The sequence below is a fragment of the Hippocampus zosterae genome, chromosome 7 (genome assembly GCF_025434085.1).
Source record: "Hippocampus zosterae strain Florida chromosome 7, ASM2543408v3, whole genome shotgun sequence".
Lineage (NCBI taxonomy): Eukaryota > Metazoa > Chordata > Actinopteri > Syngnathiformes > Syngnathidae > Hippocampus > Hippocampus zosterae.
Window position 1 is genome coordinate 12,798,309 of NC_067457.1, and position 288,358 is coordinate 13,086,666.

The window sequence follows — 288,358 nt, forward strand, 5'->3', positions numbered from 1 at the left end:
ACATCGGGCCAATGTACATATGTGTGACATCAGTGATTTCTTCACAGAAATAAAATCACAGAAGCTGACCAAAGTTGTAATGACAGCAGTTTATTCCCTGTAGACTGACAGCAAAATGGGGCTGATTGTCATGTATGTGAGCAAATGTACCATCTTTCAATCGAAAGCATGCTAACATAAACATGAGCCATTTCCACAATGAATTTTAAAAAAGTCGAACAAAACATGTAAAATATTCATTTAGAGCAGCAGATTAACTCAACACGCACAAAATAATGACTTGAGCCTCGCTACACTTTCATTCATTCAATCACTGAGTTTGCAATATTTTGTCCACAGGCGGCCCAGTGGTTAGCGCGTCAAACTCACAGTGCAGAGGTCATGGATTCGATTCCGGCTCTGCCTCCCTGTGTGGAGCTCTTCATGTTCTCCCCGGGCCTGCGTGGGTTTTCTCCAGGTACTCCGCTTCCTCCCACATTCCCCAACCGAGGGACACTTTAGAGTCTAAAGCAGTGGTCCCCAAACTACGGCCCGCGGGCACATTTAACCCGGCCCTCTAACCCTCCTGTTGTCCTCGGGTCAAAATGACCCATCACTGTGTTAAAAACGCCCCCAAAAAACCCTAAATGATAATTTTTTAACTTGAAATTTTATTACTTTTCCTAGATTGTCCCCAACTGCAGAAAAATTGAAATGTTTTTATTCACATTTCCATGGAAGCTGTACAAAAAAAAAAGTACAAAGGTGGTCTTCGGGGCAAGATGACCCATGACGCAAATAGGGTTGAAATCAAGGTCACAAAGTTATTTACTCAACATTGAATGTTTCAGTGTTTTAGTTGTGTCTCAGATCAATTAGTAGAACACGTGAACAAGACGGTAGCAGACATAAACAAGACAAGATAGGTGGCGTTCTCGTAGATGGCAGAACTCTTTTTTGTGGATTTCAAGGGGCTATAAAGAGACAGGGGCGGCCCGGTAGTCTAGTGGTTAGCACGTCGGCTTCACAGTGCAGAGGTACTGGGTTCGATTCCAGCTCCGGCCTCCCTGTGTGGAGTTTGCATGTTCTCCCCGGGCCTGCGTGGGTTTTCTCCGGGTGCTCCGGTTTCCTCCCACATTCCAAAAATATGCATGGCAGGCTGATTGAACACTCTAAATTGTCCCTAGGTGTGAGCGTGAGCGTGGATGGTTGTTCGTCTATGTGTGCCCTGCGATTGGCTGGCAACCGATTCAGGGTGTCCCCCGCCTACTGCCCGGAGACGGCTGGGATGGTCTCCAGCACCCCCCGCGACCCTAGTGAGGATCGACCGGTACGGAAGATGAATGAATGAATATAAAGAGAGAGTTGTTTAGTTATTATTTATTTCCTGTTTTTTCTGTGAAGAACTCAGAGAGGGTTATTTAGTTATTATTTATTTCATTAATAGTGTTATTACCGGTATTTGTTTCCTGACTTTTTTTCCTGTAAAGAACCACGAAAGGGTTATTTGGTTATGTGTGGCTTTCTGGGAAACAATAAATTTTTTAAGCTCCCCTACGATCGTTGATGTTACAAACTGACACCGGCCCCCCATCATAGAAGGGAAAAGTTATGTGGCCCTCACAGGAAAAAGTTTGGGGACCTCTGGTCTAAAGTGTGAGTGTGGATGATTGTTCGTCTGTGTGTGCCCTGCGATTAGTTGGCAACCAGTTCAGGGTGTTACCCGCCAACGGCCCAAAGATGGCTGGAATAGGCTCCAGCATGCCTGTGAGATTAATGTGGCTAGTACTATGCATTTGGATTGTACAAATGTAGTTTAGCTACTTTCATCATTTTATTGTAGCTTAACCTGCCACATCTCTGATCCACTGGTTAAAGGACACTTTGATTCTCTCCTCTTTCATCTCAAACAGCTTCAAACAACAAAGCGTGTGATGGAAAAGTGGTTAGAATTGCATGACTGTCCGTGTTTTATGTTATTTGTTGTGTTTATTATTTTACTTTATGTTAACTGTTTTGTAAAGCGCTATATAAATCAGCATGTATTGTATTGTACTGTATTGTATTTGCCAAGGAGCTTGCCCAACATCGCCCTCCGAATTGATGTCTGAGCTGCACTGCCAATAGATCAGTGTCATGTGATATATGCATACACCAAGTCTGGCTGCACGCGCATCATGGGGGAATCCTTATGGGGCGGAGGTGGTATTTTGGTCATTTTCCCAGCCTGAAGGGCTGATAGACCATGCCCAAGCGTTGTTGAGCAAGAAAACAGAACAAAATCGTGGCATCCTTATGCTGTGCCGTGTGTTTTCAGAAATATAAAGAGCACTAAGAAAGAGATCTAGTCTTTTCTAGAATTCATGCTGGTAAACACCCCTTTCAGAAAAAAACGGCGAAAGTTATGGTTACAAGCTTTGACGTGAAAATTGGAGGGAGGAGGAAATTCTGAATGCTCGTCTTTGCAGTGCTCACTTCATATCTGGTAAGTACTTGGGAGTTAGATCTCCCATTTCAAATTATATTCTATGTTGTGAAAGCCCAGAATAATGTTCAGTGAGTGAAAGGAACAATTGAGTGAAAATAATGAAGTATATTCACTCAAGGATATGAGTGATATGAGCATGAGTGAAGTTTAGTGAGCCTTCATTTACAAGTTACTTGGAAGTCGTCTGAAAAATAATGTCCACTCATTTGATAATCACAAAACAAAACAAAAAGTCCACAGGTAAAAAACTTATATATATGTATGTGATATGATTTATTTTACAGATGATCAACCTGTACCCGTTAATTCTGCAGCTGCCGCCATCGCAACAGAGCAATGTCTGATCAACTTTTGATGAAATTTCTTCAGGTATGAGATCACTTGCTGACTCTTCATTCAAAGTTGTAACTGGCTTAAGAAGATTGTCTTCGGGGGCGGAATAGCATGACAGTGGAAAACAGGATGATCTAAATACAGGTACCGGTATATACGGTAGCTTGTATTTTCCACCTCTTGTATTGACATCATTGTCCGTGAATACTTGTTTCTCTTTCTCCACTCTGTTTTTTTGCGGAAAGATTCACCTGCTTGCTTCTGCCACGAATCTTCCTTTCATTGCCTCAAGTGCTAATGGCAACATGAAACATTTACCGAGCTTTTTTGATGCAAATAACATGCTTTAAGATATCACAGACACTTGGAGAAGGGTGTCCAGTCGATATGGATGACATGAAATTCTAGTGGACAAGGAACGTTGCCCTGAGGGATGACGCTGCGAAGAGGCGGACCGCTGATGTGAAACTAGTTTGAGTGTCGCAACTGGTAAATTTTCCCATATATGCAGTTGGAACGAGCAGATAATGGGGACACTGACAATGCATTTTATTTGTGCGTGGATTTTGCTTGTATCATGCTTTTGAAAGGACTTTAACAATTCTCATCAGCATCAGGACCAAGTTGGGGCTTTGGTATTTTGCTCAAGAACGCTTGGGCATGGTCACTCAGCCATTCAGGCTGGGAAAATGACCAAAATACCACCTCAGCTCCATAAGGATTCCAATTGTGCTCTTGTTAAGTTTCACTTCAGGTTTTTGTTATGGGACCAACTGATGTGTGTCAGGAAACTGGAGATTATTTTTTGGAAGCGATACCATACTGACTGTGGAGACTCAAGTTTGGCTTTGATGTTTTGCAACCCAAATTGTGTCACTACCTCAAAAAGATGAGATAAAATACATTTTTTGTGTCCATTTATTTTACATTGCGAAGCCTGTAGAGTTTGCAGCTTCACAACAGATCTCAGGAGGTTCTTTTTAAGGAAGTAACTAATGTGTGTCAGGATCTGATTGACGGTGGAAACCTGTAAGTGGGATTTTTTTTTTTTTGGAAGAGAATTACGTAGTTTTGTTTTAATTAAAATCAGAAACCACTGTACTTACAAAAAGGCCGGAGCTGGAATCTAACTCTGTACCTTTGTACTGTGAGGCCATTGTGCCGCCTGAGACAGCGTTTTAAACTTTGAAACGTATTTCCCTGCAAATTTCTTCCAGTAAATTCGATGGGCTCTTGGTCATATGATCACAACAGGGGTGACCATAACATTGAATGTAGGTAAGTCATAGTCAGTCCGTAACAAATCCTGAGGGATTCACGTGGACAGTACATGCGTTTATAATTCACTGTAGTTTTATGACTTGCACCATTTTATTCTAGCGTAGCCTGCGAATTTGCCAAGAAGCTTGCCCCACACTGGTGAGCAGCATCAGCTGTCGCTGGCCTCCTTATTGAAGTCTGAGCTGCACTGTCAACATAACTGAAGAATAAATGAGGAGGCGAAATCAAGATGTAGTATCTGATGAAATAAATTCAAGAGCACACACAGTATGAGGCCCACTACATAGCAAATTAAAAAAACGAGACAAGACAATATTATCCTCGAGCACGAAATCAGTCTGTTGACACGCTGAGTTGCAGCTCTGCCAGTCTTGGACTCCGGTGAGGCCACGCCCCCAATGTCATTCATGAGATGAGCCATCAACACCAGCTGCAACGTGATGTCTTTGTAACAATTGCACACATGTACGCAATTTACACTCACATAGTCAAACAGGTTCAGTGTGTGTTCAACAGCCCCCACCCTTTAGGTTGGACACACCTATGTAGTAGATTTCCCAATAAATGAGGAGGTGAAAGGGGAGATCGTTAGGGTGACGTGCCGAGAACTGAAACCGAACGCTTCTCCTCGTTCCCTACTGGTACCACAATTGAGTCTCCTCCTTGTGTTTTATTCCTGAGTGTCAAATTGGATAAACCTGACAATACAGTACAGGTAGGTGACAAAATATAACAAAGTTAGGACTACAGTATTTACTACAAAATGACACGAGTAAAAGACCTGGTGGTTTCTTTCCACTCACTCACTGTCTCGAACTTGACCTCTCCTCGATCACCACACAAGACAGCGTTGCTCAGCTGATGTCGTGCAATGGATTTTTGATGCCAGCCACGGGACGCTTCAAAGTCTTCGATGCCCATAGTTAGTGTTATGGAATTCGCTTTCTCTCTTATTAGCGGTCCAGTTTGTGGAAAGATTTTAGCACGATAACAGTCAAGCCATACCAGGAAACGTGTATTTACTCGACTGTCCGTCGAGCCGCACACAATTTACTCTGAGCATGGAAATAGCGAGAATCGGATTGAGCAAGAATCGCTTTGTCGTTTTTCAAAGTCTCGTAGATTTGAGACTTTCCAACTCCAAACGTCTCATGAATGTTTCGTACTCTGAAACCTGCTTCGTTTAATCAGATACATTTCACTTTCTCTTAGCGGCGCGGACAGCCGGACACACTTATTCCGTCGTATCGAGCAGGAGTTGCTTGAGTTGGCGCTACTGCGGGCTTCCGTGTCATCTCCACCTCCCTCGCTGTGCTCTGCAACTTCAAGTAACTGCGACACCTGCTGTTGAAATGCCTCTCATTACAAATCCAAATTAAATGAATGCAATCATTTACATCGAACCTTAATTGTGTACCAACCTTCGGCGGGCCGGACTAAAAAGACCAACGGGCCGTAGTTTGCCCACCCCTGGGTTAGGTGCTCCTGCGGCATGATCTGAAATTTTTTTTAGGGGCCTCAACATATATCAGTCCATGTGAAAAGGGAAGCGTACAGACCTAGAGCCTGGTGAGACGCACGAAGGTCCTACTCAGGAAGCACTCCACAGTACTGGAGTTTTCTCTGCACCTGCGTTACCCACATTTCACTCCCACAGATAATGAATGAACTGTTGACCAAAGACGAGTATCAATTGGCCAAAAATGTGTGACACAAAGGAGTGGGTGAAATTTGATGAAGACTTCAGCGGAGTCCTTGAATTTATGCTAACAGGAACAGTGGAGCAAAAGATTAATTCTCTCACCGAAATCACGTAAAATATAGGGAAATCATGATTTGGGGCAGTGAAGAGGAAGGTAACCACTAAAGCAACAAAACAACCAAATAGGTGAAACAGGGAGATCCAGAACCTGAGGAAGGAAATCAAGAACCAAAGCAGGCATCCCTGAGGACAGAGAAAGGCTAAAAGATCACACAAGTAGGCTCTGAGAGCGAATCACTCAGGTAAAAAGGGCCGAAAGGACAAGTAAACTGAGGAAGGAGAAAGAGAACCCAAAGATCCATACAAGGAATTTTGTGGGTTAAGCAAAATTTGGAATCTGAGCAGCCCCAAAGGACAATATGGGGACATTCGCAGGGCAATACACAGTGACCTTCACAACAGTCCACCCCTGGGCAATAATCCAGAAATTGGCAGAGTAGAATCATCCACGACCACACATGCCAAAAATGAACAAATTTGGAAGCAAGTACAGGGAGTGGTTAAAAAAAGCACCGGCTGCTTCAGCCCCAGGCCAAAGCGACTCACCCCATAAGGTCCATAAAAATGCCCAAAGCTTCTCAAGTGACTACGGAAACTGATTCACAGGATCTGGAAAAATGGCATTGGACCATCAAAGTGGCAGAGAGCGGAGGAATGCTTTGTCCCAAAAGGCAGTCGTTTTTTATGTAGCACATTCCATACAGAAGGGAAATGAATCCCTTGAAGCATTTACAAACACAGCAGTTAACAACATTTACAGGCAAAGCAGAGAAAACATGAGTTTAGAAAAATTAAAACAAAAACTGTAGGGTTCTAAAATAACAAAAAGAAAACCTGATTTTTAATTGTTTACAGTACTTTAATCAAAGGAATGGGGTTCGTTTTAAATATGGATTTAAAACCATTTACACTTGGAGATGCCCTAATTCTGTGAGCAGCATAACAGCATAATGCAGCTTCACCATGTTTGCTTTGAACTCTGGATTCCATGAGTTGACCCAACTTGGCAGATCCCGGAGCCATGCTACTGTACGTTTCTATTCAAACGGCATTTCTTTAATGTATTCAGGACCCAAACCAGTCAGTGATTTGTAGACCAGTCGCAGCATTTTAAAATCTACTCTATTGTTAATTGGGAACCAGTAAAAACGTTTTAAGATGGATTGGAGTAATCTGTTCTGATCTCTTTGTTGTGGTCAGAACCCAAGCTGCAACATTCTGAATGAGCTGCAGCTGTTTGATGTTCTTTTGCGAGAGTCAAGTAAAAAGACTTACAATAATTAAGTCTACTGGAGATAAAAGCATGGATTAGTTTCCTCCTGGTCTGCTAGAAACCCGTCAGTCTTGATATCTTTTGGTAAAAGGCTGTTTTAGGGATGCATTTGATATGACTGTTGAAAGTCATATCAAGACTCTAACAGCACCCCAAGTCTTTCATGCCTCACCTGTTTTCTGAAGCTGTGCCATGACTGGTTGTCTCTAAGCAACTGCGATATAATTTTTAGTTGACAGCAAGAGGCAAAATGGCTGCCCCCTAACGTAGACTAAAAAAGGTGGATTTTATTGCTCAACTTATATTAGAAAAATGCAGTATAAATCATAATTCCATATTTAGACTGGTAGGGGTGCATGGAACTTCGACCGCCGGTGAGCTTGTCACTGGACCCGCTGCAGTTTGCCTATCAGCCTGGCATCGGCGTGGAAGACGCTATTATCTACCTCCTCCACTCAGTGCCGTCACACCTGGAGAAGGCTGGGAGCACTGTGAGAATCATGTTCTTTGATTTCCGGCTGCCATACGTGAGGGTGCAGAGCTGTTAGTCGGAGAGGCTTCTCTGCAGCATTGGAGCGCCGCAGGGGACTGTTCTGGCTCCATTCCTGTTCATCCTCTACACCTCGGAATTCAGACACGCCACTCCAAACTGCCACCTTCAGAAGTTCTCTGATGACTCTGCGATTGTTGGCCTCATTACAGAGGGGGCCGATCTGGAGTACAAGGGACTGACGAAGGACTTTGTGGACTGGTGCCAGCAGAATCAGCTCCAAATCAACCCCAAGAAAACTAAGGAGTTGGTTGTGGATTTCTGCAGGAAACTGTCCTCACCAGCACCGATGAACATCCAGGGTATGGACATAGAGAGGGTGACCCTCCTACAAGTACCTAGGTGTTCTTCTAAACAACAAACTGGACTGGTTTGCTAACACGGACACCCTGATTAGGAAAGGACAGAGCAGACTCTTCCTACTCAGGAAACTGAGGTCTTTTGGGGTCCAGGGGTCGCTCCTTAAGACTTTCTATAACTCGGTGGTGGCCTCGGCCATCCATTATGGCATTGTCTGCTGGTCAGGCAGCATCTCGGCCCGGGACAGAAAGAGACTGGAGCGACTGGTCAGGAAAGCCAGTTCTGTCCTGGGCTGCTCCCTCGACACTCTGGAGGAGGTGGGCAACAGGAGGATGCTAAAAGCTATGATGGACAATCCCCCCCACCTCCTCCAGCTCGCCCTGACAGCACTAGGTAGCTCCTTCAGCCAGAGACTGCTACACCCGCGCTGCAAGAAGGAGAGATACTGCCGCTCGTTCGTACCGACTGCTGTCAGGCTGCTGAAAAGAAAAAAAAAATTAAATGACATGAAAAAAAATTGTAAATAGCACTGCAATCTTATCCATATTTGTATTTATATTGCACTTAATTGAATGGTGTTTGTTTGTTTTTTTTTCTTCTTTCTACCCACAATCTTGCTGCTGTAGACTGTAGATTTCCCCAGTGTGGAACAAATAAAGGATATCTTCTCTTAATATTGTAAAGAATATTTTTGGGCTGACTTCCCCTTTAAGAATCAAAATCAGATTTATTGGACAAGTATGTAAAACACAAGGAATTTACCTTCCTAGTTCCAAACCGCCCAGAGAAACAAACAAAAACAATGACCAACAGAGAGTGTTTATCTTCGATATGAAAGGAAGACAACAGGGGGAACAACAGACTCCAACCATTCCCCTTAAGGCAGGGGTGTCCAAAGTCTGTCCTAAAGGGTCAAAAAAGGTCCTGTCTATTTTCCAGCTGTCTCGCCCAGCGCTGCCTCTCACTCTTTGTAAAGTTGTGTTTGCCATCGATCATACATTGTTCCCATGCCATTCGCAACTTTACTTTGAACGCCCGGTTGATGCCGATGTCCAGCGGTTGGAATTCTTTAGTCAAGCCTCCGGGAATAACGGCAAGCTCAGAGTTGATTTGCTTGACTTGGTTTTTCACTGCTGCTGTGAGATGGGCACACAGGCCAAAAGCATAACCGATGGCTTGAAGTTTGAAATGAGCTTCGTAGGCGTGTCTCTTTGTAGAATTTATTATCGGGGGTTCTTAGAAACCAAAACCGAAGTTGTTTTGCAACAATGCACATTGCCACACTCTATACAGGTGTTGGTACCTGCTTGCGGCGTCCCTTTAGCGTCCACTTACACGCCCACCCTTCACTCATTGGCGGATTTCTATCCCGCATGCCTTTCCTCTCTCATGTCTGCCTTCTCTCTCTCCTCTCTCTCTCTCTCTCTCTCTCTCTCTCTCTCTCCATATATGTATATATACACGTCCACCCTTCCCTGATTGGCCGACTTCTTTCCCGCATGTCTGTCCACAGTTACTTCCGCCTTTTCTCTATATAAACAGCGTGTCGGCTGTCAGTCAGGTTTTGGAACTCAGCGCATACACAAGAAGACGCTCCGCATCATAAGGCGTCCTGTTTATTTTGGAGAAAATTTAAGACTTTTAATGGCGCCTTATAGTCGTGAAAATACTGCATTTCTGGATTGTAAGACGAATAAAGGTTTTCTGAATCCTCAATCAATTTTTCAAAGCCGGCCTGCATTTTGAGAAGAAGCTCCCAAAACCATATCCACTTTGCGATTGAGTTCGGTGAATGCATGACTTTGAGTATTGATCATCCGCCCCACTTAAGAAAAGTCCAGAATGACGGGAAGCTTATTCCCTTCCAATGAAGCTGCCCCATTGTATGAATTTTGCCATACATCGGAAAACTGCCAACTCCAAACAGCAGGATATGTTAGGGTTTGGATGTGACCCCAATAGCATGACAACAGGCAGGTATCGTGGAAGCCAACACTTGCTGTAGTTTATTTAAAAGTCTTCACAAAATCACTCAGGGAGAAGCATGAGGAGTCCACAAGGAAATGTCCGCACAAGGAACAAGAAGCTGCAGGAGACGGCAACAGAGTCCACTGGTGTGGTGACGGCACGAACTTGCACTGGGGAATGGTCTGTGAGTCAATTTTGTACCAGTCCAAACGAGCAGATAGGCAACACGTGGGTGATGATCTGATGAGTCTCAGGTGTGATGTGCAGAGCACCCTGGCTGAGGAGGCTGTCTGGCTGGCCCCTCCCTAACAGTACCCCCTCCCCTATGGGAGCCACCCAGCGAACTGCCAGGCCTGCCGGGATGGGCGCGATGAAACTCAGTGATCAGGGCATGGTCCATAATGAGCCGGGAAGAGACCCAGCTCCGATCCTCTATGCCGTAGCCCTCCCAGTCAACCAGATACTGGAAACCGCGCCCCCGGCCCCGGACATCTAGCAGGATCGCCACGGACCGTCCACTGGGGGTGCCCGTCCACAAACACGGAGGGAGGCGGGGCCGGGGTCTGAGGCAACAGGGGGTCGACAGACACAGGTTTAACCCAAGACACATGAAAAACAGGATGGATCTTGATAGAGTGGGGGAGCTTCAGACACACTGCTGCAGGACCGAGCACCTTCTGGATTATATAGGGTCCAACAAACCGGGGGTTGAGTTTCTTGTCACCCGACTGAAGAGGAAGATCCTTGGATTACAGCCACACCTTCTGCCCAGGTCGGTAAGCCGGTGCTGAACGACGACGACGGTTGGCACCACGACTGGCAGGTTCCGTCGCACGGAGCAGAGCGGATCGGGTGACCTCCCAGACGTGACGACAGCAATCTAGGTGGTTCTGCACTGATGGAACTGCCACTTCAGACTCCTGTGCAGAGAAGATGGGTGGCTGGTACCCCAGAGATACCTCGAAGGGGTGAGAAGCCGGTGGTGGAGCAGACCAGGGAGTTGATAGCATATTCAACCCAGGGAAGAAACCGGCTCCAGGAGGCAGACTTATTCGCGGCCACACAACCAAGGGCAGACGCCACGCTCTGGTTCATCCTCTCAGTCTGTCCGTTAGTCTGGGGATGATATCCTGAGGAGAGACTAACAGAAGCGCCAAACCCCTTGGAAAAAGGCCTGCCATACACGGGAGACGAATTGGGGTCCTCGATCCGAGACAACATCCTTGGGAAGACCATGCAGGCGGAACACATGGGCCATGAGGAGCTCCGCAGTCTCGGAGGCCGACGGTAGTTTAGGCAGGGCCACCAGGTGAACTCCCTTGCTGAAACAGTCCACCACCGTTAGGATCATAGTGTTACCTTCAGAAGGGGGAAGTCCAGACACAAAGTCCACTGCCACATGGGACCTGGGCCGACTGGGCCTAGGAAGTGGCTGCAGCAGGCCTGCAGGTGCCTGGTGGGAAGCCTTGCTGCGAGCGCAGACAGTGCCGGCCGTGACAAATCTCTTAACGTCTCTCCTCATGGTGGGCCACCAAAACCCCAGAGCCAGGAAGGTGTAGGTACGATGGACACCTGGGTGGCAAGCAAACCAGCTAGCATGGCCCCACTGGAGTACCCGAGAGCGAACAATGTTCGGAACATACAGACGGCGAGGAGGGGCGTCGCTTGGAGCAGGATGAGAGCGTAAAGCACGCTTGACAGCAGCCTCCAGGTGCATAGTTACCGTGCCTATCACCCTTGTCTCAGGGAGGATAGGGAGGGGTTCCTCTGTAGCAGGCTCCTGTGGGTGTTGTCAGGAAAGGGCGTCTGCCTTAGAGTTGCGAGAACCAGGACGAAAGGTAAGTGTAAAGTCGAACCGACTGAGGAAGTTGGCCCACCGCGCTTGTCGACCGTTGAAGCGCTTGGTAGCCTGGATAAATGTCAGGTTCTTATGGTCCGTCCAGATGGTAAATGGCTGCTCTGCTCCCTCCAGCCAGTGGCGCCACTCCCCCAAAGCAGCAAACACTGCCAGCAACTCACGGTCCCCAATGTCGTAGTTCACCTCAGCAGGAAGGAATCGGCGGGAGTAGAACGCACAGGGGTGAACCTTTTGGTCAGTCTCCGACCGTTGAGAGAGCACAGCCCCCACCCCGGTGTCGGAGGCATCCACTTCCACAATGAACTGTTTTTTGGGGTCAGGATGGAGAAGGACGAGGACACGACAAGGGTTTTATTTATAATTTTATCTGTGGTTTTATTGTTCTTGTTTTGGTTGTAAAGCAGTGGTCCCCAAACTACGGCCCGCGGGCCCCAAAACGCCCCAAAAATCCCCTAAATGATAATTTTTTTTAACTTGAAATCTTATGACTTTTCCTAGACTGGCCCCAACTACAGAACAATTGAAATGTTTTTATTCACATTTCCATGGAAGCTGTACAAAAAAAAGTATAAAGGTGGTCTTCGGGTCAAAATGACCCATGACGCAAATAGGGTTGAAATCAAGGTCACAAAGTTATTTACACACCATAGAATGTTTCAGTGTTTTAGTTGTGTCTCAGTTCAATTAGTAGAACACGTGAACAAGACAGTAGCAGACATAAACAAGACAAGATAGGCGGCGTTCTCGTAGATGGCAGAACTCTTTTTTTGTGGATTCCAAGGGGCTATAAAGGTGCTACAGATGACAGGACTCCGAATTCTCTCTGTGCTGACGCCATGAGTGTGCATTATGACATTGAAGAGGCTCTAGAGCGGATTTTTTCTGCTGTCCATTTATTTCCTGTTTTTTCTGTGAAGAACTCAGAGAGGGTTATTTAGTTATTATTTATTTCATTAATAGTGTTATTATTTGTTTCCTGACTTTTTTTCTGTAGAGAACCTGGAAAGGGTTATTTGGTTATGTGTGGCTTTCTGGAAAACACTAAATTTTTTAAGCTCCCCTACGATCGTCACACTTTTTCTGTTACAAACTGACACCGGCCCCCCCATCAGAGACTGCCCCGAGTGCTCCGACCACCACAGGCACAACTGTCACCTTTACCTTCCAGGCTCTTGGTATTTCTCCAGTTTCTCGTGTTCCTTCTTTCTGATGTTTCCATCACTTGGGAGCGCTACATCCACTACAACGGCTTTCCTCTGCCCTTTATCTATGATCACGATATCTGGTTGGTTCGCCATTACCATCTTGTCAGTCTGGATCTGGAAGTCCCACAGGATCTTTGCTCTGTCATTCTCCACCACCTTCGGAGGTGTTTCCCATTTTGACCTTGGGGTTTCCAGTCCATACTCCGAACAGATGTTTCGGTAGACTATGCCAGACACCTGGTTATGGCATTCCATGTAGGCTTTCCCTGCCAGCGTCTTACACCCTGCAGTTATGTGTTGGATTGTCTCAGGTGCCTCTTTGCACAACCTACACCTTGGGTCTTGTCTGGTGTGGTATATCTGGGACTCAATGGCTCTGGTGCTCAGGGCCTGCTACTGAGAAGCCAGGATGAGTGCCTCTGTGCTATCCTTCAGGCCAGCCCTCTCTATCCACTAATAGGACTTCTTGAGATCAGCCACTTCAGTTATGGTCCGGTGGTACATCCCGTGTAGGGGCTTGTCCTCCCATGATGGTCCCTCTTCCAGCGGCTCATCCTCTGTTCCCCATTGTCTGAGACATTCTCTGAGTACGTCATCCGTTGGAGCCTTCTCCTTGATGTATTCATGGAGCTTGGATGTTTCATCCTGGACAGTGGCTCTCACACTCACTAGTCCCCGCCTCCTTCCTTTCGGCTTGCGTACAGTCTCAGGGTGCTGGATTTGGGATGGAACCCTCCATGCATGGTTAGGAGCTTTCGGGTCTTAACGTCCGTGGTCTGAATCTCTTCCTTTGGCCACCTTATTATTCCTGCAGGGTATCTGATCACTGGCAGGGCATAGCTGTTTATTGCCCGGGTCTCATTCTTGCCACTGAGCTGGCTTCTTAGGACTTGCCTCACTCGCTGGAGGTATTTGGCCATAGCCGCTTTCCTTGTTGCCAGTTCGAGGTTGCCATTGGCTTGTGGTATACCAAGGTACTTGTAGCTGTCCTCAATGTCTGCTATTGTTCCTTCGGGGAGTGAGACCCCTTCAGTGCGGACTACCTTTCCAGTCTTAGTCACCATCCGACTACATTTCTCAAGCCCGAATGACATCCCGATGTCGCTGCTGTAGATCCTTGGTCGTGTGGATCAGGGAATCTATGTGCCTTTCGCTCTTAGCATACAGCTTTATGTCATCCATGTAGTGGAGGTGACTGATTGCAGCTCAATTTCTGAGGTGGTATCCATAGCCTGTCTTGGTGATTAATTGGCTTAGGGGGTTCAGTCCTAACATATCAACCCAGCTCAAAACCCACCTATTCAGACTTGCCTACCCGCCTTAAATCTTTCTTTCTTTATTTATTATTTTATCTGTGTTTTACTATTGGTCTTGGCTGTAAAGTGTCCTTGAGTGTTGTGAAAGGCGCTTACAAATGTGATGTATTATTATTATTATTATATGTTATACAGTGCTGTTCAAAATAATAGCAGTGCAATGTGACTAACCAGAATATCCCTGGTTTTCAGTATATTTCTTATTGTTACATGCCAGACAAGTTACCAGTAGGTGCAGTAGATTCTCAGATAACAAACAAGAAACAGCATTCATAATAGGCATGCTCCGAAGGCTGTGCAATTGGGCAAATAGTTCAAAGCGGTGTGTTCAAAAAAATAGCAGTGTGGCAACCAATCTCTGAGTTCATCAATTTTGGGGAAGAAAAAAAACAAAAACAGGTGTGAATCAGGTGGTGCCTTTTTAAGGATGATGAAGCCAGCAAAGGTTGAACATGCATTTGAGGAAAATGGGGACTCATTTTCACACTGCTCCGAAGAACGGCGTTCTTTGATTAAAAAGTTGATTGGAGAGGGAAGAACCTATAAAGAGGTACAAAAAATTGTTAGCTGTTCAGCTAAAATGATCTCCAATTCCTTAAAATGAGGGGAAAAACCAGAGACACGTGGAAGAAAACAGAAAACAACTATTAAACCCTGGAGCCCCCACAGGGTCAAATTTGGCCCCTATAAATTATGCTACTCAAATGCTACCCTTAAATCCCAAAGGGTCAAATTTGGACCTAATCGTAAATTAGGATTAAAGCATTAAATATTTGAAAAAACATACAGTATATTTTGGTGTTCAGTGAACATATAGCAGACATTGAATGTATAATTCATCATTTTTCAAAGAAGAAAAGGGGACTTGGGTTCTCCAGGGTTAAAATGGACCGGAGAATAACCAGAATGGCAAAGGCTCAGCCAATGATCAGCTCCAGGATGATCAAACACAGTCTGCAGTTACCTGTAAGTGCTGTGACAATTAGAAGACGTCTGGGTGAAGCAAATTGATTTTCAAGAATTCCACGCAAAGTCCCTCTGTTACAAAAAAGGCATGTGCTGAGGAGATTACAATTCGCCAAAGAACACGTGAACTGGCCTAAAGAAAAACCAAGGAACATTTTGTGGACCGATGAAAGTAAAATGGTCCTTTTTGGGTCCAGGAGCCACAGACCGTGTGTGAGACGACCCCCAAACTCTGAATTCAAACCTCAGTACACATTGAAGACAGTGCAGCATGGTGGTGCAAGTATCATGTTTCTCCTACTCTGGTGTTGGGCCCATTTATCGCATACCAGGGATCATGGATAAGTTTGTGTATGTCAAGATACTTGAAGAGGTTATGTTGCCTTCTGCTGAAGAGGACATGCCCTTGAAATGGGTGTTTCAACAAGACAATGACCACAAACACACCAGTGGACGAGCAAAGTCTTGGTTCAAAAACCAATAAAATTAATGTTATGGAGTGGCCAGCCCAATACCCAGATCTCAATCCAAACGAGAACTTGTGGGGTGATATAAAAAATGCTGTTTGTGAAGCAAAACCAAGAAATGTAAATGAATTGTGGAATGTTGTTAAGCAATCATGGAGTGATATTGCTATGCCGCGGATAAACCGCGTTTGGGGGATCAAAAAAAACGTAGACAAAAACAAGGTCTCCGTAGGAAAAAAGACAATTTAATGTCTCAATCGGAACCGAAATAAGGCGAGAACATAAAGGGCTGGTCCACAATAAGGACCAGGAGGCAAATCCAAACGAGTAACAAAAAGCGCTTGCACAAAAGAGCAAGGAAGAAAAATAAAGACTGCAAAATACGAACGAAAAACAATGTAACACCAGTACACGCACAAAAGCCAGATAATCAAAACAAAATAGTACTTACTCAAAAATGGGTACCGAGAACTATAACGCGAAATCACGACGAGGTCAAAAGCCAATAAGTCAAAGAACAGCGAAAACAGCAATGCAATAGACAATACTCCCACAACAGGTGAATGGCGGAGGAGTCCTTAAATGTTGAGTCTAATGATTACAGATTGGCAGCAGGTGTGCCAGAAAGTCCGCTCATGCCACCTGCTGGCCAGACCGCAAAACCGAAACGTGACAGAAATAACAACTGAAAGGTTGACTCTATGCCACACAGATGTGAAGCAGTTATAAAAAACTGTGGTCATGCAACTAAATATTAGGATTGCTGAAACATTTTTTTGGGAAATACAAAATAGTTTTGAGTTTGTACAGTCAACAGCAGACATGCTATTTTTTTGAACACACCCCTTTGAACTATTTGCCCAATTGCACAGCCTTTGGAGCGTGCCTATTATGAATGCTGGGTCTTGTTTGTTTTCTGAGAATCTACCGCGCCTACTGGTAACTTGTCTGGCATGTAACAAAAAAAATATACTGAAAACCAGGGATATTCTGGTTAGTCACATCGCACTGCTATTATTTTGAACAGCACTGTATACTGTATATAATTTGCCAACAAAGAAATAGCCGGCGTATTTTATTGAAGGGGTTTGACGGCAGGTACTTTCAGAGGTTGAGGAAAACTTGCCGGACTGAAGAGAGCAGTTAATTATTTGCTGCAATATGGTTTGAACAGATTTCACAATTGTTTTGAAAAAAAATCAGATGGTATTGAGTCACGTCAGTGACGTCAAGTCGGTGATGGTTTCAACTATTGAACCAAATCTGTTGACATTTTTTGATCCTCTGTAGCAAATTCTATCATGGTAATGACATTATTCATGGGTTATTTTTAGTGTTGTATCATTTTGTAATTTTGCTGGTTCACATTGATGTTTAACTTGATGAATTCTGCTTTTTCACAAAAGAAGCAGGCTAATTCATTACATTTACCTGTTGAGATGGGTTCTGGTGGTATTTTTGGGGGGGATTTGTAAGCTTGTCGACCACAGCAAATAGAGTGCATGTGTTGTTTCGGTTCTTAATAGTGATTTCAGAAAAGCATTGTTTAGCGTTTACAAACGCTTTGTTAAAATAAAAACAACATTGTCAGTACAGGTCAAATTAGGAGTTTAGTTTTTCTCTCCTCATGCTATTCTTTTCTGAACTTTGATTTTAAGTCAATATGTTGGTAGTGGACCTCAAAGGTGTTTTAGGTTGACAAGAAACGGTCTTGATTTCAATAGGAATACCAGCATCCAGGACATTTGAGCTTTTCCAGGTGAATTTATCCACAAGTTCATTAACAGACTGCGTGCATTCACAGTTAGAGCCACAGCCGTGATTTTCATAAACACAAATTGCTTGTGCTGTCGTTTACACATATATTTTTTAATAAACACACTGGTTGCCTGAGATCTGTCATGTAAAAAACACACAGAAATTATTTAGATGAAATGTCAACACCTTTAGAGGTAATGAGATCAACAAGGTGACCTTGAGAATGTGTTGAACTTTTTACATGTGGTGACAGACCAAAAGTACCATGATTATAGTATAGGACACAGCATTTCTTCAAATGCAAAAAGAGGTTGCCTCAGCAAACACGTCAGTTTCAAACTCTCTCTATACTCAGCGGTGAATGTAAAAATCTTTTTCTCAGTGCTGGCAAATCGGATGACTGTATACATGATTGGAAACGGATATCTCTAAAATCGGGGGATCCCAGACATCCAGCGGTCCTGATTCAGTTGATTCACGAAGCTTCGTTGAGGAAAGGCAATCTGACATTAGTCTGGATGGACCTGGCCAATGCCTTGGGATCATTTCCCCATGATCCAATAAGTACAGAGTTGAAGTACGACCACATTCCAGACCACATCACACAATAATCAGCACTTAGGATGCATCAACAACTCTACTCTATCATTCTTTAGATTAGTTTTGAAAACCCCCCAAATAAATCCCCCACTTGCCCACAGGAATAAAGAAGTTCAGAAGTGTGTTATCAAACCAGTAGACCATCACATTAATCAGTACCGCAGAAGTAGCACTGAGATTCAAAAAAAGCTTCCGACCCCTGATTTAGATGACGTTCATGTTTGCTCGTAGCTTTAATAATCATTGCATTTCATCCCTACTGTAATTTGTGTCTGATTATAAGACATTTGGGAATGATCAAACTGATATCCAACAATGTGATGGGCAATCAATAATAGCCCTGTGTTGTCTCAGAATTCCTCAGGACAACAAGTGACTCGGAAAAAAGGGACCACATTGGAATGTTCAAGTCCACCACAAAAGACAATGTCTTTAAGTTTTTAAGAACAATTCAAATCTGATGACAAACCTGTTATGCTGCACGGGTCCTCAGCAAAAGTGAAAAAAAGACAACAAAGAGATGTCGTTCAACTGATAGTTGCGTTATTAAAAAGGGGTCAGTGCCCTTCTTTGGCTTTACATGATTTTGAGTAGTACAACTGGTTTTAAATCCCAAATGTCACTGATCAGAATGGAGAGTTCATTCCGAGCTTTGTTTCAAACTGGAGCTTCTGTCTCTTCTGGTAGCGAACTCGCACCCTGAAATTGAAAAAAAGACAAAGCAAAAAACCTTAGACATTCAGTGGCAATGATGGCCAATTTTTAAGCAACTCTGATTGAATGAAATTAACATTGCATTGCTCGTGGTTAATCTAAGTGGTTTAATGGGCCGCTTTCTCGTCATGCCTTCATTTTTGTGTCACATTTTGTCTCATGGCCCCCGATATTCTAACACATTAGTGGACTCAGTAACTAAATCCTATTCCAACAAAATGAGTGACGTGTGATGTTACTTTGTTACTGCCTAAACATCATATATTACACTGGAAACAACAAACACAAAAAGTCACTTTAAAAACGGAAATGCAAAAATTCTTGTTCAAATCAGATATGCAGCACTCGGATGACAGTGTGTACTTCTTACCTTATCTCATGTAGCTTCACCACCTCATTGACTACCACCACCAGGAGAAGAGACAGCGAGACAAGCAGCCACCCAACCAGAGGTATGTCACGGAGACCAAAATTCAGGAGGCTGTCCTGGTCATGCCACAACTGGTAATCCACAGTGGCTTGGACAATCTGACTTAGCAGACTAAAGGAGGGTGGCAATCAGTTACATCATGAAACCCAAAATGCAGGGTTGTTGACCATCTCATTTTTTAAATGATAATGTGTGTAAAATATTCCAAAAATCTACCAAACAAGTTGTGAAACAACACTTTCTTCCTTTTTACATACAAGAGAATGGCATGTTTTCTTCAATTTGTTGTTCATTTTAAAGGTCGAGTGTGAAGTAATTTCTGAAAATCCCAAATGAAATATTTCAACGTCACTTGGAATCAAACAAAATACATTAAATAAACCTGAAAAAAGTATTTCTATTTCATAAATTCGACAACATAATCGTTTTTCCGAAGTGAAATCCTGCCGAGCGATAAAATGATCAAATGTGACGCCATTTCAGAGATAATAATAGCTGGGCTCAATATGGAACGTGTACAAAGCCAGTTAGAAATCGATTTAGAAAGCGATGTTTGACATTCATCTGAGCGGATCTAGGTGTTTGGAGAGTTGGACGAAGAGGAGGTTGTTGTCAAGATGTATGCGCCAGATGCTCGGGATGCAGAAAATGTTGTGCCCGAACATCCGGATGTGGAGTGAAGACATAACCCATCGGGATTGGAAGTATGGTAGGCTATTGAGGCTGCGATTATTTATTAGCCTAGCATTATTGTTTGCAATTTGATCCTGTGCCGTGCTGTACATTGTGCATGATAAGATCGCCTACTTGGTCCAAGAACAGTATTCTGTATTCCCGCCAGCACTGGGAGCACACGTCATAGTGGGTTGGTGTCCTACATTGTCATTGCTAAATTCTGTTGCGTTGTAGGCCACTCCACACATTATATCGGCAGCATTGTTAGTTGCAAACCATGCCAGAGGATTCCCTCTGTGCACTCATGTAGTTTGAATATTTGAATGTAGTTTGAACCCTTTGGACATCTAAAATGAAGATAGATTTACTTTTCCTTTTTATTCATGCAGCAGGCACCCATTGAACCACGTGACCCGTTCGAAGCTGCTGTATTTGTCAGAGCATCTACCATTTTGGATGTGTCCATCGTATTGGCTACCTAATTGCCTGTAATACTTGTAAAATTGAGTTAGAATGACAAAATACAATCAAAAGTAAAGGTTTGGTATGAATAATGAATTCTGACTTGATGACCCTGAGCATAATTAGTTTATTCAAATATAATAAAATTAAACATTTTTGGACTAAATTGGAGGTAGAATACTTTCAGTGTCCTTTTTAAAAACTATATTTTTATAAACTTCACAGAAGTATGCTTAAAACTCATTCAGTACCAGCCAATTCTAGACCAAGTCTGAAATGACGTTTAAAAACGTCTTTGGGAGTGAATGAGTTAAGTATACTTGACTTGTACTGAAAAGTGTACAGAGATCCTTGTATAGTTTCAAACTGAATGTGTTCCAATTCAGTACAATTTATTCAAGTATATTTAATGACTTAAACTTCATATACTGTATACTACTTTTTCGTCAGAGGATATACCTCAAAGGAGTAGATTATTGAGTCATCTTGGAAAATTGCTTCACTTTGTCACATCCAATATGGCTGCGTTGTCGATGTACTCAAGTTGCGTCAATGTAAATGTACAAGAAATGTTGTCTATGAAATACTTGTCAGCAGCTGTCGTACAGGGCGGCAATGAAGATTATGGGGAGGGGGTTTGAGTGGCAGTGCTGCACGAATAGAGTATGCTAGCATCTAATACATGTAGCAATATAAGTACTATGTGCCATGTATGAATAAATATTGCCACCCTCACACCCCCAATGCATTTCACGTGCGTCACTTATGTCTGCAGTCTATTAACGTAATAATCAATGTGTGAGAAGCGTTCCAATTGCAGGAATGTAAAGGAAGTAAAGAAATTGACGTGCGATTTTACAAAGTAGATCAACATTTCATAACTGAGTGTCATTTTCACGAATGATGCAAAGAAGACTATGACTTACACCACAGGTACAGTGAGACACCACCAGAAATTGCTAAAAGGACTCTTTCGCCACAGAGACTGGGAACGGTGGACATAGCTGAGCGAGATGACCACTGAAAGGAGAGGGAGAAAAAGACCAAACGATTGCTGATGCCACTTCCAAACACGACTTTAAAAAACAAAGTCTTGGCCGAATAAATGTTTTACCTGATAAAACATAAGTCATAACAATAAATCAGGTACGGCAATAATAATGAGCAATATCATGATCTCATGAGGAGATCCTTGTGAAAGGATAATTATAGTTTGTCGAGTTTTCATTTTGCACCTGTGTGTGTAACTTACAACAAATTTTGCACCAATTGCTATATATATATATATATATATATATATATATATATATATATATATATATATATGTAGTTTGATATATATATATATATATATCTATCTCTGTGCGGAGTATGGACTGGAAACCCCAAGGTCAAAAAGGGAAACACCTCCGAAGGTGGTGGAGAATGACAGAGCGAAGATCCTGTGGGACTTCCAGATCCAGACTGACAAGATGGTAATGGCGAACCAACCAGATATCGTGATCATAGATAAAGGGCAGAGGAAAGCCGTTATAGTGGATGTAGCAGTCCCAAGTGATGGAAACATCAGGAAGAAGGAACATGAGAAACTCGAGAAATACCAAGGGCTCAGAGAGGAGCTGGAGAGAGCCTGGAAGGTAAAGGTGACAGTCGTGCATGTGGTGGTCGGAGCACTCGGGGCAGTGACCCCCAAACTAGATGAGTGGTTGCAACAGATCCCGGGAACAACATCGGACATCTCAGTCCAGAAATGTGCAGTGCTGGGAACAGCAAGGATACTGCGCAGAACCCTCAAGCTTCCTGGCCTCTGGTAGAGGACCCGAGCTGAATGAGGGACGGACACCACCCGAAGGGTGAGATGAGGATTTTTTTTTTTATATATATAAAAAATAAATCCTCATCTCACCCACTTGTCCTTCATATCCTTGTCTTTCATATTTATTTATTGGCTCTGGAATTAATGTTGTTAATTTACCCCCTACATGGATAAACTTTATATATATCTATATATATTTAATATTCTCATTAATAAAATAAGATAATTTATTCTATTATTCTCTTATTTTATTACCCCGCATATTCTTAGCTTTTATGAAATATTCTGGCTAATTTATAAATTGGTTGTTTTTAGTGAAGCACAGTTTCAGCTATGCTGTGTGAGAGCAAAGATGAAGGGGAAGCTTAGAAGACTGACAAGGCTGATACCATAGACTGGTGAAAGAAAATACGTTGTGGGGAACTGCCGTCATAACAAAATGACGAATAATTAATTTGCTGAAATTCATTTGGCTTTGTTGGATTAATTCAAAGGATGATGAGTTCTAATAAGGTCAATTATTAAACCGGACAGATTAATTACTAGGCAAAAGAAACCCATCTGCTAGCGGGTATAAAAATCACAGACGATATAAAATAGTTTGACAGTTAATTGGTGAATGCAGCTCAATTTAACGTCTCTGTGTGTGCCCTGCGATTGGCTGGCAACCGGTTCAGGGTGTCCCCTGCCTACTGCCCGAAGACAGATTGGATAGGCTCCAGTACCCGTCACGACCCTTGTGAGGATAATGTCAATTGGAAAATGGATGGATGCAGTCAAGAGGTTTTGAACATGGCTGTATGCATGACTGGTTCGCAGCTCGACGTCGACCAATGACAGCACGAGTGGATTTATTTCATGAGCTGATTGGCTGTGCATCTTCACTGCCCCGCTCAGCACCTTCTCTTGTATCTCATCACATGGTTATTTCTCTGATCAGTGTCTCATCATGTGGTTGACTCTTTGATCATTGTTTGTCAGCTGTGGACTCTCTAATCAGTGTCTCGTCACACTGTTGTGAACAGGCTAGAGAGAGAGCATGTGTGAGAGCGAAAGCAAGTCAGCGCGAGCGAGCAAGTGAGAGAGAAAGAAAGGGGGTGATTGGGCTTATCTGAAAAAAGCAGCACTTTTCTCTTTGTCTCTTCCTCATCAATACAGATAAATTGTCTTATCATCTAAACATCGGCTGCACGGGGATAGCTGGCCAGCAGCTAGCTGTCAGAGCAGCGTAAAGTGAGAGTAACACATTGCATTGAGTGATGTTAAATGGTTAATCAAGCTTTGATGAGCAGTTAGGACGTGTGTTCACAATAGAGAGAAACAAGGGGAAAAAAGTAGGAACATGCATGACATTTGGAATTTGACTCCTTAGTATGACAAGTCATTGCCCAAAGTCATTGTAAGGAGGTTCTAACTTTGTTCATACATTCATACAAATATGAATGTATGAACGAATCACAGATTTGTACATCAAACATTAATACTTGATGACTTGGAACTGAAACAAAGTGTGATGTGATGTTAATGCTGTTGCCACACTGAAAGTGTGAGGACCAACCTTTATGTAAGACCAGAAACCCAGTCATGACTTTTTGTGTCAGCAGCAGGCCATTTGACAGATCACTGAACCAATGTGGAGCATGGTTTGAAGAACTAAAGGAATCCAAACAACCAATGAATTTAATATATTTGCAATTGATACGAACGCACTGGCTAGTACATTTTATTTTGGTGTCAATTGATGCAGATATGATACCCTTTATAGTTGCATTTATGACAATGATTACCATGTCATTCAAAAACTTGTAATTACACAGTCTGAATTGAATGTCTGCTCAGGGTAGATGGACTTAGCATATTATTTTTATCATCACAGTCAAATGATTTACAGTATTTTTACACTTTTAAAGGAGTACTCAATCCATTGGCAATGTAAATATTGTTGCAATACACCATGGAGAACAAGAACAGTGACAAATTAACTGTCGGTTAATAATTGAATTTTTGACAACTCTTACCTGGCTATGAGTATATGCAGGCATTTTCCAGTGCCGTTGTCAAACGTGGTTAAGTTTGCACTTCTCAGACAGACCTCTTGGAGTGTGAATCCAAAGGCCAACAAATAGGCACACAACGTCACGCCAAATTTCAAAACAAAGCATCCAAGGAAGTAGTTTTGAGTCTAACACAAGGAAACAATAGGAAATGTTGAAATGCAAGGAAAAACGACTTAAAAGTATTTTTTTCCACCAGTGAAAACAGCTCACAGGTCAAGTATCTTAAACATGTTTGAGGGATGCACTTCTGAGAAACAATCCAAAAAAAATTTTTACAGCAAAAAATGGATGCATGGCTTGAGGAGCCAACGATGAGAAAAAAGGAGCGTCAGCGCAGTGCACCGATGCAGATGTTGAACTGGGCATCGCGAAATTGAAGTGGATTACGCGGGACAGGAGATGTGAGCCAATCTCTCTTTCGTCAATGGATTCTTCCTTTCATAGCTTTGCTGCTGTGAATTGGGAATGTTAGACTAAGACTAATAAATGGTTTCTCATCTTATCTTAAACTTTGCTTTGCTGCTTCCTGTTGCATTATGGCACCACTTTCTTATACGCTTTGAGTCTTTCTTCTGATGGACCAGTCCAAGTAATTTTTTAATTACTCAACCAAATATTGGATCAGTATTGCTCAGCGAGCACCGTAGCTAACTGCTCAGCTGGTTACATTCCATTACAGCATTAATAAATTATTTTATATGTATTTTTATTCCTCAAAACATTACATACCACCACCTTCCTGAGCCTTATAATGGTGGAGGGTTTTTTTGCGTCCCAATGCTCCGAGGATCCAAATTGTCGAAGGCTTTTGACCGTGACAGGGTCAATCATGGTAAAAAGGTCCTAGGTGAAGGACCAGACAAAGCAGAGCCCTGGCTCAGTGACCCCAAATGGATGATTAAAAACATTGGTCCACGTTTTCCCATGTCCGAATACGAGTCATCGGGGACTCTTTCTGGAACCTGGGCTGGAGGTGGGGTGTGTGCTGGCAAGTGCCGAATGGCCCTGGAGCCCGCCCGAGCAGAGCCTGAAAAGGCAACGTGGGTCCCCCTTCCCATGAGCTCACCAAAAGTGGGAGGAGCCTAAGGGGTTGGGTGCCCTATGAGAGGGCCGGTGAAAAAAATGTGTTGACCTTGGCGATCTGATCCCGAGCAACATAAGTTAGCTCGAGGGACATGGAATAGTACCTCACTGGAAGCGAAGGAACTCCAGCTGATGTGTGAGGGAGAGAAATTCTGACTAGACAGTCTGGTTCATCTCCGGAACAGATTGGGGTTGGACTTTCTTCTCTAAGTTTAGACTCTCCAGCACCAATCAAAGGTTCCCTGTGCTCTTTACATTATATAACAACGACTGTATAGAAGTCCACCCTAATAATTACATCATCACATTTTCAGTGACACTGCCTTCCTGGGCTTGCTGCACAAAGATGACAGTTCAGCAGTTTACCATTCTGAGATCAGTACTTTTGTTCAGTAGTGTGACTATCTGACGCTTAATGTAAAGAACATTGAAGGTGATGGTGTTCAATTTTAAAGCTGTGGACGACTTGAGGGCGGTGTTCATCCACAATGAACCCATCATGCAGGTCCGTACTTAGAAGTACTTGGGAGTACATATTGATGATACACTCAGCTGCAAGGACTCATATTAAGTGCCTCTGCTCCAGACTGCAACATAGACTTTACTTTCTGCGCAAACAGTTTTTGGTTTGGGCAGAAAATCAATGCGTTCTATCAAACCACACTGGAGACTATTACTATTGCTAGTACTATAAACTACAAAATCACAACCTGGTACGGCCACCTATCTGTCCAGTTGAAGACACAGATTAATCGTCTGGTACAACATGCCATGAACAATCAACGTTCTCTCAAAACTACTGAAGAACAATCCATTATGAGACAGGCTCGAAAAGTACTGTCTGACTAAACTCACATTCTCAGCTTCTTCCTTCTGAAAGGAGATTTAGAGTTCCTCAGAGTGGGCTGAATCGTTATAAAGATTATTTTATTAATCCGTCTATTAAGATCATAAATGCAAATATGTAGGTAAGTGTGTAAATGGACTAAAACTATAGTTACCAGGGATTTTTTTTAAATGACCTTTGATTTATGTGCAATCAGTTTCTTGTGTGGTGTGTGTGGCCCCGGTGGTTATATTAAGCTGCTGATTGTAACCTGCAGAAGCAGTTGAGTGTCCATGGCAAATTTCCAATTGGGGACAATAAAGTACAGAGGTAGCTCTACTTATGAACGTTCGAATTCAAATTCAAAATTTTGTTACAAAATGTCTCAACAAGAAAATATTGCCTCTTGTTACGAAAGAAAGTTCAAAATACAAAAAATATAGTGTGGTCTGATACTCGCAGCTCCGTGTTTTCTGAACGCAACATACTTATAACTGCTTTGCCATTGGCTATGACCGAGGATCTGTTACATATTTTGATGCATTTTTATGCTGTATGAAACACTTATGTCAGATTTTTTTTGGGGGGGGGTTGCGGGGGGTTGGAACGAATTAGGACATTTACATGGAAAAATGCGTCTCCACTTACAAAATTTTCTCATTAAGAAATTTCTTCCAGAACCAATTAATTTCGGAAGTAGAGGTACCACTGTACATTAAATGAAAATGAAATCAAATAATCCTTAAACACAGAAAATCAATTTCATTTCCTGCAGTAGGAGTGACACCACATATTTTCTGTTTGACTTGCAACAGCATTTACTAGCCAGCTGCACACACCGGAATTGGTAATTTGTGTTGAACCAACTCGGTTTAAAGTGGTCAGCATGAGACAAAAATCCCTAAAATGTTACAATTGCTCATCCCCCACTTTGAGAGCCTACCTTCTTTGGAATGGCATCAAGATTCTTGCCTGTGGCAACGGTCATGACTGAACTATCTCGAGGCTTTCCCAGAAGTGACAAGCTGTCAAAAGAAGATCAACTGATAATTCTGTTTTTTTTTTTTTTTTTTTTAAATAGACATGTCAAAATAGTAATCTGAAGTCTTGTCAGGGGGTTCTACCTTAGCAGTGGGAAACTGAAGCATGAGAGCCAGAGGATGTCCGTGATGTTCATGGGAGGAGGGAGCTGAGCTAAACAGGCTAAAAACTGCAGAAAAAAACAACAGCTAATTTAAAGTGAACCCATATTTATTGTTTCGCAAAACAAAAGTATGTCAGGTCTCTCCGCTGACCTGTATGATTACCAGACTGAGCTGGCACTGCAGCAGAAAAAGGAAACACTTGCGAATGCCATATGTTGTATGCCGTGCCTGCAACAAATTCAAACCGAAGCCAAAACAGTCCAAATAAATGTAAAGCACTTGTCAAACCTTATTGTGTGTGCATGTGTGTGTGTGTGTGTGTGTGTGTGTGTGTGTGTGAGATGCACCTGTTCTATGAGCTTGGTCATGCTGACACTCTCTCCTTGGTGAAAGGCCACAGAGCAGCCAAGACTATTGAGTTGCCCCGACAGTCTCAGAGGAGACAGACCTTCAGAGCTCCTGTTGAATGCACTCCTGGTGAGACTGAAGGTTTCCCATGAACACTGGGATGGGTAAAGTGGATCCAGAGCAATACTATCAGAGGGAGAGCACACATTATACTGTTAACATGATAACAGTACTGTTTAACACATGTCAGAAAGTTGCATTGTTAAGATCAACCCTCCTATTATCCAAACTTCATATAGTCATGCCTGTTTTGACACAATATAAACACTCTCAATACTTATTTAATAGTTTTTAACTAATTTTTAGAGTTAAGATGTGCTGTTAAGTGGCATGCAAGGTATTTTCATGTCAGGGATGGGCAAGTTAAATGTGAGAGGGATCTAGAATTTTTCAGCAAGGATACCTGGGTGCCAAGGAGGACCATGGACCCAGTGATGACTTAAAAGCCATTTTAAATATAGACTAATACAGCTATGCTTACAAAATACATGCTGATAATACATTTTTCAATTCATGTATAAATGATCAACTGTCCGATCCCAACAGCAATGGGTCTGAGCAAAGGCAAAATAATAATATAAGCACATACCGTCCTTTTTTTTTTCCTGTGCAAAGGGCTCCCTTGCATAAAGTTACCATTCAAGGATGGCACAAAATTGCTGAACAAGAAACCAACATTACACTATTATGAGATACTTCGTTTGTTCTGCATATCATTCCAGATTCGCAAAAACAAAAAACAAAAAACAACAACAACAATTATTTGGCCCACTCACATTGCAATCAAGGCAATGTACGCGCAACTAAAAAACATATGCCATCTGGTGGTAATTGATTATATAATATACTGACTATATAAAAAAACACGGACAGTTCACCGCTGCATATGTGCAGTTTTCGGGAATTTTTTGTCCCAATTGCCCCATGTTTCTCATGGAAAAGGTATTTTGAATGTTTATCAGTGGACCACCAGTTGCCTATCCCTGTTTCGTGTATGCATGGACGTGAGGAAGTTGAAGGACAACTAAATCTTTCTCTCTCCCATGAACTTGGAAACACAATCATTTGTAGCATTTCGTGAAGCCAAACATCAACCCTTGTGTTCTCATACCTGAGGTCACTCTGCAGAAAAAGACGGCTGTTGCGGAAATTGGCAGCGCTTCCCAAACAGCATGTGACCTCCCGGTTCTCCTGCATGATCTTTATCATTTCGCACATAGCTGGAAAGAAATCAGAAACGTAATGGCAACCAGTCAATATTCATTGTTTTGTTGGAATTTATTTTGGGTGAACAATAACAGGACAAAATTTACACGACCCAATGTTTATGGAACAATAAATAATCATGTATTAGTATCTACAAAAAGTTTTATCTACTAATTGTTGGTTGGCTACATTATCGTAATCTACATGTGTTCACTATGATGATGAAACAACTTTTATCTTATAGTTCACCATCACGGTGAACAAGAATGTGAGCGTGTCACCAACGTTGTGCCTACAGGCGCCAGGCAGACCAAAAGCGCAGCACACAGGCCTGCTATTAAAAAAACAAAAACAAAACAATCAGCTACCATGTGCTGTGATTTTCTGGGAATGTTGCAGCATAAAAACTTTTTTACCGATAATTTTATTTTGGAAATGTGGATCAAACAGCTAGCCATATGCATTAATCAGTGTTCGAGTAACTTACAATTTCTAAAATAAGCAATGTGCAATATGTGCCCAGCCCAACACATGAACGAGGACATATTTTAGACCTAGTTCTTGCTTATGGTCTACCGGTGTCAAACTTGGAAGTCTTTGAAAATGGGAATTCATATCACATGGCAGTTTTATTTGATGTCGTTTTATCGCGTGCTGCTGTTAAATTTGAGTGCAAGTGCCGGATTTTTAACCCTCTCACTGCTAGTCGGTTCTCTGATGCCTTTAATAACGTTGCGTACCTTCATCTAACACAGAGGAACTCATCTCTATATTGGATTTGGTGGCTCCTTTAAAAACTGTGCTGTCAAAACCTAAACCCAACCCTTGGTTGAACGACAGAACTAGCGCAGCTAAGCAGGGGTGTCGTAAAGCTGAACTGATGTAGAAAAAAGAAAAGTTGCTGGTCTCTTATCAAATCTCGGAAGACAGCCGGCGTAACTACCAGATTACAGTTAGAGGTCAAAAGGGAATATTTATCAAACCTAATAAAATGTGCTATTTAAAACTATTTATTCGGTACTCTTTTTTACAAATACCACATTCGACCCCTCTGTCCATGTTCAATGTTCAGCAGTGTTAAATTATTTTGAAGTTGTCTCCTTGACTTTTTATAGGATGTGGTTCGCCAGACTAAGCCTCTGGCTCCCCTTGTGTCTCTCTTCCTCCACATTTCTTAAAGGAGGTACTCCAGAGTATTGGTACATCGATCGTGGCCATTATCTTCTGGTATAGTTTCCCAACAGTTTAAACATGCTGTGGTCCAATCCTTGATCAAGAAACCTGGCCTTGATCAAGATGTGCTGTCAAATTTAAGGCCCATTTCCAAACTGCCTTTCATTTTAAAATTTCTGGAAAAAATGGTGCACATGCAGTTAAAATCGTTCTTGGATTTACGTAACATCTTGGAAGTCTTCCAGTCAGGTTTCACGATGATGTATAGGACAGAGTCAGCCCTGTTTCATGTTATTAATGACACCCTCCTGCCAAATGACACAGAAGACGATGTGTGTCTGGTTTTATTGGATTTAAGTGCAGCATTTGATACTGTGGATCACAGTATCCTGTTGACTCGTTCGCAGCACTTGGTGGGCATTGGCGGTTGTGCCCTTGAGTAGTTTAGGTTTGATTTAACTGACAGAACCTTTTGTGTTAGCCTTGGCTGCTCTGAGTCACGTACTGCCCAACTGTTGTGTGGTGTTCTCCAGGGCTGAATTCTGGGGCCTCCGCTGTTCTCACAGTATCTGCCCGTAATAGGTTCCATCTTAAGCAGCGGTCTTAAACTCAGGTCCTGGAGGTCCGCTGTCCTGCATGTTTTTGAAGTCTCCCTGGTGCAACACACCTGAGACTTGGAAAACATGCAGGACAGTGGCCCTCCAGGACCTGAGTTTGAGACCCCTGATCTTAAGGAAACATGAAATTTCCTTCCACGGCTATGCGGATGACTGTCAGATCAAAGTCCCACTGAGCAAAAAAGACACTTTCTCCATTGAGGCCACTTTTATCCTGCCTTGAGGAAATCAAGACCTAGATGGCACTAAATCTCTAGAATTTCAATGAAAAGAAGACAGAAGTGATTGTGTTTGGTCAAAGTGGCCATGTACATGTACCAAGAGACTTGGGCCATAAGGCTCCTGATCGTAAGCCAACAGTCTCAAACCTGGGTCTTAAACTGGACAGTGATTTAAATTGGACCGGAAAATTAGTGCCGTTGTTAAATTCAGCTTCTTCCATCTTAGGCAGCGGGCTAAAGTAAAACCTCTCCTTTCTCATGAGCACTTTGAAACAGTAATTCATGCCATTGTCACATCCTGGCTGGATTACTGTAATGAACTTTACTTTGGAGTCAACCAATTCTACATAAAGCGTCTCCAGTTGGTCCAGAATGATGCTGCTCACCTCTTGACTGGTGATCACATAACTCCAACAATGGCATCCCTTCACTGGCTCCCTATAAATTTTAGAGTTCTTTTTAAGATCCTTTTATTTGTTTTCAAATATTTAAATGGCCTTGCTCCACCTTACCTCTCCGAACTCCTTCACCCCAACACACCTGCCTGGTGCCTCAGGTCTGCGGACCAGAGATTATATGAGGTACCAAGAACTAAGCGGAGGCTCATCGGGGATCGAGCCTTTTCCGTTGCTGGTCCCTCACTTTGGAATGACCTCCCACTGAACATATGGCAAGCCCGCTTGCTGCCCATCTTTAAAACTCGTCGTTGAGTTGAGATGAGAACTGAGGCCAGCCAGGTCTGGAGTTCTTTGGGTGTTGTTTTCAGTTCTTTTGCAACCTCCTGGATGAGTTGTCATCAGACTCTTGGAGTAATTTTAGCTGGTCGACCACTCATAGGAATGGTGCCCAGTGATCCCAGTTTTATCCATTTGTGGATTATAATCCTGACAGTGGTTTGCTTCAGCCACAGAGTCTTGAAAATGTCTTTGTAACCTTTTCCAGATGGATAGAGTTCAATAACCTTTTTTTCTAATTTCTTTTTGAAATGTTTTGGATCATGGCATGATGCGTTTTTTTGAGATCATGTCGCCTACTTCACAGATTCTATTTATGTGATTTCTTGACTCAACAAATGTGGTGCTAGTGTGCTGTCTGTGAAATTGAACTGAGCTTTCCCAAAATTGTCATTGGTCAGTTACTTTGGAACTTAACCGTGGGGCCAATTACCTCTTTACATAGGGAAAGGTATTAATTTGTGTGTGTGTGTGTGTGTGTGTGTGTGTGTGTTGGATTCACCTGGCGCTTTAAGAGGGCGGGGCTGCCACTGACAGGCGACCGTTCGCGCTAAGTATAAAAAGCAGAATCGCATTACAGTATGTTGCGTTAGTGAATACACTCGCTTCTTCGTCGGCATGGCCCAATGGTAAGCTACGCTTGTACTTTTATTTAACAGAAATCTAAAGTTAGCTTTAGATTGATCATGACCGGTTGCTTTGTTTGTCTGCTTTGCATTATGTCCGTTGTGCTTTGTTTGTAATCAGTCAGTTACCGCTCGCAATCGGCAATGTAAACGGCGTGGGCTAAAGTGTTGTTAAAACAGTGGTGTCTTTATTTAACTCATTATGCATAGTTTTCATGTTTGTCTAGCTGTAATTTGGTTTTGAGCGAAGTACATCACGTTGCAGCTGGGCTTAATCATGCCGGCGCTCTACTTCCGGTTTGGACCGTTGGGAGTTGTAGCTCTTTTGTTCGTGTCGACTTGATATGTTTGTGATATATGGTTTCTTACGTTTAAAATGATACATAGTGAGATCACGGTTGATTAAAATATTTATTAAATGTATTGTTAAAATAAAATAATTAATGTAAATTCTATACTTATTTACACTGTAATGCTGAAAGAAAGACATATTCTGCATTTATGTGTGCTTATCAAGATATATTCTGCATTTGTGTGCTTTAGATTATTACCTGCTTCTGATACTGCTACTGCAACTGCTTTCATTTCATCTACATCTACTTTTGCTGCAAAATGTCCAAATAAATGTATTAAGACAGTACAGAAAGAGTGATCCTTCCATGCTGGCCGACGATCCCTTTTCAGAGGGCCGTGAAAAACGGAATTAACTGAACTGAACTGTGTGTGTGTGTGTGTGTGTGTGTGTGTGGGGGGGGGGGGTTATAAATGAAATTGGTATTTAGAAACTGCATTTCCTTGGGTAGTCTCTGTGTGATATCAAAATTGGTTTAATGAACTGAAAGCTTTGTATGTGATAAATATGAATGGATTACAGAAATCATAAAGGGGACAAATATAAATTCACAGTACATAACGAAAAAAGAGAAACAGAAAAATGAGAACATAATGTACCTCGACTGAAGTACAGAAGTTCATGTTTGTTTTATTTTCCAGAGCTACCCAATCATTGGAAGATGACTCACTGTCAGGGGTGCAGTCAGTAAAGAGTGGCACCAATAGAGGCACGTTGTCTATGTTCTTCAAATGAGGTCGAACCTGGTGAATACCACGTGGAAGCTTTGCCTAAAGACAAGTCACGAATGAGAAACGGGACAGCAAAAATCCTTGTGTAATAACTATTAACAACTACCGTATTTTCCACAGTAAAAGGAGCGCCTAAAAGCCTTCCATTTTCTTATAAACTCACAGCGTGCGTTAAAATCCGATGCACCTTGTGTATGGTCATTACGGTCATAGGCCGACCCTAAAATGGCTTCTTGTTAGAGACATGCTTACAACGCAGAGTTCAAACTTAAGGCGATCGGGTTCGCAGTTGAAGACGGAAATAGAGCAGCGGCAAGAGAGTTCAACATTAACGAGTCAATGTTATAACTTGCTGTTGGTTAAGTGAACTGTGTCGCTATATAAATCAGGTTGTAGTGTAGTGTTCGGTTGGCATTTCCTTGAGCATATCTCTATCTAGTGGATGAATTGTACATTGCGTCTTAAAATGCAGTATGTCCAAAAGATGCAAAAAAAATTCCAAAATCGGCCATTCATTGAAGGTGTGCCTCATAATCCAGTTTGCCTTTTAGTGTGGAAGATAAGGTATTTCATAAAAATGGGTCAGATGGAATTCATTTCTCCATTTGATTGGATAAGCTGCAGAAACTAGTTATTCGTGACGGTTTGAAAATATATATTTTTGGTACTTGTTAATTGTGTTAATTAAAGATGATTGTTACCCGATTGCAATCTTCCAGAAAGCTGGGCACATCGCTGTCTGTGGGCTGGAAACTTGCCAGGTCCGGATGGACCTCCTCCTCTGCCAACAATGGACCTTCTGCTTCATCTGGAGAATCTGCTTTAATTTTTAATTTATGCATTATGTATTTTAAAGTGACACTCAGAAATACCCCTTCGACAAGATAAACACATTTTCCACATGAATAACAACTAAATTGGCACCTTGGTTCAAGTCTTCATGGAGGGAAACATGACAGGGGCTGGAGGGAGCCCCTTCACATGAACCATCACCATTCGAAGTCAGTGAGATATGACAGTTCCAACCAGTCTCCAATCCCATCTTCTCTGCAAAGACCTGCACACACCAAATTGCATGAAGAATCACACTGCGTGATTTTTTTTTTTTGTTATTAAACGTTTTATTACTTTTTTTTTTTAAACAGAAAAAAGGAAAACATGGTCACGTGTTTAAATACATAGAACATCTTCAGTTCCGGGCATCAAAATAGAACATACATCACATAAACATCCCAGTGAAACGGGTTACAACTCCTGCACTCCCACATATGCAATGTCCTGAACACTGTGCCATATGAGTACGAAAATACTGAAATAAAATAATAATAATAAACAAAAATAAACCAAATTGAGTGGAATGGGGCCAGTAGGGTAAGTTAACTATCTGTTCAAGCACTTCCTTAGGTTTCCGTAAACTTTATCCAGGTATCCCATAACGTCTCAAATTTCTCTCGCTCGCCTCGAACAATAAATGTCAGCTAATCCATTTCAAAAATTACCCCAACCACCTTAATCCACTCCTTTACTGTTGGGGGATCTTTTGTCAGCCATCTTCTTGCGATTGCTTTTTTGCTTGCTAACAACAAGATGTTGTAGGTGTATTTCTGGGCAAAGTTAATGGTGAAGTCAGGTTCCAGTCCCAAGTACAGGGCTTCAAAAGTCGGAGGGACCACTGTTCCCATAATCCTACCCATAGTCATCCTCATCTCTTCCCAGTCATTGGAGATGACCCTGATGGTTAAAAACAATTCCGGGAAAGAGGTAGCTGGTTTTCCCAGAAATATTAATATATCGTCCGCAAATAGGGCTAACTTGTGAGTATCCTGTCCAACGGATATCCCCTCGATCTCGTCTTTCTGCCTTATCCACTGACTTAGGGGCTCTATAAAATAGGGCAGCCCTGTCGGCATTCCCTTTCTAGACCAAAAAAGTCAGTCGATCCTCCATGTATCCTTACTTTTGCTATTGGCATATCGTATATATAGCCTACGTAGTTCTTATAAAATTGTCTTTAAATTTAAATCTCCGTCGTACTTTATATAGATATGACCAGTTGACACAGTCAAAGGGCTTTTCCGCATTCAAACCCAGCAAAACGGCTTCTAAATCATGTGCCTTTATGTGAGCAATTATGTATAAGGATCTTCTGACGTTATCCATAGTCTGTCTTTGCCTAATAAAGCCGGTCTGATCTAAGTGTACGATATCTGGAAGTACCAATTCCAGACGCCTTGCTAAAATTGATGTAAAAAGTTGGTTCAAGATACGAATTGGACAGAAATTTGTCTGTTTTGTCCTTCCCATCTTTTGGTATCAAAGCAATGTTTGCCTCTCTCCAAGAAGGGGGGATGGCTCCATTTGCCAGGACCCAATGGCATGTTCTCGGTAGTAGTGGAGATAAAATATCACTCTAAGTCTTGTACCACTCAGAGGGGAAGCCATCTGTGTCTGGGCATTTTTTCGGCTTTAGTCGGGAAATAGCCTTCTGTAATTCACTCAAAAACACTTCAGCCATGAGAACTTCATTTTGATCTCCTGAGACCAATGGGAGGTTGAGTGATTCCAAAATAGCATCAGGAGCCTTTGAGAATCGAGATCTTTATAATAGTGTATCTTTCAAAGCAACTTTGGATATCCTTGAAGTCATGTTTCATTTGTCTGGTACATTGGTCCTTAATTTTATGTACCACCCTCTCTGCTTGTTGTTTCCTTAATTTATATGCCAGGATTCTCGTTGCTTTACTGCCCAGGTCATAGTAATTCCGTTTTAAGAAAATAATTTTTTTCTGAATGTCTATATCATAGATATGTTTTATCTGATTTTTAAATGCCTTAATTTCTTGGACCACCTCCGACTGAGCATTTTATTTGTGTTGTCTCTCTAATTGCTGCAATGATTTTTTCTGTCTGGATTTCTTTTGCGAAGCCAATTTTGAAATAATTTTCCCTCTCAAAACTGCCTTGCCTGCATCCCACACCATAATTGGGGACATTGCTCCGTTATCATTTTCTGACAAAAATAGTGAGATTTCCTCTTTTATTTCCTCCCTCCTCTTTCCCTTAAGTGCATTTAAGTTAAGCCTCCATGCACAAGGACCTTTATTATATTTTACTTGCAAATCCAAATAAACTGGGCTATGATCCGATAGGTCCATTCTTCCAATTTTACATGTTTTTATTAGGCCGAGATCTTTACTGTACATGAAAAAGTAATAAATCCTTGAATAAGTATTATGTGGCGCTGAGTAAAAAGTGTAATCTCTCATAGTTGGGTTAAGCTCTCTCCATACACTTATCTTTCGCCATTTTGCCCAGAAATTTGCTTCTGGATTCTAGGATTTAGGATACCTTTCTATTCCCTTGTTCTGTACTCACAAATGATGAAATTACAATATAAATTCTGTAGGATACAACACCTGTTGACAACAAACATTCCAAGAGCTGTCAAGAAAGACCCTTAGACATGAAGTGAGCTTGAGTTCTTTTTACCTTGCTACGAAGTTCGTCCTCCATGGAAAAGTACACAAATCGAATGCATGCAGTTATCAGAGCATCAATGAGCCGGATAGTGTCCAGCCGGGCCTGGAACTGGGATGACACCATGCCCATGAAGATTTGTCCACTCAAGGCTTGCACGCCATCGTCACATTCCATTCCTTCACCTATCCCTTCTATTAAAAAAAGGGAAAATTGTATTACACAGGGTACATAATTATTCGGCATATACAGTGGTACCTCAACTTACGAATGTCTCTTCATATGAAATGTTCTAGTTACGAAATGTCTCAACAGGAGAATATTGCCTATTATTATGAAATAAATTTCATGATAAGAAAAGTAAGAATACAGTTGGCCTGCCGCTCACAGCTCCGAGTTTCCTGAATGAAACATACTTATAGCTGCTCTGCCATTACCGAGCATCATTCTGGCAACCCATTGGGTAAGAGGGACTTCTCCCGTATGTGTCTGTGTGTAGATAGAGAGATGCGTGTCCATGCAGGTGTTCCGATAGTTTTACGTAAATGTGAATCATCCAGGAAAAGTGTTCACCAGTCGCGCGATCGCTCACTATGCGATCCTTGGACCTTTGCCTTGGAGATTTGTCGAAGGATTGTTAAAAGCAAACATCGTTGGATCAGTTCCTTGCATAACGCCAGGCAAAAAAACACTTCCGAGAGAGAACATGGACTAAACAGGGCAAAAAACAGAAATGACCATAATTTAAATTCTTTATTCTCTGTTTTTTACATTACAATTCATTACAATTTATTGTGCAAAAATCTAATTGTAACATGTATTAGTTACATATTTTGATGCATATTTATGCTTTAGGAAACATTTATGTCTGAATTTGGGGGGAGCTCGCCACAAATTAGGGCATTTACATGGAAAAAGCATCTCGACTTACATTTTCGAGTTAAGAAATTTCTTCCAGAACCAATAAATTTTGTAAGTACAGGTACATCTGAAAATTCATTCAGTTGACTTGACCAATGTCAAAACAAGCAATCCACTAATTTGTTGTGTACAAGTAGTAATGCGATAAGATGATTAAACATTTTTGTGGTTTCACTGTCATAACAACTCTCTAAGGGAAGACGTAACTCCAAAGTGGCCAGTAACAAAAATGAGTTTGACACTCCTGGACAGGCCTTCATGATGGAGACCACAAAATTTGTAAATTTCCACGAAACCCATTCAGGCCTGGCAAAATTTTCATTATTTTACTAGTCTATTGTGTAAGTCTTGGAAAATGCCTCATTAGTACCCCCTAAAAATAATTAACAAAGCAGCCACGTTTGTACTTTTGAACTAGATCTACGAAATTTTGCTGGTGCATATAACAGTCCAAGACTTACAAAAAGGTTTCTTGGAACCCTATGCTAAACCTAGCAGGAAGTCCGCCATTGACTTAAACATCCATTATTGCCATGACTGCAACCAAACTGCTGTAACTTGACCCACACAACACCTTCTTCACCAAGAAAACAACACTTCTTTTGAAGGCCGAAACATGCACAAAAGTCATAACATTTTGAAAACACATAAGGCCCAGCAACATCATCAATAAATTATTGGGTTAATTTGTGATATTTAAAATATAGCTCAACAATACACCACACAAATTTTTAGCGAAGCAGCTCTGGTTGTACGTGTCACTGAGATCGACAAGATTTTGGAGTTGAATTTTGGACTTTACAAGTTTTTCACGGTGAAAATAGCTCAGATTGAACGTTTCACCAAGATCGACAAAAAGTTAGAGGCATATGTAACAGCCCAAGACCGAAAGAAAAAACCCTCCAAACAAAATTCAACAAGCCTTTTTAAATTTATTTTAAACTTTTCCTCATTCTAGACCTTTTATAGAAATCATATTTTATCAAGCTACTTTTTCATTTTATGTTCTTGATTTTCGAAAAAAAAATCCAGTTTATATGTGCCATTATCCCAACGTGCCAATACCACAACGTGGCCAGTGCTACAAGGGCCTTTCACAGCTGCTCGCAGCTCTAATTGTAGTCTTAGGTTTAGTTTAAAATTTATTGCGCTTCAGATTCAAATCAATGAATTTAAATGTAATTGTCCAATTCAGATTCATTTCTTTCAATATAATGATTTAATTAATAATTCAGTTATGTAATTCAAATCCGTTCTTTTTTTCCCCCAATGCAGTTATTCAAGTTCAGCGATTCAAATTCAAATGAATTTTTCAGATTCGGCTCCTGGTGACAAATATTTCAGGCCATATAGGTTTGTTTTACTACTGTACTTTTGTATTTTAAACTATTTGGATCTGATTACATACGGTTGAGTCAAGAGAAGGTTTATAGAGCTAAAACATATTTTCCGTCCACATACTTCACCACATAACCCGGATTCCTCATCCAAATAGAAAGGACAGATAGGTGGACCACATGCATTTTTTACAGCATGTTTATTGTTATAACAAATGGTCATTTTATTCGTGCACATTTGGTCTTAACTCCTACCTCTCAGTTGCTTTCTTATCTTTGTTCCCTTTCTTCTTCACCCCGGCACAAATATGGTGGAGAATCGTCATGAAGGTACGCATCGAGACACTATCCTTATTTCGAATACCCAAAGCAGTAACAACATATGTGGGAATTCATACAAACAGTCTATATTTTTTTTTCTCTGTCTCCTTTCTTCTTTGTACATACATTCTTGCTGCTGGAGGCTGTAAATTTCCCCAGTGTGGGACGAATAAAGGATATCTTATCTTATCTTAAAATGCCCGAAGTCCAAAGTTACCACTTTTCAGGATAGTCAAATTTACCACTTTATTTGTTGGTCAAATATGTGCTTTCAAAGTTGATCGAAGAGCTTGTAGTGTTTGCAGGTTGTTCGCTCCCCTTAATGTTACTTAATAAGTACTTATTGTGAACTGATCCTGCTACTTGTTAGTTTCGGTGCACTACTGCTGTTAATTGTTTTGTCTGACACTAATCTGAATTTCTTGTTCTTGAGTTAAAGGTGATCTTATAAATCCGCATAAAATTACATCTATTCCGGTGTTATTTCTTGCGAAATATATGTGTTGAGTGACCAACTGTAGCCTATATTTAGGGTTTGCAGTTTAACGGTTTTATCTGTAATGGTCATCTAATGCAATCAATACTTACTGTACTGTAATTAGATTTACAGAATTCATTTTAGAATTAAATGCGTGTATTGGTAATGTGGCCTACACCATTTGGATAGTTGACTGAAAATAAATAAATAAAAACATGTTCAGTAGTTGAAACCAACCAGAATTGCAGAAAATTTGACCCCGCATTTGAAGACATTTGTTGAAAGAAACCCAGCATTATAGTTGATTTGACCAAGCTTCTTGGGGACAACATGTAACATATACATGTACCGTGTCTTCCGGACTATAAGTTGCAGTTTTTTTTTCATAGTTTGGGGTGCGATTTATACTCTGGAGTGACTTATGTGTGAAATTATTAACACATGATTATGTCATTTCACATGTTATTTTCATATTAAACCACAAGAGGGCGCTCTCTGCACGTGTTGATAAATTGACGATGAGTCTGACGTAAGAGACGTAGAAGAGGAAGCATCTACGTCCCGAGTTGGGGGAGTTGTTTAAAAGTGACACAGGATGAAGATTTCATTGGATTTAGTGATTTGGAGTGAAACTGATAGCTTTGTAAACGTGTTAGCATGTTCTTTATGCTAGAGGTATCTGAATAACCCTTAATATGTTACGTCGTTACTGACATTGCCAGGCATGTAACATTAGTATACCGTACACTTATTCAGCCTGTTGTTCTCTATTTTATTTTTATTTTAAATTGCCTTTCAAGGTGACGTATGTTTTTGGTGTTGGATTTTATCAAATAAATTTCCCCCCCAAAATGCGACTTATATTCTAGTGCGACTTATGTGTTTTTTCCTTTTTAATTATAATTATGCATGTTTTGCCTAGTTGAAACAATCCAGCAATGTAACTGATTTACTCTTCATTTTAATCCCCTAAAAACCTCTTTTTACTCCTGTGTACCCGTGGGCGACAAGGTCCGCATTAGAACACGTGACCGACGCATTGTGCTGCGTAGCATGTCTCAGACATGTCTGAAAAAAAACATCCAGTATGTAAAATTGGTCATATAGTTAAGACCATGAGAGTGACCGACACTCCCACTTCATGAGTTACTGGTAACTCATAATGTACTTTGCACCCCTGCTAGAACTCATCAGTTCCAACGCAACTTGCCCAACTGGTATTGGGGTGCTCAAGATACATACCGTCTGAGCTCCAACTGTTCCTGCTGGAAGGATGCTTGTTAGGGGTGGATGAGGACAGCTCCAGGCCTGAAAATAGACAGGGACCAGATGCCAACTCCACACACTTGCCATTCAACTGGCTCGACAATGAACCTTGCATGGGTTTATATGCAAAGGCTGAGCAGTAACCAGACAGACAGGCACGCTGGTAGAAGTCCAGAATCTTTTTTCTAGAAAGCAGAAATGGGACAAGATCGGATGGATAAATCAGGATTTAATGCTCTAAATTCATCTACCTGTATTTTACGTGCCTCCAAGTAATATTGGTTGGCTTAAAAATATACAACCACAGCTATTTAGTTTTTAGGAAATTGTTCTCAAAAGAATAAGTACAGGGGTAGGGAAGTACGGGTCCTCGAGAGCCATATCCTGCATGTTTTAGATCACTACTGACTCCGGTCCACCTGATTCAAACGATCAGTTCTGTAGATGCCTGATCAATTGAATCAGGTGTGTTGGAGCCCCTCTTTTTAAAAAGGGGGACCGGAGGGTGTGTTCCAACTACAGAGGGATCACACTCCTATTCAGGGGTGCTGAAGAGGAGGGTCCGTCAGGAAGTCGAGCCTCAGATTGAGGAGGAGCAGTGTGGTTTTCGTCCCGGCCGTGGAACAGTGGACCAGCTCTACACCCTTAGCAGGAGTCCTCGAGGGTATGTGGGAATTCGCCTAACCAGTCTACATGTGTTTTGTGGACTTGGAGAAGGCGTTTGACCGTGTCCCTCGGGGAGTTCTGTGGGGGGTGCTTTGAGGGTATGGGGTACCGAACCCCCTGATACGGGCTGTTCGGTCACTATACCACCGATGTCAGAGTTTGGTTCGCATTGCCGGCAGTAAGTCGGAATCGTTTCCAGTGGCGGTAGGACTCCGCTAAGTCTGCCCTTTGTCACCTTTATGGAAAGAATTTCTAGGAGCAGCCGAAGCGATGAGGGGGTCCGTTTTGGGGGCCTCAGTATTGCATCCCTGCTTTTTGCAGATGATGTGGTGCTGTTGGCTCCTTCAAACAGGGCTCTCCAACTCTCACTGGAGCGTTTCGCAGCCGAGTGTGAAGCGGTCGGGATGAAGATCCACACCTCCAAATCTGAAACCATGGTCCTCAGTCTGAAAAGGGTGGAGTGCACCCTCCGGGTCGGGGGGGAGATCTTTCCCCAAGTGGAGGAGTTTAAGTATCTTGGGGTCTTGTTCACGAGTGAGGGCAGGAGGGAGCGAGAGATCAACAGGCGGATCGGTGAAGCGTCTGCTGTGATGCGGATATGGTATCAGTCTGTCGTGGTGAAGAAGGAGCTGAGCCAAAGGGCGAAGCTCTCAATTTACCGGTCGATCTACGTTCCAACCCTCATCTATGGTCACGAGCTATGGGTCGTGACCAAAAGAACAAGATCCCGGATAAAAGCGGCCGAAATGAGTTTTCTCCGCAGGGTGTCCGGGCTCTCCCTTAGAGATAAGGTGAGAAGCTCAGTCATCCGGGAGGGGCTCAGAGTCGAGCCGCTTCTCCTCCACATCGAGAGGAGCCAGATGAGGTGGCTTGGGCATCTGATCCGATGCCTCCTGAACGCCGCCCTGATGAGGTGTTCCGGGCATGTCCCACCGGGAGGAGACCCCGAGGAAGACCCAGGACACCCTGGAGAGACTATGTCACCCAGCTTGACTGGGAACGACTCGGGATCCTCCGGGGAGAGCTGGAAGAAGTAGCTAGGGAGAGGGAAGTCTGGGCTTCCCTGCTAAAGCTGTTGCCCCCGCGACCCGGCCCCGGATAAGCGGTAGATGATGGATGGATGGATGGATGGATGGATGGATGGATGGATGGATGGATGGATGGGTGTTGGAGTCATTAGTCTTCTAAAACTGGCAGGATATGGCTCTCGAGGTGCCATAGTTCCCCACCCTGGAATAAGCAGGATATTAAACTAAAATGAGTACCATGTATTGATCTTTCAAAATCACCTCACCTTAAAAAGACAAACACATAAGTCAAAAAAAGCAAAAAACAAACAAAAAAAACTACACAGCTTTCTCAGTGCGCTTTTTAATACTTATACAAAGAAAAAAATTCAACGTGTACCTGTCAGAACCTAAAAGAGGGTAAATATCAGCACCATCCCAAAAGTCAGTGCTGGCCTCCAAGATGAGATCAGCTGAGCCATGTGACAACATCTGGACACTCTCTGAAAACAAAGAGGATCGAACAACATCGGCATTTGCAAATATACATAGTCAGGCAAGTCTTCTTTTTACTGAAATCTGAACAATTTTGGTGCGCGATGATGAGCCCATTGGCGGTTGAGGAGAAAGTATTGCGACAATTAATAGCATATTTTGACCACAGGTATCACATGGCATGACAGTGCTACTGTTTTCTCCCCGCTACGCATGATCTCATGGGTGCACATACTATACAGCAGCGGACCCGAACCATTTTTCATGTCAGACATTTTCAGCCTTTAAGGCTGGACAAATAAAATAATATGATATGACCTGTGTGAAAACTGCGTCGACCTCACAGTGCAGAGGTTTTGGGTTCGATCCCAGCTCCGACCTTCCTGTGTGCAGTTTGCATGTTCTCCCCGTGCCTGCGTGGGTTTTCTCTGGGTAATCCGACTTCCCATTCCAAAAACATGCATAGCAGGCTGATTGAACACTTGAAATTGTCCCGAGGTGTGAGTGTGAGCGTGGATGGTTGTTCGTGTTTGTGTATCCTGCTATTAGCTGGTGTTAAGGAATTTATTCCTCACTGTGATTTTCTAGCTCCTCTCTGTTGTTGAATCTGTTTAAACACTTGAAAGAATTACTGTGATTACAATCACCTTTAGTGCCCCTTGACCCTCCCCACTTTTAGGACCCGTCCAGAGGACATGTTTAACATCAAAAGAGGAACCGTTATCTCAAGTATCTGTGTTGCAGCCATCACATCAAAGCTCAGACCGAAGACAATAGGGGGTGGTGGTGGTGGAGCCTTGTGGGGATATAGCGGATCAGAAAATGGTTAGATGGATGGATGGACCTCCGTGAAAACTGGTATTTTCAAAACATAATAATAGACACGAAACATGACACGAAGAATTCCTAACTGGCCGCAACACGTCACGTGAGTTGCTACGCATTGGAGCAGCAACAGTAAAGTCAACATTTCTCTCGTGTGAAGCTTTCCCACATTTGAAAGTAAAGAACAGAGCGAAACATGGTGGCAGCGCGTGTGTAGAAATTGGCGACGTGAAGAGGGGGCTGGACGAAACGCTAGCTCGTTAGCACGGAAGCTAACCGCAGACGTTAGCACGGAAGCTAACTGCGAAAAGTCGCTACGCAGCTGGAACCCACGACCAGAGACCAACCAACAAAACGCCAGCGAGCGTGAGGGAGCCGTAAACCCACTTGCCACGTTAGAAACACCCAGCAGCAAGCCTACTGGACACGTCACAAACTAGCATACAACCGGGTAGCAACGAGACCCGACAAAATGCCACCCAAACAGAAGCAAGACACAAAGCAGGAAGATGATTCCCTGACCCTCACTCAAGTAAATGAATTACTCCAGCAACAAAAAGAACTTCTTACGGCGCTCTTGCAACAACAACAGGAAAATTTCAAAGGATTTGTCAAGATGATAATAGACTCAACAAACTCACAACTTGACACTTTTACCAGGGAAGTCCAAGAAATAAAAACCAGCATCAACTTTACCCAAAAAGAGGTAGACGACATTAAAAAAAATCTAATCTGTCAAACTGGCCATTCCAAAGACATGCAAACAGAATTCTACAAAGTATGTGACGGCATGCTTGTATTAACAGACAAGGTGGACTACTTGGAAGGACAGTCAAGAAGAAACAACTTAGTAATTGATGGAATTGAGGAAAAACCGGGAGAAACGTGGACTGAAACAGAGGAAAAAGTTTAAAAAATCCTTAAGGAGAAACTGCTGATACAGGGGCAAATTGAGGTGGAGAGAGCTCACCGCACAGGAAGACAAGAGCCTGGAAGACCTCGACCAAGGCCAGTTGTGGTGAAATTTCCAAGATACAAGGACAGATCAAGGATCCTACAAAAAGCAAAATACTTAAAAGGCTCCAACATCTACATCAACGAAGACTTTACAGATGCTGTACGACAAAAAAGAAAAGAGCTCCTCCCAAAATTAAAAGCTGCACGTGACAGAGGGGAAACTGCCTACTTAAGACATAACAAACTTAGTGTCCACCCCCGCACCAGTACTCCAACACAACAGGCTCGAGTTCAACACCATCAAGCAGCATACTGAGAAATTTTCACCACCCGACAATAAAAATTCTGACCCTACTGAAGCAGGAAATTCACATACCAAAAAACATGGACTTCAAATCCTTTGATGACCCTTCCAACCCTTTGATGACTTCCAACCCTACTGACCACAAGACGTTTGACACTGAGAACAACTTGGACCCGGACAATAACTTTTTCAAGACCGACCGACCGCGAGGGAGCCAGCGACGACCGACCGTGAGGGAGCCACTGATGACCGCGAGGAAGCCAGCGACGACTGCAGGGAAGCCAGCGACCGTGATGAAGCCGGGAGACAACCAGCCTGCGACCACCGTGAGGGAGCCAACGACGACCGCAAGGGAGCCAGAGACGACCGAGAGGAAACCAGCGACGACTGCAGGGGAGCCAGTGACCGCGAGGGAGCCGGGAGACAGCGAGCCTGAGGCAGCCGGGAGACAACAGCCAGCGCGCGTGAGAGAGCCGGGAGGCAGCCAGCCGGCGAGCGTGAGGGAGTCGGCGACGACCGCAAGGGAGCCAGCGACCACGAGGGACCCAGTGATGACGGCGAGAGAGCGAGCGACGACAGCGAGGGAACCAACGACGGCCGTGAGGGAGCCAACGACGACCACGTGGGAGCGGGAAATTCACATCCCAAAAACATGAACTTCCAACCCTTTGAAGATATTGACTATAAGCCATTCGATCCCGAGAACAATTTGGACCCAGACAATAACTTCTTTAACAACAAACAAAGGTTAACAAACTCTGACTATTACCTGGATGAACAATTCAACACTAATATAAAATTGGAAAATGCACTTTCGGTAATACACTTAAACAGTAGAAGTCTCTATAAAAACTTCACAAAAATTAAAGAATACCTGACTAAATTCAATAAATTTAAAATAATTGCCCTATCAGAAACTTGGCTTGATGAAGATAAAACAACTGAAATGGAAATAGAAGGTTATGAAATGTTTGCAACTAATAGAGAAAACAAAAAAGGAGGGGGGGGGGGTTGCAATATATGTAGACAAAGCACTTAAATGCAGTAAAATCGAGAGATTGACAAAAACAATAGAAAACCTAATGGAATGTCTAACCATTGAAATACACAATAAAAAGGCATCAAATATCATCATAAGCTGCATCTATAGGACACCAGGAACATGTATTGACACATCCAATAAAAAACTAACAGATATGCTCAGTTACTACAACGATAAGAAAACACGAATAATATGTGGTGACTTTAACATTGACTTATTAAACCCAAATAGACACAAAAAAAAAACAACTGACTTCATAAATACTATGTACAGCAATAGCTTTTTCCCAGTAATCCTGAAACCTAGCAGAATAACAGTTGACACGGCCACATTGAAAGATAACATATTTATAAATAAGATTGATTATAAAATGGAAAGTGGACTTCTCATTAATGACATAAGTGACCATCTACCTGTTTTTGCAGTTTTTCATAATTATTTCGATAGAAAAGCTAAATCAACAACTCGTATAACAGAAATAAGACTAAGGACCCAACGTTCCATCGATGCCTTTAAGCAAGACCTAGAAAAACAAAACTGGACCGAGGTCTACTCAAACGAAGACCCAAATACAGCGTTTGAAGTATTTCAGTCTACCATAATCTCCTTATATGATAAACATTTTCCATTAACTAAAGTCTCCAAAAAGTATTAAGACCCAAGTAAGCCATGGATAACGAAAGGCATAGAAAACGCATGTAAAAAGAAAAACAATTTATATAAATTGTTTTTAAAATTCAGAACTGAAGAAGCAGAAAAAAATATAAGACCTATAAAAATAAACTAGTAAATATTATAAGAACCAGTAAAAGAGATCATTATTTTTCACTATTAGAGCAGAATAAAGGTAACACACAAGAAATATGGAAAATACTTAACCAAGTAATCAGAAATGGTCCTAAAAAATTTGATTGTCCAGAGTATTTTATCAAAGGTAAAAATACTATTTTGGAAAAAACTGCAGAAATAGCAACTGAATTTAATGAGTATTTTGTCAACATCGGCAGTAACCTAGCAAAACAAATTCCTGATCCAACAAACCTGCTTGAAATAGATAGATACGTAGAAAAAAACCTCCTCCACGATGTTCCTTACTGCTGTAAAACAAGGAGAAGTATCAAATATTATAAAAACTTAAAAATAAAAAGTCAACTGATTGCTTTAATATTGATATGACAATATATGTCATCTTATATATAAATGATATCTGCAAGGTCTCAAAACTATTTAAATGTTTCCTATTTGCTGATGATACAACTTTCTACTGTTCTGGAATAAATCTGAAACAGCTCCTGATAACCGTAGAAAACAAATTAAAAAACTGGTTCGACAGAAATAAATTGTCACTTAATCTGAAAAAATCGAAGTTAATTGTTTTTGGCACAAGACCAATCAAACACCAAGCTAAAATTATGGTAAACTCAATTGAAATAGAAAGAGCGTATGAAACCAAGTTTCTCGGATTAGTAATAGACTCAAAACTATGTTGGAAACCACATATCGATAACGTAAAAAGAAAAATAGCCAAGACCGTAGGGATCCTCTACAAAACCAAGGAAGTGCTAAATAAGAGATCTTTGTACACATTATACACTTCATTATTATTACCATATATGACCTACTGTGTGGAAATATGGGGAAATGACTGCAAAACAAACACACTCCCTATTCTCAAACTACAAAAAAAGCAATTCGAATTATTAATAGATCAAAATATACGGAACCCACAAATCCACTATTTATCAAATTAAATACGATGAAATGTTATGACCTGGTTGACTTGAAAATCGCCCAATTAATGTACAAAGCACACAATAACCTGCTCTGCCAAAACATTCAGAAGTTTTTCGAAATTCGAGTAAGCAACTATGAATTAAGAGGTACCAACTTATTCAAAAAACTCAAAACAAGAACAAACATTAAGCAAAGAAGTGTATCTAGCAAAGGTGTAAATCTGTGGAATAATCTCGAAACGGACCTAAAAATGAGTAAATCGCTTGCTGAGTTCAAAAACAAATTCAAAAAAATAGTACAAACAACCTACATCAATCAGAGTAAAAATGATAAATTCTAAACATTAAATATAATGATAAATCAGAACTAAGTAGATAAATAGAGAAAGGTATTGAAATAACCATTATGAATACTAGAGAAAATTGACACAAGAGTGCCAGGGTGAGGATGTATATAATCCCGATACAAACCAAAAGTTGTAAAAATATCACGGTTAAGGGTAAAGTATGAGCCTTAAAAACACTCTCTGGTTGCTATAGTAATATTAAATGTGCCTTCAAAATGAGATACAACGCAGATACAAAGTGCATGAAAAATACGACTCACCATCGCCGCATATTATGCAGAGTGGGCTCAGTGTGTGGGAATCTCCCGTTGAGATAAATCCGTATTGTACGTCGGACTCCTGATACTGTCTATTAAATGTAGCCTTCTTTTTCTTGCAAGTCGTATCTCCTGGCTGGACCTTTTCCCCTTCCCAAAGAAACTTTCCAAAGACGTTTGGGTCGGGTGCAATGTGAGCTGGGCGGCAGCCAAAGGCGGGGACCCTGGCGGTCCGATCCTCGGCTGCAGAAGCTTGCTCTTGGGACATGGAATGTCACCTCTCTGGCAGGGAAGGAGCCCGAGCTGGTGTGTGAGGCAGAGAATTTCCGACTGGATATAGTCGGACTTGCCTCCACACACAGCCTGGGTTCTGGTACCAGTTCTCTCGAGAGGGGTTGGACTCTCTTCCACTCTGGAGTTGCTCATGGTGAGAGGCGCAGAGCAGGTGTGGGCATACTCATCGCCCCCCGGCTCAGTGCCTGTACATTGGAGTTCACACCGGTAGACGAGAGGGTTGCCTCCCTCCGCCTTCGGGTGGGTGGACGGGTCCTGACTGTTGTTTGTGCATATGCACCAAACAGCAGCTCAGCATACCCACCCTTTTTGGAGTCCCTGGAGGGTGTGCTGGAGAGTACTCCTGCTGGGGACTCCCTTGTTCTGCTGGGGGACTTCAATGCTCACGTGGGCAATGACAGTGAGACCTGGAGGGGCGTGATTGGGAGGAACGCCCCCCCCGATCAGAACCCGAGTGGTGTTTTGTTATTGGACTTCTGTGATCGTCACGGATTGTCCATAACGAACACCTTGTTCAAACATAAGAGTGTCCATATGTGCACTTGGCACCAGGACACCCTAGGCCGCAGTTCGATGATCGACTTTGTAGTTGTATCATCGGATTTGCGGCCGCATGTTCTGGACACTCGGGTGAAGAGAGGGGCGGAGCTGTCAACTGATCACCACCTGGTGGTGAGTAGGCTCCGATGGTGGGGGAAGATGCCGGTCCGTCCTGGCAGACCCAAACGTATTGTGAGGGTTTGTTGGGAGCGTCTGGCGGAATCCCCTGTCAGAAGGAGTTTCAACTCCCACCTTCGACAGAGCTTTTTCCATGTTCCGGGGGAGGCAGGGGACATTGAGCCCGAGTGGACCATGTTCCGTGCCTCTATTGTTGAGGCGGCCAATCTGAGTTGTGGCCGTAAGGTGGTTGGTGCCTGTCGTGGCGGCAACCCCCGTACTCGCTGGTGGACACCAGCAGTAAGGGATGCCGTCAAGCTGAAGAAGGAGTCCTATCGAGCCTTTATGGCCTGTGGGACCCCAGAGGCAGCTGACGGGTATCGATTGGCCAAGCGGGCCGCGGCTTCGGTGGTCGCCGAGGCAAAAACCCGAGCGTGGGAAGAGTTCGGTGAGGCCATGGAAGCCGACTTCCGGACGGCTTCCGAGGAAATTCTGGTCCACCATCCGACGTCTCAGGAGGGGGAAGCAGTGCACCACTAACACTGTGTACAGTGGGGATGGGGCGCTGCTGACTTCGACTCGGGACGTTGTGAACCGGTGGGCAGAGTACTTCGAAGACCTCCTCAACTCCACCAACACGCCTTCCTTGGAGGAAGCAGAGCCTTGGGACTCTGAGGTGGGCTCTCCTATCTCTGTGGTTGAAGTCACCGATGTGGTTAAAAAGCTCCTCGGGGGCAAGGCCCCGGGGGTGGATGAGATCCGCCCGGAGTTCCTCAGGGCTCTGGATGTTGTGGGGCTGTCCTGGTTGACACGCCTCTGCAACATCGCGTGGACAACAGGGAGAGTGCCTCTGGATTGGCAGACCGGGGTGGTAGTCCCTCTTTTTAAAAAGGGGGACCGGAGGGTGTGTTCCAACTACAGAGGGATCACACTCCTCAGCCTCCCTGGTAAGGTCTATTCAGGGGTGCTGGAGAGGAGGGTCCGTCAGGAAGTCGAGCCTCAGATTGAGGAGGAGCAGTGTGGTTTTCGTCCCGGCCGTGGAACAGTGGACCAGCTCTACACCCTTAGCAGGGTCCTTGAGGGTATGTGGGAATTCGCCCAACCAGTCTACATGTGTTTTGTGGACTTGGAGAAGGCGTTTGACCGTGTCCCTCGGGGAGTTCTGTGGGGGGTGCTTCGTGGGTATGGGGTACCGAACCCCCTGATACGGGCTGTTCGGTCACTATACCACCGATGTCAGAGTTTGGTTCGCATTGCCGGCAGTAAGTCGGAATCGTTTCCAGTGGAGGTAGGACTCCGCCAAGGCTGCCCTTTGTCGCTGATTCTGTTCATAACTTTTATGGACAGAATTTCTAGGCGCAGCCGAAGCGTTGAGGGGGTCCGTTTTGGGGGCCTCAGTATTGCATCCCTGCTTTTTGCAGATGATGTGGTGCTGTTGTCTCCTTCAAACGGGGCTCTCCAACTCTCACTGGAGCGTTTCGCAGCCGAGTGTGAAGCGGTTGGGATGAAAATCAGCACCTCCAAATCTGAAACCATGGTCCTCAGTCGGAAAAGGGTGGAGTGCCCCCTCCGGGTCGGGGAGGAGATCTTACCCCAAGTGGAGGAGTTCAAGTATCTTGGGGTCTTGTTCACGAGTGGGGGTAGGAGGGAGCGGGAGATCGACAGGCGAATCGGTGCAGCGTCTGCTGTGATGCGGACGTTGTATCGGTCTGTCGTGGTGAAGAAGGAGCTGAGCCAAAAGGCGAAGCTCTCAATTTACCGGTCGATCTACGTCCCAACCCTCACCTATGGTCACGAGCTATGGGTCGTGACCGAAAGAACGAGATCCCGGATACAAGCGGCTGAAATGAGTTTTCTCCGCAGGGTGTCCGGGCTCTCCCTTAGAGATAAGGTGAGAAGCTCAGTCATCCGGGAGAGGCTCAGAGTCGAGCCGCTTCTCCTCCACATCGAGAGGAGCCAGATGAGGTGGCTTGGGCATCTGATTCGGATGCCTCCTAAGCGCCTCCCCGGTGAGGTGTTCCGGTCATGTCCCACCGGGAGGAGACCCCGAGGAAGACCCAGGACACGCTGGAGAGACTATGTCACCCAGCTTGCCTGGGAACGACTCGGGATCCCCCGGGGAGAGCTGGAAGAAGTAGCTAGGGAGAGGGAAGTCTGGGCTTCCCTGCTAAAGCTGTTGCCCCCGCGACCCGGCCCCGGATAAGCGGTGGATGATGGATGGATGGATGGATGGTTTCTTTTTTACTAATTTTGCTCGCTCCTGGGTTTCATTTTAGCTGTAACCTATCACATAACCAAGAAGGGTGCCTTGACCTGCGTCATGAGTGACATACAGGCGGATGTAACAGAGAAGCCGCTAATTTTTCAAAATAAAACATCTTTCAGATTCCGAAATGTATGAAACGGAAGGAATGTAAGTTCTTTCTTCTTTTTGTGCGGCCTGGTACCAAATGACCTGTTAATGGCCTGCGGCGCGCGGGTTGGGGACCTCTGCTGTACAGTATTCATAATCTGATTGAAAGCTGTCAAAAAGAAGCACTCACCTGAGGAAGAGTCTCGTACAAAAAGAGATATCAGGTGGGAGATAGGGGGCTGACGTTTGGTGATGTAATGCAAACGGCGCGAAGGCACATCTTTTGTAAGTTCGCTAGTCGGCAATTGGTAAAGAGCCAAGTGGCTCTCCTGTTCAAACATCTCCCTTGCACCAGGAGTGAAACCTGACGCACACAAAACAGTGTACATATAGTATTATGCCAAAATTTGACATTTTTTGTTCAGATGTATGGATTTTCAAAGCAGATTCAAAGTTGGGGAGGGGGGGGATTGTTTACCTATGAGCCTGGAAAGCTCACAGAGCCCCCAAGGAACACAAACGGGTTGCATACTGCCATGGCTCTCTTGCAGTGCCAAGTTAGACAAATGATCTGAGAAGCAGCAGAGCTGTTGAGTGACATTATTGTTGCAGAGGTTGAGCATGATGTTGAGGCCGAGCGGCTTCAGCGAAGGCAAGTGACACTGCCACGATAGGTCATCAAACTGAATGCTTGCTGGATTTTGCTGGTCTTGAGAAAGACTCAACATCTCCAGGTGGTAGTCACACACATAATCGTCTGCCTCAGTTTCTTGGCAATCCAAAAGAAATTCCTGGAGAAGGTGAAACAGAAGGCACATATACACTATGACCATGATGATGACTAATTAGGTGTTTGAGTGCCACAATATATTTTAGCTAACCATCTTGAATATATATAAAACAGTAGAGTTTTAGTTTTGATTTTAAAATTTCACCTGGGTTTGGTCCTCGGCTCCCTCTGTATGACGACTGAAGCTCACATTAGACCCAGAGTTGTGTTTGATCCGACTATTTACAGGTTGGCAGGAACGCTCGTACATTAGTGTGTCTGTTGAATGAGCCATATCATATGGCGTCTCTCTGGGCTCAGATATTTCCCCAATTTGGGTGGTGGGGTCCTCCGGTAAACAAAGGAGAGCATCCACCTCTTGGTTCTGTTCAGCAGTTAAACACAGGAATAAATTCAACCTTTTCAACAATCACAGGAAGTATCACGCCTACTTAATTTATCATTGTTTTTTTGGGGGGAAAAATGTTTATTATTAGGGCAGGAGGATAGAAACCACTGAATATTTTCTTCTCCCTATACACTTAACTTGCAGCTTATGTTCCAAACAACACTGCACAATTTCCCTGGAACTCATTACGCTGATACACTCACAGATCATATGACACAGCTAATGGCTAACAAAATGGAGGAATCGGATGAAACCATGTTGCGTGGAGTGATGGAAGGAAAATCTGATTCAGAACTACTAGATGCAAGCCTTGACAAAAATGTGGTTTTGTGGAAATTGTGAGAAGAGGAATTTGCATTCTACCTAAATGCTTCACCCATAGCCCGTCCAGCATATTTTTGAGGATGCTCAAGCACTCCTAAAGATATATAGCATTCCTGAAAAATCTTTGTGTGTGTATATATATATATTCTAAACTGCATGTTGTTTATAAGAAACTAGAAAGTTGTGAAAAACACACAAGTACATGATACAATACACCCCTTCTGCTTCAAAAAATGGTTTGATCCACTTCACCCCTCCCACCTCTGCTTTAGACGTCCAAGTGCCAAGCACCCGCCATGCCAACACATTATCATCCTTACTAGGTTGCTTTCCGTTTGCTGCATTTACCATTTGAACAAGTTGCTAGGTAGGTTGCTAACTTTTTTTGTTTGTTTTTTTGTTTGTTTTCGAGCTAGGAACAACTACAGGTGTTGGAACAGCAGATCTACCACTTTTTAATGTGATGCCCTTTGCCACTTTTTGATTGGAATGAGATAAACATGCATATTTGATGTGCATGTGTTAATAATCGAGGCAATCGTGCTACCGTTGTCGAGAAAACTGAACTGTGTATGTGTGTGTGAGTGTGTATGTGTGTGTATGTGCGTGTATGTGCGTGTGTGCAAAGACAGATGCCTCATGAATAGCGTATTGGCCTGAATATAAGACGGTATTTTTTTGCATTGAAACAAGACTGAAAAAGTGGGGGTTGTCTTATATTCGGAGTCTAGACATTATACCCATTCATGACGCTAGACGGCGCCAGATATCATTGAAGCGAATGCTGAACTTGACTCCCCAGGCCAAAGTGAACCCCTGTCCCTAAGAATAAAAATAAAAATAGCGATAGCACGAAGGAGAAAAATAAAAAATAGTAAGAAAGAAAAGAGAAGAACATAATAGAAGAGATAACAGAAAATGGAGAAACGTAGCAACAATCTGGAGAAAAGTGTGTTCGAAGATCGGCCAGGTTAACCGGCAGCTGAGGAGAAGCTATGATGTAATTTACATTTCAAAAACTAGAAGCCATTCATTTATGAATGTGATTGCACTTCAGTTTACATAATTAAATGTTCAGATATTAAGATTTGAATGAGGCAAAACAACATGTTTTTTCTCTCAAATATATTATTATAATCATTTGTTTCAGATGTACTGTAATTATTTTCTGTATAAAAAATAATTTGGTGTTTAATTTTGGTGTTTTCAAACTTGAGGCTTGAAAAAGAGGGGGTCATCTTATAATCAGGGCCATCTTATATTTGGGCCTACACGGTATATGAATGCTTTTTTTGCAAAAAAATTGCCAAGTTAAGGTGAGAGTAGGCCTATAAGTTTAGTATAAATGTTCTGTCCTTGGGAGCATCTGGTGGAATCCCCTGTCAGAAGGAGTTTAAACTCCAACCTCTGGCAGAGCTTTTCTCACGTCCTGAGGGAGGCAGGGGACATTGAGTCCGAGTGGACCATGTTCCATGCTTCTATTGTTGATGCGGCCAACCTGAGTTGTGGCCGTAAGGTGGTTGGTGCCTGTCGTGGCGGCAACCCCCTTACGTGCTAGTGGACACCGGCAATAAGGCATGCTGTCAAGCTGAAGAAGGAGTCTTATCGGGCCTTTATGGCCTGTAGGAGCCCAGAGGCAGCTGATGGGTATCGACTGGCTAAGCGGAACGTAGTTTCAACGGTCGCCAAGGCAAAAACTCGGGTGTGGGAAGAGTTCGGTGAGGCACCGTCCGACGTCCCTCTCTCTGGAATGACCACTCACTGAACATTCGTCAAGCCCCCTCGGTGCCCATCTTTAAAACGCGCCTTTTCTTCAGCATGACTCAGATTTGATCTTAAGTTTTACTGTTTGGTGCTTCTACCATCTTTGTTGCTGATTTATTGCTTTACTGTTGAATATTAGTTGCTCCATGTACAACACTTTGTATGCAGCAATGGCTGTTTGAAAGTGCTCTATAAATACAGTTGAGTTGAGAGTTGAGTTGAGTCTCAGGAAAGGGAAGCAGTACACCATTAACACTGTGTACATTGGCAATGGGGCGCTCAACTCGGGACGTTGTGATTCGGGGGACAGAATACTTCGAAGACCTCCTCAACTCCACAAACAGTCCCTCCTGAGAGGAAGCAGAGTCTGGGGACTCGAGGTGGGCTCTACTATCTCTTGAGGTCACCAGTGCGGTTAAAAAGCTCCTCAGTGGCAAAGCCCCAGGTGTGGATCAGATCCGCCCGGAATTCCTCAAGGTTTTGTATGTTGTCGGGCTGTCTTGTTTGACACGCCTCTGCAAAATCGTGTTGTCATCGGGGAGAGTGCCTCTGGATTGCCAGACCGGGGTAGTGGTCCTTCTTTTTAAAAAGGGGGACCGGAGGGTATGTTCTGACTCCAGAGGTTTCCAATGCTTTGTAATGGTGTTCTTTTTTTGGGGTATTATTTTAATTTTTTTATCACCAACGTTTAAGATTACAAATTCCATCACATCAGTGAAACATGCCACAAAGTGCACTTGCTGTTTTGCCACATGAGGCTGAAAGCTTTTTAAACAATGCCTGCAAGTTTTAAGGCATACAGTTAGGCATACACTTCTGTACTGTCATACTGTATAAAGCCACTTGTTGATTCTCATGCATGCAGAAGACCTCTGCAGGTGCCTTATGAAAGCCCTTCGTAAAGGTAAACTGATATTCGTAAGGTACACTAACTTTACCTTCATGGTAAGGAAGCCATGTCAGATTAAAGTACCGGTAAGTAAAATTAACCCAATTGGTCTTTTGAAAAAGGTACGCGTGACAATGATGACGCAACAGTGCGTCTGAAATGCTCCTATACTTTCAACATGCCTTTTTTGACACATTCTCTTCCCGCTTGGTCAATCACACATGCCAAATAAACTTTTGAATGTATGGACAAAGTGAAGAAGAAAATGCAAAATGCCAGTCGAGCTCAGGTTAAAATGTTTTTCATTCATTTGCTGTGCGCAATTGAGCATGCACAAAGCCTTAGAGGTAGAACAATTGTTATGATGGATTATTCATAAAGATTGACATGCGCTTGTGTTTAGGGTAGGGGTCTGGGTTCAAAAACATGTTTTTGCCCTGGGGTTTATAACCATGATGTTCCACCTCTGGACGGTCGTGTTCATCTCTCGGTCATTCGGAAAGTACCTTATCCCTGTCTTCATCTGTCTCCACTTTGCAGTAGGAGTTCACTGACAGGCCATCCATTAGATCCTCCTGGCTGGTTTGAGGTGGCTCCACTCTTCCACTGAAGAACAGTACAGTCTCAGGGCTTGGATTCGGCCATGACAGTATTCCCTGTTTATCCACACAGCACAATACCTGCACACAGACATGTCAGCAAAAAAAAGTATGTGAACCGTTTGAAATTACTTTACCTTTATTTCTGCATGAAATGGTCAGAACGTGATCTTTAATTGTATTAAACGGGTGCTCAAATTCCAGTAAAATGATATCAAATACAGAGTGAGGGATGAAGCAAATCACAGGGCCCAAAATTAAGGACTATCAACATCAAGAGGCACTCAGGAGTCAATCTGGTGTCCGATGGTTGAGTTGTTACTTTGGCTACTAATTGCTAACTTGATTGACTGTTCAATAGTTGTAAACAAGTCAAGGAAGTCATGAGATACGCCAAATTCCTTGCTCCTCATTCTTGGCGAAGAATCAAAATTTTCACTTGAAACATTTCGCCTGCTCATGACTGCGGCAACTGCGTTGACTATACAGTGAAACCTCGGTTTTCGAACGTCTCTTTTCTCGACCAAATTTATTTTCGAACAAAAAATTCGAGTTTTTTATGCCTCGGATGACGACCGAATTTCCATCCATTCATCCATCCATTTTCTGAACCGCTTAATCCTCACTAGGGTCACGGGGGGTGCTGGAGCCTATCCCAGCCGTCTTCGGGCAGTAGGCGGGGGACACCCTGGATCAGTTGCCAGCCAATCGCAGGGCACACAGAGACGAACAACCATCCACGCTCACAATCACACCTAGGGACAATTTAGAGCGTCCAATCAGCCTCCCATGCATGTTTTTGGAATGTGGGAGGAAACCGGAGCACCCGGAGAAAACCCACGCAGGCCCGGGGAGAACATGCAAACTCCACACAGGGAGGCCGGAGCTGGAATCGAACTCGGTACCTCTGCACTGTGAAGCCGACGTGCTAACCACTGGACTACCGGGCCGACCGAATTTCAGTTCTAGAAAAAACTGAGCGCACTTGAATGCATCACTTGACTCCTCTCGCCTTCCTTACACGAGGAAGTGATGCTTCCTCGAGTAGACGAGGAAGTGACGCTTCCTCGTGTAGCGTGCCATTGTAAACAGACGTGTTCAATAAAGCTTTTTTTTTTATGAGTCGTTTCAGTTTTCGAACAAATCAGTTTTCGAACAGCCTTTGAGGTGGATGTCTGAAAGTACTTTTATGATGCCTGTCCTCCTTGATGCCTCTCACTTCGTGCACCGGTATGTTGAAATCTCAGTCCTTTCTCGTATCAGTGGTTGGACGTGATGTCTGTTTGACTTTTTATTCCTCTTCGGTCAAATGCAACAGACAAAAAATGTTTTCATTTTGCGTTCGCTTTCTGTGCAATGTGAAAGGCATGACAGGGCCATAATCCATAGCTGTTAATGTTAGTTCGACTGGTTCGCATGTGTGCCTCGCAGTGAAGAGGTGCAGGGTTCGATTTCAGGCTCCAAACTTCCTTTGTGGAGTTGGCATGTACTCAAATTGTCCTCAGGCGTGTTTGTGAGCATGAATGGTTGTTTGTTTACTGGGTTGGAAAGCTGACAGAGGACAGAGTCCCAGTGCAGTTGCACAAAAAGCTTGCCACTACACACACACACACACACACACACACACACACACACACACACACACACACACACACACACACACACACACACAGTCTAACTGCACTACAACGTACCTGGAGGGAGATAAAAAAATCGCTAAGTCATAATGGTCGTCCTTTCTCCAGTTCAGGATGTGTCGGGCCCCAAAGCCATTTATGTTCATGTTTCAATATGTTGGCCTTGACCTCCGCCATGATTTCTTTGCCATTACGGATGACCGTCAAAATTAATTGATTTTGATAAATTAATTAATTAATTGATTTAATTGATTTTGCCAGTTAATAGTCTCGGCCAGAAGTTCAATAATGTGCGAGTTGATCAGTAGCGTTTTTAAGCAACGGAGGGGAATTCTGCATTGTACGTTTTGTATAAGCAATGACGCGGTGGCTGTTGTCACAAAGGCTTTTTCACTATTTTGTGGGAAAAATCTGGTCATTCTAAGGAAGTTCACATGATAAAGGTGTTCATTGTCAGCAAATTTGACAAATGGAAAATGAAATACGTGAGAGGGGCCAAAGGGGTCGGGTGCAATGTGAGCTGGGCGGCAGCCAAAGGCGGGGACCCTGGCGGTCCGATCCTCGGCTGCAGAAGCTAGCTCTTGGGACATGGAATGTCACCTCTCTGGCAGGGAAGGAGCCCGAGCTGGTGTGTGAGGCAGAGAATTTCCGACTGGATATAGTCGGACTTGCCTCCACACACAGCCTGGGTTCTGGTACCAGTTCTCTCGAGAGGGGTTGGACTCTCTTCCACTCTGGAGTTGCTCACGGTGAGAGGCGCAGAGCAGGTGTGGGCATACTCATTGCCCCCCGGCTCAGTGCCTGTACATTGGGGTTCACACCGGTAGACGAGAGGGTTGCCTCCCTCCGCCTTCGAGTGGGTGGACGGGTCCTGACTGTTGTTTGTGCATATGCACCAAACAGCAGCTCAGCATACCCACCCTTTTTGGAGTCCTTGGAGGGTGTGCTGGAGAGTACTCCGGCTGGGGACTCCCTTGTTCTGCTGGGGGACTTCAATGCTCACGTGGGCAATGACAGTGAGACCTGGAGGGGCGTGATTGGGAGGAACGGCCCCCCCGATCAGAACCCGAGTGGTGTTTTGTTATTGGACTTCTGTGCTCGTCACGGATTGTCCATAACGAACACCTTGTTCAAGCATAAGGGTGTCCATATGTACACTTGGCAACAGGACACCCTAGGTCGCAGTTCGATGATCGACTTTGTAGTTGTATCATCGGATTTGCGGCCGCATGTTCTGGACACTCGGGTGAAGAGAGGGGCGGAGCTGTCAACTGATCACCACCTGGTGGTGAGTAGGCTCCGATGGTGGGGGAAGATGCCGGTCCGTCCTGGCAGACCCAAACGTATAGTGAGGGTTTGTTGGGAGCGTCTGGCGGAATCCCCTGTCAGAAGGAGTTTCAACTCCCACCTCCGACAGAGCTTTTCCCATGTTCCGGGGGAGGCGGGGGACATTGAGCCCGAGTGGACCATGTTCCGTGCCTCTATTGTTGAGGCGGCCAATCTGAGTTGTGGCCGTAAGGTGGTTGGGGCCTGTTGTGGCGGCAACCCCCGTACTCGCTGGTGGACACCAGCAGTAAGGGATGCCGTCAAGCTGAAGAAGGAGTCCTATCGAGCCTTTATGGCCTGTGGGACCCCAGAGGCAGCTGACGGGTATCAGAGGCAGGACCGCGGCTTCGGTGGTCGCCGAGGCAAAAACCCGAGCGTGGGAAGATTTCGATGAGGCCATGGAAGCCGACTTCCGGACGGCTTCGAGGAAATTCTGGTCCACCATCCGACGTCTCAGGAGGGGGAAGCAGTGCACCACTAACACTGTGTACAGCGGGGATGGGGCGCTGCTGACTTCGACTCGGGACGTTGTGAACCGGTGGGCAGAGTACTTCGAAGACCTCCTCAACTCCACCAACACGCCTTCCTTGGAGGAAGCAGAGCCTGAGGACTCTGAGGTGGGCTCTCCTATCTCTGTGGTTGAAGTCACCGATGTGGTTAAAAAGCTCCTCTGTGGCAAGGCCCCAGGGGTGGATGAGATCCGCCCGGAGTTCCTCAAGGTTCTGGATGTTGTGGGGCTGTCCTGGTTGACACGCCTCTGCAACATCGCGTGGTCAACGGGGAGAGTGCCTCTGGATTGGCAGACCGGGGTGGTAGTCCCTCTTTTTAAAAAGGGGGACCGGAGGGTGTGATCCAACTACAGAGGGATCACACTCCTCAGCCTCCCTGGTAAGGTCTATTCAGGGGTGCTGGAGAGGAGGGTCCGTCAGGAAGTCGAGCCTCAGATTGAGGAGGAGCAGTGTGGTTTTCGTCCCGGCCGTGGAACAGTGGACCAGTTCTACACCCTTAGCAGGGTTCTCGAGTGTATGTGGGAACTCTTCCAACCAGTCTACATGTGTTTTGTGGACTTGGAGAAGGCGTTTGACCGTGTCCCTCTGGGAGTTCTGTGGAGGGTGCTTCGTGAGTATGGGGTACCGAACCCCCTGATACGGGCTGTTCGGTCACTATACCACCGATGTCAGAGTTTGGTTCGCATTGCCGGCAGTAAGTGAGAATCGTTTCCAGTGGGCGTAGGACTCCGCCAAGGCTGCCCTTTGTCGCCGATTCAGTTCATAACTGTCTGCTGTGATGTGGACGTTGTATCGGTCTGTCATGGTGAAGAAGGAGCTGAGCCAAAGGGTGAAGCTCTCAATTTACCGGTCGATCTACGTCCCAACCCTCACCTATGGTCACGAGTTGTGGGTCGTGACCGAAAGAACGAGATCCCGGATACAAGCGGCTGAAATGAGTTTTCTCCGCAGGGTGTCCGGGCTCATCCATGTCTTTGCACGGGGTTCCCTCTATGACATGTTATTTGCCTTGGCTCGAGTCTCTCAAACATTCCACGAAATCTGGTCATTAGAAGAAGCACTCAGACCCCTTTAATCGCTGCTCTATTTCCGTCTTCAACTGCGAACCCGATCGCCTTAAGTTTGAACTCTGCGTTGTAAGCATGTCTCTAACAAGGAGCCATTTTAGGGTCAACATATGACCGTAATGACCATACACAAGGCGCATCGGATTTTAAGGCGCGCTGTGAGCTTTTAAGAAAATGGAAGGCTTTTAGGCGCTCCTTTTACTGCGGAAAATACGGTAGTTGTTAATAGTTATTACATAATTATTTTTGCTGTCCCATTTCTCATTCGTCACTTGTCTTTAGGCAAAGCTTCCACGTGGCATTCTCCAGGTTCGACCTCATTTGAAGAACATAGACAACGTGCCTCTATTGGTGCCACTCTTTTCTGACTGCACCTCTGACAGTAAGTCATCTTCCAATGATTGGGTAGCTCTGGAAAATAAAACAAACATGAACTTCTGTACTTCAGTCGAGGTACATTATGTTCTCATTTTTCTGTTTCTCTTTTTTCGTTATGTACTGTACTGTGAATTTGTATTTGTCCCATTCATGATTTCTGTGATCCATTCATATTTATCACATACACAACTTTTAGTTCATCAAACCAATTTTGATATCACAGAGACTACCCAAGGAAATAAAAAAATGCAGTTCCTAAATACCAATTTCATTTATCCCCCCCCACCCCCCCCCCCCCCCCCCCCCCCCCACACACACAAATCCAAAACTACCTTTCCCTATGTCGGGAATTGCCCCCCACGGTTAAGTTCCAAAGTAACTGACCAATGACAATTTTGGGAAAGCTCAGTTCAATTTCACAGACAACACACTAGCACCACATTTGTTGAGTCAAGAAATCACATAAATAGAATCTGTGAAGTAGGCGACATGATCTCAAAAAAACGCATCATGCCATGATCCAAAACATTTCAAAAAGAAATTAGAAAAAAAGGTTATTGAACTCTATCCATCTGGAAAAGGTTACAAAGACATTTTCAAGACTCCGGGGCTGAAGCAAACCACTGTCAGGATTATAATCCACAAATGGATAAAACTGGGAACACTGGGCACCATTCCTATGAGTGGTCGACCAGCTAAAATTAATCCAAGAGTCTGACGACAACTCATCCAGGAGGTTGCAAAAGAACTGAAAACAACACCTAAAGAACTCCAGACCTGGCTGGCCTCAGTTCTCATCTCAACTCAACGACGAGTTTTAAAGATGGGCAGCAAGCGGGCTTGCCATATGTTCAGTGGGAGGTCATTCCAAAGTGAGGGACCAGCAACGGAAAAGGCTCGATCCCGGAAGAGCCTCCGCTTAGTTCTTGGTACCTATTATAATCTCTGGTCCGCAGACCTGAGGCACCAGGCGGGTGTGTAGGGGTGGAGGAGTTCGGAGAGGTAAGGTGGAGCAAGGCCATTTAAAGATTTGAAAACAAATAAAGGGATCTTAAAAAGTACTCTAAAATTTATAGGGAGCCAGTGAAGGGATGCCATAGTTGTAGTTATGTGGTCACCAGTCAAGAGGTGAGCAGCAGCATTCTGGACCACCTGGAGACGCTTTATGGAGAATTGGTTGACTCCAAAGTAAAGTTCATTTCAGTAATCCAGCCAAAATGTGACAATGGCATTAATTACTGTGCTCATGAGAAAGGAGAGGTTTTACTTTAGCCTGCTGCCTAAGATGGAAGAAGCTGGATTTAACAACGGCACAAATTTTCCAGTCCAATTTAAATCACTGTCCAGTTTAACACCCAGGTTTGAGACTGTTGGCTTAAGATCAGGAGCCATAGGACCCAAGTCTCTAGGATGCGATGTACACGGCCACTTTGACCAATCACAATAACTTCTTCTTCTATAATAATTTATAATAATCTAATAATAATAATCTATAATAATTTATTATTTTCATTGAAATTCTAGGGATTTAGTTCCATCTCTTAGGTCTTGAGATGGGATTCATCTCAAGGCAGGATGAAAGTGGCCTCAATGGAGAAAGTGTCTTTTTTGCTCAGTGGGACTTAGATCTGACAGTCATCCGCATAGCAGTGGAAGGAAATCTCATGTTTCCTTAAGATCAGGGGTCTCAAACTAAGGTCTGTTGCAACAGGGACACTTGGAAAACATGCAGGGCAGCGGCCCTCCAGGCCCTGAGTTTGACACCTATGACGTAGGGCAGGGGTGTCCAAACTTTTTGCCAAGGGGGCCAGATTTTATGTGGTAAAGTGTCGGGGGGCCGACCTTGACTGACATTCTTTACATTGAACAACAATATTGTTCAACAAATTTTAGTAAGCCAGTCTGTTTCACATTTCCATTTTTATTTTAATTTCAACAATCTTAAGAATTTCTTTTGGTTCATTTGAAACAGGTATATCACATGCAACTGCTTATTCACTTGACTTTTTCTTAAACAGAAGTCTCCTGAGTGCAAATTGATTGATTTGAAACATAAAATGTATCACCATGACTTTTCAATAGTCACAAAACCTTTGACTCGAACAACAGGGAAATGAACAAGCAATACACATATCCACAACTGCAAGGATCATTTGAAATATGACATCAGTCAATATAAACACGGAGTGATGTCTTGTTAACTCGTGAGTGATGCCCTCTAGTGTCTAAATGCTATTACTCATTTAGTGAATGCTATTACTCATTTAGCCACTAGAGGGAAGCAGTACTCTATGAAACATCACTCACCAGTCTACGAGACCTCAGTCAATGCAACACGTTGTTCCATTGCGCCCAACCTGCGGGCCAGACGGCACTGATTTTATGACAGGGGCCGAGGGCCGGATGAAATTCGACCGCGGGCCGGATTTGGCCCCCGGGCCGGACTTTGGACATGCCTGACGTAGGGTGTCCAACATTGCCCCCTTGCTGATAACAACCGTTTGCTAAATCATTTTTAAACTGGGAACGCTGTCTTCGCTTCATGCTCTAACATGACGTCTGATGAGCAATCAGACACATTGGTGAATTTTTTCAATACTGAAGGCTTTCTGTACTTGCTTATTAACAACGTTCTTGCCATCCAGTCTTTCCGTCGGGCACCCTTGCATAGCCGGTGACTTTCCACAAACCTTAAAGCGCCCCTTTGCAAACACGTGTTCTCTCTTGCTGGTTGAACTTTGTCATGAAATGTGCCTTATCACCTGGTTAATTCCTCATCCATTGACCTCCGTCTTCTTGTGGTTGACACTATCCGCCACTCCCTTTCTGCTGTCTGTCTGCGTGCTTCACTTCCTTGCCGTTGTCTACAGTCACGTCTATGTCAACAGCATCTAGTCATGATCTGTCTTCTTTGTGTCTCCGTGGATCACACTGTGCCAATGATTGCGGCTCCATGTAGCCAAAGCGGGGACCACAACATCAAATGGCCCTGACACACAAGGCGCCTGCCAAAGAGAGGCTGAAACATGACAGAAACTGGACCAACTGGGACTATTAACGTCGAACTGTTGCGCACACAAAAACACAGTGTTTGTCAGACTTCAATCCCAATGTTCAATAATCCGAAAACATCCAAATAAGTGACCCCATCCCACCCCCCTACCCCCAAATGTCCAAAGTGATTTGTGGGAGACCTGCTCTTAGCTGCTGCACGTATCAGGACCCGACTCAGCACAGGAACCTCCCCCCATAATGGCATAATTGTAAACAAGGGAGAAGGTGGGCAACCTATGTAACATGACCAACTAAATCCTTAATCTATGATTTCACAGCAAGCGTGTACAGGCACCATTCCAGTTCTCAATATATGTATAGAGCTAAATGCTGAGCCAAATGAGAAAAAACAATTTGGCATTGCTGGACCCAGGTTGACTAATTATTTTCTGTTAGAAGAAAACAATTCTTGGCCCCCCGCCCCACACCACCACTCTCTGCCACCACGATTATTATCATTTGTCTTTAAAATTGTTATAACTCAAGACTTGGACTCAAGGCTGTCTGAAATTGTTTTGCAGCCTGCTAAAAACAACATCTGCTACAGTGAAACTCCTCTAGAACGAAACCTACATGGGTGAAAATACCCCCTTATGTGAAAAAATCTTAATGCATTAACACAATTCCCATTCTCCTGCCCCCCATACGACGAACCCCCCCCCCCCCCCATTGAATTATACGAAATTATTTTCTCTGCTCCAACCTCGCAAAGACATTCACGACAACGAAGTCTTATCTAATAGCGACCTCTACTGCTTCATTCGAAAAAAGGCAACAGCAACCACCACAGTGGTTTACATAGTGAACAATGTTTATTTTGGTCACAGCTGCGAGTTTCTTGGACTCAACATACTCATAGCTGCTTTGCCCTTTGCTGACCGAGCATAATCCTGGCCTTCGATTGGCCAAGAGAGACCTCACTGTCTATGTGTGTAGATACTGAAGCCAGATCCGTATCATACGATTAGCTGTTCAGAGTAAATTGCTTTTGGCTCGACGGACATTCAAATAAACGAACGTTTCCTCAAATGCTTTACTGGTTATCATGCTAAAAACACCCACGGAAGGCTGTGTCGTCCTCGATGGCCATAGTTAGCTCTCGAAGCCTAAAAACCTTACGCTAACTGGAGCGCTAATGAGAGAGAAGCGCTCCAGTTAGCGTAAGGTTTTTAGCCTTCGAGAGCTAACTATGTCCTAAAAGTTCATTGCATGCCAGGAAGTATTTGTTATTGTTAGATTCAGACGCAATGGAAGTTGCATTGCTAAAATGGCTACAAAACGGACCTTTGGATGTCAAGCAGCGAAGACGAAGAAGAGCTCTGATGCTGGAAGACAGGTTAAAAGCGATCAAAATGAAAGACGGAGCAAGCAAAATAAGACATTATCCAAGAAATTGATGTAAGTGAAAGTGAATGCTAATCGTGAATTTCACAATTTCCTTCCCTTTTTTCTTTCTACACTGACAATATGAAGTGTCAAATAAGTGTGTGCTCATACTTGCATACTTGGAATAAAAATAGACTACACATACGTTTGAGTGTGCGTGTAGACATAAGTTTATGTAAGTGAGTGTTTGTGTGCTCACATCTGAGATCAAATTTGCTACGGTGAAAAACCCCTTCTTGTGAGAAATTTCTTGCTGCGATTTTGTTGTAGAGGAGTTTCACTGTATCTCGACCTTCCCCTGATGAAAGTACGCATGGAAGCTAGTGCCATACCATCACCCCCTCCTTCTCGGCCATAGACTGATAAGCCAGGACTGTCTCCATGAGAAGACCTTGACGTGGCACGTCAAGGTCTGCGGCCTGACACGCACAAACAACCAGACAATCACTCGCGCATACACTTGTATCACCACCTTCATTGTTCATGTCTTGTGCCCTGTTGTAACTGCCATACACTTGTGCAGGAGTTTTTTTGCCTCACTCAAATTATCCTCAAAATGAGAATAGTTCGAGCGTGTGTTTTTTTTCTCCCCCTTTCCCTCCCTTGTGGTTTCTTTCTGACTTTTTGTGATTGTAAAGTGTCCTTGGGTGTCTTGAAAGGCGCTTATAAATAAAATGTATTATTCTTATTATTATAAGTACATTACATTGTATCTTTATGAACATTAAAGAAAATAAAATTGAAATAAAGTTCAACTTGGAGCAAAGAATAACTTTATTAACATTGTTTTGTAGCGCTTTTGCTAAATTAAGGATCAAGTACTTTTGTTGGAACTGTATCAAGTACTTCTGAGAAAATTAAGGATCGAGCACTTTTGAAAGAATCGAGTACGCTGATCTTCGATGATGATCGGGGATTAGTTACTTTTGTAATAAAGTATCGAGTGCTTCTGCTAAATTAAGGATCGAGTACTTTTGTTTGGAATGATATCAAGTACTTTTGAAAAGAAAAGGATCGAGCACTTTTGAAAGAATCAAGTACACTGATCTACGATCGGGATCAGGTGCTTCTGTAAAAGAGTATCGAGTGCTTCTGCTAAATTAAGGATCAGGTATTTTTGTTTGAGTAAGTATCAAATACCTTTGAGAAAATAAAAGTTCGAACATATTACCAAAATGGAGGGAGAGTTTGTTAGGGAAAGTGAATGGTTCAATTTGCAACAAATACCAAACCATTCTGAATGTTATTGTCCCAGGTCTTAAGATTGCAAGGCAAAGTTTGAAGTCAATCAAATGAATCCCATCAGAATCCCACCCTGTAAATGGGCAAAAATGGGTTATTTGAAAATACATATTTGATTTCTGTTTGTTTGATCACATTACTGCAATTGGCTTTTTGGGCGCAATTCGGGGAGCAATATTGTGACTCCAAATTTCAGTTGGTGCAAAGTTTGGCAAGATTTAAGAGAAGAGTGTGTGTGAGGGTGTATAGAGGGTTATAGTATATACAGGTACATAGTGAAATAGTACTTACAGTGACAGACCCAAGCGTGTGTAAAAGGCTGGAGGTGTAGCAAAGAGTCTGAGACTCTCCCTTCAGTACACCAACGAGGTGTCTCCACACACAAAGCATCATGTCCTGCACACATGAACACACATGTAAATAACTGGTGTCATCTCAATGTAGGCGCAGGTCCTTATGAACAGCTTTAAAACGGAGCTTTTTGGATCAAATAATTTGAAATAGTGACATTAACAGATGTATCTACACACATAACTCAGCAAAGTTCCTGTGAACTGGGTTTTTCTTTTTTGTCACACTGCAGAGAACAGTGTTGGTTAACAAGCCAGCTAATAAAAAAATAAAAACATTCATTAAAAAAAAAATCGTCATGTTTATAAAATGAGGCTACAAAATTTGAGACTTCTCCCAATTGTCGGATGCTATGGCTGTGTCCTCTGAATGTGCCAAAAAAGCATCCTGCGCACCCTTACCAGTCAAACAAATGTTTGTCTAATATTGAGTCACAGGCTGAAAAACATGTGCCCCTATGTTAAAGAGAGTTAACATTCCCTCGAATGTGGATCCACACCAAAATAGAGCAAAGTGATGACTGGAAAGTTTATTTCCTTGTCACTTGTCCATTTACAAGCTAGCGAGCTCGCTCGGTCTTTCGCCCATGGGCTGATAAATAGTTAACTTTCCTTGAAATGCCTCAGTTGTACAGACCCATGAATTGGATGACCCCGCTGGCGGTCTCACAGACCAATTCGTCACTGGCTTGATACGTGTGTGGATCCACACAACAGAGACATCCATCCATCCATTATTTATTTTATTATTTATTTTTATAATAAATAAGTAATAATAAATAAAATTAGTTATTTATTAACTTATTTATTTTATGATGGCGCCCCCTGAGTGGCTGCCTCTCCAGCAGTGCATATCCCTGTTTGAGTTTCTTTTCGTCCTTTTACTTTATTTCTTCTTCCCATTTTGTTTTGCATGGTTTTGTACCCCAAACCTATGGGGGTGGGGGGCAGCTTCATTTCTGCTCATCTTCTTTATTTGCTTTAATCTTTTTACGTATCCTGTGAACGGAGATCCCGATAGCACACGCAACTCCATTGTTTACAGTAAGGACCAGCTGTTGGCATGGCGGGCTCACAGCGGGCTACTGGCCGCTGACAAACCGGATATCCCACGCGAGTTGAAGAGGAGGACACGAGGGTGTCGAGCCGGGAAGGACCGCCGCACAAGGAGGAGAAAGTACAGACATGTTTTCCCGTCCGTCATCATGGGGAATGTAAGATCGCTCCCTAACAAGATGGATGAGCTGGCGGCGCTAACGCGACATCAAATGGAGTACCGCGAGGCTAGCCTAATGCTACTCACGGAGTCGTGGCTAACAGCGATCACTCCGGACACACATGCCGAGTTGGAAGGCTTCCAACTCATACGTGCCGACAGGAATGAAGGGAGTGGAAAGAGAAAAGGTGGGGGACTGGCTGTTTTTGTGAATGATAATTGGTGCAATCGGGGGCATATTACGATCAAAGACAAACTCTGCAGCCGGGACATTGAGCTGCTAGCCATTAGCCCCAGGCCCCATTATCTCCCGAGGGAATTCTCACGCGTCATAGCTGTGACAGTGTACATCCCCCCGTCGGCTCATGGAGATGCAGCGTGTGATGCCCTGATGACTGTCGTGAGCAGGCTGCAAACACAGTCCCCCAACGCCCTGCCGATCATCTCTGGGGACTTCAACCATGTCTCTCTGTCGTCCTCCTTTTCAACCTTCACGCAATATGTAACCTGTGCCACTAGAGACAATAAAATTTTGGACTTGTTTTATGCCAATACCAAGGAGGCATACAAACCCCTCCCCCTGCCCCCTCTTGGAAGAGCAGACCACAACTTGGTATTTCTCGAGCCTGTGTACAAAACCCTGGTGCACAGGCAACCAACTGTGACCAGAATGGTCAGGAAATGGTCAACGGAAGCTGAGGATGCTCTGCGGGACTGCTTCAAGGCAACCAAATGGGAACTCTTCAGCAAGTTTCATGGGGACGACATTGATGCACTCACTGACACCATTACGGACTACATAAACTTCTGTGAGGAGAACACCGTACCCACCAGAACTGTGCGGTGTTTTTCCAAAAACAAACCATGGATTAATCCCGACATAAAGGCCCTCCTGGAGGAGAAGAAGAGAGCTTTTATGTCGAGAAACAGAGAGGAGCTGAAGGCCGTGCAGATTCAGCTGAGAAGAAAGATCAGGGAGTGGAAGAAGATATACAGGATGAAATTGGAGGACCAGTTACAGGCCAGCAATGTCACTGGTTTCTGGAGGGGCCTGAAAACCATCTCAGGCCATGACAGCCCAAAGACTTTGACTGAGAAGGACAAGGACTAGGCTGATGGACTGAACAGTTTTTTCAACCGTTTCGACCAGTCGTCTGTCCCTTCCCCCAACCACCAACTGCAACCACTCTCACACTGAGGACTTCTTCTCCTCCCCCTCCTCTTTCGACCAGCTCTCATCAACCCAGTCTGTCACCTGGTTCCTGCCTGTCCGTCACAACAGAGCAGGAGAGGAACCAACTGAGGAAGATGAATGTGAGGAAGGCAGCAGGTCCAGACAAGATCAGTTCCCGGCTCCTCAGGACCTGCTCTGACCAGCTGTGTGACATTGTCCAGCACATGTTCAACCTGAACCTGAAGCTGGGCAGAGCTCCACAGCTGTGGAAAACTTCGTGCCTGGTCCCAGTGCCCAGTGCCCACCCTAAGGAGCTGAACAGTTACAGACCGGTGGCGCTGACGTCTCACCTGATGAAGACGCTGGAGAGACATGTCCTCGCCCACCTTCGACCGCTGGTGAGCCCGGCACTGGACCCGCTGCAGTTTGCCTATCAGCCTGACATCGGCGTGGAAGACGCCATTATCTACCTCCTCCACTTAGTGCTGTAACACTTGGAAAAGGCTGGGAGGACTGTGAGAATCATGTTCTTTGATTTCTCCAGTGCCTTCAACACCATCCAGCCCAACTTACTGGGAGGCAAACTGCAGAACGCCGGTGTGGACGACCATCTCATAGCATGGATCATAGACTACCTCACAAATCGGCCGCGGTACATGAGGTTGCAGAGCTGTGAGTCGGACAGGCTTCTCTGCAGCACTGGAGCACCGCAGGGGACTGTACTGGCTCCATTCCTGTTCATCCTCTACACCTCGGACTTCAGACACACCACTCCAAACTGCCACCTTCAGAAGTTCTCAGATGACTCTGCGATTGTTGGCCTCATTACAGAGGGGGACGATCGGGAGTACAGGGGACTGATGAAAGACGTTGTGGACTGGTTCCAGCAAAACCTCCTCCAGATTAACCCGAGGAAAACTAAGGAGTTGGTTGTGGATTTCTGCAGGAAACAGTCCTCACCAGCACCGATGAACATCCAGGGTATGGACATAGAGAGGGTGACCTCCTACAAGTACCTAGGTGTTCTTCTGAACAACAAACTGGACGGGTCTACAAACACGGACACCCTGATTCGGAAAGGACAGAGCCGACTCTTCCTACTCAGGAAACTGAGGTCTTTTGGGGGTCGCTCCATAAGACTTTCTATAACTCGGTGGTGGCCTCGGCCATCCATTATGGCATTGTCTGCTGGTCAGGCAGCATCTCAGCCCGGGACAGAAAGAGACTGGAGTGACTGGTCAGGAAGGCCAGTTCTGTCCTGGGATGCTCCCTTGACACTCTGGAGGAGGTGGGCAACAGAAGGATGCTAACTAAGCTAAAAGCTATGATGGACAGTACCTCCCACCCTCTCCAGCCTGCCCTGACAGCACTAGGTAGCTCCTTCAGCCAGAGACTGTTACACCCGCGCTGTATGAAGGAGAGCATAATGACGCTCGTTCCTACCGACTGCTGTCAGGCTGCTGAATAAAAATAACAACAATAATAATAATAATAATAATTAAATGATGTGATGTGTGTGATGTGAAAAACAATTGTAAATAGCACTGCGATTTATCCATTTTGTATTTATATTGCACTTAATTGAACGGTGTTTGTGTTTTCTTCTTTCTTCTTTCTACCCACATTCTTGCTGCTGGAGGCTGTAAACTTCCCCAGTGTGGGACAAATAAAGGATATCTTTATCGTAATCATATAAACAGTTTTATCAGTGTATCTGTAGCCCATATAACACAACACATCATGCTTCAACAAAGTGACACTTTTTAGCATAGCTTGCTGACTACATGCTGTAGAGTTAGAACTGGAATTGTACTCATAATTGGAACGAAGTTGCTTTGCATTAATGTAGGCTGCAAAATTCGGTGTGGGGGTGACTCAAAACCAGAAAGCCCAAGCGCGTACCATGTCCCAAAAATCTGGACAACTAAAATCGTAAATAACAGTTTAATGCCAAATCTCCAAAATTCTGGACTAAGTAGCAGTGACAAGACTTTTTGCTTACATAAAAAGAAAAAGAACTTGTTTGTGAAATGAATACCAAGATTATCCTCAGCTTTTTTTTAACAATTCACAGTACATGTCACTTAAAATTGAGAGGTTCGCCAATTACTGTGCACTGGTATTTCTAATAGCGTACAACTACAGTCTCCTCAACAACAGTAATGAACTAAGAGAGAAAACTATGAGCAAAATTGTATCATGTTTCAAGGTTCATTTAATTTGGGCACGACTAGACGTTTGGGTGCCTATCCAGCGCCCCCAAATGCCTGTGCGCAAAGGTGCCGGCAGTCTGGGCGGAGGACTTTTGAAGTCCACAACGCCTAACGCGCCCAGGCGACATTTGTCGTCTGCCAAGTCTGCAACTTGTTGATTCATTGTAGACCAGACAGAAAGTACCGGTGGTTTAAAGCTTAAGTCAAGTCAAGTCAACAGTATTTATAGAGCACTTTCAAACAGCCATCGCTGCATACAAAGTGCTGTACATGGAGCAATTTAACATGCACAATAAACAGTAAGACAAATCGGTAATAAAGGCAGTAGAAAGTACCAAACAGTAAAATCAATAACAAATCTAAGTCATGCTGAGTCGAATGCCAAAGAATACAAGTGAGTTTTGAGGAGGGCTTTGAAGATGGGCAGCGAGGAGGCTTGCCGAATATTCAGTGGGAGGTCATTCCAGAGAGCGAGGAGGCTTGCCGAATATTCAGTGGGAGGTCATTCCAGAGAGAGGGACCAGCAACAGAAAAGGCTCGATCCCCTCTGAGCCCGAGTTTAGTTCTTGGTACTTCTAATAATGTCTGGTCCACAGGCAGGTGTGTAGGGGCGGATGAGCTCAGAGAGGTAAGGTGGCGCGAGATTCAGAGATTTGAAAACAAATAAGAGGATCTTGAAAATAACTCTAAAATGTATGGGGAGCCAGTGAAGGGATGCCAGAGGAGGAGTTATGTGCTCCCTCTTACGAGTACCAGTCAAGAGCCGAGCAGCGGCATTCTGGACCAGCTGAAGGCGCTTAATGTAGACGCCAAAGTAAAGGGCATTGCAGTAACATGTAAAATGTGACAAAGGCATGCATTACTGTCTCAAATTACTGTCTTAAATCAAGGTAACCAATCACTACCAAGGGGCCGGACCGGGGGTGCGGTAAATATCAGGGGCTGTATTTTGCAAATGTAACAATAAAAGTTCAAACTGGCGGACAAGGAACTCTGAGAGTGATTACCGGGGCAACAACCGTCATTCGCCCTCAGAGATCCCTCCTGCCGTTAATGAATACATTTTTCCCTGTGTGCCGAGTCATTTCTTTAACTTTGTCCGAGAAAAATTCTGACATGAACACAGTATGTGGCCGGTCTAAGATCTGGTTTAATAATAATACATTTTAAAAAATTATATTATCGGCATTTTAAACAAGTTTCAGTTCATACAGTGCATTTTGTATGACCAAAAATGTATTTTGGATATATTTAACCACCTGTGCAAGAGATGTAGCATGGCAGCACACAGTGGTGCAATCCAAATAAAGCTGAAGTCCTGCCTTTGCCACATTTTGATTAGATTGTTCAGTGATAAGTGGTAAATAAAAGTGGCCCTAACACTGAATGCAGCAGCACACCCCTGTGAACAGATACAATGTCAGAGCACACACTGTCATATGTGATGCATTGTGACCGACTGCAAAGATAATTTGAAAACCAAGCAGTGGCTTATTCTGAGAGCAGAGAGCTCAGAGGTCTATGTGGTAAAACAACATGATCGACAGTATCAAAGGTTTTGCACCAGTGGTTCTTAACCTTGTTAGAGGTATCGAACCTAACCAATTCATATGCTGGTTCACTGAACCCTTCATTAGTGAAAAATAAAAATGTGATTTTTTTTTTACAAATTCAAGACATTAAAAAAACACATTTATTAAAAACAAATAAAAGGAAATAAAATTACATGGCGTAAGTATAGGGTTTTTTTTGTATGACGTTCTATCATGGTAGTCACGCGGTGACTATTGAGCGAACTAAATTTCCCACAGCACTGATTGGACAAAGTGAACATCTGCAGCCAGCGATGGCCAAGCAAGCGTTTCAAAACTAATGGACATTTTAAGTCAGGTGTGTCTTCATGGCAGAGGCTCCGTCGAACCCCATAGACCGATTCACCAAACCCCTAGGGTTCGATAAAACCCAGGTTAAGAACCACTGTTTTGGACAAATCTATAAAAAGAGCAGCCCAATGTTTCCTGCCAAATGCTACAGAAAGGTCATTTACCACTTTTAGCGCAGCTGTGACAGTGCTATGACCTTTTCTGAAAACCGATGATAAAATATCATTGATGTATAAAAAATCCATGGGCTGATCACTTCTGAGAGATTTTTCTCTAATTGCAGTCAGTTAATAATGGGAGAACAAAAGCAGACTTCCAAATTTTGGGAATTTCCTTAGTGAACAATGTTCGGTTAAAAGTATATGCAAGTGGCTCTGCTATAAAATCAGCAACTAGCTTTAAGAAACCCCTTGCTGTGCAAGATGTTTGTCAGGCCTTAAATCTTGCACAGCAACGGGAACAAAACGGAATGACTGACCAGTATATCAATGGTCCCCAAGCTCCGGTCGTGGACCAGTACTGGTTCGTGGGTCATTTGGTACTGGGCCACACAGGAAGAATAAATAATTTACATGACTTCCGTTTTATTCATTTCGGAATAAAAGATGATTTATTTTGAAAAATTACCGGATCCTCTATTACATCCGTCTACAGCCCGTCACTCTTGACGCGGGTGAAGACGCGCGCTTCTCGGTCACATGATAGGTTACCGCTAAAATGAATCCCAGGAGCTAGCAAAATGAGTAAAAAACTAAAGTCTTTGGAAAGTTTCTTTGGGAAAGGGGAAAGGCCCAGCCAGGAGACAGAAAACAAATAACATGAGCATTTAGCTTCATTGCACTAATGCTCAACGCAGATAAAAACATTTGATCGCCGTGAAGAGTTTTCACAAGGGGCGCTGTCTTGGCTTGGACTGGATATTTGGCGTTGGTCCGTGTTGTATTCAAAATTATCAGTCTTGTATTTCCTTTTTTATTGAGTTTACATACATCTTAGCACACAGTATTACAGTATTAGATGTCAGCTTTTCTTCCAAATTTCTACCAAATTTAAATAACAAATGGGAAAAAAAACAAGAATAAAACATCACCATTTATTTCATGCAATTGAAAGAAAATTGGGAATTACATGGGACCAATTTTTTTTTAACAATTTACAGTTGTTCCCGACTATTAATAATAATAATAATACAAATAGCACCCTGGCACGCAGATAAATTGCAAAAATCTGTGTCCAATTGATGCCCAATTGTTTTTAAGTTATGCACCGTGATGTTATTGGTCCGGCGTACTTGGCAATCGATTTTCCTCCAATGTGGCCCCTCAGTCAAAAAATTGTGTAACAGAATCGGATGTATGTATCGTCATATTCACACTTTAATGTTGTTGATAAAACCTAAATATTGATATTTACAGCCAAAAAAAATGCATTGGTCTCACTTTTGCCATACTTTTGGAGACAAGTTTGCATTTTATTTATTGATCCATTTATTTGTTTTAGTTTTACATGATTATTGGGGAGGATTTACATCCAAACAATTGATCAAAAGAGACCATCTATATAAAAAAAATTGTGAAACAAAGCACAGAGCAAGATCAGTGAGCACAATGACAGGTAGGTAAGGGTGACATTTGGAGGTGATGGAGGTTAGTTTTAGAAAACAAAAGGTTATATACCTGGGAGGAAACCACTTCAGTGAAGCTGCTTAGAGTGTCCTCAGAGAATTTGGCAAGCTAGGGATAAAAAGGAAAGCAGAGTTAAAACTCTGGAGTAAGCATATTCTAAGGAAACGTGTTTATCTTGTATTTCCAGCGTCCTGTCTGTAACCCAGTCCGAGTTTATAACACTAAAACATACTAATGACAATCAAACATCATGTGCCTCATTATGTAAATTCCCAAACAGAAATGTAACATGTGACATTTAAATAAAACTAAACATTTAAATAAAACCTGCAGGTTGAGGCCATAGCGAACCAAAAAGAAAGACAGGAATACATTGTCACATTATTAAGATGATGATCATTTTTATCAACCCAAATTTCGTGATATGCATTCAATTCCGGATATCCGTGAAAGGGGAAATATCTATCCATTCTTTGTATCCTCACTTGTGTCATTGATGAGATGGAGCCTATCCAGGTTTCAGGTCAGTTAAGTTTATTTATTCAGACATACAGTATTTTACACAAGGTCATTTACTCAAAAATCATAGTGGATGCAATGTTGTCTGAAATGGAAAGAGCTTATTACGACTGTCCCTATCCATACAGTAATAATATCATTGCTGCTAAATTGGAAATGGGCTGTCACTCTTAGAGCACTTTACTACCCTGCGTACTCAAATCACGTCACATGGCTACCTTATACACCTACTGATGACGCAGCATCAGGAGCAACTTTGGGTTCACTTCCTTGCTTGAAACACCAACCTTTGGGTTGGGAAACAACCCCTGTAGCACTGAGGCATACCACCCCTGCTCTGTCGAAGAACAAAAACTCTAAATTGTGTCTGCATTGTCTACATTATCAAATTTAAATATGCAGCAGAAAAAATCAATTGTTGCCAACAAGTCATGGTCACTATGTCATGTTAGCATACATCTTATATATATATATATATATATATATATATATAGATATAGATATATCTATATCTATATATATATATTGCGCGTCGTCCCGCACGCGGTCTGTCCTTCCGTCTGTCCCTTTTCAAAACGTACCTACTTCACCGCGCCGCTGCGCGCCGCCAATGCGCCGCTCAGGCAGTGGCTCACTACGATCGCGCGGGCATCTTAGCGAAAAAATGTCATCTACCCACAAGCATTGCAATGAAATTGTTAGTTATTTAGTAGAGCTAAACATCTCTTTATTTTCGCGATAAGCAATGAAGATGAACAAAAAGTTGAACCAAGCAACAACACTTTTGTGGCCCGAAGGCCCACCTTACCAGCCTTCCGCAGGAACTAGCTGATGAGCCGCCCGGAGGGCGGCGAACCACCACCTTACCAGCCTTCCGCAGGAACTAGCTGATGAGCCGCCCGGAGGGCGGCGAACCAGCTAGTTGTGTCATAAAATCATCGTGTGTATCATTGGACCAGGGGTAAGGCCACAATTCAACACTGACGAGACTCTACCAGTTATTGTGTGCTGTTGCCAAGAGCAAGGCCTGACTGCACAATTTGTCGTGGAAGTGGGACAGCAGGCAGTAGGGAAAAATTTTTGGGCACACATGCAGGACCATGACACACAGGTGAGGATGCTAGTTGTTCCTGCGGAGTCAAGCTCCTCAACTTTCTCGTGAAGAAATTTCTTCCAGAACATAATTTCATAAGTAGAGGTGCCACTGTACAGGGCTTGTCATGGTTCTGTTTGTGGCAGGTGGCACTGTAGGGTTCCGCCTGCAGCTGCACAACTGTTGTTCATGGTACCTTTAGTTTGTTTGCTTAACTCATTCAGTACCAGCCAATTCTGGACCAAGTCTGAAAAGACATTTAAAAACATCTTTGGAAGTGAATGAGTTAAAATGACTCCCGGCGTGACCACTCAGTGTCGGGTCATTGTTGCTGTTTGTTTATTGCTGTGTGCACGTGTCATGTTTTGTTTTCTATATTGTTTTTTTTAAATTTTATTTAGCTTCTCCAGTGTATTCCTGTTTGCATTTTTTGTTCAACACATTTTGCTCAGCCACCCTGCTCCTCCCTACCTGCCTGCTTCTTGGGTCCTCTGCACTACCACCATGCAAAACATGACAGGGCTCATATTATGTTATTAAGGTACACTAACGTATTCTACTGATTTGTTAATTTTCACCATGTCCTACATGGGTTCACATTGTGCGCCTTCAGTGGAAAGTAAGGTCCTTGTTACAATGATGACATCCACGGTGGTTGGCTTGGTTTTTGTCTTTTTTTTTTTTTTAATCTGGAATGCTCCTACAATGCTGTCATCTTCCAGGGCATCAACCAAATACCGTATTTTCACGACCATTCGGCGCACCGTATGCTTGGGCGCAGTCTCATTAATGGGTGCTATTTCTGTATTTTACACATAGACAAAACACACTGTATTATTGGCCGCAGTTTTAAAGTGGTGAAACATAGACCAGCTTAAACATACGGCATCCATGCGCGCACGCTAAGAACACGTTAGCTTGAAGCATACGGTAGCATGCCAAGACATACAGATACAAGCTAAAAACACGTTTTAAAAAGGCAACGGAAGCAAAACTGAGTTCCGTTGTATTTTATTTATCCATCGTACAATGTACTCACATTTTTCGATCAATCATCACCCAGAAATTCATCAAAGTCCTCATCCTCTGTATCAGAATTGAACAATTGTGCAAGTACCGGTAATCCATCAAAAACGCTGCGTTCCCTCTCGTTGTCAGAGTCACTCTCATTGCCATGTGGCTCCACAGAAATTATGCCGGCTTTGCCAAAAACTCGAATAACAGTGCAAGCAGACACGTTCGTCCAAGCAGCCACAATCCATTCGCAAATTGTGGCGTAACTCGCCACAATTTGCCTCTCACTTGCCTCTCACTCTTTGTAAAGTTGTGTATGCCATCGATCATCCATTATTCCCATGCTGTTCGCAACTTTACTTTGAACGCCCGGTCGCAACTTTACTTTGAACGCCCGGTTGATGCCGATGTCCAGCGGTTGGAGTTCTTTAGTCAAGCCTCCGGGAATAACGGCAAGCCCAGAGTTCATTTGCTCGTCTTGATTTTTCACCGCTGCTGTGAGATGGGCACACATGCCAAAGGCATAACCGATGGCTAGAAGTTAAAACTGAGCTTCGTAGGCGTGTCTCGTTGTAGAATTTATTTTCGGGGGTTCTTAGAAACCAAAACCGAAGTTGTTTTGCAACAATGCACATAGCCACAATCTATACAGGTGTTGGTACCTGCTTGGAGCGTCCCTTTAGCGTCCACTTACACGCCCACCCTTCACTCATTGGCGGACTTCTTCCCCGCATGCCTGTCCTCACTCACGTCTCTCTCTCTCTCTCTCTCTCTCTCTCTCTCTCTCTCTCTCTCTCTCTCTCTCTCTCTCTCTCTCTCTCTCTCTCTCTCTCTCTCTCTCTCTCTCCTCTCTCTCTCTCTCTCTCTCTCTTGGATTTATTATTTTTTAGTAATCATACATTCGCGTATTATTCGATCGTCAATTTATGCTCGCAAAGAAGAATGCTTCTGCCTGTCATGATAGTTTGCTTGCAAAGAAGAATGCTTATGCTTGCAATCATTAGTTGGCTTTGCCTGCAATAAAGAACGCTTATGCTTTCAATAAAGATATATCCTTTATTATTTACTCACATCTATAATCATTATGTATTCTTCATTATATGCTCACTTTTGCTTGCTCTACGGTGTGGAAGGTTAGGGTCGCAACCACCTTTCCGAGGACGTGGTTGGGAAGAGATAACTGTTAAGGCTAAACAGTGAGCAAGGGTGAACCGTGAATGGAGACATCAACACCAGCTGCAACGGGATGTTTATGTGACATTTGCACACATGTACGTAAATTGCACTCACATACACACACACATAGTTAAACAAGTTCAGTGTGTGTTCAACAGCCCCCACCCTTTAGGTTGGACACAACTATGTAGTAGCTTTCCCAATAAATGACGAGGTGAAGGGGGAGATCGTTAGGGTTAGGTGCCGAGAACTGAAACCGAACGCTTCTCCTCGTTCCCTCCTGGTACCAGAATCGAGTCTCCTGTCTCCTCCTTTTGGTTATTCCTGAGTGTCAATTTGGACCAACCTGACATTTTTGGGGGCTCGTCCGGGATCGCAACATACCTGACGCTGAGTCGACGGCCAGGAAGACCGTGGCCACGGCAAAGACACCCTTTCTGGGACTGGGTTTCGGCTCCTCGTCTGGGGGCTGAGGGTTGAAGCGAATCCCAGAGGAGAGAGGACTACTCCTGGTGGTAAGTAGGGCGGCGGTGTCCTGTACGTACTTAAACTCCGCATCAATACTCTAGGTGAGTGTTTGCACGCCGGGTTTGTAAAGACGGAGGTCGGGGTGGTCTTTAAACCTGTTTTTAATTGAAACCCTCACAGGACAGGTGTTGTAGTTTGCGAGCCTAACCTTCTTCTTTTCAAAGTTTGTGACATCCGAATACCTAGACTACATCTGGTTGGAGAACCTATTTGAGCCTGAGAGGGTTTGTTGGGAAGGGACTCTTTCAACGGTGATTGAGTGTTTGCGCGCCGGCAAAAAAGGACGTGGTCTTTTTAAGCCGCAAAGCACTGAGCCATACTAGTCCCTATCAGGCATACAGACCGGCAAGTCTCATAAACTGGTGAGGGCGACGGTGTCCTGCACGTGCTTAAACTCCGTGTGTAAATAATGTGTATTAAACTCCGGGTATAAATAATGTGTATATAGTGCGTTACCTCTGGTCAAGGTAGTCGGATAAAAGCAAATTAAATGTGCATAAATGAATGACTGTAACTGTGTGAGTGGAGGTTCGCTACCTCATCTGAACAGGACATTTGTTGTGGCAACTGTCTGAGGAAGCAGATGCAAGAATTTCCCGCCACCTTGGTGGTAGAAGGTTGGAAATTACCTCAGTCGGAGAAATTGCCACCCTGTTCAAGGGAATAGTCCGCCAAGTTACCCTAGGTAAATCGCTGACTCTAAACAAAACTTCTCAAATTCTCAAAGTTCCACCCCCAAATTCGCAATGGGGGTTCCATAATAGTAAGACCGTGGAGAGAGGTGATCCCAAAAAGAAGTTAACATGTAAGGACTGGAGATTCGTAGAGAGCCAATGTCCTTCGAAGATAAAGCATTTAGATACGTGGATAGAAAAATACAAATTCGCTGGACAGCTGACTATACAAACGTTGATGCGCCTGCAGAATGATATTAGATCAATGTGCAAGAATGACAAAACGAAAATGGATAAGGATGGGTTTGGAGACATTGATTTCTGGGTGTCCTTGGCTGAAAAGAGGCGGAAAGTGAAAGTAAAGAGGGGTTTAGAGAAAGTGGAAAGAGGGGATTGTGTAAGTGAGTTTGAAAAGAATGAGGGAGACGTTATGTTTCACAGGAAAGAAGAAGATGAATCGGGTCCGGTAGGTATACTGACAGGGGGAAAACGGAAAGTAGAAAGGGAGAATGCATTGGAGCAGAAAGAAGAAAGAGAAAATGCGTTGGAGATGGCATCCACAAATACTGTTGTTACACCACCGTTATATCCGACTCTTCTGACATCTCCTCCTTTTCCACCATCCCCTCCACCCTCTTACAGAAGGGGCCATCCGATGGCCACCAGGGGAAAAGGAGATTTGGGAGTGGAATTTTCAAAAAGTTGGGGTAGTGATTTTTCCCCTGTTGCGACAAAAGTTGACTCATCCGGAAGCGAGGTACGAGATGCTTTTCCCATGATTGAAGTTGCAAATCCAGACATAAGAGATGAGTCGCCTGTCATTCTTGTTTATAGAACATGGACACAAGAAGATGTAAAAAAAGCCATAGATGGCATTACATCACATAAAATTGATGTGGTACAATTCGTCCAGGAAATGGAGGATCTGCGAAAATCATATCATCTAAATGGAGCTGAGGTGCAACAAGTTTGGATGGCGGCTTGTTTGACAGTAAATTGATGGTGTATACTGTATCGATATTTGGATGGGGTGAAGTCTTCTTGCGGATGACAAAATTAAAAGTTTGGATATGCTTAATTTGGTTGAGAGCTGTAGCAAGGTGAATATTTTGGTTTGTCTGTAGGGTTGTGTCTGCGAATATGTGTTGGATTAGTCTTTGCGTGTGGGTGTGTAGATAAGCGTGACTCTTGGCGCGACTCATGCTGTGTACATACATCTACTGATGCCTAGTCTGGACACATCATCAGTGATGTTCCTGGATTCATTGGACGTTTCGGGTCTTTCAACTATCAGACGCCCTCCTCCAGGTGACCCAGCCGGGGTTGATCAAGTCCCGGCCTGTGTCCAGACAGCTAGCTAGCTACCATGACTCCATGGATCTCCTCTTTTGAGCCACAGCCATCTTGAGGCTCTTTCTGCCGCTTCAGTGGTATTGCGGATGGCTCTCCTTTTCCTCTCTCCATTGATGCCTAAACTACAGTAGGCTCTGGCCAAGGAACGGGCTGCGAATCCTCTGCAACCAACCTCCACAGGGAAACACCTTGCTCTCCAACCAGCCAGCTGGCAGTCGCTGACCAGTCCTGCGTACTTGGAGAGCTTCCTCTCAAAGGCTTCTTCCAAGCGATCTTCCCACGGCACTGTCAGCTCCAGCAGCACTGCTTGTTTGGTGGACTCCGATACGAGGACAATGTCAGGTCGTAGGGTGGTAACTACAATATGGCTGGGGAACTTCAGCTTTTTTTTCAAGATCCACCAACAACTGCCAGTCTCTTGCAGATGTCAGGATGCCTGCAGATGATGTTCTGCTGGCCGCGGAAGGCTTGTCCCCAGCTCTGACAAAGGTGATGGTTTTGTTGGAGGGGCGGAACTGTTTAGCCCATGCCAGCCCTGCGGTAATGGCTTCCGCGATAGTCTTAAGGACTTGATCATGCCTCCACCTGTACCGTCCATCTCCAAGTGCCCTTGTGCAGCCACTGAGGATGTGTTCCAGGGTTCCTCGCTTGGAGCACAGTGGGCATGCCGGTGTCTCTGCTATGCCCCATGTGTGCAGATTTGATGGGCTTGGGAGCACATCATAAACTGCCTGGATGAGGAATTTAATGCGTTGAGGCTCTGCTTTCCAAAGCTCAGCCCAGGTCACTTTCCTCTCAACTGCGTTCTCCCATCTTGTCCACGCACCCTGTTGTTTCATTCCCACAGCCTTGCAGGTTCTACTGTCCTCCACTGCTGCTCTCACCTCGTCCTGGACAAGACGTCGCCCCTCCTTCCCCTTGGTGTTCAGCTGGGGAGATGGAAAGGATCCTAGCCCAGCTCGACCTCGTGTGACCACTCCAGTCAAGCACCTGTGCCGGAGCCTTGCATCTGCCTCTTCAACCCCTTCCTCTGCCCTCCATTTCCTGCCAGTCCTCACTTGGATCCCAGCCTTAGCCACCTTCGGATCTCTTGAGTCCTTGTATTGAACCACTTCTCTGGCTCTGGTGACCTTAAATTCCTCCTCCAAGGATTTGAAGGGCAGTTGCAGTTTGTTGCTGTTTCCGTAGAGAGCGATGCTGCTCAGGCTCTTTGGAAGTCCTAGCCATCTCCGGAGGTGGCTGCTGACCTTCCTCTCTAAGGTCTCAACTGTCGAGATGGGGACGGAGTAGACCAGGAGGGGCCACAGGATCCTGGGAAGAATGCCGTGCTGGTATACCCAGGCTTTAAACTTCCCCGGTAGGCCTGACTTGTCCACTGATTTCAGCCAGCCATCCAACTCCGTGCATGTCGACTGGATAGATTTTGTGTCTCTCAGAGAGCAGTCGAAAACCTTCCCTAGGCTCTTGACCGGCTTCTCTGAGATTGATGGAATGGCTGTGCCTGATATGGTGAACCGGAACTTGTTTTCCACCTTCCCTTTCCTTAGCACCATAGATCTTGATTTGGCGGGTTTGAAACGCATCCGGGCCCACGCCACCAGCTTTTCAAGACCCTTCAGAATCCACCGGCAGCCTGGGACTGATTCTGTCGTGACTGTGAGGTCATCCATGAATGCCCTGATGGGTGGTTGCCGTTGTCCGGAGTTCGTGCGGGGCCCTCTGCACTCTGGCTCAGCAGATTTTGTGAGCATGTTCATGGCTAGCGAGAACAGTGTCACAGAGATAGTACACCCTGTGATGATGCCGATCTCCACCTTGTGCCAACTGGATGTCATTGCTCCTGAAGAGATCCTCATCCTGAAATTGCTGTAATAATCAGCGATGAGATCTCTGCATCTGCTGGGTACATGATGCTTTGTCAGAGTGAGCTGGACGAGCTTGTGTAGAATGGAGCCGAATGCATTTGCCAGGTCAAGCCACAGCACTGATAGGTTACCTTTGTTCTCTCTGGCCTCCCGAATAAGCTGTGTGACCACACCGGTATGTTCCAAACATCCTGAAATTCCTGAGATGCCACCTTTCTGGACAGATGTATCGATGTAGGAGTTCTTTGCCAGGTAGGTACACAGCCGCTTGGAAACAACACTGAAGAAAACCTTTGCCTCAACACACAGCAGGGAGATGATGCGGAACTGGTCTAGCTGAGTGGAGTTTTCCTCCTTCGGGATCCATAACCCTTCAGCCATTCTCCATTGTTCAGGGATCCTTCCCCTTCTCCAGAAGACTCGCAGGATTGTCCACAGACGCAGCAGGAGTTTGGGACAGTTCTTGTACACTTTGTATGAAGTGCCACTCGGTCCTGGAGCAGAGCTCGCCCTTGCTCTGCGGACAACCTCCCTGACTTCCTTTAGCTGCAGCTCCGACATGTCGAACTGCTCTTCAGGTTCAGCGGGGTCTATGAGGATGTTGCATTCTCCCAGCTCCTGCTCTCTTGCGGGGTCGCTGTACGTCTGCTTCAGATGTTGGTTTATGATTTCCTGCGAGGAGACCAGATTGCCACTCCGCTTCTGCCCCAGCAAATCCTTCGTGAACTTGAAGGGGTTAGCGATGAAAGCAGCACGCTTCCGTGCCCACTCGCGTCGCCGCCTCCGGTGCCACTCTGCACGGCGGAGAACTCTAATCTTTTTCCGTAGGATGCACATTAGCTGGGCCAGGCCAGTGCGTTCCTCTTGTCCTGCCGCCTTGTACTGGGACTTCAGCGTTTTCATCTCCTGCCTGATGTTGTGGATCCTTACCGCTCTTTGATTCTTTGCGTACGTTGTTCCCGGGCTTTTCTTCTCCTCCTCGCCAAACCTTTCTGCTGCGAAGCTGACAATGACTGCTGTCATAGCTTGTAGCTTCCCGTCGGCGTGTCCCTTCGCCATAGCCTCCAGAATTTGGTCGACATCGTCGTCGAATTGCTTCCAGAGAGAGGTCATGCTAGCTGCAGGCCATTTGATCCGCCTCGTTTCAGACTTGATGCTCGAGGGATTAGTTTGCAACACGTGGAGGTTCTGGGCACTGTGGGGTGACTCCGGGCCTGGCACCTCCTGCGTCTCACCAGGTGTAACACCTGTGCGTTGTGTTGTTTCTGCTCCCAACGGGCACTTCATCCTCGCTCGGTGGATCTTCAAGCCATGGATGTTCTTGCAGACTTTGCCGCATGTACACGTTTTACTCAAAGTCGATTGTCCGTTGCCTGGGTCTGTGTAGCCGTTGTGTCCGTCCGACTGGGGTGCTCATCCTCCCCCCCTCTCGGGCACCCCTGGGGGTATTTTTCCATTGAGTTCATCGTAGCTTGGTTGGGTCCCTCCTCTCAGAGGATGCAGATTGGGTTGCTGACCCGTTCTGCCCCGGTTGCCGTCTCTCCGGGCTGTCACTGAATCTCCAGTCGTCACCACGCTCTTCATGGTTGTCATCCAGTCTTTGAAGGCCTTGATCTGGATGATTTGTGAATGTTAATGTCTGTGGGTTTCAATTATCTTATTTGTTTTATAAATGCTTCTGTTATGCTGCTAATTGCCAGAATGTTCCGATTATGTTCCAATGTTTTTTTAGATTACGTTCATAAGATGCACATTTCTCTTGAAACATGAGAAGAGCCATCACGGCTCCTGATGTGGGAGAAATGATGGTCTTGTCTCATGAAATTTTGTAAATTCAGTTACAACTTTACTCTCCGTGGATAGTGTTGTGCCTTCCGTCATTATGAAATTTAATGACTAGAGTTGAAGCTATCGTCGAACATACAAATTCTTGTTGGTTTGAGTCATAAAAAAACCCGTCAGATTTTAAGACATGTCTCATTTGTGCATACACGGGCTGGATTTCTAATTTCGTTCGTCACAAGAGCAAAATCTTCCAGCTTTAATCAGCATGTTTCAGGGTCACGTGTGAATAATTTACAATTGGCTTCGTTAACTTAGTATGACTGCACGTTTTAAGGTCAACAGTGGCATTTTTGAGAATCACGCACCCTAGGTGGTGTTTACCAAAGACAGTTGTGGCATAGATAAGCCTTTTGGGAGCCTTGAGCAGTGTATGGTGCGAACTCTGCATGCTGGAAGAGTGCTAGGAAAAAAAAAAAAAAAGAAAAGGGGATGAGCTGTTGCACACTAGCATGACGTTTTTTTTGTCGCCTGGTTGGCATTTATTTTGTGTGTCTATGTTGTCATGTCGATCCCCTTTAACGCTGGAAAAATGCACAGTGCTTAACCGTGCTACTTTGTTATTGCTTCCTGATGGGTGTTTGTTTGTTTGTTTGTTTGTTGGAATGTAAACAGGTAATAGTGATTTCAGAGGTTGTAGGAGGAAGTACAACAAACTCGTCTCATCTTATCTCCTGTTTTGTGTGTGTGTTGATTTGTTTCATATTAATATTGCGATAACATGCATGACGGGCTGATTGGAAACTCTAAATTGTCCCTAGGTGTGAGCATGGGCTTGGGTGGTTGTGCTTGTGTCTGTGTGCCCTGTAATTGGTTGGCGACCGGTTCAGGTTGTCCCCCTCCGACTGCCCGGAGATGGCTGGAATAAGCTCCACCCACCCCCGCGAACCTCGTGAGGGTACGGCGGATCGGGGAATGGATGATTGAGTGAATTGCTTAATATAGTACTGGGTTGTTTTTTGTGTACCGGTAAATCTCGGTTTAACGGGCGAAGGGAGGAATCTAGATATAAACAAGCGTGTTTTGCGGGCTATATTTAGGTAGGTTTGTGCACGAACTGTTTGAGCATATACGGGAGCATATTTATGCGTCGCTTTTCAAAATTTGTGCCCCGTTACATTACGGCATCTCATCAGTTTATTGGCTTAAAACTGATTTGTATAGTTATTTTGCGGTTTGCTTTTGAACCTCTTTTTGGACACAGCGGGTGGGTCGCACATTTTCTGGTCAGCATGGTGGCCAACGGCCACCTTGATGTCCAAGTCGTCAGGGTGCATACTGTCGAGCGACTCGAGATTTGACGTGCGATGCCTGCAGCAGGAGCTCATTTGGCTTTTGTTTCTAATGCTTGAAGGTCTTTTTGACGAGGACATGGGAAATTTCTTTTTACCTTCTTTGTTAAGGTCGCAGTTGTTGTGAATGCGCCTTGTGAATTGGAGTATGTTGTATAACACGTGAAGTATTGTTAATTCAGTGTGACGAATGTTGTTCGTTGTTGTATCAAGTTGTGATATTTGCGCGGCTCATACGGCAGCGATTTACATTTTTTTAGGGGGGACTTGCTGACTAACATCAACATGATAACGTTTTGGGTTCAGTTCACTTCTGTTTTATATGCGGCAACAAATTGGGCAGTGAACCCAAACTTATTTTTTGTGTCATGGATTATCTCACGCATTGGCAGGGGGAATGGTGTCTCTGGTTCAGAAACATGATACAACCTATGGTTTTAACCAATGTTGGAATACGGTACATTTTGAACTACATCTCCATTTCAGATAATGTACATGGTTTTCGTTGAATTAATGAGGGGATGCCATATTGCCGGGGTTTGGTTGAGGCTTTTCCAAAAGGGGTCGAAAATGGATAAAATAGAATGCATGTTTCACATTTTATTTGAGACACTATTGCTCCTGCCATCCACAATCTGCAGGATTGGTAGCAAGTCTGAAAGTACATGGTTAAAATTCAATTAAAGAAATTGAATTGAAATTGAATTGACTTATATGTTAATATTACGAGAATTGTGTTTTCTTCTTTGTTTGAAATATTGTTTGGGAGACCATATAAATTACTGATAATTTCTACAAAATTGTGAACTAGGAAATGAAGCTGATTCGGTTGACAATATGTGAGAACGTTTAGAAAAATAAATGAATTGAGATTGCCGTAGGACGATTGTGCTTTTTCACAGCAGGTTCCAGCAAAAATGGCTCTGATTCGAAACATGAAAAAGAAACATTGTGTTTCCTTGAAGTGTTGATGACCACACCGTTTGATGGACATTGTAAAAAGGTCATCTCGACAGAAACATCCACTGAGGAAGGTGAGCGAAGTCCGGTGACGCGATGGGCACAGTATTTTAGTTACTGGGAACATCAAACGACCGGCGGAAGAAGTTTCAAGACACCTTTGCACTCAATTACTGTGTGTTTCTGTCGACATGCTCGAATATCAGTGGTGGCATGTCATTTCCTGTTATATGATCACACAAGGTCGACTGTTCTCCTTTTTTTTAATATGGTATTTGTGCTCTCCTTTAGCACATGTGAAAGGAGATGTATTTTCTAATAATAACCTACATTTTGCGAATAGCTCTAGATCAGGGGTGTCAAACTCATCTTTGTCACAGGCCGCTTTGGGGTTACACCTTCCTTCGGTGGGCCGGTACGACGGTGAAATTTGATTAAATGGTTATATTTTATTAATTGTACAACTCAACTCAACTGTGTTTATAGAGCAACTTGAATCAACCATCGCTGTATACAAAGATATGTAGATGGAGTGGATATATCAGAAATACTATGATGTTAATTATTTACTAACAATTACATATGAATGAATTCTGCCAATTCTGAAGCCAGTCATATTTTGTTCAATTATTGTTTGGTTGAGTGTTTTAACAGGTAACAAAATTATCACAAAATCTCGACATTATTCATATAGAATTTTGGCATTTCAGTACAGATTTTAGCAGGGTTTATGGAGGTTGATGCGCGTCAATTGCTTTCACGGGCCACATAATGGGTTTCGACTTTGACACCTTTGATCTAGATGATCTTGGGAAGTGAAATGAAAAACACATTTCGGCACAAATTGTTGTATACATTTTTGTTTTGGTGGCAAAAGTATTTTATTTAAATCAATCTAGTCGATCTCATTATGAAAATAAAAATAAAAATTGAGAAGTGAACACACGATGAGTGATAGAAAAGAGCACAACTTGTTTTATTTGGGTTTGTTTTGGAGGTTGAAGTGATTTGTGTACTGTGCTCCTCTGGTGATGTTGCTTGGCTGATATTGAATTTATTACCATTTATTGATTTCTTTCTAGTTCAAATGGTGCATTAATTTGGTCGTAATGGTTCAGATATGGATTTTAAATACATTTCTTAGGTGATTTTATGCATTTAGGATCTTCTCTTTGGTGGTAAAAGGAAAAAGGAAAACAACCCGACAGTAATCCGACAGTAATATAGTTATTCTCTGCTGAAAGTTGAGCTATATTTCATTCTTTTGTTATTTTATTTTTATTTTATGTTACTGCGGATACAGTGTGATGCAGTACTGTACTTCTACTGATTTTGATGGCAAATGGTTATCGCGGACGAGAGTTTTTCATGTTCTGGTGTCTGCGCATTGGTATCACTGCTTTTGCCAGTAACTGTGTTTCCATCAACAGCGGAGGATATATAGGGGGCTGCGTTATTGTCGATGACGGAGAGTAGCCTTCTCCGGTTCCGGCGTGACGCCTCCTGGAGGGATGGCGATCCCACCTACATAGACGCATTTGGGGTTCCTCGTGGCGTGCCAGATGAGTATAAGTTGGTTAACCAGATTGCTGCCGGTTGGGAATCCATTTTCATTTGGGTTACCCCTAATAAGAATGTTGACAGGATCAACTACCTCCACTACAATGTCAGAAGCTCGGAAATTTTACTGAGGAAGCCGTTTTGGCTATAAAAGAGCAATTGGCGGCCACCTCCCTGATGGCGTTTCAGAACCGCATCGCGGTTGATATGCTCTTGGCAGAGTCCAATGGAGTATGTGCGATGTTTGGTGATCAGTGTTGTACGTTCATACCTAACAACACCGCGCCTGATGGCGCCCTCACCAAGGCCATTGAAGGCCTCCGCACCCTGAATCGCCAAATAAGGGCCCATTCCGGCGTGAATACGTCCTTCTGGGCGGAGTGGTGGCATAAGGCCTTCGGAGAGTACAAGGATTTGGTGTTTTATGTACTAATCTCTTTTGCTCTTTTTGCAGCTGTCTTGACGTTGTGTGGATGCTGTTGCATTCCCTGTAGCAGAGTGCTGCTTATCCGGCTTATTACTACAACTGTCGCGCCCACGACGTCTAAAGTGAATGAGATGTATCCTCTGTTGTTGTTTGTGGCAGTGATTCTGGGGTTGATTATGCCTCTTCGGGTGATGACATGGTTTCGCTTCGGCATCAGGGGGTCATGGATGGTTTTTAGTCGTTTTGCTCCCTGTTTGCGTGTGCGGCATGACTCCACTGAATAAAGTCCGTCGGGAAGGTTCTGTGTGACGATACGAGCAAATGTAGGATGAACAGGGGGGAATGTTGGATTTATTATTTTTTAGTAATCATACATTCGCGTATTATTTGATCGTCAATTTATGCTCGCAAAGAAGAATGCTTCTGCCTGTCATGATAGTTTGATTTTGCTTGCAAAGAAGAACGCTTATGCTTGCAATCATTAGTTGGCTTTGCCTGCAATGAAGAACGCTTATGCTTTCAATAAAGAAATATCCTTTATTATTTACTCACATCTATAATCATTATATATTCTTCATTATATGCTCACTTTTGCTTGCTCTACTGTGTGAAAGGTTAGGGTCGCAACCACCTTTCCGAGGACGTGGTTGGGAAGAGATAACTGTTAAGACTAAACAGTGAGCAAGGGTGAACAGTGAATGGAGACATCAACACCAGCTGCAACGTTTATGTGACATTTGCACACATGTACGTAAATTGCACTCACATACACACACACATAGTTAAACAAGTTCAGTGTGTGTTCAACAGCCCCCACCCTTTAGGTTGGACACACCTATGTAGTAGCTTTCCCAATAAATGAGGAGGTGAAGGGGGAGATTGTTAGGGTTACGTGCCGAGAACTGAAACCGAACGCTTCTCCTCGTTCCCTCCTGGTACCAGCATCGAGTCTCCTGTCTCCTCCTTTTGGTTATTCCTGAGTGTCAAATTGAACCAACCCGACACTCGCTCTCTCTCTCCATATATGTACATATACACGCCCACCCTTCACTGATTGGTCGACTTATTTGCCACATGCCTGTCCACAGTCACTTCGGCCTTTTCTCTATATAAACAGCGTGTCGGCTGACAGTCAGGTTGTGGAACTCAGCGCATACACAAGACGCTCCACATCATAAGGCGTCCTGTCCATTTTGGAGAAAATTTAAGACTTTTAATGGCGCCTTATAGTCGTGAAAATACGGTAACAGAGCCCAAGTCTTTTTTATTTAATTTGTATTGATGTAACCCAGAAATTCATTGTTCTACATTTCTATTCAAATGTTCTATATCAAACTCATTTCAGTCATGGGCCAATTTGGAGTTATGTCTTCCCTCGGGGGGCCGTTATGAAACTACAAAATCATTATTTGGACGCAACAAATTAATAGATTACTAGTTTTGAAATCAGTCAAGTCAATTATAATAGTTGTTCAAGTGAATTAAAACAAAATTATTGCACTATCTCAACGTTATTTACTACACATGGCAAATTTGACATGTCGGAACAGATTTTAGGAAGTTGACACATGATTTGCTTTTGCAGGCCACATAAAATGACCTGGCGGGCCGGATCTTGCCCCCTGGCCTTGAGTTTGATAGAAAGACAGAGACAGAGAGAGAGAGAGACATAGAGAGAGACAGAGACAGAGACAGAGACAGAGAGAGAGAGAGAGAGAGAGAGAGAAGACAAATAAAGTGAATGAAGTGTTGAAAATGAAATATCTATTATGAAAAATGAACATGTTTTCAAGTGGAAACCATGAAAATGTAACATTCATGGCACTTAATTTTCCACACGATGGCATTTTTCCAAAGTTACGATTACTATTTATTTATTTTTACAATACCACACGAATATGGCATCATTTCTAGTGTTTGTGTTTATTTGTCTATATGTGCCTTATATATCCTTATATATTGCCTGGTGACCAGTTCTGGCCTCTCGCCCAAACTCAGCTGAGATAGGCCCCGGCACACCTGTGGCCTTTATGAGGAAGTGGGACAAAGAACTGATAGATGGGTCGAGCAGAGGGCTGTGGCTTGAGAAAATGGGGGCATGAACTATTCGCACATCATTTAAAAAATGCAGGCATGCTTGCAGAGCTTGCAGTGTATTTGCATTACGCGTTTATCTTTGAATTTAAAAAAAGGCAACATTATATGTGTTGTTAATTGAAAAGACTGGTGGGAAGGAAAGATTCAGACCAACTTCAAAAGTGTTCGTGAAAGTTTGTGAATTCCTCACCAATCCTGCTGGAGAGACGTGGCTGAACTCAGCAAGGACCCTGGCTTCTCCAAAGGCGTTGACCAGCACCCACATGACAGGGAATAGCAGGGGTAAGACGGGCAGAACAGCCATCAACTGAAAATACAATTATTTTCACTTATTACGCAAATAAAATTCATCAATATGACATGGAGGATATTGTTAAATTGCTTCATTTTAATGACTTGATTCATTTTTAATATGACTATTTTTAAATACCAATGTATGTACCGTATTTTCACGACTATAAGGGGCCATTAAAAGTGTTAAATTTTCTCCAAAATGGACAGGACGCCTTATGATGCGGAGCGTCTTGTGTATGCGCTGAGTTCCAAAACCTGACTGACAGCCGACATGCTGTTTATATAGAGAAAAGGCGGAAGTGACTGTGGACAGGCATGCAGCAAAGAAGTCGGCCAATCAGTGAAGGGTGGGCATGTATATATACATATATGGAGAGAGAGAGAGAGAGAAGCCAGACGTGAGAGAGGACAGGCATGCTCTCAAACTTCAAGCCATCGGTTATGTTTTTGGCATGCGTGCCCATCTCACAGCAGCGGTGAAAAACCAAGTCAAGCAAATGAACTTTGAGCTTGCCCTTATTCCTGGAGGTTTGACTAAAGAACTCCAACCGCTGGACATCGGCATCAACCGGGCGTTCAAAGTAAAGTTGCGAACGGCATGGGAACAATGGATTGTTGATGCCAAACACAACTTTACAAAGAGTGAGAGGCAGCGCTGGGCGAGTTACGCCACAATTTGCGAATCGTTTGTGGCTGCTTGGACGAACATGTCTGCTTGCACTGTTGTTCGAGTTTTTGGCAAAGTTGGCATCATTTCTGTGGAGCCACATGGCAATGAGAGTGACTGACAATGAGAGGGAACGCGGCGTTTTTGATGGATTACGGTACTTGCACAATTGATCAATTCTTTCTACACACACGCGCTGCCACCATGTTTCGCTCTATTCTTTACTTTCAAATGTGGGAAAGCTTCACACGAGAGAAATGTTGACTTTGCTGTTGCTGCTCCTTCTTTCCGCTCGGCAATGCGTAGCAACTCACATTTTAGCATGTGATGTGTTCAATGACAACTGGGATGTGCAGTCCTCTGATTCTGATACAGAGGATGAGGACTTTGATGGATTTCTGGGTGATGATTGATCGAAAAACGTGAGTACATTGTACGATGGCTAAATAAAATACAACGGAACTCAGTTTTGCTTCCGTTGCCTTTTTAAAAACGTGTTTTTAGCTTTTATCTGTATGTCTTGGCATGCTACCGTATGCTTCACGCTAACGTGTTTTTAGCGTGCGCGCATGCATGCCATATGCTGGCGTATGTTTTGCCACTTTAAAACTGCGCCCAATGATACAGTGTGTGTTGTCTATGTGTAAAATACAGAAATAGCACTCATTAATGAGACTGCGCCCAACCATACGGTGAAACGAATGGTCGTGAAAATACGGTACATGACAAAGCAAGTTGAGAAGGGAAGTAATGAACACCAAAGGGATTTCCAGGAATAGGTTGGAAACATTTTAATTTTGAAAATTACCTGAAGCTGCAAAAAATTGTAGCTGACGGGGGTGAGGTTGGGTGCATCACAAAGGTAGCGGATGCTGTTCACCAGCAGGAACGTAACCTATAAGAAGAAAGGAAAAAAAATACCTTCAAATGCTTTTAGAAATGGATATTAAAATGTTTTCAAAGAACTGTTGATTTTACTCACCAGCACAATAGGACAGACAAGCTTGGTAATGACGGACTGCACTGTAAACCTTTCATTGTCCAACACTGTAATTGGTCGGGATTCTGAAAAGTCCAAACTATTCCTTTTGAAATGGAAAATGGGAGAGAACAAATCAATTTAAAACACTTCAAATCCCTGCGTCTTTCGCCAACCCGAATGAGAATGTGTGTGTGTGTGTGTGTGTGTGTGTGTATATATATATATAAGATAAGATAAGATAAGAAAACCTTTATTAGTGTCACAATGGAGAAATTCCCAATTCACAGCAGCAAAGTTATGAAAGGAAGAAGGAGAACAACAAAATATAGGAGCTGCTGGAAAGGCAGCCACTCTCGCGGCGCCATTTTGAAGTCAAAATAACAAAGATAACACAAGACAACACATAGGACACAGACAGTCGTTCAATCTTAACCAATTTTCTGCATTCACTTTGTTGTCTGAAGCAGTTCTAGATGAAAGAGGAGAGGATATATATATTATATATCCCCGGGCCTGCGTGGGTTTTCTCCGGGTGCTCCGGTTTCCTCCCACATTCCAAAAACATGCGTAGCAGGCTGATTGAACACTCTAAATTGTCCCTAGGTGTGAGTGTGAGTGCGAATGGTTGTTCGTTTCTGTGTGCCCTGCGATTGGCTGGCAACCGCTTCAGGGTGTCCCCCGCCTACTGCCCGAAGACAGCTGGGATAGGCTCCAGCGACCCTAGTGAGGATCGAGCGGCTCGGAAGATGAATGAATGAATATATATATAAGTTCCTCGTCTCACCCCTCGGGTGGTGTTCGTCCTACATTCAGCCCGGGTCCTCTACCAGAGGCCAGGAAGCTTGAGGGTTCTGCGCAGTATCCTTGCTGTTCCCAGCACTGCACATTTCTGGACTGAGATGACCGATGTTATTCCCGGAATCTGTTGCAACCATTCATCTAGTTTGGGGGTCATTGCCCCGAGTGCTCCGACCACCACAGGCACGACTGTCACCTTTACCTTCCAGGCTCTCTCCAGCTCCTCTCTGAGCCCTTGGTATCGAGTTTCTCATGTTCCTTCTTTCTGATGTTTCCATCACTTGGGACCGCTACATCCACTACAATGGCTTTCCTTTGCCCTTTATCTATGATCACGATATCTGGTTGGTTCGCCATTACCATCTTGTCAGTCTGGATCTGGAAGTCCCACAGGATCTTCGCACTGTCATTCTCCACCACCTTTGAAGGTGTTTCCCATTTTGACCTTGGGGTTTCCAGTCCATACTCCGCACAGGCGTTCCATGTAGGCTTTCCCTGCCAGCATCTCACACCCTGCAGTTATGTGTTGGATTGTCTCAGTTGCCTCTTTGCACAACCTACACCTTGGGTCTTGTCTGGTATACCACACCATTTGGGCCTCTATGGCTCTGGTGACTGCCTCTGTGCCGTTCTTCGGGCCAGCCCTCTCTAGCCACTGATAGGACTTCTTGAGATTAGCCACTTCAGTAATGGTCCAGTGCTACATCCCGTGTAGGGGTTTGTCCTCCCATGATGGTCCCTCTTCCAGCACCTTATCCTCTGTTCCCCATTGTCTGAGACATTCTCTGAGTACGTCATCCGTTGGAACCTTCTCCTTGATGTATTCATGGAGCTTGGATAGTTCATCCTGGACAGTGGCTTTCACACTCACTAGTCCACGGCCTCCTTCCTTTCGGCTTACGTACAGTCTCAGGGTGCTGGATTTGGGATGGAACCCTTCATGCATGGTTAGGAACTTTCGGGTCTTAACGTCCGTGGTCTGAGTCTCTTCCTCTGGCCACCTTATTATTCCTGCAGGGTATCTGATCACTGGCAGGGCATAGCTGTTTATTGCCTGGGTCTTATTCTTGCCATTGAGCTGGATTCTTAGGACGTGCCTCACTCACTGGAGGTATTTTGGCCGTTCTTCTCATCGTCGGCTCCTCAATCCATGCAACCATCCAGCCGCAGACTGTCCATCAGTACCGACCTTTTCGCTGAACAGAGCGGGGCTGTGAAATTGCTGCCTACTTCAGGCACAAGACACAAGCGCCCCGGGTATGTCCAGCAACGGCAGTCAAATGGTGCCGACATTTCTCCCAATCAAGAAATCAGTGCAACCACTAAGCACAGATTCTTCTTCTTTGACGAATGCCATGGCCCAAATTGCTGAAAACAGTTTTGTGGTTCAGGGAGTCTAATTCCCTTTCGCTCTTAGCTACAGCTTTATGTCATCCATGTAGAGGAGAGAACACTGGATGGTGTTATGTGCTCATTTTCTGCCTCAAGCGGGATTCGAATCCCCGTCTCCCGTATGCCTATCTCAGCCGTCTTCGGCAATAGTCGACCCTGGACCGGTTGCCAGCCTTACCAACTGAGCTATCTATCTCTCTCTCTCTCGCTCTCTCGCTCCTCTATTCACGTTTTATTTTGCAAGTGCAAAATTTTCATGTGCACCACTTTTCCAGAATTTTAAAAGAAGGTAGCTTGGAAATGGGTCTAAAATCTAACATTATGTCTTAATAAAGGCCTGACTTCTTGAACAAGGGTTGCACCACAGCATGTTTATAACAGAAGACAGATCACTGTTGATAATGTCCAAGACCGATATACCAATACTCGGGAGAACATTCTTAAAGAAAGGTGGAGGAACAGTCATAACAACATAATTTACAAATAGGAAACCAAAAGAAAAACTGTGGAGGATTTTTTTTGTGCTGAGAGACTGATCTTCACTATAAATTAATTTTACATGTTCGTTAACTTTGGAGTTGTTGATGGTGTAATGGTACACTCGATTGACTTGTGTGTGGGCAGGCTGGGGATTGACTCCCACTCAGTGACGGTATGGATATGGGTGTGAATGGATCTTTGTCTCGATATGTGCCCTGTGACTGGTTGGAGATGCTCAGTACACAAGTTTACATAAAATGTTACAACCTGCCAGGGTAGGAGCTATAATTTATCAAATTTACATGTAAATTATCAGGAATACTGTCTATGCTGCCCCTTTGAAATAAATACCGGTACATCAATAAATAAATAATATACACGGCAAGCAAGTTATTTAAATAGACACAGATAGAATCGGTTATTATTATTTATTTTTATTTTTTTTTACTTGCTGATCAGCCCCTAAAACCTACCGTATTTTCACGACTATAAGGCGCCATTAAAAGTCTTAAATTTTCTCCAAAATGGACAGGACGCCTTATGACGCGGAGCGTCTTGTGTACGCGCTGAGTTCCAAAACCTGACTGACAGCCGACATGCTGTTTATATAGAGAAAAGGCGGAAGTGACTGTGACAGGCATGCGGCAAAGAAGTCGGCCAATCAGTGAAGGGTGGGCCTGTATATATACATATATGGAGAGAGAGAGAGAGCGAGAAGGCAGACGTGAGAGAGGACAGGCATGCGGGGGAGAAGTCCGCTAATGAGTGACGGGTGGGTGTGTAAGTGGACGCTAAAGGGACGCTACAAGCAGGTACCAACACCTGTATAGATTGTGGCTATGTGCATTGTTGCAAATCAACTTCGGTTTTGGTTTCTAAGAACCCCCGAAAATGAATTCTACAGAGAGACACGCCTACGAAGCTCAGTTCAAACTTCAAGCCATCGATTATACTTTTGGCATGCGTGCCCATCTCACAGCAGCGGTGAAAAACCAAGTCACGAGCAAATGAACTCTGAGCTTGCCGCTATTCCCGGAGGCTTGACTAAAGAACTCCAACCGCTGGACATCGGCATCTACCGGGCGTTCAAAGCAAAGTTGCGAGCGGCATGGGAACAATGGATAATCGATGGCAAACACAACTTTACAAAGAGTGAGAAGCAGCGCCGGCCGAGTTACGCCAAAATTTGCGAATGGATTGTGGCTGCTTGGACGACGAACGTGTCTGCTTGCACTGTTGTTCGGGTTTTTGGCAAAGCTGGCATCATTTCGGTGGAGCCACATGGCAATGAGAGTGACTCTGACAACGAGAGGGAACACAGCGTTTTTGATGGCCGGTAATCCTCTGTTCAATTCTGATACAGAGGATGAGGACTTTGATGGATTTCTGGGTGATGATTGATCGAAAAACGTGAGTACATTGTACGATGGCTAAATGAAATACAACGGAACTCAGTTTTGCTTCCGTTGCCTTTTTAACAACGTGTTTTTAGCTTGTATCTGGATGTCTTGGCATGCTACCTTATGCTTCAAGCTAACGTGTGTTTAGCGTGCGCGCATGCATGCCGTATGTTTGTTTGTTTGTTTGTTTATTGAACATAAAACATACAGTAATAATTTGACAGAAAATAAGGTAGATAAAAAAGTAAAAAGAAAGAAATCAGTCTTCATTCAACACAGTTATTATGTTCAAGGGAGTAGGATGAAGTAAAAAAAACTTATCTAGTCCTACCCCGTTATGTGTTTATATCTACTAAATCATTTTTATATCAATCAGAAAAGAAAAAGTAAGAAGAAGTCTCCATTAAGGCTCATACTTTACCCTTAACCGTGATAGTTTCACAACTTTTGGTTTGTATCAGGATTATATACATCCTCACCCTGGCACTCTTGTGTCAATTTTCTCTTGTATTCATAATGGATATTTCAATACCTTTCTCTATTTATCAACTTAGTTCTGATTTATCATTATATTTAATGTTTAGAATTTATCATTTTAACTCTGATTGATGTAGGTTGTTTGTACTATTTTTTTGAATTTGTTTTTGAAATCAGCAAGCGATTTACTCATTTTTAGGTCCGTTTCGAGATTATTCCACATATTAACACCTTTGCTAGATACAGTTCTTTGCTTGATGTTTGTTCTTGTTTTGAGTTTTTTGAATAAGTTGGTACCTCTTAATTCATAGTTGCTTTCTCGAATTTCAAAAAACTTCTGAATGTTTTGGCAGAGCAGGTTATTGTGTGCTTTGTACATTAATTGGGCGATTTTAAAGTCAACCAGGTCATAAAATTTCATCCTATTTAATTTGATAAATAGTGGATTTGTGGGTTCTGTATATTTTGATCTATTAATAATTCGAATTGCTTTTTTTTGTAGTTTGAGAATAGGGAGTGTGTTTGTTTTGCAGGCATTTCCCCATATTTCCACACAGTAGGTCATGTATGGTAATAATAATGAAGTGTATAATGTGTACAAAGATCTCTTATTTAGCACTTAGGTGGTTTTGTAGAGGATCCCTACGGTCTTGGCTGTTTTTCTTTTTACGTTATCGATATGTGGTTTCCAACATAGTTTTGAGTCTATTACTAATCCGAGAAACTTGGTTTCATACGCTCTTTCTATTTCAATTGAGTTTACCATAATTTTAGCTTGGTGTTTGATTGGTCTTGTGCCAAAAACAATTAACTTCGATTTTTTCAGATTAAGTGACAATTTATTTCTTACGAACCAGTTTTTTAATTTGTTTAATTCGTTTTCTATGGTTGTCAGGAGCTGTTTCAGATTTATTCCAGAACAGTAGAAAGTTGTATCATCAGCAAATAGGACACATTTAAATAGTTTTGAGACCTTGCAGATATCATTTATATATAAGATGAATAGTTTTGGACCAAGCACTGACCCCTGAGGAACTCCGTGAGTGATTTTCAGTTGATTTGTTTTTTTATTGTTGAGTTGCACGTACTGATATGTTTTCTAAATAACTTTTTATCCATTTATAAGCGACACCTCTAATGCCATATCTTTCTAGTTTTTTCAATAATATACTGTGATCTATTGTGTCAAAAGCTTTTTTTAGATGTAGGAAAACCCCAACAGTAAATTCTTTGTCGTCTATATTAGTGGCTATTGCTTCCACAAACTCCATAACTGCCATTGAGGTGGTCCGTTTTTCCCTGAAGCCATATTGATTCTCACTTAACAGCGCATGCTTTTGTATAAAACTATCAAGTCTGCGAGAAAATAGTGTTAATATTTTTGAAAATTGTGGTAGTAGTGATATTGGTCTATAATTTGTAAACAGATGTTTTTCTCCACTTTTATAGATTGGAATAACTTTAGCAATTTTCATTTTTGATGGAAAGATACCAGCTTTGAATGACAGGTTGCATATGTGCGTGAAAGGTCGCACTACATATTCTATAATCTGCTTGATTATTGTCATATCAATATTAAAGCAATCAGTTGACTTTTTATTTTTAAGTTTTTATAATATTTGATACTTCTTCTTGTTTTACTGCAGTAAGGAACATCGTGGAGGAGTTTTTTCTACGTATCTATCTATTTCAAACAGGGTTGTTGGATCAGGAATTTGTTTTAGTAGGTTACTGCCGATGTTGACAAAATACTCATTAAATTCAGTTGCTATTTCTGCAGTTTTTTCCAAAATAGTATTTTTGCCTTTGATAAAATTTTGGATAACCCATTTTTTTAGGACTATTTCTGATTACTTGGTTAAGTATTTTCCATATTTCTTGTGTGTTACCTTTATTCTGCTCTAATAGTGAATGATAATGATCTCTTTTACTGGTTCTTATATTTACTAGTTTATTTTTATAGGTCTTATATTTTTTTCTGCTTCTTCAGTTCTGAATTTTAAAAACAATTTATATAATTTTTTTTTCTTTTTACATGCGTTTTCTATGCCTTTCGTTATCCATGGCTTACTTGGGTCTTACTACTTTTTGGAGACTTTAGTTAATGGAAAATGTTTATCATATAAGGAGATTATGGTAGACTGAAATACTTCAAACGCTGTATTTGGGTCTTCGTTTGAGTAGACCTCGGTCCAGTTTTGGTTTTGTAGGTCTTGCTTAAAGGCATCGATGGAACGTTGGGTTCTTAGTCTTATTTCTGTTACACGAGTTGTTGATTTAGCTTTTCTATCGAAATAATTATGAAAAACTGCAAAAACTGGTAGGTGGTCACTTATGTCATTAATGAGAAGTCCACTTTCCATCTTATGATCAATCTTATTTATAAATATGTTATCTATTAATGTGGCCGTGTCAACTGTTTTTCTGCTAGGTTTCAGGATTACTGGGGAAAAGCTGTTGAAGTCAGTTGTTTTTTTGTGTCTATTTGGGTTTAATAAGTCAATGTTAAAGTCACCACATATTATTCGTGTTTTCTTATCGTTGTAGTAACTGAGAATATCTGTTAGTTTGTTATTGAATGTGTCAATACATGTTCCAGGTGACCTATAGATGCAACTTATGATGATATTTGATGCCTTTTTATTGTGTATTTCAATGGTTAGACATTCCATTAGGTTTTCTATTGTGTTTGTCAATCTCTCGATTTTACTGCATTTAAGTGCTTTGTCTACATATATTGCAACCCCCCCCCCCCCCTGCTTTTTTGTTTTCTCTATTAGTTGCAAACATTTCATAACCTTCTATTTCCATTTCAGTTGTTTTATCTTCATCAAGCCAAGTTTCTGATATGGCAATTATTTTAAATGTATTGAATTTAGTCAGGTATTCTTTAATTTTTGTGAAGTTTTTATAGAGACTTCTACTGTTTAAGTGTATTACCGAAAGTGCATTTTCCAATTTTATATTAGTGTTGAATTGTTCATCCAGGTAATACAGTGCACTCCGCTTAATAGAACACCGGTTAATAGAGTAATCCGCTTAATAGAGCAAAAGGCTCTGGAATGGATTTGCCTAATGCAATTTCCTATAAAGATACTCCGCTTAGTAGAACAGATCTCCGCTTAATAGAACAGGCCGTAAGCAATGAACATTGTAAACTAGTGGTTTTCGAAGTGTAGCTATCGCGATACTGTACCACTATCGCGAGAAAACGCGGTAGTTCTAGCCGTATTCAGTAATAGGTAGCACGCGTCACTCCACACATAGACACACGCACGTCACAATGGCTTCAACTTCATTCAAGAAACGAGAGAGAGACGAAGTGTAGCTATCGCGATATTGTACCACTATCGCGAGAAAACGCGGTAGTTCTAGCCGTATACAGTAACAGGTAGCACGCGTCATTCCACACATAGACACACGGACGTCACAATGGCTTCAACTTCATTCAAGAGACGAGAGACAGACGAAGTGTAGCTATCGCGATACTGTACCACTATCGCGAGAAAACGCGGTAGTTCTAGCCGTATACAGTAACAGGTAGCACGCATCACTCCACACATAGACACACGCACGTCACAATGGCTTCAACTTCATTCAAGAGACGAGAGAGAGACGAAGTGTAGCTATCGCGATACTGTACCACTATCGCGAGAAAACGCGGTAGTTCTAGCCGTATACAGTAACAGGTAGCACGCGTCACTCCACACATAGACACACGCACGTCACAATGGCTTCAACTTCATTCAAGAGACGAGGGCTATCACCTGCGGATAAGAAGGACATACTCAGACGATACGATGCATTGCCGGTACGCCCGCGGTTTCCAGGACTTCCCTCTTATCCAGCGCATTGAGAGGGAAGTCAACCGCAAAATTACGGACTCCTGTTTCCAGACAAAAGTAACGAAATTTTTCTCGTGATTTGAGATGTTTGACTGAAGTTGATTAAAGTTGTTGTTTTGTTGTTTGATTAAAGATATGGACGTCCACAGTCGAAATATCTCTTCTAACTCGTCAGCAGGGGTTTTTCTGCATGCATAACTTGGTCGTCGACGTGTCTGAAGGTGTACCTAATACCTAATAAAGTACCTAATAAAGTGTCTCCGGTTAATAGAAACTCCGCTTAGTAGAACAGAAGCGCTTCGGCCCAATGGTGTTCTATTAAGCGGAGTGCACTGTAGTCAGAGTTTGTTAACCTTTGTTTGTTGTTGAAGAAGTTATTGTCTGGGTCCAAATTGTTCTCGGGATCGAATGGCTTTTTGGGATGTGAATTTCCCGCTCCCACACGGTCGTCGATGGCTCCCTCACGGCCGTCGTTGGTTCCCTCGCTGTCGTCGCTCGCTCTCTCGCCGTCACTGGCTCCCTTGCGGTCGTCGCCGACTCCCTCACGCTCGCCGGCTGGCTGCCTCCCGGCTCTCTCACGCGCGCTGGCTGGTTGTCTCCCGGCTGCCTCAGGCTCCCCGTCTCCCGGCTCCCTCGCGGTCACAGGCTCCCCTGCAGTCGTCGCTGGTTTCCTCTCGGTCGTCTCTGGCTCCCTTGCGGTCGTCGTTGGCTCCCTCACGGTGGTCGCAGGCTGGTTGTCTCCAGGCTTCCTCACGGTCACTGGCTTCCCTGCAGTCGTCGCTGGCTTCCTCGCGGTCATCACTGGCTCCCTCACGGTCGGTCGTCGCTGGCTGCCTCGCGGTCGGTCGGTCTTGAAAAAGTTATTGTCCGGGTCCAAGTTGTTCTCAGGGTCAAACGTCTTGTGGTCAGTAGGGTTGGAAGTCATCAAAGGGTTGGAAGGGTCATCAAAGGATTCAAAGTCCATGTTTTTTGGTATGTGAATTTCCTGCTTCAGTAGGGTCAGAGTTTTTATTGTCGGGTAGTGAAAAATTCTCAGTATGCTGCTTGATGGTGTTGAACTCGAGCCTGTTGTGTTGGAGTACTGGTGCAGGGGTGGACAATAAGTTTGTTATGTCTTATGTAGGCAGTTTCCCCTCTGTCACGTGCAGCTTTTAATTTTGGGAGGAGCTCTTTTCTTTTTTGTCGTACGGCATCTGTAAAATCTTCGTTAATGTAATGTTTAAGATGGCCTATGTTTTACCACTTTAAAACTGCGCCCAATAATACAGTGCGTTTTGTCTATGTGTAAAATACAGAAATAGCACCCATTGATGAGACTGCGCCCAACCATACGATGCGCCGAATGGTCATGAAAATACGGTAATCGTGTAAAGCCTAAAAACAAATCCTAAGTGTGGAAATTTACCCGCTACTCTGTATAATATGCTGTCGTCAAACAGATTCCTGGTACCTCCAAAATCATCACTTTTCAGGAGACCCCAAAAACTGTATGTTTTTTTCGTCAAGATCAAATAATTTTCAACACTTAAGATTCGTCGACTGGCAACAGGTTAGCATGTCGGCTTCACAGTGCAGAGGTGCAGGGTTTGCATCTGGCTCCGGCGTCCGTGTGGAGTTTGCATGACCTCCCCATTCCTGTGGGGTTTTTCGCCGGGTACTCGGGTTAAACCCAAGTTTCAAAAACATGCATGGCATGTTAATGGAACACTCTAAATTGTCCCTAGATGCGAGTCCGGATGGTTGTTCGTCGATGTGTGAGCTGCGATTGGCTGGCAGCAGTTCAGGGTGTACACAGCCTTATGCCTTCAGACTTTCTCCAGTGTTTGGTGCAGGAACATGATGGTACTGAATATTTAGTTTGGGCTAAAAATCAGGATTCTGTTTTGGTACCAGTATTCCGTGCAACATTTGGGATGTGGCCTATTATTTAAGCATAATACTTTATATGACGTGACACAACGGACATCCAGGGATACAAATAGATTTTTTTCATAGATGTAAAACAATCAAATGTATGAGAGATCAAGGTTCCTACCTGACTATGTCTAAAACTGGAGTCCTGACTACTCTGAAGAGACGATGTTGTTGTGGGTTCTGGGGTCTGACTTTCTCATTTGCCCGTGTGGAAGGAGAAGGAGAGGATGGGGGGAACAAATCTCCAGGTTCCAAAACGATGTGTTCATCATCCTAAACAGAAAAAAATGTCTGATCAAAATACTGGTTACATTTTGAAAGAAATTCTGTGGAGTGGTACAGATTGAGAGAATAAGGTAGATTTTTTAGTCACATGTGCCTTGAGAATATACACGTTTAATATGTTCTGGTACCATGCTTGATGAAAAAGAGTTAGAAGAATTCAAAAGTTCGTGCATCATGATTTCACACTTGCATAAAATTTATTGCGGTGCTCCTTCTGGTGTACCTTCTTTGGCCACTGGTGGGCAGTATCACACAGTCATGCAGGGACTAACGAATAAGAAAATCTCCACAATCACTGTGACTCAGTAAACTGATGTAATATCAGTTGTTCGCAGGGGCTAAAGGGTATTGTATAGAGTACAGTCGGTCTACATGTGTTACTTCATTGTTTGTGTTCAAATGGCAGTTGCATCAAGGGCTTTTTATGGCACACTAATCAATGCGAAATACGTCATCAGGCGCCGACAGGTATGGCAGCCTCGGTCACACACTCCCTAGTATTATCCCTGTTTTTGTCATTTTCGTTTGTTTTTGGCGACCCTGAGCGGCTTACTTACACGAGGGAAAAGTTGCTGCGCATTGGGGAGTCTACGCTCGGTCTTTTTTCACCAGCACACGAAAATCCACAAGGTTTTTCGGAGCTAATCGCGAGCGGAGCGGCTGCGCTGTACGGAGCATGGAAACGCCGCCGGAGGAGGGGGAAGCGAGCCGGCGTGCTCGTCAAGCTCCGGCAGCGCGGATTTCAAACCCCGCTCCCATCGATCCATCTTGCTAATCTACGATCTGTGCCAAACAAGATGGATGAACTTCTTCTCCTCACAAAGACCAACAAAACATTTGCACGTTCTGCTGCGCTCTGCTTCACTGAAACCTGGCTCAGTGACCGCCATCCAGATCCCGCGCTACATCTACCCGGCTTCCGCCTTCTCCGAGCCGACCGCGACACGGAGCTATCAGGGAAATCAAAAGGTGGTGGGATTTGCTTCTATATCAACGAAGAATGGTGCACTGATGTCACGAAGCTCGACGCACACTGAAGCCCGGACCTGGAGTCACTGTCTTTAAACTGCAAGCCATTCTACTCGCCACGTGAGTTCACCTCCTTTTTACTAGTCGGTGTTTACATTGCGCCACAAGCTAACGCTAACACGGCGATACAAACGCTAGCCGAACAAGTAAACAAACTCGAACTAAAATACCCAGAGTCACCCCTGATCATTTTGGGCGATTTTAATAGAGCACATCTTAACCGTGAACTTCCCAGATACAATAAGCACATCGACTGTTTCACCAGAGAAGGCAACATTCTAGACCACTGCTATACAACAACCAAAAATGCATACCGATCGGTCGCCCGTGCAGCATTGGGTCTTTCTGACCACAATTTAATCCACTTAATACCTACATACAGACAGAAACTGAAATGTGTTAAACCGGTTGTTAAGACTGTGAAAAAATGGACAGATGAAGCAAAGCTAGCTCTACAAGAATGCTTAGACTGCACTGATTGGGGCGTCTTTGAAACTTCAACGGGCACACTGGATGAATACACAGACACTGTCACATCATACATCAGTTTCTGTGAGGACATGTACCAACGAAGTCCTTCCGCTCCTTCAACAATAACAAGCCATGGTTTACTCCCACAGACCCAAACGTATAGTGAGGGTTTGTTGGGAGCGTCTGGCGGAATCCCCTGTCAGAAGGAGCTTCAACTCCCACCTCCGATAGAGCTTTTCCCATATTCCGGGGAAGGCGGGGGACATTGAGCCCGAGTGGACCATGTTCCGTGCCTCTATTGTTGAGGCGGCCAATCTGAGTTGTGGCCGTAAGGTGGTTGGTGCCCGTCATGGCGGCAACCCCCGTACTCGCTGGTGGACACCTGCATTAAGGGATGCCGTCAAGCTGAAGGAGTCCTATCGAGCCTTTATGGCCTGTGGCACCCCAGAGGCAGCTGACGGGTATCGATTGGCCAAGCGGGCCGCGGCTTCGGTGGTCGCCGAGGCAAAAACCAGAGCGTGGGAAGAGTTCGGTGAGGCCATGGAAGCCGTCTTCCGGACGGCTTCGAGGAAATTCTGGTCCACCATCCGACGTCTCAGAGGGGGAAGCAGTGCACCACTAACACTGTATACAGTGGGGATGGGGCGCTGCTGACTTCGACTCGGGACGTTGTGAACCGGTGGGCAAAGTACTTCGAAGACCTCCTCAACTCCACCAACACGCCTTCCTTGGAGGAAGCAGAGCCTGGGGATTCTGAGGTGGGCTCTCCTATCTCTGTGGTTGAAGTCACCGATGTGGTTAAAAAGCTCCTCGGTGGCAAGGCCCCAGGGGTGGCTGAGATCCGCCCGGAGTTCCTCAAGGCTCTGGATGTTGTGGGGCTGTCCTGGTTGATACGCCTCTGCAACATCGCGTGGACAACAGGGAGAGTGCCTCTGGATTGGCAGACCGGGGTGGTAGTCCCTCTTTTTAAAAAGGGGGACCGGAGGGTGTGTTCCAACTACAGAGGGATCACACTCCTCAGCCTCCCTGGTAAGGTCTATTCAGGGGTGCTGGAGAGGAGGGTCCGTCAGGAAGTCGAGCCTCAGATTGAGGAGGAGCAGGGTGGTTTTCGTCCCGGCCGTGGAACAGTGGACCAGCCCTACACCCTTAGCAGGGTCCTTGAGGGTATGTGGGAATTCGCCCAACCAGTCTACATGTGTTTTGTGGACTTGGAGAAGGCGTTTGACCGTGTCCCTCGGGGAGTTCTGTGGGGAGTGCTTCGTGGGTATGGGGTACCGAACCCCCTGATACGGGCTGTTCGGTCACTATACCACCGATGTCAGAGTTTGGTTCGCATTGCCGGCAGTAAGTCGGAATCGTTTCCAGTGGAGGTAGGACTCCGCCAAGGCTGCCCTTTGTCGCCGATTCTGTTCATAACTGTCTGCTGTGATGCGGACGTTGTATCGGTCTGTCGTGGTGAAGAAGGAGCTGAGCCAAAAGGCGAAGCTCTCAATTTACCAGTCGATCTACGTCCCAACCCTCACCTATGGTCACGAGTTGTGGGTCGTGACCGAAAGAACGAGATCCCGAATACAAGCGGCTGAAATGAGTTTTCTCCGCAGGGTGTCCGGGCTCTTCCTTAGAGATAAGGTGAGAAGCTCAGTCATCCGGGAGGGGCTCAGAGTCGAGCCGCTTCTCCTCCACATCGAGAGGAGCCAGATGAGGTAGCTTGGGCATCTGATTCGGATGCCTCCTGAGCGCCTCCCCAGTGAGGTGTTCCGGTCATGTCCCACCGGGAGGAGACCCAGAGGAAGACCCAGGACACGCTGGAGAGACTATGTCACCCAGCTTGCCTGGGAACGACTCGGGATCCCCCGGGGAGAGCTGGAAGAAGTAGCTAGGGAGAGGGAAGTCTGGGCTTCCCTGCTAAAGCTGTTGCCCCCGCGACCCGGCCCCGGATAAGCGGTAGATGATGGATGGATGGATGGATGGTTTACTCCCAAACTCAGGCAACTCAGGAAAGAGAAAGAGGCCGCATTTCGAGAGTGGAGATCGGGCACTGTACAAACATGCCCGAAACCAATTGACAAAGGAAATTAACATCGCAAAGAGAAGCTATGCAGAGAGGCTGAAAAAACAGTTCTCTGCTAACGACTCTGCATCTGTATGGAATGGCCTGAAAGCAATCACTAACTATAGAATGCCATCCCCCCAAACAGTGAACAATAAGGGTCTTGCTAATGAACTTATCATGTTTTTCTGCCGATTTGAAAAGGACACCCCCATTTCCCACACACACCCACCTCTACCAGAAACCACTCTACCTACCCCCGCCCCCCACCCTCTTTTTCTCCACTACAGATCCACGAACAGGACGTGAGACGGCTCTTCAAGCAGCAAAAGATCAAGAAAGCTCCGGGGCCCGACAAAGTGTCCCCCTCCTGCTTGAAAGTCTGCGCTGACCACCTGGCTCCGGTCTTCACACAAATCTTCAACAGATCCCTGGAGCTGTGTGAGGTCCCATCCTGCTTCAAACAGTCTACCATCATCCCAGTTCCCAAGAAATCGGCAACATCGGAACTGAACGACTATAGGCCTGTCGCCTTGACGTCTGTGGTCATGAAGTCCTTTGAACGCCTTGTGCTGAACCACCTAAAGAACGTCACTGGACCCCTGCTGGACCCTCTCCAGTTTGCCTACCGGGCAAACAGGTCTGTGGAAGACGCAGTCAACATAGGTCTGCACTACATCCTCAAGCACCTCGACAGCACAGGGACCTACGCAAGGATTCTATTTGTGGATTTCAGCTCTGCATTCAACACCATCAACTCCTCACCCCCAAACTTCTTCACCTCGGTGTGTACCCTACGATCTGCCAGTGGATCCTCAGCTTCCTGACGGGACGGACACAACAGGTGAGACTGGGAGCAACAACATCATCAACACGCACCACCAGCACTGGAGCCCCACAGGGATGTGTCCTCTCTCCACTGCTCTTCTCCCTCTACACAAACGATTGCACCTCAACAAATCCAGCTGTCAAACACAAAGTTCGCAGACGACACCACGGTCATCGATCTCATCAAAGACGGCAATAAAGATGCTTCTGATTCTGAACAGCGACTGCAGTTTGTCAATAACTGGCCCTCTTTCTGCGGTGGATTCGACCTGCTGAAGATAAGATAAGAAAACCTTTATTAGTCTAGCAATGGAGAAATTCCCAATTCACAGCAGCAAGTTATGAAAGGAAGAAGTAGAACAACAAAATATAGGAGCTGCTGGAAAGGCAGCCATTCTTGCTGCGCCATTTTGAAGTCAAAATAACAAAACACATAGGACACAGACAGCCGTGCAATCTTCACCACTTTTCTGCATACACTTTGTTGTCTGAAGCAGTTATAGATGAAAGAAGAGAGGATCAAAATGTCCTTTCACCAGTGGATCAGAGACGTCATGCTGAAAATGTGCACACGCCTGCTACATGCTAAGTTTTGAAAGCAAACACAAAGCTGTAGTAGTGCATTGACGAAAAGAGATTAGTTCACTTCTCCTGTCCCATGTAATCCGCTTCAAACTGGATGGACGGCCTAACTGAAAAGGTGCCATCACTCTTTCTGGAAACACAGATTACTTTTTGAGCCTGAATCACCCAGTAAAAGTGTTGACCAGTCAGGCGATCGCTCACGATGCTGATGTTTGCCTTGGAAATAGTCAAAGGAGTGTTAAAAGCCGACAAGAGCAAACGTCCTTGGATCAGTTCTTTACAAAATGCCAGGCAAAAAAACTCTTTTGAGAGAGAACATGAACTATTGAGTGCAAAAAAAACGATGAGGACGCAGTTAAAAGTTAAATTACTATTTTGTATTCTTTATTCTTCATTTTTTTACATCATGCAAAACTCTCATTTATTGTGCAATAATCTAATTGTAACATGTATTTATTACATCTTTCGATGAATTTTTATGCTTCATAAATCATTTATGTCTGAATTTGGGGTCTACAATTCAGTTGCATACATTTGGTGGTAAATTGCTCCCATTGGGTTCCATCTTAAGGAAACATGGTATTCCCTTCCACTGCTATGCAGATGACTGCCAGATCTATGTCCCACTGAGCAAGAAAGACCTTCTCATTAAGGCCACTCCTATCCTGTCTGGAAGAAATCAAAACCTGGATGGCACAAAATTTCTTGAAATTCAATGAAAAGAAGACAGAGGTGATATTGTTTGGTCCCAGTGGCCCTTGTACATCCCATCCTGTAGACTTGGGCCCCCCGTCTCCTTATTTTAAGTCAACAGTCTCAAACCTGGGCCTTAAACTGGACAGTGATTTCAAACTTGATCGGCAAATTGGTTCCGTTGTCAAATCCAGCTTCTTTCACCTTAGAGAGCCGGCCAAAATAAAACCTCTCCTCTCACATGAACACTTTGAGACAGTAATTCATGCCTTTGTCACATCCCGGCTCGATTACTGCAATGCCCTTTACTTTGGCGTCTGCCAGTCCCCCATTTAGGCTCAGAGGGGATCGAGCCTTTTCTGTTGCTGGTCCTTCTCTCTGGAATGACCTCCCACTGAACATTCAGCTAGCCTCCTCGCTGCCCATCTTCAAAACCCTCCTCAAAACTCACTTGTATTCTTTGGCATTCGACTGAGCATGACTTAGATTTGTTGTTGGCTTTACTGTTTGGTGCTTTCTACCGCCTTTATTACCGATTTGTCTTACCGTTTATTGTGCATGTTAAATTGCTCCATGTACAGCACTTTGTATGCAGCGATGGCTGTTTGAAAGTGCTCTATAAATACAGTTGACTTGACTTGGCTTGACATATACATCCATTATTCTGCTTGGCTCTCGACGAAGGCGGACGCTTTTTGCTCAACTCCTGCCCTCCCCTCCACCCTCTCCTTGCTCTCAACTCAGTCTACGTGCTGTCTTTGTCTAACTTTTCCTAGCCTCCTACCGTATTTTCATCCTAAGAACAAACCATGGAATTGGTTGGCTGGTCTCTCGATGCAATCGACAAACTTTTTTGCGCCGAAAAGAGCAATCAGTGGGGGGTCTACTTGCCCCTCGGGGACATTTGCTGCCGGGTACGCCCTAGATCCCTGGAGAAATTGGAGAATGGTGTGCCTGTCAATACTGCCCGTTGAGGATATGGAAGACATCTACATTATTGGCCTTCTGATAACAGGTATGCTGCTGTTTGGTGTTAGCGGTTTCCTGTTCTATCGCAAAATTCAACCGACGGGAGCGGCTTTATTGGAAGTGAAGAAGCTGCCGGTCTTTCTGGATGGTCTAGCGCGAATGTCCAACACTCAGACTCAAGCGGTGACTGAGCTCAACCGCAATATGGATGCGGTTTTGGAGCGTCTTTGTAAGATGGAGATCAACGTGGAGAAGTTGGAATTCACGCTTCAGAAAGAAATTGTGTATTTGGCTTATCGGCGCCAGTGAAGACATACAGGCCACAGACTCAAGGCTGTCTGAAATTGTTGGCGGCCGTCCCCAAAACAAACAATGCTATCTGGACCCTTTCCCCTGGAAGGAAGTACGCATGGAAGCTCGTGACCCCGCCATCACCCCCTCCTTCTCGGCCATGGACTGATGAGCCAGGACTGTCTCCATGAGCAGACCTTGACGAAGCAGCTGCGGCTTGATACGCACACACAACCAGACAATCACACGCGCAACACACCGTTGTCATCACCGCCTTCATTGTTCCTGGTTTTTCCCCGCGACGAGAACTGATCTGCTGAGCGCTGAAAAGGACTGGCAGCTCGCCAGTCAGGCCGCGTCCCACCCCCCATTCATCCGCCCCCTCATTACATGTCATGTCTTGTGAGTTGTTGTAACTGTCATATGCTTTTGACGTGCTGGGTCTTTTTTTCCTAGACTTAGGTTATCCTCAGAAGAGGATAGTTCGAGCATGTTTTTTTTTCCCTCTTCTTCCCCAGTGTTTTACTTTCTCAACTAAGATCTCGGGGCTATGTACATAGCGAGTACGGACAGGCCCTTTGCACTGTATTTCATGTTCGTCATTGTTTTTCATGTTTCTTGTGCAGAGCGTGCCTGTTAAGTGAATTTTTTGTTGCACGAACATGTAATGACAAAGGCCAATCCAAGAATGTATAAATTAATTCCAACAATGTCCACCACTAACCTTTATTCCTCTGAGAGATGTGAATGCCTCTTGCCCAGGTCTGAGAACAATTATATCTCCTTCCACAAGCAGACTGACAGGCAGATTCACCAACTGGGAGTCACGATATGTCCAGTGAAGGGACCACGACGGTGACGAGGGCGTATATAGATCAGGGTAAAGACATGGTGGCCACCGCACTTCGCCTACCCAACCGGAAAGGTAATCTGCAGTAGATGAACAGAAGACGAAAATTAAACGGGCATCTCTTTCAGTAAGTTTCACGGTTTGAATAATTGAGGTAGAAGTTGTAAAGTTTTTCACTAATTTTATACCAGTTTGCAACTAGCTTGAATTTCATAACTTTGTTCGGTAAAAAATCCCCCAGTTTAATTTGCATGGATATCTACACAAACTCCTCCCCTAACTATTGGGCTATCAGGTGAAATTTTCGGATAAAGGTACATTTTATATATCCATCTATACATATATATACTGTATATATACAGTAATCCCTCATTTATCGCAGTTAATGGGGACCAAAACCACCCGTGACAAACGAAAATCCGTGAAGTAGCAACCAATATATTTATATATATATAATTTTTTTTTTTTAATTGCCCACGTGGGCCTTTGAGCTTGAGCAGAGCACACTAACACACGCACACACACACACAAGCCAGTGATGCCTCGTGTGCAGCAGACGTGTTTGTTTTTATGATTAGTCAATTTAGGATGGAGAGACAATTAAGGATGGAGAGACCTGCTTTTGTTCTAATAAGTCTCCTTCACCCCACACACACACAGGCCAGCGATTCAGCTTGTGCAGCAGACATGTTTTTGATTAGTCAATTAAGACAATTAAGGATGAAAGAGACCTGCTTTTGTTCTTATAAGCTTGTGTATATATATATATATATATATATATATTTTTTTTTAATGAATGTATGAAAAAATCCGTGATGCACCGAAGCCGCGATAAACGAACCGTGAAATAGCGAGGGATCACTGTATGTATATATAAAAAAAAAAAATCCTCATCTCACCCCTCGGGTGGTGTCCGTCCCTCATTCAGCTCGGGTCCTCTACCAGAGGCCAGGAAGCTTGAGGGTTCTGCGCAGTATCCTTGCTGTTCCCAGCACTGCACATTTCTGGACTGAGATGTCCGATGTTGTTCCCGGGATCTGTTGCAACCACTCATCTAGTTTGGGGGTCACTGCCCCGAGTGCTCCGACCACCACAGGCACGACTGTCACCTTTACCTTCCAGGCTCTCTCCAGCTCCTCTCTGAGCCCTTGGTATTTCTCGAGTTTCTCATGTTCCTTCTTCCTGATGTTTCCATCACTTGGGACCGCTACATCCACTACAACGGCTTTCCTCTGCCCTTTATCTATGATCACGATATCTGGTTGGTTCGCCATTACCATCTTGTCAGTCTGGATCTGGAAGTCCCACAGGATCTTCGCTCTGTCATTCTCCACCACCTTCGGAGGTGTTTCCCATTTTGACCTTGGGGTTTCCAGTCCATACTCCGCACAGATGTTTCGGTAGACTATGCCAGCCACCTGGTTATGGCGTTCCATGTAGGCTTTCCCTGCCAGCATCTTACACCCTGCAGTTATGTGTTGGATCGTCTCAGGTGCCTCTTTGCACAACCTACACCTTGGGTCTTGTCTGGTGTGGTATATCTGGGCCTCGATGGCTCTGGTGCTCAAGGCCTGCTCCTGAGCAGCCAGGATGAGTGCCTCTGTGCTGTCCTTCAGGCCAGCCCTCTCTAGCCACTGATAGGACTTCTTGAGATCAGCCACTTCAGTTATGGTCTGGTGGTACATCCCGTGTAGGGGCTTGTCCTCCCATGATGGTCCCTCTTCCAGCGCCTCATCTTCTGTTCCCCATTGTCTGACACATTCTCTGAGTACGTCATCCGTTGGAGCCTTCTCCTTGATGTATTCATGGAGCTTGGATGTTTCATCCTGGACAGTGGCTCTCACACTCACTAGTCCCCGGCCTCCATCCTTTCGGCTTGCGTACAGTCTCAGGGTGCTGGATTTGGGATGGAACCCTCCATGCATGGTTAGGAGCTTTCGAGTCTTAACATCCGTGGTCTGAATCTCTTCCTTTGGCCACCTTATTATTCCTGCAGGGTATCTGATCACTGGCAGGGCATAGCTGTTTATTGCCCGGGTCTTATTCTTGCCATTGAGCTGGCTTCTTAGGACTTGCCTCAATCGCTGGAGGTATTTGGCCGTAGCCGCTTTCCTTGTTGCCAGTTCGAGGTTGCCATTGGCTTGTGGTATACCAAGGTACTTGTAGCTGTCCTCAATGTCTGCTATTGTTCCTTCAGGGAGTGAGACCCCTTCAGTGCGGACTACCTTTCCTCTCTTAGTCACCATCCGACTACATTTCTCAAGCCCGAATGACATCCCGATGTCGCTGCTGTAGATCCTGGTTGTGTGGATCAGGGAATCTATGTCCCTTTCGCTCTTAGCATACAGCTTTATGTCATCCATGTAGAGGAGGTGACTGATTGTAGCTCCATTTCTGAGGCGGTATCCATAGCCTGTCTTGGTGATTACTTGGCTTAGGGGGTTCAGTCCTATGCAGAACAGCAGTGGGGAGAGTGCATCACCTTGGTATATGCCACATTTGATGGACACTTGGGTAAGTGGCTTGCCATTGGCTTCAAGTGTGGTTTTCCACATCCTCATCGAGTTCGCAACGAAGGCTCTTAGGGTCCTGTTCACCTTATACAACTCCAAGCATTCAGTGATCCATGTATGTGGCATCGAGTCATAGGCTTTCCTGTAATCAATCCAAGCTGTGCACAGGTTGGTACGTCGGGACCTGCAGTCTTGTGCGACTGTTCTGTCAACCAGGAGCTGATGTTTGGCTCCTCTGGTATCTCTACCAATGCCCTTCTGTGCTTCGTTCATGTATTGATCCATGTGTCCACTTATCTTAGACGCAATGATGCCTGACTTGAGCTTCCATGTTGTGGAGAGACAGGTTATTGGCCGATAGTTGGATGCGGCTGCACCCTTTGAGGGATCCTTCATGATCAGGATGGTTCGCCCTTCGGTTAGCCATTCTGGGTGAGTCCCATCCCTCAGCAGCTGGTTCATTTGTACTGCTAGGCGCTCATGGAGTGCTGTGAGTTTCTTTAGCCAGTAGGTGTGGACCATGTCCGGGCCTGGTGCTGTCCAGTTCTTCATATCTGAGACTCTTTCCTGTATGTCTGCCACTGTTATGGTAACCGGGTTCTGTTCAGGGAGGTTGCTGTACTCCTCTCTCAGGGTCACCAGCCATTGTGCACTGCTGTTATGTGCAACCTCCTTCTCCCATATGCCTTTCCAGTACCTTTCAGTTTCCAGTCTTGGTGGGTCAGCTCTGTTGTTAGGACCCTGCCACTGAGCGTACACTTTCGCAGGTTGTGTTGCGAACAGCCTGTTTATTCGTCTGGCCTCATTCTCTTTCGTGTACCGCTTTAGGCGACTGGACAAGGCTTGGAGCCTTTGTTTGGCAGTTTCGAGTGCTTCAGGTATGGTCATCTGGATGTACCTCTCGGGTATCGGCCTTTTCATCACACCTCTCTGGGCCTCCGTTAATTGACTCACATCTTTCCGGGCCGCCTTGATCTTAGCCTCCAACCGTCTTTTCCATGGTGGGTAACGTATCTCATGGCTACCATGGTTGCTCTTATAGCCCAGAGTCTCCAGGATCACTGATGCTGAAGCGTATATCAGCTCATTGGTTTCTGTGATCGTTACGGTAGGGATCGCCCTCAGTGCTGCATTCACACTTTCTATGAGACTTTCAGATGGGACTTCACATAGCCGTTGTAATCGGTTTCTAGGTTGCCCCGCTTTCATTCTCGCCATGATCTTAGCTTTCAGGTCAGTTGCTGCCTCGCTCAGCATTTCATTCATTGGGGCTGGCCACCCAATCTCATCATCTGCATTCATTGGGGGTTGCCTCCCAATCTCTTGTATGACCTCCTCCTCTGATCTGGCAGCCTGGGGCCCTTCACCATGGAACCTGCATTGTACCTCATCAATCTCAAGTTGTGACAGCAGTTGCCGTTTGTGGATGTTGGAACACTGAGCTACTAGTTGTTTCGCGGTCAACCGTGACTGTGGGTTTCGAAGTAACCATTTAGCCCACATTCTCTGCATGTAACCCCTCTGACTAGGGTTGCTTGAGTAGTAGCATTCCAACAGAGCCATGTTATCGTATCTCGCCCATCTCCGCTTTGTTCCAGTAGCCCATTTTTCATCAAGGTGCTCTGGTTCCCCAGCACCTGACGCAGACCTTGTTTGGCCGGGCGACGTCTGAGCCGGCATGTCATTCGTTTTATTGTCTCTCATCATTGTATGAGGTAGGCATTAGCGTGAAGGATCTTGCCCAAGGACCCACACTGGATGGTGTTATGTGCTCATTTTTGCCCCAAGCGGGATTCGAACCACCGTCTCCCGTATGCCAAACCGATGCCTTACCGGCATATACATATGCGAAATTAATTGATTAGGAAGAAATTTCTTAACTAGAACATTTCATAAGTAGAGACGCGTTTTTGATGTAAATACCCGAATTCATTCCAAGACCCCCAAAATTCTGACATGTTTCCTAACAAATAGATGTTTCAATTTGATTGTTGCACAATAAATGAGAGTTGTGCATAGTATAAAATACAAAGAATAAAGAATAAAATGGTCCTTTAAATTTTAATTGCATCCTCATAATTTTTTGCCCTCTTCAGTTCATATTCTCTCTCAGAAGTGTTTTTTTTGTCTGGCATTTTGTAAGAACTGATCCGAGGACGTTCGGTTTTGTCGGCTTTTAACAATCCTTCGAAAATGTCCAAGGCAAACATTGGCATAGTGAGCGATCGCTCGACTGGTGAACACTTTTTCTGGGTGATTCACATTTACGTAAAACTATCAGAACACCTCATGGCCCGAGGGTCGAATGATGAGGACGCTGCATAGACACATATCTATTTATTTATTTTACACACATAGAAACACGCTTATTCTTAGCGAAGATGCCTGGATGATGCTTGGTAATAGCCAATAGCGGAGCAGCTCTAAGGATGTTGCCTTCAGGAAACTCGGAGTTGCGAGTAGCAGGCCATACTGTATTTTTAGCTTTCGTATCTTTGAATTATTTTGTGACAAGAGGCAATATTTTCCTGTTGAGACGTTTCGTAACTTCAAAATTTCGTATGAAGAGATATTCGTAAATAGAGGTACCACTGTACATACATACACGCGCACGCGCACACGCACACACACACACACACGTACGTACGTACATACATACATATATATGTATATATATGTATATTAGAGCTGTCAAACGATTAAAATACTTAATTAAAAATGCAACTGTCATAATTAACTCAAATGAACAAAAAAATTAATCGTGATTACGCACACATTTTTTATTGTTTCTGAATTTCCTTTTACATTTTTTGTCCTATTTTTCCCCATTTTAATGCTCTCATCAACTTGGAATCATGAATCAGTTTTCTATGTGCCAAATGCAAATATTTACTGAAATAACAATTTCAATTTTCAATTTTACATGAACATTTTTCACATGGAGACTGCTCCATGTTCACACAATCTCTCACACAATAGTACTGTCCATCAAGAACAGTGAAAAAAATATATTTTGTCACACAACAGCTGCTTTAACAGCTTTTTTTATTAAATCAAAACAGAGCAATATAACATTATAAAGTGCACATCTAAGGTAAACTAGTACTCAGCCTATAGTGGATTTAAACCATGGTTGCATACTTCATTTTTCTCAAGTTTGCTTTCAACACAGCAGTCTGTTTCTGTATGTTTGTTGGAGAATAACGAGACCCCGGACATCAGTGTTCGTTATGTGGCGCTGTATTAAAAACTACCGGCCGTACAAACAAGCGCAAGCACTTCCCCCGTGCTGCTGGGGATAACCATTCTGAAAGGAGGGGGGTTTCACTCCCCGTAGTCACTTTTGGCTATTGTGGTAAAGTGAGGTAGTGCATTGTGTAATACGCAATATGCAGATGTCGGATAATGAGGGGAGGGTCTTAGTCTGTAACAGGAGGCAGGGGTCGGGCAGAGGGTGGGGAGTGCGGGCAGAGCAGGGAGGGAGTTGAGTCTCCTGACCGCCCGGTGGAAGAAACTGTCTTTGAGCCTGGTGGTTCTGGCACGGTGACTTAGCAATCTCCTTCCTTGCCATTATGATATTTACATTTAAATAACAACAACAATAATAATAATAATAATAATAATAATAATAATAATTAAATTATGTGAAAGACAATTGTAAATAGCACTGTGATTTATCCATTTTGTGTTTATATTGAACTTAATTGAATGGTGTTTGTTGTTGTTTTTTTCTTCTTTCTACCTACATTCTTGCTGCTGGAGGCTGTAAATTTCCCCAGTGTGGGACAAATAAAGGATATCTTATTTATATGAACAAGGACGGAGGGACGATGACAGAAGGATTACCAGGTCGCGGATCGAGGACAGACCGGCAAAATATGGTCAAGTGCCTATCGCTGATTTTGCATTTGCACTATTTCTCTTGTTGAACACATCAAATGTTTTCGTATTATTTTGCTCCTAAAAACTAATGAGATAAAATACACTTCCTATTTGAGAGGAGTATTTCTTTATTTCACGTGTAGAATTGTGGTCACTTTCATTTTTACAAATGTTGGGTGTTTTGGACTGGCTTGTTTGTTGTTAATTTATTGGCCAATGTCAGGCAATGAAGCAATGTTTAAAAAGAGTTCCATAGATAGAAATTAACTATTTTAAGTCGACACAATAGTTTATAAGTTTATTAAAAGGAAATCACTGCCTGCCTTAGTGGGAAATCCGACGCGGAGGCATGCAACGCAGTTTTGCAACCTGTGAACTATCGTAGCTCACGCGTACCGTTTTAAAATGTTTCTTTGTGACTGCCATCTGTGAATTGTACATGAAACACACTTTGCCCGACAATAATAATAATAAAGGCAACATCGCAACAGCTCTGATTGAAAGCTGCAATTAGACTGCTGAGTGCAAGCAACTTCTGGTGACGCAGGGTTTATTTTATTTTATTTTTTAAATACTTTTTGTGAAAGTACGACTGATAGGATGATTCGGGTGCAGTGTGCATGAAAAAAAATATGACTAACATGCACAGAGACACACAAATGTTTGTGTTTTTTACACGACGCCCCTCGCGATCGACGTAATGCGCACCCCTGTGCTATCCATCCATCCATCCATCCATTTTCTGATCCGATTTATCCTCACAAGGGTCACGGAGCGTGCCGGTGCCTATCTCAGCTGTCTCCGGGCAGTAGGCGGGGGACACTCAGACCAGGTAAATTGAGTTTATGATAATAATAATAATACATTTTATTTGTAAGCGCCTTTCACAACATTCAAGGACACTTTACAACCAAGAGCAAATAATAAAACTACAGATAAAATTATAAACAGAAAAAGAGAAAGATTTAAGGTGGATATGCAAGTCTGAATAGGTGGGTTTTGAATGTGGGAAGAGTCTCAATATTACGAATATTGGGTGGAAGTTCCAGAGTTTGGGCGCAAAGCGGCTGAAGGCTCTGCACCCCTTTGTACTGAGACGGGCAGAGGGTAGAGAGAAGTAGAGGGAGTATGAGGACCTGAGTGAGCGATAGGAAATGGAAATTTGAAGATCTGACAGACAGGGGGTGGGGGGGGGGGTTATGGATGGCTTTGAATGTATAGAGAAGTATTTTGAAATTAATTCTAAGTCGGAGGATGGGGGTGATATGATGGAAGAAGGGGGTTCTCGTGATGATCCGGGCTGCTGGATTCTGAGTTATGGAGGAATTTGTAATGGACACCGAAGAGAAGTGAATTGCAAAAGTTTGAGACCCCTGCTTTAGAGGAAGAGCCAAGGGAGAGGCGAGTGTGGGCATCTGTGGTTAGGTTGCTGCTCCTGCATCCTGACCACCGATAAGCAGAAGAGGGATGATGGAGGGACGGATGGATTATTATTTGGGTGTGGAAATGACTATGATTGCCTGCCAGGGTGTACCCCACCTCTCACCTGAAGTTGGCTGGTGTAAATTCCAGCTCAACCACAACTCTCATGAAGACAATCCTTGTTAAAAATTTAAAAATGAGACGTGAAAAGGCCCGACTCACCACTGAGCTGTGTGATGATGCCTTTAAGGCGCCGAACCATTTCACTCCTTTTGAGCCTCTCCTGTCTTCTGACCAGCATCAGATTCAACAGCAAAAGGATAAGGAGGGCAGCTGCATTCACCAGCTCGCTGCCAGAACTGAAAAGGTCAAGCAATTTCATGATCATCTTACTTGAAGCATCAAATTCATGTTGTTTATTTTACAGCTAATGAAAGTGAGGATTTCACGGTAACTGTCGTTACCGGTAGCGTGTCTTTTCCGTGGCGTCATTTCGACGGTACGAAAAATAGTTTAACCAAAAAAAGTCACCGTACACGAATTGACTGTACGTGATCGAATCTCTCCTGAGGAGGGGATCGGCGAACTGTCGTGTAGCCAGCAGAACTCGATCCGCTTCTTCAGCCAAACCCCGATAATCGCCAGTCGTCAGCCAAGCCGAGTTAGCCAACCCCACGCGCATTGGCCCTGGTAGTTGGCATAGGAAAATGCACGGGAAAAGAAATCCGCCTTCATTCGAGCCTAACAGCGACAGCATTTTGTCCATCAGATCCACTGCCGTGCCATCGCCCAGCCCGGGAAGGGAAAGGAGTCCGTCTGCTCTTTCCGAGTCCGACAAACTGAACCTCCTGAGCAGAAGCTGTTTGAGCGCGTCGTATTTCCCGCCTTGTGGGGGCGCCCGCAAGAGCTGTATCGCATGACGTGTAATCTGCTGGTCAAGGGACGCCACGACCATGTAATATTACGGCTCATCGGTAGTGATTCCCCGTAGGTGGAAAAGCGCTTCCACATGCTGAAACCACGAAGCCGGGTCGTTCTGCCAGAACTCCGGTAGGCTCGCGGCAGAGGCGGCGGCTGCAAGTTGCGGGAGTTGGGGCGACGTGGCCGAGATTGACACCTCTTTAACCGAAACATTTTAACGTCAGTGTCACCAATGTGGCAGTCAAATTGATTATTAATTGATTATTAAGAAACCATAGTACATGTTTTTTTAAATAGAGGAAGGAATGCTCTTCAATAATGTATTGTGACAAATCTTTGCAAATCTTTGCTTGTGTCATGTGAGGGGTAAGAAGATTTTATAAGATCCAATTGTTGTTGTGACCCTGAAGTGATCAAATCCACTCTCCTCTAACTCCTCATGGCAGCGCTGTGCGACACTAAACATTCACTTCAATCAACATTCTCGCTTCTTTCATCTCAAACTGCTTCAATCAACAAAGCGTATGAGGGAAAAGTGGTTAACATTGCAAGGCTGTCTGTGTTTTTATGTTGTGTTTATTATTTACTTTATGTTAAGTGTTTCGTAAAGCGCTTTGTTACAGGCGCAGCTGTTGTGAAAGCGCTATATAAAGCCGGATGGATTGTATTGTATTCATTTTAAATCCATCCATCCATTTTCCGATCCGCTTATCCTCACAAGGGTTGCGGGGTGTGCTAGAGTCTATCCCAGCTGTCTTGGGGCAGTAGGCGGGTTACACCCTGAACTGGTTGCCAGCCAATGGCAGGACACACATAAACATACACCCATTAAGTCTCACACTCACAGCTAGGGACAATTTAGAGTGTTCCATTAACCTGCCATGCATGTTTTTGGAATGTGGGAGGAAACCGCAGTACACAGTTGTGCACAGTTGCACAACTTAAATGAATCAGATCAGGCATACAAACGTTCAAATACGGGGGAACTACCTGCCCTTTGGTTGACTGCCATAACAACACAGGAGTCCAAGTGCCACCATAACAGTGAGAGCAGCCCCTGGCCAGTGGAGACAGGAATGGCGGTTTTCATGGTAGAAGAAGCTGTTCACCCACTGTTCCTGTGAAAACATGGGATGGTTACAGGTAAAATTAAGCTGTGTTCAGAGGTTTACGGATTGGGCGTGAATGACATATGGTCTTTGACTGATTTATTGGTGTTATGATGATACAAATGTCATCTTCAAAAACAAGAATTCAGTTCACTTTCTATGATATTGTGGGTTAAACTGCCAATTCTAAAGTTAAAAACAATAAAACACAACCTAGGTTCTGCAGAGGGGTGGCAGGATATTTGATGTTTGCTAGGGCTACAAATTTTTAATCAACTCATTGTTTTATTAAAAGGGCAGTTTGAAAAACATATGCAGATGAAATGTGGATAAATGAACTCAAACATAAAGCACAGGATAACTGAACATAATATAAATGGCAATAAAATGGGAACCAAAAAAAAAAGTAAAAAGTCAAGATACTCAAAATAAGGCCTAAAGTGTCAAAGAATAGCAACACTAATCAAAAATAGTGACCAAGCAATGGCTCAGAACTCCAAAAACTTTTAAGTTTGAAAAGACTGAAGTCAAGCCACCACCCAAAACGATATTGCTTAACATTTTTTTGGAGGGGCGGGGTAATTATTTTTGGAAACTTTAATATACAAAGTTAAACTGACCCAGAAACTTAACTGCTGTTCTTAAAAAATGTTCTCTCATCATGACACATTAAAGTGGAGTTTTAAGTTTTGTTGGGGTTTTTTTGTTTTTGTTTTTCTCTACAACGAAACCTACATGGGCGAAAATACCCCCTATTGGAATAAAAATAAAGAGTACACATATGTTTGTGTGTGTGTGTGTGTGTGTGTGTGTGTGTGTGTGTGTGTGTGTGTGGCGTGTGTTTTTACATGTGAGATCAAATTTGCTCCAGTGAAAAATCACCTGTTGTGAAAAATTTCTTGCAAACATGGTTTCGTTGTAGAGGAGTTTCACTGTAATTTCATCGGGTCTTGATTGAACCGTTAGCTTCCGCTTAAACTTGTATGACAATTAATGCTCAAAACACATCACATTGCACATCCAACATTATGGCAACAGTTGAAATTAACAAATTGGAAGATGACTGAAATAAATATGTCCATGTACCTGTGCAGAACTCCGCCTGCGTGTTGTCTTCTGGTGCTGGTCCAGTAGGCTGCTAAGCTGATCCCTGAGTTTCCCCAAAGCTTGGTGAGTCAACAAGCCCAAAGCAACGGGATCTTCCTCCTAGAACACGACACAGAGTTTTACACCAGGGGATAAACAAACCTTTCTGAAGCTGAGAGCTACTTCTTGGCTGCTGATTAGTGTGAATGGCTACCAGTTTGATAAAAACTTTTTAAAATAACACATTTGCTCATATTATATTACGGGGTTTTTTTTAGGTCCCAAGCAGTGACCGCTGCAAGATCCCTATTGTTTGTGTAGGTTAATTATTATTGTGAATCACATGATCCAAGGACAAAAGCTGCATGAAAAATCAAACTTTCACACTCATGGGTCCTGGTGATTAAAAAAAAAAAGTTATTATGCACAAATACAAAAGAAATGGCTCTGTACCACACCTTGAATTGTACTCCAATCCCAGTGCGTTTGACCTAGAGATCGGAAAATTAAGAGGAACATGAAGCACTTCGAGATGTACAAAAAAGTTCATTGCCGCCTATGTGCTAAAATGAACAGGAAGAGAAGCTATGATTTTTTTAATGTCCAATTTTAGGACATTTTTACATGTAAAAAGGGGTCATAGTGCTATGACTTCTGTGGCCTTGTCCTCGAGCAGGGGTACCCAAATCCAGTCTCCAAGAGCCGCTATCCCTCCTCCTGCACACCTGATTCTCTGAGAGACAGAGAGAGATGATTTGCTTTCGCAGGCCACATGAAATGACCTGGCCCCCTGGCAGAGAGAGCGAGAGCGAGAGCGAGAGCGAGAGCGAGAGAGAGAGAGAGAGAGAGAGAGAGAGAGAGAGAGAGCGAGAGAGAGAGCGAGAGAGAGATTGTCGGGAAAAAAAAGCAGCACATCTCTCTTCGCCTCCTCCTCATTAATACCGATGAATTGTCTTGGCAGAAAGACATCGGCTACGTGGGGATAGCTGGCCAGGAGTTAGCTGGAGGCTAACGGTATAGATCGAGTATATACATCCATCCATCTTCTACCTCTTATCCGGGGCCGGGTTGCGTGGGCAACAGCTTTAGCAGGGAAGCCCAGACTTCCCTATCCCTAGCTACTTCTTCCAGCTCTCCCCGGGGGATCCCAAGGCGTTCCCAGGCCAGCTGGGTGACATAGTCTCTCCAGCGTGTCCTGGGCCTTCCTCGGGGTCTCCTCCCGGTGGGACATGCCCAGAACACCTCACCAGGGAGCCGTTCAGGAGGCATCCGAATCTGATGCCCAAGCCACCTCATCTGGTTCCTCTTGATGTGGAGGAGAAGCGGCTCTACTCCAAGCCCCTCCCGGATGACCGAGCTTCTCACCTTATCTCTAAGGGAGAGCCCGGACACCCTGCGGAGAAAACTCATTTCGGCCGCTTGTATCCGGGATCTAGTTCTTTCGGTCACGACCCATAACTCGTGACCATAGATGAGGGTTGGAATGTAGATCGACCGGTAAATTGAGAGCTTCGCCCTTTGCCTCAGCTCCTTCTTCACCACGACAGACTGATACAACGTCTGCATCACAACAGACGCTGCACCTATCCGCCTGTCGATCTCTCGCTCCCTCCTGCCCTCACTCGTGAACAAGACCCCAAGATACTTAAACTCCTCCACTTGGGGCAAGATCTCCCACCCGACCCGGAGGGGGCACTCCACCCTTTTCCTACCGAGGACCGTGGTTTCAGATTTGGAGGTGTTGATCTTCATCCCATTCAACCCGCCACAGAACTCCCCGAGGGACACGGTCAAACGCCTTCTCCAGGTCCACAAAACACATGTAGACTGGTTGGGCGAATTCCCACATACCCTCGAGGACCCTGCTAAGGGTGTAGAACTGGTCCACTGTTCGACGGCCGGGACGAAAACTACAATGCTCCTCCTCAATCTGAGGCTCGACTTCCTGACGGACCCTCCTCTCCAGCACCCTTGAATAAACCTTACCAGGGAGGCTGAGGAGTGGGATCCCTCTGTAGTTGGAACACACGCTCCGGTCCCCCTTTTTAAAAAGGGGGACTGCCACCCTGGTCTGCCAATCCAGAGGCACTCTCCCCGTTGACCACGCGATGTTGCAGAGGCGTGTCAACCAGGACAGCCCCACAACATCCAGAGCCTTGAGGAACTCCGGGCGGATCTCATCCACCCCTGGGGCCCTGCCACTGAGAAGCTTTTTAACCACATCGGTGACTTTAACCACAGAGATAAGAGAGCCCACCTCAGGGTCCTCAGACTCTGCTTCCTCCAAGGAAGACGTGTTGGTGGAGTTGAGGAGGTCTTCGAAGTACTCTGCCCACCGGTTCACAAGGTCCCAAGTCGAGGTCAGCAGTGCCCCATCCCCACAGTACAGAGTGTTTGTGGTGCACTGCTTCCCCCTCCTGAGACGTCGGATGGTGGAACAGAATTTCCTCGAAGCCGTCCGGAAGTCGGCTTCCATGGCCTCACCGAACTCGTCCCACACTCGGGTTTTTGCCTCGGCGACCATCGAAACTGCGTTCCGCCTGGCCAGTCGATACCCGTCAGCTGCCTCTGGGGTCCCACAGGCCATAAAGGCTCGATAGGACTCCTTCTTCAGCTTGACGGCATCCCTTACTGCTGGTGTCCACTAGCGAGTACGAGGGTTGCTGCCACGACAGGCACCAACCACCTTACGGCCACACAGATTGGCCGCCTCAACAATAGAGGCACGGAACATGGTCCACTCGGACTCAATCTCCCCTGCCTCCCCCCGGAACATGGGAAATGCTCTGTCGGAGGTGGGAGTTGAAACTCCTTCTGACAGGGGATTCCGCCAGACGCTCCCAACAAACCCTCACAATACGTTTGGGTCTGGCAGGATGGACCGGCATCTTCCCCCACCATCTGAGCCTACTCACCACCAGGTGGTGATCAGTTGACAGCTCAGCCCCTCTCTTCACCAGAGTGTCCAAAACATGCGGCCGCAAATCCGATGATACAACCACAAAGTCGATCATCAAACTACGGCCTAGGGTGTCCTGGTGCCAAGTGCACATATGGACACCCTTATGTTTGAACAAGGTGTTCGTTCCTCCCAATCACGCCCTTCCAGGTCTCACTGTCATTGCCCACGTGAGCATTGAAATCTCGCAGTAGAACAAGGGAGTCCCCAGCAGGAGTACTCTCCAGCACACCCTCCAACGACTCCAAAAAGGGTGGGTGTATGCTGAGCTGCCGTTTGGTGCATATGCACAACAACAGTCAGGACTCGTCCCCCCACCCGAAGGTGGAGGGAGGCAACCCTCTCGTCTACCGGTGTGAACCCCAATGTACAGGCACTGAGCCGGGGGGCAATGAGCATGCCCACACCTGCTCTGCGTCTCTCACCGTGAGCAACTCCAGAGTGGAAGAGAGTCCAACCCCTCGAGAGAGAACTGGTACCAGAACCCAGGCTGTGTGTGGAGGCAAGTCCGACTATATCCAGTCGGAACTTCTCTGCCTCACACAACACCTTCCCTGCCAGAGAGGTGACATTCCATGTCCCAAGAGCTAGCTTCTGCAGCCGAGGATCGGACCGCCAGGGTCCCTGCCTTTGGCTGCCGCCCAGCTCGCATTGCACCCGACCCCTTTGACCCCTCCCACGGGTATTGAGACCATGAGATGGGGGACCCACGTTGCCTCTTCGGGCTGAGCCGGGCCGCGCCGGGCCCCATTGGTGTAGGCCCGGCCACCAGGCGCTCGCCAACGAGCCCCACCTCCAGGCCTGGCTCCAGACGGGGGCCCCGGTGACCCGCGTCCGGGCAAGGGAAACTGAGTGCCATCGATTTTATTTATCATAATGGGCTTTGTGAGCCGTGCTTTGTCTGGTCCCTCACCTAGGACCTGTTTGCCATGGGTGACCCTGCCAGGGGCATAAAGCCCCAGACAACTTAGCTCCTAGGATCATTGGACACACAAACCCTTCCAACAAGGTAATGTGACAGCTCACGGAGAGGTGATAGACAAACTCAAAGTTATCATGTTTAAAAGTTTCATTTGTATGCTTGATTGACCTCAAACGCATGTGTTTTGAGCACACAGGAAAAAGAGCCAACTTGAGCTGAATGAAACTGAGGGCTTGTTAACCGATAGTACAAACAGGAAGGTTCAACTTCGGGTGGGCAGAACGATAAGATGTCCTTGAGTTTGTGCTGTGTCTCAATTCATGCAAAATATACCCATTGAATTAACAGGGTCTCCATTGTTTTGTACCAAGAGATACTTTGACCTGAGGGGCGTATTAGTGGGCTGGGCTGAGAGGCGTGACATGTAAATGAAGAATGTGTAATTTGCATACATAATCAATAAGAAGCTTGCAGAAGCTGCAGAGGTCAGGTGTCAGTTAAGAAGCGCGCACGGAGTGGCTTCACAGAAAACTTTGCATCCTGCCGGCAGTGAAAGTCGATCTGTTCCTGAGTCTGTTTGTTCAACTATCCGAGCGAACATCTCTGACAGCCGTCAGAGCATAAAGTGAGAGCCGCCTTCGATGCCACCAATACAACTCTCTGCGTCTCTCTAAGAAGGCAATGATGATGAATGTTAATTACTGTATCAGGTTTTATCATTAAAAGGCGTCCGCCTTCTTGACGAAGGCGGACGCTTTTTGCCCAGCTCCTGCCCTCAGCCCCACCCTCACCCTGCTCGCCACTTAGTCTTTGTCCAACTTTTTAGACTTTACCTTTTAAACTTTTTTTCCGTAGCCTCCTATCGTATTTTCATCCGAAGAACTAACCATGGAATTAGTTGGCTGGTCTCTCGATGCAATCGACAAAATGTTTTCGACGGAAAGAGCAGGCAGTGGGGAGCCTGCTTGCCCTCCGGGGACATTTGCTGACGGATACGCCCTGGATCCATGGAGAAAGTGGAGACCGGTGTGCCTGGCAATACTGTCCGTGGAGGATGTGGAAGACATCTACATTATTGGCCTTTTGATAAAACGTATGCTGCTGTTTGGTGTTGGCAGCTTTCTGTTCTATCGCAAATTTCAACCGACGGGAGCGGCTTTATTGGAAGTGAAGAAGCTGCCGGTCATTCTGGATGGTTTGGCGCGAATGTCCAACACTCAGACTCAAGCGGGGACTGAGCTCAACAGCAATATTGATGCGGTTTTGCTATCTCACTTCAAAACGGAATAAAGTACAATTCTGCACTGACTTCGTCCATTGCTGGGTTTCTGATATATAATAATTAACACATTTTTGAATTGTTGATTATGAGCATATGCGCCGCCCTGTCTGTCTGCTGACGTTTCTACGGATTTATTCATGAAATGAGGGCCAATCAACAAAGACAGTGTGATGTCGTCTGTTCAGAACACAAAAGTGATATTGTCAACCATTAACACACCGAGTGTTTGCATGGCTGCTTTTGCATGACTGAAACCTTTCGTGTAGTTAATCACCTGCAAATTCCAGGGTCCTTTAACGGTTTTATAAAAAGGAGCTCAGCTCAGGTAAACACCTCAGAACTTAAGTAGATATTGAACCAAGCAAATCAAGGTACCTGCTTCATATCCTTTGACCCCATGGGAACCGCGACCACTCCACATGCTCTGCTTCTCCACTGGTGTACACCACGTGACAGATTACTGTCTGTGCATGCCAGATCCAAATTTGGACAGAGGCCTCTCAGGTCGCTCCCGGTTCAGCGATGCTTTAGGAATGTGAAGGAAGAATTAGACATCAGGTACATTTATAGGAAAACAAACACACATACATAAACATACAGATAGAATCCCAACCATATCTTTTTTAATAAATTTTAACTTTTCTTATTAATCCCCTACTTATCTCTACATGTCTTTACCCGAACGTTTTATCTTTTCAATGAAGCCATTTTTTTTTACGACACAATGAATTCATAAAATAGAGATTGGCCATGTGTGATGTGTGTGCCAGGTTTCATGTTTTTGCGAATGAAATCAAAATGATGAGAAAAGATATAAGCGTTTGCATGTCTGACTATTTTACTACATATATGTGTAATCGATGCCATGCTAAGTTGCCGAGCAGATTCTTACTGCGCATTATTATTATTAGCGCAGGCGCTCTTGGGTAAACGTCGACCAAATCAGTGACATTTGGACGCTTTACACAGGGGTGTCTGAAGTCGGTCCTCAAGGGCCGTTGTCCTGCCTGTTTTCCAGCTCTCTCGGGAGCAACACACCTGATTCAAATAATCAGTGTCATTCAAATGCTGCTTCAGATGATGAGCCGATCATCTGAATCAGGTGAGTTGCAGCTGGGAGAGCTGGAAAACAGGCAGGACGGCCGCCCTCCAGGCCTGGAGCTAGACATGCCTGCTTTACGATGACGGAATGATATAACTCCAACTTGATTCGTTGCCAGTGGAAAACCAAACACGTTCTTTGTGAGAACTTGTTAAGCACCAACTAAGAACAGTACTGGCGCCGAACAAACACAGTTTTATGGGTGGAAAAGTGGTAACGTGTACCTTCAAAGTTTGTCACACTTGATACGTACAACCAGCGCTGCTTCACTAAAAATTGTTCAGCCATTATTTCAAAATCGCTAAATAACCGACTAAAATATTGATGCTGTTGCTAGGCCTGATGTGCAAAGCTTCATTCGTTTTCATACATGTTCAGACCGTAAAAAGTACTGTTTTTTTTCCTTGGTGACATTGCCATGGTAACAGCTTTTGGCAAAAATTCAAACTTCGTGTTCCCACATCATGAAGGCCTAGAAACTCTTCAGAGTAAATATGAGGCAAATCTGGTCAACTCGTTGGGAGGAAAAAGGAGCAACATATTTATTTCCTTCAACCAGTAGGCGGCGCTGCCACTACGATATAAATGACTTGGTCCATGTCTTCAGCCCGAGACTCATCAAATGAATCAAATATTGACAAGATACGATCATATGAGTCAAGTTACAGCAGCTTTTGTCATCAATGCAACATCAAATATTACAAATATTTAATTTGTGTTGTCTTGAGAAACAGCACGCCACCACAGCATTAGCGTTCGGCAACAACTCACAAATTTCATCTTTTCAAATCATGAAGGCTTTTCCGAGCAAATTCAAAGTAGATCCGGAAGAAAAAAAACACAAGGAAAAACAAGGAAAGAAAAACTCAAATCATAAAACACTGATTTCATGTAGCCAGTAATACTACTGGGACGGCGGGACGGTTGGCTCAGAGCCCGGCGGCACCGCAGACTCCCAAACGGGCGGCGGCGGAGGCACGGCACGACACGCTCGACCACCAAGGCAGCGCGAGCAAACGATAGCCAGCCGGCGTGGTTGGGCGAGAGGACGCTTCGGAAAATTAGAACACACTCCCTGTTTTAAAATTACAAAAAAAAGCAATCAGAATAATGGACAGCCAGAGCTACCACCACTTGAGACCAGCCTGCTGAACGGCTAATCCGGCAGCAGTGGCGGAAAACTTCGAACACTGCGGCGGTGCCGTCAGGGGAGGCCACAGGCTCACTGCCACGTCACCAACTTCTGGGTTGGCACAAAGATCACAGCACACCTCATCAGCCGACTAGCAAGAAAACCCGAAAAAATGCCGCCCAAACGAGGACAAGATATTAAACAGGACGAAGAATTCATGACCCTTACGCAAGTCAACGAACTACTCACGCAACAAAAAGAACTGTTCACAGCACTTATTCAGCAACAACAAGAACACTTCAAAGGATTTGTAAAGATGATACTGGATTCAACAAACACACGACTCGACAATTTTTCCAGGGAAATTCAAGAACTGAAAACAAGTCTTAATTTTGCCCAAAAGGAGGTTGATGATATTAAAAAACAACAAACGAATGGAACTGACCATTGCAAAGCCATGCAAACTGAAATCTATAAAGTATGTGACAGTATGCTTGTTTTAACTGACAAGATGGACTACTAAGAGGGACAATCTAAAAGAAATAACTTGATAATCGATGGAATTGAAGAAAGGCAAGGAGAAACGTGGACCGAAACGGAGGAAAAAGTGCAGAAAATCTTCAAGGACCAACTGCAATTAAAGGAGACAATCGAGGTGGAAAGAGTCCACCGCACGGGGAGATCCGAATCGGGAAGACCTCGACCAAGACCAGTCGTGGTGAAGTTTGAAAAATATAAGGACAAAACAATGATACTACAGAGTGCAAAATACTTAAAAGGCACCAAAATTTACATTAATGAAGATTATACAGATACCGTACGTCAAAAAAGAAAAGAATTGCTTCCAAAACTAAAAGCGGCACGTGAAAGAGGGGAAATTGCCTACTTGAGGCACGACAAACTCATCGTCCACCCCCGCAACAGTACTCCAATTCAAAGGGCTCCACTTCAACATGCTGAGAGCTGATTACCACCAGACGAAACTTAATGACTAAATACATATAGGAAAAAACAACACAAACATGGACTTTAAAATCTTTGATTACGCTGAACATAAGACATTCGATCCAGAGAACAACTTGGATCCAGACAATAATTTCTTCAATCATAATCACAGCATCACAAACTCAAAGTATTATACTGATGAACAATTCAACTCAAATGTAGAACTGAAAAATACATTTTCAGTGATACATATAAATAGTAGAAGTCTATACAAAAATGTCACCAAAATCGGAGAATATTTAACTACATTTAATAAATTTACAATTATTGCCATATCAGAAACTTGGCTTGATGATGAAAAAACAAGTGAAATGAAAATTGATGGATATGAAATGTATGCAACTCATAGGGAAGACAAAAAAGGAGGGGGGTTGCAATATATGTAGATAAAACACTGAAATGCTGCAAAATTGAGAGCTTGACAAACACAACTGAGAATCTAATGGCATGTCTAACTTTGGAAATACACGTGAAAAATGCATCAAATGTTATTTTAAGTTGCGTTTATAGGACACCAGGATCTTGTCTAGACACATTTAATAAAAAACTGACAGATATGCTAAGTTGTTCTAATGACAAGAAAACACGAATAATATGTGGCGATTTTAACATCAACTTATTAAACCCAAATGGACACTAAAAAACAACAGATTTCATAAATACAATGTATAGCAACGGTCTATTCCCAGTCATTCTGAGACCCAGCAGAATAACAGTGGATACGGCCACATTGATAGATAACATATTTATAAATAAGATTGATCACAAAAAGGAAAGTGGACTTCTCATAACTGATATAAGTGACCATCTACCAGTCTTTGTAGTCCTACACAATTACTTTGCTAGAAAAACAAAACCAATAACCCATACATCAGAAATAAGACTCAGAACCCAACATTCCATTGCAGCTTTCAAGCTCGACCTAGACAAGCAAAATTGGTCTGAGGTCTACACAAATGATGATCCAAACACTGCGTTTGAAGCATTTCAGTCAACCATAACCTCCTTATACGATAAACATTTCCCAGTAATTAAAGTCACCAGAAAGTTCAATGGACAAAGTAAGCCATGGATAACAAAAGGCAAGAAAATGCATGTAAAAAGAAAAACAATCTATACAAATCGTTTCTAAAATCCAGAACCAATGAAGCTGAAACAAAATACAAGACTTATAAAAACAAATTAGTAAATATTATAAGAGCTAGTAAGAGAGACCATTTTCATGCATTATTAGAGCAAAATAAAAGCAATACTCAAGAAATCTGGAAAATCTTAAATCATGTAATTGGAAATAACTCCAAAAAAGTAGATTATCCAGAGTATTTTATGAAAGACAAAAATACCATTATTGAGGAAACGGCAGAAATAGCAAATGAATTTAATGAATATTTTATTAATATCGGCAGTAACTAAGCAAAACAAATTCCCTCTTTAGAAATACATAAACACATAGAAAAAAATCCTTCCACAATGTTTCTTACTGCTGTGAATCAAAATGAAATATTAAATATTGTAAAAACATATCAAAGCAAAAAGTCAACCGACTGTTTTGATATTGATATGTCAATAGTAAAACATATTATAGAACTTGTAGTGCGACCCTTTACATATATATGCAACCTGTCATTTAAAGTCGGTATTTTTCCATCAAAAATTAAAACAGCTAAAGTTCTTCCAATTTTTAAAAATGGTGAAAGACAATTCATAACAAATTATAGACCTATATCACTGTTACCACAATTTTCAAAAATATTAGAAAAATTATTTTCTCGCAGACTCGATAACTTCATTGATAAACACATGGTATTAAGTGAAAATCAATATGGCTTCAGAGAAAAACGGACCACCTTATTGGCAGCAATGGAGTTTGTGGAAGCAATAGCCACTAATATAGATAATAAAGAATACACGGTCGGGATTTTTCTAGATCTAAAAAAAGCTTTTGATACGGTAGACCATGCTATATTATTGAAAAAATTAGAGAGATATGGTATCAGAGGCACAGCACATAAATGGATTGAAAGTTATTTAGAAAACAGATATCAGTATGTGCAGTTCAAAAACAAAAAATCCAACTTGCTGAAGATTATCCATGGAGTGCCTCAGGGGTCAGTGATTGGACCAAAACTGTTCATTTTATATATTAATGATATCTGTAGTGTGTCAAAACAATTCAAATGCGTCCTTTTCGCTGATGATACAACCTTTTACTGCTCTGGAAAAAATATGAAACCACTCCTGACAAAAACAAATTATCTTTAAATTTAACAAAAACCAAACTAGTTGTTTTTGGCATAAGACCAATTAAAGACCAAATTAAAATAAAGATAAATTCAATTGAAATAGAACGAGTCTTTGAATATAAGTTTCTTGGACTAGTAATAGATACCAAACTATCCTGGAAGCCACACATAGATAACATAAAAAGAAAAGTATCCAAAACTATCGGGATACTCTACAAAACGAAGGATGTGTTGAATAAGAGCTCCGTGTATACATTATATTACTCATTATTACTACCATATCTGACCTACTGTGTAGAAATATGGGGAAAAGCCTGTAAAACGAACACACTCCCCGTTTTTAAAATTACAAAAAAAAGCAATCAGAATAATCAACAGGTCGAAATATATAGAACCCACAAATCCAATATTCATCAAATTAAACACAATGAAATTCTACGACCTAGTAGACTACAAAATTACTCAATCAATGTATAAAGCACATAACAACCTCCTTTGCCAAAATATCCAGCAGCTTTTTGAAATTAGAGAGAGCTGGTATCATCTAAGGGGCACTAATCAATACAAAAAATCCAGAACAAGAACAAACATTAAACAAAGGTGTGTATCAGTAATTGGTGTCAATCTATGGAATAAGCTTGAAACGGATCTGAAAATGAGCAAATCGTTGGAGGAGTTCAAAAACAAATTCAAAAGATTAGTGCAAAATAACTACATGAATCTGAATTAAAATAGATACATTTGATATACTTATAAAATATAGTAATATAACTGTTTGTTCTTGTTTTGGATTTTGATCAACTTAACAATTGTATTCAAGGAATGCCAATTATAATGAATATCAGAAAATCGAAATACAAAAGAAGAAAGAATAACTATATATATACAAACCAAAAGGTGTAGAAATAGAATAGCATAGTATACACAAGGGTAAAAACATTTAATGATAGGTAGTTTTTCATTTCTTTGTTTTGAAAAATGAACAATTCAGTTACATAATAAGGGGTAGGACTAGATAAGTTATTTACTTCTTCCTACTCCTTTGAGCATATAACTGTGATGTGTGTTTTTCTTTTTTCTCTTTTAACTATTTCTAATTTTCCTTTTATAATTTTGTTTGACCTTTGTCAACCTGTTATTGCGTGTACTATATATGCTCAATAAAACAAACAAACAAACAAACTACCACTCCGATGAAAAATAAGTTTGCAGATATCTTCAGAACGCGACTATTATATGCGTGAAATTCGGGATTTTCGAAAGTATGTGCAGAGGAATTATTAAGCATTTCCTCCTTTGTGGCAAAAGAATGGATAAATGCAAATTTTGATGCGTCGCTCCCATCATTCAGTATTTCGATCTCTCTGGCCTCCAAACTGGTATATTATGTTCATGATTGAGAGATACAATACGGCGTGACGACACGATTCGAAGCTCTGTTGTGTCGTGTAGTGGTCGACCGGAACAAGACGCAGTGGCAGTCAGCACAATAATGGCAATAGCACCGTCCTTGAGTCGTCGACAACTGCATTCACCTTGTTATGATATCTTATAACTACCCATTATTGTCAGGCAAAGATGTCATCAGCTAGGGTACCAAATCGCTATCTATGTGTACAGCAGCACTGTTTGGTGCGCCATGTTGCATACCTTTCTTCTTCTTTTTCTTCTTCTTCAGCCCAATCACAGTAGTCTACGGACTAATGCAAGTATTGGGCCCCGTCCAAATACCGAGGCAACAGTCACCGGTCCTGACTAAAGTGGACATCAAGTAGAAGTGCAAGGTGGTGATTGAGAGCGCAGGTTTGATAGAAGCGCCTGAAAGATGCAGGATTGGGACAGTGCGTGTTACGTCATCGCCTTGCGCCGCTGCTTGAAGACGTCATCAAACATGGCGCACCACTTTCACGAGAGAGAGAGAGAGAGAGAGAGAGAGAGAGAGAGAGAGAGAGAGAGAGAGAGAGAGAGAGATTGTGGAATATTGCCACATCTGTCAGGCCAATGCAATTAAACGTACCCTTGCGTAAAATCAGTAGTGATAGCAAAATGAAGCCCCATAAAGCAGTGAAGCCCTGCAGGGAAGGACTTCCACAAGCTTCGGGGCTTCAAGATGAATCATTTCCTCGACTACGTTATCATGTGGACAGGAAAATGTATCACATGCTTGGTGCATGCAATAAAATGGTGTGGTGTAAATCATGCTCAGGACACATAATAATATGTATTTGAGTAGTGTTTTTACATGCATTTTTCTGTGTTACTTTGTCTATGTTTGTGCTTATGCAACAAGTGAAAATGTGAAATAAGCAGGTAAAATAAAGTGCGTATTCGTTTTGATTTAAAAACAATATTTAATCCAAAGGTTTTGGACTCAGGTGGTTTCTTTTTTTGCAGAGAATTTCACCTGCTTTTGAACAAACTCTTTCACATGGTACTGATGAAGCAGGGGTGCATAGATATGTGATAGCAAGTTGGTATGAAGGGGAATCCATAGCGTTTCTTTGTCGCTTTTATTTCGAACACTCAAACCTCTCGTATGATTTCCTGAGTCAGTCACGTCGTACACCCCCTTCGCGGGGCTTCAAATGTCACCACTGACGTATTCAACACGCGCTTCGAATTCCCATTCATGAACCACTCATCTAGATTACTTGGCACACGCTTCAGGGATTCGACCCGTGGAGCACATCACTAAGGGTGTACCCGGCAGAAAATGTCCCCGAGGAGCAAGCAGGCTCCCCACTGCCTGCTCTTCTTGTCGAGAAAATTTTGTCGATTGCATCGTTAGACCAGCCAACCAATTCCATGGTTTGTTTTTCGGATGAAAATACGGCAGGAGGCTAGGCAAGTTAGACAAAGACAGCACATAGACTGTGTGGCAAGCAGGGGAGGGTGGGGGGAGGACAGGAGCAGAGCAAAAAAGTGTCCGTCTTCATCGAGAGCCAAGCAGAAAGCTGCAGTTCTCACAAGCATTTATTCACATGAAGACTCCACAGACAGAAACGCTGCTTCAGAGCGCGAGGACTGTCTTCTTGAGCCAGTTACAACTTTGGATGAAGAGTCAGCATGTGATCTCACTCCTGAAGAACTTTCATCGAAAGTTGGTCAGATCAACAAGTACAGGTTGATCGTCTGTAAAATAAATCATTTCACATGCATGCATGTAAAATGTGTACCTGTGGGCTTTTTTGTTTTGTTATTACCAAACTAGCTGGTTCGCCGCCCTCCGGGCGGCTCGTCAGCTAGTTCCTGTGGAAGGCTGGTAAGGTGGGCCTTTGGCCCACAATAGTGTTGTTGCTTGGTTCAACTTTTTGTTCATCTTCATTGCTTATCGCGAAAATAAAGAGATGTTTAGCTCTACTAAATAACTAACAATTTTATTGCAATGCTTGTGGGTAGACAACATTTTTTCGCTAAGATGCCCGCGCGATCGTAGTGAGCCACTGCCTGAGCGGCGCGCAGTGGCGGCGCGCAGTGGCGGCGCGCAGTGGCGGCGCGCAGTGGCGGCGCGCAGTGGCGGCGCGCAGTGGCGGCGCGGTGAAGTAGGTACGTTTTGAAAAGGGACAGACGGAAGGACAGACCGCGTGCGGGACGACGCGCAATATATATATAGATGAGTGGATGTGGTGTATTAACCATCATAGATTTTTATGTTGTTTGGACGCATTGACTTCCCGTACTTTGTATTGCCATCTACTGCTCATGCGTGAAATGTTACCTGGAATGCGAAGTCTCTTCCCCACGAGGTTAATGGCGGAACTCGACGGTCGAATAAATAATAGAAAACGCGTGTATGTGCATCGTCATTTCAAGACACAACATCTGGCGACTAGTGATGGGAATTCCGGCTCCTTTTAGAGAGCCGGCTCTTTTGGATCGGCTCCCTAAAAAGAGTCAGCTATTTCGGCTCCCAAATGGCTTTTTTTGTTGCTTAAATTAATTTAATACCAAAAATAATGTAATATTATGTGTAAAACGAAGTACTAATGCAAAATAAAAGACATTATATCAAATATTTATTATTTATATGGCTTTATTTATATTCTTCTGAACATACTCAACACGGAGTGCTACAAAAATAAAAACAAAGTACAAAGACGCTTCTCAAAACAAGGTCGTCAAAAAGTTCCAATCTCTGAATGTGTATATTTATAAGCTTTTAACTATTTACAGTAAAATATAAGTACGCTTTGAATACCACACAACAAATTATAAATTAAAATTTGTAAAACAAAAAGAAAAAAAGCAGCATCCAGGTAAAGGTTTTAGCTTGTCTTTAGCGAAGATTAGCATGAAGAAAAGACCTCAGTGCCTCAGCTTTGAGGCGTTGATCCTGTTTCTCCTCTCTGTTAATATTTGCCCTGTTTTGGAGAAGATTCTCTCTGGGGGGACAGATGTTGCAACAACACACAGCCAACACAAAATGGATGTGTCACGTCGCGTGCTCGCCGACAGGTGGCGGATTTTTCCCTCCGCCTGTTCGGTGCACCTGTTCTCTATCTCGGACTGATTGCCCTCCTATATTAATGAGACTCCGGCAGTTCTCCCACTGCCGGAGAATTCCTTACCGTGCCATTGCTCTCTATCGCTAATCTCGTCGCTTGACAATTTCTCGCTGCCCTATTGCCTTACGGCCTCTTCCTTCGCGGATTTCATATTGTGACCAAATTGTTATCGTCGGTTCTCCTATCTCTGTAGTTCCTCGCCCTTTATCGTTTCGCGAGCGTTTTCTGTTGTCTTCCTTATTTTTTCCTGGTCCTTATTTGACCAGCGTTTTCTGTTATCGTTTTCCCTGTTCGGGCTCCTTTTGTTTTTTATTAAAACCCTTTATTTCTTACAAGATTCCTTTCGTTGTCTGCTTTTTCCGGGGATCCACCTCATTTTTTCTGTTGTGCACGAGGTGATTTCTTATCGCCTCGGGCTCAACGTGACAGAATTCTCCGGCCACCATGGATCCCGCAGACGCCGAAAGAATCTTGTCCGCTCTTGCTCGACAAGAGCGGCAAATGAGTCAGCACAGCCAAGCCCTTACGGAACTCCGCGGCGCGGTCTCCATGCTGGCTCATCGGTTCGATGATTTCGAACCTCGCCTAATTCGGGTGGAGGAACGAAGACCACCTTCCGGGCTTCGTCCTACCACCCCGGAGGCTCCCTCCTCGTACCCCACTATGTCGAGGGAGCCTTCGCTTCCACATCCCCCTCGTTACGGGGGTGAGCACGGGCAGTGTGGGCACTTCCTACACAACTGCTCGCTCATTTTTGACCAACAGCCGTCCGCCTACGCCACTGACGCCGCCAAGGTGGCTTATATCATGAGTCTCTTGACAGGTCCGGCGGCATCGTGGGCAATCGCGACCAGTGAAGCTAAGCCGAATCTCCGCACCTCCTATCCTGATTTCGTGGCAGCCTTCCGTCGGGTGTTCCACCATCCCGTGCGGGGCAGAGAGGCGGAGGGGCGGCTGCTCGCCCTGCAGCAGGGAGGGCGTTCGGTCGCTGACTACTCCATCGAGTTCCGGATCCTGGCCGCGCAGAGCGGGTACGGCGATCGGGCCCTGTGTGGACTGTTTCGCCGGGGCCTCAACACGCAACTCAAGGACGAGCTGGCTACTCGCGACCACAGCACCGACTTGGAGGAGCTGATCGACCTCTCCCTCCTGATGGACAATCGCCTGAGGGAACGAGGCCGGGAGCGAGGAGGTGATCGGTATCCGTCTCGACGTTTCCCGTACCGCGAGGAATATCGGGGGTACGGCGAGCACTCCCGGGGCAGGGAGACAGCATCCACGGAGGAGCCGATGCAGTTGGGCGGCAAGGACGGTGGTGCGGAGGAAGGAAGGCGCCGTCGCCGGGACCATGCTACAACAGACGGCGCCCGACCACCCTCCCGCGCCGCAACCAGCTATCCGGGATCGTCTTTCCACGCTCCTCCCGATTACTGTGAGTCGCGACCTCGCGCGTCACCCCCGAGTCTAGGCGAGTCGACAAGCGACCAGGACACCCCAATAGACTCGAGCTCGAGGCGGAGGTATTCGGCGGGTCCCGGTCAAGACGGGTTCGAGCCCTGGTAGATTCAGGAGCAGATGTCTGTTTGATGGACACTAATCTCGCGTCCGAACTGGGGTGCTTCTTAGAGGAGCTGGTTGTTGCAAAGCGGGTGCGTGATCTGGATGGGCGTCTCCTGGCGGTGGTAACGCATCGAACGGAGCCGCTAAGGCTTTTGTTATCCGGTAATCATATTGAGCATCGCCGTTTTTATGTTATGCGGTCCCGGAACGCCCCGATCATCCTCGGATTACCCTGGCTTCAGACGCATAACCCGGTGATCTCATGGGCGCGCCCCGCTATCGATAGTTGGAGCCCTTATTGCTACCAGCACTGCCTACAGTCAGCCGTCGGGAGGCACGAACGCGTCACGCCCCCCGAGGAGATCTGCCTTGACGGAGTGCCGGAGTGCTATCGGGATCTTAGGGAGGTCTTTAGCGAGGATCGCGCGCGCTCCCTGCCCCCACACCGCCCCTACGATTGCGCGATAGACCTGCAGGCGGGCGCCCCGTTGCCGACCTCGCGGCTGTATCAGATATCCCATCCCGAGCGTGAGGCGTTAACGGAATATATTAACAGCTCGCTCGCTGCAGGCCTCATCAGACCATCACGCTCACCGTTAGGGGCGGGTTTTTTCTTCGTGGGGAAGAAGGATAAGTCCCTACGACCCTGCGTAGACTATCGTGGATTAAATGAAATCACAATTAAAAATAGATACCCGCTACCCTTGTTGGACTCCGCCTTCGCCCCATTACAATCAGCCACAATTTTCTCAAAATTAGACTTACGCAGCGCTTACCACTTGGTTCGCATCCGAGAGGGTGACGAATGGAAAACCGCGTTTAAGACCCCCCTGGGCCATTTCGAATATCTGGTCATGCCTTTTGGTCTCACAAACGCACCTGCCGTCTTCCAGAACCTCATTAATGACGTGCTCCGGGACATGATTAACATCTTCTGTTTCGTTTATCTTGACGACATTTTAATTTTTTCTCGTTCACTGCATGAGCACCGGCAACATGTTCGGCTGGTGCTACAACGTTTGCTCGAGAACCGGCTCTTCGTCAAGGCAGAAAAGTGTGAGTTCCATGTTCCCGTCATCTCCTTCCTGGGGTTCATTATAGAACAGGGCAAGCTACGGGCGGACCCCATTAAGACGCGTGCGGTCACTGACTGGCCGGTCCCGTCCAACCGTAAGGAACTGCAGCGCTTCTTGGGGTTCGCCAACTTCTATAGGCGTTTCATCCGTGGCTACAGCCAGATGGCGCTTCCCCTAACCCGCCTTACTTCGACCAAGATCCCTTTTAAGTGGGACCCTGCCGCGGATGCGGCGTTTGCTCATCTTAAGGCGGCGTTTACTAGTCCCCCGGTACTGCAACATCCTGACCCTGACCGCCCTTTCGTCATAGAGGTGGACGCCTCGGATTCAGGGGTGGGTGCGGTGCTGTCCCAACGCTCCCCAGTCGACCAGAAGCTGCACCCCTGCGCCTTCTTCTCCCGTCGACTCAGTGCCGCCGAGTCGAACTACGACGTGGGCAACCGGGAACTGTTGGCTGTGGTCACCGCCTTACAGGAGTGGCGGCACTGGCTCGAGGGGGCTAAGGAACCTTTTACCGTGTACACGGACCATAAGAACCTCGCCTATCTCCGCTCCGCGAAGAGACTAAACGCCCGTCAGGCCCGCTGGGCCCTCTTCCTCACCAGGTTCGACTTCGTCCTCACCTACTCCCCCGGATCTAAGAACACTAAGCCTGACGCCCTTTCCCGGCTCCACGAACCTGCGGGGAGGGACCGTTCCCCGGAGACCATCCTCCCGACCCAGTGCATAGTGGGGGCCGTCCAGTGGGAGATTGAGCAGCGGATCCTGTCCGCCCTGGTGGGGGTGCAGGTGCCGGCGGGGTGCCCAGCAGGGAGGCTGTTCGTGCCTCCTGCCCTTCGTTCGGAGGTCCTGCAGTGGGGACACGCATCCAAGGTGGCGTGTCATCCCGGGGTGAACCGGACTGTGCAGCTCGTCGCCCAGCGTTTCTGGTGGCCGGAGCTCCGCCGCGACGCGACGGAGTTCGTCAAGGCCTGCACCTCCTGCGCCTGCGGCAAGTCGTCACATCAACCTCCGGCGGGACTGCTCCCTCCGGCGGGACTGCTCCCTCCGGCGGGACTGCTCCAGCCGCTGCCCATTCCTCCTCGCCCGTGGTCTCACATCGCTGTGGACTTCGTCACGGGCCTACCGCCTTCCCGGGGCCGGACGGTCGTGCTCACGATCGTGGACCGCTTCTCCAAGGCCGCTCACTTTGTGCCCTTGTCCAGGTTGCCGTCGGCGCTGGAGACCGCCAACCTCCTCATCAAGCACGTCTTCCGTCTGCACGGCATTCCGGCGGACATCGTGTCGGATCGGGGGCCCCAGTTTGTGTCCCGCGTCTGGAAGCGGTTCTGCCGGTCCCTCGGAGCTACGGCCAGCCTGACCTCGGGATACCACCCCCAGTCCAATGGACAGGCTGAGCGCGCCAACCAGGATCTGGGGGCGGCCCTCCGCTGTGTTTGTCTCCACCGTCCGGCATCCTGGGCCGACCACCTGCCCTGGGTGGAATATGCCCACAACACTCTCGTCTCCTCCGCTACAGGCAGATCGCCGTTCATGTCGGCCTACGGATACCAGCCACCGCTGTTCCCGTCCCAGGAGGGGCAGGTGGAGGTCCCTTCCGTGCAGCACCACCTTAAGCGGGCCCATCGCGTGTGGAGGGAGGCCCGGGCTGCGTTGTCCCGCACTGCGTCCCGGAACCGGCAGATCGCTGATCGTCGTCGGCGCCCGGCGCCCTCATACGCGGTGGGAGAGAAGGTGTGGCTGGCAACGAGGGATCTTCGCCTGGCCGGCTCGTCTGCCAAACTGGGGCCCCGATTCACTGGCCCGTTCGAGGTCGAGGCCGTCATCAGCCCCGTCGCGGTCAGGCTCCGGCTGCCGGCCTCCATGAAGGTCCACCCCGTGTTCCACGTCTCCCTGCTCAAGCCTGTGTCTTCCAGCGCCTTGGCGCCCCCTCCCGCTCCGCCGCCGCCCCCGCGGGTGGTCGACGGGGACCCAGTGTACACGGTTCGTGCCATCCTGGACTCTCGGCGCAGGGGCAAGGGCTTCCAGTACCTGGTCGATTGGGAGGGCTACGGGCCGGAGGAGCGGCAATGGGTGCCTCGCTCCTGGATCCTTGACCCGTCCCTTCTGCGCGACTTCCACACTGCTCATCCGTCCAAACCGGGTAGTCCGCCGGGAGGCGTCCATTGAGGGGGGGGGGTACTGTCACGTCGCGTGCTCGCCGACAGGTGGCGGATTTTTCCCTCCGCCTGTTCGGTGCACCTGTTCTCTATCTCGGACTGATTGCCCTCCTATATTAATGAGACTCCGGCAGTTCTCCCACTGCCGGAGAATTCCTTACCGTGCCATTGCTCTCTATCGCTAATCTCGTCGCTTGACAATTTCTCGCTGCCCTATTGCCTTACGGCCTCTTCCTTCGCGGATTTCATATTGTGACCAAATTGTTATCGTCGGTTCTCCTATCTCGGTAGTTCCTCGCCCTTTATCGTTTCGCGAGCGTTTTCTGTTGTCTTCCTTATTTTTTCCTGGTCCTTATTTGACCAGCGTTTTCTGTTATCGTTTTCCCTGTTCGGGCTCCTTTTGTTTTTTATTAAAACCCTTTATTTCTTACAAGATTCCTTTCGTTGTCTGCTTTTTCCGGGGATCCACCTCATTTTTTCTGTTGTGCACGAGGTGATTTCTTATCGCCTCGGGCTCAACGTGACAGGATGAAAATCCCTTGCAATCATTTCACCCAGTTCCTCATCAATTGTGTTCTGTTTTGCTGGTTTTATAGCTTTTTGCATAAAGTGGCTCATAGAGCTCTGGGTTGTACATCTAGGCAGTTGTGACATTGCAGCAGCAGCAACAGTTGCAGACACACTAGCACCTTCATTAATAGCTGGTTCCCTTGCTTGTCTTTTCTCTTCAAATTGTACTGATGGGTGGACATTTCTGATGTGCCTGTGCAGGTTATTTGCGGAGCATGATCTATGGGATATTTTAACCTTGCACAGTCTACACGGTGCCTTTGAACTATCAGTTAAATTGAAACGAGTCCATATTTCACTGCGTTTCCTATCCATTTTCTCACCTTACCACATTCCACCGTGTTGTTTTTTTTTCACTAACTAGCTCTCGTCTCCTTGTCTGTCTTGTTCGCCTGCTGCTCAGTTTGCTGCTGTGTGTTTCTCTTCTCTAACCCCTCCCCCTTCTCTAAACTGCAGCGCGCGTGTGTGTGTGTGTATGTGTGTGTAACCCTCCCCTTCCGGGTCCCAATGAGGAGCCGGCTCCCACCTCGCTCCCAATGAGGTGGGAGCCGGCTCCCATCGTTCACTTCAAAGAGCCGGCCCTGGGAGCAGGTTCTAGGTGAGGGGCCAGACAAAGCACGGCTCAAAGATAGCAATGATGATTGAAATGATGATTGAAATAAATGGATCTAGGTTTCCCTTGCCCGGACGCGGGTCACCGGGGCCCCCCTCTGGAGCCAGGCCTGGAGGTGGGGCTCGTTGGCGGGCGCCTGGTGGCCGGGCCTACACCCATGGGGCCCGGCCGGGCACAGCCCGAAGAGGCAAAGTGGGCCCCCCTTCCCATGGGCTCACCGCCCATGAGAGGGGCCAAAGGGGTCGGGTGCAATGTGAGCTGGGCGGCAGCCAAAGGCGGGGACCCTGGCGGTCCGATCCTCGGCTGCAGAAGCTAGCTCTTGGGACATGGAATGTCACCTCTCTGGCAGGGAAGGAGCCCGAGCTGGTGTGTGAGGCAGAGAATTTCCGACTGGATATAGTCGGACTTGCCTCCACACACAGCCTGGGTTCTGGTACCAGTTCTCTCGAGACGGGATGGACTCTCTTGCACTCTGGAGTTGCTCACGGTGAGAGGCGCAGAGCAGGTGTGGGCATACTCATTGCCCCCCGGCTCAGTGCCTGTACAATGGGGTTCACACCGGTAGACGAGAGGGTTGCCTCCCTCCGCCTTCGGGTGGGTGGACGGGTCCTGACTGTTGTTTGTGCATATGCACCAAACAGCAGCTCAGCATACCCACCCTTTTTGGAGTCCTTGGAGGGTGTGCTGGAGAGTACTCCTGCTGGGGACTCCCTTGTTCTGCTGGGGGACTTCAATGCTCACGTGGGCAATGACAGTGATACCTGGAGGGGCGTGATTGGGAGGAACGGCCCCCCCCGATCAGAACCCGAGTGGTGTTTTGTTATTGGACTTCTGTGCTCGTCACGGATTGTCCATAACGAACACCTTGTTCAAACATAAGGGTGTCCATATGTGCACTTGGCACCAGGACTCCCTAGGCTGCAGTTCGATGATCGACTTTGTAGTTGTATCATCGGATTTGCGGCCGCATGTTATGGACACTCGGGTGAAGAGAGGGGCGGAGCTGTCAACTGATCACCACTTGGTGGTGAGTAGGCTCCGATGGTGGGGGAAGATGCCGGTCCGTCCTGGCAGACCCAAACGTATAGTGAGGGTTTGTTGGGAGCGTCTGGCGGAATCCCCTGTCAGAATGAGTTTCAACTCCCACCTCCGACAGAGCTTTTCCCATGTTCCGGGGGGGGGCGGGGGACATTGAGCCCGAGTGGACTATGTTCCGTGCCTCTATTGTTGAGGCGGCCAATCTGAGTTGTGGCCGTAAGGTGGTTGGTGCCTGTCGTGGCGGCAATCCCCATACTCGCTGGTGGATGTTACGAACTCGGGTAAACCGAGTTAGGGAGGGGGATCCAAAAAACGTAGACAAAAACAAGGTCTCCGATGTAAAGACAATTTAATGTCCAAATCGAATCGGAAATAAGCGAGAACATAAAGCGCTGGTCCACAATGAGGACCAGGAGGTAAATCAAAAACGACTAACAAAAGGAGCTTGCACAAAAGAGCAAGAAAAGCAAAGTAAAGCCACAAACTACGAACGAAAAACTATGTAACACTTTGTACACGCGAGAAAAGCCAGATCATCAAAACAAAATGGTACTTACACACAAACTTGGTACCGAGACTACACGCGAAAACACGACGAGGTCAAAAGCCACTAGTCAATGAGCAACGAGGTAAGCAATGCCATAAACAATACTCCCACAACAGGTGTCGAACGTAGGAGTCCTTAAATAGTGTCTCTATTGATTAATGATTGCCAGCAGGTGTGCTAGAGAGACCGCTCCTGCCACCTGCTGGCCAGACCGAAAAACCGAAATGTGACAGTACCCCCCCCTCAACGGACGCCTCCTGGCGGACCACCCGGCTTCGACGGGTGCGCTGCATGGAATGCCCGAAGCAGGGACGGGTCTAAGATCCAGGAGCCGGGGACCCACTGCCGATCCTCTGGGCCGTAGCCTTCCCAGTCAACCAAATACTGAAAACCCCTACCCCTGCGCCGAGAGTCCAAGATTTCACGCACGGTGTACACTGGTTCACCGTCAACGATTTGTGGAGGAGGCGGCGACGTGAGCGGAGGAGCCAGGGGACTGGTGGCCACCGGCTTCAACAGGGAAACATGGAACACGGGGTGGACCTTCATGGTGGGTGGCAGTCGGAGCTTGACGGAGACGGGGCTGAGGACCGAGTCCACCTCGAACGGTCCAGTGAAGCGTGGCCCCAACTTGCGCGATGTACCTGCGAGTCGTAGATCCTTAGTTGCCAGCCACACCTTCTGTCCCACCTGATAGCTGGGTGCTGGGCGTCGGCGACGGTCAGCGATCTGCCGGTTCCGCTGAGCCGTGCGTGAGAGTGCTGCTCTGGTCTCCTTCCATACGCGATGGGCCCGCCGTAGATGCAGCTGTATGGAAGGGAGTTCCACCTGACCCTCCTGAGAAGGAAACAGAGGAGGTTGATAACCATATGCTGCCATGAAAGGAGACCGACCGGTCGCTGATGAGACGAGGGTGTTGTGGGCGTATTCCACCCAAGGCAGGTGGACCGACCACGAGGAGGGGCGATCGAGGCAAACGCAGCGCAGAGCTGCCTCCAAATCTTGGTTCATGCGCTCCGTTTGACCATTGGACTGTGGGTGGTATCCGGAAGACAGACTCGCCGTGGCCCCCATGGCCTGGCAGAAACGTTTCCATACCCTGGAGATGAATTGAGGGCCCTGGTCTGACACAATGTCCACCGGAATTCCATGAAGACGGAAGACGTGTCTCACTAGGAGGTCGGCGGTTTCCTGAGCAGAGGGCAGTTTGGACAACGCAACAAAATGGGCAGATTTAGAGAAGCGGTCAACTATGGTGAGTATGACGGATTATCCCCGGGAAGGAGGCAGGCCGGTGACAAAATCCAGGGAAATGTGGGACCATGGTCGAGAAGGGGTAGGCAGCGGTTGCAGCAAACCAGCCGGCAGTTGGTGGGATGCCTTACTGCATGCGCAGGTGGAACAGGCCTTGATATAGTCCTGGGTATCCTTGCGTAGCTCCGGCCACCAAAACCGCTGCGACACGAGGTCCAAGGTCCGGTTCACCCCTGGATGGCATGCCACCTTAGAAGTGTGCCCCCACTGTAACACCTCTGCGTGCAGAGGTGGGGGCACAAACAGTCTCCCGGTCGGACAACCAGCCGGGACTTGAACTCCGTTCTGGGCCTCCTTGACCTTACGTTCGACGGCCCACCTCAGTGCCCCCACGATACAATGGTCCGGAACAATGCTTTGGGGTTCGTTGTCCTTCTCCGCAGGGTCATGGATGCGGGAGAGTGCATCCGGTCTAATGTTCTTAGAGCCCGGGCAGTAGGTGAGCGTGAAGTTGAAGCGAGTGAGGAGAAGCGCCCACCGTGCTTGGCGGGAGTTTAGCCTCTTGGCTGACCGGATGTAGGCAAGGTTCTTGTGATCAGTGTACACCATGAATGGCTCTTCAGTGCCTTCGAGCCAATGTCGCCATTCTTGCAATGCCAATACGACGGCTAGCAGTTCACGGTTCCCCACGTCGTAGTTGGCTTCTGCTGGGCTGAGGCGACGAGAGAAAAAGGCGCAGGGGTGAAGTCTTTGGTTGACTGGGGATCGCTGCGATAAGACGGCCCCCACGCCGGACTCCGACGCGTCCACCTCAACGACGAACGGATAGGAGGGGTTAGGATGCTGTAATACTGGAGGGTTCGTGAAGGCTTTCTTTAATCCGGCGAACGCGTGGTCAGCATCAGTGTCCCACCTAAAGGGGATCTTGACAGAGGTTAACCGGGTCAGAGGCAGGGCTTTCTGGCTGTAGTTGCGAATGAAGCGACGGTAAAAATTAGCGAAACCTAGGAAACGTTGCAACTGCTTTCTATTGGTCGGAGTGGGCCAGTCTACTACGGCCTTAACTTTGGCTTCGTCAGCTCTCAGCTGACCCTTCTCGATAATAAAACCCAGAAAAGAGATGGACTCAATGTGAAACTCGCACTTTTCTGCTTTTACGAATAACCGGTTTTCTAGTAGACGCTGCAAAACCAGCCTGACATGGTGTTGATGTTCTGCTAGAGTCCGAGATAAAATTAAGATGTCATCTAAATAAACAAAACAAAACAGGTTCAGAAAATCTCTTAATACGTCATTAATGAGACACTGAAATACCGCAGGCGCGTTCGTTAGCCCAAATGGCATGACCAGGTATTCGAAGTGCCCTAATGGGGTCTTGAATGCTGTTTTCCATTCGTCCCCCTCACGAATACGGACCAGATGGTAAGCGCTTCGTAAATCGAGTTTGGAGAATATAGTGGCGAATTGGAGGGGGGCAAACGCTGAATCTAATAACGGAAGTGGGTATTTGTTCTTGATGGTGATTTCGTTCAGGCCCCGATAATCAACACACGGGCGTAACGTCTTGTCTTTCTTCTCAATAAAGAAGAATCCGGCCCCCAGTGGGGATTTAGACGGCCGAATGAGGCCAGCCGCGAGTGAACTATCAATATATTCTCTCAGCGCCTCTTGTTCCGGCTGAGAGACCTGATATAAACGGGAATTCGGGAGTGGGGCGTTATCTATCAGGTCGATGGCGCAGTCGTACGGCCGGTGAGGCGGCAATGACTGGGCACGGTCTTTACTAAACACTGGGCGCATGTCATGGTAAATACGCGGAACTTTGTCCAAACAAATAATTTCTGGTGGCTCGTTACGGGTCGGCCCTCTCTTTTCTGCCGCCGAGCGCAAACAGTGAGTATAGCAAAATGCGCTCCAACTCTCGATTGCCGGACGTTCCCAGGAAATGACAGGGTTGTGTTCGCGCAGCCACGGCAACCCCAACACTAACGGTACCGATCGAGACCGCATGAGATAGAATCTATGGTATTCAATGTGATTGCCTGATAATTTTAGTTTCACCGGCGCTGTGATCTCTTTCACTTCCGCCAGGAGTCGCCCGTCAAGATCGTGAACCCGCTTTGTCTCTCTTAGGACCTCAACCTGGCAACCCAGTTCCTTAGCTAGGCTGGGGTCTACAAAACAATTGTCCGCCCCAGAGTCCACCAAGACCCGAACAGAAATGACCCGTAACGGACCATAAAGAGTTCCGTCCAACTCGAGTCTTGGTGGATGTCCAGGATGGACCTCCTCCCGTCTCGACTCACGTGACGCAGTATCGGGCACAAACTCACAGTTTTCGGGGCGCCCGGAAGGGCGGGCCGGTGTCGAGGAATAGTTGGAAACCCGGTGTCCAGGTTGGCCGCAGTAGAAGCTGGCTCGATCCCGAATCCGCTGCTCTCTCTCCGCTGGTCCCAGGCGTCCGCCTCCCAGCTGCATGGGCTCCTCCTCTGCGTCGGCTGGATCGGAACACGAATGACGCTCGGGTCCGGGTGGTCGCCAGGACTCGTGTTCAGCCGGCCGACGACCCGTACGTCGGGGTGGAACACGGGTAGTTCCTCGCTCTTCCATACGTTCCCTCTCACGCTCTCGCATGCGGTTGTCCACAATGAGGGCCAAATCGATGAGCTCCTCCAAGTTGTTGCTATCGTCGCGGGTTGCCAGTTCGTCCTTTAACGCAGCACTTAACCCGCGGCGAAACAAACCACACAGGGCGCGGTCCCCGTAACCGCTACGGGCGGCCAAAATGCGAAATGAGATGGAATATTCGGCAACGGATTGTCGTCCTTTCCGAATAGCTAATAGCCGACCTTCGGCCTCCCTTCCCATAACCGGATGTTGAAATACGCGACGGAACGCGGCGACAAACTCTGGGTAGGAAGACCGAAGCCCGGGTTGAGCATTGCTGATCTCTACTGCCCAAGACGCCGCCTGACCAGTCAACAGGCTCATAATAAACGCCACCTTCGTGCTATCTCTTTCGTACGTAGCTGGTTGTTGGTCGAATATTAGAGAGCACTGGTGTAAAAATTGCTTGCAGAGAGCCTGCTCTCCCCCGTAGCGAGGGGGATGAGGGAGATTGGGCTCTCGCCCCATGATCAGGGAAGAGGGTTTCCCGGATGAAGCCGCCGGGACCCTTGGGGGTGGCGTTTCTCGGGGGGTCGCGTGTTCCCCTTGGGAACACAATATTTCCAGCCGCTGGGCTAGGACGGCGACTGCCTCCCGGAGCTCCGTGAGCTCCTGTTGTTGCTGGCCCACTAATTGCCCCTGGCTGGTTATGGCGGTCATGATCTTGTTAATGTCTACAGGATCTATTTTGGTGGGAGTATTCTGTTACGAACTCGGGTAAACCGAGTTAGGGAGGGGGATCCAAAAAACGTAGACAAAAACAAGGTCTCCGATGTAAAGACAATTTAATGTCCAAATCGAATCGGAAATATGCGAGAACATAAAGCGCTGGTCCACAATGAGGACCAGGAGGTAAATCAAAAACGACTAACAAAAGGAGCTTGCACAAAAGAGCAAGAAAAGGAAAGTAAAGCCACAAACTACGAACGAAAAACTATGTAACACTTTGTACACGCGAGAAAAGCCAGATCATCAAAACAAAATGGTACTTACACACAAACTTGGTACCGAGACTACACGCGAAAACACGACGAGGTCAAAAGCCACTAGTCAATGAGCAACGAGGTAAGCAATGCCATAAACAATACTCCCACAACAGGTGTCGAAGTAGGAGTCCTTAAATAGTGTCTCTATTGATTAATGATTGCCAGCAGGTGTGCTAGAGAGACCGCTCCTGCCACCTGCTGGCCAGACCGAAAAACCGAAATGTGACAGTGGACACCAGCAGTAAGGGATGCCGTCAAGCTGAAGAAGGAGTCCTATCGAGCCTTTATGGCCTGTGGGACCCCAGAGGCAGCTGACGGGTATCGACTGGCCAAGGGGACCGCAGCTTTGGTGGTCGCCGAGGGAAAAACCCGAGCGTGGGAAGAGTTCGGTGAGGCCATGGAAGCCGACTTCCGGACGGCTTCGAGGAAATTCTGGTCCACCATCCGACGTCTCAGGAGGGGGAAGCAGTGCACCACTAACCCTGTGTACAGTGGGGATGGGGTGCTGCTGACTTTGACTCGGGACGTTGTGAACCGGTGGGCAGAGTACTTCGAAGACCTCCTCAACTCCACCAACACGTCTTCCTTGGAGGAAGCAGAGCCCGGGGACTCTGAGGTGGGCTCTCCTATCTCTGTGGTTAAAGTCACCGATGTGGTTAAAAAGCTCCTCGGTGGCAAGGCCCCAGGGGTGGATGAGATCCGCCCGGAGTTCCTCAAGGCTCTGGATGTTGTGGGACTGTCCTGGTTGACACGCCTCTGCAACATCGCGTGGTCAACAGGGAGAGTGCCTCTGGATTGGCAGACCGGGGTGGTAGTCCCTCTTTTTAAAAGGGGGGACCGGAGGGTGTGTTCCAACTACAGAGGGATCACACTCCTCAGCCTCCCTGGTAAGGTCTATTCAGGGGTGCTGGAGAGGAGGGTCCGTCAGGAAGTCGAGCCTCAGATTGAGGAGGAGCAGTGTGGTTTTCGTCCCGGCCGTGGAACAGTGGACCAGCTCTATACCCTTAGCAGGGTCCTTGAGAGTATGTGGGAATTCGCCCAACCAGTCTACATGTGTTTTGTGGACCTGGAGAAGGCGTTTGACCGTGTCCCTCGGGGAGTTCTGTGGGGGCTGCTTCGTGGGTATGGGGTACCGAACCCCCTGATACGGGCTGTTCGGTCACTATACCACCGATGTCAGAGTTTGGTTCGCATTGCCGGCAGTAAGTCGGAATCGTTTCCAGTGAGGGTAGGACTCCGCCAAGGCTGCCCTTTGTCGCCGATTCTGTTCATAACCTTTATGGACAGAATTTCTAGGCGCAGCCGAAGCGTTGAGGGGGTCCGTTTTGGGGGCCTCAGTATTGCATCCCTGCTTTTTGCAGATGATGTGGTGCTGTTGGTCCTTCAGACGGGGCTCTCCAACTCTCACTGGAGCGTTTCGCAGCCGAGTGTGAAGCGGTTGGGATGAAAATCAGCACCTCCAAATCTGAAACCATGGTCCTCAGTCGGAAAAGTGTGGAGTGCCCTCTCCGGGTCGGGGAGGAGATCTTACCCCAAGTGGAGGAGTTCAAGTATCTTGGGGTCTTGTTCACGAGTGGGGGTAGGAGGGAGCGGGAGATCGACAGGCGGATCGGTGCAGCGTATGCTGTGATGTGGACGTTGTATCGGTCTGTCATGGTGAAGAAGGACCTGAGCCAAAGGGTGAAACTCTCAATTTACCGGTCGATCTACGTCCCAACCCTCACCTATGGTCACGAGCTATGGGTCGTGACCGAAAGAACGAGATCCCGGATACAAGCAGCTGAAATGAGTTTTCTCCGCAGGGTGTCCGGGCTCTCCCTTAGAGATAAGGTGAGAAGCTCAGTCATCCGGGAGGGGCTCAGAGTCGAGCCGCTTCTCCTCCACATCGAGAGGAGCCAGATGAGGTGGCTTGGGCATCTGATTTGGATGCCTCCTGAGCGCCTCCCCGGTGAGGTGTTCCGGTCATGTCCCACCGGGAGGAGACCCCGAGGAAGACCCAGGACACGCTGGAGAGACTATGTCACCCAGCTTGCCTGGGAACGACTCGGGATCCCCCGGGGAGAGCTGGAAGAAGTAGCTAGGGAGAGGGAAGTCTGGGCTTCCCTGCTAAAGCTGTTGCCCCCGTGACCCGGCCCCGGATAAGCGGTAGATGATGGATGGATGGATGGATGGATGGATGGATGGATGGATGGATGGATTCTCGGTTCTTGTTTTCCTCTCTTGCGTTTTGTGCAAGCGCTTTTTGTGATTTGTTTTTGTGCTCCCTGGTCCTTGTTTTGACCAGCACTTTATGTTACTACTTTGTCAGTGCGAATTTGGTACATTAAATATTTTTTGCTTCGGAGACCTTGTCTGGCGTCTACACTTTTGGGTTCCAAAACTTGATTCGGTTAGTCCGAATTGTGACAACAAGACTTCAAAGTGCCATCAGTGTGGTAAAGTTGGTCACATTCAGAAAGCATGTTCGGCTCGGGCACCTGTATCTGACGATAAGAGCAAGAAAAGGGGGAAGAAGATAAGCAATGAGAGAAAATTTAGTAAAATGACTGGCTATGTGCAAACTGATGAAAAGAAAGATGATGATGTCTCCATGTTCCATGTCCACGTGTATAGTGCTAATGGCGGCCATAGACCATATAGGGTATTTTTGATGTAAATGGAAGGAAGGTTCCAATGGAAATTGACACGGGAGCAGGAGTCAGCATTATATCTGAAAATGTGAATGAACAATCATTCTCTCATATACCACTAGAGGGAAGTAGTGTAGCACTAAAAGGCTATTTAGGAGAGGTAATTCCTGTAAAAGGACAGTTCATGGCTAAAGTGAAGTATGAACATCCCAAATGGATCCCTGGAGTCGTGACACAACGGACTGGACCAATGTCATACCATGTGCAAGATGAAACTGATCAGGTATACAGGCGCCATGGAGACCAGCTGCGTCTTCGATACCCACCTGACATTTTAGATCCTGGACCTGAAAGTGCGAGTCAGTCAGCTGAGCAGGAGAAAGACTCTGACGAACCAGAGTCCACAACACCAGCATCACCAGCTTTTGCACCAGACCCGCCTGAACCACTTGTGCCAGAGACAGTAGCTTTGAGACGTTCAGGACGTAAAGCACAACGCTCTTTACGTTACAGGGACAATGTCATACCATGTGCAAGGTGAAACTGATCAGGTATACAGGCGCCATGGAGACCAGCTGCGTCTTCGATACCCACCTGACATTTTAGATCCTGGACCTGAAAGTGCGACTCAGTCAGCTGAGCAGGAGAAAGACTTTGACGAACCGGAGTCTACAACACCTGCATCACCAGCTTTTGCACCAGACCCGCCTGAACCACTTGTGCCAGAGACAGTAGCTTTGAGACGTTCAGGACGTAAAGCACAACGCCCTTTACGTTACAGGGATTGATTGTGATGTCGTAATTGAAAGATGTTCAAACTGAGTTTGTTTATTATTGAAGAAATGTTATGCAGTATGATGGATACGGAAATGTGAATTTGTTATGCATCTTTAAACTAAGGGGTGAGGTAATGTGGTGTATTAACCATCATAGATTTGTATGTTGTTTGGACGCATTGACCCGTACTTTGTATTGCCATCTACTCCGCATGTGTGAAATGTTACCTGGAATGCCAAGTCTCTTCCCCACGAGATTAATGGCGGAACTCAATGGTCGAATACATAATAAACGTGTGTGTGTGCCTCGTCATTTCAACATACAAGAGTGGACATTATTTTTCAGACGACTTACAAGCTCCTTGTAAATGAAGGCTCACTAAACTTTCTGCAGCTGTCATAGTATCTTCATGATCGGCGTTGATATCTGTGGAAAAAATATATACATTTATTTATATATGGTTGTGTGTGTTTATAAACTCAAACATATATACAAGATTTAAATTTGGTTTTCATACATCAGTCTATAACAGGGGTGTCAAACTCATTTTTGTCACAAGCCACATTTTAGTTACCGTTTCAGTTGGCATGAAACCATATAAAGAAGTCAAGAATAACTCTTGATTCAACTGTTGTTTTAGTGACTATCATGAGGGGTTTGGTAACAAGAAAACCCTTAGAATAGATCTCTTATTTATTACATATGACAATTTGACATTTTGGTAGACACTTTAGAAAGGATCATGGAAGTTGACATGTTTGAGCTTCTTTCGCGTGCCACATCAAATGATGTGGCGGGCCAGATTTGGCCCCCGGGCCTTGACTTTAACACCTGTCGTCTATAATATACTGTATTTTTCTTGTAATAAATTCATTTTCAAGACAAACTATAATTCTGCTGGGTTTTGCAGTTTTACCTAGCATGTTTTGAGTGTCCACTTGGTGAAACAGCTTCTGTATATGAAAATACAGATGGCACGAAATCTGGACTATCTTGTTCCATGGATGCTTTTCCTGTAAAATTTAAAAATTAAATGTAAGGATGTCAATGATAAATATCCAGTGAGAAAGATATATACACACACACACACACACACACACACACACATACACACACACACACACACACACACACACACATATGCACACACCTGTGTGTGTTGTGAAGCATGTTTTTATCATTTGGCGTGAGTATGGCTGTATATGTTTGTGTTTAACATGTGCATGAAGCAAGAGTTACTTCCCACACAAATTGTAAACAGGTTTGACTGTAAAGACTACATATCAACTACTTCACTCATGCTATACTTCATTATCTTCACTTATTTGTTATTGTCTGGTCAACTTCATTTCAGATTATCTACTTTTGGTTAACAAGGTACACATGGTATGTTATTTTCATTTATTTTGGCTTATTAATGTCCTGTCAAATAAATTTTTGTAATTTTGATTGTTGTTTGAAATGTGTTTTAGTTTTCACGGTGTTCCACGAATGAAACGTTTTTGGACATCAGTTCGAGGTGTCGTCCTTGACCGGGTAGATACGGTTTTTGTTCTTCTTCTACATGTTTGTGTGTGTAAATGAGAGGGACCCAAGTACAAGAGTGAGGTTATAGGGAGAAGAGAAAAAGAAGGTGGATGATGCACAAAAATACAAAAGTGGCAAGCGTGTGCACTAGCAATGGCCTAGATACCACTCATAACACGTGAATTATCTAGCACCCGCTTGCAGATAAGCAGAGCTCTTATATGCAGAAGGTGATTGCTGATCAGCTGCAGGTGTGGGAGCACCCTCCGGCCCAGCCCGGTAATTAAAGCGATAAAGACACAGAAGGTCCCTGGAAGTGACATGTTCCCCTTTACGTTGAGCCACATCCACGTCCACGTTGAGCCAAGCAATGTCCATGTCAGGCCGAGCCCTGTCCACATCCATCCGTCCCATGTTCCCGGTCACGGCGAGCTCCGTCCGCGTTAGGCCGTCCCATGTTCCCGAACTGCTCGAGCCCTGTCCATGTTGAGCCGAGCCACGTCCACGTGCCTGTTTGAATTCAGTCACATCCACGTTGAGCTGAGCCCAGCCATTTAGTGACTGTTTTGGGACTTCTGGGATCAGTCCCTTGGGGGCTTTCCATCAGGGAGTTCTGTTGGGGATGCTTCTGGAGTATGGGATACCAAACCCACTGATCCAGGTGGTTTGATTTCAATCCCACCGATGTCTCGAGTTTGGTTTGCATTGCTGGCAGTAAGTCAGAATCGTTTCGATTGACGGTTGGATGCTGCCAAGGCTGCCTTTTGTCACCGATCATGTTCACAACCTTAATGGATTAAATTTGTCAGCACAGCTGATGCGTTGAGGGGGTCCAGGATGGTGGCCTCAATATTGCACCTCTGCTTTTTGTAGATAATGTGGTGATGTCAGCTTCTTCAAGCAAGGCTCTCCGACACTTGCTGGAGCATTTCGCAACAGAATGTAAAGCAGTTGGGATGAAAATCGTCACCTCCAAATTGGAAACCATGGTCCTTTATCTGAAAAGTATGACATAGTGCCTTCTCTGGGTCGAGGATGACACTTACCTCGAATTGAGGAGTTTAAGTATCTTGGGGGGCGGCCCGGTAGTCCAGTGGTTAGCACGTCGGCTTCACAGTGCAGTGGTACCGGGTTCGATTCCAGCTCCGGCCTCCCTGTGTGGAGTTTGCATGTTCTCCCTGGGCCTGCGTGGGTTTTCTCCGGGTGCTCCGGTTTCCTCCCACATTCCAAAAACATACGTGGCAGGCTGATTGAACACTCTAAATTGTCCCTAGGTGTGAGTGTGAGCGTGCATGGTTGTTCGTCTCTGTGTGCCCTGCGATTGTCTGGCAACCGATTCAGGGTGTCCCCGCCTACTGCCCGAAGACACCTGGGATAGGCTCCAACACCCCCCGCGACCCTCGTGAGGATCAAGCGGTTCGGAAGATGAATGAATGAATGAATGAAAGTATCTTGGGGTCTTGTTCATGAGTGAGGGCAGGAGGGAGCAGGAGATTGACAGGCGGATCGGTGCAGCATCTGCTGTGATGCAGACGTTGTATCAGTCTGTCGTGGTGAAGAAGTAGCTGAGCCAAAGGGCGAAGCTCTCAATTTACCGGTCGATCTACATTCCAATACGCACCAATGGTCACGAGCTATGATGGACAGATGGATGCCCTTGATGAACTCGCCAAGGCTTGTAAATGCACAGTAATGAGTCGTCCACCAGTGGATAACAGAGTTCGTTCTCAAGATGAGTTTTGAGTTTTTGGTGTTTTTTTTTTCAGTTTTATTTATTAAAATTAATAGAAAAAGAAGTGACACTTCACAAATTTTCGCGTCATCCACATGTACCATTTTACATCGGTGCTGCTCTGAAAACGAGCATTTGCAAATTTTTAAAACACCTCCCTGAGCAGGGTTACATTTGCTCCGGTTTAAGCTTTTTTTCAGGGGCTACACCAGTGTAACTTTGCACATGTGAACGTTCTACTGGGGCTGCCCCGCCGCAGGACCGGAGCAAATGTTGCCGTGTGAACACCCCGCTTGTTGAAGGAGCGGAAGGACTTCGTTGGTACACGTGTCCTCACAGAAACTGATGTATGATGTTACAGTGTCTGTGTATTCATCCAGTGTGCCCGTTGAGGTTTCAAACACGCCCCAATCTGGGCAGTCTAAGTATTCTTGTAGAGCGAGCTTTGCTTCATCAGTCCATTTCTTCACAGTCTTAACAACCGGTTTAACACATTTGAGTTTCTGTCTGTGTGTAGGAATGAAGTGTATTAAATAGTGGTCAGAAACACCCAGTTCTGCACGGGCAATCGATCGTTATGAACCTTTGAGTGTTGTATGGCAGTGGTCTAGAATGTTGCCTTCTCTGGTGAAACAGTCAATGTGCTTTATTCCTGGGAAGTTCACGGTTAAGATGTGCTCTATTAAAATCACCCAAAATTATAAGGGGTGACTCTGGATATTTTAGTTCGAGTTTGTTTACTTGTTCAGCTAGCGTTTGTATCGCTGTATTAGCCTTAGCTTGTAGCGCAATGTAAACGTACCGACGACGACAAAGGAGGTGAACTCACGTGGCGAGTAGAATGGCTTGGAGTTAAGAGACAGCAACTCCAAGTTCGGGCTGCAGTGTGCGTCGAGCTTCGTGACATCAGTGCACCATTCTTCGTTGATGTAGGAGCATATTCCACCACCTTTTGATTTCCCTGATAGCTCCGTGTCGCGATCGGCTCAGAGTAGGCGGAAGCTGGGTAGATGTAACGCGGAATCCGGGTGCCGGTCAGTGAAGCAGAGCGCAGAAGAACGTGTAAAGGTTTTGTTGGTCTTAGTGAGGAGAAGAAGTTCATCTATCTTGTTTGACAGAGAACATAGATTAGCAAGATGGATTGATGGGAGTGGGGTTCGAAATCTATGCTGACATAGCTTGACTACACGCCAACTCACTTCCCGCTTCTCCGACAGTGTTTCCACACTCCGTAAAGCGCAGCCGCTTCGCTCACTATTAGCTGCAAAAAACCTTGTGGATTTTCGTGTCCTGGTGAAAAAACTATGACTGCTGTGAATTCCCAGCAACTTTCTGGTTTACATCATGTAAGAATAATGTATGAAAACATTGATTATAAATGTGTCTCGTGGGTCAAGATTTCCTTACCAATCCCAGGACGGCCTCAGTCGAGACCGTTCCAGCAAAAGTAATATTTTTTCACAAGATCCCATCTTAGACAGGTCTCCACCGCAAATATCCGAGTTCGAGGTCATCGTGGTAAATCCAATTCATGTCGAATTCAGGTTTTAGGTGGAAAAAAGGAGAAAGGTCGCTTTTTACAGCGACACTGAGGGGATTTAACAAGGAAGCTCAAATGGGGAACCAAAAGGGATAAGAAAGAGTAACCGGGTGGAGGAAGCATCCCCGCTCATGGGGAAGTTCCCCCGGAGACCGAGGTATGTGCCGTTGGGCTCATCTCGCCCGCTAGCTCTCAATTCCTCGATCCCCTACTACCACGGATCCTCTTCTCCGGAGATTGAGATCTGTGCTAATGCCGTTGGGCTTCGTCTCGCCCGCCGGCTCTCAGATCCTCAATTCACTCAGTTCTCCCATTCCCCCTGAGTTCCTCTAAGTCTTAGAAAAATGGAGTGAGACGATCCATCACGCGGGATCGCTCGCAATACATCTCCTTTTAAAGCTTCGGTCTCCGCAAGGGGCGTTTCCTAACCGAAAGTCACATGTTCGTTCTCGAATGTTATATCTCCTCCAAGGCATGGGTTTGTTGAGTCATGTTGATCTCATTTTCAGGTGATCACATGTGGTTCTAGAAAGTTCTGTCTCCTCCCAGGCAAGGAGGTGGGAGGTTCTGTCTCCTCCCAGACAAGGAGGTGGGAGGTTCTGTCTCCTCCCAGGCAAGGAGGTGGGAGGTTCTGTCTCCTCCCAGGCAAGGAGGAGGGAGCTCGGGCCACCTTCATCTGGTTTGAACATGCTGGGGGGACCTCAGGTCCCAGGCGAGGTTGAATCAGGACAGGTTGCGCAATCCTTTCTGGTTTGAGCTGGTTGATATTCTGCTTGTGTCAACCGGGGACAGCTCCTGTGTGCTGGTTCAGCCTCCCAATAATAGACAGTCTCTTTGTGCAGCATTCTGCAGCTTGGTTATCAGGTATATACATCAACACAATACTTACTCTTTTTCTCCCGTAAGCAGTAGGTTCTTAAACCTTTAACATTTGTTGCACATCATATGATATTACTTGGAGATAAAGCAATAGTCACAAGGTAAAGTTCCTCACTCAAAGCGGTTTCATAAGCATTGCTTAGCAGTTGATTCATATCTTTGGTCCTCTAATTAATGTCATTTTAGTAATGACTTAAAAGTCAAAAAGAGAAAAGGAATGTCTTAATCCCTTAAGCGTTCTTTAAGCTTTGCTAAATCTTCATTATTTGCTGATCGCATAATTATCTCAGAAGGCTTTTTGAGGAGCATTGACTCTGGTATGTATTCTTAAACGATACTTGTTCTATTAATTTGTTTAAACTAATAATTCAGGATTTGCGGGGATGGCTCTTATGGCTTTTATTGTCACTCTGCTGTCCTCTAATGTTCGAATTAGGAATTTGTACCAGGACTTTAAACCATCCAAATCCTTCCTCTTGCCTTAAATGCTTAATTCTCCGCCTGACGAGATGCTTTACCTTGACACAACTCACCAGGCAGTCTCAGCGTCGCGCCGTGTACAAGCTCTGTCGGACCAATGGTCGGCCGACACCATCGGTCTGGACACAGAGGAGGTTTTGGTTGGAGTTGGGGATGGGCACGGAGATGACATCGGGATCGCTGGTTCGGTTAGCCAGGCCCTCACGTGCCTGAGCCTCTGCCATCGTGGGGAACTGGATCGCATTGATCTCAATTCGAGAGAGAGCATCAGCGACATCATTCTTGGCACCCTTGACGTGGCGGAACTCCAAATCGCTCCAGGTAGTTCGTGGAGGCCTATGGAATGGTGGAGAGCAGTGGCTTGTGATCAGTGAAGACGATGACACGAACACCCTCGATGAAGTGGCGGAAGTGCTTCACACTGAGGTCGACAGCAAGGAGCTCGCGACCGTAGGTGCTGTGGCGTCGTTCAGCAGGCTGGAGGTTCTTCGAGAAGAAGGCGATCGGGCGGAAGTTACCGTCGTGGCCGTCGTGGAGGACCGCGCCAATAGCATCCTAGTCGGCGTCAACCATCAGAGACAACTGGTTGTCGGGGCTCGGGTGGGCAAGGAGCGTCGCGTCAGCATCAAGGTCCTTGCCGTTTGAAATCCGCCAGTTGCTCAGCGGAGAAGCGGCCGAACACCAACACTGTCAACAAGGTGACAGAGGAACTTCACCTCAGGCTGGCCAAAGATATATTTGTCAGCGTTGACGATGAATCCGTACTCGTCCAGGAGGCGAAACACAGTTTCCAGGTGCTGCAGGTGCTCTTCTTCATTGCTGCTGGCGATGAGAATGTCGTCGATGTAGGCACAGCAGAAGTCGAGGCCACGCAAGACAGAGTCGATGAAACGCATTTAAGTCTGCGCTGCGTTGCGGAGGCCGAAAGGCATTCGGAGAAACTCGACTGAGCCGAAGGGGGTGGTGATGGCCGTCTTGGGAATGTCTTTTGGGGTGACCGGTATTTGGTGATCGGCCCTCACCAGATCGATGGTTGAGAAGGTAGATTTCCCGTGAAGGAAGGACAAGCAGTCGTGGATGTGTGGGATGGGAGAACGGTCGAGGATGGTGACGGAGTTGAGGGCACAGTAGTCTCCGCATGGACGCCAATCACCTGCCTTCGCTTTGGGGACCATCATGATGCTCAAGGTCGGACGGACACGCTCTTTGATGAGGAAACTTCACAACCACCTGAAAAGAGAGGTCGACTGGAGATACACACTGGGCCAATAGAAAGGTCAAAAGATGGCACGGTAGTCTCCGCATGCACGTACACCGCAACAGGGTCGGGTAGGGAGATGAAGTGGGTGCAGGGTGGTTGCTCTGAGGGAGGAGCCGCTGGTCGGGTGATGTCTGCTGGTGTTGGAGGGACGACACAGACATCGGAAATCCAATAGGGTAGCCAATTGAGGAGAAAAAAATGTTGAGGGGAAAAAAAAAATCCTAAGGAGTGTCCGTGGTTCGGAAAAAGGGCTGGCTCGCCACTCATGAGATTTGGTCTCTTGATAATCACAATGGCTAAACCGCAGTGGAACGAAAAAAGACATCGTGGACGAGACTACTATTGTAGTAGAAAGATATCTATTTGGGCAGAAAAAGGAAAAAAACATTCAGATTATGAAAGAGAATGTGTGTCCGACCTCAAATGTCCTGTCGTCTCAACTCTACTAACTTCGCTGTTGTCGAAGATCAAAGCTCTTTGATGTGTAACGTCAAAAATAGTTTATAAAATTTAAACTAAAGATGCTGAAATAAAATATAACACCAATAAAAACAAATGAGTAAATATAAGAACGAGCAAGAGAGAACATTATCATGCATTATCCATCCATCCATCCATTTTTGCGGGGGCAGCAGCTTTAGGAGGGAAGCCCAGACTTCCCTCTCCCCAGCCACTTCTTCGAGCTCTTCCTGGCGGATCACAAGGCGTTCCCAGGCCAGCTGGGTGACATAGTCTCTCCAGCGTGTCCTGGGTCGTCACCGGGTTCTCCTGCCAGTGGGACATGCCCGGAACACCTCACCAGGGAGGCGTCTGGGAGGCATCCTAATTAGCCACCTCATCTGGCTCCTCTCGATGTGGAGGAGAAACAGCTCTACTCTGAGCCCCTCCCGGATGACCGAGCTTCTCACCTTATCTCTAAGGGAGAGCACACCCTGCGGAGAAAGCTTATTTCGGCTGCTTGTATCCGGGATCTCGTTCTTTCGGTCACGACCCATAGCTCATGACCATAGATGAGGGTTGGGATGTTGATCGACCGGTAAATTGAGAGCTTCGCCCTTTGGCTCAGCTCCTTCTTTACCACGACAGACTGATACAACGTCTGCATCACAACAGACGCTGCACCGATCCGCCTGTCGATCTCTCGCTCCCTACTGCCCTCACTGGTGAACAAGACCCCAAGATATTTAAACTCCTCCACTTGGGGCAAGATCTCCTACCCGACCCAAAGAGGGCACTCCACCCTTTTCCGACTGAGAACCACGGTTTCAGATGTGGAGGTGCTGATCCCAACCGCTTCACACTCAGTGTTGGATTGATTATTTTTAGTCATCATACATTTGCTTATGCCTGACATGATAAATTGATTATGCTTGCAAAGAAGAACGCTTATGCTTGCAATCATTAATTGACTCTGCCTGCAATGAAGAACGCTTCTGCTTTAGATAAAGATACATTCTTTATGTACTCACATTTTATCCATTATATACTCACTTTTATAATCAAGAATGCTTGGTGCACTGTGTGGAAGTTTAGGGATGCAACCACCTTTCCGAGGACGTGGTTGGGAAGAGATAACTGTTAAGACTAAACAGTGAGCAAGGCTGAACAGTGAATGGAGACATCAACACAAGCTGCAACGTGATGTTTATGTGACATTTGCACACATGTACGTAAATTGCACTCACATACACACACATAGTCAAAAAGTTCAGTGTGTGTTCAACAGCCCCCACCCTTTAGGTTGTACACACCTATGTAGTAGCTTTCCCAATAAATGAGGAGGTGAAGGGGGAGATCGTTAGGGTTACGTGCTGAGAACTGAAACCGAACGCTTCTCCTCGTTCCCTCCTGGTACCAGAATCGAGTCTCCTGTCTCCTCCTTTTGCTTATTCCTGAGTGTCAAATTGGACCAACCTGACATTTTTGGGGGCTCGTCCGGGATCGCAATATACCTGACGCCTCCAGATGCTGAGTCGACGACCAGGAAGACCGTGGCCACGGCAAAGACACCCTTTCTCGGACTGGGTTTCGGCTCCTCGTCTGGGGGCTGAGAGTTGGAGAGTCCTGCTTGAAGGAGCCAACAGTAACAAATCATCTGCTAAAATCAGAGATGCAATACTGAGGCCACCAAAACCGACCCCTCAACGCTTCGGCTGCGCCTAGAAATTCTGTCCATAAAGGTGAACAGAATCTGTGAAAAAGGCAGCCTTGGTTGAAGTCCAACCATCATTGGAAACAATTCCGACTTATTGCCGGCAATGCGAATCAAACTCTGACATCTGCAGTATAGGGACCGAACAGCCCGTATCAGGGGGCGAGGTACCCCATTCTCCCGAAGCACCTCCCACAGGCCTCCCCGAGGGACACGGTCAAACGCCTTCTCAAAGTCCACAAAACACATGTAGACTGGTTGGGCGAGTTCCCACGTACCCTCAAGGACCCTGCTGAGGGTATAGAGCTGGTCCACAGTTCCACGGCCGGGACGAAAACCACACTGCTCCTCCTAGGAAAGGACAGAGCCGACTCTTCCTACTCAGGAAACTGAGGTCTTTTGGGGTTCAGGGGTCACTCCTTAAGACGTTCTATAACTCGGTGGTGGCCTCGGCCATCTATTATGGCATTGTCTGCTGGTCAGGCAGCATCTCGGCTCGGGACAGAAAGAGACTGGAGCGACTGGTCAGGAAGGCCAGTTCTGTCCTGGGTTGCTCCCTTGACACTCTGGAGGAGGTGGGCAACAGAAGGATGCTAACTAAGCTAAAAGCTATGATGGCCAGTCCCTCCCACGCCCTCCAGCCCGCCCTGACAGCACTTGGTAGCTCCTTCAGCCAGAGACTGTTACACCCGCGCTGCAAGAAGGAGAGATACCGACGCTCGTTCCTACCGACTGCTGTCAGGCTGATGAATAAAAAATAACAATCATAATAATAATAATAATTAAATGATGTGAAGGTAAATTGTAATAGTACTGCGATTTATCCATTTGTGTTCATATTGTATTTAATTGAAAGATGTTTGTTGTTGGTTTTTTTTTCTCTTCTTCTTTCTACATACATTCTTGCTGCTGGAGGCTGTAAATTTCCCCATTGTGGGACAAATAAAGGATATCTTATCTTATCTTATCTTATCTTATCTCAATCTGAGGCTCGACTTCTTGACGGACCCCTACATAGACCTTACCAGGGAGGCTGAGGAGCGTGATCCCTCTATAGTTGGAACACACCCTCCGGTCCCCCTTTTTAAAAAGAGGGACCACCACCCCGGTCTGCCAATCCAGAGGCACTCTCCCCAATGACCACGCGATGTTGCAGAGAAATGTCAACCAGGACAGTCCCACAACATCCAGAGCCTTGAGGAACTCTGGGCGGATCTCATCCACCCCTGGGGCCTTGCCACCGAGGAGCTTTTTAACCACATCGGTGACTTCAACCACAGAGATAGGACAGCCCACCTTAGGGTTCTCAGACTCTGCTTCCTCCAAGGAAGACGTGTTGGTGGAGTTGAGGAGGTCTTCGAAGTACTCTGCCGACCGGTTCACAACGTCCCAAGTCGAAGTCAGCAGCGCCCCATCCCCACTGTACATAGTGATACTGGTGCACTGCTTCCCCCTCCTGAGACGTCGGATGGTGGACCAGAATTTCCTCGAAGCCGTCCGGAAGTCGGCGTCCATGGCCTCACCAAACTCTTCCCATGCCCGGATTTTTGCCTCGGCAACCACCGAAGCTGCGTTCTGCTTGGCCAGTCGATACCCGTCAGCTGCCTCCGGGGGCATAAAGATCCGATAGGACACATTCTTTAGCTTGACGGCATCCCTTACTGGTGGTGTCCACCAGCGGGTACGGGGGTTGACGCCACAACAGACACCGACCACCTTACATCCACAACTCAGACCGGCCGCCTTAACAATAGAGGCACAGTGTCACGACTCGGACAAGCCGAGTAAAGTCTGGATCCCAAAAACGTAGACGTAAACAAGATCTCCGAAACAAAAATAGGTTTTAATGCTTATAATCACACCGATAAAGAGGTGACATAAAGCGCTGGTCAAACAAGGACCAGAGAGAACATTAACAAATAACAAAAAGCGCTTGCACAAAAGGCAAGGGAGAAAAATAAAGACCGCGAATACAAACGAAAACAATGTATCAAAATACACGCGAGCGAAAAGCCAAATCACAAAACCAAAAGCGTACTTACAAAAAGCAGGTGTACCGAGAGTGCAAAACGCGAAACACGACGAAGGTCAATACTCAAATAGTCCATGAGCAGGGAGAATAGCAATACCAGAAAACAATACTCCGACACAGGTGCAATGCAGAAGAGACCTTAAATACAGGGTTCACCAATTATAGATTGGCAGCAGGTGCGTGCCGAAGTCCGCTAATGCCACCTGCTGGCCAGACCAAAACAGGATCATGACAGTACCCCCCCTTCAACGGATGCCTCCCGGCGGACCACCCGGCTTCGACGGGTGCGCAGAATGGAAAGCGCGGAGAAAGGACGGGTCCAGCATCCAGGAGCGGGGGACCCACTGCCGATCCTCCGGGCCGTAGCTCTCCCGGTCGACTAGGTACTGGAACCCCTTACCCCTGCACCGTGAGTCCAAGATGTCCCGTACTGTGTACACCGGATCACCATCAATAAGAAGACGGGATGCACCTTCATGGAGGGAGGCAGCCGGAGCCTGACGGAGACGGGGCTGATGATGGACTCCACCTCAAACGGTCCCAAGAAGCGAGGCCCCAACTTGCGCGACGTCCCCGCCAGTCGTAGATCCTTCGCGGACAGCCATACTTTCTGCCCCACCTGATAGCTCGGCGCAGGGCGACGGCGGCGATCCGCAATCTGGCAATTCCTCGCGACCGTGCGCGACAGCGCAGCCCTGGTTTCTTTCCACACCCGATGAGCCCGTTTCAGGTGGAACTGTATGGACGGGAGTTCCACCTGACCCTCCTGGGAAGGAAATGTGACAGTAACCCCCCCCTCAACGGACGCCTCCTGGCAGACCACCCGGCTTCGACGGGTGCGCTGCATGGAATGCCCGAAGCAGGGACGGGTCTAAGATCCAGGAGCCGGGGACCCACTGCCGATCCTCTGGGCCGTAGCCTTCCCAGTCAACCAAATACTGAAAACCCCTACCCCTGCGCCGAGAGTCCAAGATTTCACGCACGGTGTACACTGGTTCACCGTCAACGATTTGTGGAGGAGGCGGCGACGTGAGCGGAGGAGCCAGGGGACTGGTGGCCACCGGCTTCAACAGGGAAACATGGAACACGGGGTGGACCTTCATGGTGGGCGGCAGTCGGAGCTTGACGGAGACGGGGCTGAGGACCGAGTCCACCTCGAACGGTCCAGTGAAGCGTGGCCCCAACTTGCGCGATGTACCTGCGAGTCGTAGATCCTTAGTTGCCAGCCACACCTTCTGTCCCACCTGATAGCTGGGTGCTGGGCGTCGGCGACGGTCAGCGATCTGCCGGTTCCGCTGAGCCGTGCGTGAGAGTGCTGCTCTGGTCTCCTTCCATACGCGATGGGCCCGCCGTAGATGCAGCTGTATGGAAGGGAGTTCCACCTGACCCTCCTGAGAAGGAAACAGAGGAGGCTGGTAACCATAGGCCGACATAAACGGAGACCGACCGGTGGCAGACGAGACGAGGGTATTGTGGGCGTATTCCACCCACGGCAGGTGAGTCAACCATGATGAAGGGCGATGGAGACACATGCAGCGCAGCGCTGCTTCCAAGTCCTGATTGGCACGTTCAGTTTGTCCGTTGGTCTGCGGGTGGTAACCCGAAGACAAGCTCGCAGTGGCCCCCAAAGCCCGACAGAACCGCTTCCATACTCGGGAGACGAACTGTGGGCCCCGGACGGACACAATGTCAACCGGAATCTCATGAAACCGGAAAACATGCTTGACGGCAGCTTGGATAAGGCTACAAAATGGGCCAATTTGGAGAATCTATCCACAATGGTGAGTATGACGGACTTTCCTCGAGAAAGAGGCAGGCCCGTGACAAAGTCCATGGATATGTGGGACCACGGCCGAGGCGGGATGGGCAGAGGCCGCAGCAACCCGGCCGGTGGCTGACGGGATGATTTACTGCCCGCGCAGTCGGGACAGGCCATGACGAAATCCCGTAAGTCCTTCCGCAACTCCGGCCACCAAAACCGCTGGGAGACGAGGTGGGAGGTCCGGTTCACCCCAGGATGGCACGCAACTTTAGACGAGTGCCCCCACTGCAAGACGTCCGAGCGTAGGGTTTGGGGGACAAAAAGTTGCCCGGCGGGACAACCAGCCGGGACTGGGGTCCCGTTCTGAGCTTCCCAGACCCTCCGCTCGATCTCCCATTGTAGAGCCCCCAAAATACGATGGGCGGGAAGAATGTGCTGCGGCTCGTTGCTTCTTTCCGCGGGGTCATGAATCCGGGAGAGAGCATCAGGACGTATGTTTTTGGAACCAGGACGATAAGTGAGAGTAAAGTTGAACCGTGTTAGAAGAAGCGCCCACCGGGCTTGACGTGAGTTGAGTCTTTTGGCTGATCGATTGTATGCGAGATTCTTGTGGTCGGTGTACACAGTAAACAGCTCCTTAGTCCCCTCGAGCCAGTGTCGCCACTCCTGCAGGGCCATAACGACAACTAGCAGTTCCCGGTTCCCCACGTCATAGTTGGCTTCGGCTGGACTGAGACGGCGTGAGAAGAAGGCGCAAGGGTGGAGTCTCTGGTCAACTGGGGATCTTTGCGACAGTACCGCCCCCACACCTGAATCTGAAGCGTCCACCTCTACAATAAAAGGAAAAGCTGGGTTAGGATGTTGCAAAACCGGGGGGTTAGTGAAAGCCTTCTTCAGTCCCAAAAATGCATTGTCGACGTCTGTGTCCCATCTGAATGGAACCTTGATAGAGGTTAACCGGGTCAGAGGCAGGACTCTCTGGCTATAATTTCGGATAAACCGGCGGTGAAAATTGGCAAAACCCAAGAACCGTTGCAACTGTTTCCTAGTGGCCGGTGTAGGCCACTCCACCACCGCTTTAACCTTGGCAGAGTCCGCTCTCAGCTGCCCCTTCTCAATTACAAAACCCAAAAATGAGATGGACGCGACATGAAACTCGCATTTCTCAGCTTTGACATATAGACGGTTCTCCAACAGACGTTGTAGCACTAGTCGGACATGGTGACGGTGCTCATGAAGGGTACGCGAAAAAATCAAAATGTCATCCAAATTCACAAAACAAAAAACATTCAAAAATCTCTCAACACATCATTGATAAGGCTCTGGAATACGGCCGGTGCGTTGGTTAACCCGAATGGCATGACCATGTATTCATAATGTCCTAGCGGGGTCTTGAATGCTGTCTTCCATTCATCGCCCTCCCGAACCCGAACCAGATGGTAAGCGCTGCGCAGATCTAATTTGGAGAAAACAGCGGCGGATTGGAGAGGGGCGAACGCCGAGTCCAATAATGGTAGGGGATATTTATTCTTGATAGTTATCTCATTTACACCCTGATAGTCGATACAAGAGCGCCACGACTTGTCTTTCTTTTCACTGAAAAAAAACCCCGCCCCCAATGGGGAGCGAGAGGGCCTGATAAGGCCAGCTGCAAGTGAGTTATCAACATATTCCCTTAAGGCCTCTCGTTCCACGTGAGAAACCTGATAAAGACATGAGCTCGGAAGAGGGGCATTGTTCATTAATTCGATGGCACAATCATACGGACGGTTAGGCGGCAAGGACTGAGCGCGGTCCTTGCTAAATACTTGACGCAGATCATGGTATTCCTTAGGTACGTTATCCAAACAAATTGATTCCTGTGGTATGTTCCGTGCCGGCCTTCGGTGGTCGGCGGCCGACTGCAAGCAGTGAGCATAACAAAATGCACTCCAATTTTCAATAGCGGGACGTTCCGAGGAGATGACGGGATTATGGGTCCTTAGCCACGGCAACCCCAGCACTAACAGAACGGAACGGGATTTCATCAGGTAAAACCTCCGGTATTCCATGTGGTTACTCGAAACCCTAAACTTAAGAGGGCAGGTGATTCTTTTCACCTCCGCCAAAAGTCGTCCGTCCAAATCGTAAACCCTCTTAACATCCGTTAACTCCTCCATCTGACAAATCAACTCGTTCGCCACCCTCGGGTCTAAAAAGCAATCATCCGCCCCCGAGTCCACCAGCGCTGGAATAGGAAGAGCCCGCGAAGGACCGTAAATAGTACCGTCTAATTCCAGTCTCTTCTGAAGTCCCCAACCTGACTCCTCCCTGCTCGGCTCCAGCGAGACGGTGCGGGTTGCGAACTTACATTGGTCGGCGCGCGTCGCAAGGTGGGTAGGAGTCACGGGACAGTCGGCCACTCGATCTCCTTCTTCGCCGCAGTAGTAGCAGGATTGTTCCCGAATCCGGTGCCATCGCTCCTCCAGTCCCACGCGTCCACCTCCCAGCTGCATAGGCTCCTCCTCGGTATTGGCGGTCCGGGTACCGGAGGGCTGCTCTGGTCTGTATGGACGCCAGGACTCGCGCAAAGGCGACCGACCACCACCACGACGGGGCAGGGAAAGGGCGTCCTCCCGTGCTTCTCCACGTTCCCGCTCACGTTTCCGCAAGCGATTGTCCACAACGAGGGACAGGCTAATAAGGTCCTCCACATTGGCGCAGTCATCACGGGTTACCACTTCATCCTTCACAGACGTGTTTAGCCCGCGCTGAAACAAGCCACAAAGCGCGCGGTCACCGTAACCACTCTGGGCGGCCAAGATCCGAAAAGAAATCGAGTATTCGGCGGTTGTATCATCAGCAAATAGGACACATTTAAATTGTTTTGAGACCTTGCAAATATCATTTATATATAAGATGAATAGTTTTGGACCAAGCACTGACCCCTGAGGAACTCCATGAGTGATTTTCAGTTGATTTGTTTTTTTATTGTTGAGTTGCACCTACTGATATCTGTTTTCTAAATAACTTTTTATCCATTTATAAGCTACACCTCTAATGCCATATCTTTCTAGTTTTTTCAATAATATACTGTGATCTATTGTGTCAAAAGCTTTTTTTAGATCTAGGAAAACCCCAACAGTAAATTCTTTGTTGTCTATATTAGTGGCTATTGCTTCCACAAACTCCATAACTGCCATTGAGGTGGTCCGTTTTTCCCTGAAGCCATATTGATTCTCACTTAACAGCGCATGCTTTTGTATAAAGCTATCAAGTCTGCGAGAAAATTGTTTTTCTAATATTTTTGAAAATTGTGGTAGTAGTGATATTGGTCTATAATTTGTAAACAGATGTCTTTCTCCACTTTTATAGATTGGAATAACTTTAGAAATTTTCATTTTTGATGAAAAGATACCAGCTTTGAATGACAGGTTGCATATGTGCGTGAAAGGTCGCACTACATATTGTATAATCTGTTTTACTATTGTCATATCAATATTAAAGCAATCAGATGACTTTTTATTTTTAAAAGTTTTTATATTATTTGATACTTCTTGTTTTACAGCAGTAAGGAACATCGTGGATGAGTTTTTTTCTACGTATCTATCTATTTCAAACAAGTTTGTTGGATCAGGAATTTGTTTTGCTAGGTTACTGCAAAACAAATTCCTGATCCAACAAACTTGTTTGAAATAGATAGATAAGTAGAAAAAAACTCTATTTAAACTCCACTCTATTCGCTCCACCCAGGACTGTAGCATGTCTGTAATAACGGAGACATGGCTACATTCGCTCATACCCGATGAGGCAATTCAGCTCTCGCGCCGAACCACGCACCACTTCGATAGAAACGACAGCTCCAGAAAGAAACGAGGAGGCGGCCTTTGCGTCTTTTTGTATACCAGCCTTGATGAACGCCAGCTCAAGGGAACCACAGGCCGAGGTGTGCCTGTGGAGACTTCACAGAGCAAAGTGGTGCCGGAGCTGCCAAAAACCATGTCCCTCAGCTGCAAACCTGTAGTGGACGACCGGCACTGCTGCACTGTGGTGTTGTAAACCTGGTCCTTCGCCATACTGCAGTAGTCGAGACCCAGGTGGACCGCTCCAGCTATGGCTCTGGAGAGGCAGTCAGCAACACGGTTGTCTTTCCCCGCCACGTGTTGAATGTCTGTAGTAAATTCAGAGGCATAGGACAGCTGGTGTTGCTGTCGGGCGGACCATGGTTCTGCGGGCTTGGACATGGCGAAGCTCAACGGTTTGTGGTCGACGTAAACTGTAAACCGGCGGCCTTCCAGCATGTGTCGAAAATGGCGGATGGCGAGGTACATCCCAAGCAGTTCACAGTCGAAAGTACTTTACTTCCGCTCAGGGAGGCATAACTGCCTAGTGAAAACAGCAAGAGGCTGCCAGGTACCGTCCAACCATTGCTCAAACACTGCCCCCACCGCGTAGTCCGAAACATCCGTGGTCAGTGCCACAGGGGCAGAAAAGGAGGGATGTGCCAGCATCGTAGCTCGTGCCAAAGCTGCTTTGGTGTCCTTCAAAGCCCTGACCCTTCTTTCAGTCCAGTCAACAGTGTGTTTGGGCTTCTTGCCTTTAAGGGCCTCATATAGAGGCCGCATAGTGCGCGCCGCTCCCGGGATGAAACCATGATAGAAGTTCACCATGCCAAGAAATTCCTGCAGGGACTTCACGGTGACTGGGCACGGGAACGCTGTGACGGCTTCCACCTTGGACGGGAGAGGAACTGCGCCTGCCTCCGTGACCCTGTGCCCCAAGAAGTCTATGGTGGAGATGCCAAACTGGCACTTCACAGGGTTGATGATAAGTCCGTGTTGACTGAGCCGTTTAAAAAGGGTTCGGAGGTGTGCCATGTGGTCTGACGTGGAAGAACTTGCTGCAGGCATGTCGTCAAGGTACACGAAAACAAAGGGAAGGTCCCGCAGCAGAGTCCATCAGACGTTGGAAGGTCTGAGCAGCTCTCTTAAGTCCAAAAGGCATGCGTAGAAACTCAAATAATCCAAAAGGTGTGATCACTGCCGTTTTAGGGATGTCGGGGGGGGGGGGGGGGGGGGGTGAACGGGAACCTGATGGTAGCCCCTCACGAGGTCGACCTTGGAAAAAATCACCTTGCCGGCTCGGTGAGCTGAGAAATCCTGGATGTGCGGTACAGGTTAGCGGTCGGGCGTTGTAGCGTCGTTGAGCCGTCGATAATCTCCACAAGGGCGGCATCCGCCGCCGGGTTTAGGGACATGTGGAGAGGAGAGGCCCAAGGACTGTTAGAGCGGCGGACAATGCCCAGGCGCTCCATGTTGTCGAACTCCGTCTTGGCCACAGCCAGCTTGGCCGGGTCCAGGCACTGCGCTCGGGCGTAGACCGGTGGGCCGTGGTGGCGATGTGGTGTTCCACCCCATGCCTGGCAGTCGCTGAAGTGAAGGTGGGCTGCGTGAGTGGAGGGAATTCGGCAAGCAGGCGGTGGAAAACGTCTGTGAGGGGGACTATGCTGGAGAGGCGGATAACATCGGCCGGTCCGAGTGTGCACGCGTAAGAACAGAAACTGGCAGCATCTATTAAACGTTGGTCTTTCACGTCCACTAAAAGTCCAAGAGCGCACAAAAAATCCGCCCCCAAAAGAGGTACATCGACACGCGCTGTAACAAAGTCCCAACTAAAGCGCTGCCCACCAAAGCACAGTTCCACGAACCTCATGCCGTAGGTGCGAATGGGGATCCCATTCGCAGCTGCCAAAGGAGGGCCGTGGCTGTCAGCTACCATGTCGATCTGCGATGTGGGCAAAATGCTGCTCTGTGCCCCTGTGTCGCAGAGGAAACGCCGTCCAGAGATAGAGTCGCAGATGAAAAGCAGCCCGCCAACGTTGCCGACGCTCATGGCCACTAATGAGCGCCGGCCGCGGCGTTTCCCGGCCCGCCGAACGAGCACGGCGAGCGGCACCTCTTAGCCTTTGGTCCGAACTTGGCGTGGTAAAAACATAAACCAGTAGCCGGCCGCGGGTGAGGGACAGCCGCCGCGACGAGTGCGTAATTATCGGAGGCACTAGCGGCATTCACGGGGAGGAGAGCCGCTGCACAGTGTTGCCGGCCGGCCAGGAAAAAATTATCAGCCTCCGCAGCCAGGTCTCTACAGTCAGTGATAGCGGTGTTAGCTAAAGCTGCCCTCACCTGGGTGGGTAACTGGCGCAGAAAAAGGTGAAGAAAAAGAAAGTCCAGTTTGTGCTTGCCTGGCAGCTCGAGCATATCTATATATATATTGCGCGTCGTCCCGCACGCGGTCTGTCCTTCCATCTGTCCCTTTTCAAAACGTACCTACTTCACCGCGCCGCTGCGCGCCGCCACTGCGCCGCTCAGGCAGTGGCTCACTACGATCGCGCGGGCATCTTAGCGAAAAAATGTTGTCTACCCACAAGCATTGCAATGAAATTGTTAGTTATTTAGTAGAGCTAAACATCTCTTTATTTTCGCGATAAGCAATGAAGATGAACAAAAAGTTGAACCAAGCAACAACACTTTTGTGGGCCGAAGGCCGACCTTACCAGCCTTCCGCAGGAACTAGCTGATGAGCCGCCCGGAGGAGTGGGGAAGAAAGACAAGACCCAGCGACCGTGTGTGGATTATCGTGGGTTGAATGACATCACAATCAAGAATAAGTATCCGCTGCCATTGTTGGACCCCGCCTTTGCTCCCTTACAAACAGCCACTATATTCTCGAAATTAGATTTACGCAGTGCTTACCATTTGGTCCGCATCCGGGAGGGAGATGAATGGAAGACTGCTTTTAAGACTCCGCTAGGTCATTTCGAATATTTAGTCATGCCTTTCGGGCTGACAAACGCTCCCGCCGTATTCCAAAGTCTAATCTACGACGTATTAAGGGCCACTGGCCACTTCGTTACGGGCCTTCCTCCATCCCGTGGGCGGTCCGTCGTCCTCACGATCGTGGACCGATTCTCCAAGGCTGCCCATTTTGTGCCTCTGTCCAGGTTGCCGTCTGCATTGGAGACCACCGACCTCCTTGTCAAGCACGTTTTCCGTCTCCATGGCATCCCGATGGACATAGTCTCGGACCGGGGGCCCCAGTTCGTGTCCCGCGTCTGGAAGCGGTTCTGGCCGGCAACGTCTGCGAAATTGGGGCCCCGATTCACCGGACCATTCGAGGTCGAGTCCATCATCAGCCCCGTCGCGGTCAAGCTCCGGCTGCCGGCCACCATGAAGGTTCACCCCGTGTTCCACGTCTCCCTGCTCAAACCGGTGACATCCAGTCCCTTGGCTCCTTCTCCCACTCCGCCCCCTCCTCCGCGGGTCGTCGATGGTGACCCGGTGTACACGGTACGAGCCATCCTGGACTTTCGGCGCAGGGGAAGGGGGTTCCAGTATCTGGTCGACTGGGAGGGCGAGGGGCCGGAGGATCGGCAATGGGTCCCCCGCTCCTGGATCCTTGATCCGTCCCTTCTGCACGACTTCCACGCAGCTCATCCGTCCAAACCGGGTAGGCCGCCGGGAGGCGTCCGTTGAGGGGGGGTACTGTCACGTCCCGTGTTTGCCAGCAGGGGGCAGGCTTTCTGCCTGCCGCCTGCACACCTGTCACCCATTTGTATTGTAATTAATTACTAAGCCTTTATTTGTACGCTCTGGCAGTCTACTCACTGCCGGAGTATTCCACGCCGTGCCAATTCTCTCGCCCATTTCGATTACTGATTATTCGTTGCCTCTAAGCCTTGTGGCTGTTATTGCGCGTCGTTGTTCTCTTTCGTGTGAACGTTATAGCGTTTTTCCAAACAGACTATCCTTGCTATTTTCGCGCAAGCGTTTTCTGTTGTTCTCCTTATTTAATTCCTGGTCCTTATTTTGACCAGCGCTTTTTGTTATTCTCCCGGTCGGGTATTTTTGTGTTGTATTAAAGACCCCTTTTGTTCTATGACAAATCTCTTTCTGTGTCTGCTATTTTGGGGATACACTTTCAGTTATTTCGTTGTACACGAAGCGATTATTCTGTCGCTTCGGGTACACCGTGACAATATCAATATCGATATCAATATCAATATCACTGTTACCAGAATTCTCAAAAATATTGGAAAAACTATTCTCAAATAGACTTAATAACTTCATACATAAACATGTGCTATTAAGTGAAAATAAATACAGCTTTAGAGTTAAACGGGAAACGGTAAAGCTTGTGGAAGCAATAGCCACTAATACAGATAACAAAGAATTTACTGTTGGGATTTTTCTAGATCTAAAAAAAGCTTTTGATACAGTAGATCATAGTATATTATTGAATACATTAGAGAGATATGACATTAGAGGCGTAGCATATAAAGGGATTGAAAGTTATTTAGAAAACACATATCAGTATGTGCAATTCAACAATAAAAAATCAAATCAACTGAAGATCACTCATGGAGTTCCTCAGAGATCTGTGCTTGGCTCTCGACGATGGCTTACGCTTTTGCTTTCTGCTCCTGTCCCCGCACCCTCACCCCTGCCCTTCCCTGCTGGCCACTCAGTCCGTGTGCTGTCTTTGATTGACTTTTCCTAGCCTCCTGTCGTATTTTCATCCTAAAAACAAACATGGAATTGGTTGGCTGGTCTCTCGATGCCATCGACAAAATTTTCTCGATAAGAAGAGCAGGCAGTGGGGAGCCTACTTGCCCCTCAGGGACTTTTGCTGCTGGGTACACCCTAGATCCTTGGAGGAAACGGAGAATGGTGTGCCTGTCAACACTGTCCGTTGAGGATGTGGATGACATCTACATTATCGGCCTTCCGATAACAGGTATGCTGCTGTTTTGTGTTAGCAGTTTCCTGATCTATTGCAAAATTCAATCGACAGGAGCGGCTCTATTGGAAGTGAAGAGGCTGCCGGTCTAAGGATGAAATAGTGCGGATGTCCAACACTCAGATTCAGACTGTGCTCAACCACAAACTGTTGCGGTTTTGGAGCGTCTCTGCAAGATGGTCAAGAACTTGGAGAAACTGGAATCCGTGCGCAAATATTGACTGAAATCACGGATTTGGCTGATCGACGCCACTAAAGAGACGCCACGGACTCAAGGCTGTCTTAAATTCTTGGGCAGCCTGCTACCAAAACATCTGCTATCTCGAACTTCCCCTGATGAAAGTATGCACGGAAGCAAGTCCCCCACCATCACCCCCTCCTTCATACATTCCCTTGTTTCACCGTCTTCATTGTTTATGTCTTGTGACCTGTTGTAACTGCCAAATGCTCTTATAGGAGTTTTTTTGCCTCACTCAAATTATCCTCAAAATGAGGGTAGTTCGAGCGTGGTTTTTTTTCTCCCCCTCTCCCTCCCTTGTGGTTTATTTCTGACTTCCAGGTTGAGTAAACGCTGGCACGTTTTGGCTGCCGCTGCTGAACCTGTATTGTTTTGTGTTTTTTGTTATTGTAGAGGTCCTTGGATGTCTTGAAAGGCGCTTATAAATAACATTTATTGTTATTATGGGCGGTCCGGTAGTCCAATGGTTAGCACGTCGACCTCACAGTGCAGAGGTACGGGTTCAATTCCAGCTCCGGCCTCCCTGTGTGGAGTTTGCATGTTCTTGATTTTACTGCTTGGTGCTTTCTACCGCCTTTATCATCGATTCGTCTTACTGTTTATTGTGTATGTTAAATCGCTCCATGTACAGCACTTTGTATGCAGCGATGGCTGTTTGAAAGTGCTCTATAAATACTGTTGACTTGACTTCACTTGACTAGTTTTCAAGTTTAGCCAGCTGCCCCTCCATCATGCTCACTTTCTTCTCTACAAGTCCAACTCAGCCCTCAACTTGTTTTACTTTCTATTTGATATCTCGTATTTCAGCGCAGGTCAAGTCCACTGATTTCTTGACGCCCTCTTTTTTCATTGTCATAATGTCATTTGTCATTTTTTTAATAATAATAATAATAATAAATTTTAATTGTGGGCACCTTTCTAGAAACTCAAGGACACCTTACAACAAGCAGTTAAAATCACGAGTACAATGTTAAAAACAACATCAAATAAGATAAGACAAAATACAACAAAAATAAATGAATAAAATAATGGCTTTATGGTCTGAGTGAATAGGCTTGTCGAAACAGATGTGTTTTGAGGCTGGATTTGAAATGTGTTAGTGAGTCTGAATTATGAAGGTCAGCTGGGAGTGAGTTCCAAAGCTGGGGAGCAGAGCGACTGAAGGCTCTATTTCCCATGGTGACGAGGCGAGCAGGGGGGACAGAGACGAGGACAGAGGAGGAGGAACGAAGAGAGCGGACTGGCGTAGGAATATGGATGAGGTCAGATAGGTATGGAGGGGCTCGGTTATGAATGGATTTGAATGTGAGGAGCAGGATTTTATATTGAATGCGGTGTAAAATGGGGAGCCAGTGGAGATGTTGAAGGACAGGTGTAATATGTTTATGTGTGGCGTGAGTGTGATAATGCGGGAGGCTGAATTTTGGACCAGCTGAAGCTTATGGAGGGTTTTTTGAGAGAGACCAAACAGAAGGGAATTACAGTAATCGAGTCGCGAGGTGACGAGGGTGTGTACAAGTATAGCAGTGGACTGAGGAGTGAGAGAAGAGCGGAGCCGGTGGATGTTTCGAAGATGATAATATGCAGAACGAGTGATGTGGTTGATATGTGAGGTGAAGGAGAGGGTGCTATCAAGGATGACACCCAGACTCTTGACCTGAGGGGAGGGGGAGATGGAAGAGCTTTCAAAGGGAATGGAGAAATTGTTTATTTTGTTTCGAGTGGATTTAGTGCCAATGAGGAGGAATTCAGTTTTATTGCTATTCAGGTGAACCAAGATTTTAATTCCTGCAGGCAGTTGGTTAGGGAGGATGGTGGAAGTAGGGTATTAGGTTTGGTAGAGATGTAGAGCTCGGTGTCATCCACGTAGCAATGAAAGTGAATGTGATGTTTCCTGAAGATATTACCAAGGGGAAGAAGATAGATTAGAAATAGCAATGGGCCAAGGACAGAACCCTGAGGAACACCTGAAGTGAGGGGAAAGGGGTGATATCTAAAACGTTTGAGCTGGATAAACTGCCTGCGTACAGAAAGATAGGAGCGGAACCAGGAGAGGGGGATGCTGGTGATGCCAATGGAGGAGAGTCTGTCGAGGAGGATGGAGTGAGAGATGGTGTCAAAGGCTGCACTGAGGTCAAGCAGGAGCTGGATGGCGAGTGAACGGGAGTCAGCAGAGAGAAGAACGTCATTGCATATTTTGAGGAGGGCAGTTTCGGTACTATGGAGGGGACGGAAGCCAGATTGAAATTGTTCGTAGAGGTTATTGGAGGAAACATGGGTGGGTGTGAAGTTGAGCAGCTACTGTTTTCTCTAGACGTTTGGAGATGAACGGAAGGTTTGATATGGGACGAAAGTTGTTCAAGTCGGAGGGATCAGAGCCAGGTTTCTTCAGTATGGGAGTGACAGCAGCAGTTTTGAGATGGGATGGGACAATGCCAGTAGAGAGGGAAGTTTGAATAATGTTAGTGATGAGAGGGGAGAGGGCCGGGATAGAAGCTTTGACTAAAACAGTAGGGAGAGAGTAGTTGACAAGTATAGGATTTGGACTTCTGGATTAAGATGGAGATTTGGTGGACCGTGAACTTCCCAGATATAAGCAGCACATAGACTGTTTCACCAGAGAAGGCAACATTCTAGACCACTACTATACAACAATCAAAAATGCATACCGATCGGTCGCCCGTGCAGCATTGGGTCTTTCTGACCACAATTTAATCCACTTAATACCTACATACAGACAGAAACTCAAATGTGTTAAACCGGTTGTTAAGACTGTGAAAAAATGGACAGATGAAGCAAAGCTAGCTCTACAAGAATGCTTAGACTGCACTGATTGGGGCCTCTTTGAAACTTCAACGGGCACACTGGATGAATACACAGACACTGTAACATCATACATCAGTTTCTGTGAGGACATGTGTGTACCAACGAAGTCCTTCCGCTCGTTTAACAATAACAAGCCATGGTTTACTCCCAAACTCAGGCAACTCAGGAAAGAGAAAGAGGCCGCATTTAGAAGTGGAGATCGGGCACTGTACAAACATGCCCGAAACCAATTGACGAAGGAAATTAACATCGCAAAGAGAAGCTATGCAGAGAGGCTGAAAAACCAGTTCTCTGCTAACGACTCTGCATCTGTATGGAATGGCCTGAAAGCAATCACTAACTATAGAATGCCATCCCCCCAAACAGTGAACAATAAGGGTCTTGCTGATGAACTAAACCTGTTTTTCTGCCGATTTGAAAAGGACACCCCCATTTCCCACACACACCCACCTCTACCAGAAACCACTCTACCTACCCCCCCACCCTCTTTTTCTCCACTACAGATCCACGAACAGGACGTGAGACGGCTCTTCAAGCAGCAAAAGATCAAGAAAGCTCCGGGGCCCGACAAAGTGTCCCCCTCCTGCCTGAAAGTCTGCGCTGACCAGCTGGCTGCGGTCTTCACACAGATCTTCAACAGATCCCTGGAGCTGTGTGAGGTCCCATCCTGCTTCAAACAGTCTACCATCATCCCAGTTCCCAAGAAATCGGCAACATCGGAACTGAACGACTATAGGCCTGTCGCCCTGACGTCTGTGGTCATGAAGTCCTTTGAACGCCTTGTGCTGAACCACCTAAAGAACGTCACTGGACCCCTGCTGGACCCTCTCCAGTTTGCGTACCGGGCAAACAGGTCTGTGGAAGACGCAGTCAACATAGGTCTGCACTACATCCTCAAGCACCTCGACAGCACAGGGACCTACGCAAGGATTCTGTTTGTGGATTTCAGCTCTGCGTTCAACACCATCATCCCGGAACTCCTCACCCCCAAACTACTCCACCTCGGTGTGTCCCCTGCGATCTGCCAGTGGATCCTCAGCTTCCTGACGGGACGGACACAACAGGTGAGACTGGGAGCAACAACATCATCAATACGCACCACCAGCACTGGAGCCCCACAGGGATGTGTCCTCTCGCCACTGCTCTTCTCTCTCTACACAAACGATTGCACCTCAACAGATCCAGCTGTCAAACTCATAAAGTTCGCAGACGACACCACGGTCATCGGTCTCATCAAAGACGGCGACGAGTCTGCGTACCGCCAACAAGTGGAGCAGCTGGAGCTCTGGTGCGGCCGACACAACCTCGGGCTGAACACGCTCAAGACTGTAGAGATGATCGTGGACTTCAGGAAACATTCTTCTCCTCAGTTGCCCCTCACACTATCCAACTGCCCTGTGTCAACCGTGGAGACCTTCAAGTTCCTGGGAATCACAGTCTCTCAGGACATGAAGTGGGAAGTCAACACCATCTCCATCCTGAAAAGGGCCCGGCAGCGGATGTACTTCCTGAGGCTGCTGAGGAAGCATGGCCTGCCACAGGAGGTGCTACGACAGTTCTACACGGCAGTCATCGAATCAATCCTGTGTTCTTCCATCACGGTTTGGTTGGGGCCGCCACAAAAAAGGACAAAATCCGACTTCAACGGACAGTTAGGACGGCAGAAAAAATCGTTGGCACCGCCCTACCCACTCTTGAGGACTTGCACACTGCAAGAATCAAGACAAGGGCACGGAAAATCCTCCTGGATCCCCCGCACCCTGCCCACCACCTTTTTCAGCCACTCCCCTCAGGCAGACGCTACAGATCTATGCGTACCAAATCCAGTAGACACTTAAACAGCTTCTTCCCTCTAGCCATTAACTCCTTAAACAGTCACTGACATAGTCACTCTTCTTGCACCACAAAATGGTACTTCAAAACTACTGGTTACTCTAAAATGGTTCAATGATTTTGTTGTTTACGATGATACTAGTGCAGCGTGTTATACCGGAGACAAATTCCTTGTGTGTTCTACATACTTGGCCAATAAAGATGATTATGATTCTGATTCTGATTCAGATGGGGATGTGAATGCAGAGAATAGGTGGGTAGGAACCGGGGAGAATGGAGAAGGAGGGTTAGGAGCAGCTGAAGGGGTGAGTTGCTGGTGGATATTTTGGATTTTGGATGTAAAAAATAAGGCCAGAGTATTACAAAAATCAGTGGAATAGAGATGTGAGGGAAGAGTGTCAGCAGGTTTAGTGAGTTTAGAAATGAGTGAAAAGAGTGATCTGGGGTTGCCTTCATTGGAACTGATTAATCCAGAGTAGAAGATTGATTTGGCTTTGGATATTGAGTCCTTGTAATGGAGAAAGTGGGTAGTGTACATTTCTTTATGAATGGCGAGTCCAGTTTTTCTATATAATCTTTCAAGTTGACGGCCTTTTGATTTAAGTTGTCTAAGGGTAGGGGTAAACCAGGGTGCTGTTTGGTTGAAGGAGACAGTTCGGGTTTTGAGTGGGGCCAGGATATTGAGAATGTTATGGAGATTTGTATTGTAGTGTGTCAAAAACTCATCTGTTGTAGAAAGACAATCAGTACTGGGGAGGTTGTTGATAAGTGATTCTAAATTGTCCGGGTTAATGTCCTTGATTTTACGGAAATGTATAATGCTTGTGGGTTGGATTTGAAAAATGACAGGTTAACATTGAATGAAAGCAATAGATGATCTGTGTATGGGAGGAGATCGGTTTTACAGTTTGTTGGTGATAATCCAATACAGCAGATCAAGTCCAGAATATGTCCTTTACTGTGTCTGGGAAAGTTGACATACTGTTGAAAACCAAAACTGTCCAGACAGGAGGTAAAGTCTTTGGTGAGTGAGTTATTGATATTGTCCATGTGTATATTAAAATCTCCTAAGAGAATCACATTTGTATACAGATGAGTGAGGAGTGTAGTAATGTCAATGATAAAATTCTTGTTTGGTTTTGGTGGACGGTAAATAGTGGCAATCAGTGTGGGAGTTGATCCAGAGAGCTGTATAACTGTAGCTTCAAAAGATAAAAAAGCAGGCACATTTACAGGTGCAAATTTCCAATCCTCGCGCGGAATCATCGCGAGGCTGCCTCTCCTCCCAGTCGTGCGCGGCACAGCGTGATAAACAAAGCCCGTTGGAGTAGCTTCATTAAGAGTACCATAATCATTTGGCTGCTGCCAGGTCTCAGTCAGACACAGAATGTCAAACTCACGGTCTGTCAGGAGGTCGTGGACGAACTGGCCCTTGCTCGTAAGGGAGCGGATGTTCAGTAGGCCAACGTTGACAGCAGTGCAGCTGCGAGCGACCGCGATGCTATCCGACCTCGGGACGCGTGTCAACACAGAGGCATCCGCACGGCGTCCGGTGTTCTTGCGTGGGCGGCGAGCTGTGGACCAGAACGACCTGATGGAGCTGGAGTTGTCGTATTGATAGTTTCGGCCTGAGCCCCGGTGAGTGCACCTTCGCCGGGGCACGTAAAGGATGTCCGGGTGTTGGAGCAGAGCAGGCGGTGGTTGACCGTGTGGATTAAAGTTGAGTTTGAGCTCAGTGGCTGCATATTGGTGAAGCGCTTCCAATGGGTGGTGGAAAACACACAGAGCGAACCAGCAGAAAGCAAGCCACTCACAGCTGATCGACATAGCCGGACCGGAGTAATGAAGTCGGGAAGCAGCAACAGGTAGTAGGTAAGCTAGCCGCAACTCAACGACAACTCAATACTCGATGACAGGTAATGACAGTTCGGCCGATCGAGTGTGGATTGATCATTGTTCACTCGGTGACCATAAAAGCAGGTCGACATAAAATATGTCGGCTATAAAAGATAAAAAAAATTGACATAAAAATGGACTTAAAAATAAAAAAAACACGGGGAGTAGAGGTGTCCAAAATTCACTCCGGAAGTGACGTCACCAATTGTGTGCTTATTGTGAATAATAATAATAATAATTTTTTACATTTGTCTCCATATCATCAAATCTGGTATTAAACAATGTTGATATTTTTTGCATAATGGTTATGCTCTCTCATTTTTGTGTGCGAGGTTGCTTACTTTTCTTCAAAGCTGGTGGCTTGGACGGCAAGACGGCCAAGGAAGGAAAATCTGTTTCCACAACTGCTAGGACAGGTTGGTTTTGTAGGCAGTAGTTGTGCTCGTTTTTCATGAGTACATTCTCAGGTGAAGACTTGAGCTCCATTTTGTCAATGTTGCCGACAATGTTGTTAGCGTAGCTCGTCTTCGGACTTCGAGGCAACGTTGAGAGAATTAGATATGCGCTAAGGACAGTTTACCCTTAGTATAGCAGCATCAAGAAAAACGGAACACTTTCTGACATGAAACAAAACCTGTATCAGTGTTGCTCTAACTTTACACTGAATAAGGTAAGCAGCTCCCAAAAGTACAACCGCTCGTCACCGAGCAGAGCGCCAAGCTTCAACTTCACTGTTTTGGACATTACATCTGTATACTGGAAATTTGTTCATCAGTGTCCTTATCGTAAATCGCTGAAGGCTGCGTAACTTCCATTGTTTAGCCAACACCGCCAGTGTTCTTTATGGGTCAGAGTTTCACACATTGAGGACGTTAGGCAGCTATGGAGCAAAGCAAATGGTGCTCAAGGTGCTGTATGTTACACATACAGTACATTTGACAATAAAGCTTATCCAATCCAATCCAAGGTCTGACGTTGATTGATATCATAAAGCTTGACAGTTGGTAGAGAGTTTCCTTTTTATTTCTTCCATGCCATATAAACCTCTCGGGGTGTCCCCCGCCTGCTGCCCAAAGATAGCTGGGAAAGGCTCCAGCAAGCTCGTGGCCCTAGTGAGGAAGAGGCGGACTGGAAAATGGATGATGTTTTGCCATTCACAGACCTCTCAGGTCAAAGGGTGTTCAAATATTCCATTCTGACCTTGTTTGAAACATGTTAAAATGAAGGTCAATATTGAAAAGCAGGGAAACCTGTTTTTGGGCTCCTATTTTTATATATCATTCCAGGGAAATAGTGCCTCACCAGTCATGAATCTCTCCGATATTGAGGTCGGGATTTGAAGAAGACTCGGCTGATCCAAGCTTTTTGAGCAAAGAGAACTTTTTTGGCCAGCAAGCAACAAAGAATATCAAACAACAATACATATGGCTCCATCGCACATTTCATGACAAAATGTAAAATGTCCATTTTATTCAGGATCACATCCAATAAAAGACAATTAAGATTAAACACATTACACAAAACATGGGGTGCTATACAGTCAAGGACGGTACAGTTAAAAAAAAAACTAAATCAAACAACCAAACCTCCTCTGAAAATGATTAAAACAAACTACAGTCAAACCTCGGTTTTCGAACTTCTCGGTTCTCAACGTATTCGGTTTTCGACCAAAAATGTCTAGGTTTTTTTTATGCCTTGGATGACGAACAAATTTCAGTTCTCGAACAAACTGAACGCACTTGAATGCACCATTTGACTCCTCTCGCCTTCCTTACACGAGAAGTGATGCTTCCTAGGGTAGACGAGGAAGTGAGCAGACGTGTTCAACAAACATTTTTATTTTAAAAGAGCGTGGTTTCAGTTTTTGAACAATTCTTTTTTGGACAGCCTTCTGGAACGGATTATGGACGAAAACCGAGCTTTGACTTTACATTTAAAAAACGCAACTTAAAGTCAAATAAAAACTCACAACAATGAAGAATCCAACAGTATTGTATCTCTGGAAACAATGCTAGATTTTCTAACAACCATAAAAACCTTTCAATGCAGTCAAGAAAAAGAAAAGTAGATATGACAATGACAATGCTATATTTTCAAATTCATTATGACGACCAAAAGATTACATTTTCAATACATTATAGGAACCGAAAAACTTCAGTATTTAAATAAGAAGGTACATAAAATATAATCAGCCTGATGAACCCTGCTCAGATGACAGGTGAAAATTCAATTCATGACTCTTCATCTCACCATCACACTTGTGATTCTTAATCTGAGACTTCCATGAGAATCTTTGGCCACAATCTGAACAGGCAAAAGGTTTCTCAGCAGTGTGAGTTTTGAGTGTACTTTTAAATGTCCCTTCTGAGAGAATCTCTGGCCACAATCTGAGCAGGCAAAAGGTTTCTCACCAGTGTGTGTTCTTGAATGTACTGTTAAATTTCCCTTCTGAGTGAATCTCTGGCCACAAACTGAGCAGAAAAAAGGTTTCTCACCAGTATGGGTTCTTGTATGGTAAATTAAATGTGAATTATGATAAAATCTTTGTCCACAAACTGGGCGGGAAAACTGTTTCTCACCTGTGTGAGTTTTTGTGTGGTTAATTAGGTATCTCTTCTGAGAGAAACTTTGGCCACAATCTGAACAAGCAAAAAGTTTCTCATCAGTGTGTGTTCCTGTGTGTTTTTTTAAGTTGTGCTTCTGCGAGAATCTTTGACCACAAACTAAGCAGGAAAAAGGTTTCTCCCCAGTGTGGGTTGTTGCATGTATTTTTAACTGTTCCTTCCGAAAGAATTTGAGGCCACAATCTGAACAGGCAAAAGGTTTCTCCCCAGTGTGGATTCTTGTATGTACTTTTAAAGTTCCCTTCCGAGAGAATCTTACACCACAAGCTAAGCAAGAAAAAGGTTTCTCCCCTGTGTGGGTTCTTGTGTGGATAATTAAATATTTCTTCTGAGAGAAACTTTGGCCACAATCTGAACAGGCAAAAGGTTTCTCCCCAGTGTCAAGTCAAGTCAAGTCAACAGTATTTATAGAGCATTTTCAAACAGCCATCGCTGCATACAAAGTGCTGTACATGGAGCGATTTAACATATACAATAAACAGTAAGACGAATCAGTAATAAGTAATAAGTAATAAGGCGGTAGAAAGCACCAAGCAGTAAAACCAATAGCAAATCTAAGTCATGCTGAGTCAAACGCCAAAGAATACAAGTGAGTTTTGAGGAGGGCTTGCAACGCCCTGTACTTTGGAGTCAGCCAGTCCTCCATCAAGCGCCTTCAGCTGGTACAGAATGCCGCTGCTCGCCTCTTGACTGGTACTCGTAAGAGGGAGCATATAACTCCTACTTTGGCATCCCTTCACTGGCTCCCCATTCATTTTAGAATTATTTTTAAGATCCTCCTCTTTGTTTTCAAATCTCTGAATAATCTCGCGCCACCTTACCTCTCTGAGCTCATACGCCCCTACACCCCTGCCCGGCGCCTCAGGTCTGTGGACCAGTCTTTGCTAGACGTACCAAGAACTAAACTGAGGCTCAGAGGGGATCGAGCCTTTTCTGTTGCTGGTCCATCTCTCTGGAATGACCTCCCACTGAACATTCGGCAAGGAGTAATCGTTGCAGTGTGGGTTCTTGTGTGTACTTTAAAACTTTCCTTCCGAGAAAATATTTGACCACAAGCTAAGCAAGAAAAAGGTTTCTCCCCAGTGTGGGTTCTCACATGTGTTTTCGAAGCACTCCGACAAGTAAACATCTTCCCACACCGAGAACATTTCCAGGGTTTGGTGTCAGTGCGACATGTGAGATCACTATCAGACTCTTCATCCTCATCGACATTTGATGATGTTTTGTCACCATTTTTCGGGCAAGGGTGCTCTGGCTCCTCCTCTTTTTTAATGTAAAGGGCCTGCTCCTCTTCTTTCATGTGAGAAGGTTCTGCATCCAGCCACTCAGGACAAACATTTTTGCTGATGTCTGCAAGAAACAAGAAAATAAAAACACCCATTGAATTATGGTTTATAATTACAATGAAGGTTACTCTGCGAGATAGATGAGTTCAAATTACAATTCAATATTTAACTTTACATACATCACATATAAGTAGTGGAGTTTTGTTTCTTTCTTTAATTATTTTAATATTGGTTGTGTTTTTTTGTCTTTTTTTTATCCCTGGTTATTCGTGAAAAGACTTTTACAGTGTGACATTGCACATTTTTGAGTGATAGATAAGTCCAGAGGGCAAATTCTACCTCATGCTTTTAGCTTTTGCGGGATGTTTCTGAACCGTGAAAAAAGAGCGATTACCATCCAGTGATTCTTTGCTATATCGCGCTTCATTTATCGTGGCTTCAGTACGTCATGTTTTCCGAAAGTACTGTCTTCAGAAAAAAAATTCCAAAAGACACAGATGTTTTGTACATGCCTGTACTGTATATGCAATGGGCCCCTCATCAGGGATGAGAGTGGCTCGTGATGAAAAAAGCAGAAGGCGCGTGGCCGGGACAGGGGCGGGGCCACTTACAAAAGTATTCCTGGTGAGCACCAACATGTAATTTCAAATTTGCTGCTCAAAATCAAAACTAAAACAGGAAATACATTCCCTGACATATTTAAGATTTGTTCATTACTTGTATTCATAAAGTGTTGGGTAAATGTGCTAAAAAGCTGTTGATTTGTACCTCATACAGTGATAGTGAAGTCCCACACTGTTTACTATATTTGGGTTATGTATGTATTTTATTGTATGAAGTGGATGTCTATTTACAGTATCAGAATCAGAATCAGAATCTGAATCATCTTTATTGGCCAAGTATGCAGACCACACAAGGAATTTGTCTCCGGTATAACACGCTGCACTAGTATCATCGTAAACAACAAAATCATTGAACCATTTTAGAGTAACCAGTAGTTTTGTAGTACCATTTTGTGGTGCAAGAAGAGTGACTATGTCAGTGACTGTTTAAGGAGTTAATGGCTAGAGGGAAGAAGCTGTTTAAGTGTCTACTGGATTTGGTGCGCATGGATCTGTAGCGTCTGCCTGAGGGGAGTGGCTGAAAAAGGTGGTGGCCAGGGTGCGGGGGATCCAGGAGGATTTTCCGTGCCCTTGTCTTGATTCTTGCAGTGTGCAAGTCCTCAAGAGTGGGTAGGGCGGTGCCAACGATTTTTTCTGCCGTCCTAACTGTCCGTTGAAGTCGGATTTTGTCCTTTTTTGTGGCGGCCCCAAACCAAACCGTGATGGAAGAACACAGGATTGATTCGATGACTGCAGTGTAGAACTGTCGTAGCACCTCCTGTGGCAGGCCATGCTTCCTCAGCAGCCTCAGGAAGTACATCCGCTGCCGGGCCCTTTTCAGGATGGAGATGGTGTTGACTTCCCACTTCATGTCCTGGGAGACTGTGATTCCCAGGAACTTGAAGGTCTCGACGGTTGACACAGGGCAGTTGGATAGTGTGAGGGGCAACTGAGGAGAAGAATGTTTCCTGAAGTCCACGATCATCTCTACAGTTTTGAGCGTGTTCAGCCCGAGGTTGTGTCGGCCGCACCAAAGCTCCAGCTGCTCCACTTGTTGGCGGTACGCAGACTCGTCGCCGTCTTTGATGAGACCGATGACCGTGGTGTCGTCTGCGAACTTTATGAGTTTGACAGCTGGATCTGTTGAGGTGCAATCGTTTGTGTAGAGAGAGAAGAGCAGTGGCGAGAGGACACATCCCTGTGGGGCTCCAGTGCTGGTGGTGCGTATTGATGATGTTGTTGCTCCCAGTCTCACCTGTTGTGTCCGTCCCGTCAGGAAGCTGAGGATCCACTGGCAGATCGTAGGGGACACACCGAGTTGGAGTAGTTTGGGGGTGAGGAGTTCCGGGATGATGGTGTTGAACGCAGAGCTGAAATCCACAAACAGAATCCTTGCGTAGGTCCCTGTGCTGTCGAGGTGCTTGAGGATGTAGTGCAGACCTATTTTGACTGCGTCTTCCACAGACCTGTTTGCCCGGTAGGCAAACTGGAGAGGGTCCAGCAGGGGTCCAGTGACGTTCTTTAGGTGATTCAGCACAAGGCGTTCAAAGGACTTCATGACCACAGACGTCAGGGCGACAGGCCTATAGTCGTTCAGTTCCGATGTTGCCGATTTCTTGGGAACTGGGATGATGGTAGACTGTTTGAAGCAGGATGGGACCTCACACAGCTCCAGGGATCTGTTGAAGATTTGTGTGAAGACCGGAGCCAGTTGGTCAGCGCAGACTTTCAGGCAGGAGGGGGACACTTTGTCGGGCCCCGGAGCTTTCTTGATCTTTTGCTGCTTGAAGAGCCGTCTCACGTCCTGTTCGTGGATCTGTAGTGGAGAAAAAGAGGGTGGGGGGGTAGGTAGAGTGGTTTCTGGTAGAGGTGGGTGTGTGTAGGAAATGGGGGTGTCCTTTTCAAATCGGCAGAAAAACATGTTTAGTTCATTAGCAAGACCCTTATTGTTCACAGTTTGGGGGGATGGCATTCTATAGTTAGTGATTGCTTTCAGTCCATTCCATACAGATGCAGAGTCGTTAGCAGAGAACTGGTTTTTCAGCCTCTCTGCCTCATCAGCTAGTTCCTGCGGAAGGCTGGTAAGGTGGTGGTTCGCCGCCCTCTGGGCGGCTCATCAGCTAGTTCCTGCGGAAGGCTGGTAAGGTGGGCCTTCGGCCCACAAAAGTGTTGTTGCTTGGTTCAACTTTTTGTTCATCTTCATTGCTTATCGCGAAAATAAAGAGATGTTTAGTTCTACTAAATAACTAACAATTTTATTGCAATGCTTGTGGGTAGACAACATTTTTTCGCTAAGATGCCCGAGCGATCGTAGTGAGCCACTGCCTGAGCGGCGCAGTGGCGGCGCGCAGCGGCGCGGTGAAGTAGGTACGTTTTGAAAAGGGACAGACGGAAGGACAGACCGCGTGCGGGACGACGCGCAATATATATATATAGATGACATCGTCTCACACTGTATACAGAGCTTGACCGGCGACATTGAGCTTTTTCACGAAATCCGACAGACACACAGGTTGCAGACAACAGCACAGACAACTGGTTCCTACTGGGGACACCGTCAGCTTTCGATCCAACCAGTCCCATCGAAACGTGTCCACATCTATCTGACGCACTTTGGCTTTGTCACGAGTCTCGATAACATTTGGCATTCACGAGAAAGGGGTTTAGTAAGGCGAACACAGATTGGTTGTGATTCTGCATTTGCAGATATAGCGACCAATCACAACAAGTAAGACATTAGTTTTAGCCCATATACGAAGTAACGACAAATTAACGCTTCGCGATAAAAAGCGTGATTCAAAATGGATGCATCTGCCGAAGACAAGTCCGGAGCCCCCCCGCCACCCAGAATTTTTTACGGATTTGGAACAATATAAAATAGGTCATTTTGACTGGAAAAAAAAGTGGAATTTCGCCAAAAAGTGGAAAAATCTCATCCCTGCCTCATTCAAGGCGTATGATTGTTTTTTTTGGGGGGGGGGGAATCAACCAATGACAGCACGGGTGGATTTATCCCGTGACCTGATTGGCTTGCACATCTGTGCAGCCCAACCCAGCGTGACGAGTCACTCGGGAAGCATGTGTCACGTCACGCTGTTGATTCTGTGGCATACTGTGGCATACTGTGGGCATACTGTCTTCTCGAGTTGCTCCGTGCGTGGCGGAGAGAGAAAGAGTGAGAGTGAGAAATAATCTAGTGATCTTGATTTTTCTTCAAATTGTCAAAGATTGTTCATTTCGCAATCTGAAAGGAAAAAGTCATCACACACTGCCACATTTATATATCACTCTACTCTCATACCCATCGAGGGACTTCGGACTGGGAATATCCCTGAAGCAGGTGCGAGGGCCCTGTTGATCATGCTTCGGAACAAGGGAACAACACAACATAGCAAAACACAACCCAACAATAATATCACTCCAATAATAAGAGCTATTTTCTGCAGGATGTGAGTCCAGGATCCGGAATTAAGCCAATTCATCCAGGTCCATTGTGGATTCTGGTCTTCCAGAGACCGAAGGAATTTCCGCAAATCTGCTACTTTGTGTCGGATTAGAGTCCAATTACCTGTTTCATCGGGGATGTAAGTACAGCAGTGGTCAATCCCTACCGCTGCGCACATTCCCCCATTTTCAGCATGCAGGGCGTCCAATGCTACTCTGTTCTGCATGGCCACGGTCGCCACAGCTTTCAATTCAGGACTGGCTGCTAACTGATCTAGTATTTCACCTAGGATGTCTGTTATGTCCTCCAATACCCACCATACTTCGTTCAGGGACTTCATGGATGAGGCTGTCCCTAACATCGGTATTATTGTCCCAAAAAAGCCATTAGCATCCCCAAACAATGGTTGCCTACCGTCATTGTCTGAGAAGGGGACATATACCTTTCCTACCGGTCGGTCACCTACCGTGAGTCTGCGTTTCTGGTGGTGCTTGTGTGGGTTATGATGCCCGTATCTACCTACCGTCTCCTGCATCAGTTCTTCCGGAAGCACAATAGATGATGGCTGGGTTACAGCCAACGTGCACGTACCACACCAATTTTCAGGCAGCGTGAAGTAAGTGTGATCCCCACACAACCAGACGTGGCCTTTAGGGGTGGGGAACCCACGTCGATCTGGCACTGCTAGTCGTGCCGTCGTGACATTACCAACCTTTGTGCCCTCAGACACCTTCAACTGGGTAACATTAAGGGTCAACCACCCAGAACTTTCACAGGCATAGGTGGTGCCATCGGCCTTCCCACACCGTTTACGAACTGTAAGCGATCCATCTCTACCGTAGGGGTAGATACTGGGGTCATCTCTAACTAGAGGTGTAGCATTCGTATAGCGCCTATATGTGACCAACAGTTGTGTAGCTTTTTGTGTTCCTACCGGAACATCACCCTCCCGGCAGTCCCGATACAAGCCAACTGGGGCTGGGACTGGGTTACGGTGTAATGTCATACCCTTGTGAATGGTGCGATTCGACATCCGGGAAAAGTTTTTGGGAAATATCCAACGATATTGACGTCGTCCAATTTGTAGGGACTGGCTCTACCCACTTACTGTTAAACCCTAGGCCTATAGTCGAGATTGAATCATTTATTCTCGTTAACACACATCTAAAGTCGCCGCACTGTGACGGCCTTCCTGGCCGCCCACAGCAGGCAAACCATTTTGTCGGCTGCGATGGGTATAGGCACAGAAGTAGGGGCATCTCCAGAATGATGTGGTCTGAACGAACAAACCCAACAGGGTGTGCTGACATTAGTGACTTGAGCTGTGTATTTGGCCAATTTCATCCAAGCATTACCTGCTGGACCATGATTATCAGGTATCAGTGAGCGTCTCTTCCTGGACTCATTTCCTTCTGCAGGCAAAGAAGAGTTAGAGACATGTGACTCTTTCAGATCGTGGGGCAATTGTTCACCCCATTTCAATACAATTGGAATAGCAAAACAACAAAAAAATGATAAACACAAGCCATGCCCACTTCGGAAGAGATAATGGGCCTATATCCCAAGCCCATTTGTAAAGAGCCTGTATTCTGGTAGTGGGAGGGTCCCAGTCACCGTCCTCACTGTCCGGGGTGCATAGTTCCTGCTTCCCCCCCTTCAGTGGGACCGTCCGTCCCACTCCCCGCATGATGAGGCTTGACGTGCGGTACCACTTCTCACTGCCCTGGATCTTAACAGCAGTAGCAGTCCTATAAGTAACCGCAAACGGTCCACGATAGCGGGGCGCTGTCCATTTGGAGCGGGTGTGGTTCTTGATGTACACCTGTATAATCTGGGATGTGATGTGATGTCTTGAGTAGTTGGCCAATCCCAGGAAGGATAACATATCCTTGACCACCACCGGGCGGTCAGCAGAAAGAATGGACTGGCGTTGGTCCTTAGAGATAGAGGCGTGTCCAGCAGAGATAACTTTGCCCAGGAAGGTGACTTGTGGTCGGCAACATTGTAATTTTGATTTCGAGACCTTAAAGCCACACTCCAGTAGTCGAAGAAGAACCCTAGAAGTCATGTCCAGACAATCTCGTGCTGATTCAGCGCCAATCAGAATGTCATCAACATATTGGATCACCGCCGAACCGGGCAATACTTCAATGGGTTCTAGACAGTCCTTCAGGACCTTGTTGAAAATGCCAGGTGAGTTTCTATGGCCTTGAGGTAGGACGGTGTACTGCAATTTGACCCCTTCATGGAAGAATGCAAATTGATACCTACACTGCTCAGCTAACGGGATTGTAAAGAAAGCATGTTTTAAGTCAATCACAGTGTAGTACTTCATGTCGGGCGTGAGGACGGAAAAGACATTTGTGGGGGTCCGGAACAGGGAGCAAGGGAGTGGTAGTCACCTCATTAACTTTGCGCAGATCATGCGCTGGCCTGTAAGAACCGTCCGGTTTGGGGACCGGGTTCAAAGGAGTGTTCCAAGTGGAATCAGATATTTCAAGGATACCCGCATGCCACATGTCTGTCAAGGCCTGATCAATGCCCATGTATTGGGCTTCCTGTCTATACTGTCTTTGAGGGACGTATATGTGAGTACCTGGTTGTACCTCTAAGGTGACTGGCTCAGTTTTAATGCACCTCCCGACATCAGAGGGGCCTATGGACCATAAAGTCGAAGAGACGCTGTCCAGCATTTCCTGAGCCCCCTCATGGTCCGTCAGTTCCCTCCCGTGGGACCGCGATAAAATCTCTTCTTCTGCTAAAGCCGAGTCTCGTGTCCTGTCAATTTCAATTTTGTAAGCCTGTTCCTTTTGGCTGAACATCACCCCTGGCATTCCTGATTGCTCCCAGTCCAGGGTGTGGTTTAAACGATGTGTCAGCGGACCGAGTTCCCTGGCCTCATGGCCAGAGCCGAGGAAGAGAGATACATGTGGGTCTGTCAGGGTGTCCCTTTTGTAAAAGGGTCTTACTTCAGGCGGCAGGAGAACTGGAGCAACGACGCCTGTTTTATGTACATAGAAATGTGTGGCCTCAATTTGAAATGTTTTTCCCTTCATGTCTGTATCAAAGGCCAATTGGTACTGTATGTCCATATCCCTATCATAAAAGAGTGTGCAATGTAGGGGATCCCGGGGAGGGGAGTAGGGATGCAGCATCATGAACCAGGATTTCCAGTCCATGATCTTGGCATATAGTCCTTCCATATCAGTGGTTCCTGGTTCCAGCAAAAGCCAGTAGATATTAACTCCAGGGTCCATTGGGTCTTGTTTGAGCACATATAGTCCATGTGTCTGCGTGGAGCTACAAGCCATGGTTTCACCATTGGGCCAGGAAATGAGCATTCGTTCTGGAGTACACTGGATAACTGCTCCTGTGGCTTGTAGAATGTCTCTGCCCAGAAGGTTAACTGGAGTTTGCGGTGAGTGGATTAGCGAGGCCAGTATGGTCTGGCCAGCTAGTTTAAGAGTCAGTGTCTTCGACATGCGTAGAGGTGTAGATCTTCCCGTGAGCCCTGACAGATTGATGTGCTTACTGCCGAGTTGGTGGGGGGCGAGTCGTCGCACCGTAGAGTGTGTGGCCCCTGTGTCTACCAACATCATCAGCTTCTGCCCACCCACCTCCACAGGCACCAGGGGTTCAGGGGTGGGCCCAGGGCTCACTGGGCACCCTTATTCGCAGAAGTCATCCGCGTCATATGGGAAGCATCCATGGGAATCCTGCAGGGGGTAGTTGCCTCCTCCCCTGGATCGTCTCGTCCATGGGACATCACCACTCTGTGCCGGGTGCCTCTGCCGAACACCTTGTCCTCTTATTGGTGTCCTGGGTGCAGCCGGTGCAGGTGGGACATTACAGTCACGGGCAAAGTGGCCAGGTATTCCACAGTTGTAGCAGGCCTGCCGTGGCCCGTTGGGGCACTCATCAGCCCAGTTATCTGCTGCTCCGCAGGTAAAGCATGACCGATTGGGTGTTCCTTGACGCTGCTGCCTCCCCATCCCCCGTCCGGGCATCCTTCTTTCCCTAGCCCTCCTGATCCCTCTATCTTTTCCCATCTGGTGCACATGCACATTCAGCTGTGTTTGTGGCCCATAAGGGTGGAGTTGGGACGCGTATAAGACGCTTGCGGGTGTAGGGGTTTTGTCTGCGGTTGGGGCTGTTGCTACCATTTGTCCTGCCGCCTTTGCTTTCGAATCCTTGCGTGCTGCTGTGGCCTGTTGCCGCGCATTGTTCAGTTGAGTTCTAAGCAACTCATCCGCCATTTCCTGTTTTTTTGCAGTTTTCTCAGCGTGGTTGCGATTAAAGGCATCCGCATGATGTCGGAAGTGCAACACGAATTGTTGGTGGTCTGTCATAATACCGGGTGTTTGAGACATTTGTGTCTTGAGTGGTTCTGGCAACACCGCCACCACCCCCTGGAGGAACAAACAGGTGGTCTGGGGTGTTCTAAAAGGGTTGACGAACATTGCGGCCACAGAAGCCTGCACGCAATCATCAAGGAATTTCGAGGGGCAGGTCCCCGGGAGGAACGGTGCGAACGTAGGGGGCATAGGTTGTGGGTCTGCCAGCCAACCAGTTCCTCCCCCCCTGCTGCAGTGGAGGGATGGTATCCTTCAGATGCTGTAATTCTAGGACAGTAAGTGGCTTATACACCACGGGGACTTCCCCATCCTGTCCAGGGGGTCCCGAGGGAATTAGAGGGAACATTCCTCTTCGGGCCCCTCCAGGTAGCTTTTGTAGCTCCCCTTCCAGTCGCTTAATTTCTTTGAGGATTTCCTTGTAATTTTGCTCTGCCCGTTGATGTCTCTTGGGCACCTGGGTCCTTTGCCTCTACTGCCTTTTTAGCCTTGTTCAGGGCCGTCTTCCGACTATATTTTTCACAGGTTTTTTCACTCAGCTTGACATAGAGATCATAAAACTCAGCATTCATGAGCTTTTCTTCGTCTTCGTCACTCTCCGGGGTTGTCCACAAGCTGTATTTTGAGGCTTTGCTGGTCGATTGCGACTTACCTTTGGTCTGTGGTTCCAGTTTCATCTTCTGGAACTGTTCTTCCAGAGTCTTGGCTTGTTCCTTCAGAGCCTCCACATTTTCCTGTTTCAGTGCCTGGAGCTGTTGTATCAGAGTCAGTGCACTATTCGCCTGCAGTTGTTGTGCGTCAGTGAGGGTTTTTGCCATGTCTTGGTGGAATCTTTCCTGTCCCTCCTTGGCTTCCTTGGAGAGTGCTTTCTGTGCCTTAATCAAGTCATTTACCTGTTCTTGTAACAAGGCGGCGCCCATTGCTTCCGCACCACCCCCTCGCTTAGGAGTGGCTGGCGGACGCTCCAGCACTTCCTTGATAGCCTCTATTTCTTCCATAGTAAACGGTTCAGATGGTTTTGTGTCCACGTCCACAACTCCTTGTACAGTGAGTTGTGGATAGATTCCCTGGTAGGGAGGGGGAGTAGGGGCTGAGGGCCCCACTGCTCCTCCTCCTGTACCCGGAGCTTTAGCTTCTCCTTCTTTGGTCTGGGTGAAAATTCTGTTCATCTCAGTCCATTTGGCGACAGCCGCCTGTTTAACAGGTTCGGCGCGCTCTCGCAGTTTCGCGTACTTTCTCATTTTCAACTCACACAGTTCTATGTCCGATTTCTTCATGCTCTTTGCTTTCTCTACTTCCGCATTTTGCTTTTCCACCACACAATGCTCGATTCCTGCCGTCAAAGTTGCGCACAGTGTCCTTAAATCATGTTTCCTCGCTGGGTCCTCGTCTCGTTCCATATATAGCTGTCCACACGCTTCGGTCGCTTTTCTCCTGTCATTTCTCGAATGCTTCTTTAAAAACTCAGTTTCTGTGTGTAACCACTCGACCCATTCCTCGACTTCCCTTAACTCTCTCACCGCTGTCTTACTTTGATCGTGTTGTGCCATTTTTACTTACGTCGTCCTTCGTTCTTCGTCGTAGTTACTTACTGTCTCTCTTCTTCTTACTTCACTTAACCCTGTTTTCTCCACACTTCAATTTTGTAATTTTTCCGAATAGGTGACATGGTATTGGCCTATATTATTCTAAATTGACTAGCATTTAGAGGATCCCTTCCTCACGGACTCCAACGGGATACTTTAGACGATGCCCTAAGTCGTCAACGCCTATTCCAACGTTTTATTTGTAGAAACTGGCCCAATAACTACGGGCGGTCCTGCCTACGCACCTTTCGGCTTTTAAAGGGTAGAACCCAGCGCGCCGACCATTATCTCAATTCACTTCTCTTACTTTCCACAGTGCGGTTTCGAGCAGCTTGTTTTTTATTTTTCCAATTATTTCAATACCACAGTCACAATATTTTAATAATTTGTACGTGTCCTTAATTTGTACGTGTCCCTTCAATTTTCCACCATCAATATAGATTTTACCATTCGCACTTTTCCCCGTGTTGTAGCTAAACTTTGGGCAATTTCCAATTAAGACGTACTTTGAGACTCTTTTTATTAAAATAGAGTAAAGTCGTCTTACCTTATTCTATGTGGCCGGCCGTGGGGTGAAGGTTGAATGGTCGTGGAAAAAAGACACTGGTATGTCTACCGCGATCAAGTTTACCGGATCGGACCTTTCGCCGTCGTCCGCGTTGGTCTCCACTCCCCCCTTCAAGCACGTCTCGGGGTCACCATTTGTAGAAACTGGTCCTTTTAAAACGTAAGACGTTATATTAATTATCTCATTCTAATCTGTCTTTTTACCTTTTTTTCCACAGGACCATTTTCTCTAGCGTGTTCAAGACCTGGAGGAGGAAGCAAATACCAACGATGCTACACTACCATCTAATAACACATACCAGTAGAGTGATGACCAGGATTCAGTAGCTTGGAGTCACGCAGATTTATTTCCCTAACAGGTCATCTAATACAGACGTCTGTTCCTGAGGTTCCCTAACAAACAGTCTAGACAAGCTGCACCGCCACTGGACAGACTCGTCACCCTCAGGAGGACACACAGAATATATTACAACAGATCATTGTTTATTCATGAGCCTAGACTAACGCTGATTGGTCCACGCATTCTGGAGTCCGGTCTTCTTGGTGTTTCCACGTATTCTGGAGTCCGGTCTTCTTGGTGTTTCCACAACTGCCCGTGCAGCAGTGGCCCGCACAGACGGCCGTTATGTCACTCCCTTGGTGTTTTTCACTGAGATAAAGAACTGCCGTTATGTGCATCGCTCCCTGAGATGAAGAACTGCCGTTATGTGCGTCGCTCCCTTGGTGTTTTTTCACTGAGATAAAGAACTGCCGTTATGTGCGTTACTCCCTGAGATGAAGAACTGAGAGAACATGTCTGTTATATTCTTACACACTGAATAAAGAGCAATAAAGCGTGGTTAACACAAGCATAAAATGAATTATTCCTTCAGGGATAAACGTATTCATGCATTTAATACGAATTCAGGGGAACGCAGCGCTGCCTCGGCAGATGACTGCATCTCCGCTCATGCGCAAACAACGGCGCTAAATTAGTCAGCAAATTACCTCTGATTTTAAGGCAGGGGTGCCCAATACGTCAATCAGAATCGACCGGGAGCCAATGAACTGGTCCCAAGTCGACCGCAAGGGATAGGAGGAGAAAATGGGTGGGGAAAAAAACATTTGTTTGTATCTTTAGCTTTCGTTCATTTTCGGCCCGTTTCGACTGTTGCTTATCGTGGTGTGCGTGCATATGTGTGGGAGTGCTCTGGTGGGCACCCGCTTGAGTGCGTGTGTGTGTGTGTGTGTGTGTGTGTGTATATATGCTTGCACGTGCACGATCGGGTCGTTCGTTAGAAGTTGGTCAAAAAAGTTTGGCCAAAAAAGTGTGTGTGTGTGCGTGTGTGTGTGTGTGTGTGTGTGTGCGCGCACGCGAGGAACGGTATGATGTACATTTACAGGGTTTGCTGTCAGTGCGACATGTCAGATTACCATCAGACTCTTTATCCTCATCATCAACATTTGTCTCTTTTTTTATGTAAAGGGCCTGCTCCTTTTCTTCTTTAATGTGAGAAGGCTCTGTATCCAGCCACTCAGGACAAACATCTTTGCGGATGTCTGCAAGAAACAAGAAAATAAAAACACCCATTGAATTATGGTTTAAAATTACAATGAAGGTTACTGTGAGAGCTCGATGAGTTCAAATTACAACGCAATATTTAACATGACCAGTATCACATATCATTGGTGGATTTTTGTTTCGTTAATTATTTTAATCTTGGAGGTGGTTTATTTAATTCTTTTTTTTAAATTCCTGGTTATTCGTGAAAAGACTTTTCAGCTTTTGCGGCACGCTTCATTTGTCGTGGCTTCAGTACATCATGTTTTTCAAAAGTACTGTCTTCAGAAAAAAATGCCAAAAGACTCAGAGGTTTTGTACATGCCTGTACTGTATATGCAACGGGCCCCTCATTCAAGGCGCATGATTGGTTTTCTGGGATGACATCAACCAATGACAGCACGAGTGGATTTATCCCGTGACCTGATTGGCTGCACATCTGTGCAGCCCAACTCAGCGTGACTAGTCACTCAGGAAGCATGTGTCACGTCACTCTTTTGATTCTGTGGCATACTGTCTTTTCTATTTGCTCCATGCGTGGCGGGGAGAGAAAGAGTGAGAAAGGGGAGGGGGGCAGAGAGAGAGAGAGAGAGAGAGAGAGAGAGAGAGAGAGAGAGAGAGAGAGAGAGAGAGAGAGAGAGAGAGAGAGAGAGACAGACAGAGAGACAGAGAGAGAGAGAGATGGGCCTTGGGCTTCACCAAAAGCAACAACCTGTTTTTGATTGCCTACTTCTCATCAATATCGGTTAGATGTCTGATCATAAACACGCCGGCTGTGTAGGGATAGCCGACTGGAACTAGCTGGAGACTAACGGCGGCTACACCATCAGAACGTAAAGTGAGAGCGGCCTTCGACGCAGTTTTGGAACACTTTCACAATATTTTGTTATTTACTCAAGCAGGATCGTTGAGACACACAGAAATGAACACAAGACACTGAACTTTGCTAGAATATGAGCGTCATTTATTCCGCCACAAAGAATCAGCACAGCAATACAATCACATGTTGGTTAAATGCAATAAGTAAAATCAAACTCTCACAGTAACGCACTAGGAAGGAGAGCCAACATCCCCGGCAGAGTGTGCATCCAACCAGCTGGGTGTCTGTACGCAACCCGCAGAAGACTCTACCAGAGTTTAGCTCCCGATTCCTTTTCTACGCTCAAATGTTTGTGTGCCACAGAGGGGATGGTGGCCGGCCCAAACTCTCTGGCGCCACCGAACAGCCTTCTTCTTCGATAACAGGTGTCATACACATCTGACTCTCAAAATATCATGTTTTGCTCAAGCAATCCCACACCTCGTTCCGAAGGGACATGCACTCCTTTCTCTCAGGGAACACTCGCTCCTGGTACTTGAGCAAAAACATGCCTAAACCTTCCTACAAACCAAAAATATCACAAAAATATACTTATTCCTCGTCAGACACCACCATCACAAGTTTACTCGCGTCTCTTAAGGGGCAGTGCTGATGAAAGTTAATTCCTGTATGAGGTATGTGAAACATACAGCACATTTGAAATTTCGTCCCTCTCACATTTTTTGGCTTTTTTTTTCCATAAATCCTACTTCACGGATTTCACTTAGCACTGGTTCTTTTTTGAACGTAACCCCCGCGATTAAACGAGGGATTACTGTACACATATTTATTTAAATCTTTAATTATAAAACATTTTACAGTAATTAACTTTCATTACCATTGTCTTTATGCAGCTGTGACAGTGTAGCCTCCAGCGAGATGCTGGCCAGCTACCCCTTGCAGACAATATGTTTATGATTAAATATTTAAGAAGGTGAAGAGACACTGCTGCTTCGACTTGCTCATGCACTTCCCAGTCAGCCAGACACACACACACGACGAAAATAAAACCCTGTTGCGTTATAAGAAATCATTTTCTCTGTTAGAGCCTCACGAAGACATTCACTTCAACGAAGTCTAATCCAACAGCGACCTCGACTGCTTCGTTCGGAAATGGCAGCAGCAACCACCACAGTGGTTTACATCGTGAATTATGTTTATTTCGGTCACTGCTGCGAGTTTCCTGAACACAACATACTCATAGCTGCGCTACCATTGGCTTACTGAGCATCATCCTGGCCTCCGATTGGCCAAGAGCGACCTCACTGTGTGTGTGTAGATACTAAAGCTAGATCCGTAGAAGATAGAGTGGAATGCATCCGATTCGCTGCTCAGAGTAAATTGCTTATGGCTTGACGGACAATCAAATAAACAAACGTTTCCTCGTATTATGAGTAAAGCATTTTGAAAATGCTTTACTTTTTATCATGCTAAAAACCTTAAGATAACTAGAGTCAAGTCAAGTCAAGTCAACAGTATTTATAGAGCACTTTCAAACAGCCATCGCTGCATACAAAGTGCTGTACATGGAGCGATTTAACATATACAATAAACAGTAAGACGAATCAGTAATAAGTAATAAGTAATAAGGCGGTAGAAAGCACCAAGCAGTAAAACCAATAGCAAATCTAAGTCATGCTGAGTCAAACGCCAAAGAATACAAGTGAGTTTTGAGGAGGGATTTAAAGATGGGCAGCGAGGAGGCTTGCCGAATGTTCAGTGGGAGGTCATTCCAGAGAGATGGACCAGCAACAGAAAAGGCTCGATCCCCTCTGAGCCTCAGTTTAGTTCTTGGTACGTCTAGCAAAGACTGGTCCACAGACCTGAGGCGCCGGGCAGGGGTGTAGGGGCGTATGAGCTCAGAGAGGTAAGGTGGCGCGAGATTATTCAGAGATTTGAAAACAAAGAGGAGGATCTTAAAAATAATTCTAAAATGAATGGGGAGCCAGTGAAGGGATGCCAAAGTAGGAGTTATATGCTCCCTCTTACGAGTACCAGTCAAGAGGCGAGCAGCGGCATTCTGTACCAGCTGAAGGCGCTTGATGGAGGACTGGCTGACTCCAAAGTACAGGGTGTTGCAGTAATCGAGCCGGGATGTGACAAAGGCATGAATTACTGTCTCAAAGTGTTCATGTGAGAGGAAAGGTTTTATTTTGGCCAGCTGTCTAAGGTGAAAGAAGCTGGATTTAACAACGGCACCAATTTGCCGATCGAGTTTGAAATCACTGTCCAGGTTAAGTCCCAAGTTTGAGACCGTTGATTTCAGATAAGGAGATAGGGGGCCCAAGTCTACAGGATGGAATGTACAAGGTCCACTGGGGCCAAACAATATCACCTCTGTCTTCTTTTCGTTGAACTTCAAGAAATTTTGTGCCATCCAGGTTTTGATTTCTTCCAGACAGGATAGGAGTGGCCTTAATGAGAAGGTGTCTTTCTTGCTCAGTGGGACATAGATCTGGCAGTCATCTGCATAGCAGTGGAAAGGAATACCATGTTTCCTTAAGATGGAACCCAATGGGAGCAGATACAGCGAGAACAGCAGAGGCCCCAGAATTGAGCCCTGTGGAACACCACATGACAGGGGAGCAGTGCGTGATTCAGAGCAGCCAAGGCTGACACAAAAGGTCCTGTCAGCTAGATAGGACCTAAACCAATCAAGAACACTCCCGCCAATGCCCACCAAGTGCTGCAAACGAGTCAGCAGAATACTGTGATCCACTGTATCAAATGCTGCAGTTAAGTCCAATAAAACCAGACACACGTGGTCTCCAGAGTCATTTGCCAGGAGGATGTCATTAGAAACGCGTAACAGGGCTGACTCCGTGCTATGCATCGTCTTGAAACCTGACTGGAAGACCTCCAAGATGTTATGTTCATCCAAGAAAAGTTTCAACTGCATGTGCACCACTTTTTCCAGAATTTTGGAAATGAAAGGCAGTTTGGAAATGGGTCTGTAACTTGACAGCTCATCTGGATCAAGACCAGGTTTCTTGATCAAGGGTTGGACCACAGCATGTTTAAACTGTTGGGGAACTACACCAGAAGAAAGGCTGCTGTTGATGATATCCAAGACCGATGCACCAACACTCGGGAGAACCTCCTGAAAGAAGCGTGGGGGAAGAGAGTCGCAAGGGGAGCCAGATGGCTTCGTCTGGCGAACTACATCCTCCAAAAGCGCCAAGGACACAGTATCAAAAGAATTTAGGACAGCTGAACATGGAACATGGACAGAGGGGTCAGATGCGGTATTTGGGACCGGAATCCTAGCTGTAGAGACCTTATCAATAAAGAACTGAAGGAATCTGTTGCACATCTCGGCTGAAGAATCCGCGCAAGTAGGCAGAGGGGGTTTGAGTACAGAATCTATCGTTTTAAATAGTGCACGAGGGTTGTGACGGTTGGCTAGAATAAGGTCCGACAGATATTTTCTTTTGGCCTCTTTTACTGTGAGCTGGTAGATACGCCAGCTGTCTTTCCAAATTTGAGAAGAGACATGCAATTTGTCTCTTTTCCACTTGCGTTCAGCTTTGCGACACTCCTGCCTAGCTGCGCGGGTAATGTCGTTAAACCATGGCTCGGGTTTAGGCTTTGGCAGCACAATTTTTGAAGGAGCCACCAAATCCAGGATGGCCCGGCATGACGAGTCGAACCAAGAGGTGAGTTCCTCTGTGTTAGACGAGGGTACGCAAAGGTTATTAAAGGCATCAGAGAAACGACTAGCAGTGCGAGGGTTAAAAATTCGGCGTTTACAACTAGGAGCGCCAGATTTCACAGCAGCATGCGATAATACTACGTCAAATAAAACTGCCATGTGATCAGAAATTCCATTTTCAAGGACTTCCAGATTTGACACCGTTATACCATGAGCAAGGACAAGGTCTAAAATATGTCCTTGTTCGTGTGTCGGGCTGGTCACATACTGCACAAAATTAAAAGAGTCGATAAGTCTTAAGAAGTCTTTTGCTAGCGTTTTTTCCGGACAACATACATGGATATTAAAATCCCCCATTAGGAGAATACGATCATATCTCAGCCTGATTTCCGCAAGAAAGCTTGAGAAGTCGCTTAAAAAGTCTTTGTTGTATTTAGGAGGACGGTAAATGACAGCACAAAGCACCGGGAAAACACGACCAACTTCAAAGAAGGTTGCTTCAAAGCTGTTGGCAGATGTGGTGAATGTGCACCGTTTACATTTGAAATTTGAAATAGAGGGCTAATGAGAGAGAAGCGCTCCAGTTAGCATAAGGTTGTTAGCCTTCGAGAGCCAACTATGACCATCGAGGACTACGAAGTGTCCCGTGGCTGGCTTAAAAGTTCATTGCATGACATCATTTGGGCAACCCTGTCTTGGGTGGCGATCGAGGGGAGATCGAGTTAAAGACAGTGAGATGGTGGAAAAAAAAGCTACCGGGTCCAGAAAGTATTTGTTATTGTTAGATTCAGACGAGCATGAATGTTGCATTGCTAAAAGGGGTACAAGACGGACCTTTGGATGTCAAGCAGCTAAGACAAGAAAAGCTCTGATCCTAGAAGAGAGGGTAAAAGTGATCAAAATGAAAGACGGAGCAAGCAAAATAAAATACATTATCCAAGAAATTGATGTAAGTGAAAGTGAATGCTGATCGTAAATTTCGCAATTTCTTTCCTTTTTTTCTTTCTACACTGACAATATGAAGTGTCAAATACAGTGGGGCAAATAAGTATTTAGTCAACCACCAATTGTGCAAGTTCTCCTACTTGAAAAGATTAGAGGCCTGTAATTGTCAACATGGGTAAACCTCAACCATGAGAGACAGAATGTGGGAAAAAAATTCAGAAAATTAAATTGTTTGATTTTTTAAAGAATGTATTTGCAAATCATGGTGAAAAATAAGTATTTGGTCAGCTACAAAGAAGCAAGATTTCTGGCTGTCAAAGGGGTCTACCTTCCTCTAATGAGGTCTAACGAGGCTCCACTCGTTACCTGTATTAATGGTGCCTGTTTTAATTCATTTTTGGTATAAAAGACACCTGTCTACAACCTCAGTTAGTCACAGGCCAAACTCCACTATGGCCAAGACCAAAGAGCTGTCGAAGGACACCAAAGACAAAATGTAGGCCTGGACCAGGCTCGGAAGACCTAATCTGCAATAGGTAAAACGCTTGGTGTAAATAAATCAACTGTGGGAGCAATTATTAGAAAATGGAAGACATACAAGACCACTGATAATCTCCCTCAATCTGGGGCTCCATGCAAGATCTCACCACGTGGCGTCAAAATGATAACATGAACGGTGAGCAAAAATCCCAGAACCACATGGGGCGACCGAGTGAATGACCCACAGAGAGCTGGGACCGCAGTAACAAAGGCTACAATCAGTAACACAATGCGCCGCCAGGGACTCAAATCCTGCACTGCCGGACGTGTCCCCCTGCTGAAGCCAGTACACATCCAGGTCCATCAGCGGTTTGCGAGAGAGCATTTGGATGCTCCAGAAGAGGACTGGGAGAATGGGTTATAGTCAGATGAAACCAAAATAGAACTTTTTGGTAGAAACACGGGTTCTCGTGTTTGGAGGAGAAAGTAATAATAATAATAATAATTCATTTAATTTGCAAGTGCCTTTCACAACACTCAAGGACACTTTACAACCAAGAGCAAATAATGAAACCACAGATAAAATTATAAACAAAGAAGAGAAAGATTTAAGGTGGATAAGCAAGTCTGAATAGGTGGGTTTTCAGCTGGGTTTTGAATATGGAAAGAGAGTCAATGTTACGACTGTTGGGTGGAAGTGAGTTCCAGAGTTTGGGGGCAGAGTGACTGAAGGCTATGCACCCCATTGTGCTGAGACGGGCAGAGGGTAGAGAAAGGTGGAGGGAGGATGAGGACTTGAGTGAGCGAGAGGGAAAGGACATTTGAAGATCTGACAGATAGGGGGTGCAAGGTTATGGATGGCTTTGAATGTATAGAGAAGTAATTTGAAGTTAATTCTAAATTTGACAGGAAGCCAGTGGAGCTGTTGGAGGATGGGGGTGATATGATAGAAGGTGATGATCCCGGCTGCTGAATTCTGAACAAGTTGACGTTTATGGAGGAATTTTTGATGGAAACGGAAGAGAAGTGAGTTGCAGTAGTCAATGGGGGAAGTGACGAGACTGTGAACAAAGATAGCAGATGTGTGAGTAGTGAGTGAGGGACGGAGACGGTTGATATTACGAAGGTGGAAATGAGCGGACCGGGTAATGTTATTGATGTGTGAGTGAAAGGATAGTGAGCTGTCAAGGATAACACCCAAGCTCTTCACCTGGGGAGAAGGAGATACAGTGGAATTATCAATTTTGAGGAAAAACCGTTGGCTTTGTTAAGAGTAGATTTGGTACCGACGAGGAGGAGTTCTGTTTTATTGCTGTTTAGCTTGAGGAAATTATGGGTGAACCAAGATTTGATTTCTGAGAGACAGTGAGAGAGGGATGAGTGTGGGAGAGAGGCGTCGGGTTTGCTGGAGAGGTAGAGCTGGAGGTACACCAGAAGAGACGGGGAGGGATTGCGAAGTAAAACAATTAATTGGATGAACTGAGAGCGGCCAGCGAGATATGAGTGAAACCAACGTAGGGGGGTGTGAGTGGTGCCTATGGTAGAGAGTCTGTTGAAGAGGATGGGGTGAGAGATTGTGTCGAAAGCTGCACTCAGGTCAAGGAGGATGAGAATGGAGATTCTCATGGCCAGAGTCTGCTGCCATGAGAAGATCGTTTGTGATTTTTATGAGGGCTGTTTCAGTACTGTGACGGGGACGGAAGCCGGACTGGAATTGTTCATTGAGACAATTGTCGGTGAGGTGGGAGTGGAGCTGAGAGGCAACAATTTTCTCAAGAATTTTAGAAATGAAAGGAAGATGGGAAATGGGGCGTAGGTTATTGAAATCATTGGGATCTGAACCGGGTTTTTCAGGATTGGGGTGACAGCTGCAGTTTTGAAGGGCATAGGAACATTTTCAGTTGACAGAGAGGAATGGATAATGGCTGAGATGAAGGGAAGCGGAGAGGGTAGGCAGGATTTGACCAGAACTGTTGGGAGGGGATCTAGCTGACAGGAGGAAGGCTTGGATTTAATGATGAGGTCTGAGGTTAATGAGAGATGGGGGAGTTCAAACGAAGAGAACAGTTTGAAAGGGGTAAGATGGTAGGAGGAGGGGAGAGGTACAGGGGAGCCCAGGTGCTAGTGGATATTGATGATTTTTTTTCATTGAAAAATAGGAGAAGAACGTTGCAGGTGTCGAAAGAGTAAAAGTGAGGTGGTCGGGAGTAAGGGGGTTGAGAGAGGGAGAGAGAGGACAGGCAAGCTAGTCCGCCAATGGTGAAGGGTGGGCGTGTAAGTGGAAGGCTGAAGGGATGCCTCAAGCCAGTACCAACACTTGTATAGAGTGTGGCAATGTGCATTGTTGCAAAACAACTCCGGTTTTGGTTTCTAAGAACCCCTGAAAATAAATTCGACAAAAAGACACGCCTACGAAGCTCAGTTCAAAATTAAAGCCACCGGTTATGCTTTTGTCATGCGTGCCCATCTCACAGCAGCGGTGAAAAAACAAGTCAAGCAAATGAACTCTGAGCTTGCCGTTATTCCCGGAGGCTTGACTAAAGAACTCCAACCGCTGGACATCGGCATCAACCGGGCGTTCAAAGTAAAGTTGCGAACAGCATGGGAACAATGGATGATCGGTGGCAAACACAACTTTACAAAGAGTGAGAGGCAGCGCTTGGCGAGTTACGCCACAATACGCAACAACGAGAGGGAACGCGGCGTTTTTGATGGATTACGGTACTTGCACAATTGTTCAATTCTTTCTACACACACACGCGCTGCCACCATGTTTCGCTCTGTTCTTTACTTTCAAATGTGGGAAAGCTTCACACGAGAGAAATGTTGACTTTGCTGTTGCTACTCCTTCTTTCCGCTCGGCAATGCGTAGCAACTCACACTAGCATGTGATGCATTCAATGACAACTGAGATGTGCAGTCCTCTGCTTCTGATACAGCGGATGAGGACTTTGATAGATTTCTGGGTGATGATTGATCGAAAAACATGAGAACATTGTACGATGGCTAAATAAAATACACCCAAACTCAGTTCTGCTTTCGTTGCCTTTTTAAAAACGTGTTTTTAGCTTATCTGTATGTCTTGGCATGCTACCGTATGCTTCAAGCTAACGTGTTAGAGTGCGCGCATGCATGCCGTATGTTTAAGCTGATGTATGTCTTACCACTGTAAAACTGCGGCCATTAGTACGGTGCGTCCTGCGTATGTGTAAAATACAGAAATGTCACCGATTAATGAGACTGCGGCCATTAGTACGGTGCGTCGAATAGTCGTGAAAATACGGTAAGTACAGCTGAACATGGAACATGGACAGAGGGGTCAGATGCGGTATTTGAGACCGGAGTCCTAGCTGTAGAGACCTTATCAATGAAAAACTGAAGGAATCTGTTGCACATCTCGGGTGAAGAATCCGAGCAAGTAGGCAGAGGGGTTTTGAGTACAGAATCTATCGTTTTAAATAGTGCGCGTGGGTTGTGACGGTTAGCTAGAATAAGGTCCGACAGATATTCTCTTTTGGCCTCTTTTACTGTGAGCTGGTAGTTACACCAGCAGTCTTTCCAAATTTAATAAGAGACATGCAATTTGTCTTTTTTCCACTTGCGTTCAGCTTTGCGACACTCCTGCCTAGCTGCGCGCGTAATGTCGTTAAACCATGGCTCGGGTTTAGGCTTTGGGAGCACAATTTTTGAAGGATCCACTAAATCCAGGATGGCACGGCATGACGAGTCGAACCAAGAGGTGAGTTCCTCTGTGTTAGACGAGGGTACGCAAAGTATATATATATATATATATAGTACATATATATATATATATAAATCATCGTCTCACCCCTAGGGTCCTCTACCAGAGGACAGGAAGCTTGAGGGTTCTGCACATTATCCTTGTTGTTCTCAGCACTGCACATTTCTGGACTGAGACTGCTCTTATAGCCAAGCATCTCTCTCAGCTCATTGGTTACAGTGATCGTTACGGTAGGGATCACCCTCAATGCTGTATTCACACTTTCCATGAGACTTTCAGGTGGTACTTCACATAGTCGTTGTAATCGGTTTCTAGGTTGCCCAGCTTTGATTCTCGCCATGATCATAGCTTTCAGGTTAGTTGCTGCCTCGCTCCGAGCCAGACTCAAGCTGAAATCATTCGCATTGCATCGAACGACTCCACTATGGATTGCCAGCGAGAGCCTCCATTACAAGCTATGAACAGAAATTGTACATAGTGGAGAAGGCTAAGGTACACCAAGTGGGAGAAGACACTGTTTTGGGAGAGAAATAAGAGACTAGGTTTATGAGCCTCTGGTGAATAAAGAGCAGGCATTCTGTTGAGTTCGATGTATGCCACTGACACGATTGTTACTTGTTTGGAACTATTTTGTGTGGAAGGTTACCGTGTTCCACGTCCATATAAATAATGGGGGTGGAGCTTCTCTGTGTTCATCTGACAGCGACGGTGCGCTGAGGCAGAATTGAGAGTTCAGTGGTGCAGTGGTAGCGACCTGGCGACCACATTGAAAATAAAACGTTGATTCCCTAAAAGGAGCTGTTAAAGCAGCTGTTGTGTGGCAAAATATTTTTTTTCACTGTTGTTGATATTGAATATTGTGTGAGAGATTATGTGTGAGTAACTGCTTCAAGTGAAAAATGTTCATTTTCACTTGGGTCATTCAAAATCTTGGCGAATAAAGATGATTCTGATTCAAAGCAGTCGGGCTATGTTGATTCTGTTTGTCCTTCTTGCGCGGAAGTCTCTCTATGGTTTTGTGTAGACATCATTTCAGATGACTACATCTGTAGTGTGGTCGTATGGCAAGCCATTTGAGCATTTATTCCAAATCCCTGATATCAGACATGAGTGTGTTACACTAGTTCCATCTCTTTCAGCACAAGTTCGACACTCGGCCACGCTAGTGACACAGAATGTCGAACCAGTTGCACAGAAATCCTCACTAGCAACTCATTTTTGGCAACTCGTGCCACTTTTGTCCAACTAGTGCTGACAAAATTCTAACTAGTGACACCGGGAAGCACACAAGCAGAGGGAACTTCCCAGCTAGTCTGCTTTTTTATGCCCTAGTGGCCCACTAGACCAAACTAGTGAGGTTCAAAGTCTTACTAGTTTACTAGTAAGGTTTAAAAAGTGTTAACATGTTAACTAGTGAAACATGGATTGTTCTAACATGTTAACTAGTGGCCTATGATTTCCTGCACTAGTTAACCAGTGGGAGCTGAAATATCCACTAGCTAACTAGTGGAGGATAAAACATTGACTAGTGCACTAGTTTAAGACCGTTAAAGCCTTGATATCCAACTAGTGAGTCCAAAAATGTTACTTGCTCACCAGTGATGCCTCAAATGTCCACTCGTTCCACTAGTCTAACTAGTGAAGTCAAAATGTTGCACTTCACTAGTCTAACTAGTGAAGTCAAAATGTCGCACTTGTGGAACTAGTGGATGTCACCCTACTCACTAGTCAACTAGTTGAATGGTCTTTTGATTTAACTAGTTAACTAGTGACGTCAAAATGTTCACTCGTACAACATGTGAAACACTAACGGCTCACTGGTCACACTAATTCCGCTAAATGCTAATCAGGAGGCAGGACAGTGTCAGAAGTGAACACCTACGATTGGCTCCCTGATAAGAGCTCCACCCAGCAAAAAATTAACCCTGTAAAGCCTGATTCTGAGCTTTCGCAATTATTTACTGCCATTTGCGTAATATCTACAGTATACAGAAGGAATCAAGCAATTTTTACCAGTCAATGTATCTGTAGGTGATGTTTATTTATTATGTACACGGAGATAAAGGGTAATGGTACAGCTCTACAGTATCTTTCCACTTTTATATACTGTATGTATGCTATACTAAATAAAATGAATACAGCACCATATAATGCAACATATTCTACCTAAATGATGATGTGAATTTTCAGTTGTTGCTAAATCAGTTGAGGATGCTATAATTTGTGGTGTAGATGCGAATTTAGGAGAGCAGGACAATACTGTATATCGCATTGCAATTGGAGCAGCAGCTTGGTTGATGATGTCCCCAAACCGTCTCATCTATTATATTTGTCGTGCAATACAACTGTCACATTTCGGTTTTTCGGTCTGGCCAACAGGTGGCAGGAGCGGTCTCTCTAGCACACCTGCTGGCAATCATTAATCAATAGAGACACTATTTAAGGACTCCTACGTTCGACACCTGTTGTGGGAGTATTGTTTCTGGCATTGCTTACCTCATTGCTCATTGACTAGTGGCTTTTGACCTCGTCGTGTTTTCGCGTGTAGTCTCGGTACCAAGTTTGTGTGTAAGTACCATTTTGTTTTGATGATCTGGGTTTTCTTGCGTGTACAAAGTGTTACATTGTTTTTCGTTCGTAGTTTGTGGGCTTTACTTTCCTTTTCTTGCTCTTTTGTGCAAGCACCTTTTGTTAGTCGTTTTTGATTTACCTCCTGGTCCTCATTGTGGACCAGCGCTTTATGTTCTCGCTTATTTTCGGTTCGGTTTGGACATTAAATTGTCTTACTTCGGAGACCTTGTTTTTGTCTACGTTTTTTGGATCCCCCTCCCTAACTCGGTTTACCCGAGTACGTAACAACAACGAAAATGAGCACAATTGAAAAACATAGGCTTCTTATATTTTAAAATAAAATAATTCACGTTTACCGTTCTGAGGTCTCTGCAATCATGAATGAAGGCATTATTTACAGCAAGTTGACAACAGTGTGATCGAGCAGATGAGATGGCATAGAATTTTATTGGGGCTTCACTGATTTATTTCATACAACGGTCTTGTACAGCCCAGCTCCGGTCAGGCAGTCGTGGTTGCAATCGGGATAGGCCAGTTTCACCCCCCACAATGTGTATTGTGCCCACAAAAAGAATTTAAAATGGAAAAACTGCCCGTGTGAAGCGGGGGGGGGGGGGGGGGGGGGCTGTGTAAAATACGTGGGCGGGCTTGGGGGTTCCCACCAGAGCTTGAGTTTTGAGGTGAGGACCGCTTTCCCACTGGCCTTTCTGTCGAACAGCGCTCGGCCTACCCATGCGTGCTCACTCTTGGGTAGTGTGGCGAGCCAGCCCTTTGGAAGCACACTCTGCTGCTTTGGCGCCGGCAGCTGTGGCAGCGTGTCGCCACGGGCCCAGACCACAGGGGCAGAGCGTGATAGGTAGGGGTCAGCCAGGCAGCCTCCTCAGCCAGGGTGCTCTGCACCTCACACCTGAGACTCTTCAGCTCATCACCCAGATGTTGCCTATCTGCTCGTTTGGACTGGTACAAATTGACTCACAGACTAATCCTCAGTGTAAGTTCATGCCGTCACCACGCCAGTGGACTCTGTTTCCATCTCCTGCAGCTTCTTGTCCCTAGTGTGGACATTTCCTTGTGGACTCCTCGTGCTCCCCCCTGAGTGACTTTGCGAAGACTCTTCAATAAACTATGCCAAGTGTTGGCTTCAACGATGCCTGCCTGTTGTCATGCTATGGGAGTTTTATCCATACCCTAACAGAGCGCCCTGCAGGGGTGGGCGATGTGACGGCAATGCTGGTGGCAGACGAAGTGGAAGCCTGGGACACTGGCAACACAAGATGAAATAAAGTCACTTTTCCCTTTAACTTCTTTGATTCTCCATTTTTCCTACTGACACGTTAAAGTTACTCACGCTGAGACTCCACTTCCATGGCAGCTTCGAGGAGCACGTCGTTTGATGGCTCAGATGGGACTAATGGCTGTTCACTTGTGGCTGTAAACAGAAGCAAATTGGCAAAATTCCTGAGCCATTTAGACCCATGAAGGTGGGGACCGGCTGCTCAGTTGTGGCTGTACAGAGATGCAAATATGCAAAATTCTGAGCCCATTTGGATACAGAGGTTGGGGTCAGTCGTTTACCTGGAGGAGACCCTTTGTAATTTGCCTCATTGTCTCTCCCAATGACGTAGGCATTCAAGGTGTGGAAGAAGGAGCCTGGAAAAACCAACTCTCCCTGTGCGCATACGACGCACATACCTACACAGAGAAACCACCAACGAAAAGTACACACGTTCAGCAATGACAAGTTTTCACCTTCCCATACATAAACACTATTTACGCTTGATGCCGCTCATCAGTTACTCATATAGAGAACGGTAGGTTACATTGGGAAAATGTCCCATATTAAGCAGTTGCTCATCCAACTCCCTGACCAACGGTGCTCCCATTACCATCAGCCGATGCCATACGACAGCGGCCATCACTGGGAAGAGGTGCGCGTACATCGCCAGGGGTGACTGCGACATTTGTGGATTTCAGCTCTGCGTTCAACACCATCATCCCGAAACTCCTCACCCCCAAACTACTCCACCTCGGTGTGTCCCCTACGATCTGCCAGTGGATCCTCAGCTTCCTGACCGGACAGACACAACAGGTGAAACTGGGAGCAACAACATCATCAATACGCACCACCAGCACTGGAGCCCCACAGGGATGTGTCCTCTCGCCACTGCTCTTCTCTCTCTACACAAACGATTGCACCTCAACAGATCCAGCTGTCAAACTCAAAGTTCGCAGACGACACCACGGTCATCTGTCTCATCAAAGACGGCGACGAGTCTGCGTACCGCCAACAAGTGGAGCAGCTGGAGCTCTGGTGCAGCCGACACAACCTCGGGCTGAACACGCTCAAGACTGTAGAGATGATCGTGGACTTCAGGAAACATTCTTCTCCTCAGTTGCCCCTCACACTATCCAACTGCCCTGTGTCAACCGTCGAGACCTTCAAGTTCCTGGGAATCACAGTCTCCCAGGACATGAAGTGGGAAGTCAACACCATCTCCATCCTGAAAAGGGCCCGGCAGCGGATGTACTTCCTGAGGCTGCTGAGGAAGCATGGCCTGCCACAGGAGGTGCTACGACAGTTCTACACGGCAGTCATCGAATCAATCCTGTGTTCTTCCATCACGGTTTGGTTTGGGGCCGCCACAAAAAAGGACAAAATCCGACTTCAACGGACAGTTAGGACGGCAGAAAAAAATCATTGGCACCGCCCTACCCACTCTTGAGGACTTGCACACTGCAAGAATCAAGACAAGGGCACGGAAAATCCTCCTGGATCCTCCGCACCCTGCCCACCACCTTTTTCAGCCACTCCCCTCAGGCAGACGCTACAGATCCATGCACACCAAATCCAGTAGACACTTAAACAGCTTCTTCCCTCTGGCCATTAACTCCTTAAACAGTCACTGACGTAGTCACTCTTCTTGCACCACAAAATGGTACTACAAAACTACTGGTTACTCTAAAATGGTTCAATGATTTTGTTGTTTACGATGATACTAGTGCAGCGTGTTATACCGGAGACAAATTCCTTGTGTGTTCTACATACTTGGCCAATAAAGATGATTCTGATTCTGACATGTCGCCGTTGTCACACTTTTTCTGGTGATAAGCCACAACCATGGCCCCGTAGCCCACATCATTCTCAAGGAGCCATTTGAATGTTTGGCGCCGGCCCAGGCCAAACTGGAGCGCAGTCTCACTGAGCACCAGTTGCCAGTACTCGGGGTCTCCCCCGCCTTGAACAACGCGGGCCACGGCCTCCTCCTTCACCTGGGAAGCCCTCTTGCAGGTGGCAACTGTAGGTTTCAATCTACAACAATAAATAAGTTGTATTAGCCTACTTTGTAATGACACTTTTGAAATGAAAACATGGATGTACCTGTATGCCCGGGCCAGCTTTGTTGCCTGAGCAGTGCACTGCCCCTGTAAATGCTTCATACCAGGCGGCATTGGATTGGATTGGATAAGCTTTATTGTCAAATGCAATGAAATTTCTTCCCTCTCAATATAACAAGAGGAGCCGCTGCGGGTGCCTGCGCCGCCACCAAAAGATAAGCCAACAAAAAAATGACAAAATAATACAAAACAACACATGAGACACAGACAATCGTGCATTCTTAACCACTTTGTTGTCTGAAGTAGTTATAGATGAAAGAGGAGCGAATCAAAGTGTCCTTTTCACCAGTGGATCAAAGACGTCATGCTGCAATGTGCACACGTCTGCGACAAGCTAAGTTGAAAGCAACAAGAAGCTGTAGCATCCATTAAAAAAAGAGATTGGCATGAACACAAAGTCAGGCTTGAAATCCATTGTCTACCACACACACACACACACACACACACACACACACACACACACACACACACACGCGAGCATGTTTTCCTCCTTTCAATTATACAGCACGTCAGGTAAATAAATGTTTGCAAAATGTGTTCGACTGGGGTAATTGTTAGTAAAATGTGCTCGACTGGGGTAATTGTCGACTGTTTACCTTGAAAGTATTCCACTGATATCAGTGGCGTGCGGTGAGGTTCATGGTTGGTGAGGCACCGACTCCTTTAGTGTCAGATTAACAAATGTATCAACCAAAAACAATAGCTTATTCAATTGGCTACTGGTTATTTCATATCCAAAATTTCACCCCATGAGTAAAAATACAATATTCTATTGTATTTTCATTCATTCATTCATCTTCCGAGCCGCTTGATCCTCACAAGGGTCGCGGGGGGTGCTGGAGCCTATCCCAGCTGTCTTCGGGCAGTAGGCAGGGGACACCCTGAATCGGTTGCCAGCCAATCGCAGGGCACAGAGAAACGAACAACCATTCGCACTCACACTCACACCTAGAGACAATTTAGAGTGTTCAATCAGCCTGCCACGCATGTTTTTGGAATGTGGGAGGAAACCGGAGCACCCGGAGAAAACCCACGCAGGCCCGGGGAGAACATGCAAACTCCACACAGGGAGGCCGGAGCTGGAATCGAACCCGGTACCTCTGCACTGTGAAGCCAACGTGGTAACCACTGGACTACCGGGCCGCCCTCTATTGTATTTTTCTTAGACTAATTTATTTTGTTATAAGATTTTGACAGGCTCTGCAGTTTGGTGTCATCAAAATGTTGTGACATCATTAAATTTTGTACAGTTGACCAAACCGAGGAAAGCTACCTCACAAAATGATCAAACCTAGCTTTCATCTGAACACTGATGTTGACCATAATCTTGTCGAACATTTGTTTTCTCTCGTCTCTGACCGACTGATTTCTTCCACTGTTGTTTCGGCCAAGTGTGCTGCATTTCTGCTCAAATCGCTCATACAGTGTGTTAAAGTCCCGTCTCATGCGTTCAACAACTCCGATGGTGTCGTGAGTTCGCGCACAACAATATACAATTTCCATGAATTTGTTTTGCAGCACTCTAAAAAGTGCATCAGTTTCACTGAAAATGCCCTCATATGCCATCATTAAAAAGCGTGTCGATGCTTCCGACAGCCATCAATCATATCCAGTGACCATCATTTGAGTATCATTGTCCCAGCGATCGGGATCATAGGTTTGCGCTACTAGTTTTTTTTAACACAGCTGTTTTCTCCAACACTTCCAAGACATACGCAGCTACAGCAGGGGCTCGCCTATCATCACTTACATCATCAAACCCTAAAAATGATTCCATCACCACAGTCCACTTCACTTTTGGCAACATAGCGCAAAATAACAGATCTGTGCTTTGTTTGTAATATCCGTAGTCTCGTCCAACTCTATGGAAACAAATGGGGCAGCATTGATCTCCCTTTTTAGATCATTTATTAACACATCACCGAAAGCTTCAATTACATCGTTCTGTATTCTATTGGACAAGCCAGAAAGCACACTGGATGAGTCCAAATGTCTAGCTGACCTCTCATCTTTCTCATCAAAAGCATGTGATAGTTCTACATAATCGCCACGATTAGAAGAGCTTGCCCTCTCGTCGTGACCACGAAATGCCAACTCCCGTTTAGCGAAAAAGCAGGTTGCATGAATGAGGTCTTTCACAATCTCTCGCTTTTCCCTTACCTTGGCATTGCGGATGCTAACGTTGAAACTCCGCTGTTCGTTCAATGCCAAATCGATCCTTGCGCTTTTTATATCACAATATCCAGACAAATTGAGAACAAAAGGCAGGGAAAACAGTAAAGACGGGTTTTCGAAGGACAGCCACATCACCGTTCTTTTCGGCTTTACCACTCCTTTTGAAAAGTTGTCCGGGCTGTCCCGTAGTTTGAAGCAAACCTTTTCACTCCGGCGTTGGTCTACCTGTGTTAATCACGTCCACTTTTGACTGAAAGTCCAGTTTTGAGAAGTTTTTAAGCTTCGATATATAATCCTTTTCTTCCATTTTGGCTGTCCGACGTAGCAAATTTAAAAAAGGATCGCACTTGACTCGCCTGGCGCCTCTGCACAGAAGAAGAGCGCAACGTACCTGTTTGCTCACGTACGCCCTCTTAATTGCGGCAGAGAACGATCTGCCGCAACCTATGCCTTTTCACTGCGGTTTTATTTCCCATCAGCAAATCTAAATATGTCACAAAAAACATTAAACTTTAATGGTTTAAAACATTAGCCAGACTTAGGAAAAGCAGATCAAATAAATGTATCTGCAAATGTTATATTGCAGATGTACGGCAAGCAGGACGTGCCAGTTGCATGTATCAACCCAGTTTGTGATGATTGCGCAATGCAATGCGCGTTCAGAGGTGCGGCACTGCCTCACCTGCCTCCGCTGACCGCACGTCCCTGACCGCACGTCCCTGACCGATATGTGTGACTTTTTTTTTAATCCATCGCATTCGCGGACGGAAAAATACTCCCGCCTTTGTATTTACTTCCAAACATGTACATAGGTTGTAACTGATTCGGAGTGTTGAAGTAACATATCATTTCAACATGTGTGAGGGACAGGGAGAGAGCAGAAAATGTAAAAATACAGTACATGGGCATACATTCGCGTAATAGCGTACGATACATAACATTCGCGCCCAAAACAGACATGCCCGAACCTCATAATGTATTCAACTAAACTTACCAGAGGAGTGATTCCGAGAGTTCCGATAGTTGCTGAGTTCTAAGATGTGTGGTTAATTTCACGCTGCCTCGCGTCTATCGACCAGTTTCAATGTTTGCAAACAACAGTGACGTCATGAACATGCGCGCGCGTTTCGGGGCGAAACACTCGTCCGTGAACAGACTCCGCTCACGCACCGCTGCCTGTATTTGATAAATACCCCTCGCGTTTTCATACACGAGACTCTCAAAACCCGCAAGAGTCTTGATTCTTATAATTACGTGGTATGTGGCCATCCTAAGTTGGTTCTTTTTCATCACGCTGCCTCGTCAAAGGCAGGGACAAAAGTCTCAGTGTTATCATGCATTGGTATGTGTGAATAACAATACTGGCTCCATATTGACCGTGAACTGCACATGCATGGCAGGATAAGTAGGTGTCTTCAAATTTCATTCATTCATTCATTCATTCATTCATTCATTCATTCATTCATTCATTCATTCATTCATCTTCCGTACCGCTTGATCCTCACTAGGGTCGCGGGGGGTGCTGGAGCCCATCCCAGCCGTCTCCGGGCAGTAGGCGGGGGACACCCTGAATCGGTTGCCAGCCAATCGCAGGGCACACATAGACGAACAACCATCCACGCTCACACTCACACCTAGGGACAATTTAGAGTGTTCAATCAGCCTGCCATGCATATTTTTGGGATGTGGGAGGAAACCGGAGCACCCGGAGAAAACCCACGCAGGCCCGGGGAGAACATGCAAACTCCACACAGGGAGGCCGGAGCTGGAATCGAACCCGGTACCTCTGCACTGTGAAGCCGCTGTGCTAACCACTGGGCTACTGGGCCGCCATCTTCAAATTTCAATTATGGACAATTTAATTCATTTATCAAACTAATAAATGCTGAGAGGATCATTTAGCAAATAACCATGCAGTAGTTGTTAACTATACCTAACATTTGTGTGTGACGAGTGATAATGAGTTAAATTGTTGTGACAGTTTGATGTAACATGTAGAGAAGTTGACGTTTAAAGAGAAATAAGATTCAGCACAACTTTCATTTACAGTGGGGCAAATAAGTACTTAGTCAACCACAAAGTGTGCAAGTTCTCCTACTTGAAAAGATTAGAAAGGCCTGTAATTGTCCACTTGGGTAAACCTCAACCATGAGAGACAGAACGTGCGGAAAAAAATCAGAAAATTACATTGTTTGATTTTTAAAGAATGTATTTGCAAATCATAGTGGAAAATAAGTATTTCATCAATACCAAAAGATCATCTCAATACTTTGTTGGCTTTTGTTGGCAATAACGGAGGCCAAACATTTTCTGTAACTCTTCACAAGCTTTTCACACACTGTTGCTGGTATTTTGGCCCATTCCTCCGTGCAAATCTCCTCTAGAGCAGTGATGTTTTGGGGCTGTCGTTGGGCAACACAGACTTTCAACTCCCTCCACAGATTTTCTATGAGGTTGAGATCTGGAGACTGGCTAGGCCACTCCAGGACCTTGAAATGCTTCTTACGAGGCCACTCCTTTGTTGCCCTGGCTGTGTGTTTGGGATCATTGTCATGCTGAAAGACCCAGCCACGTCTCATCTTCTATGCCCTTGCTGATGGAAGGAGATTTTACATACATGGCCCCATTCATTCTTTCCTTTACACGGGTCAGTCTTCGTGGTCCCTTTGCAGAAAAACAGCCCCAGAGCATGATGTTTACACTCCCATGCTTCACAGTAGGTATGGTGTTCTTCAGATGCAATTCAGTATTCTTTCTCCCTCAAACACGAGAACCTGTGTTTCTACCAAAAAGTTCTATTTTGGTTTCATCTGACAACAACATATGCTCTTCTGGGGCAAACAAATCCTCTCTAGCAAACCGCAGATGGGCCTGGACATGTACTGGCTTCAGCAGGGGGACACGTCTGGCAGTGCAGGATTTGAGTCCCTGGCAGCGCATTGTGTTACTGATGTTAGCCTTTGTTACTGTGGCAGTGATAATTTTACAGTTTAACCCCAGCGAGTCCCAGGGACTCACTGATCAGAAAAGTATGAGTCCCATTATGCATTTAGAGAGTCCGAAATTTCGAATTCTGTAATGGTCTACTTATTCAATTGCATATGATCATAACACAAACAGCAACATATACATACAATTACAAACAAATGCTGCAAAAAATTAAATGATTCAGGAGCAGGCCTGAGGATTTCGGAAATTCACGGTAACCGTTTTTCGGTTCCGTCGGATTACCCAATGGGAAACCACGATAACGAATGTTGGGTTCCGTAAACGTTCATCATGGGAACCCATTTTTCTATTTTGACTGATATTGATAATCAAGAATTCTGAAACTCAAAAGTATAATGTTTCAAGGGTCAATGTTTGAAAACTATGCATTAACAAGTCAAGTCAAGTCAACAGTATTTATAGAGCACTTTCAAACAGCCATCGCTGCATACAAAGCAATGAACATTACATCAGGAGCTGTGTACTCCAGGTTTATTCCAAAAAAATAAATGGATCAAAAACTGCTGTACTGATGTGGCATCATCAGAGTATTTTTTCCAATCTCACACTGCAGATTAATTGACTGCTAATCCTTAATACAGGTAAGTATTGATGTGGCTTGACATCCTCTTCCCAAGACGATGCAATCTACGATCAATTTGATGAAAGAATTTAACACACGTCATTAGTTCTACCAACAGTTAACATTAGCATGACTACACCTTGTGACGAATATTTTATTCATAAAGTTACCATGCTACAACCAGTAAATGATAGAATAACCAATACTGTTTCATAATATTTTTCACAGCGATTAGTCTACAAATCTAATGACCAATTTGCCTCGTAATCGTGCCTCGCGTCGTATTTCGCTCTCGTGTTCTGTGAATACGTCACAGGTGAGTTTAGTCATATGCTCTCTGGACGAGTCATACGAAAAATCGGACAAGCATTCCCATTTCTTAAATATCGTAATTAGTAGACCTTGGTGAGTTTTTTTTTCGCCGCCACCTCAAACTTTCATCCGTGCGATTCCTCAGTTTGCAGACTAAAATAACAACCCACATGCGCACATAACGTCATCTGTTGTGTCCCCCCCAACACTCAAAACAAAACAAAAGTAAATTGGAAGAAACACACTCACACACCACACCACATCACAAACACACATACAGGTGCAGTGAAATCGCATTGATCACACAGTCAACTCAAGTGCGGTGACTTTTATAGTTAAACTATACAGTGAAAATGATGCCACCGAAACGACACGCTACCGGTAACGATTGTTACAGTGAAATCCTCAGGCTTGCCGTAGTTTTTTTGGGGAATTTGGAACTGTGCGTCCCGTGGGAAAATTATGCGTCTAAGACGCGGGACGCAGAGGTAACGAGATGGTTGAACCTCTAACCATTCTCTGAGTACTACTATTATTACCACTACCACTAATACTACATTAATTAACACACAAATTCCCAGAGATTTTGGGGCACTTGATGAAGACACTACTGGCTGTTGTTTTACATTTAGACTCCCAAAAGACATTGGATCTTTCCTGATTTCTTGGCTGATTTAAAGTTGTTCTGTTTACATGGTGGCATGGTGTGAGTGCAACCAATTTGGTCGTTTATTACATTACAATTTCTCAATGGTGTAACGGTGACAAGTTTTTGAAAAAAGAAGCGGTTGCATTGGTGCAACCAGCTGTTCGGTGGCTGGGACAGGAAATCATCTTTTTGCTATTATTGCCTAAAAAGACAGAGAACTATTTTATAACATTCAGACTCTGAAAAGGCAGACTTGATTCTCCAGTCTGTTTCCCCCCCCAACACACCAAATATGTGACATGGTTCAATTATTTTGTTGTTTACGATGATACTAATGCAGCGTGTTATACCGCAGACAAATTCCTTGTTTGTTCTACATACTTGACCAATAAAGATGATTCTGATTCTGACACACCCTAATTACTGTCCATTGTCTTCCTAGGTACCCATCAACGAGTGGGTAGTTAGCCACTGACAAAGACGCAGCTGTCCTGCACAATCAGTTACTTTGGGCGTGAAGGTACAAGGAGCTGGCCGATGGCTGTGTTTTATAACATCCTTGTACATGGCTGCCACAAGCGCAAATGCTTTGTACACACTTTTTTTACTTATCTTTGTGTGTGCATGCCTGATAAACAATGTGAGCATTCAGTGCAGCCATGTCGATCATGTTGTAGAACACAGCAATTGGCCATCTCCGTGTTCCTGTACGCACAGTGTGCTCCCGCACCATTTGGTCCATTACATCGACTCCACACTTGGCTTTGTTGTTGTCAGGTTGGTCCAAATTGACACTCAGGAATAACCAAAAGGAGGAGACAGGAGACTCGATTCTGGTACCAGGAGGTAACGAGGAGAAGCGTTCGGTTTCAGTTCTCGGCACGTAACCCTAACGATCTCCCCCTTCACCTCCTCATTTATTGTGAAAGCTACTACATAGGTGTGTCCAACCTAAAGGGTGGGGGCTGTTGAACACACACTGAACTTGTTTAACTATGTGTGTGTATGTGAGTGCAATTTACGTACATGTGTGCAAATGTCACATAAACATCCCGTTGCAGCTGGTGTTGATGTCTCCATTCACGGTTCACCCTTGCTCACTGTTTAGCCTTAACAGTTACAGTATCTCTTCCCAACCACGTCCTCGGAAAGGTGGTTGCGACCCTAACCTTTCACACAGTACAGCAAGCAAAAGTGATCATATAATGAGGAATATATAATGATTATAGATGTGAGAAAATAATAAAGGATATATCTTTATTGAAAGCATAAGCGTTCTTCATTGCAGGCAAAACCAACTAATGATTGCAAGCATAAGCGTTGTTCTTTGCAAGCAAAATCAAACTATCATGACAGGCAGAAGCATTCTTCTTTGCGAGCATAAATTGACGATCGAATAATACGCGAATGTATGATTACTAAAAAATAATAAATCCAACATTCCCCCCTGATCATCCTACATTTGCTTGTAACACCACACAGAACCTTCCCGACGGACTTTATTCAGTGGAGTCATGCCGCACACGCAAACATGGTTACACCTAGGGGCAGAGAGCAAAACGACTAAAAACCATCCATGACCCCCTGATGCCGAAGCGAAACCACGTCATCATCCGAAGAGGCATAATCAACCCCAGAATCACTGCCAACAAACAACAACAGAGGATACATCTCATTCACTTTAGACGTCGTGGGCGCGACAGCTGTAGTAATAAGCCGGATAAGCAGCACTCTGATACAGGGAATGCAACAGCATCCACACAACGTCAAGAAGAAGCAAAAAGAGCAAAAGAGATTAGTACATAAAACACCAAATCCTTGTACTCTCCAAAGGCCTTATGCCACCACTCTGCCCAGAAGGACGTATTCACGCCAGAATGGGCCCTTATTTGGTGATTCAGGGTGCGGAGGCCTTCAATGGCCTTGGTGAGGGCGCCATCAGGCGCGGTGTTAGGTATGAACGTACAACACTGGTCACCAAATATCGCACATACTCCATTGGTCTCTGCCAAGAGCATATCAACCGCGATGCGGTTCTGAAACGCCATCAGGGAGGTGGCCGCCAATTGCTCTTTTATAGCCAAAACGGCTTCCTCAGTAAAATTTCCGAGCTTCTGGACATTGTAGTGGAGGTAGTTCATCCTGTCAACATTCTTATTAGGGGTAACCCAAATGAAAATGGATTCCCAACCGGCACCAATCTGGTTAACCAACTTATACTCATCTGGCACGCCACGAGGAACCCCAATTGCGTCTATATAGGTGGGATCGCCATCCCTCCAGGAGGCGTCACGCCGGAACCGGAGAAGGCTACTCTCCATCATCGACGATAACGCAGCCCCCTGTATATCCTCCGCTGTTGATGGAAACACAGTTACTGGCAAAAGCAGTGATACCAATGCGCAGACACCAGAAAACAAAAAACTCTCGTCTGCGATAACCATCATTTGCCTTCAAATCAGTAGAAGTACACTACTGCATCACACTGTATCCACAGTAACATAAAATAAAAATAAAATAACAAAAGAATGAAATATAGCTCAACTTTCTGCAGAGAATAACTACATCACCGTCGGGTTGTTTTCCTTTTTCCTTTTACCACCAAAGAAAAGATCCTAAACGCATAAAATCACCTAAGAAATGTATTTAAAATCCATATCTGAACCATTACGACCAAATTAATGCACCATTTGAACTAGAAATAAATCAATAAACGGTTATAAATTCAATTTCAGCCGAGCAACATCACCAGAGGAGCACAGTACACAAATCACTTCAATCTCCAAAACAAACCCAAATAAAAAAAGTTGTGCTCTTTTCTACCACTCATTGTGTGTTCACTTCTCCATTTTTATTTTTTATTTTCATAATGAGATCGACTAGATTGATTATAAATATAAATACTTTTGCCGCCAAAACAAAAAAGTATACAACAATTTGTGCCGAAATGTGTTTCTTCATTTCCCTTCCCGAGATCATCGAGATCACAGGTGTCAAAGGCGAAACCCATTATGTGGCCCGTGAAAGCAATTGATGCGCATCAACCTCCATAAACCCTGCTAAAATCTGTACTGAAATGCCAAAATTCTATATGAATAATGTCGAGATTTTGTGATAATTTTGTTACTTGTTAAAACACTCAACCAAACAATAATTGAACAAAATATGACTGACTTCAAAATTAGCAGAATTCATTCATATGTAGTTGTTAGTAAATAATTTCATCATTGTATTTCTGATATATCCACTCCATCTACATATCTTTGTATACAGAGATGGTTGATTCAAGTTGCTCTATAAACACAGTTGAGTTGAGTTGTACAATTAATAAAATATAACCATTTAATCAAATTTCACCGTCGTACCGGCCCACCGAAGGAAGGTGTAACCCCAAAGCGGCCTGTGACAAAGATGAGTTTGACACCCCTGGTCTAGAGCTATTCGCAAAATGTAGGTTATTATTAAAAAAAACACATCCCCTTTCACATGTGCTAAAGGAGAGCACAAATACCATATAAAAAAAGGAGAATAGTCGACCATGTGTTAGTGTGATCATACAACAGGAAATGACATGCCACCACTGATATTCTAGCATGTCGACAGAAACACACCCTAAATGAGTGCAAAGGTGTCTTGAAACTTCTTCCGCCGGTCGTTTGATGTTCCCAGTAACTAAAATACTGTGCCCATCGCGTCACTGGACTTCGCTCACCTTCCTCAGTGGATGTTTCTGTAAAGATGACCTTTTTACAATGTCCATCAATCGGTGTGGTCATCAACACTTCAAAGAAGCACACTGCTTCTTCTTCATGTTTCGAATCAGAGCCATGTCTGCTGGAACCTCCTGTGAAAAAGCACAATCGTCCTACGGCAATCTCAATTCATTTTTTTTTTCCTAAACGTTCTCACATATTGTCAACCGAATCAGCTTCATTTCCTAGTTCACAATTTTGTAGAAATTATCAATAATATATATAGTCTCCCAAACAATATTTCAAACAAAGAAGAAAACACAATTCTTGGAATAGTAGCATATAAGTCAATTCAATTTCTTTAATTGAATTTTAACCATATACCGTACTTTCAGACTTGCTACCAATCCTGCAGATTGTGGATGGCAGGAGCAATAGTGTCTCAAATAAAATGTGAAACATGCATTCCATTTTATCAATTTTCGACCCATTTTGGAAAAGCCTCAACCAAACCCCGGCAATATGGCATCCCCTCATTAATTCAACGAAGACCATGTACATTATCTGAAATGGAGATGTAGTTCAAAATGTACCGTATTCCAACATTGGTTAAAACCATAGGTTGTATCATGTTTCCGAACCAGAGACACCATTCCCCCTGCCAATGCGTGAGATAATCCATGACACAAAAAAGAAGTTTGGGTTCACTGCCCAATTTGTTGCCGCATATAAAACAGAAGTGAACTGAAGCCAAAACGTTATCATGTTGCTGTTAGTCAGCAAGTCCCCCCTAAAAAAAAATAAATCGCTGCCATGTGAGCCGCGCAAATATCACAACTTGATACATCAACGAACAACATTCGTCACACTGAATTAACAATACTTCACGTGTTATACAACATACTCCAATTCACAAGGCGCATTCACAACAACCGCGACCTTAACAAAGAAAGTAAAAAGAAATTTTCCATGTCCACGTCAAACAGACCTTCAAGATTAGAAAGAAAAGCCAAATGAGCTCCTGCTGCAGGCATCGCACGTCAAATCTCGAGTCGCTCGACAGTATGGACCCTGACGACTTGGACATCAAGATGGCCGTTGGCCACCATGCTGACCAGAAAATGTGCGACCCACCCGCTGTTCCAAAAAGAGGTTCAAAAGCAAACCGCTAAATAACTATACAAATCAGTTTTAAGCCGGTAAAATGATGAGATGCCGTTATGTAACGGGGCACCAATTTTGAAACGCGACGCATAAATATGCTCCCGTATATGCTCAAACAGTTCGTGCACAAACCGAAAGTCGCACAAACCTACCTAAATATAGCCCGCAAAACGCGCTTGTTTATATCTAGATTCCTCCCTTCGCCCGTTAAACCGAGATGTACCCAAAAAAACGACCCATCACTATATGAAGCAATACATTCAGTCATTCAATGTCCGATCCGCTTTTATCCTCACGAGGTTCGCGGGGGTGGGTGGAGCTTATTCCAGCCATCTCCGGGCAGTAGGAGGGGGACACCCTGAACCGGTCGCCAACCAATTACAGGGCACACAGACACAAGCACAACCAGCCAAGCCCATGCTCACACCTAGGGACAATTTAGAGTTTCCAATCAGGCCGTCGTGCATGTTATCGCAATATTAATATGAAACAAATCAACACACACACAAAACGGGAGATGAGATGAGTTTGCCCCTCCGTGAGTCGTCACCTTACCGTGGTGGAGGGGTTTGTGTGTCCCAATGATCCTAGAAGCTAAGTTGTCTGGGGCTTTATGCCCCTGGCAGGGTCACCCATGGCAAACAGGTTCTAGGTGAGGGGCCAGACAAAGCACGGCTCAAAAGACCCCTTATGATGAGTAAAATTAATGGATCTCAGTTTCCCTTGCCCGGACGCGGGTCACCGGGGTCCCCCTCTGGAGCCAGGCCTGGAGGTGGGGCTCGTTGGCAGGCGCCTGGTGGCCGGGCTTACACCCATGGGGCCCGGCCGGGCACAGCCCGAAGAGGCAACGTGGGTCCCCCTTCCCATGGGCTCACCACCCATGAGAGGGGCCAAAGGGGTCGGGTGCAATGTGAGCTGGGCGGCAGCCAAAGGCGGGGACCCTGGCGGTCCGATCCTCGGCTGCAGAAGCTAGCTCTTGGGACATGGAATGTCACCTCTCTGGCAGGGAAGGAGCCCGAGCTGGTGTGTGAGGCAGAGAATTTCCGACTGGATATAGTCGGACTTGCCTCCACACACAGCCTGGGTTCTGGTACCAGTTCTCTCGAGAGGGGTTGGACTCTATTCCACTCTGGAGTTGCTCACGGTGAGAGGCGCAGAGCAGGTGTGGGTATACTCATTGCCCCCCGGCTCAGTGCCTGTACATTGGGGTTCACACCAGTAGACGAGAGGGTTGCCTCCCTCCGCCTTCGGGTGGGTGGACGGGTCCTGACTGTTGTTTGTGCATATGCACCAAACAGCAGCTCAGCATACCCACCCTTTTTGGAGTCCTTGGAGGGTGTGCTGGAGAGTACTCCTGCTGGGGACTCCATTGTTCTGCTGGGGGACTTCAATTGCTCACGTGGGCAATGACAGTGATACCTGGAGGGGCGTGATTGGGAGGAACGGCCCCCCTGATCAAAACCCGAGTGGTGTTTTGTTATTGGACTTCTGTGCTCGTCACGGATTGTCCATAACGAACACCTTGTTCAAACATAAGGGTGTCCATATGTGCACTTGGCACCAGGACACCCTAGGCCGCAGTTCGATGATCGACTTTGTAGTTGTATCATCGGATTTGCGGCCGCATGTTCTGGACACTCGGGTGAAGAGAGGGGCGGAGCTGTCAACTGATCACCACCTGGTGGTGAGTAGGCTCCGATGGTGGGGGAAGATGCCGGTCCGTCCTGGTAGACCCAAACGTATTGTGAGGGTTTGTTGGGAGCGTCTGGCGGAATTCCCTGTCAGAAGGAGTTTCAACTCCCACCTCCGACAGAGCTTTTCCCATGTTCCGGGGGAGACGGGGGACATTGAGTCCGAGTGGACCATGTTCCGTGCCTCTATTGTTGAGGCGGCCAATCTGAGTTGTGGCCGTAAGGTGGTTGGTGCCTGTCGTGGCGGCAATCCCCGTACTCGCTGGTGGACACCAGCAGTAAGGGATGCCGTCAAGCTGAAGAAGGAGTCCTATCGAGCCTTTATGGCCTGTGGGACCCCAGAGGCAGCTGACGGGTATCGACTGGCCAAGCGGACCGCGGCTTCGGTGGTCGCCGAGGCAAAAACCCGAGCGTGGGAAGAGTTCGGTGAGGCCATGGAAGCCGACTTCCGGACGGCTTCGAGGAAATTCTGGTCCACCATCCGACGTCTCAGGAGGGGGAAGCAGTGCACCACTAACACTGTGTACAGTGGGGATGGGGCGCTGCTGACTTCGACTCGGGACGTTGTGAACCGGTGGGCAGAGTACTTCGAAGACCTCCTCAACTCCACCAACACGCCTTCGTTGGAGGAAGCAGAGCCTGGGGACTCTGAGGTGGGCTCTCCTATCTCTGTGGTTGAAGTCACCGATGTGGTTAAAAAGCTCCTCGGTGGCAAGGCCCCAGGGGTGGATGAGATCCGCCCGGAGTTCCTCAAGGCTCTGGATGTTGTGGGGCTGTCCTGGTTGACACGCCTCTGCAACATCGCGTGGTCAACAGGGAGAGTGCCTCTGGATTGGCAGACCGGGGTGGTAGTCCCTCTTTTTAAAAAGGGGGACCGGAGGGTGTGTTCCAACTACAGAGGGATCACACTCCTCAGCCTCCCTGGTAAGGTCTATTCAGGGGTGCTGGAGAGGAGGGTCCGTCAGGAAGTCGAGCCTCAGATTGAGGAGGAGCAGTGTGGTTTTCGTCCCGGCCGTGGAACAGTGGACCAGCTCTACACCCTTAGCAGGGTCCTTGAGGGTATGTGGGAATTCGCCCAACCAGTCTACATGTGTTTCGTGGACTTGGAGAAGGCGTTTGACCGTGTCCCTCGGGGAGTTCTGTGGGGGGTGCTTCGTGGGTATGGGGTACCGAACCCCCTGATACGGGCTGTTCGGTCACTATACCACCGATGTCAGAGTTTGGTTCGCATTGCCGGCAGTAAGTCGGAATCGTTTCCAGTGAGGGTAGGACTCCGCCAAGGCTGCCCTTTGTCGCCGATTCTGTTCCTAACCTTTATGGACAGAATTTCTAGGCGCAGCCGAAGCGTTGAGGGGGTCCGTTTTGGGGGCCTCAGTATTACATCCCTGCTTTTTGCAGATGATGTGGTGCTGTTAGCTCCTTCAAACGGGGCTCTCCAACTCTCACTGGAGCGTTTCGCAGCCGAGTGTGAAGCGGTTGGGATGAAAATCAGCACCTCCAAATCTGAAACCATGGTCCTCAGTCGGAAAAGGGTGGAGTGCCCCCTCCGGGTCGGGGAGGAGATCTTACCCCAAGTGGAGGAGTTCAAGTATCTTGGGGTCTTGTTCACGAGTGGGGGTAGGAGGGAGCGGGAGATCGACAGGCGGATCGGTGCAGCATCTGCTGTGATGCGGACGTTGTATCGGTCTGTCGTGGTGAAGAAGGAGCTGAGCCAAAGGGCGAAGCTCTCAATTTACCGGTCGATCTACGTCCCAACCCTCACCTATGGTCACGAGCTATGGGTCGTGACCGAAAGAACGAGATCCCGGATACAAGCGGCTGAAATGAGTTTTCTCCGCAGGGTGTCCGGGCTCTCCCTTAGAGATAAGGTGAGAAGCTCAGTCATCCGGGAGGGGCTCAGAGTCGAGCCGCTTCTCCTCCACATCGAGAGGAGCCAGATGAGGTGGCTTGGGCATCTGATTCGGATGCCTCCTGAGCGCCTCCCCGGTGAGGTGTTCCGGTCATGTCCCACCGGGAGGAGACCCCGAGGAAGACCCAGGACACGCTGGAGAGACTATGTCACCCAGCTTGCCTGGGAACGACTCGGGATCCCCCGGGGAGAGCTGGAAGAAGTAGCTAGGGAGAGGGAAGTCTGGGCTTCCCTGCTAAAGCTGTTGCCCCCGCGACCCGGCCCCGGATAAGCGGTAGATGATGGATGGATGGATGGAGATGAGTTTGTTGTACTTCCTCCGACAACCTCTCAAATCACTATTACCTGTTTACATTCCAACAAACAAACAAACAAACACCCATCAGGAAGCAATAACAAAGTAGCACGGTTAAGCACTGTGGATTTTTCCAGCGTTAAAGGGGATCGACATAACAACATAGACACACAAAATAAATGCCAACCAGGCGACAAAAAAACGTCATGCTAGTGTGCAACAGCTCATCCCCTTTTCTTTTTTTTTTTTTTTCCTAGCACTCTTCCAGCATGCAGAGTTCGCACCATACACTGCTCAAGGCTGCCAAAAGGCTTATCTATGTCACAACTGTCTTTGGTAAACACCACCTAGGGTGCATGATTCTCAAAAATGCCACTGTTGACCTTAAAACGTGCAGTCATACTAAGTTAACGAAGCCAATTGTAAATTATTCACACGTGACCCTGAAACATGCTGATTAAAGCTGGAAGATTTTGCTCTTGTGACGAACGAAATTAGAACTCCAGTGTATGCACAAATGAGACATGTCTTAAAATCTGACGTTTTTTTTTATGACTCAAACCAACAAGAATTTGTATGTTCGACGATAGCTTCAACTCTAGTCATTAAATTTCATAATGACGGAAGGCACAACACAATCCACGGATAGTAAAGTTATAACTGAATTTACAAAATTTCATGAGACAAGACCATCATTTCTCCCACATCAGGAGCCGTGATGGCTCTTCTCATGTTTCAAGAGAAATGTGCATCTTATGAACGTAATCTAAAAAAACATTGGAACATAATCGGAACATTCTGGCAATTAGCAGCATAACAGAAGCATTTATAAAACAAATAAGATAATTGAAACCCACAGACATTAACATTCACTGTCAGTATACCTACCGGACCCGATTCATCATCTTCTTTCCTGTGAAACATAATGTCTCCCTCATTCTTTTCACTTGCACAATCCCCTCTTTCCACTTTCTCGAAACCCCTCTTTACTTTCACTTTCCGCCTCTTTTTGGGATCACCTCTCTCCACTGTCTTACTATTATGAACCCCCATTTGCGAATTAGGGGGTGGAACTTTGAGAATTTGGATAATTTGGAATTCATTTTTTAGAGTCAGCGATTTACCTAGGGTAACTAGGCTGACTGTTCCCTTGAACAGGGTGGCAATTTCTCCGACTGAGGTAATTTCCAACCTTCTACCACCAAGGTGGCGGGAAATTCTTGCATCTGCTTCCTCAGACAGTTGCCACAACAAATGTCCTGTTCAGATGAAGTAGCGAACCTCCACTCACACAGTTACACAGTCATTCATTTATGCGCATTTAATTTGCTTTTATCCGACTACCTTGACCAGAGGTAACGCACTATATACACATTATTTATACCCGGAGTTTAATACACATTCTTTACACACGGAGTTTAAGCACGTGCAGGACACCGTCGCCCTCACCAGTTTATGAGACTTGCCGGTCTGTATGCCTGATAGGGACTAGTATGGCTCAGTGCTTTGCGGCTTAAAAAGACCACGTCCTAACCTAATAAATAAATAAAGAAAGAAATAAATAAATAAAAAACTTGATTAACTTTTTAATGCCTTTGAAAATAATACATTTTTTAAAAAGTATTTACAGTATGTGAACTGAATTAAACTGGGTTTATCATGCCTATCATCGGGATTGAGCTGGGATAGGATCCAGGTCACCTGTGACTCTAATGAGCAATATAGAGAATAGATGAACGAATGTTACAGTTGTGTTTCCTTCAATTACACACCTTAGGCAAGTTATAAAATCATTTCCAGAACATTTTTAAAAAAATGTTTTTACGGTGTTTTAACACATTTTTTAAATGATCAAACACAGTTAAAATGTATCATACAGTATATTAAGAGAGAAATATCAACAAATAAAAATATTTGTACTCATAACGACTCACGACGGCGATGATGAAGCAGCCATAACACAGTACAGTCCTGTTACAAGGCTGAAATAAAGGTGTTTTCTTTGTAAAAGAAAATATGACCAACCTGGTGTTGAATTTGACCATTGAAAATGTCAAGTATGCATGAGCATATAGTACGTCTGCATATAAACATAGTCTCTGTGCTTTTGCATCGGTGACTTTTTTGTTGTTATATTTCTCACAAACATCTTTTTGGGCAGGTGTTGGCTGCTTGTGTTTTTTTTTTCTGTTGCAAACCCGGGTGGCTCCGCCAATGTTGTTTTGGAACTGCAGTGCATCACCATGTCAGCAAGCCACCACTCCGTTAACATTGCATTCCATAGGGAAAGGATGAACGCTGAAGAAATCAGCAATGTTTGTGCTGTATCTCAAGAACACAATAGTCAATCAGGGACTGTATATATTAAAAAAAAAAAAAAAATCCTCGTCTCACCCACCCTCGGGTGGTGTCCGTCCCTCATTCAGCTGGGGTCCTCTACCAGAGGCCAGGAAGCTTGAGGGTTCTGCGCAGTATCCTTGCTGTTCCCAGCACTGCACATTTCTGGACTGAGATGTCCGATGTTGTTCCCGGGATCTGTTGCAACCACTCATCATCTAGTTTGGGGGTCACTGCCCCGAGTGCTCCGACCACCACAGGCACGACTGTCACCTTTACCTTCCAGGCTCTCTCCAGCTCCTCTCTGAGCCCTTGGGATTTCTGGAGTTTCTCGTGTTCCTTCTTTCTGATGTTTCCATCACTTGGGACCGCTACATCCACTGCAACGGCTTTCCTCTGCCCTTTATCTATGATCAGGATATCTGGTTGGTTCGCCATTACCATCTTGTCAGTCTGGATCTGGAAGTCCCACAGGATCTTCGCTCTGTCATTCTCCACCACCTTCGGAGGTGTTTCCCATTTTGACCTTGGGGTGTCCAATCCATACTCCGCACAGATGTTTCGGTAGACTATGCCAGCCACCTGGTTATGGCGTTCCATATAGGCTTTCCCTGCCAGCACCTTACACCCTGCAGTTATGTGTTAGATTGTCTCAGGTGCCTCTTTGCACAACCTACACCTTGGGTCTTGGCTGGTGTGGTATATCTAGGCCTCGATGGCTCTGGTGCTCAGGGCCTGCTCCTGAGCAGCCAGGATGAGTGCCTCTGTGCTGTCCTTCAGGCCAGCCCTCTCTAGAACTCTGATAGGACTTCTTGAGATTGGCCACGGCAGTTATTGTCCGGTGGTACATCCCGTGTAGGGGCTTGTCCTCCCATGATGGTCCCTCTTCCAGCACCTCATCTTCTGTTCCCCATTGTCTGAGACATTCTCTGAGTACATCATCCGTAGGTGCCTTCTCCTTGATGTATTTGTGGAGCTTGGATGTTTCATCCTGGACAGTGGCTCTCACTCACTAGTCCCCGGCCTCCTTCCTTTCGGCTTGTGTACAGTCCCAGGGTGCTGGATTTGGGATGGAACCCTCCATGCATGGTAACGAGCTTTCGGGTCTTAACATCCGTGGTCTGAATCTCTTCCTTTGGCCACCTTATTTTTCCTGCAGGGTATCTGATCACTGGAAAGGGCATAGCTGTTTATTGCCCGGCTTTTATTCTTGCCATTGAGCTGGCTTCTTAGGACTTGCCTCACTCGCTGGAGGTATTTGGCCGTAGCCGCTTTCCTTGTTGCCATTGGCTTGTGGTATACCGAGGTACTTGTAGCTGTCCTCAATGTCTGCTATTGTTCCTTCAGAGAGTGAGACCCCTTCAGTGCTGACTACCCTTCCTCTCTTAGTCACCATCCGACTACATTTCTCCAGCCCGAATGACATCCCGATGTCGCTGCTGTAGATCCTGATTGTGTGGATCAGGGAGTCTATGTCCCTTTCGCTCTTAGCAAACAGCTACATGTCATCCTTGTAGAGGAGGTGACTGATCGTAGCTCCATTTCTGAGGCGGTATCCATGGCCTGTCTTGGTGATTACTTGGCTTAGGGGGTTCAGTCCTATGCAGAACAGCAGTGGGGAGAGTGCATCACCTTGGTATATGCCGCATTTGATGGACACTTGGGTAAGTGGCTTGCCATTGGCTTCAAGTGTGGTTTTCCACATCCTCATCAAGTTCGCAACGAAGGCTCTTAGGGTCCTGTTCACCTTATACACATACAAGCATTCAGTGATCCATGTATGTGGCATCGAGTCATAGGCTTTCTTGTAATCAATCCAGCCTGTGCACAGGTTGGTATATCGGGACCTGCAGTCTTGTGCAACTGTTCTGTCAACCAGGAGCTGATGTTTGGCTCCCATGGTATCTCTACCAATGACCTTCCGTGCTTAGCTCATGTATTGATCCATGTGTGCACTTATCTTAGCCGCAACATGAGCTTCCATGTTGTGGAGAGACAGGTTAATGGCCGATAATTGGATGCGACTGCACCCTTTGAGGGATCCTTCATGATCAGTATCGTTCGCCCTTCGGTTAGCCATCCCGGGTGAGTCCCATCCCTCAGCAGCTGGTTCGTTTATGCTGCTCGACGCTCATGGAGTGCTGTGAGTTTCTTTAGCCAGTAGGTGTGGACCATGTCCGGGCCTGGTGCTGTCCATTTCTTCATATCCGAGACTCTTTCCTGTATGTCTGCCACTGTTATGGTAACTGGATTCTGTTCAGGGAGGTGTCTGTGCTCCTCTCTCAGGGAGACCAGCCATTGTGCACTGCTGTTATGTGCAACCTCCTTCTCCCATATGCCTTTCCAGTACCTTTTAGGACCCTGCCACGGAGCGTACACTTTCGCAGGTTGTGTTGTGAACAGCCTGTTTATTCGTCTGGCCTCATTCTCTTTCGTGTACCGCTTTAGGCGGCTGGACAAGGCTTGGAGCCTTTGTTTGGCAGTTTCGAGTGCTTCAGGTATGGTCATCTGGATGTACCTCTCAGGTATCGGCCTTTTCATCACACCTCTCTGGCCCTCCGTCAATTGACTCACATCTTTCTGAGCCGCCTTGATCTTAGCCTCCAACCGTCTTTTCCATGGTCGGTAATGTATCTCATGGCTTCCATGGTTGCTATTATAGCCAAGCATCTCAAGGATCACTGATGCTGAAGCGTATATCAGTTCATTTCCGTGATCGTTACGGTAGGGTTCGCCCTCAGAGCTGCATTCACACTTTCCATGAGACTTTCAGGAGGTACTTCACATAGCCCTTGTAATCGGTTTCTAGGTTTCCCAGCTTTCATTCTTGCTATGATCTTAGCTTTCAGGTCAGTTGCTGCCTCGCTCAGCATTTCATTCATTCACAGCACTCCCAATCTCATCATCTGCATTCACTCTGGTATGAACTCCTCCTCTGATCTGGCAGCCTGGGGCCCCTCACCATGGAACCTACATCGTACCTCATCAATCTCAAGTTGTGACGGCAGTTGCCGTTTGTGGATGTTGGAACACTGAGTTACTAGTTGTTTCGTGGTCACCCGTGACTGTGGGTTTTGAAGTAACCATTTAGCCCAGATTCTCTGCATGTAACCCCTCTGACTAGGCTTGCTTGAGTAGTAGCATTCCAACAGAGCCATGTTATTGCATCTTGCCCATCTCCGCTCCATTTTTCATCAAGGTGCTCTGGTTCCCCAGCACCTGACGCAGACCTTGTTTGGCCGGGCGACGTCTGAGCTGGCATGTCATTCATTTTATTGTCTCTCATCATTGTATGAGGTACGCATTAGCGTGAAGGCTCTTGCCCAAGGACCCACACTGGATGGTGTTATGTGCTCATTTTTTGCCCCAAGCGGGACCCAAGCGAACCACCGTCTCCCGTACGCCAAACCTTACCAACTGAGCTATCCAGCTCTATATATATATATATATATATATATAGACTGTGTGCGCGGGCCGAGGGGAGGGAGGCTGGGGACTGGTGGGTGTGGGCGCCGCTGTCCGGGATGGGACATCCGGGCTCCATGAATGCATCGGGGGGGGGGGGGGGGGGCTCCGGCGGGTGACGTGCTCGGAGAGTGTCTCGGACAGTGGGGAGCGGAGGGAGGGGCGCTGGGGGGGGCCATCATGGGGGGGCGGGCCCCTACGCGGGATGTGCCACCGGACCATGGCTGAGGTGGCTGATCTCAAGAAGTCCTATCGGTGGACTGGAGGGGGCTTGCCTGGGGGACAGCGCAGGGGCGCTCATCCTGGCTGCTCAGGAGCGGGCCTTGGGCGCCGGAGCCGTCGAGGCCCGGATGTGCCGCGCCGGACAGGACCCGGGGTGTGGGTTGTGCGGGGAGGCGCCTGGGACGATCCGGCACGTGGCTGCGGGGTGTGGGATGCTGGCAGGGGGGGCCTGCGTGGAGCGCCATGACCAGGTGGCTGGCGTGGTCTGCCGAGGCATCTGTGCGGAGTGTGGACTGGGGGCCCCGGGGTCGGAGTGGGGGGCACCTCCGAGGGTGGTGGAGGGTGGCGGAGCGGGGATCCTGTGGGACTTCCGGATCCAGACTGGCGGGATGGTGGTGGCGAGCCAACCAGATGTCGTGGTCGTGGATGGGGGGCGGAGGAGGGCCGTTGTGGTGGATGTGGCGGTCCCAGGTGGTGGAGGCATCGGGAGGGGGGAGCATGGGGGGCTCGGGGGGTACCAGGGGCTCGGGGAGGGGCTGTGGAGGGCCTGGGGGGTGGGGGTGGCGGTCGTGCCTGTGGTGGTCGGGGCGCTCGGGGCAGTGACCCCCGGACTGGATGGGTGGTTGCGACTGATCCCGGGAGCAGCGTCGGACATCTCGGTCCGGAGGTGTGCGGTGCTGGGAGCGGCGGGGGTACTGCGCGGGGCCCTCGGGCTTCCTGGCCTCTGGTGGAGGACCCGAGCTGAATGAGGGACGGACACCACCCGAGGACACCTCCTATTGGCTCCATGATAAGAGCTCCACCCAGCAAAGAATTAACCCTTTAAAACCTGATTCTGAGCTTTCACAATTATTTACCGCCATTTGCGTAATATCTACAGTATACAGAAGGAATCGAGCAATTTTTACCAATGTATCTGTAGGTGATGTTAATTTATTATGTACACAGAGATAAAGAGTAATGGCACAGCTCTGCAGTATCTTTCCACTTTTATATATGTATGCTATACTAAATAAAATTAATAGGGCACCATATAATGCAACAGTTATGCAACTCCCTAAATAATGATGTGAATTTTCAGTTGTTGCTAAATCAGTTAGGATGTTATAATTTGTGGTGTAGATGCGAATTTAGGAGAGCAGGACAATATATCGCATTGCAATTGGAGCAGCAGCTTGGTTAATGATGTCCCCAAACCGGCTCATCTATTATATTTGTCGTGCAATACAACGAAAATGAGCACAATTGCAAAACATAGGCTTCTTATATTTTAAAATAAAATAATCACATGTTTACCGTTCTGGGGTTTCTACAATCATGAATGTGGAGGCATTATTTACAGCAGGTTGACAGCAGTGTGATCGAGCAGATTAGATGGAGTAGAATTTGAATGGGGCTTCACTGATTTATTTCATACAATTCATATCTAAAACACAGTTGAAAAATATTTGATTGTTAAAATATTTAAATACAAGAACTATATCAAGAAATTAACAAAACATCGTTTTTTAATTAGGAGAAAAGTCTAAAAACATATCACAAATGACAAACGTTGTGCCTCTCCTCCTCCTGTTCTTCAATGAAGCTGATCACCCTCCAGCTCCCGTTAGAAACATCGTGCTGCTGAAGGTGTGCCGGCAGAATGGTTGTGATACAGGAGGTGCTGTGGACTCTCCCAGAAACGAGGACCTAGTTTAGTTGTAGATCCAGTAAAACATAGTGCAAATGTGACATTATTTATAATGCACAGTTACAGTCTTGTGAATATTAAAAAATGTACTTCATGTAATGCACGAAGCGAATAATTCAAACGAACTAAGGCAGCAAACAGTAAGAGCAAAATCGTGTTCCAAACATTAACTTTAACTCTTTTTTAAATGTCAATTAGCTTGTGAGTAATAAGACAAAATGTGACTGTCAGACAGAGAACTGTCAGAGCAAACGGCAGATTTTAGAAAGTCCTGCCGAAATAAATCTGCACCCGACTGCGACTGTCAGCGTTGAACTGCCGCCATTGCTGTCAAACTCAGACACATCTCCGAAATCGTTGTAGCAAATTTTTAAGCAGGCTTCATCTTGATAAATTGACCACGTATTTGACATTTACACCATAACATTACCGCCTAAAATAATCGTAAAACAAAATTTTGTGTAACAACAAGAGTAATAAGTACCCCAAAAGCTTTCAAAGCGTCTGAAAGTTTTCTCCTCCGTTTTTGTTGGGGCTTGGCTCGAAATGCATCATGATTGGCTGCCCGAAGTCCACGTGTCTGTCGGACGTGCGCTCATTGGTCTACAATACCATCACGGATGAATAAATACTCAAAGGGCTTGCCAGGCAAGCCCTTTGAACCCTTTAAATACTCAACGGGCTTGCCTGGCAAGCCCGTTGAGTATTCATTGCATATTGCCCACTAGTTCACTAGTAAGGTCATTTTGACGCTAGTGGGCACATTATTGGCCTTACATGTTCACTAGTAAGATCATTTTGAGGCTTACTAGTTGACATGTAAGCCACAAAACGCCCGCTAGTTCACTAGTAAGATAATTTTGAGGCTTCTAGTGAACATGTAAGCCACAAAACGCCCACTAGTTCACTAGTAAGATCATTTTGACGCTTACTAGTGAACATGTAAGCCACAAAACGCTCACTAGTTCACTAGTAAGGTCATTTTGACGCTTACTAGTGAACATGTAAGCCACAAAACGCTCACTGGTTCACTAGTAAGGTAATTTTGACACTTACTAGTGAACATGTAAGCCACAAAACGCCCACTAGTTCCCTAGTAAGATCATTTTGACGCTTATTTATGAACATGTCAGCCACAAAACGCTCACTAGTTCACTATTAAGGTCATTTTGATGCTTACTAGTGAACATGTAAGCCACAAAACGCTCACTGGTTCACTAGTAAGGTAATTATGAGGCTTACTAGTTGACATGTAAGCCGCAAAACGCCCACTAGTTCACTAGTAAGATCATTTTGAGACTTACTAGTTGACATGGGAGCCGCAAACCGCCCACTAGTTCACTAGTAAGATCATTTTGAGACTTACTAGTTGACATGGGAGCCGCAAACCGCCCACTAGTTCACTAGTAAGATCATTTTGAGACTTACTAGTTGACATGGGAGCCGCAAACCGCCCACTATTTCACTAGTAAGATCATTTTGATGCTTACTAGTGAACATGTAAGGCCATAAATGTGCCCACTAGTTCACTAGTAAGATCATTTTGACGCTTACTAGTGAACATATAAGGCCATAAATGTGCCCGCTAGTTCACTAGTAAGTTCATTTTGAGGCTTACTAGTGAACATGTAAGGCCATAAATGTGCCCACTAGTTCACTAGTAAGATCATTTTGAGGCTTACTAGTGAACATGTAAGCCACAAAACGGCCACTAGTTCACTAGTAAGATCATTTTGACGCTTACTAGTGAACATGTAAGGCCATAAATGTGCCCACTAGTTCACTAGTAAGGTCATTTTGACGCTTACTAGTGAACATGTAAGCCACAAAACGCTCACTGGTTCACTAGTAAGGTAATTTTGACACTTACTAGTGAACATGTAAGCCACAAAACGCCCACTAGTTCACTAGTAAGATCATTTTGAGACTTACTAGTTGACATGGGAGCCGCAAACCGCCCACTAGTTCACTAGTAAGATCATTTTGAGGCTTACTAGTTGACATGTAAGCCGCAAAACGCCCACTATTTCACTAGTAAGATCATTTTGATGCTTACTAGTGAACATGTAAGGCCATAAATGTGCCCACTAGTTCACTAGTAAGATCATTTTGAGGCTTACTAGTGAACATATAAGGCCATAAATGTGCCCGCTAGTTCACTAGTAAGTTCATTTTGAGGCTTACTAGTGAACATGTAAGCCACAAAACGGCCACTAGTTCACTAGTAAGATCATTTTGACGCTTACTAGTGAACATGTAAGGCCATAAATGTGCCCACTAGTTCACTAGTAAGATCATTTTGAGGCTTACTAGTTGACATGTAAGCCGCAAAACGCCCACTAGTTCACTAGTAATATCATTTTGAGGCTTACTAGTTGACATGTAAGCCGCAAAACGCCCACTAGTTCACTAATAAGATTATTTTGACGCTTACTACTGAACATGTAAGGCCATAAATGTGCCCACTTGTAGTGCTAGTGACATTACACTGTACTTGCATTAAATGCAAATAAGGATGATTACGAAAACATGTAACGGTATCCTATTGGCTGTACGTTTCAAAATAGTATCATCCCACCAGTCAGGGCTCATGATTTTGGAAATTCTGTGCCCACTTAGTTTTTTAAAACAACAAGGGCGGACAGCGTCCTGAGACGTATTCGGCGAAGGTGCAGGGCAATAGAGAGTGCCTGTCGTCAAGGGTCTGCCGGTGAAAGTGAAGCATGCGCGATAAACATTTCAATTGCTAATTTAAGAAGAGTTAGTGACCAGTTTAGCGCTGATACTATTCAAAATTTGATTCAAAGTCTAATAGATCTCCGATCTGTCATCATTGCGGGACCCGCTCCTAATGGTGGACGTGTTTGTTCCCATGTGGCACATCATTTGCACACAGGTAAAATGGCTACCATTTTTTTGTCATTGCTTTTTTGTATGTATTTTTATTCGAACTACACACGGGTTTTACTGACGACTTGCTGTGACTTACCTTCTATCACCCTGTCAAACGTCGTTTTATACCAGTGGTTTTCCTGCAAATCAGTAGACTATTAAGTAACGCGATGGCTATACACTTTTAAGCAATAACTAGTGATCTTTTAGTTATTCAATTATAAGTTTGAATTATTTTTTTCTTGAGTAAAATGGTTAGAGAAAATAGCTGCTCGTGGTTTTGAAGCTGCATATACTTTTATGTACATCTGTGTCTATATGCCTGTACTGTATACAGTATATAAAAAACACGTAGTGATTCATTTGCTTGAATTCCTTAATCCTTTTATTTCCATACTTTAGGTAGACGAGGAAGACCAGCACTTGACATTACAAGGGATCAAATTGAACTGCTCCCCACTCAGGGCTTTACAGTGAGAGCCATCACGGAGATGTTGTGTTGTTCCTCTTCATACCTGCATAAAAAAATTATGTTTTTTCAGATTTCAGCCAGAAATAGATTTACTCCCATTCATGATGTTGACCTGGAAGAGCATGTCAGAAGATTGCACAGCCAATTTCCCAGATCAGGCTCGGAAGCAAGTGTTCTGCTACATACTCTTGTCCCTTCATGTATATATCATTATATTCATTGTGAAAGTGTACTTTCTTTATTGTGTTGTTTTATGAACCTGTTGCAGATGATGAGGGCATACCTGCGTGCTGATGGTATTGTAGTACCAAAAAAAAAGAGTTCGAGAAATCCTCAACCGTATTGAGCCAGCTGCTGCAGCCCAGAGATGGAGCCAGACTGTGGCTAGAAGAACATACTATGTGCCATTCCCCAATAGTTTATGGCACATAGATGGGCATATGCGTCTCATTCGGTAATAAGGGATCATCTTATATTTGTACTCGTGGGAGCATTAGAAAGCCATATTGTATGGACAGCACAGATTAAATTAAATTTTATCATTTGTATATCCAAGTTACACAAACTCCAAATTGCCTCCATGTAGTCTTAAGTGCACAGCAATACCTTCTCTCTGGAGATGATATTTCAAACAAGATATGAAACTTGATTGTTTTCTTGTATTTAATCATTATTCTTTTCATGTTTGTTTTACAGGTGGGGGTTTGTGACACATGCTGGCATTGATGGGAATTCCAGGCTAATAACGTACCTTCAACTGGAGCACAGACAACACAGCTTTGACGGTGTTGAAATATTTTGTCCAAGCCACCTGCCTGTATGGGTTACCCTCCAGAGTAAGATCCCACCATGGTGGTGAAAACACTGGTTGCTCTTTTAATGAACCTACTGCAGGGACAAGACACCAAAATAATTTCTAGCTCCAGCCAACACCCTCTCACAATTTACTCACACCTCCCATGGCCTGATTATCCACCAACAGGGGCCCTTTTTGGATTATCATTTTGGCATAGGAACTTTCCTTTCCTATCCTAACCGAGTGATGTGAGCCGGTAGCACCTGGAGCAAAGATCGTCTAAATTTTAATAATGCTTAGGAAAGGTTCTGACCATCCTTTACGAAAGGAAAGGAGATATATTATGCAGCAGGAATATTTAAAGGGGAAGTCTTTTTTTATTTTCAATGCCTTTACAATCATACATTCTATGCACATACACTGGTCTAAACATGGTATTCAGATTAATTTTACCTTTGTGGAATATGAATTATGCAGAAAATCTCACTTGTTTTTATCCAAATCAGGGGGCTAACATTTTGTACTTGCTATTGACCGAACAGTACATCACAGTTTCTGTGAGGACAAAATTTCTGGTTCTGTCACAGTCCACCGGAAGCAGAAATTGCTTTCACATCGCGCAGCTGTAACTTGGGCCGATCACAAGTGCTGCTTAACTTGTTAAACTAAATGAAGAGATGCCTCCGTGCAATACTCAGAGTAAGATGACGTTGTGTAAAGGAAGTGGCATGATTTATAGAAGTTAATGGAGTGCTGTGTCTGTCTCCTAAATACAATAAGGACTTTTTAAATGGCTTTTCAATTTTTCTTGCAGGGAAAATGTACATCTATATATCTACTGTATATCTATAAAAAAAATCCTCGTCTCACCCCTCAGGTGGTGTCCATCCCTCATTCAGCTGGGGTCCTCTACCAGAGGCCAGGAAGCTTGAGGGTTCTGCGCAGTATCCTTGCTGTTCCCAGCACTGCACATTTCTGGACTGAGATGTCCGATGTTGTTCCCGGGATCTGTTGCAACCACTCATCATCTAGTTTGGGGGTCACTGCCCCGAGTGCTCCGACCACCACAGGCACGACTGTCACCTTTACCTTCCAGGCTCTCTCCAGCTCCTCTCTGAGCCCTTGGGATTTCTGGAGTTTCTCGTGTTCCTTCTTTCTGATGTTTCCATCACTTGGGACCGCTACATCCACTACAACGGCTTTCCTCTGCCCTTTATCTATGATCAGGATATCTGGTTGGTTCGCCATTACCATCTTGTCAGTCTGGATCTGGAAGTCCCACAGGATCTTCGCTCAGTCATTCTCCACCACCTTCGGAGGTGTTTCCCATTTTGACCTTGGGGTGTCCAATCCATACTCCGCACAGATGTTTCGGTAGACTATGCCAGCCACCTGGTTATGGCGTTCCATATAGGCTTTCCCTGCCAGCACCTTACACCCTGCAGTTATGTGTTAGATCGTCTCAGGTGCCTCTTTGCACAACCTACACCTTGGGTCTTGGCTGGTGTGGTATATCTAGGCCTCGATGGCTCTGGTGCTCAGGGCCTGCTCCTGAGCACCATTTGCTGATGATACAACTTTCTACTGTTCTGGAATAAATCTGAAACAGCTCCTGACAACCGTAGAAAACGAATTAAACAAATTAAAAAACTGGTTCGACAGAAATAAATTGTCACTTAACCTGGAAAAATCGAAGTCAATTGTTTTTGGCACAAGACCAATCAAACACCAAGCTAAAATTATGGTAAACTCAATTGAAATAGAAAGAGCGTATGAAACCAAGTTTCTCGGATTAGTAATAGACTCAAAACTATGTTGGAAACCACATATCGATAAAGTAAAAAGAAAAATAGCCAAGACCGTAGGGATCCTCTACAAAACCAAGGAAGTGCTGAATAAGAGATCCTTGTACACATTATTCTTGTATTCATTATTATTACCATACATGACCTACTGTTTGGAAATATGGGGAAATGCCTGCAAAACAAACACACTCCCTATTCTCAAACTACAAAAAAAAGCTATTCGAATTATTAATAGATCAAAATATACGGAACCCACAAATCAAATTAAATACGATTAAATTTTATGACCTGGTTGACTTTAAAATCGCCCAATTAATGTACAAAGCACACAATAACCTGCTCTGCCAAAACATTCAAAAGTTTTTTGAAATTCGAGAAAGCAACTATGAATTAACTATGATTTTTTTCAACCGTTTCGACCAGTCGTCTGTCCCTTCCCCCAACCACAAACTGCAACCTCTCTCACTGAGGACTTCTTCTCCTCCCCCTCCTCTTTCGACCAGCTCTCATCAACCCAGTATGTCACCTGGTTCCTGCCTGTCCGTCACAACAGAGCAGGTAAGGAACCAACTGAGGAAGATGAATGTGAGGAAGGCAGCAGGTCCGGACAAGATCAGTTCCCGGCTCCTCAGGACCTGCTCTGACCAGCTGTGTAACATTGTCCAGCACATCTTCAACCTGAGCCTGAAGCTGGGCAGAGCTCCGTAGCTGTGGAAAACCTCGTGCCTGGTCCCAGTGCCCAAGACCCCCCACCCTAAGGAGCTGAACAGCTACAGACCGGTGGCGCTGACGTCTCACCTGATGAAGACGCTGGAGAGACTCATCCTCGCCCACCTTCGACCGCTGGTGAGCCCGTCACTGGACCCGCTGCAGTTTGCCTATCAGCCTGGCATCGGCGTGGAAGACGCCATTATCTACCTCCTCCACTCAGTGCTGTCACACTTGGAGAAGGCTGGGAGCACTGTGAGAATCATGTTCTTTGATTTCTCCAGTGCCTTCAACACCATCCAGCCCAATTTGCTGGGAGACAAACTGCAGAATGCCGGAGTGGACCACCATCTCACAGCATGGATCATAGACTACCTCACAAATCGGCCGCAGTACGTGAGATTGCAGAGCTGTGAGTCGGACCGGCTTCTCTGCAGCACTGGAGCGCCGCAGGGGACTGTTCTGGCTCCTTTCCTGTTCATCCTCTACACCTCGGACTTCAGACACGACACTCCAAACTGCCACCTTCAGAAGTTCTCCGATGACTCTGCGATTGTTGGCCTCATTACAGAAGGGGACGATCGGGAGTACAGGGGACTGACAAAGGACTTTGTGGACTGGTGCCAGCAGAATCTCCTCCAGATCAACCCTAGGAATTGTTGGTTGTGGATTTCTGCAGGAAAAAGTCCTCACCAGCACCGATGAACATCCAGGGTATGGACATAGAGAGGGTGACCTCCTACAAGTACCTTGGTGTTCTTCTGAACGACAAACTGGACTGGTCTACAAACACGGACACCCTGATTAGGAAAGGACAGAGCCGACTCTTCCTACTCAGGAAACTGAGGTCTTTTGGGGTTCAGGGGTCACTCCTTAAGACGTTCTATAACTCGGTGGTGGCCTCGGCCATCCATTATGGCATTGTCTGCTGGTCAGGCAGCATCTTAGCCCGGGACAGAAAGAGACTGGAGCGACTGGTCAGGAAGGCCAGTTCTGTCCTGGGTTGCTCCCTTGACACTCTGGAGGAGGTGGGCAACAGAAGGATGCTAACTAAGCTAAAAGCTATGATGGCCAGTCCCTCCCACCCCCTCCAGCCCGCCCTGACAGCACTTGGTAGCTCCTTCAGCCAGAGACTGTTACACCCGCGCTGCAAGAAGGAGAGATACCGACGCTCGTTCCTACCGACTGCTGTCAGGCTGATGAATAAAAAATAACAATCATAATAATAATAATAATTAAATTATGTGAAGGAAAATTGTAAATAGTACTGTGATTTATCCATTGTGTTCATATTGTATTTAATTGAAAGATGTTTGTTGTTTTTTTTTCTCTTTCTCCTTTCTTCTTTCTACATACATTCTTGCTGCTGGAGGCTGTAAATTTCCCCGTGTGTGGGACGAATAAAGGATATCTTATCTTATTAAGAGGTACCAACTTATTCAAAAAACTCAAAACAAGAACAAACATCAAGCAAAGAAGTGTATCTAGCAAAGGTGTTAATCTGTGGAATAATCTCGAAACGGACCTAAAAATGAGTAAATCGCTTGCTGAGTTCAAAAACAAATTTAAAAAAATAGTACAAACAACCTACACCAATCAGAGTTAAAATGATAAATTCTAAACATTAAATATAATGATAAATCAGAACTAAGTTGATAAATAAAGGTATTGCAATATCCATTATAAATACAAGAGAAAATTGACACAAGAGTGCCAGGGTGAGGATGTATATAATCCCGATACAAACCAAAAGTTGTGAAAATATCACGGTTAAGGGTAAAGTATGAGCCTTAATGGAGACTTCTTCTTACTTTTTCTTTTCTGATTGATATAAAAATGATTTAGTAGATATAAACACATAACGGGGTAGGACTAGATAAGTTTTTTTACTTCATCCTACTCCCTTGAACATAATAACTGTGTTGAATGAAGACTGATTTCTTTCTTTTACTTTTTTATCTACCTTATTTTCTGTCAAATTATTACTGTATATGTTTTATGTTCAATAAACAAACAAACCAAACCAAGATCCCGGGAACAACATCGGACATCTCAGTCCAGAAATGTGCAGTGCTGGGAACAGCAAGGATACTGCGCAGAACCCTCAAGCTTCCTGGCCTCACCACCACACCACCCGAGGACACCTCCTATTGGCTCCATGATAAGAGCTCCACCCAGCAAAGAATTAACCCTTTAAAACCTGATTCTGAGCTTTCACAATTATTTACCGCCATTTGCGTAACATCTACAGTATACAGAAGGAATCAAGCAATTTTTACCAATGTATCTGTAGGTGATGTTTATTATGTACACAGAGATAAAGAGTAATGGCACAGCTCTGCAGTATCTTTCCACTTTTATAGCTAGTCCACGTGTCTGTCGGACGTGCTCTCATTGGTCTACAATACCATCACGAATGAATAAATAAAGGGCTTGCCAGGCAAACCCTTTGAACCCTTTAAATACTCAATGGGCTTGCCTGGCAAGCCCTTTGAGTATTTATTGCATATTGCCCACTAGTTCACTAGTAAGGTCATTTTGACGCTTACTAGTGAACATGTATGGCCATAAATGTGCCCACTAGTTCACTAGTAAGATCATTTTGAGGCTTATTAATTGACATGTAAGCCACATAACGCCCAGTAGTTCACTCGTAAGATAATTTTGAGGCTTCCAGTGAACATGTAAGCCACAAAACGCCCACTAGTTCACTAGTAAGATCATTTTGACGCTTACTAGTGAATATGTAAGCCACAAAACGCTCACTAGTTCACTAGTAAGGTCATTTTGACGCTTAAAAAAAAAGCCTTTTAATCTCTCAATCTGCTGCCCGGCCGCCTAGCCGGCCCGCTCTCCGCCGCCTGTTAAAATGAATGGCCTTTTGCCTACTACACCGCCCTCTGGCGGACACAAGCGCTATTGTTGAAATGTGTGCATAAGTCCTTTGGTTTAGGCGTGACACTCATTTTGAGTATTTATTGCTTTAAATGCATTTTCAGGCCGAGCAGAGAAGGTTTTCAAAAGATGTCCTGATTCATGTTATGGTCTTTGTCGCCCTCTAGTGACCAATATCCGATATTGTCTCCGAGGCCTGCAACCATTTTCATTTATAGTACTGTATAACTGTACTCTTCAGCCAATTATTCCATGACTCTTTGTTCTTGAACTAATTATAACTCAACACGGGTAACATGACTATACTCAATTTCAGTTTTTATTGCTTTAAGTGCAGTTTCAGTCTGAGCTGAGCTCGTTTTCTGAGTTTGAATGTTTTCTAATAGGAATGAGTTGTGTGATCAAATTAATGCTCATTTAGGCTTCAGGAGGTCATCCTGAACTAAATTCATGTTGATGTGTGCGCATAAGTCCTTTGGTTGAGGCGTGACACTCAATTTGAGTTTTTATTGCTTTAAATGCATTTTCAGGCCGAGTTGAGCACGTTTTCTGACTTTTAATGTATCTTCATAGGAATGAGTTGTGTGGTCAAATTAATGCTCATTTAGGCTTCAGGACGTCAACCTGAACTAAATACATGTTGAAATGTGGCCATAAGTCCTTTTGTTTAGGCGTGACACTCAATTTGAGTTTTTATTGCTTTAAATGCATTTTCAGGCCGAGCTGAGCACGTTTTCTGACTTTGAATGTATCTTCATAGGAATGAGTTGTGTAGTCAAATTAATAGTCATTTAGGCTTCAGGAGGTCATCCTGAACAAAATACATGTTGAAGTGTTTGCATAAGTCCGTTGGTTTAGGCGTGACACTCAATTTGAGTTTATATTGCTGTAAATGCATTTTCAGGCCAAGCTGAGTGCGTTTTCTGACTTTGAATGTATCTTCATAGGAATGAGTCATGTAGTCAAATTAATGGTCATTTAGGCTTCAAGAGGTCAAACTGAACTAAATACATGTTGAAATGTGTGCATAAGTCCTTTGGTTTATTCGTGACACTCAATTTGAGTTTGGTATTGCTTTAAATGCATTTTCAGGCCGAGCTGAGCGTGTTTTCTGAGTTTGTATTTATCTACATAGGAATGAGTTGTGTAGTCGAATTAATGCTCATTTAGGCTTCAGGAGATCATCCTGAACTAAATTCATGTTGAAATGTGTGCACAAGTCCTTTGGTTTAGGTGTGACACTCAATTTTAGTTTTTATTGCTTTAAATGCATTTTCAGGCCGAGCTGAGTACGTTTTCTGACTACGAATGTATCTTCATAGTAATGAGTTGTATAGTCAAATTAATGGTCATTTAGGCTTCAGGAGGTCATCCTGAACTAAATAAATGTTGAAATGTGTGCATATGTCCTTTGGTTTAGGCGTGACACTCATTTTCAGGCCGAGCTGAGAAGGTTTTCAAAAGATGTCTTGAATCATGTTATGGTCTGTGTCGCCCTCTACTGACCAAATTCCGATATTGTCTCAGAGGCCTGCAACCATTTTCATTTATAGTACTGTATAACTGTACTCTTCAGCCAATTATTCCATGACTCTTTGTTCTTGAACTAATTATAACTCGACGCGGGTAACATGACTATACTCAATTTCAGTTTTTATTGCTTTAAGTGCAGTTTCAGTCGGAGATGAGCTCGTTTTCTGAGTTTGAATGTTTTTTAATAGGAATGAGTTGTGTGATCAAATTAATGCTCATTTAGGCTAGAGGAAGTCTCCTGAACTAAATACATGTTAAAATGTGTGCATAAGTCCTATGGTTGAGGCGTGACACTCAATTTGAGTTTTTATTGTTTTAAATGCATTTTCAGGCCGAGTTGAGCACGTTTTCTGTCTTTGAATGTATCTTCATAGGAATGAGTTGTGTGGTCAAATTAATGCTCATTTAGGCTTCAGGAGGTCATCCTGAACTAAATTCATGTTGAAATGTGTTCATAAGTCCTTTGGTTTAGGCGTGACGCTCGATTTGAGTTTTTATTGCTTTAAATGCATTTTCAGGCCGAGTTGAGCACGTTTTCTGAGTTTGAATGTATCTTCATAGGAATGAGTTGTGTGGTCAAATTAATGCTCATTTAGGCTTCAGGACGTCAACCTGACCTAAATACATGTTGAAATGTGTGCATAAGTCCTTTGGTTTAGGCGTGACGCTCAATTTGAGTTTTATTGCTTTAAATGCATTTTCGGGTCGAGCTGAGCACGTTTTCTGACTTTGAATGTATCTTCATAGGAATGAGTTCTTAGGTCAAATTAATGCTCATTTAGGCTTCAGGAGGTCAACCTGAACTAAATACATGTTGAAATGTTTACATAATGTTTTGGTTTAGGCGTGACACTCAATTTGACTTTTATTGCTTTAAATGCATTTTCAGGCCGAGCTTAGCGCGTTTTCTGAGTTTGAACATATCTTCATAGAATGAGTTGTGTGATCAAATTAATGGTCATTTACGCTTCAGGAGGTCAACCTGAACTTAATACATGTTGAAGTGTGTGCATGAGTTGTCTGATCAAATTAATGGTCATTTAGGCTTCATTTGGTCATCCTGAACAAAATACATGTTGAAATGTTTACATAATGTTTTGGTTTAGGCGTTACACTCAATTTGAGTTTTTATTGCTTTAAATGCATTTTCAGGCCGAGCTGAGCACATTTTTTGACTTTGAATGTATCTTCATAGGAATGAGTTGTGTGGTCAAATTAATGCTCATTTAGGCATCAGGAGGTCAACGTGAACAAAATACATGTTGAAATGTGTGCATAAGTCCTTTGGATTAGGCGTGACACTCAAAATTTGAGTTTTTATTGCTTTAAATGCATTTTCAGGCCGAGCTGAGCACATTTTCCTAGATTGAATGTATCTTCATAGGAATGAGTTGTGTGGTCAAATTAATGCTCATTTAGGCTTCAGGAGGTCAACCTGAACTAAATACATGTTGAAGAGTGTGCATAAGTCCTTTGGTTTAGGCGTGACACTCAATTTGAGTTTTTATTGCTTTAAATGCATTTTCATGCCGAGCTGAGCACATTTTTTGACTTTGAATGAATCTTCATAGGAATGAGTTGTGTGATCAAATTAATGGTAATTTAGGCTTCAGGGGGTCATCCTGAACAAAATACATGTTGAAGTGTGTGCATAAGTTCTTTGCTTTAGGCGTGACACTTAATTTGAGTTTTTATTGCTTTAAATGCATTTTCAGACCGAGTTGAGCACATTTTCTGAGTTTGAATGTATCTTCATAGGAATGAGTTGTGTGGTCAAATTAATGCTCATTTAGGCTTCAGGAGGTCAACCTGAACTAAATATGTGTTGAAATGTGTGCATAAAACCTTTGGTTTACGCGTGACACTCAATTTGAGTTTTATTTATTTTAAATGCATATTCAGGCCGAGCTAAGCACATTTTCTTACTGTGAATGTATCTTCATGGGAATGAGTTGTGTGATCAAATTAAAGGTGAGTTAGGCTTCAGGAGGACATTCTGAACTAAATTCATGTTGAAATGTGTGCATAAGTTCTTTGCTTTAGGCGTGACACTCAATTTGAGTTTTTATTGCTTTAAATGCATTTTGGTGCCGAGCTAAGCATGTTTTCTGACTTTGAATGTATCTTCATAGAAATGAGTTGTGTGATCAAATTAATTGTCATTTAGGCTTCAGGAGGTCAACCTGAACTAAATACATGTTGAAATGTGTGCATAAGTCCTTTGGATTAGGCGTGACACTCAAAATTTGAGTTTTTATTGTTTTAAATGCATTTTCAGGCCGAGCTGAGCACATTTTCCTAGTTTGAATGTATCTTCATAGGAATGAGTTGTGTGGTCAAATTAATGCTCATTTAGGCTTCAGGAGGTCAACCTGAACTAAATACATGTTGAAGAGTGTGCATAAGTCCTTTGGTTTAGACGTGACACTCAATTTGAGTTTTTATTGCTTTAAATGCATTTTCATGCCGAGCTGATCACATTTTTTGACTTTGAATGTATCTTCATAGGAATGAGTTGTGTGGTCAAATTAATGCTCATTCAGGTTTCAGGGGATCATCCTGAACAAAATACTTGTTGAAGTGTGTGCTTAAGTCCTTTGGTTTAGGCGTGACACTCAATTTGAGTTTTATTTATTTTAAATGCATTTTCAGGCTGAGCTGAGCACATTTTCTGAGTTCGAATGTATCTTCATAGGAATGAGTTGTGTGGTCAAATTAATGCTGAGCTGAGCACGTTTTCTGACTTTGAATGTATCTTTACAGGAATGAGTTGTGTGGTCAAATTAATGCTCATTTAGTCATCAGGAGGTCAGCCTGAACTAAATACATTTTGAAATGTTGACATAATGTTTTGGTTTACGCGTGACACTCAATTTGAGTTTTATTTATTTTAAATGCATATTCAGGCCGAGCTGAGCTCATTTTCTGACTTTGAATGTATCTTCATGGGAATGAGTTGTGTGGTCAACTTAATGCTCATTTAGGTTTCAGGAGGTCAACCTGAACTAAATACATGTTGAAATGTGTGCATAATTCATTTGGTTTAGGCGTGACACTCAATTTGAGTTTTTATTGCTTTAAATGCATTTTCAGGCCGAGCTGAGCACATTTTCTGAGTTCGAATGTATCTTCATAGGAATGAGTTATGTGGTCAAAGTAATGCTCATTTAGGCTTCAGGAGGTCAACCTGAACTAAATATGTGTTGAAATGTGTGCTTAAAACCTTTGGTTTACGCGTGACACTCAATTTGAGTTTTATTTCTTTTAAATGCATATTCCGGCCGAGCTGAGCACATTTTCTGACTTTGAATGTATCTTCATGGGAATGAGTTGTGTGATTTAAATTAATGGTCATTTAGGCTTCAGATGGTCATCCTGAACAAAATACATGTTGAAGTGTGTGCATAAGTCCTTTGGTTTAGGCGTGACACTCAATTTGAGTTTTATTTATTTTAAATGCATTTTCAGGCCGAGCTGAGCACATTTTCTGAGTTCGAATGTATCTTCATAGGAATGAGTTGTGTGGTCAAATTAATCCTGAGCTGAGCACGTTTTCTGACTTTGAATGTATCTTTACAGGAATGAGTTGTGTGGTCAAATTAATGCTCATTTAGTCATCAGGAGGTCAACCTGAACAAAATATGTGTTGAAATGTGTGCATAAGTCCTTTGCTTTAGGTGTGACACTCAATTTTAGTTTTTATTGCTTTAAATGCATTTTCAGACCGAGTTGAGCACATTTTCTGAGTTTGAATGTATCTTCATAGGAATGAGTTGTGTGGTCAAATTAATGCTGAGCTGAGCATGTTTTCTGACTTTGAATGTATCTTTACAGGAATGAGTTGTGTGGTCAAATTAATGCTCATTTAGTCATCAGGAGGTCAGCCTGAACTAAATACATGTTGAAATGTTGACATAATGTTTTGGTTTAGGCGTGACACTCAATTTGAGTTTTTATTGCTTTAAATCCATTTTCAGGCCGAGCTGAGCACCTTTTCTGAGTTCAAATGTATCTTCATAGGAATAAGTTGTGAGGTCAAATTCGTGATCATTTAGGCTTCAGGAGGTCAGCCTGAACTAAATACATGTTGAAATGTTAACATAATGTTTTGGTTTAGGCGTGACACTCAATTTGAGTTTTTATTGCTTTAAATGCATTTTCAGGCCGAGCTGAGCACCTTTTCTGAGTTCAAATGTATCTTCATGGGACTGAGTTGTGTGATCAAATTAAAGGTGAGTTAGTCTTCATGAGGACATCCTGAAATAAATTCATGTTGAAATGTGTGCATAAAAACTTTGCTTTAGGCGTGACACTCAATTTGAGTTTTTATTGCTTTAAATGCATTTTCAGGCCGAGTTGTGCACGGTTTTTGACTTTGAATGTATCTTCATAGGAATGCGTTGTCTAATCAAATTAATGGTCATTTAGGCTTCAGGAGGTTATCCTGAACTAAATACATGTTGAAGTGTATGCATAAGTCCTTATGTTTAGGCGTGACACTCAATTTGAGTTTTTATTGTCTGTAAATGCATTTTCAGGCCGAGCTGAGCACGTTTTCTGACTGTGAATGTATCTTCATAGGAATTTGTTGTGTGGTCAAATTAATGGTGATTTAGGCTTCAGGGGGTAATCCTGAACAAAATACATGTTGAAGTGTGTGCATAAGTGCTTTGGTTTAGGCGTGACATTCAATTTGAGTTTTTATTGCTTTAAATGCATTTTCAGGCCGAGCTGAGCACGTTTTCAGAGTTTGAATGTATCTTCATAAGAATGAGTTCTGTGGTCAAATTAATGCTCATTTAGGCTAGAGGAGGTCATCTGCAAACTAAATACAGTACATGTTCAAATGTGTGCATAAGTCCTTTGGTTTAGGCGTGACACTCAATTTGAGTTTTATTGCTTTAAATGCATTTTCAGGCCGAGCTGAGCACATTTTTTGACTTGGAATGTATCTTCATAGGAATGAGTTGTGTGGTCAAATTAATTTTCATTTAGGCTTCAGGTGATCACCCTGAACAAAATACATGTTGAAGTGTGTGCTTAAGTCCTTTGGTTTAGGCGTGACACTCAATTTGAGTTTTATTGCTTTAAATGCATTTTCGGGCTGAGCTGAGCACGTTTTCTGACTTTGAACATATCTTCATAGAATGAGTTGTGTGATCAAATTAATGGTCATTTAGGCTTCAGGAGGTCAACCTGAACTTAATACATGTCGAAGTGTGTGTATGAATTGTGTGATCAAATTAATGGTCATTTAGACTTCAGGAGGTCAACCTGAACTTAATACATGTCCAAGTGTGTGCTTAAGTCCTTTGGTTTAGGCGTGACACTCAATTTGAGTTTTTATTGCTTTAAATGCATTTTCAGACCGAGTTGAGCACATTTTCTGAGTGTGAATGTATCTTCATAGGAATGAGTTGTGTGGTCAAATTAATGCTCATTTAGGCTTCAGGGGATCAACCTGAACAAAATACATGTTGAAGTGTGTGCATAAGTTCTTTGCTTTAGGCGTGACATTCAATTTGAGTTTTATTGCTTAAAATGTATTTTCAGGACGAGCTGAGCACATTTTCTGAGTTTGAATGTATCTTCATAGGAATGAGTTTTGTGGTCAAATTAATGCTCATTTAGGCTTCAGGAGGTCAACCTGAACTAAATATGTGTTGAAATGTGTGCATAAAACCTTTGGTTTACGCGTGACACTCAATTTGAGTTTTTATTGCTTTAAATGCATATTCAGGCCGAGCTGAGCACATTTTCTGACTTTGAATGTATCTTCATAGGAATGAGTTGTGTGGTCAACTTAATGCTCATTTAGGTTTCAGGAGGTAAACCTGAACTAAATACATGTTGAAATGTGTGCATAATGCCTTTGGTTTAGGCGTGACATGCAATTTGAATTTTTATTGCTTTAAATGCATTTTCAGGCCGAGCTGAGCACGTTTTATGACTTTGAATGTATCTTCATAGAAATGAGTTGTGTGATCAAATTAATTGTCATTTAGGCTTCAGGAGGTCATCCTGAACAAAATACATGTTGAAGTGTGTGCATAAGTCCTTTGCTTTAGGCGTGACACTCAATTTGAGTTTTATTTATTTTAAATGCATTTTCAGGCCGAGCTGAGCACATTTTCTGAGTTCGAATGTATCTTCATAGGAATGAGTTGTGTGGTCAAAGTAATGCTCATTTAGGCTTCAGGAGGTCAACCTGAACTAAATATGTGTTGAAATGTGTGCATAAGTCCTTTGCTTTAGGCGTGACACTCAATTTGAGTTTTTATTGCTTTAAATGCATTTTCAGACCGAGTTGAGCACATTTTCTGAGTTTGAATGTATCTTCATAGGAATGAGTTGTGTGGTCAAATTAATGCTGAGCTGAGCACGTTTTCTGACTTTGAATGTATCTTTAAAGGAATGAGTTGTGTGGTCAAATTAATGCTCATTTAGTCATCAGGAGGTCAACCTGAACAAAATGCATGTTGAAATGTGTGCATAAGTCCTTTGGTTTAGGCGTGACACTCAATTTGAATTTTTATTGCTTTAAATGCATTTTCAGCCCGAGCTGAGCACGTTTTTTTACTTTGAATGTATCTTCATAGGAATAAGTTGTGAGGTCAAATTCGTGATCATTTAGGCATCAGGAGGTCAGCCTGACCTAAATACATGTTGAAATGTTGACATAATGTTTTGGTTTAGGCATGACACTCAATTTGAGTTTTTATTGCTTTAAATGCATTTTCAGGCCGAGCTGAGCACATTTTCTGACTTTGAATGTATCTTCATGGGAATGAGTTGTGTGATCAAATTAAAGGTGAGTTAGGCTTCAGGAGGACATTCTGAACTAAATTCATGTTGAAATGTGTGCATAAAAACTTTGCTTTAGGCTTGACACTCAGTTTGAGTTTTTATTGCTTTAAATGCATTTTCAAGTCAAGTCAAGTCAACAGTATTTATAGAGCACTTTCAAACAGCCATCGCTGCATACAAAGTGCTGTACATGGAGCGATTTAACATATACAATAAACAGTAAGACGAATCAGTAATAAGTAATAAGTAATAAGGCGGTAGAAAGCACCAAGCAGTAAAATAAAGAGCAAATCTAAGTCATGCTGAGTCAAACGCCAAAGAATACAAGTGAGTTTTGAGGAGGGCTTTAAAGATGGGCAGCGAGGAGGCTTGCCGAATGTTCAGTGGGAGGTCATTCCAGAGAGATGGACCAGCAACAGAAAAGGCTCGATCCCCTCTGAGCCTCAGTTTAGTTCTTGGTACGTCTAGCAAAGACTGGTCCACAGACCTGAGGCGCCGGGCAGGGGTGTAGGGGCGTATGAGCTCAGAGAGGTAAGGTGGCACGAGATTATTCAGAGATTTGAAAACAAAGAGGAGGATCTTAAAAATAATTCTAAAATGAATGGGGAGCCAGTGAAGGGATGCCAAAGTAGGAGTTATATGCTCCCTCTTACGAGTACCAGTCAAGAGGCGAGCAGCGGCATTCTGTACCAGCTGAAGGTGCTTGATGGAGGACTGGCTGACTCCAAAGTACAGGGCGTTGCAGTAATCGAGCCAGGATGTGACAAAGGCATGAATTACTGTCTCAAAGTGTTCATGTGAGAGGAAAGGTTTTATTTTGGCCAGCTGTCTAAGGTGAAAGAAGCTGGATTTAACAACGGCACCAATTTGCCGATCGAGTTTGAAATCACTGTCCAGTTTAAGTCCCAAGTTTGAGACCGTTGATTTCAGATAAGGAGATAGGGGGCCCAAGTCTACAGGGTGGAATGTACAAGGTCCACTGGGGCCAAACAATATCACTTCTGTCTTCTTTTCGTTGAACTTCAAGAAATTTTGTGCCATCCAGGTTTTGATTTCTTCCAGACAGGATAGGAGTGGCCTTAATGAGAAGGTGTCTTTCTTGCTCAGTGGGACATAGATCTGGCAGTCATCTGCATAGCAGTGGAAAGGAATACCATGTTTCCTTAAGATGGAACCCAATGGGAGCAGATACAGCGAGAACAGCAGAGGCCCCAGAATTGAGCCCTGTGGAACACCACATGACAGGGGAGCAGTGCGTGATTCAGAGCAGCCAAGGCTGACACAAAAGGTCCTGTCAGCTAGATAGGACCTAAACCAATCAAGAGCACTCCCGCCAATGCCCACCAAGTGCTGCAAACGAGTCAGCAGAATACTGTGATCCACTGTATCAAATGCTGCAGTTAAGTCTAATAAAACCAGACACACGTGGTCTCCAGAGTCATTTGCCAGGAGGATGTCATTAGAAACGCGTAACAGGGCTGACTCCGTGCTATGCATCGTCTTGAAACCTGACTGGAAGACCTCCAAGATGTTATGTTCATCCAAGAAAAGTTTCAACTGCATGTGCACCACTTTTTCCAGAATTTTGGAAATGAAAGGCAGTTTGGAAATGGGTCTGTAACTTGACAGCTCATCTGGATCAAGACCAGGTTTCTTGATCAAGGGTTGGACCACAGCATGTTTAAACTGTTGGGGAACTACACCAGAAGAAAGGCTGCTGTTGATGATATCCAAGACCGATGCACCAACACTCGGGAGAACCTCCTGAAAGAAGCGTGGGGGAAGAGAGTCGCAAGGGGAGCCAGATGGCTTCGTCTGGCGAACTACATCCTCCAAAAGCGCCAAGGACACAGTATCAAAAGAATTTAGGACAGCTGAACATGGAACATGGACAGAGGGGTCAGATGCGGTATTTGGGACCGGAATCCTAGCTGTAGAGACCTTATCAATAAAGAACTGAAGGAATCTGTTGCACATCTCGGCTGAAGAATCCGAGCAAGTAGGCAGAGGGGGTTTGAGTACAGAATCTATCGTTTTAAATAGTGCACGAGGGTTGTGACGGTTGGCTAGAATAAGGTCCGACAGATATTCTCTTTTGGCCTCTTTTACTGTGAGCTGGTAGTTACGCCAGCTGTCTTTCCAAATTTGAGAAGAGACATGCAATTTGTCTCTTTTCCACTTGCGTTCAGCTTTGCGACACTCCTGCCTAGCTGCGCGGGTAATGTCGTTAAACCATGGCTCGGGTTTAGGCTTTGGCAGCACAATTTTTGAAGGAGCCACCAAATCCAGGATGGCCCGGCATGACGAGTCGAACCAAGAGGTGAGTTCCTCTGTGTTAGACGAGGGTACGCAAAGGTTATTAAAGGCATCAGAGAAACGACTAGCAGTGTGAGGGTTAAAAATTCGGCGTTTACAACTAGGAGCGCCAGATTTCACAGCAGCATGCGATAAGACTACGTCAAATAAAACTGCCATGTGATCAGAAATTCCATTTTCAAGGACTTCCAGATTTGACACCGTTATACCATGAGCAAGGACAAGGTCTAAAATATGTCCTTGTTCGTGTGTCGGGCTGGTCACATACTGCACAAAATTAAAAGAGTCGATAAGTCTTAAGAAGTCTTTTGCTAGCGTTTTTTCCGGACAACATACATGGATATTAAAATCCCCCATTAGGAGAATACGATCATGTCTCAGCCTGATTTCCGCAAGAAAGCTTGAAAAGTCGCTTAAAAAGTCTTTGTTGTATTTAGGAGGACGGTAAATGACAGCACAAAGCACCGGGAAAACACGACCAACTTCAAAGAAGGTTGCTTCAAAGCTGTTGGCAGATGTGGTGAATGTGCACCGTTTACATTTGAAATTGTTCTTAAAAATGCTTACCGTACCTCCACCACGTCCTGATGTCCTCGGGGTATCGAGGAAATCACAGTCAGGTGGTAACAATTCAATCAAAGCTTTGTACTCACCGGTACCTGCCCAAGTCTCCGTCAGACACAGAAAATCCAAGTCATTTCAGGCCGAGCTGAGCACGTTTTCAGAGTTTGAATGTATCTTCATAGGAATAAGTTGTGTGGTCAAACTAATGCCTATTTAGGCTTCAGGAGATCAACTTGAAATAGATACATGTTGAAGTGTGTTCATAAGTTCTTTGCTTTAGGCGTGAGACTCAATTTGAGTTTTATTGCTTAAAATGTATTTTCAGGCTGAGCTGAGCACATTTTCTGAGTTTGAATGTATCTTCATAGGAATGAGTTTTGTGGTCAAATCAATGCTCATTTAGGCTTCAGGAGGTCAACCTGAACTAAATCTGTGTTGAAATGTGTGCATAAAACCTTTGGTTTACGCGTGACACTCAATTTGAGTTTGATTTATTTTAAATGCATATTCAGGCCGAGCTGAGCATTTTCTGACTTTGAATGTATCTTCATGGGAATGAGTTGTGCGATCAAATTAAAGGTGAGTTAGGCTTCAGGAGGACATTCTGAACTAAATTCATGTTGAAATGTGTGCATAAAAACTTTGCTTTAAGCGTGACACTTAATTTGAGTTTTTATTGCTTTAAATGCATTTTCAGGCCGAGTTGAGCACGTTTTCTGAGTTTAAATGTATCTTCATAGGAATGAGTTGTGTGGTCAACTTAATGCTCATTTAGGTTTCAGGAGGTCAACCTGAACTAAATACATGTTGAAATGTGTGCATAATTCCTTTGGTTTGGGCGTGACACTCAATTTGAGTTTTTATTGCTTTAAATGCATTTTCAGGCCGAGCTGAGCATTTTTTATGACTTTGAATGTATCTTCATAGGAATGAGTTGTGTGGTCAACTTAATGCTCATTTAGGCTTCAGGGGATCATCCTGAACAAAATACATGTTGAAGTGTGTGCATAAGTTCTATGCTTTAGGCGTGACACTCAATTTGAGTTTTTATTGCTTTGCTGAGCGCATTTTCTGAGTTTGAATGTATCTTCATAGGAATGAGTTGTGTGGTCAAATTAATGCTCATTTAGGCTTCAGGAGATCAACCTGAACTAAATATGTGTTGAAATGTGTGCATAAGTCCTTTGCTTTAGGCGTGACACTCAATTTGAGTTTTTACTGCTTTAAATGCATTTTCAGACCGAGTTGAGCACATTTTCTGAGTTTGAATGTATCTTCATAGGAATGAGTTGTGTGGTCAAATTAATGCTCATTTGGGCTTTAGGGGATCATCCTGCACAAAATACTTGAAGTGTTTGCTTAAGTCCTTTGGTTTAGGCGTGACACTCAATTTTAGTTTTTATTGATTTAAATGCATTTTCATGCCGAGCTGAGCACATTTTTTGACTTTGAATGAATCTTCATAGGAATGAGTTGTGTGATCAAATTAATGGTAATTTAGGCTTCAGGGGGTCATCCTGAATAAAATACATGTTGAAGTGTGTGCATAAGTTCTTTGCTTTAGGCGTGACACTCAATTTGAGTTTTATTGCTTAAAATGTATTTTCAGGGCGAGCTGAGCACATTTTCTGAGTTTGAATGTATTTTAATAGGAATGAGTTTTGTGGTCAAATGAATGCTCATTTAGGTTTCAGGAGGTCAACCTGAACTAAATATGTGTTGAAATGTGTGCATAAAACCTTTGGTTTACGCGTGACACTCAATTTGAGTTTTATTTCTTTTAAATGCATATTCAGGCCGAGCTGAGCACATTTTCTGACTTTGAATGTATCTTCATGGGAATGAGTTGTGTGATTTAAATTAATGGTCATTTAGGCTTCAGGTGGTCATCCTGAACAAAATACATGTTGAAGTGTGTGCATAAGTCCTTTGGTTTAGGCGTAACACTCAATTTGAGTTTTATTTATTTTAAATGCATTTTCAGGCCGAGCTGAGCACATTTTCTGAGTTCGAATGTATCTTCATAGGAATGAGTTGTGTGGTCAAAGTAATGCTCATTTAGGTTTCAGGAGGTCAACCTGAACTAAATAAGTGTTGAAATATGTGCATAATTCCTTTGGTTTAGGCGTGACACTCAATTTGAGTTTTTATCGCTTTAAATGCATTTTCAGGCCGAGCTGAGCACGTTTTATGACTTTGAATGTATCTTCATAGAAATGAGTTGTGTGATCAAATTGTCATTTAGGCTTCAGGAGGTCATCCTGAACAAAATACATGTTGAAGTGTGTGCATAAGTCCTTTGCTTTAGGCGTGACACTCAAGTTGAGTTTTTATTGCTTTAAATGCATTTTCAGACCGAGTTGAGCACATTTTCTGAGTTTGAACGTATCTTAATAGGAATGAGTTGTGTGGTCAAATTAATGCTCATTTAGGCTTCAGGAGGTCAACCTGAACTAAATATGTGTTGAAATGTGTGCATAAAACCTTTGGTTTACGCGTGACACTCAATTTGAGTTTTATTTATTTTAAATGCATATTCAGGCCGAGCTGAGCACATTTTTTGACTTTGAATGAATCTTCATAGGAATGAGTTGTGTGATCAAATTAATGGTAATTTAGGCTTCAAGGGGTCATCCTGAACAAAATACATGTTGAAGTGTGTGCATAAGTTCTTTGCCTTAGGCGTGACACTCAATTTGAGTTTTATTGCTTAAAATGTATTTTCAGGCCGAGCTGAGCACATTTTCTGAGTTTGAATGTATCTTCATAGGAATGAGTTTTGTGGTCAAATTAATGCTCATTTAGGCTTCAGGAGGTCAACCTGAACTAAATATGTGTTGAAATGTGTGCATAAAACCTTTGTTTTACGCGTGACACTCAATTTGAGTTTTATTTATTTTAAATGCATATTCAGGCCGAGCTGAGCACATTTTCTGACTTTGAATGAATCTTCATAGGAATGAGTTGTGTAATCAAATTAATGGTAATTTAGGCTTCAGGGGATCATCCTGAACAAAATACATGTTGAAGTGTGTGCATAGGTTCTTTGCTTTAGGCGTGACACTCAATTTAAGTTTTTATTGCTTTAAATGCATTTTCAGGCCGAGTTGAGCGGGTTTTCTGAGTTTAAATGTATCTTCATAGGAATGAGTTGTGTGGTCAAATTAATTTTCATTTAGGCTTCAGGTGATCATCCTGAACAAAATACATGTTGAAGTGTGTGTTTAAGTCCTTTGGTTTAGGCGTGACACCCAATTTGAGTTTTTATTGCTTTAAATGCATTTTCAGACCGAGTTGAGCACATTTTCTGAGTTTGAATGTATCTTCATAGGAATGAGTTGTGTGGTCAACTTAATGCTCATTTAGGTTTCAGGAGGTCAACCTGAACTAAATACATGTTGAAATGTGTGCATAATTCCTTTGGTTTAGGCGTGACACTCAATTTGAGTTTTTATTGCTTTAAATGCATTTTCAGGCCGAGCTGAGCACGTTTTATGACTTTGAATGTATCTTCATAGAAATGAGTTGTGTGATCAAATTGTCATTTAGGCTTCAGGAGGTCATCCTGAACAAAATACATTTCGAAGTGCGTGCATAAGTCCTTTGCTTTAGGCGTGACACTCAAGTTGAGTTTTTATTGCTTTAAATGCATTTTCAGACTGAGTTGAGCACATTTTCTGAGTTTGAACGTATGTTCATAGGAATGAGTTGTGTGGTGAACTTAATGCTCATTTAGGTTTCAGGAGGTCAACCTGAACTAAATACATGTTGAAATGTGTGCATAAGTCCTTTGCTTTAGGCGTGACACTCAATTTGAGTTTCATTTATTTTAAATGCATTTTCAGGCCGAGCTGAGCACATTTTCTGAGTTTGAATGTATCTTCATAGGAATGAGTTGTGTGGTCAAATTAATGCTGAGCTGAGCACGTTTTCTGACTTTGAATGTATCTTTATAGGAATGAGTTGTGTGGTCAAATTAATGCTCATTTAGTCATCAGGAGGTCAACCTGAACAAAATGCATGTTGAAATGTGTGCATAAGTCCTTTGGTTTAGGCGTGACACTCAATTTGAATTTTTATTGCTTTAAATGCATTTTCAGCCCGAGCTGAGCACGTTTTTTTACTTTGAATGTATCTTCATAGGAATAAGTTGTGAGGTCAAATTCGTGATCATTTAGGCATCAGGAGGTCAGCCTGACCTAAATACATGTTGAAATGTTGACATAATGTTTTGGTTTAGGCGTGACACTCAATTTGAGTTTTTATTGCTTTAAATGCATTTTCAGGCCGAGCTGAGCACATTTTCTGACTTTGAATGTATCTTCATGGGAATCAGTTTTGTGATCAAATTAAAGGTGAGTTAGGCTTCAGGAGGACATTCTGAACTAAATTCATGTTGAAATGTGTGCATAAAAACTTTGCTTTAGGCTTGACACTCAATTTGAGTTTTTATTGCTTTAAATGCATTTTCAGGCCGAGCTGAGCACGTTTTCTGAGTTTGAATGTATCTTCATAGGAATAAGTTGTGTGGTCAAACTAATGCCTATTTAGGCTTCAGGAGATCAACTTGAAATAGATACATGTTGAAGTGTGTTCATAAGTTCTTTGCTTTAGGCGTGAGACTCAATTTGAGTTTTATTGCTTAAAATGTATTTTCAGGCTGAGCTGAGCACATTTTCTGAGTTTGAATGTATCATCATAGGAATGAGTTTTGTGGTCAAATCAATGCTCATTTAGGCTTCAGGAGGTCAACCTGAACTAAATTTGTGTTGAAATGTGTGCATAAAACCTTTGGTTTACGCGTGACACTCAATTTGAGTTTTATTTATTTTAAATGCATATTCAGGCCGAGCTGAGCACATTTTTTGACTTTGAATGAATCTTCAAAGGAATGAGTTGTGTGATCAAATTAATGGTAATTTAGGCTTCAAGGGGTCATCCTGAACAAAATACATGTTGAAGTGTGTACATAAGTTCTTTGCCTTAGGCGTGACACTCAATTTGAGTTTTATTGCTTAAAATGTATTTTCAGGCCGAGCTGAGCACATTTTCTGAGTTTGAATGTATCTTCATAGGAATGAGTTGTGTGGTCAAATTAATTTTCATTTAGGCTTCAGGTGATCATCCTGAACAAAATACATGTTGAAGTGTGTGTTTAAGTCCTTTGCTTTAGGCGTGACACTCAATTTGAGTTTTTATTGCTTTAAATGTATTTTCAGACCGAGTTGAGCACATTTTCTGAGTTTGAATGTATCTTCATAGAAATGAGTTGTGTGATCAAATTGTCATTTAGGCTTCAGGAGGTCATCCTGAAGACAATACATGTTGAAGTGTGTGCATAAGTCCTTTGCTTTAGGCGTGACACTCAAGTTGAGTTTTTATTGCTTTAAATGCATTTTCAGACCGAGTTGAGCACATTTTCTGAGTTTGAATGTATCTTCATAGGAATGAGTTATGTGGTCAAATTAATGCTCATTTAGGCTTCAGGAGGTCAACCTGAACTAAATATGTGTTGAAATGTGTGCATAAAACCTTTGGTTTACGCGTGGCACTCAATTTGAGTTTTATTTATTTTAAATGCATATTCAGGCCGAGCTGAGCACATTTTTTGACTTTGAATGAATCTTCATGGGAATGAGTTGTGTGATCAAATTAAAGGTGAGTTAGGCTTCAGGAGGACATTCTGAACTAAATTCTTGTTGAAATGTGTGCATAAAAACTTTGCTTTAGGCGTGACACTCAATTTGAGTTTTTATTGCTTTAAATGCATTTTCAGGCCGAGTTGAGCACGTTTTCTGAGTTTGAATGTATCTTCATAGGAATGAGTTGTGTGGTCAACTTAATGCTCATTTAGGTTTCAGGAGGTCAACCTGAACTAAATACATGTTGAAATGTGTGCATAATTCCTTTGGTTTAGGCGTGACACTCAATTTGAGTTTTTATTGCTTTAAATGCATTTTCAGGCCGAGCTGAGCACGTTTTATGATTTTGAATGTATCTTCATAGAAATGAGTTGTGTGATCAAATTGTCATTTAGGCTTCAGGAGGTCATCCTGAAGAAAATACATGTTGAAGTGTGTGCATAAGTCCTTTGCTTTAGGCGTGACACTCAAGTTGAGTTTTTATTGCTTTAAATGCATTTTCAGACCGAGTTGAGCACATTTTCTGAGTTTGAACGTATCTTCATAGGAATGAGTTGTGTGGTCAAATTAATGCTCATTTAGGCTTCAGGAGGTCAACCTGAACTAAATATGTGTTGAAATGTGTGCATAAAACCTTTGGTTTACGCGTGACACTCAATTTGAGTTTTATTTATTTTAAATGCATATTCAGGCCGAGCTGAGCACATTTTTTGACTTTGAATGAATCTTCATAGGAATGAGTTGTGTGATCAAATTAATGGTAATTTAGGCTTCAAGGGGTCATCCTGAACAAAATACATGTTGAAGTGTGTGCATAAGTTCTTTGCCTTAGGCGTGACACTCAATTTGAGTTTTATTGCTTAAAATGTATTTTCAGGCCGAGCTGAGCACATTTTCTGACTTTGAATGTATCTTCATAGGAATGAGTTTTGTGGTCAAATTAATGCTCATTTAGGCTTCAGGAGGTCAACCTGAACTAAATATGTGTTGAAATGTGTGCATAAAACCTTTGTTTTACGCGTGACACTCAATTTGAGTTTTATTTATTTTAAATGTATTTTCAGGCCGAGCTGAGCACATTTTCTGACTTTGAATGAATCTTCATAGGAATGAGTTGTGTAATCAAATTAATGGTAATTTAGGCTTTAGGGGATCATCCTGAACAAAATACATGTTGAAGTGTGTGCATAAGTTCTTTGCCTTAGGCGTGACACTCAATTTGAGTTTTATTGCTTAAAATGTATTTTCAGGCCGAGCTGAGCACATTTTCTGACTTTGAATGTATCTTCATAGGAATGAGTTTTGTGGTCAAATTAATGCTCATTTATGCTTCAGGAGGTCAACCTGAACTAAATATGTGTTGAAATGTGTGCATAAAACCTTTGGTTTACGCGTGACACTCAATTTGAGTTTTATTTATTTTAAATGCATATTCAGGCCGAGCTGAGCACATTTTCTGACTTTGAATGTATCTTCATGAGAATGAGATGTATGATCAAATTAAAGGTCATTTAGGTTTCAGGAGGACATTCTGAACTAAATTCATGTTTAAATGTGTGCATAAAACCTTTGGTTTACGCGTGACACTCAATTTGAGTTTTATTTATTTTAAATGCATATTCAGGCCGAGCTGAGCACATTTTCTGACTTTGAATGTATCTTCATGAGAATGAGATGTATGATCAAATTAATGCTCATTTAGGTTTCAGGAGGTCAACCTGAACTAAATACATGTTGAAATGTGTGCATAATGCCTTTGGTTTAGGCGTGACATGCAATTTGAATTTTTATTGCTTTAAATGCATTTTCAGGCCCAGCTGAGCACGTTTTATGACTTTGAATGTATCTTCATAGAAATGAGTTGTGTGATCAAATTAATTGTCATTTAGGCTTCAGGAGGTCATCCTGAACAAAATACATGTTGAAGTGTGTGCATAAGTCCTTTGCTTTAGGCGTGACACTCAATTTGAGTTTTATTTATTTTAAATGCATTTTCAGGCCGAGCTGAGCACATTTTCTGAGTTCGAATGTATCTTCATAGGAATGAGTTGTGTGGTCAAAGTAATGCTCATTTAGGCTTCAGGAGATCAACCTGAACTAAATTTCTGTTGAAATGTGTGCATAAGTCCTTTGCTTTAGGTTTGACACTCAATTTGAGTTTTTATTGGTTTGCTGAGAACATTTTCTGAGTTTGAATGTATCTTCATAGGAATGAGGTGTGTGGTCAAATTAATGCTCATTTAGGCTTCAGGAGATCAACCTGAACTAAATATGTGTTGAAATGTGTGCATAAGTCCTTTGCTTTAGGCGTGACACTCAATTTGAGTTTTTATTGGTTTGCTGAGCACATTTTCTGAGTTTGAATGTATCTTCATAGGAATGAGTTGTGTGGTCAAATTAATGCTCATTTAGGCTTCAGGAGGTCAACCTGAACTAAATATGTGTTGAAATGTGTGCATAAAACCTTTGGTTTACGCGTGACACTCAATTTGAGTTTTATTTATTTTAAATGCCACATTTTCTGACTTTGAATGTATCTTCATGGGAATGAGTTGTGTGAATAAATTAAAGGTGAGTTAGGCTTCAGGAGGACATTCTGAACTAAATTCATGTTGAAATGTGTGCATAAAAACTTTACTTTAGGCGTGACACTCAATTTGAGTTTTTATTGCTTTAAATGCATTTTCAGGCCGAGTTGAGCACTTTTTCTGAGTTTAAATGTATCTTCATCGGAATGAGTTGTGTGGTCAAATTAATGCTCATTTAGGCTTCAGGGGGTCAACCTGAACTAAATACATGTTGAAATGTGTGCATACGTCCTTTGGTTTAGGCGTGACACTCAATTTGAGTTTTTATTGCTTTAAATGCATTTCCAGGCCGAGCTTAGCACGTTTTCTGAGTTCGAATGTATCTTCATAGGAATGAGTTTTGTGGTCAAATTAATGCTCATTTAGGCTTCAGCAGGTCAACCTGAACTAAATATGTGTTGAAATGTGTGCATAAAACCTTTGGTTTACGCGTGACACTCAATTTGAGTTTTATTTATTTTAAATGCATATTCAGGCCGAGCTGAGCACATTTTCTGACTTTGAATGTATCTTCATGAGAATGAGATGTATGATCAAATTAAAGGTCATTTAGGTTTCAGGAGGACATTCTGAACTAAATTCATGTTGAAATGTGTGCATAATAACTTTGCTTTAGGCGTGACTCTCAATTTGAGTTTTTATTGCTTTAAATGCATTTTCAGACCGAGTTGAGCACATTTTCTGAGTTTGAATGTATCTTCATAGGAATGAGTTGTGTGGTCAAATTAATGCTGAGCTGAGCACGTTTTCTGACTTTGAATGTATCTTTATAGGAATGAGTTGTGTGGTCAAATTAATGCTCATTTAGTCATCAGGAGGTCAACCTGAACAAAATGCATGTTGAAATGTGTGCATAAGTCCTTTGGTTTAGGCGTGACACTCAATTTGAATTTTTATTGCTTTAAATGCATTTTCAGCCCGAGCTGAGCACGTTTTTTTACTTTGAATGTATCTTCATAGGAATAAGTTGTGAGGTCAAATTCGTGATCATTTAGGCATCAGGAGATCAGCCTGACCAAAATACATGTTGAAATGGTGACATAATGTTTTGGTTTAGGCGTGACACTCAATTTGAGTTTTTATTGCTTTAAATGCATTTTCAGGCCGAGCTGAGCACATTTTCTGACTTTGAATGTATCTTCATGGGAATGAGTTGTGTGATCAAATTAAAGGTGAGTTAGGCTTCAGGAGGACATTCTGAACTAAATTCATGTTGAAATGTGTGCATAAAAACTTTGCTTTAGGCTTGACACTCAATTTGAGTTTTTATTGCTTTAAATGCATTTTCAGGCCGAGCTGAGCACGTTTTCTGAGTTTGAATGTATCTTCATAGGAATAAGTTGTTTGGTCAAACTAATGCCTATTTAGGCTTCAGGAGATCAACTTGAAATAGATACATGTTGAAGTGTGTTCATAAGTTCTTTGCTTTAGGCGTGAGACTCAATTTGAGTTTTATTGCTTAAAATGTATTTTCAGGCTGAGCTGAGCACATTTTCTGAGTTTGAATGTATCTTCATAGGAATGAGTTTTGTGGTCAAATCAATGCTCATTTAGGCTTCAGGAGGTCAACCTGAACTAAATTTGTGTTGAAATGTGTGCATAAAACCTTTGGTTTACGCGTGACACTCAATTTGAGTTTTATTTATTTTAAATGCATATTCAGGCCGAGCTGAGCACATTTTTTGACTTTGAATGAATCTTCATAGGAATGAGTTGTGTGATCAAATTAATGGTAATTTAGGCTTCAAGGGGTCATCCTGAACAAAATACATGTTGAAGTGTGTACATAAGTTCTTTGCCTTAGGCGTGACACTCAATTTGAGTTTTATTGCTTAAAATGTATTTTCAGGCCGAGCTGAGCACATTTTCTGAGTTTGAATGTATCTTCATAGGAATGAGTTGTGTGGTCAAATTAATTTTCATTTAGGCTTCAGGTGATCATCCTGAACAAAATACATGTTGAAGTGTGTGTTTAAGTCCTTTGCTTTAGGCGTCACACTCAATTTGAGTTTTTATTGCTTTAAATGTATTTTCAGACCGAGTTGAGCACATTTTCTGAGTTTGAATGTATCTTCATAGGAATGAGTTGTGTGGTCAAATTAATGCTCATTTAGGCTTCAGGGGATCATCCTGAACAAAATACATGTTGAAGTGTGTGCATAATTCCTTTGGTTTAGGCGTGACACTCAATTTGAGTTTTTATTGCTCTAAATGCATTTTCAGGCCGAGCTGAGCACGTTTTATGATTTTGAATGTATCTTCATAGAAATGAGTTGTGTGATCAAATTGTCATTTAGGCTTCAGGAGGTCATCCTGAAGAAAATACATGTTGAAGTGTGTGCATAAGTCCTTTGCTTTAGGCGTGACACTCAAGTTGAGTTTTTATTGCTTTAAATGCATTTTCAGACCGAGTTGAGCACATTTTCTGAGTTTGAATGTATCTTCATAGGAATGAGTTATGTGGTCAAATTAATGCTCATTTAGGCTTCAGGAGGTCAACCTGAACTAAATATGTGTTGAAATGTGTGCATAAAACCTTTGGTTTACGCGTGACACTCAATTTGAGTTTTATTTATTTTAAATGCATATTCAGGCCGAGCTGAGCACATTTTTTGACTTTGAATGAATCTTCATGGGAATGAGTTGTGTGATCAAATTAAAGGTGAGTTAGGCTTCAGGAGGACATTCTGAACTAAATTCATGTTGAAATGTGTGCATAAAAACTTTGCTTTAGGCGTGACACTCAATTTGAGTTTTTATTGCTTTAAATGCATTTTCATGCCGAGCTGAGCACATTTTTTGACTTTGAATGTCTCTTCATAGGAATGAGTTGTGTGGTCAAATTAATGCTCATTTAGGCTTCAGGGGATCATCCTGAACAAAATACATGTTGAAGTGTGTGCATAAGTTCTTTGCTTTAGGCGTGACACTCAATTTGAGTTTTATTGCTTAAAATGTATTTTCAGGCCGAGCTGAGCACCTTTTCTGAGTTCGAATGTATCTTCATAGGAATGAGTTGTATGGTCAAATTAATGCTCATTTAGGTTTCAGGAGGTCAACCTGAACAAAATACATGTTGAAATGTGTGCATAAAACCTGTGGTTTAGGCGTGACACTCAATTTGAGTTTTTATTGCTTTAAATGCATTATCAGGCCGAGCTGAGCACGTTTTCTGACTTTCAACATATCTTCATAGAATGAGTTGTGTGATCAAATTAATGGTCATTTAGACTTCAGGAGGTCAACCTGAACTTAATACATGTCCAAGTGTGTGCTTAAGTCCTTTGGTTTAGGCGTGACACTCAATTTGAGTTTTTATTGCTTTAAATGCATTTTCATGCCGAGATGAGCACATTTTTTGACTTTGAATGTATCTTCATAGGAATGAGTTTTGTGGTCAAATTAATGCTCATTTAGGCTTCAGGGGATCATCCTGAACAAAATACATGTTGAAGTGTGTGCATAAGTTTTTGCTTTAGGCGTGACACTCAATTTGAGTTTTATTGCTTAAAATGTATTTTCAGGACGAGCTGAGCACATTTTCTGAGTTTGAATGTATCTTCATAGGAATGAGTTTTGTGGTCAAATTAATGCTCATTTAGGCTTCAGGAGGTCAACCTGAACTAAATATGTGTTGAAATGTGTGCATAAAAACTTTGGTTTACGCGTGACACTCAATTTGAGTTTTATTTATTTTAAATGCATATTCAGGCCGAGCTGAGCACATTTTCTGACTTTGAATGTATCTTCATGGGAATGAGATGTGTGATCAAATTAAAGGTCAGTTAGGCTTCAGGAGGACATTCAGAACTAAATTCATGTTGAAATGTGTGCATAAAAACTTTGCTTTAGGCGTGACACTCAATTTGAGTTTTTATTGCTTTAAATGAATTTTCAGGCCGAGTTGAGCACGTTTTCTGAGTTTAAATGCATCTTCATAGGAATGAGTTGTGTGGTCAACTTAATGCTCATTTAGTTTTCAGGAGGTCAACCTGAACTAAATACATGTTGAAGTGTGTGCATACGTCCTTTGGTTTAGGCGTGACACTCAATTTGAGTTTTTATTGCTTTAAATGCATTTCCAGGCCGAGCTGAGCACGTTTTCTGAGTTCGAATGTATCTTCATAGGAATGAGTTGTGTGGTCAAATTAATGCTCATTTAGGTTTCAGGAGGTCAACCTGAACAAAATACATGTTGAAATGTGTCCATAAAACCTGTGGTTTAGGCGTGACACTCAATTTGAGTTTTTATTGCTTTAAATGCATTATCAGGCCGAGCTGAGCACGTTTTCTGACTTTCAACATATCTTCATAGAATGAGTTGTGTGGTCAAATTAATGCTCATTTAGGCTTCAGGGGATCATCCTGAACAAAATACATGTTGAAGTGTGTGCATAAGTTCTTTGCTTTAGGCGTGACACTCAATTTGAGTTTTATTGCTTAAAATGTATTTTCAGGACGAGCTGAGCACATTTTCTGAGTTTGAATGTATCTTCATAGGAATGAGTTTTGTGGTCAAATTAATGCTCATTTAGGCTTCAGGAGGTCAACCTGAACTAAATATGTGTTGAAATGTGTGCATAAAACCTTTGGTTTACGCGTGACACTCAATTTGAGTTTTATTTACTTTAAATGCATATTCAGGCCGAGCTGAGCACATTTTCTGACTTTGAATGTATCTTCATGGGAATGAGATGTGTGATCAAATTAAAGGTCAGTTAGGCTTCAGGAGGACATTCAGAACTAAATTCATGTTGAAATGTGTTCATAAAAACTTTGCTTTAGGCGTGACACTCAATTTGAGTTTTTATTGCTTTAAATGAATTTTCAGGCCGAGTTGAGCACGTTTTCTGAGTTTAAATGCATCTTCATAGGAATGAGTTGTGTGGTCAACTTAATGCTCATTTAGGTTTCAGGAGGTCAACCTGAACTAAATACATGTTGAAATGTGTGCATAAGTCCTTTGGTTTAGGCGTGACATGCAATTTGAATTTTTATTGCTTTAAATGCATTTTCAGGCCGAGCTGAGCACGTTTTATGACTTTGAATGTATCTTCATAGAAATGAATTGTGTGATCAAATTAATGGTCATTTAGGCTTCAGGTGGTCATCCTGAACAAAATACATGTTGAAGTGTGTGCATACGTCCTTTGGTTTAGGCGTGACACTCAATTTGAGTTTTTATTGCTTTAAATGCATTTCCAGGCCGAGCTGAGCACGTTTTCTGAGTTCGAATGTATCTTCATAGGAATGAGTTGTGTGGTCAAATTAATGCTCATTTAGGTTTCAGGAGGTCAACCTGAACAAAATACATGTTGAAATGTGTCCATAAAACCTGTGGTTTAGGCGTGACACTCAATTTGAGTTTTTATTGCTTTAAATGCATTATCAGGCCGAGCTGAGCACGTTTTCTGACTTTCAACATATCTTCATAGAATGAGTTGTGTGATCAAATTAATGGTCATTTAGGCTTCAGGTGGTCATCCTGAACAAAATACATGTTGAAGTGTGTGCATAAGTTTTTGCTTTAGGCGTGACACTCAATTTGAGTTTTATTGCTTAAAATGTATTTTCAGGACGAGCTGAGCACATTTTCTGAGTTTGAATGTATCTTCATAGGAATGAGTTTTGTGGTCAAATTAATGCTCATTTAGGCTTCAGGAGGTCAACCTGAACTAAATATGTGTTGAAATGTGTGCATAAAAACTTTGGTTTACGCGTGACACTCAATTTGAGTTTTATTTATTTTAAATGCATATTCAGGCCGAGCTGAGCACATTTTCTGACTTTGAATGTATCTTCATGGGAATGAGATGTGTGATCAAATTAAAGGTCAGTTAGGCTTCAGGAGGACATTCAGAACTAAATTCATGTTGAAATGTGTGCATAAAAACTTTGCTTTAGGCGTGACACTCAATTTGAGTTTTTATTGCTTTAAATGAATTTTCAGGCCGAGTTGAGCACGTTTTCTGAGTTTAAATGCATCTTCATAGGAATGAGTTGTGTGGTCAACTTAATGCTCATTTAGGTTTCAGGAGGTCAACCTGAACTAAATACATGTTGAAGTGTGTGCATACGTCCTTTGGTTTAGGCGTGACACTCAATTTGAGTTTTTATTGCTTTAAATGCATTTCCAGGCCGAGCTGAGCACGTTTTCTGAGTTCGAATGTATCTTCATAGGAATGAGTTGTGTGGTCAAATTAATGCTCATTTAGGTTTCAGGAGGTCAACCTGAACAAAATACATGTTGAAATGTGTCCATAAAACCTGTGGTTTAGGCGTGACACTCAATTTGAGTTTTTATTGCTTTAAATGCATTATCAGGCCGAGCTGAGCACGTTTTCTGACTTTCAACATATCTTCATAGAATGAGTTGTGTGGTCAAATTAATGCTCATTTAGGCTTCAGGGGATCATCCTGAACAAAATACATGTTGAAGTGTGTGCATAAGTTCTTTGCTTTAGGCGTGACACTCAATTTGAGTTTTATTGCTTAAAATGTATTTTCAGGACGAGCTGAGCACATTTTCTGAGTTTGAATGTATCTTCATAGGAATGAGTTTTGTGGTCAAATTAATGCTCATTTAGGCTTCAGGAGGTCAACCTGAACTAAATATGTGTTGAAATGTGTGCATAAAACCTTTGGTTTACGCGTGACACTCAATTTGAGTTTTATTTACTTTAAATGCATATTCAGGCCGAGCTGAGCACATTTTCTGACTTTGAATGTATCTTCATGGGAATGAGATGTGTGATCAAATTAAAGGTCAGTTAGGCTTCAGGAGGACATTCAGAACTAAATTCATGTTGAAATGTGTTCATAAAAACTTTGCTTTAGGCGTGACACTCAATTTGAGTTTTTATTGCTTTAAATGAATTTTCAGGCCGAGTTGAGCACGTTTTCTGAGTTTAAATGCATCTTCATAGGAATGAGTTGTGTGGTCAACTTAATGCTCATTTAGGTTTCAGGAGGTCAACCTGAACTAAATACATGTTGAAATGTGTGCATAAGTCCTTTGGTTTAGGCGTGACATGCAATTTGAATTTTTATTGCTTTAAATGCATTTTCAGGCCGAGCTGAGCACGTTTTATGACTTTGAATGTATCTTCATAGAAATGAATTGTGTGATCAAATTAATGGTCATTTAGGCTTCAGGTGGTCATCCTGAACAAAATACATGTTGAAGTGTGTGCATACGTCCTTTGGTTTAGGCGTGACACTCAATTTGAGTTTTTATTGCTTTAAATGCATTTCCAGGCCGAGCTGAGCACGTTTTCTGAGTTCGAATGTATCTTCATAGGAATGAGTTGTGTGGTCAAATTAATGCTCATTTAGGTTTCAGGAGGTCAACCTGAACAAAATACATGTTGAAATGTGTCCATAAAACCTGTGGTTTAGGCGTGACACTCAATTTGCGTTTTTATTGCTTTAAATGCATTATCAGGCCGAGCTGAGCACGTTTTCTGACTTTCAACATATCTTCATAGAATGAGTTGTGTGATCAAATTAATGGTCATTTAGGCTTCAGGTGGTCATCCTGAACAAAATACATGTTGAAGTGTGTGCATAAGTCCATTGCTTTAGGCGTGACACTCAATTTGAGTTTTTATTGCTTTAAATGCATTTTCAGGCCGAGCTGAGCACGTTTTCTGAGTTTGAATGTATCTTCATAGGAATAAGTTGTGTGGTCAAACTAATGCCTATTTAGGCTTCAGGAGATCAACTTGAAATAGATACATGTTGAAGTGTGTGCATAAGTTCTTTGCTTTAGGCGTGAGACTCAATTTGAGTTTTATTGCTTAAAATGTATTTTCAGGCCGAGCTGAGCACATTTTCTGAGTTTGAATGTATCTTCATAGGAATGAGTTTTGTGGTCAAATTAATGCTCATTTAGGCTTCAGGAGGTCAACCTGAACTAAATATGTGTTGAAATGTGTGCATAAAACCTTTGGTTTACGCGTGACACTCAATTTGAGTTTTATTTATTTTAAATGCATATTCAGGCCGAGCTGAGCATTTTCTGACTTTGAATGTATCTTCATGGGAATGAGTTGTGTGATCAAATTAAAGGTGAGTTAGGCTTCAGGAGGACATTCTGAACTAAATTCATGTTGAAATGTGTGCATAAAAACTTTGCTTTAGGCGTGACACTTAATTTGAGTTTTTATTGCTTTAAATGCATTTTCAGGCCGAGTTGAGCACGTTTTCTGAGTTTAAATGTATCTTCATAGGAATGAGTTGTGTGATCAAATTAATGGTAATTTAGGCTTCAGGGGGTCATCCTGAACAAAATACATGTTGAAGTGTGTGCATAAGTCCTTTGCTTTAGGCGTGACACTCAATTTGAGTTTTACTGCTTAAAATGTATTTTCAGGCCGAGCTGAGCACATTTTCTGAGTTTGAATGTATCTTCATAGGAATGAGTTTTGTGGTCAAATTAATGCTCATTTAGGCTTCATGAGGTCAACCTGAACTAAATATGTGTTGAAATGTGTGCATAAAACCTTTGGTTTACGCGTGACACTCAATTTGAGTTTTATTTATTTTAAATGCATATTCAGGCCGAGCTGAGCACATTTTCTCACTTTGAATGTATCTTCATGGGAATGAGTTGTGTGATCAAATTAAAGGTGAGTTAGGCTTCAGGAGGTCAACCTGAACTAAATACATGATGAAATGTGTGCATAAGTCCTTTGGTTTAGGCGTGACATGCAATTTGAATTTTATTTATTTTAAATGCATTTTCAGGCCGAGCTGAGCACATTTTCTGAGTTCGAATGTATCTTCATAGGAATGAGTTGTGTGGTCAACTTAATGCTCATTTAGGTTTCAGGAGGTCAACCTGAACTAAATACATGTTGAATTGTGTGCATAATTCCTTTGGTTTAGGCGTGACACTCAACTTGAGTTTTTATTGCTTTAAATGCATTTTCAGGCCGAGCTGAGCACGTTTTATGACTTTGAATGAATCTTCATAGGAATGAGTTGTGTGATCAAATTAATGGTAATTTAGGCTTCAGGGGGTCATCCTGAACAAAATACATGTTGAAGTGTGTGCATAAGTTCTTTGCTTTAGGCGTGACACTCAATTTGAGTTTTTATTGCTTTAAATGCATTTTCAGACCGAGTTGAGCACATTTTCTGAGTTTGAATGTATCTTCATAGGAATGAGTTGTGTGGTCAAATTAATGCTCATTTAGGTTTCAGGAGGTCAACCTGAACTAAATACATGTTGAATTGTGTGCATAAAACCTTTGGTTTACGCGTGACACTCAATTTGAGTTTTATTTATTTTAAATGCATATTCAGGCCGAGCTGAGCACATTTTTTGACTTTGAATGAATCTTCACAGGAATGAGTTGTGTGATCAAATTAATGCTCATGCGTCATCAGGCGCCGACAGGTATGGCAGCCTCGGTCACACGCTCCGTAGTATTATCCCTGTTTTTGTCATTTTCGTTTGTTTTTGGCGACCCTGAGCGGCTTACTTACACGACGGAAAAGTTGCTGCGCATTGGGGAGTCTACGCTCGGTCTTTTTTCACCAGCACACGAAAATCCACAAGGTTTTTCGGAGCTAATCGCGAGCGGAGCGGCTGCGCTGTACGGAGCATGGAGACGCCGCCCGAGGAGGGGGAAGCGAGCCGGCGTGCTCGTCAAGCTCAGGCAGCGCGGATTTCGAACCCCGCTCCCATCGATCCATCTTGCTAATCTACGATCTCTGCCAAACAAGATGGATGAACTTCTTCTCCTCACAAAGACCAACAAAACATTTGCACGTTCTGCTGCCTCTGCTTCACTGAAACCTGGCTCAGTGACCGCCATCCAGATCCCGCGCTACATCTACCCGGCTTCCGCCTTCTCCGAGCCGACCGCGACACGGAGCTATCGGGGAAATCGAACGGTGGTGGGATTTGCTTCTATATCAACGAAGAATGGTGCACTGATGTCACGAAGCTCGACGCACACTGCAGCCCGGACCTGGAGTCGCTGTCTTTAAACTGCAAGCCATTCTACTCGCCACGTGAGTTCACCTCCTTTTTACTAGTCGGTGTTTACATTGCGCCACAAGCTAACGCTAACACGGCGATACAAACGCTAGCCGAACAAGTAAACAAACTCGAACTAAAATACCCAGAGTCACCCCTGATCATTTTGGGCGATTTTAATAGAGCACATCTTAACCGTGAATTTCCCAGATATAAGCAGCACATAGACTGTTTCACCAGAGAAGGCAACATTCTAGATCACTGCCATACAACAATCAAAAATGCATACCGATCGGTCGCCCGCGCAGCATTGGGTCTTTCTGACCACAATTTAATCCACTTAATACCTACATACAGACAGAAACTCAAATGTGTTAAACCGGTTGTTAAGACTGTGAAAAAATGGACAGATGAAGCAAAGCTAGCTCTACAAGAATGCTTAGACTGCTCTGATTGGGGCGTCTTTGAAACTTCAACGGGCACACTGGATGAATACACAGACACTGTAACATCATACATCAGTTTCTGTGAGGACATGTGTGTACCAACGAAGTCGTTCTGCTCCTTCAACAATAACAAGCCATGGTTTACTCCCAAACTCAGGCAACTCAGGAAAGAGAAAGAGGCCGCATTTAGAAGTGGAGATCGGGCACTGTACAAACATGCCCGAAACCAATTGACAAAGGAAATTAACATCGCAAAGAGAAGCTATGCAGAGAGGCTGAAAAACCAGTTCTCTGCTAACGACTCTGCATCTGTATGGAATGGGCTGAAAGCAATCACTAACTATAGAATGCCATCCCCCCAAACAGTGAACAATAAGGGTCTTGGTAATGAACTAAACATGTTTTTCTGCCGATTTGAAAAGGACACCCCCATTTCCCACACACACCCACCTCTACCAGAAACCACTCTACCTAGCCCCCCACCCTCTTTTTCTCCACTACAGATCCACGAACAGGACGTGAGACGGCTCTTCAAGCAGCAAAAGATCAAGAAAGCTCCGGGGCCCGACAAAGTGTCCCCCTACTGCCTGAAAGTCTGCGCTGACCAGCTGGCTCCGGTCTTCACACAAATCTTCAACAGATCCCTGGAGCTGTGTGAGGTCCCATCCTGCTTCAAACAGTCTACCATCATCCCAGTTCCCAAGAAATCGGCAACATCGGAACTGAACGACTATAGGCCTGTCGCCCTGACGTCTGTGGTCATGAAGTCCTTTGAACGCCTTGTGCTGAATCACCTAAAGAACGTCACTGGACCCCTGCTGGATCCTCTCCAGTTTGCCGACCGGGCAAACAGGTCTGTGGAAGACGCAGTCAACATAGGTCTGCACTACATCCTCGAGCACCTCGACAGCACAGGGACCTACGCAAGGATTCTGTTTGTGGATTTCAGCTCTGCTTTCAACACCATCATCCCGGAACTCCTCACCCCCAAACTACTCCACCTCGGTGTGTCCCCTACGACCTGACAGTGGATCCTCAGCTTCCTGACGGGACGGACACAACAGGTGAGACTGGGAGCAACAACATCATCAATAGCAATAAAACTGAATTCCTCCTTATAGGCACTAAATCCAATCTAAACAAAATAAACAACTTCTCCATTCCCTTCGAAAGCTCTTCCATCTCCCCCTCCCCTCAGGTCAAGAGTCTGGGTGTCATCCTTGATAGCACCCTCTCCTTCACCTCACATATCAACCACATCACTCGTTCTGCATATTATCATCTTCGAAACATCCACCGGCTCCGCTCTTCTCTCACTCCTCAGTCCACTGCTATACTTGTACACACCCTCGTCACCTCGCGACTCGATTACTGTAATTCCCTTCTGTTTGGTCTCCCTCAAAAAACCCTCCATAAGCTTCAGCTGGTCCAAAATTCAGCCGCCCGCATTATCACACTCACGCCATACATAAACCATATTACACCTGTCCTCCAACATCTCCACTGGCTTCCCATTTTACACCGCATTCAATATAAAATCCTGCTACTCACATTCAAATCCATTCATGACCTAGCCCCTCCATACCTATCTGACCTCATCCATATTCCTACGCCTGTCCGCTCTCTTCGTTCCTCCTCCTCTGTCCTCCTCTCTGTCCCCCCTGCTCGCCTCGTCACCATGGGAAATAGAGCCTTCAGTCGCTCTGCTCCCCAGCTATGGAACTCACTCCCCGCTGACCTTCGTAATACAGCCTCATTAACACATTTCAAATCCCGCCTCAAAACACATCTGTTTCGACAAGCCTATTCACTCAGACCATAAAGCCATTGTTTTATTTATTTATTTTATTGTATTTTTTCTTATCTTATTTGATGTAGTTTTTTAACATTGTACTCGTGATTTTAACTGCTTGTTGTAAGGTGTCCTTGAGTTTCTAGAAAGGCGCCCACAAATAAAATGTATTATTATTATTATTATTATTAATACGCACTACCAGCACTGGTGCCCCACAGGGATGTGTCCTCTCGCCACTGCTCTTCTCTCTCTACACAAACGATTGCACCTCAACAGATCCAGCTGTCAAACTCATAAAGTTCGCAGACGACACCACGGTCATCGGTCTCATCAAAGACGGCGACGAGTCTGCGTACCGCCAACAAGTGGAGCAGCTGGAGCTTTGGTGCGGCCGACACAACCTCGGGCTGAACACGCTCAAAACTGTAGAGATGATCGTGGACTTCAGGAAACATTCTTCTCCTCAGTTGCCCCTCACACTATCCAACTGCCCTGTGTCAACCGTCGAGACCTTCAAGTTCCTGGGAATCACAGTCTCCCAGGACATGAAGTGGGAAGTCAACACCATCTCCATCCTGAAAAGGGCCCGGCAGCGGATTTACTTCCTGAGGCTGCTGAGGAAGCATGGCCTGCCACAGGAGGTGCTACGACAGTTCTACACTGCAGTCATCGAATCAATCCTGTGTTCTTCCATCACGGTTTGGTTTGGGGCCGCCACAAAAAAGGACAAAATCCGACTTCAACGGACAGTTAGGACGGCAGAAAAAATCGTTGGCACCGCCCTACCCACTCTTGAGGACTTGCACACTGCAAGAATCAAGACAAGGGCACGGAAAATCCTCCTGGATCCCCCCCCACCCTGCCAACCACCTTTTTCAGCCACTCACCTCAGGCAGACGCCACAGATCCATGCGCACCAAATCCAGTAGACACTTAAACAGCTTCTTCCCTCTAGCCATTAACTCCTTAAACAGTCACTGACAGTCACTCTTCTTGCACCACAAAATGGTACTTCAAAACTAGTGGTTACTCTAAAATGGTTCAATGATTTTGTTGTTTACGATGATACTAGTGCAGTGTGTTATACCGGAGACAAATTCCTTGTGTGTTCTACATACTTGGCCAATAAAGATGATTCTGATTCTGATTCTGAAATACATGTTGAAATGTGTGCATAAGTCCTTTGGATTAGGCGTGACACTCAAATTAGAGTTTTTATTGCTTTAAATGCATTTTCAGGCTGAGCTGAGCACATTTTCCTAGTTTGAATGTATCTTCATAGAAATGAGTTGTGTGGTCAAATTAATGCTCATTTAGGCTTCAGGAGGTCAACCTGAACTAAATATGTGTTGAAATGTGTGCTTAAGTCCTTTGGTTTAGGTGTGACACTCAATTTGAGTTTTATTGCTTTAAATGCATTTTGGTGCCGAGCTAAGCATGTTTTCTGACTTTGAATGTATCTTCATAGAAATGAGTTGTGTGATCAAATTAATTGTCATTTAGGTTTCAGGAGGTCAACCTGAACAAAATACATGTTGAAATGTGTCCATAAAACCTGTGGTTTAGGCGTGACACTCAATTTGAGTTTTTATTGCTTTAAATGCATTTTCAGGCCGAGCTGAGCACGTTTTCTGACTTTCAACATATCTTCATAGAATGAGTTGTGTGATCAAATTAATGGTCATTTAGACTTCAAGAGGTCAACCTGAACTTAATACATGTCCAAGTGTGTGCTTAAGTCCTTTGGTTTAGGCGTGACACTCAATTTGAGTTTTTATTGCTTTAAATGCATTTTCATGCCGAGCTGAGCACATTTCTTGACTTTGAATGTATCTTCATAGGAATGAGTTGTGTGGTCAAATTAATGCTCATTTAGGCTTCAGGGGATCATCCTGAACAAAATACATGTTGAAGTGTGTGCATAAGTTCTTTGCTTTAGGCGTGACACTCAATTTGAGTTTTATTGCTTAAAATGTATTTTCAGGCCGAGCTGAGCACCTTTTCTGAGTTCGAATGTATCTTCATAGGAATGAGTTGTATGGTCAAATTAATGCTCATTTAGGTTTCAGGAGGTCAACCTGAACAAAATGCATGTTGAAATGTGTGCATAAAACCTGTGGTTTAGGCGTGACACTCAATTTGAGTTTTTATTGCTTTAAATGCATTATCAGGCTGAGCTGAGCACGTTTTCTGACTTTCAACATATCTTCATAGAATGAGTTGTGTGATCAAATTAATGGTCATTTAGACTTCAGGAGGTCAACCTGAACTAAATACATGTTGAAATGTGTGCATAAGTCCTTTGGTTTAGGCGTGACATGCAATTTGAATTTTATTTATTTTAAATGCATTTTCAGGCCCAGCTGAGCACATTTTCTGAGTTGCAATGTATCTTCATAGGAATGAGTTGTGTGGTCAAAGTAATGCTCATTTAGGCTTCAGGGTATCATCCTGAACAGAATACATCTTGAAGTGTGTGCTTAAGTCCTTTGGTTTAGGCGTGACACTCAATTTGAGTTTTATTGCTTTAAATGCATTTTAGGGCCGAGCTAAGCATGTTTTCTGACTTTGAATGTATCTTCATAGGAATGAGTTGTGTGGTCAACTTAATGCTCATTTAGGTTTCAGGAGGTCAACCTGAACAAAATACATGTTGAAGTTTGTGTTTAAGTCCTTTGCTTTAGGCGTGACACTCAATTTGAGTTTTTATTGCTTTAAATGCATTTTCAGACCGAGTTGAGCACATTTTCTGAGTTTGAATGTATCTTCATAGGAATGAGTTGTGTTATCAAATTAATCCTCATTTAGGCTTCAGGAGGTCAATCTGAACTAAATATGTGTTGAAATGTGTGCATAAAACCTTTGGTTTACGCGTGACACTCAATTTGAGTTTTATTTATTTTAAATGCATATTCAGGCCGAGCTGAGCACATTTTCTGACTTTGAATGTATCTTCATGGGAATGAGTTGTGTGATTTAAATTAATGGTCATTTAGGCTTCAGGTGGTCATCCTGAACAAAATACATGTTGAAGTGTGTGCATAAGTCCTTTGGTTTAGGCGTGACATTCAATTTGAGTTTTATTTATTTTAAATGCATTTTCAGGCCCAGCTGAGCACATTTTCTGAGTTCCAATGTATCTTCATAGGAATGAGTTGTGTGGTCAAAGTAATGCTCATTTAGGCTTCAGGAGGTAAACCTGAACTAAATATGTGTTGAAATGTGTGCATAAAACCTTTGGTTTACGCGTGACACTCAATTTGAGTTTTTATTGCTTTGAATGCATTTTCATGCCGTGCTGAGCACATTTTTTGACTTGGAATGTATCTTCATAGGAATGAGTTTTGTGGTCAAATTAATGCTCATTTAGGCTTCAGGGAATCATCCTGAACAGAATACATCTTGAAGTGTGTGCTTAAGTCCTTTGGTTTAGGCGTGACACTCAATTTGAGTTTTATTGCTTTAAATGCATTTTAGGGCCGAGCTAATCATGTTTTCTGACTTTGAATGTATCTTCATAGAAATGAGTTGTGTGATCAAATTAATTGTCATTTAGGCTTCCGGAGGTCAACCTGAACTAAATACATGTTGAAATGTGTGCATAAGTCCTTTGGATTAGGCGTGACACTCAAAATTTGAGTTTTTATTGCTTTAAATGCATTTTCAGGCCGAGCTGAGCACATTTTCTGAGTTTGAATGTATCTTCCTAGGAATGAGTTCTTAGGTCAAATTAATGCTCATTTAGGCTTCAGGAGGTCAACCTGAACAGAATACATCTTGAAGTGTGTGCTTAAGTCCTTTGGATTAGGCGTGACACTCAAAATTTGAGTTTTTATTGCTTTAAATGCATTTTCAGGCCGAGCTGAGCACATTTTCTGAGTTTGAATGTATCTTCCTAGGAATGAGTTCTTAGGTCAAATTAATGCTCATTTAGGCTTCAGGAGGTCAACCTGAACAGAATACATCTTGAAGTGTGTGCTTAAGTCCTTTGGTTTAGGCGTGACACTCAATTTGAGTTTTATTGCTTTAAATGCATTTTCAGGCATAGCTGAGCACATTTTCTGAGTTTGAATGTATCTTCATAGGAATGAGTTGTTTGGTCAAATTAATGCTCATTTAGGCTTCAGGAGGTCAACCTGAACTAAATACATGTTGAAGTGTGTGCATTAGTCCTTTGCTTTATGCTTGACACTCCATTTGATTTTTTATTTTTTGCTTTAAATGCGTTTTCACACAGAGTTGAGCACATTTTCTGAGTTTGAATGTATCTTCATAGGAATGAGTTGTGTGGTCAACTTAATGCTCATTTAGGCTTCAGGGGATCATCCTGAACAAAATACATTTTGAAGTGTGTGCATAAGTCCTTTGCTTTAGGCGTGACACTCAATTTGAGTTTTTATTGCTTTAAATGCATTTTCAGGCCGAGTTGAGCACGTTTTCTGAGTTTGAATGTATCTTCATAGGAATGATTTGTGTGGTCAAATTAATGCTGAGCTGAGCACGTTTTCTGACTTTGAATGTATCTTCGTAGGAATGAGTTGTGTGGTCAAATTAATGCTCATTTGGGCTTCAGGAGGTCAACCTGAACTAAATATGTTTTGAAATGTGTGCTTAAAACCTTTGGTTTACACGTGACACTCAATTTGAGTTTTATTTATTTTAAATGCATAGTCAGGCCGAGCTGAGCACATTTTTTGACTTTGAATGAATCTTCATAGGGATGAGTTGTGTGATCAAATTAATCCTCATTTAGGCTTCAGGAGGTCAAGCTGAACTAAATATGTGTTGAAATGTTTGCATAAAACCTTTGGTTTACGCGTGACACTCAATTTGAGTTTTATTTATTTTAAATGCATATTCAGGCCTAGCTGAGCACATTTTCTGACTTTGAATGTATCTTCATGGGAATGAGTTGTGTGGTCAACTTAATGCGCATTTAGGCTTCAGGGGATCATCCTGAACAAAATACATTTTGAAGTGTGTGCATAAGTCCTTTGCTTTAGGCGTGACACTCAATTTGAGTTTTTATTGCTTTAAATGCATTTTCAGGCCGAGTTGAGCACGTTTTCTGAGTTTGAATGTATCTTCATAGGAATGATTTGTGTGGTCAAATTAATGCTGAGCTGAGCACGTTTTCTGACTTTGAATGTATCTTCGTAGGAATGAGTTGTGTGGTCAAATTAATGCTCATTTAGGCTTCAGGAGGTCAACCTGAACTAAATATGTTTTGAAATGTGTGCTTAAAACCTTTGGTTTACACGTGACACTCAATTTGAGTTTTATTTATTTTAAATGCATAGTCAGGCCGAGCTGAGCACATTTTTTGACTTTGAATGAATCTTCATAGGGATGAGTTGTGTGATCAAATTAATCCTCATTTAGGCTTCAGGAGGTCAAGCTGAACTAAATATGTGTTGAAATGTGTGCATAAAACCTTTGGTTTACGCGTGACACTCAATTTGAGTTTTATTTATTTTAAATGCATATTCAGGCCTAGCTGAGCACATTTTCTGACTTTGAATGTATCTTCATGGGAATGAGTTGTGTGGTCAACTTAATGCGCATTTAGGCTTCAGGGGATCATCCTGAACAAAATACATTTTGAAGTGTGTGCATAAGTTCTTTGCTTAATGCGTGACAATCAATTTGAGTTTTTATTGCTTTAAATGCATTTTCAGACCGAGTTGAGCACATTTTTTGACTTTGAATGTATCTTCATAGGAATGAGTTGTGTGGTCAAATTAATGCTCATTTAGGCTTCAGGGGGTCATCCTGCACAAAATACTTGTTGAAGTGTGTGCTTAAGTCCTTTGGTTTAGGCGTGACACTCAATTTGAGTTTTTATTGCTTTAAGTGCATTTTCATGCCGAGCTGAGCACATTTTTTGACTTTGAATGAATCTTCATAGGAATGAGTTGTGTGGTCAAATTAATGCTCATTTAGGCTTCAGGGGGTCATCCTGAACAAAATACTTGTTGAAGTGTGTGCTTAAGTCCTTTGGTTTAGGCGTGACACTCAATTTGAGTTTTTATTGCTTTAAGTGCATTTTCATGCCGAGCTGAGCACATTTTTTGACTTTGAATGAATCTTCATAGGAATGAGTTGTGTGATCAAATTAATGGTAATTTAGGCTTCAGGGGGTCATCCTGAACAAAATACAGGTTGAAGTGTGTGCATAAGTTCTATGCCTTAGGCGTGACACTTAATTTGAGTTTTTTTTCTTTAAATGCCTTTTCAGGCCGAGCTGAGCACATTTTCTGACTTTGAGTGTATCTTCATGGGAATGAGTTGTGTGATCAAATTAAAGGTCAGTTAGGCTTCAGGAGGACATTCTGAACTAAATTCATGTTGAAATGTGTGCATAAAAACTTTGCTTTAGGCGTGACACTTAATTTGAGTTTTTATTGCTTTAAATGCATTTTCAGGCCGAGTTGAGCACGTTTTCTAAGTTTAAATGTATCTTCATAGGAATGAGTTGTGTGGTCAACTTAATGCTCATTTAGGTTTCAGGAGGTCAACCTGAACTAAATACATGTTGAAATGTGTGCATAATTCCTTTGGTTTGGGCGTGACACATTTTCAGGCCGAGCTGAGCATGTTTTATGACTTTGAATGTATCTTCATATTTATGAGTTGTGCGGTCAACTTAATGCTCATTTAGGCTTCAGGGGATCATCCTGAACAAAATACATGTTGAAGTGTGTGCATAAGTTCTTTGCTTTAGGCGTGGCACTCAATTTGAGTTTTTATTGCTTTGCTGAGCACATTTTCTGAGTTTGAATGTATCTTCATAGGAATGAGTTGTGTGGTCAACTTAATGCTCATTTAGGCTTCAGGGGATCATCCTGAACAAAATACATGTTGAAGTGTGTGCAAAAGTCCTTTGCTTTAGGCGTGACACTCAATTTGAGTTTTTATTGCTTTAAATGCATTTTCAGACCGAGTTGAGCACATTTTCTGAGTTTGAATGTTTCTTCATAGGAATGAGTTGTGTGGTCAAATTAATGCTCATTTAGGCTTCAGGAGGTCAACCTGAACTAAATATGTGTTGAAATGTGTGCATAAAACCTTTGGTTTACGCGTGACACTCAATTTGAGTTTTGTTTATTTTAAATGCATATTCAGGCCGAGCTGAGCACATTTTCTGAGTTCGAATGTATCTTCATAGGAATGAGTTGTGTGGTCAAAGTAATGCTCATTTAGGCTTCAGGAGGTCAACCTGAACTAAATATGTGTTGAAATGTGTGCATAAGTCCTTTGCTTTAGGCGTGACACTCAATTTGAGTTTTTATTGCTTTAAATGCATTTTCAGACCGAGTTGAGCACATTTTCTGAGTTTGAATGTATCTTCATAGGAATGAGTTGTGTGGTCAAATTAATGCTGAGCTGAGCACGTTTTCTGACTTTGAATGTATCTTTATAGGAATGAGTTGTGTGGTCAAATTAATGCTCATTTAGTCATCAGGAGGTCAACCTGAACAAAATGCATGTTGAAATGTGTGCATAAGTCCTTTGGTTTAGGCGTGACACTCAATTTGAATTTTTATTGCTTTCAATGCATTTTCAGGCCGAGCTGAGCACTTTTTTTTACTTTGAATGTATCTTCATAGGAATAAGTTGTGAGGTCAAATTCGTGATCATTTAGGCTTCAGGAGGTCAGCCTGAACTAAATACATGTTGAAATGTTGACATAATGTTTTGGTTTTGGCGTGACACTCAATTTGAGTTTTTATTGCTTTAAATGCATTTTCAGGCCGAGCTGAGCACATTTTCTGACTTTGAATGTATCTTTATGGGAATGAGTTGTGTGATCAAATTAATGCTGAGCTGAGCACGTTTTCTGACTTTGAATGTATCTTTATAGGAATGAGTTGTGTGGTCAAATTAATGCTCATTTAGTCATCAGGAGGTCAACCTTAACTAAATTCATGTTGAAATGTGTGCATAAAAACTTTACTTTAGGCTTGACACTCAATTTGAGTTTTTATTGCTTTAAATGCATTTTCAGGCCGAGCTGAGCACGTTTTCTAAGTTTGAATGTATCTTCATAGGAATAAATTGTGTGGTCAAACTAATGCCTATTTAGGCTTCAGGAGATCAACTTGAAATAGATACATGTTGAAGTGTGTGCATAAGTTCTTTGCTTTAGGCGTGAGACTCAATTTCAGTTTTATTGCTTAAAATGTATTTTCAGGCCGAGCTGAGCACATTTTCTGAGTTTGAATGTATCTTCATAGGAATGAGTTGTGTGGTCAAAGTAATGCTCATTTAGGCTTCAGGAGGTCAACCTGAACTAAATATGTGTTGAAATGTGTGCATAAAACCTTTGGTTTACGCGTGACACTCAATTTGAGTTTTATTTATTTCAATTGCATATTCAGGCCGAGCTGAGCATTTTCTGACTTTGAATGTATCTTCATGGGAATGAGTTGTGTGATCAAATTAAAGGTGAGTTAGGCTTCAGGACATTCTGAACTAAATTCATGTTGAAATGTGTGCATAAAAACTTTGCTTTAGGCGTGACACTTAATTTGAGTTTTTATTGCTTTAAATGCATTTTCAGGCCGAGTTGAGCACGTTTTCTGAGTTTAAATGTATCTTCATAGGAATGAGTTGTGTGGTCAACGTAATGCTCATTTAGGTTTCAGGAGGTCAACCTGAACTAAATACATGTTGAAATGTGTGCATAATTCCTTTGGTTTGGGCGTGACACTCAATTTGAGTATTTTTTGCTTTAAATGCATTTTCAGGCCGAGCTGAGCATGTTT

At 44.6% G+C, this 288,358-nt stretch overlaps 2 protein-coding genes, 2 long non-coding RNA genes and 1 pseudogene across 5 annotated transcripts; 1 reads left to right on the forward strand and 4 right to left on the reverse strand.

The window, feature by feature from the left end:
* Nucleotides 1–800: 800 nt before the first annotated feature.
* On the forward strand, nucleotides 801–12,900 carry LOC127604364 (uncharacterized). Its single transcript, XR_007963298.1, has 2 exons — nucleotides 801–905; nucleotides 12,848–12,900. It is a non-coding gene; the product is annotated as an uncharacterized LOC127604364 (long non-coding RNA).
* Nucleotides 3,899–87,186, reverse strand: LOC127604129 (uncharacterized). Its single transcript, XM_052071049.1, is given in 3 exon segments — nucleotides 3,899–4,779; nucleotides 80,080–82,682; nucleotides 82,684–87,186. Coding segments are annotated over 2 exon segments (3,147 nt in total). The 5' UTR covers nucleotides 85,441–87,186; the 3' UTR covers nucleotides 3,899–4,779; nucleotides 80,080–82,292.
* Nucleotides 17,491–137,313, reverse strand: LOC127604117 (transmembrane protein 94-like). 2 transcript variants are annotated; one of them, XM_052071019.1, is made up of 32 exons: nucleotides 135,860–137,313; nucleotides 129,103–129,252; nucleotides 123,565–123,684; nucleotides 122,360–122,487; nucleotides 120,671–120,807; nucleotides 112,506–112,711; nucleotides 104,702–104,853; nucleotides 94,275–94,377; nucleotides 94,101–94,187; nucleotides 92,522–92,638; nucleotides 75,983–76,039; nucleotides 67,762–67,866; nucleotides 56,779–56,952; nucleotides 53,053–53,271; nucleotides 52,596–52,908; nucleotides 52,308–52,481; nucleotides 43,254–43,356; nucleotides 41,157–41,365; nucleotides 36,870–37,051; nucleotides 34,305–34,437; nucleotides 34,082–34,197; nucleotides 33,320–33,419; nucleotides 28,832–28,940; nucleotides 27,660–27,846; nucleotides 27,463–27,540; nucleotides 27,292–27,377; nucleotides 27,111–27,192; nucleotides 24,220–24,383; nucleotides 23,760–23,854; nucleotides 21,312–21,405; nucleotides 19,189–19,359; nucleotides 17,491–18,803 (listed from the first exon to the last, which is right to left on the reverse strand). In XM_052071019.1, the coding sequence occupies exons 2-32, from the start codon at nucleotides 129,124–129,126 to the stop codon at nucleotides 18,731–18,733; spliced, it is 4,098 nt and encodes a 1,365-aa protein (XP_051926979.1). In that variant the 5' UTR covers nucleotides 129,127–129,252; nucleotides 135,860–137,313; the 3' UTR covers nucleotides 17,491–18,730. The 2 variants fall into 2 exon arrangements, with proteins under 2 accessions (XP_051926979.1, XP_051926978.1); XM_052071018.1 differs by having other exon boundaries at nucleotides 34,082–34,200.
* Nucleotides 137,314–185,592: 48,279 nt separating this feature from the next.
* Nucleotides 185,593–197,110, reverse strand: LOC127604953 (zinc finger protein OZF-like; annotated as a pseudogene).
* A 3,358-nt stretch (nucleotides 197,111–200,468) lies between these two features.
* On the reverse strand, nucleotides 200,469–201,012 carry LOC127604326 (uncharacterized). Its single transcript, XR_007963257.1, has 2 exons — nucleotides 200,954–201,012; nucleotides 200,469–200,784 (listed from the first exon to the last, which is right to left on the reverse strand). It is a non-coding gene; the product is annotated as an uncharacterized LOC127604326 (long non-coding RNA).
* Nucleotides 201,013–288,358: the final 87,346 nt, after the last annotated feature.

Excerpts from the sequence above, each read along its gene's own strand:
- LOC127604117 (XM_052071018.1), bottom strand. The coding sequence starts at position 129,126 with ATGGGGTCAAAGGATATGAAGCAG. Across the intron at positions 120,808-122,359 it reads GGCAGTCAACCAAAGGGCAG|TTCTGGCAGCGAGCTGGTGA; the intron begins GTAGTTCCCCCG and ends TGACCTTTTCAG. Across the intron at positions 27,378-27,462 it reads TCAGTCTGGTAATCATACAG|TTTTTAGCCTGTTTAGCTCA; the intron begins GTCAGCGGAGAG and ends TTTTTTCTGCAG.